The sequence below is a fragment of the Alosa sapidissima genome, chromosome 1, assembly GCF_018492685.1.
Source record: "Alosa sapidissima isolate fAloSap1 chromosome 1, fAloSap1.pri, whole genome shotgun sequence".
Lineage (NCBI taxonomy): Eukaryota > Metazoa > Chordata > Actinopteri > Clupeiformes > Clupeidae > Alosa > Alosa sapidissima.
The window spans coordinates 1-237,500 of record NC_055957.1 but is presented as its reverse complement, the minus strand read 5'-3'; the positions used below and the strand labels follow the sequence as shown (position 1 = coordinate 237,500).

The window sequence follows — 237,500 nt, the reverse complement described above, 5'->3', positions numbered from 1 at the left end:
TGTAATATATTTGCCTGTAGTGGTTGAGCATGTTCTAATATATTTGCCTGTAGGCAGGGGTTGAGCATGTTCTAATATATTTGCCTGTAGGGTTTGAGCATGTTCTAATATATTTGCCTGTAGGGGTTGAGCGTGTTCTAATATATTTGCCTGTAGGCAGGGGTTGAGCATGTTCTAATATATTTGCCTGTAGTGGTTGAGCATGTTCTAATATATTTGCCTGTAGGGATTGAGCGTGTTCTAATATATTTATTTGCCTGTAGAGGTTAAGCATGTTCTAATATATTTGCCTGTAGTGGTTGAGCGTGTTCTAATATATTTGCCTGTAGGGGTTAAGCATGTTCTAGTATATTTGCCTGTAGTGGTTGAGCATGTTCTAATATATATTTGCCTGTAGGCAGGGGTTGAGCATGTTCTAATATATTTGCCTGTAGTGGTTGAGCATGTTCTAATATGTTGAGCATGTTCTAATATATTTGCCTGTAGGGATTGAGCATGTTCTAATATATTTGCCTGTAGTGGTTGTAGTGGTTGAGCATGTTCTAATATATTTGCCTGTAGTGGTTGAGCATGTTCTAATATATGTGCCTGTAGTGGTCGTAGTGGTTGAGCATGTTCTAATATATTTGCCTGTAGGTAATGGTTGAGCGTTTTCTAATATATTTGCCTGTAGGGGTTGAGCATGTTCTAATATATTTGCCTGAAGGGATTGAGCGTGTTCTAATATATTTGCCTGTAGACAAGGGGTTGAGCGTGTTCTAATATATTTGCCTGTAGGGATTGAGCATGTTCTAATATATTTGCCTGTAGGGATTGAGCGTGTTCTAATATATTTGCCTGTAGACAAGGGGTTGAGCGTGTTCTAATATATTTGCCTGTAGGGATTGAGCATGTTCTAATATATTTGCCTGTAGGGATTGAGCGTGTTCTAATATATTTGCCTGTAGGGATTGAGCGTGTTCTAATATATTTGCCTGTAGGGATTGAGCGTGTTCTAATATATTTGCCTGTAGGGATTGAGCATGTTCTAATATATTTGCCTGTAGGGATTGAGCGTGTTCTAATATATTTGTGTCAGGATTCTCGTATGGACTGTTGTTTTTGTCTCTCCCTACCTGTTGGAGTGTGATCATTTTAGACTTTATTAATAAATAATGTTGGAGTCTAGACTTTATTTTTGTAGCCATGTGTTGGGTCATGTGCCCGGAGTCACACCCATGTCCTTATTTGGGCAACTTCCTGCCTTTGTTGAATTCCCTCCAATTTCTCTGTTCACCTGTCTCTCATTTTGTGTTGATTTGTGGAGTATTTAAACACTGCCCTTTTAGTTCACTTTGTCAGATCGTCACGGTATGTACTGTTTGCTACCTGACTGCCACGTGAGTGAGACTAGCGTGAAGCTCTTTAAAGAGAGATTATAGTTTCTGTTCTTCCCGGTTTGAACCCTGCCTGTTTTTGACCAAGTCTTCTGCCTGTCGGTTTTGGATTACCTGCCTGTACCTGTCCGTCTGTTTCTGTCTGCCTGCCTGTTTACGAAACCTGCCTGTACCTGGACTCTGATTTGCCTGCTGGACTGTTTGTAAATAAATCATTTTGATCTGCAACTGATTCCCGTTCTGAGTCGTGACCGTTTGCCTGTTGGGATTGAGCATGTTCTAATATATTTGCCTGTAGTGGTTGAGCATGTTGTCATGGTACCCACCTTGCCTTCCCCGTTGTGCATGGCTGTAGGCAGGAACCGGTAAGGGAGGTGGCTCTTAATCAGCCTGGGGGACGTCAGCTCCTGAGCACACACACACACACACACACACACACACACACACACACGTTTGAGAATGATTATGTGTGTGTGTGTACCTGTATGATGTCTAAACCCGGTTGAGGGTGTGTGTGTGTGTGTACCTGTATGATGTCTAAACCCGGTTAAGGGTGTGTGTGTACCTGTATGATGTCTAAACCTGGTTGTGTGTGTGTGTACCTGTATGATGTCTAAACCCGGTTAAGGGTGTGTGTGTACCTGTATGATGTCTAAACCTGGTTGTGTGTGTGTGTACCTGTATGATGTCTAAACCCGGTTGAGGGTACTCCAGGACGGGAAGCTGCTCGTCGATGTTCATGAGGCCGATTTCATCTGGATCCGCCCCCTGGCTCACCAGATACACCACCTCCTGCAGCAGACTGGTACCTGCACACGCGCGCACACACACATGCATGCGCACGCACGCACGCACGAGACGCACACATGCATGAACACACATGCACGCACACACATGCACACACGCACGAGACACACACACACAAACACGCACACACACACACGCACAGACACACACACTATGTCAGGGCGACCAATGCGCTATGTGCTCACAACGTCGTCACAACATCACAGAAACGGACTAGAAAGACGTGGCCACCACATCCCATATTACACAAATGTACGCAGCCACCGTGTTATCCAAATACGTCATGGCGACCTATGTGGTATGTGCTCACAATGTTGCTACAACGTTGGTGACCAGCTTGACACTGTTGGTGTAAGATGGTCATGCTGGTTTGCTAGAATGACCAACATAAGCTGGCATGGCCAGTTAAACCAGCACTATAGACCAGCAACACCATCTAAAATGACCAGCTTGAGGTGGTACAACAAGGAAAACCATCTGAATTACCATCATAAGCTGGGAAAACCAGCTGAAGGTATGTTTTCGCAAGAGTTTTGCTGGTCTAGCTGGTCAACCATCATATGGTGGTCAAACAAGCTGGTCAACCAGCAAACCACCTTTAGCTGGTCAGGCTGTTTTTTTTAGCAGGGTAGTGTCCTGCAGGTGATTTATCTCTCGCTTTCTCTCTCTTTGTGTGTGTGTGTGTGTGTGCGTGCGTGCGCGTGTGTGGTGTGTGTGTGTGCGCGTGTGTGTATGTCTGTGAGTGTGTGTTCATGGGGCTAATGTGTTGAGAGACTTTTGAGCATCTGCACTTAATCAGAACTAATACAGCATCTAATACAGCATACACACTGAGGGTTATCACATGAGCAGACTCACTAACACACTCACACACACACACACTAACCAAGTTGTGTGAGAAGCTCTGTAGTCTCAGCTGAATGGAGTTATTTATCTACAATGAAGACTCACATGACATGACATGACATGAAAGACAGACGCAAAAATCGTTTTACATGATGCACTCAGTCATAAACACACACACACACACACACTCAGTAATAAAGCCTTAAAGATTCACAAACACACACACACTCCGTCATAAAGTCTTAAAGATTCACACTCACACACACACTCAGTTAGCCTAGAAATCTAGACGCACCCTAGCGGCGGCAAATTAATTTGCTCAGCCTGTACGTCTAGTATTGATCCATAGGGATTTCTATTGGCTTAGCACCGTGGATGTTCTCCAATCACAGCGCTCTATTTTGTTAGAGAGTCTTAAGGCGGGCTTAACAGGATAACGACAGTCCTGCGACTGTGAACAACAAGGAAGGTGGCTATGGCGAACGAAGAGCGGTTGTTTGAATCGGCGTTGGCGTCAACTTTGGAGGAGTTGGACTTGTGCTTTTCTTTGAAAGTTGAGCAACACAATGCACTTCAGTCATTACTTTCGAAGAAGGATGTATTTGCCGTTTTGCTGACCGGATACGGATATGGTCGTAGCGCTGGCCTATTGCATGCCTAGGCAGTTTGAAAGACAATTCTCTGCCCGCCCCTTTGATTAAGCGAGGTGAATGGTTCGATGCCAGACTATACATCTCAATGATATAGGATGGCCCCGCCAGGCTAACACTCAGTCATAAAGCCTTAAAAATTCACACACACACACACACACATTTAGTCATAAAGCCTTAAAGGACAAGTTCGCTATTTTACACTTAAAGCCTTGTTTTGAGATAGTTTATGATTAAATAGAATGTTTAAGATTGAAATTTGGACACACTGTCCTGAGAATTTTCGGTTTCTGTGATAGCACCCCCCCACCTCCACAATGGCTGCATAGGTGCACTGGAACAATCTTTCTAAAACGCATTAAACTTTCGTTTACAAAGACGTGAAACTCACCGAGTGGTCAGGGGTGTTCACTGATATTGTGGGCAGCCGTGGCCTGCTGGTTAGCACTTCGGACCTGTAACTGGAGGGTTGCCAGTTCGAACCCTGACCAGTAGGCACGGCTGAAGTGCCCTTGAGCAAGGCACCTAACCCCTCACTGCTCCCCGAGCGCCGCTGTTGATGCAGGCAGCTCACTGCGCCGGGATTAGTGTGTGCTTCACCTCACTGTGTGTACACTGTGTGCTGTGTGTGTTTCACTAATTCACGGATTGGGATAAATGCAGAGACCAAATTTCCCTCACGGGATCAAAAGAGTATATATACTATATACTATATGCTCACACAAAAAATCGCTGCAAAAGATGCTTTCCAACAGGTTTTATCGTAGTTTTTGTCCAACTCCATTGACTTGTATTGGATGTGCTGTGAGGTACGGTATTACTCCGCTGCTGGAAACGGATATGGGGTTGTTTGTATTCTTTCTGTAGTCTTATGCAGTCGCGGTATCGTAGGCTACGCTATCCAAATTATTGTCAAGTCCATGGCTAATGCTAAAATGTCTTGGAACTTGCACGATGTGAATGATGGCCTACGTGAATCATTACGTTTTCATCATAAAAGTTCCACAGCCAAAAAAATAGTAAACATACAAAATCATGTAGCCAAATTATTCATGTAGCCTAGGGTTAGTGTTAGGCTTATGATGTGCTTATGATGTGAACATGACAGGTTATAGACATAACAAATAAGTTCATTTTCCGCCTGTCACAAACGTTACGTTACAAAATGTAACCTTACCCCAAGTTCTTCCAACTCCGTCGTCCCAGGCCGTAAGGTGGGAACCGCTGTATTTTTCAGGCGAAAGAGCTTTTTGGACGATTTCTTTCGACCTCCAGCAAAGTTCAGTAAAATGCAGACCGCAGAGACACGGTGATCTGCTTTCTGCAGATCCTCAACAGGTGTGCTCGCATCCAACCACAGAAATTCCAGCCACAAACTTAGCCTTTCTGGATCATTGAAAGGAAGTCTGTGACAACTTTTTTGCCACGAATTTCCCCGCAATTCGGATGGACAAAATCGCCCCATTTTTAGCTGTCTGTTTAGCTGAATACTTCAAGACAGCGAGCTGCTTCTGTGTATTCAATGAAATGCCAGTGGTTTGCTTGTAATTGGCATGTGTACGCAAAGGTGCATCATCGCCACCAACTGGGCTGGAGTGTCTATTATTCAAGCTCTCAACGGAAGAATGTATGGGTGTGAGGCATTTGGAAAAATAGCTCCACAGTTTTACAACGAATGATAAAACACCTGTTGGAAAGCATCTTTTGCAGTGATTTTTGCGTGAGCATATCAGTGAACAGCCCTGACCACTCGGTGAGTTTCACGTCTTTGTAAACGAAAGTTTAGGAAGGATTGTTCCAGTGCACCTATGCAGCTGTTGTGGAGGTGGGGGGGCGCTACCACAGAAACCGAAAACTCTCAGACCAGCAGCATGTGTCCAAATTTCAATCTTAACCGTTCTATTTAATCATAAACTATCTGAAAACAGGGCTTTAAGTGTAAAATAGCGAACTTGTCCTTTAAAGATTCACACTCACTCACACTCTCTCACACACACACACACACACACACACACAGTCATAAAGGCTTAAAGATTCACACTCACACACACACACACACACACATTCAGTCATAAAGCCTTAAAGATGTATCATTTCTAATTAATAAGCAGCAAATTTATTCTCCAAGATTAAAAAGTGCCACTGCTCAAAGGCACGCTCTCCTATGACGGTGGAAGAGCTGCCTATTTGTCCATGATCGACACACACACACACACTTTATTTATTTGTCCCACGATCGACACACTTTCCAAAAGACCATCAGTGTCTCGTAGTACTCGTTGCTCGACTTATCGTGACTAAATTCAAGATGGCTGCAAACGCTAAACTTCGTGAAGATACTGTCTGTATAAATCGTCTTGTAAGTAAACTACCAGTGCTTTTTCAAAGTTCTCAATGTCTCGTTTTAAATGTCAGGGCCCTAGGAAGTCTACCAATGAAGTGTGGAGATACATTGAGCCTCGTAAATGGGTGTAAAACAGTGATTTATTTGCATGGCTAGCCCGATGCCGAAGCACCACTATTGAAGAAGATGTTGGTAGCATCGGCTAACTAGCGCCAGATTTTGGAGTGCAGGGGACAAGCCGAGATGGGCTATGAGACATACGTTCACACTCGGTATCATGTTTCGATACACTTTAGGTCAATATCACACCGGAATTCTCCTTTAAGTCTTCTCCTCAGATTTTATTACTGACAATTTACAGGCCTCCAAAACATTCAGCTAAAGTTTTTCTTGAAGAGCTAGGTGAACTGCTATCAGTTGTTTGCATAGAGTATGACTGTCTTATTATATCAGGGGATCTAAACTTGCATGTGGATAATCCTGAAAACAATTATGCCAAGGAATTCATTGCACTAATCGATACTTTCTCCCTAACACAGCATGTACAGGGGCCAACACACTCTCTCGGCCATACCCTCGACCTTGTTATCACAAAGGGTCTCGATGTCTCTACAGCTGTTAAAGACCTGGCCTTATCTGATCATTTTTGCGTGTTCTTTGATGTGTCTATGTCCCCACACACTCAAAACACAGCTATGATGGTAAAAAGGAGAATCATAAATGATCAGACAAGTGCTCTCTTTGAGCAAGCACTTTCACTAAAGTCAAGTCAACTGTCAGACTCTGAAGACTTATTTGATCACTTTAATGCAAAAATGGCAAACATTATGGATGACATTGCTCCATTACAATTCAAGAAAGTTAAGGACAAACAGAAAGCACCATGGAGGCAAAATCCAGCAGTTAAACTTCTAAAAAGAGAGTGTAGGAAGACTGAAAGAAAATGGCGTAAATACAAACTTCATATCCACTATGAAATCCATAAAGAGATGCTCCGCACATATAACTCTGAAATATGCAAAGCAAGACAGTCTTTCTTTTCTAACATTATCAATAGAAGTTCAAATAACACTCGTATTCTATTTTCAACTGTTGATAAGTTAACAAATCCCCCCTCACAATTAGCGCCTGAACTTCTCTCAACTAATAAATGCAATGAGTTTTCATCTTTTTTTAAAGGTAAAATTGACAAAATCAGACTCAACATATCTGCTCAATTACAAATTCAACAACCTGAACTTCCAGCAACAAACAGAGGGAAACTAAACTTGATGTCAGAGTTCAGCTTGATAGACTACGAAACACTTGAAAAAACGGTACAGAATCTCAGCCCTTCCACATGTGTCTTAGACACTCTGCCTACCAATTTCTTCAAAACTGTTTTTCACCTCATAGCGGCGGATGTCCTTCAAATTGTAAATGTATCATTGCTGTCTGGCACTTTTCCTAAGTCACTGAAAACAGCTGTTGTAAAGCCACTTCTCAAGAAGAATAACCTGGATGCCTCCATGCTAAACAATTACAGGCCCATATCCAATCTACCTTTTATTGGCAAAATTATTGAAAAAGTAGTCTTTAATCAATTAACCACCTTCCTAACATCAAATGGGTATTTTGATTACTTTCAGTCTGGTTTTCGGGCAAATCACAGCACTGAAACAGCTCTCATTAAAGTTTCCAATGACATACGCCTCAACACAGATTCAGGTAAAACATCAGTCCTAGTGCTACTGGACCTTAGTGCAGCATTTGACACTGTTGATCACAATATTTTACTACACAGACTAGAACATTGGGTTGGATTTACAGGCATAGTTATCAGCTGGCTAAAATCATATCTACAAGAAAGGAGCTTCTTTGTTGCCATCGGAAACTGTACCTCAACACCAACGTCCTTGACCTGTGGTGTTCCCCAGGGGTCGATCTTGGGGCCACTATTATTCAACCTCTATATGCTCCCACTTGGACAAATCATTCAAAATAATTTGATTTCATATCATAGCTATGCAGATGACACACAAATTTACTTAGCTCTATCACCAAACAACTATGGTCCTCTTGAATCTATGTGTCAGTGTATAGAACAAATCAACACCTGGATGTCTCAAAATTTTCTTCAGCTGAACAAAGAAAAAACTGAAGTAATTATATTTGGTAAAAAGGAGGAAAGACTTAGGGTTGCCACTCTCCTTGACACAAAAGGGTTGAAGGCAAAGGATACTGTTAAAAACCTTGGTGTATTAATTGACAGTGATCTAAATTTCAACAGCCACATGAAAGCGATAACTAAATCAGCTTTTTACCACCTCAAAAATATTGTCAAACTCAGAGGGCTGATGTCAAAACATGACTTAGAAAAACTCATTCATGCATTTATCTCCAGCAGGGTTGATTACTGCAATGGACTATTCACAGGCCTTCCTAAAAAGACTATTAAACAGCTTCAGGTGATACAAAATGCAGCAGCTAGGACTCTAACAAAAACTAAAAGAACTGACCACATTACTCCAATTCTTAAGTCCTTGCACTGGCTTCCAGTAAGTCACAGAATTGACTTTAAAGCACTATTGCTTGTTTATAAATCAGTAAATGGAGCAGGACCTAAATACTTGTCAGACATGCTTCAGCAGTACACACCTTCTCGTCCTCTCAGGTCCCAGGTGAAAAACCTGCTAGTAAAACCTACAGTTAGAACTAAACATGGTGAAGCAGCTTTTAGCTGCTATGCGGCTCAGCTGTGGAACCAACTTTCGGATGACATTAAAAAGGCCCCAACTGTAGCCAGTTTTAAATCTAGACTTAAGACCAAACTGTTCTCAGACGCTTTCTGCTAACTGTGCCGAGTTACAAATTCTGAATCTGCCTCGATAATTATTCTACTTTGTCTTTTATTACTTTTTTTACTACTTTTGCCTTTGTTTTTGCTTACTAATTATTCTTTATGTTTAAATGATTTTACCTTGTGTTTTATGTTTTCTTTTTATTATGATCTTTACCTTTTAACTATTCTTTGACTATATTGCCCTTCTATGCTTTTATTTGTTATTATCGTTTGGTTTTGTTTATGTAAAGCACATTGAATGACCTCTGTGTATGAAATGTGCTATATAAATAAACTTGACTTGACTTGACTTGACTTGACTTAAATAAGATAAGGTTAATCAGAATTCTACGATATGCCCGCTTGACAACGGCAGAGATAGAACTGGCCTTTGGCCATAGCAACCATCCATTTAGAACGACTGGCCTTCATAGCAACCAAAGATCTGAGCTGTGTTGCAATGTGAGGCAAAGTATAGAAAGGTGATGAAACATACAGAGACAGGTCAAGAAATATAGTGCAATGTAGACAGTAGTATACAGTTGATTTACAGACGGTGGTTTAGAGTAATATGAAGTATTCCTTTATTCTGAGAACAACCCCAGGCTCACAAAACAATCCCAAACAGACATACGGTCTTTATAGAGCAAATCCATATAGATTATTTGTCAAATAAACCAGTAAAACATAATTTGTGGGATGGAATATATAACATTCACACTCATAGCTCATATTTTTTTAAAATAAATCAGTGAAAAAGTATCCTGACAAACAAATAGCTTTTTAATGCCTTGGTCATATTTCATAATTTCAATTCCTCTGTAGGTTACCTGATAGCCCAGTTTGAGAGGCGCAAGACACGTGACATTATTTATTTTTGCAGCCAATCACTGCTGTCATTTTATTTTATTGATTTGATCTCAGTCATAGAAGCTAAATTCGAAGGCAGGCCAAAGGTAAAATCCAACGAATCACATTCAACCCGCAAGCCAATAGTTGAATAGCCCTCTCCTAGAGCTTTTGGGATATTGCCACTGCTCCAACACTGAAAGGCACTGTTAGAATGCTTGGATCAAGCCAGGTTCAGCATAGCGTATGTCACTGTCTGCTCACGTTGGTGACCGGACCAGGGCAAGCACACTTTCGCAGTTCCCGCCGGAAATGCAGTCTAGTTAGGACTGAAGTGGCACTTTTAAGATTGACCGTATTGTCGTTCTCGGTTCAAATGGCCTTTTGAATGGGAGCGCAAAATCGCTATTTTTAAAACACTAAGAAGGCTCGACACGGCATGAAACTTTGCTTGAGGGTCTCTACACATGAACTTGATTATTGAGAACATTGTTTGTGTACAGAGTTGAGAACAACTCACTTCTTTTCAGCAAACTCTGTGTACACAAACAATGTTCTCAATGCTCGAGTTCATGTGTAGAATAACTTATCTGATTTTAGGTAGTAATTACTTAAAATATATTTTAACATAGCTTAATATTTTGAGGTAATCAGTTTTATCAAATATTTTGAGTTCATTGAACCTGTTGTGGTTTACAGTGTACAGTATTATATTCTTACACTGGTAATCACTTTAGACTGTTCACTTTATTATATTCTACACTGGTAATCACTTTGGACTGTTCACTCTGCATCTCCTCCATGGACATGTACATGTGCATTACTTCTACTTGTGCATACTACATCACAGTCTGTTCCCTGTAGGAAATCTATCATCTTTGTATTTTTCATCATTATAGAGTTGGGACTTGGGAGTGTTTTTTATTTTTGTGTTCTGTGTTTCTTTTAAGCTACTGGGTGCCTCCCACTCCCAGGTGTTCAACTGTGTAGGCCTACTGTCTACAAACGAACACGCTTGTACCATAAACAAACACATGCGGGCACACACACACACACACACACACACACACAGCCACACACAGCTGCGATCATATTTTCTATTACTATCACTTTTCATTACAGTTTTTATAAGCGGCGGAATGTCCCCTTCCCTCCTGGTAAAGACGTGAACCAAAGTGAGTTGTAAACACTATCCTCTCCTCGCGTGGCATCAGAGGTTGTCAACAGAGCGCACCACGTGGCAGCAGCAACAACAGCAGCATTGCGGCAGCTCGAGCGTCTTAATGGCCGTGCACTAACTGCTTCTGTCTTAATGGAGGTAAACGCCCCACGGGCAAACCGGACACATGACCACTGAGTGCGCTCGGTGACGACTCCTTCAATGTTTATGTTCGACAGCAAAAGCTCGCGGTCTGCCCTCGCACTATTATTATTATGAATCTAAAAAACACCACATGCATTGTTGCCTGTCAATCAGCGAGAAAACAGTTACATTTGTATTACTTTACTTACATTACACTTTTGCAATCTAATTATTTGACTATGCCTACAGTAAGTAGAGCCTACAATGTGGCGTACTCTGCCTGTAGACTGATTAATGTTGATTACAGACTGTAGTCCAACGTCATTACCTCCGCTCTCGGCCTCAAGCACAGCAGAGGATAAATTGGAATGATCTTATTTATTAAGAACACAAATACAGCACAGTGTATGTGCGTGTACACTGTTAAGACCTAATGGCCAAAGATGTCATTCATTAAGAATTATCTCATTATAGACAAGCACGTCGTTCACTAGAAGTAGGTGGCGTAGCTTAGCCTAAAGTCTTGGTCTGTTCTTGTTGTGTGAGCATCCTCTGAGGAAGTCGGACAGAACTGGATGCAAATGTAAACGCATTGATGATGGCGTTACGTAATCTCATTCAGATTTGGCATCGGGGCTATCTTTTCATTATTAGTCAATGGCTACACCCAGTGGACCAAAATAGGACAAGGCGAATTACGACCCAATCGCGAATGATGTCGACAGTTAGGACAGTGTTTTTAACGGGCTGTAACACAAAATAAGGACCCAAGCAAACAGTAATAGGCCTACAGTTAATGGGGTTTGTGTTTGATTGGTCTCTTCAGGTGAACTTGAGAGACCCAGCGACCGACATGATATCACAGAACGCGTTCGGATTCGGCCCTGCGCGAGGAACCGGATAAACGCTTTTCGGCCTACCTGACTTTGGATAAGTGACGATCCATATGTCGCTACTTCTGAGAGAGAAGTTGGCGATCTCCTCCATTTTCCCTCTGCAGAAGGGAGGTAGGCGAACTCCATGATGCTCGAAGTACTTGCTCTCGTACTCTATGGGTGTGCTAGGCGTGTCCACTTCACTCTCTGCCATGCTCAAAACGAAACTATTGAGCAAAAATAATGCTGTTTTGTTTTGTTTTTTCGGAGAGAAACGCTATATTTTCCGCAGCCCACAATGTTTGACAAATATGCAATGGACATGCACGCGCTTTGAGTTTCAGCCAATCATCGTGGGAAGAAATGATGTCATGAGGATGTAGGTGACGCGCGCATCTGACAGTCAGCATCAGCACCAGCGCTCACGCACGCACGGGCGGCTCCCACGAAGGATCACACGCTACTGACGGTCTCACGGCCGTTACGGACAGTACTGACTGTCAGTACTGACTGACAATCTCACGGGCGTTTTGGGCAATCTTACAGTTAAACATGGACCTCAAATTTCGCTCAAATCCAACTATTGACATGAAATACGCCAATAGCCTGCATCAATAGTTGTAGACTATAGCCATCAGAAACCAGTCTGTGAAAATTATGTAATGGTGTGAATAGAGGTAAATTATGACGCTGAGAGAGCTATAACCGCTTAGCCTCGTTAGCCTATCCTCGTTCTACCATCGCCTTATCAGGTTTCATGCTCAAGGCATGCAGACGGCGTCCTCGGCCATGTGACTCGGCATTGCTCTTTAATGTGTTTGCTGAAACTTGTGCCCGGAGCAGAATACTCCGCGGTTTCGGCATTGCTGAGGGGCGGGGATGGTGGTGAGCCGAACAGCAATATAACCATTTCATTGGCCAGACGTCTGGAGGGGAGGGGAGAACGGCGGTATGTCGCGGAGCTTATCGACCTGTATTGTTTTACTTTGCTATTTATGTTCTCATTTTAAAAAAGTCAGAGACACCTTCAAGAGCTGAATATATGTGCCTACCCTATATCATAGAGTGGCCAAGCTAAGGAGAAATATAGGCCTATCCTATTTTTTTCTCTTTGTTGGATGTGATCAATCATGTTCGCGTGTAAAGACGACTGGAACTTGTCTTTCGCGGGTTGTGGGTTTCTGGGGGTCTACCACATAGGGGTGGCCAGCTGTCTCCTGGAACAAGCCCCGGAGCTTGTCCACGGCTCTGTCAGACTCTATGGAGCCTCCGCGGGAGCGCTGACCGCAGCTGTGCTCGCGAGCCGTGCTTCTATTGGTAACCTGTGCCTCCGTTATCGCCTGCTGATGTCTGTTGCATAACCTGTGAGGAGATTTGCTTTGGGAACTTTGAGACTTTTCTGATTGGATTATCTACTTTGATTAGAAATGATTAGATTAGAATGATTTAAAACCTGACCACCTATTCATTAATTTTGAATGAGTGTGAACATATTATCAGAGTTTAACGTTTGATACTTGGTTATGTAGTCTTCTGCAGGATAAAGGGTTTTGATGACTTTTACTAAATTGGGTGGCATATATGTAGGCTAGTCGTAAATGTGTTAATGTTTGCTGTCAGTCCAGTTCTTTGCTACTCACTTCAGTTTTCTCCATTGACGGAAAGTGTTTGATGTTCTTACAGTTAGACTTCTGCTGGAGTTGTCTGTCTCCCAGTTTCTGTGTTTATCTGAATTGACTTGTGTCATGTGTTTGCATAGAAAATGAGCCTTTGGATCACTGGCCTTGACTGTAACTAAATGTTGTCGCTTTAATTGTGTTTGTAACCAAGTGCTGTGTCTGTGCTGAGTGTCCGTGTTTGTGTGTTGTGTCTGTGTCTGTAGCTGAGTACTGTGTGTGTGTTGTTTCTGTATTCAGCTGTGTCTGTGGCTATGTGCTATGCTGTGTCTGTAGCTAAGAGCTCTATGTATGTGTGTGTGTGTGTGTGTGTGTGTGTGTGTGTACTGTGTAGAGCTGGGTCTGTGGCTATGTGCTATGCCTGTGTTCTGCTGTGTCTATAGCTAAGAGCTCTGTGTGTGTGTGTGTGTGTGCTGTGCTGTGTAGAGCTGGGTCTGTGGCTATGTGCTATGCCTGTGTTCTGTTGTGTCTATAGCTAAGAGCTCTATGTGTGTATCTGTGGCTAAGTGCTGTGTACTCTGCTGTGTATAGCTGGGTCTGTGGTTAAGTGTTGTGTCTGTGCTGTGTATTGCTGGGTCTGTGGTTAAGTGCTGTGTGTGTGTTGTGTTGTGTCTGTAGCTAAGTGCTGTGAGGAGGTGATTAGTTTGGCTCAGGAGGCCAGGAGTCGTAACCTGGGGCCGCTGCATCCGTCCTTCAACGTGGTGAAGGTCATCCGCTCCGGCCTGCAGCGGAACCTCCCTGACGACGCACACACACGCGCGTCTGGCCGGCTGTGTGTGTCTCTCACACGCGTGTCGGACGGAAAGAACATCCTTGTGTCTGACTTTAATTCCAAAGAGGAGCTTATCCAGGTGTGGGCTGCAAACACACACACTCTCTCACACACTCACATAGTGTCCCACACACTAACACACACTCACACACACATAGTGTCCCACACACTAACACACACACACACACATAGTGTCCCACACACACACACACACACACACACACACACACACACATAGTGTCCCACACACACACACACACACACACACACACACACACACACACACACACACACACACACACACACACTCTTAGTCTGGGCCGGAGAAAGCACTAACACCACATTTTTCTATGTGCAGAAAGCGAACGCTGTGCTTTGCCATATTGCGGGGAATTTACTAAGCTGTCACTTCGTTACGTAAACAGCGCTTATCACCGTCCGGCCCCGCCCCCTCTACAACACTAATTGCCCACAGCTGAACCACAAGTGCAATTGAATAGAGTTAACCATATATATACTTTTTTGATCCCGTGAGGGAAATTTGGTCTGCATTTAACCCAATCGGTGAATTAGTGAAACACAAACAGCACACAGTGAACACACAGTGAGGTGAAGCACACACTAATCCCGGCGCAGTGAGCTGCCTGCTACAACGGCGGCGCTCGGGGAGCAGTGAGGGGTTAGGTGCCTTGCTCAAGGGCACTTCAGCCGCGGCACACTGGTCGGGGCTCGAACCGGCAACCCTCCGGTTACAAGTCCAGAGTGCTAACCAGTGGGTTACGGCTGCCCAACCAATTGCGACATTAAAAAGAATCAAACTTTAGCGATCATACATGATGATAAGATGTCAACGAGCAGCAACATACAGAGTAGGCCTAGTATGTCTCTCTCAGGCCCTCATATGAAGCTGTCTGTCTGTCTCTCCTAGGCCCTCATATGTAGCTGTCTGTCTGTCTCTCCTAGGCCCTCATATGTAGCTGTCTGTCTGTCTGTCTCATGCCCTCATATGTAGCTGTCTGTCTGTCTCTCCTAGGCCCTCATATGTAGCTGTTTTATCCCTGTCTACTGTGGATTGTTTCCGCCCAGCTTCCGTGGTGTGGTGAGTAGCTGCACTCATAATATGAGGTCCATCACATCACACATCTGTCTCTCTCTCTCACACACACTCTGCTCCACCTCCTGTGCTTGCTGCCCTGAAGCGTCGGTTAGGACATTCTGTTCTTAGAATCGTACAGGATCAGACTCTGAGTCACATGTACTCCCTCGGGCCATATAGGTTTAGATAAGGACTCCTATAGGGCACACACACACACACACACACACACACACACACACACAGGTGTAGGTCACATAAATGCAAACTCATGTTGAACACACAGACACAATAAACATACACACACAAATCTCCATACAATCTCCATTCAGTGCCCCCCCCCCCCCCCCCCCCCCACCTCCCCCACACACACACATATATAGCATGGAGGAACACACACACACACACACACACACACACACACATAAGCATATAGCATGGAGGAACACACACACACACAAACACACACATAAGCATATAGCATGGAGGGACACACACACACACACACACACACACACACACACCAGTGATGTAGTACTCGAGTCCGGTCTCGGACTCAAGACCGGTCTCGAGACCGATTTCTGCTTTCTCGGACTCGACTCGGACTTGTTCCTTCAAAGACTCGGTCTTGACTCGGTCTCGGACCACAGTGGGAGGAGAAGGACTCGTAATTTCAGACCGAGTCCTCGAGACCAACGCATTTTTTTATGTTCATATAAAAAAAAATTCAAAATGAAATTTCACGGCGGCCACGTCTTTGCCCCTTGCGTTGGCCTTGGTGCCCCCTTCTTTCAATATTCTGCTTTGCGTCCGTTTAATAGCGATTTTTATTTAGCCTATAGCCTGTCAAAATAATCTTAGCATCACAGCGCAAACTAATTCAGTCTTACACAGTGGAGAAAATGACAGCGCATGGCAAGACAGAAAGTGCGTCCAAATTCACCCATTCTTCTCAGTTGAAATAGGCTACTCGCAATCGCTAAGCCTACTCAATACACAGACACATGTATCACATCACATGAAAGAGCTTTTTCTCAGCTTTTAAACGATGTTAGCCGCTAATTGCTGTGGTGAACGGTTCGCGAGAAAAGTAAATAATATAATTAAATTTAATCATAACGTCTACATAAGGTGCTACATCCATCTCCCTACCCATTCATCTAGGTGGAATACTTCACGAACCCTTCGTTCAACACATGACAAACCATATATCAGAATAAACAGCAGACCTTACCGAACACAAAGGTGTAAAGCAGTCCCCTGTACAGTAAGCCGTTCCAGAGTAGGCTATTCCGGTTAAATTAAAAATGTAATCTGCAGCAAGGTCTACATTCATGTCTCCAACTTTGGTCTTTAGGTTTCAAAATGTGTTTAAATCGTTCTTAATGATTTCATAACAGGCCAAATACTAAATAAATGTTACAAATATTGCCTAGATATAGGTAAATATTAAAATCAGAGGATATACAGCTGAGTAAGAGTTTGTGAAAGGAGTCTTAATAATCAAAAAATGCTAAGCACGCATCTAGGCTATTTGAGTTTCTTAAAGCTGAGCTGTGCTTAAATTGTTCAATACATGATTCCATAACAGGCCAAATATAAAATAAATATAAATATTAAATATATCAGATGATTTACAGTTCTATGTAATATGTCATGTGTCATGTTTTTGTAATGTTTCATACAGTGATGCAGGTCTACTGCTGTGAATAGGCTAAATACAACTTTGATTATTTTTATAGCCTACTACTGTATAGTTAACTTGGCCTTGGTGCCCTGACATGTGGCCTTTGTGCCCCCCACCAAATATGCCCAACTGAAGGCCAAGTGGCCTTGCCCCTAAAATGGTGAAATTCCATGCCTGGGCCTAACTGTTGATTATTAATTGGGGTGATATTAAATCATGAACATGAAAACTGACATGTTTTTATGGTCTTGGTCTCGACTCGGTCTCGACTCCTAAAGGACTCGGTCTCGACTCGGACTTGCTTCCTCAAAGACTCGGTCTTGACTCGGACTCGTCTGTATTTGAAAACCAACGGACTCGGTCTCGACTCGGTCTCGACCCTTCAAAGACTCGGTCTTGTCTCGGACTCGGCATAGGCGGTCTCGTCCCCATCACTAACACACACACAAGCATATAGCATGGAGGAACACACACACACACACACATAATCATATAGCATGGAGGAACACACACACACACACATAAGCATATAGCATGGAGGAACACACACATACACACACATACACACACACACACATACACAAGCATATACTGTAGCATGGAGGAACACACACATATACACACACACACACACACACACACACACAAGCATATAGCATGAAGGAACACACACATACACATACACACACACACACACATAAGCATATATCATGGAGGAACACACACATATACACACATAAGCATATTGGACACACACACACAAGCATATTGGACACACACACACACATAAGCATATTGGACACATACACACACACACACACACACACACAAGCATATTTGACACACACACACACACACAAGCATATTGGACACACACACACACACACACACATAAGCATATTGGACACACACACACACACATACACACACACATAAGCATATTTGACACACACACACACACATAAGCATATTGGAGACACACATACACACACACACACACACACACACACACAAGCATATTGGACACACACACACACACACATAAGCATATTGGACACACACACATACACACACACACATAAGCATATTTGACACACACACACACACACACACACATAAGCATATTGGAGACACACACACACACACACACACACACACAAGCATATTGGACACACACACACCACACACACACACACACACATAAGCATATTGGAGACACACACACACAAGCATATTGGACACACACACACACACACAAGCATATTGAACACACACACACCACACACACACACACACACAAAAGCATATTGGGGGGACAGGAGAGTAGAAAGTAGCAGTAGAGAAATGACTCCATTTCAGAGGAGCATCAAAACCAAGCCCTGCTTTGAGAGGAGTCCCGGGTAACACACCCACATGGGGCCCACATGGGGCCCACATGGGCTGCACTTGGCTTAGATGGGCCTCAGCTGGGCATGCGCTCAGAGTGGGTTCAGCTGGGCTCAGAGTAGGTTTGATTATTATGGCGGGCTTCATGGGCTCAGAGTGGGTTTGATTATTATGGTGGGCTTCATGGGCTCAGAGTGAGTTCAGCTGGGCTCAGAGTGGGTTTGATTATTATGGTGGGCTTCATGGGCTCAGAGTGGGTTTGATTATTATGGTGGGCTTCATGGGCTCAGAGTGAGTTCAGCTGGGCTCAGAGTGGGTTTGATTATTATGGTGGGCTTCATGGGCTCGGAGTGGGTTCAGCTGGGCTCAGAGTGGGATTCATGGGCTCAGAGTGGGCTTTTCAGTGGGTTGATGCTGGGTCCCACATGGGCAACCCAAATGAATAGACATGGGCAAGAAATAGGCTTACCAAACATGAGTATTGCATGGGCCCCACATGGGCAATCTATATGAATATACACGGACCAGAAATGGGTCCCAACTAGGGCTGGGACAACGCGTCGACGTAATCGATGACGTCGACGCAAAATATGAGCGTCGATTTGTCAAGCATAACATGTGCTGCTAAATATTTTTAATTTTACACCTTCAGTGTTTTCCATACGTTGACTAATCTGTGGCTGGGCACCACGAAATCAAAACCGGCCACCACGCATTGATGTTCTATGTTGTAGGCCTACAATTTAAATTAAGATAAGATAATTTCATTGAGCTGCACTTTTTACTCACACAGCCTTTCCTCGCCCCGCCCACTCTCTCTCATAACGAGCACGCTGCTCCTCCTCTGCATGTGCATTTAACAAGATATTCAGGATTGTTGAAGGATTGTTGTTGCCACATAGAAGCACTGCATAGAACACAGTGGGCTAAATTGCTATTAAATCCGCTTAGCATCGTGACCATGCTGCGCAAATTTGTTCAAAACTGCTGCATTAAAGTTAAAGTAAACTCTGCTAAGGTCTTATCACAACATAGTACATTGAGGAGACTAAAGTTAAGTTACAGTATGCAACCAAACAGTATCTCAAAGCTAACGTTAGAATACTGTTTGGATGTCAAGTTTAGCATGCTTACTTGCAGCTGCTTGTATTCGTTACTCATGCAGGGCTCATTTTATTGACTCTGAATGTTTGCAAAATCCCGATGTAATTGGAAAAGTGCTTGTCCAAAAGAGAAGTACGAACCGTTATTTGAACTAACTACGTTATGAATTGCATCCACACAACATCACCTTTTAACTGTGTTAATGTTAATTGCAAGGATTCCCACACGAACATCTTAAAATGACAGCCACTCAATTAGACATACACTACTGAACTTTATTGAATGCTACCTCTGACTAAGAATGCATTACTTTGCACTTGTATAGTCTTTTATTTTGGAATCTTAAGAGCAATAAACATACAGTATATTGCAATGTTAAAGAATTCATGTTTTTCATTCAGATATGTAAATAAACATGTATAAGTTGCTATTAGTGAATTAATGGAGAGATAATTGATAATTAGTACGGTGTCTTGTGTAATTCCGCTGGATTTTCTTGTAAAAATTGATTTTTTTTTGTGTGCATATTTTGCTAGTATAGAGTCTAAGGAACAATATTTTTTTTGTCTTCAAATTTTCACGATCCATTTTCACACAGAGATGACATCATTTATATAATGCATAATTAAGACTGGGACTACTATCACTTGGGGGTCAAATGTGAGAAAACACTGGTAAAACTTTTGCACATCTCCATAGAACTTTTTATTTATTATTTTAGATTTCTCCTCCATCTACCCATGTCCTTGATTGCCTAGCCTTTCTGCCCCCCCACCCCCATCCCAAACACACACCACAAAAAACACACACTTACATCATCACTGTCATCACCTCACATACATACAGCACACTGCTTGCTACAGTAAGCCTCCTCTACATACTTGCTGCACACTGCCCCCCCCCCCTACATACACAGCACATTGTCTTCAGGATCTTCTCCAACACACACCCTCTACATACTTACAGCACACTGCCCCCCCCCAATACACAGCACATTGTCTCATGAGGAAGCTTCTCCAACACGCATATTGCACACTGTCCTCTCCCCACATACACAGCACACTATCCCATCTCCCCTGTCATCCCCCCAACACACACACCAAGACCCCCTGGCAGTTGGGTTAGCCCCTTGAGCCGTGGATCTGCCCAAGGTTTCTTCCTTGGTAAGGGAGTTTTTCCTTGCCCCTGTTGCTCTTGGGTGCTCCTTGTTGGTCCCCCCCCCCCAATCCCAATCCTCCCCCACCTTTCTTATGCAGCCCTTGCCACTTAATCTACTAAACCCCTCTTCTACTGCACTTTTTACCCCCCCCCCCATTAATGCACAAATAGGCTGACACCAGACATAATTTCACTGCATTCCAGTAACTATATGCATGTGACAATAAACTTCCTTGTATCCTTGTATCCTTGTAAAGAGGGTATTCTGCCTCATTTGGGTGCTGATTCTGAATATCATATTTACTTAGCTGATTTTTTTAGTTTTAAACCTGCTAATTAGCATTTGCGGCCTAAAACTAGCCTCCATAGGCAACATAGAACGGGTGAATAGGGTAAAACATTTAACTCCTTGATATCCTTATGAAACTTTACTAGTTGATTATTTATGTAGAGACAATATTTTTTTGCATTACAAGTTTTCTAAAAATATGTTTAGGGATGTAATTTAACAATATCTCATTAATTATGCACTAATTTGCATACATTTCAATTACAGACATCTGAATATTGGATAGTTAACATTGAATGTAATCACGTTCAGGTTTGCCTTCAGAACTTTTTCTGGATTCAGAGCCTTAAAAGAATGGCTTGTTCAAGCGCCAGTCCTAGGTTATGCCGATTTCAGTCGTCCCTTTATCTTAGAGACGGATGCAAGCCATGCAGGATTGGGGGCAGTTCTGTCACAGGAGAAGGATGGGTTACAGCGACCAATAGCCTTTGCTAGCCAGGGCTTGCGGCCAAGCGAGAGGAACATGTCAAATTATAGTGCCATGAAACTCAAACTCCTTGCAGTCAATGGGCAATCACAGAAAAAAAATGGCAGGTATCTCCTGGGCAACATGGTTACCGTGTACACTGACAACAATCCCCTCCAATACCTGCAGTCAGCGAAACTGGGCGCTCTGGAACCTTGCTGGGTTTCTCAACTTGCCCTCTATATTACAACATCTCGAGCTGATCTGATGCCAACATCCAAGACTCTTGGATGACAGAATCTTGTATGGTGGACACCATCCCTGGTCGAACCAAAAGAGACCTGAAAGTCCTGCAAGGGACTGTTCCCTGTATTTCCAGATACCTGTGGTTTTGGTGACAGGGACGACCACATACCCGTTAAGACAAGTGGAGTGAACCAAGGGAAGTCCGCAGTTGATAAAGCAGTGGTCCCAGATACAGGAAATGGATGGGACCTTGCACCGAGCGATCCAGGCTCCTCCTTCCAGGGATCCAGTGCTGCAGCTTTTACTGCCAAAGGTGTTGCGAGTCGAAGTGCTCACTAGCCTACACAACAACCAAGGCCATCTGGGGGTGGACAGGACCACAGATTTGATATGACAGAGGTGCTACTGGCCCCAGATGTGGCATGAGGTGCAAAAGTGGTGTTCTGAGTGTGAGCACTGTGTGGTTGCTAAAGCAAGACAATCCAAGCCAGAACCTTTTTAGGAAATATGTTAGCCACTAAGCCTTTGTAGATAATCTCCATTGACTTTACTCTCTTGGATTGGGCTAGCATAGGACAAGCGAATGTTCTGGTAATCACAAATGTTTTCTCAAAGTTTACCCAGGCCTTTCTCACCCCTGATCAGAGAGCTTCCACCGTAGCTAAGATTCTAACTGAGAGATGATTCTATTTGTATGGCGTGCCAAGGAGAATCCACTCTGATCAGGGGCGCAGCTTTGAGGGGGAGCTGTTAAAGCACCTGTGTGACACCTACATCATAACAAAGACTAGAACCACCACTTATCTTCTAGAGGGGAATGGTCAATGTGAACGTTTCAACAGGACACTTCATGACTTGCTCAGGACCTTACCCCCTGAAAAGAAGCGTAAATGGCCCCAGTTGCTCCCTCAGCTCCTGTTTGCCTATAAGACCACTGTGTACCAGTCCACACAGCACTCCCCATACGAGCTGATGTTCGGTCAGAAGCCACAGTTACCAGTCGACCACCTACTTGGAAATACTGGAGGTGACCACAGGGACAGTCCACCGACTGATTGGGTGGTGCAACATCAAGAGTACCTGACTTCTGTCTATGCTAGTGCTAGGAGACTGCGGCATATCGTAGGCATGGTGGTCCTAACACTGTAGTCCTCTTCAAAGTAGTTGTATGCACATCCCACCTCACTGAGGCCAGGTGCAGGACAAAAAAGCTTATCAAGGAAAGAAGAGTAGTTGTCCGCACACTGCAATCATAACACATAACGCAACGTTTCGCCTCATCAGGCCTGATGAAGACGTTATGTTTTGAACTCAATAAATTTAGTTCTTCTGGGAGATTGCAGTGTGCGGTCCTGACACTGTACCCATATTACCACCTGGCACTCTAGTCTTTTTCTAGTGGGCAGTGGTAGTGTAGTGGTTAAGGAGCTGGGCTAGTGTGCAGTAGCCTGAAAGTTGTCGGTTCAATTCCCGGCTTTCACCGTTGTGCCCTTGAGCAAGGCACTTAACCCCAAGTTGCTCCGGGGGAAATGTGATCCCTTGTAATACAGCTGACATACAGTATGGAAGTGACTTTGGTCAAGAAGTGTCTGCTAAATATAATGTACATGTAAGCTGTTTTGCAAGAACCATTTTCACGGTCGCCACAAAATCCAGGATACATGGGTGTCTACCAAGTATGAAATTGTGGAGTGTCTTGATGGAATTGGCACACACTATAAGATCGGGCTGTATGGGGAAGAGGGCCCCCTTAAGACATTCCACTCATAATACTGCCAGACAGCATTCAAACCCCTTCCACCTCCCACAGTCTGTTTCACATGAGTTCTCTGCCAGTGTGGTAAATATTCTGCCCGTCCCCTTCAGGTCTTGGCAGTAGATAGGTACTGTATGCTACCAGGAGGGTGAACTTTAAAGCCAGGTGTGTATGTGGAAAGGCTGACCTGCAGTGCTGGCGCACACGCCCACCCGTGGGTGGTGATCATATATGTAGCTTCCTCTCTGGGAGAACAATGCCGGTCATTTAAAAATTTTGGCGCATGGGTGTTTGTGGTTGTTGTTGTTGCAAGAACATGGCTTTATTCTTAATTCTAAGACTTCATTGTTTCTCGCACGCCCGGCCTGTTGGCTGTGGATAAACCGTTGCTTTTAAAGAGAGCAAATGCACATGGTTTAGTGTTTGAGCAATGTTTGTTTGAGTTATTTGTTTTTTTGTATTAGTTCAGGCTGTGAGAGGGCCATCCGTGTCTGTTTGTAACTTATATTCTTTTGTTTGTTAATTTTGCCTACTGTTACTCAACAACCCATGCCTATGGCACCTAGTGGTGTACTGTGTTGCCTGTACTATTATAAGAATATTTCCAAGACAAATTTCTCTTAAGGTAGACAATAGAATGACATGGCAGGTCAAGGAAAGCATCAAGAAAAGCAAAGATTGAGAAATTAAGTTTTTGACATAGGCAACAAGGGTGGAGGTGTTTTTACACTTTTCAGACACTCAAAGTTTGAAAACTATAGATATTGTTTTAGAACCAACAACCTTTCTACATTACCTGGGGGTTTTGTGTGCAAAAAGTGGAATTAATTGTCAAAAAATTAGAAGAAAATGTGAAAATCACTTTTCAGACTAGATATAATCGCTTATTTTAAAACATACAGAAAAAAAACACTGGTGAAAGATGGATCGTGGAAATTAAAAAAAAATCTTGTTCCTTAGACTCTATATTAGCAAAATATCCAGCGGGACCCTATTTTCCAAACACAGCGTACTGTACTAAATCGAATCGGACTGAAAAAATGAATCGTTAGATTAATCGATGCATCGAAAAAATAATCGCTAGATTAATCGTTTAAAAAATAATCGTTTATCCCAGCCCTAGTTCCAACTGGGTCACATTCTCAAAAGAAAATAGAAATTGTATCTTACAATGATCTGTATAGCCTATGACATGTTATGCCTGCACTGAAAAAAGGGAAAAGTCAGGGCTGTCCCATTTATCAAACCATAATATTATTTTGCCACAGCAATGAATTTATCCAACAGAATCATGTAAGATCAATGCGAAGCACTTAACCAGGAAAGCAGAGTGTCACCAATGGTGTCCAAGTGTCACCATTTCATTGAGTTCCCATGAGCCTTTGCAAGAACACTGAGATAATCACACAACTATCAGTGTTGCCAAAAGCTTATATCCTATGTTTTGAGATGAACCATGCGTTGTTCCCACCATGAGTGTTTACTTATTGGTTATAGTGTGTAAGGGATCAAGACTCTCCTTAACTATCTCTCACACACAAATTTCTCTCTCTTTCCCTCTGTGCAGCGGTATGTGGATGGGGGCATTAGTGATAACTTGCCCCAGGCAGGGCAAAAGAAAACCATCAGCATCTCTCCCTTCTCTGGCGAGAGCGACATCTGCCCCAGAGACAGCTCCACCAGTTTCCATGAGCTGCGCCTCACCAACACCAGCATCCAGATGAACCTGGACAACATGTTCCGCCTCAGCAGGGCCCTGTTCCCCCCAGAACCTACAGTATGTTCTCACCTGGAACCCACAGCAGGGTTCCACAGCAGGTTCTCAACCAACAGAGAATGCGTTCATGAGCCTGTTCAGAATTATTTGAACATTGGTGCTATCTAGTGAACCAGCCCACATTTCCACCAGTTTTAATGAGTTAATGATATGTACACATGAGTTAATGATATGCACACACGAGTTAATGATATGCACACACGAGTTAATGACATGCACACATGAGTTAATGATATGCACACATAAGTTAATGATATGCACACATGCACACACGAGTTAATGATATGCACACATGAGTTAATGATATGCACACACGAGTTAATGATATGCACACATGAGTTAATGATATGCACACATAATGATATGCACACATGAGTTAATGATATGCACACACAAGTTAATGACATGCACACATGAGTTAATGATATGCACACGTAATTGATATGCACACATAATGATATGCACACATGAGTTAATGATATGCACACATAATGATATGCACTAGGGGTGTAACGGTACACAGAAGTCACGGTTCGGTTCATACCTCGGTTCGGACATCACGGTTCGGTACGAGTTCGGTACAATGGAGGGAAAAGCAAAACAAAAATGCAGAAAGCATTTTTTTTTGTACATGTCTCAGGCTGTACCACCTAGTGTCATACAGTCTCTTCCCTGAGCTATCTGCAACAGCCTGAAGTGTGTAAGATGTAGGCTAAACAGTACAATAAGTACCCAGACTAAAACAAAATAAGATAATCAGCTATAAAACTGAAAATAGGCCTACAGCATCTCTTATTTCTGAAAGTGCAAATTACATAGAAAAATGATTTTTAAAAATCCACTTAAGCAAGACCTTCAACATCTGCATGTGTTTAGTTGTATGTGGAAGGGTCTACAATTTGCCTCAATATTTTTTTTATTGTGTGTAAAGTAATAATCTAGCCTACTAACTGTGAAAATATCACACTATTTTGCCTTTTTTAAAGGTCTCATCTCATCGTTTTTTCATTAATTTTGCAGTGGTCTGTAGTATTGATGAATGGCCTGTGAGCCGGTTTTGGTGAAAAAAATGCTGTCCTGCGTCTGTTTCATGCTGTTCTAGTTTGGTGGGGAAGGTGGGCGGGGAGGAACGACTGGATTTCGCCTCTAGTCATGAATATTAATGACATGCTAATGAATTCACCTCTGATTGGCTAACAGTACTGTGACGCTTCCTCCAGTGCGTCCTCATCCGATTCTGCCTGTGCTATGCTCCATATTCAACTTTACAGTGCTAAAACCTGGCTAAAACTCGAGTCAAAACTGTTGCACAAAATGTCTTCGGAGATACAACTTCATGTGTTTGATCCTAGTATTCGAGTAGGAAGAAGAACCGCTTCCTGATCGTTTGTCGGTGAACGTTGGTTTAATAGAATGGTAACAATTGCCTGTCAGCTTAAAATTTCTCCTAAAAGAGGTAAACGTTTGTGACAATCGTCATCTTGCTTTCAAGTAATAAAGTAATCAAGTAATAAGTTGGAAACGTTTTAAAATAAAGACCTATTTCTTTACACAGTCAAAAGTCTTTGCAATCTTCCTAGTAGATATTTTATTTCACAACACAGGTAAGCACCCTAAATGCAGTTCAGCCACTGACCTAGCCTGCTAATGCTATCGGAATAGCTAGATAGTTATGGTTTGAATTCCATGATACTATCATTGAAAGACCACTTGGTCATAGCCCAATATATAGATAGATCTAAATGCAAACACGCCTACCTAGCTATATTTTGCTGGAATTGTACCAGAATGCCTACAGAAGCAGAGAATCTGTGCTACAAGACTTCTCCGGTAATGAGAACTATGGCTTTGATAGCCTGACATTGGCAGAGGTTAGCCTACTCAAGTTGTTTTCTGTCACGTATGACAGAAAAAGTAGCCTACTATAGGAATCTTATAGTATTTTGGGACTAAATATTACAGTAATCTTATAGGAATACTATAGGTACTATAAGACTACTATAGAAAAACTATAGCGGTTACAGGATATTATAGAGTTATTAGTAGTACTTCTACAGTATGTCCCAATTTTTCCTATAAGATTACTATAATATTTTGTCCCAATTATTATAAGATTCCTATACTACTTTTTCGTAAGGGGATTGCTCATGTGGTTAGAAAAATGGGCAACACCAGTACCCCTGTTGTCTGTATGACCCTGTACCCAGGATTAGAACCAGTCTGCCTTAGCATAATGTACTCCCTTCAAAATGCACTAAACATTCGACTATGACGACTATGGCCCTCTGTGAGACAGAAGATATGAAAGGTAAGATAAACCTTTAGCTTAAAAGGGACAAAAACTGATGAAACTCCTAAAACAAATATACAAAACAGGTCAATTGTCTATAAACAACTTTATTATATTTACATACAGCAGTAGTACTCAAAGTGTGGTCCGCAAGCTCTCTCAAGTGTTCCACAAGTAGATGTGGTAAAATATAATAGATGAGTTGTTTGCAATATTGAACCAACTTGTATGTAAATCCAAACAGTTCTGCAACACTGATGTAACCTATGCCAGTTTAAATCATACGAATCCTCTGACACCATAAGCAAGGTGCAAAGACAATAAGCAAGGTGGTTCAGTAAGAAGGCCTATTGTGTAATATACTGTTGAAGTAGGTCTACTGTTTTTTTTTTTTTTGCTAGGTGGTCCGTGAAACACTGACAAATAGTAATATTGCAGTCTATTAAAATAATGCAAACACAAAACAAGAACATCCAAACTATGCACAGAATTAACAATGTCTTCTTTTTGCCAGATGATGCAGACATTTGGCCTACAGATCCTTTGTAAGATAGTGCTGGGATTATTTAGGGAAAAAGGTCTGAGTTGTTGTTTCGGCTTGTATTGTCCTGGGGATCCGAAGGGACAACACACAAAACACATTCGTTGGCTGTGATGATTTTATAACATTGCTCTTTGATTGCGCTGGGCCATAGGTGGAGCCATCAGGTGTTATTGTGGAGATGTCGCTTTCATCCTCCTCCTCCTCTTGATCAACCCGAGGTCTTCTAGCTGGCCTTGGATGAACAGGCTTGATGGCAGTAGAGGTAGCAGGCCCCCATGCCCATGGTGTATCCGAAGTGCTTGTGTCAATACTCATACTTTTCATGAAGTATTCTGTTTGGGTACCTAAAGTAAATAAATATGTATTACTGTCAAGTTACAAGATACTAATAGTACACAGGACATTCACTATCTCACAAAACTGTACTGGTACAATGGAAACAAAAATATTTTAGTGAATGTGGTAAGGTGTATGATGTACTAAGTAGCACACCCACAAGACATTCGGTAATATCAATTCTATCTGTTTTGCAATTCATGGGTTTCATCAGGTCCATTTACACAGGTGTATTAATCAAGCACCATGCAGTCTGCATTCATAATCGAGGTGCTTGATTTTATACACCTGTGGAAAGTGACCTGAAGAAACCCATGAATTGACTTTCCAAAACATTGGCGAGCACATAAGAACCTGTATTAGCCTACTAGAAAAAGACTTCTAGAAACTAACTAGTACAACAATAAAAGTTAGATCACAAACCTCATCCACCTCTCACCATACATTCACACACCATCTTAAGGACTGGCTTTTGAGCATACAAAAATGTGAGCACTTCTCATAATACATTAATGTTGGTCTGCCTCTATAGTTTAGCTGTCCTGTAACCCATGGTGTATGTATGATAGATAGATGGATAGGTGGTTACTTTATTGATCCCTTAAGGGTTGTTTGGCTCTATGGTTATATGTCTTATGTTTTAAATGTTTTATTGGAGCTAGTATTATGGCATTATGTTCTATTGCTGTATGTCAATTGCTATGTGATTTAATATGGGTTTTTTTTTTAGCCACCATGTGCCTAGTATAACATCTTGCCAATGGACTACATTTGAAAATTAGCCTGCTGGCTAACACTGGCACATTTACATAAATGTTGATCAATGTGCACTGTCCTTTAAATAAATAAATGAAATGAAATGAACCTTTGCTTCTAACGTGATGACCTAATGTAGGCTAGAAAGCTGTGTAGCCTGACATGAGGATGTGCTCTGGAAGACATACACACTAAGTAAACAGCAAGTAATCAAACAAAACATCATTGTATGTCAATGTAATAATGGCAAGAAGACATAAATTAGACTGAAGTGTAAATACCTGAGCTCTAGTGATAGCAACTTAGCCTAATAGTGCAGGGGTATTGTGTTTTTGATTTTCCCTGTTTAGACTAGAACAATACCCGTACTTAGTTGAGCATAAACTATTGTTGCTAATATTATTATTTGTGGTTTAACGCTTAGGTTAGAAGATTATAGGTTCAACAAGCTAAATCTCTGGGTGGTGTGGTCAGTTTCTTATGAGTGTAGCTACACCAGGCACGTAACTAAAGCATTCCGTTCGCGTTATGTACTGCAACAATTAGCTTCCAATAGGCCTAATCAATGGAAGTAGCTACACCTGGCGTGTTAGTGGCCTGTAGGCTACGTTCGGGAAAATAGACCATTCCTCTAATGGATTTTACCAGAGTCCTTCCTATTAGGCATTCTCTGATTTTACACGTCGCGAACAGAACACTTCAGTTACGTGCCTGGTGTAGCTTCCTGTAATATAGGCTAGCCTAAGCCTAGCTTGTACCCTTTTCATGCATGCTAACGTGAAGAATATGAACATGTTATTTTGTAACAGACGTTAGGTGGAAAAGTTTGTTTGTACTTACAGCCTGTGAGCTGGTGGTCGATCGTCATGACGGTACAGAACCAGGTTTTCAGAACATCGATGCAAAACCACTTTCTAAGGCAGTGAGTGTGGTCGAAATGATTGGAACACAGAACTAATGTTGCACTACTTCGGTGGTGGTGTTCCAACGATAAATCCCAACCATTTCTTCCTCAACTCATGTTTCTAAGGCAAGACATGCAACATTGATGTGTTATTGCCAAAACAATAAAACAGGCACAACTTTTTTTCCGCCATGTTGGCAACTTCAAGTCAAGTCAAGTCGGCTTTTATTGTCAATTTCTTTACATGCACTGGTCATACAAAGAATTGAAATTTCGTTTCTTACTTTCCCATGCAGACATAGACATGCTTTAAATACAGACATAGCCATACTATGGACATAGCCATAGACAATAAACATTAAATTAAAGTGCAAGACTGAAATATAGAACATGTATGTACCAAAATAGAAATATAGGACATATATATAAAAAAAAATAGAGGTAGTTGTGTTGTATATTTCTATAGTCTTAACAGCTAGCTAACTTGCTGTTAGCTCCTACTAGCTGCAGAGAGACAATCCCCTAGCCGCAAAATCTTCCAGTCTTCCTGTAGGCGGTCACAAGCCAAGGTGGGCGAGGCCATGAATAGTCAGTTTCCCTTCGGCGTCATTGGGAAGGGCTCTTTCTGATTCGCTTGTTTTTCCGTGTATTTTCTTTCATTGGCTAATGCGGGCAATGGGGGTAGAAGATCATTTTCACGTGCAGCATGCATATGCAACTTGGAGTGAGCTATAGTATTTCAAAAGTAACAAGTATTAAACGGTTTCTCAGTGAATGTGACCTTTAAAAAAACGAAATTGCTCCTTTCATTTCATAAACAGACTACAACTAGAAGTCACGTGACTTTGCCCTTTGACGTTAACTCACCGTAGCATGGTTTGTTTATTAGCCTGGTTAGCGTTGTCACTTTATTTTACTGTCTATGCACTTAACACTACCAGCTCCTCATGTGAGAAGTTACAAGTTACCCCAACATAAAGGTAATTACCACGCGATTTACATAGCTTTCTGTCATTACGAAATAATTTAATTTAAGCCATAGGTTTTGGCCCTATTTGTATGTGTATCCAAAGGCTGCTGAAGCGCAGGGGAAGTTTTTTCCCCTCGTTTCAGTGATTGGTAGCCTACATCATCTGGGTGATGGCTTCGAATATGTGTAGCATTTTTTCCACTCACATACCTAACCACGCCGACACACAGTTTCATCTTATCCACCACTCTTTCGCCTGTACTAACGTTACTGTAACTGAAGTTCTCAAACTTGCGATATTAAAGAGACCAGCGGATCCTCTAACTCTTGTGGATCTAACCTTAGTGCTGCTAATGACTGACGGACTCGACCGACGACCTGACAAAAAAAACATAGGCGCCAATCAGAGCTAAGGCGAGGCTACAGATTAGCGTTAGGTGTCGCTAAAGGACTCCCGTAACTCTCGCTACTTAACAGTAATTGCGCATGACATTAATTAATGCGCACACGAGTTTTATGTATTTTTATACCGTGTATTCTCCGTGTAAATTCATGCACCGAACCGTGACGCCCGTACCGTTTCGGTTCAATATGAATACATGAACCGTTACACCCCTAATATGCACACATGAGTTAATGATATGCACACATAATGATATGCACACCTGAGTTAATGACAGTGGTTCTGTAAAAAAAGTTAAATAGACTTAGACTTTATAGAGCCAGTCCAGCCCCTTCCGCTAACCCCACTGGACCTCGTTATCGTTAATGCAAGTGAATGTGAGAAAATAATAATTTTTCTGGTCCCGTTTGAATTTTGCCATGAATGTCAACATATGTTGTCTGTGAATTTTTAATTGCGTTGTGTTGCAGGTCTTGTCAGAGGTGTGTGTGTGTGTGTGTGTTGCCTCTGTTTGACAGTGCATTGTGTTGCAGGTGTTAGCAGAGATGTGTCAGAATGGTTATAAGGACGCCATGTGTGTGTGTGTGTGTGTGTGTGTGTGTGTATGTGTGTGTGTGTTGCCTCTGTTTGACAGTGCGTTGGGTTGCAGGTGTTAGCAGAGATGTGTCAGAATTAGGGCTGTCAATCGATTAAAAAAATTAATCTAATTAGTTACATACTCTGTGATTAATTAATCTAAATTAATCGCATATATAATTTTTGCTGAGGAAGTATTTTAAATATTTAAATTCAAATGAATCATTGAATTATCAGCATTAGTGACATTAAAGTTCAAACACTCTTTTATTATTATTTTCACTGTTCAAAAATAATGGCCATAATAATCTATGATATGACCTAATATGCTAAGGAAATAAATTCAAAAGTGCTTCGGGAAGAAGTTTTTTTCACATACAAGGCATTTCAGTCCACAGATATAACCTAGGGGACACAATAAAAATAAATGAACACTCCCCTCAATGTCAACACTATTTCTTTACATTGATGTGCGACTTTAGAGTTGACAAACTCCGGTGATATGCAAATTCCTTGCTGCAGACATTGCAGAGGACTTTATTTTAATCAACACTTTATTTTTGTCACCATCAGGCCGTTTTTTAAAAGTAAATGTTCCAATTAATAATCTAGGCATTTTCTTATCTCTCCTTCATTTTACTGTAATGGTTACTAACTAGAATGGCTCGGGGTCAAAGGTCATACAGAATCAATTTTTTTTTTATCAGTTATTTTTTCTCAAATTAATTAATCAAAATTAATCAGTTATTTTGACAGCCCTAGTCAGAATGGTTATAAGGACGCCGTGTGTGTGTGTTGCAGGTGTTAGCAGAGATGTGTTAGAATGGTTATAAAGATGCTATGTGTGTGTGTGTGTGTGTTGCAGGTGTTAGCAGAGATGTGTCAGAATGGTTATAAGGATGCCATGTGTGTGTGTGTGTGCGTGTGTGTGTGTGTGTGTTGCAGGTGTTTGCAGAGATGTGTCACAATGGTTATAAGAACGTTGTGTGTGTGTGTGTGTGTGTTGCAGGTCTTGGCAGAGATGTGTCAGAATGGTTATAAGGACGCTATGCGCTTCCTGCAGGAGAACAGTGAGTGTTGGTCTCCCCTTCACACTTACCCCACTCTTAATATTAATACCCAATATTAATACCCCACTCTTAATATTAATACCCCATATTAAAGGACAATTCCGGCGCAAAATGAACCTAAGGGTTAATAACACATGTGTACCGAGTTCGACCGTTCGCTGGGATTTATTTTCATGCCAGTCTAATGTAACCAGAAAGAAATCGCACATAAGGTGTGTTAGAGTGTCTATTTTAGTAATGTAACGCATGGGAACAAAAACCGCAATATTGCAGTTTTGGCACTCACAGTGTTAATATACCTTTTTAATTACTACAATTTAATGTATTCTTTAAAGTTGAGCTGGCTCTTGAGCATAAGAAATGTAATCACTGATAAATGCTTTTTATGAGTACATGACAATAAACTTGAACTTGAACACAGCAGCAAGATGGTGTCATTGCATTTTCAGCATGAGGAATGTTCACAGATCTACTGCGACGGGATTGGCCCTCTGCTGGCCCCGCCCCCGCCGATGACCCGTCATCCTGGTGCTGCTCCTGCTCAGCTCAGAAGAACTCTGTTGTCACGGAAACAACAAAAGAGTGGATTCTACGGCGGCTCCGTCTCAAGAGGACAAGGCCCCAGTGTCCCAAGGAAGAGAAAGTAGCCAACCTGCCCCCACCCATCCGGAAAGGTGAGCAGCACATCACACTCACCTGGTTACCTAGGCAACCTGCCCACACCGGCACATCACACTCACCTGGTCACCTAGGCACCGAGTCCATAATGTGCAATAGTGTTGACATGCACAAAAGACTATAAAGTCGTTATTTATAAAACTAGCCTATGCTATCGCTATCACAGACAGTTATTTACAGAACCTCGTCGATGCACTTAAACAGTCCCTCCAGGATTTCGTGAGGATTTTTTGAGATTGTTGCGATCTAAAATGCCTGATTTCGCGACAACTTTTCTAAAAAATTGTGATGGAAGTTGCGGTGCTTTTAGCTGTTTGTTGCGAAGAAATTGCGGGAGGAAGTGAAAATTGCAAAAATAGTTGCAATTTTTTTTATTATAATTTTTTAATTGAGGGCAATTAAGGTTAGTAGGCTAAGACCAAAATCACACTGATCATCTTGATGCTTATTAAAAAGGATAAGTAAAGGTAAACAGTTAGGGTTACAGAAAATCAAAGTAGGCCTACTTTATTTGTGTAAATACTTTGACTGGGGTAATTCACAAAGCAGTAACCTTTCGTAGAACTGTCCAAAAAAGACAGCCCCCTAAAGAGATGGCATCATGTCATGGTTTAATACATTCATATATGTTGTAATTCATATTAAGTTCATATATTTTTAATAATTCATATTCTGTGACTTGCATAATTACTAATAGCCAACTAAGTATCTAGTAATTTCATATTAGACTACTAGATAAACTATTAGACTACACTTTTCTTTAATGTTATTAGGCTACATTGGTGGTGTGTAAGTCTAATTGACTGCCTGCCACTTTAAGGACGTGAGAGTAGCGTAATTACATTTCTAAGTGGATTGGAAGGCTTGCATCTCACTGTGTTCGGCTACGAGTGGAACTTTTTGCATAGTGCATTACGATATGTGGATTACGATATGTGGATGGAATTCGGAATGTTGTCTATGTCATTAGTTAAAATAAATGTAAAAAAAATAACTGTGAATGAAATCATTCTTGGATCACAGAAGAGGTAAATGTCTTGAAGTCTTATTAATTTCTATGATTTTGGTAGCACTACAAAAACTGAGCCCACAAGCTAGCAAACATGACACAAGCTAAAAGGACAGACCTTAATGTTTGCCAAATGGGTTGCATACTGTAGCCTACTCAAATGTCGTGTGGTGACTTTTTGTAAAGTTTCCTGATAAGATATTCTGTAGTTGTGCTAAAAGATGTTCTATACATTGGGCTAATGTTTGACCTCTGTTTGGTGAAAAGAGCAGGGGTAAATATAGCACAAGCTAGGGGCCCAGATGTTTACCTATCAGGATATGAATGCATAGGAGAGATTGAACATCCCCAGCAGTTGTTCCGCCAGGGTCAAAGGTCCTTTGTAGAAATAGAATAAATACCTAGGCACATATGTGTTACCAAAAGAGGTAGGAAGGACATAGGAGCTCTGTTCTATTCTGAGTTGGTAAAAACAAGTGATGCTACTGAAAAGAGGTATATAAGGTGTGTAAGACAGGATGCTTGTAGCTGGCTTCGCGAACCTATGCTCTGTATTGGATTAAAGCTACACCTTCTGCAGTATCCTGTTGCTTTGTCACAATTCTTCTGAGTACGAATTAGTTAATTATAATTTGACACCACAGTCGGTAAACCAAGTAGGCCTTAATTAACTTACTTTCATAGTCTAGGTAGGTTAGTAACACCAGATTGAGAGATGCAAGTAAAGCAGATCATTAACGTTAGCCTTCTATTTATTGTCATCAAAACTGCAGAGGAGTGAACAAACAAGTTATAGGGCAGTCTCTGGTGTCTGCAGAAGTGAGTGTGGCATCTGACTCAATATTCTGCGCGAGGGACTGTTGTGGTAGGTGAAATTTCACGGGGAAACCATGATGATTGGTCAAATTTGCGAAAAAATTGCGAGGTTGCCCAGAATTCACGAGGATTTGCTGAATTTGCGTTAATTGTTGCGATCGCAACATTGCAAATTCCTGGAGGGACTGACTTAAACATTGCAATGACATGAAATTGAAAAATTTTAAAGTATATTTTATATGTATATTATATATATATATATATATATATATATATATATATATATTTTTTTTTTTTTTTTTAAGTATATTTTATATATATATTAAGTATATTTTATATATATTTTAAGTATATTTTTTTAGGCTTTTTGCCTTCATTCACATAGGACAGTGAAGAGTGAGACAGGAAGCAACTAGGAGAGAGAGAGATGGGGCAGTATCAAGAGTGTGTGTGTGGTGGGGGGTGTGTGGGTGAGAGAGATGGGGCGGGATCAAGAGTGTGTGTGTGTGGAGGGGTGTGTGGGAGAGCGAGATGGGGCGGGATCGAGACCACAGGTCGGATTTGAACCTGTGGACACTTATGGGAGCCGTATGTGGTGTGAGCCTGTGTGTGTGTGTGAGCCTGTGAGTGTGTGTGTGTGTCAGCGTGTGTGTGTGTCAGCGTGTGTGTGAGCGCGCGTGTGTGTGTGTTAGTGTGGGAGCGTGTGTGCGAGCGTGTGAGTGCGTGAGCCTGTGTGTGAGTGTGTGTGTGTGAGTGTGTGTGTGTGTGTGTGTGTGAGCCTGTGTGTGAGCGTGTGTGTGTGAGCGTGTGTGTGAGCGTGTGCGTGTGAGCCTGTGTGTGAGTGTGTGTGTGTGTGAGCGTGTGTGTGAGTTTGTGTGTGTGAGCGTGTGTGTGTGTGAGCGTGTGTGTGAGTGTGTGTGTGTGTGAGCGTGTGTGTGAGCCTGTGTGTGAGCGTGTGTGTGTGTGTGTGTGAGCCTGTGTGTGAGCGTGTGTGTGTGAGTGCGTATGTGTGAGTGTGTGTGTGAGCGTCTGTGTGTGAGCGTGTGTGTGTGAGCGTGTGTGTGAGCGTGTGTGTGTGAGCGTGTGTGTGTGAGCGTGTGTGTGTGTGAGCGTGTGAGTGTGTGTGTGTGAGCGTGTGTGTGTGTGTAGCCTGTTGCGCCACAGTGCCCCGCCTGCTCGTAGCCTGTGTGACTGGTGATGACATAGTTGATGACATCGACTGATGAGGACTTTGACATTTGAAGATTGTTGTCACACAGGGACTCTTTGACCCCGAACTGCTGACACACACGGATACACACTTTGATCCATAACTCAACATAACTACACACACAACACAACTGCACACACACACACACACCACTACACACTCAACACAACTGCACACACACACACCACTACACACTCAACACAACTGCACACACACACACACACCACTACACACTCAACACAACTGCACACACACACAACACTACACTATGAGGGGCCGTCTAGGCCTTAATTCATACTTGGTCTTACAAACACTATCATAATCTTGCATATACACCACTATACTCATACACACTATAGCCCGACCGATAAAGGATTTTGAAGGCCGAGACCGTTACAAATATTTGTTGATTTAAAAATCCGATATTCCGATATATCGGCCGATATATTTTTTTTTTTTCAGAAACGCGCAACAAAACATTAACAGATTTCCCTAACATTAGTTATTTGTAGTTATTTATGAGTATTGACTAAAATAATATGATAATGCATTTTAAAAACAAACTTGTTTATTTTTAAATAATATTGTCACAGTGGAACAGAGGAACATCAAAATATATTAAAGTTCTGATAAATAAAACGTCTTCTCGTAGATGTCTTTATGTTTTGATTTAAGGTGTGCCCACAAGTTAGATGTATTTTTAAATTTGAGGCTGCCAGATCCCTGGCTCACAGAGGCTTTGCAGACGTTGCACGTGACTGATGGGCCTTTTGTGAAATGCTCCCATACTTGACTTCGTCCTCCACTTGCCATCTGTCAAAATATAAAGTAAACAAGCCAGGTGAGATAAACAAAAAACAACAACATAAAACATACTGTAACATAAACATAAAAATAAAATGATTGCTGCTACAGCCACAATTATTACTACCAGCAATATTATTATTATTATTATTATTATTATTATTATTGACAGTAATAATTACAAAAAATAATGATGACATTATTACTATCATCATCATTTTTATTATCATTAAACAAGATAAAGGTCATTCCTAAATGTTTGAGTGTGCGTGTGTAATAATTAGTCCCTATTGCCTTATAAGCTTAACCTGACCCTAGCCAGATGAATTTGCTCCGCCTAGCTCCACTCATCCATCTGGAACCGATCCATTGGAATGGTGTTTCAGAAGGCTGGGCCTAATCAACCACTCACATCGAAGCCAACCCGTGACGCTGGTAACAGTCTCACGGTCGCTTCTCCACAACGTCACATCTATGAAACTCCCGCCCTGCGTCCTGATTGGCTGAACCATAAAGTCGGTTGCAGAAATCACTCTCAATGGAAGAGGTCCCAGATGGATGTGAGTGAAGCTAGGCGGAGCTAAGCGGAACAAAATTCATCTGGCTAGGGTCAGGTTATTATAAGCTACCTTATAATTACAATGTCAGCTTGCTTATCCTTTTGCCTGCACTTTTAAAATTATTTCCATCAAGCTACATCAAACCATTTTCAATCATCAGTTGCTGCCTGCCTTCTAAAACCTACTATTTAGTGATTTAAATCCATTATGTAACTCGTTAATGCTGCGGCTGAACGACAGTCTGAAACGCACGCTGGATTTCACACACGTGTAAAAGAAAAGCTAACTTTTATGCACAAGCTATGTTTTGCACAAGCTACGTTTGATACTTTTTCTCTATGTCTAAATGTTCACTCCTCGCACGTCTAACTTACATTTTGCAATGCAGGGGCTGTGTGGTTAGCTAGTCTATGATGAGCCATAATTTATAAATAATGGATAACGTCATACTGCAAATTGTAAAACATACGCTTTCAAAATAACAGGCCGGGGAGAGATGATACGTCTCACTGTCACGCTATTGAAGAAATACATCTTCAGTCACATTGTCAAAAGCTAAAAGGACAGACAGTCAACTACACTGTAACAACGTAACGTAATTACTAGCTAATTCCGCTTCACTCTCGGCTTATTTGACAGCAGCAAAACTGGACATTGTTTTCACAAATTTTGTCACGCTTATTTGAGTTAAGAGAACTGATGGGGATGTTCTTTTAATTGTTATTCAAGCAATGTATGTCTCGTGACCAACTCACCATGAACACACTTCACTGATGATCTCACTCGCGGATAACTGGTTCTCTCTGCCCAACTCTGGCTGGATCAGCAGGTTGCAGGATGTGTGGCGCGTTATACACGAGTGTTGCCAGCAGGGACGGTGTAGAGTGCCCTCTGGTGGACAAACTATACAACGCCAACACTCATGACATGGTTGAAGGGTGTTTCGTCCGTTTTATTTTTAAGATATTCATTTATCGGCCATTATAAATGCCGATACTGATAGTTTGGAAAATGCCTAATATCGGCCGATAATATCGGTCCGCCGATAAATCGGTCGGGCTCTAATACACACTACCTATTATAATCCTTTTACATGTATGTGTAGGGTATAGTCGTGAGAGGGTATAGTCGTGTATGTGAGAGAGTATAGTAGTGTATGTGAGAGAGTATAGTAGTGAATCTGAGAGACTAAAGTAGTGTATGTGAGAGAGTAAAAAGTATAGTAGTGTATGTGAGAGAGTATAGAAGTGTATGTGAGAGAGTTTAGTAGTGTATGTGAGAGACTAAAGTAGTGTATGTGAGAGAGAGTTTAGTGGTGTATGCGAGAGAGTATAGTGGTGTATGCAAGAGAGTTTAGTGGTGTGTGTGTGAGAGTATAGTAGTGTATGCAAGAGAGTATAAAGGTGTATGCGAGAGACTATGGTGGTGTATGCAAGAGAGTTTAGTGGTGTGTGTGTGAGAGTATAGTTGAAAAGGAAGTTGGTTTGATCAAACAGGAAGACAGATTAAATTCTCACTTCCTCATTGGCTAAAGGGGCCATTTTGAATTATCATTATTTGGTGGGCTGGCTGCTTTGAAAGTGACAAAAACAACCTTGTTGGACCAAAAATGTCAGTGGTATTTCTTCTTATTTATTTTCTTTTTCAAGGTCAGTTTCTGTTTGTGGAAGTAAATGTTAATTAGGAAAAACATTGCTATCTTTTTCACTGATACACTGCAGTGTGTTCAGAAAATTGTGAGGGAAACTGACAATTTGGGACATGACACCGTCATTTTGGAAAGATTATTTTCTGAGCTTAATGGTTATTCTCAGACAATCTGTCTTGCTCTCGATTAACCAGAAAATTGAAGAGGGTGAGAATCAGGGAGGCTTTGGCGGCCTGGAGGCGCTGCATGCATGTTTTCAATACATCATCAATTCCTATCAAAAGTCAAGGTCAGTGGGAAGGAACATGTTGACCTTAGGAGTACCAACTGTCAGAACCAGTCATCCTGGTCGCCCTCCATACAATATACAACATCAACAAATTGCCTACTGTTTGGGTTTTGGCATGAATTGGGAACAAATAGCTGTATGCTTTGGAATCAGCAGGAGGACACTGTACCGTCACAGACAGCAGCTACAAATTGGTCCCCTCAGCTATACAGCAATGTCTCATGAGGCATTGTATAACATCTTGACCTCATTGGTCGGGCCTTAGAATACATCGCTGGCGTGTGAGGCGCTGTGCTGGCGTGTGAGACGCTGCCTGCAACCTGCTAACATCTGAAATGTCGGATTGTAGGACAATCTCTTGAAACCTCTCACAGCACCATCAAGCACAGCGGATCGGTTTATGTTGAATCTGCATCTTTGATTGCTATTGATTTTGGAGGCTGCGGAGCACCTCCTGTGCAGATGTGTCGTGTTCAGACATCCTGTTAAAAATTAGAATTCAGGGAACATACGAAAATGAGATTATACTTTGTGATTGATGTATTTTACATGTACAGTACTTTCAGCTGTTTGCATAAAACAAACCACAGCAACTTAAATAGCACAAACTTCATTTTTTCAAACAATGTCATATTAACCAATCACTTACGGATGACTCTCAAGACTGGCCAATATAGTTAACTTCCTCATCAGAGGACAGGTCTGACATGATTGGTAGGCATCATAGTCGTCACTGACTAGTGGTGACTGGCTCACTGAGTCTTATCACAAGTCAATGGTCACTTGTGGTGGGGGCTGGTTGGCTGTAGCCCTTCTTGCAACACAAACCTGCCTAATAGATGCATTTTGGCATCTGCTGCCATGACTGGCAGAAGTAGTTCTGAGGTCATATGATGCTGACATATTGTTATCTTCATCCAACTCCATGATACTGTCCTCGGAGTCTGTGCTGTCCAACTAAAACACAACAGAAATAATTAGAAAAGATTGCCGATAAGTACACTGCGAAAGTATGACAACCTCATGCCTACATTCACATTACAAAGAGAACATGTGTACAATCATTTATCTGTTGTGGTATGGCTCTGTCCTAGGTACTCCCTGTCCCTCTGTGTGGTTGTCATGGAGTTATTTGACATAAGGGGGAAAGGGCATTTAAAGATGTGATGATCAAGGCACCGGTACAAACAAAGAAAGTTTTTAGTCACACTTTGCAGATTTTTGGTTGCGTGTGCGACGAAAGAGGTTAACTCTAGAGCACTGCATGAAAACTGAGACCAACTCCTTCATATTTTGACAACCTGTGAACTATCATATTCTGCAAAAATAAATAAATAAAATCATTAGTGTCCTTCTTCACAGTTGTGTTGAAGTTCTATCTGAAACAGTTCGACGTTGGTAGGTACCTTACCTTACATGGGAGATCTGTGTATGGCCCCACATATACAGCCTTGGACTTTAAGATCTTGTGTATAATAAGGCCACTAAGTTCAATTTTGCAACCACAAGCCATCAACAGTTCGATACTGTAACAATAAGGAAAATATGAGTTGACAATTATGAAAATGAGTTTACTAAAGCACATAAATTAAATAACTTATGATGTGCATTATATTGAAATTCCCGTAACAGTACCTTGAATCCATAGCAATTTTCTCTTTAAAAGCTTGCTTTATCTCCATGTTGACAGTCCTGCTGTCCCAGGACTTGTGCATTTCAAATGCATTTAATATGAACCCTCTATCATGTAGTTTTCTCCGTGTTTTATGTTTACACACTTGGTCCCAAGATGGGCTTGGCAACAATATCACATCCTTTAGGAAGGTAGGATGGTTTGGGGTAGAAGGTCTACAAAAAGAAAGCATTAATAAGATTCAACTTATGGCAATCTTCTTTTCACACGGGCTTAACATCATCATCCAGTCAGATGCTTGCAACTCAGCCAGCTAGCCAGCAAATTTGTTCGTGCAAATATAGGCTAATTCATGTTCCCTTGCATTGTGTAACTGAGGTCCATGGCTAGTCTGGCTTTCACCAGACCAAGCTCAATCTTTTAAGAAATCAAAAAATAAATAGCGGGCAGATCTCCTTTGGAAACCAATGGCTTACGCCTTACAGTATCAAGCGGACTTAAATTGCCATATCGTGGCGAAAAATTGTAATAAAATTCACGCAGCTCCATGAGTCAAGGAAAGCGCGAATGAAGTAGCCACTTCTAAATGGGACCCACTACACAGTAGCTTAAGGTGTGTTGGTAAAGCAGCCATAATGAAATGAAGGTGTCATTGTTTGGATATTTCACACACAGGTGCTTTTTAATTTCACAGACTACAACTACCAAGCTTGCACCCCCCGGTAAAAAATGAAAATGCAATATTATTCTGCTTTAATCGCCCCTATCTTCAGTTAAGATGTTCAGAACTGCACCACATTTTATGTGTATGATTGACCTGGCATTCTATGGGGGTATGCCAAGTTTCGTAGAATTTCATCCATGGGGGGGTCTAAAACAAATTAGGTTATGTGTACATTTAGTGACTGTACACTCATTGGCCTGGAGATGGCGGTGCACACATATACACGTGCACACACACACAGGCACGCACATACTATCGGTATTAGAACGGCCGATACATAATTACAAATTCAGTAAGATTAAAAGAATGCCAAAAATATTCATCATCATCATCATGGCTGCATTTCCAGTATTGGCGATACATAGTCGTTTGTCCACTAGATGGCGCATCGTTGCAGTGAGACGTAATTTTGTTGGAAGTTAAAAGTGGGTTGGAAAAACAATGGACGCTTCCTACAAGGACTGTAGTTTACCGCAGAGAACGTCTAATAAGGATAGGACGATGTTCACATGAAATGTAATTCCCATTTCTTCTTGAAGCCGAAATAAATCTGAGAATGTTTATCGGACATGCTTGGTTTTTACTGCAGGTACGTTAATCTTATAATATCAATAAGGACCTAGGTACAATAATGTTACCGTTAGCGTTGGTTGAGTGATGGAGGCCAATTTGATTGATTGCATTTGTAGAAAACTATAAATCCGGTTATACCAAGCAAATTGATAGCAGCACTGTAATTGTATCTTTCGACTGTCATTTGTTGCATGTGCTACAAAAATCATTCTGTGCAATGGAAGATTTACCAACGTTACACCGGTCTGATACAGTTTTGCCTATACATGCGTGAGACTGAGACGCCTGTTTATTTGTTTTAAGTGCGTGCAGGGTGTGAGAGGGGAATCGATGTGCTTTGATTCCAGCTTGGTAGTTGTAGTCTGTGAGATTAAAAAGCATGTGTGTGTGAAGTATTCAAACAATGACACCTTCATTTCATTATGGCTGCTTTAGCAACACACCTTAAGCTACTGTGTAGTGCAGTGTTTTTCAACCACTGTTGCCGGGGCACACTAGTGTGCCGTGAGAGATCATCAGGTGTGCCGCAGAAAATTACCCAAATGTCACTCACTGGTCCAGAAAAGCAACTGTTGCATCAAAGAATTTATAACCACATGCTCTCATTGATTGTGTGATTGCACTATTTGTGGTATGCAGGCATTGTACAACAGGGGCCCCATATCCAGTATTCACAGAATCATCCCATATCCAGTTCATAACAACAATTAAATAATAATAATAAGGCCATATCTGTGTATTATTTGAAATTTTAGGCTATGGTATGTTTATTTTTTCTTCACACAGGATGTTAGTGTGCCGTGGGACATTTTTAAGTGTCAAAAGTGTGCCGTGGCACAAAAAAGGTTGAAAAACACTGGTGTAGTGGGTCCCATTTAGAGTTAGGGTTAGGGTTAGGGTTAGTAGCCACCATTTAGAAGTGGCTACTTCATTCGCGCTTTCCTTGACTCATGGAGCTGCGTGAATTTTATTTCTATCAGAAAGACTCAGGAAGGTACAATGAAAGATAACACACATTTTAATCCATCGAAGGATATACAAAAGCATAAGCAACAATAAGACAGTCTTTGGCATAGGCCCCGTCCTCGGTCCAGGTCACCGAGTGTGCAGACCCCTGCAGATCCTGCCGGTATGAGAGTAATGAAGATAAAGAAATGAAGATACCCACCAGAATGCTTAGATGGTCATCCTCTCTGAAATAGAGCATAACAATATTAAACAGTGCATTTTGTATTATCCAGTTGAACTCGGGAGATGAATCAGAAAAAGCAAGACAGACAGCAGAGACACATGAAGAATATACTACTAATAAAATAAACTGATGATTTGATGAGGATGATGATTATAATGATGATTCAGTCACCTGTGACTCAATTCTATGATTGATTTAAAGTTATGGAAGGGAATCGAGCTTGCAGATGTTCAACCCATTGAACAAGACTGCTTGAGTGACTAGTGCTTGCAGAAGCTTAGCTCAAGGGTTAACTAACAACGTGCAGGGCGATTACCTTGCAGTTACAGATGCTCAGTCAGTGCAGGGGATAGAGCCTGCAGTTGCAGATGCTCAGGGTTAGTGCAGCAGGATAGAGCCTGCAGTTGCAGATGCTCAGGCACCGTGCAGCAGACTAGAGCTCGCAGTTGCAGATGCTCAGGCACCGTGCAGCAGACTAGAGCTCGCAGTTGCAGATGCTCAGGCACCGTGCAGCAGACTAGAGCTCGCAGTTGCTGATGCTCAGGGTTAGTGCAGCAGGATAGAGCTTGCTGTTGCAAATGCTCGGGGACAATGAGCTCGCAGTTGCAGAAGCTCAGGTTAGTGCAGAAGGAATAGCCCTTGCAGTTAAAGAAGATTATGACCTGCACAAATGCGACCAAGCCAGTACAGGCACCAGAAACGAAGAGATGAGTAATATGAACCCATTTAAGCCCAAATTTTTCCCAGACATGCAAATATGCAAATCATGTGTTATTAGCAACCCTTTGAAGTAATCAATAATTATTTTTTTTAAAAAATGTAGAAAAGTAGATGAAAAAGTGAGTTTTATTACTAGGTGAGTAAAGTGAGTTTATTATTAGGATTTTTTTTAAACTGATATGAACACTGAGACCAATGGCAATAATAAATATAAAAGATATGTAAACATTGTTTATTTACCAGGAGCTTCGGCTCGTTAAAATACTGCACACTAACTCTCACACCCCATGCAGATACACACACAGACAATATACACGCACGCACAGACATACACATTCAGGGTTCTATTTTAACGAGCCGAAGCTCCTGGTAAATAAACAACACACAGACACAAACACAGACATACACACTCACACACACATACAGAGATATACACACTCACACACACAGATACACACTCACACACACACAAATACACACACACACAGATATACACACTCAGACACACACACACTCACACACACATATATATATATATATATATATATATATATATATATATATATATATATATATATATTATATATATGTATGTGTGTGTATCTGAAGGTGGGTGTGTGAGAGCAGCAGGCAAAGTGCATGTCACGTGCAATGTGAAGTCCCTGCTGCTGAATGCTTTTGTACCTTGCTCTTGCAAAGGCCCCCCAAAATAAGATGAGCAGCATAGGTAAAGTTGGCTAAACAAGACAGGAAAACATGAAATAGGCATTGTCCATGGGTAATAAGTTCAGAGAGAAAAGGTATTGAGAAACAGAGCTTGAGCTCTCTCTGGTGAAAAGAAGAAAATGACCAGCATTGGACTATGCAGCGGTTGCAGCGTCGAGGAGCTTGCATAAGCTCAGAGCTTGCGTAAGCTCGGTTCTTGCACGGCAAGAATGTAATGCAATGTGGTGCAAATCCCCGAGGAAAAGTGCTTAATGATCGTTCGGTTCGATAACGATCGAGCTTCGATGATGATTGCGATTCGAGTCGACTGTCGAGTCGAGTTGCGTATGTATATGATGAGTGAAGTGTTGTGGGATATAAAAGACATTAACTGTTGTGATGTGAGATTACCCGAGGTTTTATTAACACTTTATTCTGTGCCTAAAGTGCCGGCTGTGCGTAGTGACTGGAGAAGAGTGGCTCGGGTCCATCATAATTAAAATAATGCTTAAGCTGAGCCGAATAACCACCCCCAGACCTTTGCAAGGTAGCTTACCTTAATTGACACTTGCGAGAGCTATTTGCGCAGCTAGAAGGGCTTTATCCTTGATTATAACTTGATTGAGGATGCAGGTAATCCTAGAGTGGCTGCTGATGTTGCAGCACCCATGCAAAAGAAATGGCCAGTGTAGTGGGAGGTTGAGAGCCCACAACTACCAACCACTAGACAAGTGGATTCTGAACCGTTGTTTAGACATAGAGAACCCAGTAGGTAGAAGAAAGAGGGGTGCATTAGGATAAGTTTGTGGGCGAAGTTTAAGATAGTTGATCATAGAAGTATAGGGACAGAAAGAGTTACTACTTTAGAAACTCTAAACACCAGACACCAGAACCTGAGGTGTCTATTTAAGAATGTTTCAGAAATACAGTGCACTATAGAAGTGGGAGAAGAGGATGGCTGAGAAAGCCAGATCCTGAGAAGGGTTAAAAACCTGGTTGTCGGAGCAAAATCCCCAGAGCGCATAAAACCCATAGAGAGCCATGAGGAACACGGCTTCGAGGAGTGAATTGATATAGGGAGTGAAAAGAGAGCGTTCGTGTAATTTTGACACCAAAAGACGTAATAAGTGAGGGGTTAAAGACAGGCGAAAGAGTGGATTTAAGGACCTAAGGACACAACATAACTTAAAACAAGACAAAATACAATCAACAGATACATAGCTGGAGTATACTGGCACTTATGGATGGTCGCTGAGGATGGTTTAGCATATAACTTAAAGACAAGAGATAAAAGAGTAATGATCATGCTGACTGAGTGAAATAAGATTAAATGTGAAACAAAGCACTGCTCCAGAGCCGAAAGTAAATGGGTGTTTAGAATATACGAACCAGCACCACAGTCCTTGTAAAGAAGTAAATAGTTAGAGTGAATTGGTGATGTAGCCTAATAATTGCTGATTGAGAATTAATTGACTGATTGATTTGATTATATGACAATTGAGAATTATGTGATTGAGATTGGGGGACATATGGATATTCAAAAGTGAATTGCAAAATGTAATGATTTAACAGTGCAAGTTCACTAATGCTGCTGCTCCTACTGTGGTGGGATAAAGACATGAAGAGTACAGGGTTAGATATAGTTTAGATAAGGAGGTAAGTTGACACCACATGACCTGGATGAAGTAAGATTAAATATGAACCAAAGCAATGTCCCTCGATGGACGTTTTCGCTATAGCCTACGAGAACCAGCCCCGCATCCATGCATGAAGTAGATAATTACAGTGAGTTAGGGGACAGTAGCCTACTCCACTGCTGACAGATGCATACCCTTCAATTAGAGAGAGAAGCATTTACATTAAACGAAGATGAGCTGCTCCTGAAATTGAAAGATTAAGATGTTGAGTAATGAAGAACTGGGAAGGAATGTCATCCCTGTGCTTGCGGCTGCCATGACGTAATAGGGGATTACGAATGACGACAAGCAAAGTGCATTGTGCTTGGAAAAAGTATACGAGTGAGTGCGGTATTGGCCTGAAGGAGACTTCGTGCCTGCTAGAGGTGTTGCTCTTTTGGCAGAGAAGAGTTTGAGGAAAGCTCTTGTTCTAGATCCTTACAGCCTGAAGACCTACAAGGAGGAATGGAGTGGTTAGAGATGAGACATAGCATTTTCGAAAGGACCTAGCACGCAGGCAAATAAACAGCCATGATACATTTACGTTGCCATTAGTTAAATCATAACAATGTATGGGCCTACATATTATGTAGACACATTTAACCAATGATAGTAACAGACAATGACAGACAATAATGATCAGCCATACATGAGATAATGAAAATAAGATTAATCTATGGCCTTCAGGTGCATCGGAAATATTATGGGTTAATGACATTAGTAGGCTACAGCCCTGCAGACAAAACTGACAGCATTGCAACTAACATCCCGTCTCCTGAACTGCAGTCACTAAGAAACAGACCAGTGCACTGCAGCAGAGTAGCCTATTTTTGTCCCTGTTGGCCTTCCATACACAACAGTAGCCTGACCAGAGAGACAATTTGCTGAGGATGTGGACCAAAGATTGTTAAGGCGGAGCAAGATATTTAATCAGGAGCCACTTCAGGGAACCCGGATCGCAAGGGGGGGGGGGGGCAGAGGCAGCAACTGCTCCATTGAAGTCTATGGGCATAGCTCAGAATTTCACCACATATACTAAGATCTTGGTTCTATAGAGTTAGGAATGTGAATTTTTGGCATGTTTTCATGATCCTCAAACCCTTCTGAACATTTCAGGTACATTTTTAGCATTTTTGAGCATTCCAGTGTGGAGAAAATCGACCTTATATCAAGTGTGCGCCGGTTATTTAATGCTGCTGCTTGGCCGGTTGCAATGTACGCTCATCAATACGTCATCGACACGTCTCTTTATGAGGCCGTTTTTTAAAAGTAAATGTTCCAATCAATGATCCAGGCAGCACGTTTTCTTCTCTCTCCTTCATTTTACAGTCTAATTTTTACTGACTATAATGGCTCGGGTCAAAGGTCATACGGAATCGATTAATCTGCACTATTTATTTTAATCAGTTATTTTTTCTCAAATTAATTAATCGAAATGAATCAGTTATTTTGACAGCCCTAATAAATAAATAAATAAATAAATACAAATATAACATTATGCTGATACCTTTTGCTTTTCCCAAATACAATGTAGCCTACAGGTGTAAGTGACCTTTCATCAATCCAGTTGCAATAGATGAACTGTGATGAACTGCCCTACTTGTGATTGTTTAGAGATTTTAAAGATTTTATAACAATGCTACAACTTCTTTGGCTATTCTACAATCTATTCACCTTTTCAGCGCCAGTAGGCTACTTTCTGTGCAGCCACACACACACACAGGCATGCCAAACAAGCATACACAAAAGTTTCAAGAGTGGGGGATGGAGTAAAATATGGAAACAAATTGAAGTGTGGTTTATTTTCGCGGAACGGATGTACAGGACTGAGCGGCGGTCATATTTTGTACCGCTATGCGGTACATCTAGTTTTTTAAACATTGTGCCCAGGGGTGTGGCAATTAACAACCTAGGGAGGGGCCTGGCGCGTTGTCTAAAAATCGCTATCGTACACCACCTAAACCTGGTCAGAAGTCAATGGCGAGTTGTTCATATGCTATTTTAAGAGCGCAGGTCAACAGTCATATTGGCAGGTGCACGCACCATCATTCTATCATTCATGAACGCACACCAGCGCACGTCCATGCAAAACATTACAAATTGCACGATTACAATGGGAAACATAATTAGAATAAAGATATTACTACTGTACATCTCATGATGAGTATTCACCATCATTTGCAAATTAGTAATGACGGTTAAAAGTGATTAGGGGAGAGGCGAGAGACACGTATGGAGCACAGCTGAAGACACACTGTCACGAGATATAAGCAACTCCTGCAGGATAAATGTTGTTTTATTCAGTCATTTGAGCAATATTAGGGTAAGTGTTGCTTTTTTCAGCCTATGTTTTCGATGGTAACCCATTGTCAGTCAATAGTGAAAGTAACTGCATATAACTGCGTCTTGTCATTGACTGACTCCTTGGTGAAGTTAGTTTCACTTTGCCAATGAGTTCAAATAATAGACGAGTGCAAATGCGTGAAGGCTATGCTAAGTTTTAGTAAAGCATGGTTTAGTGGAATGACTATTCCATAGGGTCTCGCAAGCAGCCTCCTTCAAATGCGCTGCTGAATGCCAAAATACCGATGCATTTAGTAAGTATAAGTATATATACTTTTTTGATCCCGTGAGGGAAATTTGGTCTCTGCATTTAACCCAATCGGTGAATTAGTGAAACACAAACAGCACACAGTGAACACACAGTGAGGTGAAGCACACACTAATCCCGGCGCAGTGAGCTGCCTGCTTCAACGGCGGCGCTCGGGGAGCAGTGAGGCCCACTGGTCGGGGCTCGAACCAGCAACCCTCCGGTTACAAGTCCAGAGTGCTAACCAGTGGGCCACGGCTGCCCATTTATTTGACATATCACGCTTTGCGCCGTTAAAGGGAACGACAGATGTCATTCTTATTGGTTTAAATGATGTTACGCCCCAAACACACCCATATGACTAATTAAAAAACCTAGGAACACCTTGTTGCACCATGCGCTCCACGTTTGATAACGAAACCCCTCCCAATGTGAACTGGACATCCTACTAAATTTGAATAGACTTTTGACGAGTGACGATGCACTTTAGAATGTCATGATAGGGCCCACAATGTGTTTGACATTGAATAACAAGAGCGCAGCACTGGGTACCAGAACTACTGTGCTTCCATGTTGCTGCTGCTAGCTTTTTCTCCTAGTCAAAGTCTATGTATTTGTACAGTAAAATATCATACACTGTGGTTATTTAAAGGGCTTTACAGATACTGTGTCGTCTCTATCGTATAAAACTGCAGATTTAATTCTAAAACCTGATTTCTGAAATTATTTCACACAGCTTGCTCCAACCTGCTTGATCACAACGTTATCACTAGTGGAGATCTTGCAGAGTTTTCAATGAAAAATGTCTAACGTTAGGCCTTGTTCTATGTGGTTAAAGCCACTAGCACAAGGGTAGCCTAGGCTACTTACTCAGCGCTAACGTCACAACCATGCTAACATGAATTTATGGGGACACTGCAGATAGGATAACGTTTTTTAAATTAACTTACCTGTTCCTGGATTTCGACGACCATCCACCGAAATGCTGTCTTGTCTGGTAACGGGGGTCCTCATACTACACACTCAACACAACTCCAAACCCACATCTTTAGTCACGTGTGTGTGTGTGTGTGAGAGAGCTTCATCTGAGTGTGTGCGAGTGTGTGTGTGTGTGTGAGAGAGAGCTTTATCTGAGTGTGTGTGTGAGAGAGCTTTATCTGAGTGTGTGTGAGTGTGTGTGTGCGAGTGCTAGTGTGTGTGTGAGAGCTTTATCTGAGTGTGTGCGAGTGTGTGTGTGAGAGAGAGCTTTATCTGAGTGTGTGTGTATGTGTGTGTGTGAGAGAGCTTTATCTGAGTGTGTGTGTGAGAGCTTTATCTGAGTGTGTGTATGTGTGTGCGAGTGTGTGTGTGTGTGTGCGTGTGTAAGTTGTGTTTGCTGCTGCTGTGGTACCTCCATGATGAACATCCAGGCTGGTTTACAACAGTTTACACCCAGAAAGCCATTGCAATCTCTCATGTTGATCCTGTGTTAGTGTATTGTGTGTGTGTGTGTGTGTCTCTCTCACAATGTGTGTGTGTGTGTGTGTGTATGTGTGTTTCTATGTGTGTTTCTCTCACCGTGTGTGTGTGTGTGTGTGTGTGTGTGTGCAGTGTTCTGTGATGCATGCAGAGGAGGGCGGGGTTTGTATGCGCAGATGTCCGACCTGCTGCCCCTGCGGATGGCCTCCTACATGCTGCTGCCCTGCACACTGCCCATCCAGTCTGCGTACTCAGCAGCCCAGAGGTTAGTGCACACTGCCCATCCAGTCTGCGTACTCAGCAGCCCAGAGGTTAGTACACTATCCAGTCTGCGTACTCAGCAGCCCAGAGGTTAGTGCACACTGCCCATCCAGTCTGCGTACTCAGCAGCCCAGAGGTTAGTACACTATCCAGTCTGCGTACTCAGCAGCCCAGAGGTTAGTACACACTGCCCATACAGTCTGCGTACTCAGCAGCACAGAGGTTAGTACACTATCCAGTCTGTGTACCCAGCAGCCCAGAGGTTAGTACACTATCCAGCAGCACAGAGGTTAGTACACACTGCTCATCCAGTCTGTGTATTCAGCAGCACAGAGGTTAGTACACACTGCTCATCCAGTCTGTGTATTCAGCAGCACAGAGGTTAGTACACACTGCCCATCCCATCCATAGTGTTCTATTGCACTATCCTATCCCACCCATAGTGTTATATTGCACTACCCTATCCCATCCGTAGTGTTCTATTGCACTACCCTATCCCACCCATAGTGTTCTATTGCACCCTATCCCATCAATAGTGTTCTATTGCACTACCCTATCCCACCGATAGTGTTCTATTGCAAAACGCCTCCTTGAGGGTGTGTGTGTGTGATGTCTCATATGTATATATATGTATATGCGTGTGTGTGTATATGTTTCTATTTGCTGTTGGTACTCTAAAACGCTTCCCTGAGGGTGAGTGTGTGTGTGTGATGTCTCATATGTATGTGTGAGTGTGTGTGTGTGTATGTTTCTATTTGCTGTTGGTACTCTAAAATGCCTCCCTGAGTGTAGGAGTTCAAATTCACTGTGTGCAATGCAAAAAATAAGTGTTATTATTAATGTTATATTAAGATAAAAAAATCTATTTGGTATTGGCTTTTAGTATGAAGCAATTTACCTAGCACTCTGTTGAATGATCATTTTGACTTTTTGTTACAGGAAGCAATTGAGGGAAACAGGTAGACTGACGGTCTAAGCTGCAAACACGTGATTTATACTCCTGTACTCCTGTTTCTTCACAATTACTGGGTTGAACACACACACACAGCCTAGACTACAAACACGTGATTTATACGGTTTCTTCACAATTACTGGGTTGAACACACACACAGTGGTGTCATGTAAGGACCCTGATCATGTTGCACAGCACTTGTCATGATATTTAGTCTGTTAGGAGGCACAAAGGCACCGTTTAGTACATGCCCCCATAGCACCGGTTAGTACATGTCCCCATAGCACAGCTTTAGTACATGCCCTCATAGCACCGTTTAGTACATGCCCTCATAGCACAGCTTAGTACATGCCCTTATAGCACAGCTTTAGTACATGCCCCCATAGCACAGCTTAGTACATGCCCTTATAGCACAGCTTTAGTACATGCCCTCATAGCACAGCTTTAGTACATGCCCCCATAGCACCGCCTAGTACATGCCCCCATAGCACCACCTAGTACATGCCCCCATAGCACCGTTTAGTACATGCCCTCATAGCACCGTTTAATACATGCCCTCATAGCACAGCTTTAGTACATGCCCTCATAGCACAGCTTTAGTACATGCCCCCATAGCACAGCTAAAAGAAGTCAAGAGGACTCCTTACTCACAGACCTATTCACAAACCTGCGGCATTTTGCCGTGTTTTGAAATCCTATGCAGCTACAGGAGCTTCCAACCGTGAGGAAGCAATTTTGCATTGTAGGCATAACTAACATGCAATAACGCCGCCAACAACAACCAAAACTAGGCTAATCATTGTCAACATGTAAATTAAATGTAACATTATTGTGAATCAAATTAAAATGTTCTCTTTTGCAAACGTAGGCATAGTAACAGAATAATTTAATAATGTTACAAAGATACTACATCAATCCGTATGTTTCATTAGGCTACTAGGCTGTTGATTCATTTAGGCTAGGCCTTTTTATTAAGGGCCGTATTCACAAAGAATTTTAAGGCTATAAAGTAGCTCCTAACTGGCGAATTTAGGAGCAACTCCTAAAAATAATGGGCGTTTCACTCCTAACTTTAGGAGTCCTAATTTTTTCACAAAAAGTAATTCACGAAGCATTTTAGACCTAAAAGTAGCACCTAAGTCTGGGACAGCTTAAGTCGAGAGGACTCCTAACTCACTAAGACCTATTCATAAACAGCTTTTTTGTGGCATTTTACGTTGCGATGTTTTGAAATGCGTAGCCTATGCGCAACAGGAGCTTCCAATCGCGAGGGAACAATTTTGCATTCATAAAAGGGATGCAATAACGCCACCAACAACAACCAAAACTACTCATTGATAACATGTAAATGAAATGTAACGTTTCATTGTGAATCAAATTAAAATGTTCTCCTCTTTGTAAACGTAGCCTAGGCATATGGTGACAGATTAATTTAATAATGTTGCAAAGGTAGGCTATTACATCAATCCATAGGCCTATGTTTCATTAGGCTACTAGGCTATTTGTTTTGCCTTACTCTTTATTCATTTAGGCTAGGCCTTTTTATTCAGTTATTAATAATCTTCCGTCCTTCGCACTACTTGTGTAGCGCATGCATTCTCCGACCTGTCACCTGTCACTCATCATCTGAAGAGAGGTGTTTGGAATTCCCGCGTTACAATCGTCAGCCAATCAAGGTGGTCACTTCAGTCAAGCTTGTGCATGAGTAATGACGTCATCCATAGCCACGAAGACTCACTCCTAGTTTAGGAGTTGTCTGAAAGGCTTTGTGAATAACTTTTAGGAGAAAACTCCAAGCTAAAATCTTTAAGTGCGATTTAGGAGTAGCCTACTCCTAGTAGTAAGATAAAAGCCTTTGTGAATAGCCTACGGCCCCAGTTATTCATCATCTTCTGTCCTTGTGTAGCGCACGCATTCTGAGACCTGTCACCTGTCACTCATCATCGTAAGGGAGGTGTTTGGAATCATGCCCGCGTTACAATCATCAGCCAATCAGCCAATCAAGGTGGTCACGCTTGCCCATTTACCCAAATTAATGGTCGAATATTACTGATGATCATTGTTATTTAAGAACATGCAGTGTGCGTAGGGTACCAAAAACATCTTGCTCGTAAAAAAGCATCATAAAGCACATTCTGGCGGGTCTGATATTTACTGTAGGCTGCGCAAACCACAGGCCTTTATTTTGGGCATTCATTCATTCATTCAACCTTTATTTATTCTTGGAGGGTCATTGAGGGAAGCCCTCATTTTCAATGAAGCCGAGATTACAGAAGCGAAGCGAAGCGCTCCACAAACAAGACAACATTCGAGGCCTTCTGTTGAAGAATTTTATATAAAGCCTGCGCTAACAGTAATCCTCCTGCCCCTGATAGGCCTACCACAGCTGTGGATAGTGTGGAATGTTCAAGTAATAACACAATCCAATGTGTGTCTCAATTGTCCCCCGCTGACCACCTCACACATTTCTCTAGATTTTGCAACGAACTTACATGACACAATGCCATAAAATATGCCAGTTTTAGGACACAGAATAATGTTTGTAATGATACCAGGTAGGCCTACATTTAACAGTAACAAGTGTAATGAGCTATTCATTGTCGAAGGTGCATGGTGAAGTGAAATTCTTACTTTGGAAAACAAACATTTGCCGATATCATCGCCGATCATCAGAATATTGCAACAGATTCTGTGTTCTGGACTGCAGGTAACTTGTTAAGCCAGTGGTTCTCAAACTTTTATTTCATTCCCCACTTTGATCAAGGGGCATGACTGATGATAGTGGAGATAACGTGTTATCCCGAGGCTTTTGCAAGTCAGCATCTTCGACGGTAGTCTAATAAAAATATAAGTTTTCGATGTCACAAACGGAGAGCCATACTTTATTGTTTTTAACGATCTCTATGCTACTCACAAAAATGTAGGCATGGGGACATGATGAAGTAGGCTATCCAACTGTCGTGTGTTAAATTATTGTGATTACGAGCCAGTGACATCTAACTAAATGCAACAGGCTCATATCGTCCTCGCATTCGCAAAATGAGGACCAGTGTTTTGTCAAATTGCAAATAGCTATTCGTTTTAACGAATTTTTTTATGATAGTATGAAGTGCTTTTTGTATAGGCTACTATCTTAATCTTGGAATATGGGGAGGGAAGTGGCGTGTCTGCAGTCAGCCAAATATGAATGTAATTCTGCGGCATAATTTTATTTTTCTTGTTTATGGTACAGAAAAATAAAAATGACATGTCAAGCAGTCAATTGACTACATTGCAGTCAAGAAGTAGGGCAAATTAAGACACTGTTTTGATTTGCGTAGTTGCGTTACCCCCAACACTGACAATAACATAGACAGCAAATTAAGATATTTTTTCGATTTCGATTTTCGCTACCACCGTGTAGTCAAGCCTTAAGCCATACCCAAGTAGCCTTAATCGAGGTAATGTTTAATTACGATTTATTTTGTTATTGAATTCGTAGGCTGGGATTCCTCTCGGTAACAATTACGTTTAAAGGTAGCCTAGCCTCCTGCTTTTTCAGAAGGGGCGGCAGTCAGGCTACTGACAGAGCGATGTACAGTGGCAGAGCGACGCACAGTGGCTGAAAGTGGTACTAAAGCTTCACGCCTCGTAATGCACGACTGAAGTGGCCATTTGAAAGCGATGCCCACTGTAAGGTGTGTGTGTGTGTGTGTGTGTGTGATGTCTCATGTAAGGTGTGTGTGTGATGTCTCATGTAAGGTGTGTGTGTGTGATGTCTCATGTAAGGTGTGTGTGTGATGTCTCATGTAAGGTGTGTGTGTGTGTGTGATGTCTCATGTAAGGTGTGTGTGTGATGTCTCATGTAAGGTGTGTGTGTGTGATGTCTCATGTAAGGTGTGTGTGTGTGTGTGATGTCTCATGTAAGGTGTGTGTGTGATGTCTCATGTAAGGTGTGTGTGTGTGTGTGTGTGATGTCTCATATAAGGTGTGTGTGTGTGTGTGTGATGTCTCATATAAGGTGTGTGTGTGTGATGTCTCATGTAAGGTGTGTGTGTGTGTGATGTCTCATGTAAGGTGTGTGTGTGTGTGTGTGATGTCTCATGTAAGGTGTGTGTGTGTGTGTGATGTCTCATATAAGGTGTGTGTGATGTCTCATGTAAGGTGTGTGTGTGATGTCTCATGTAAGGTGTGTGTGTGTGTGTGATGTCTCATGTAAGGTGTGTGTGTGTGTGTGTGATGTCTCATGTAAGGTGTGTGTGTGTGTGTGTGATGTCTCATGTAAGGTGTTTGTGATGTCTCATGTAAGGTGTGTGTGATGTCTCGTGTAAGGTGTGTGTGATGTCTCATGTAAGGTGTGTGTGTGATGTCTCATGTAAGGTGTGTGTGTGTGTGATGTCTCATGTAAGGTGTGTGTGTGTGTGTGATGTCTCATGTAAGGTGTGTGTGTGTGTGTGTGTGATGTCTCATGTAAGGTGTGTGTGTGATGTCTCATGTAAGGTGTGTGTGTGTGTGATGTCTCATGTAAGGTGTGTGTGTGTGTGTGTGTGTGTGATGTCTCATGTAAGGTGTGTGTGTGTGTGTGATGTCTCATGTAAGGTGTGTGTGTGTGCGAGGTTTGTGGAGTGGATCCCTGATATGTGTGTGTGTGGCAGGTTTGTGGAGTGGATCCCTGACGTCTCAGCGGACGTGCGTTGGCTGGCTGATGTAGCCGGGGCTGCATACCAACAGGCCTGGAGAGGAGCGGAGACAGAGAGGTGACACACACACACACACACATGCACACACACAGAGGTGACACACACACACACCTGGAGAGGAGCACTAACACAGAGGTGACACACACACACACACACACACACACACACACACATACAGTGGGCATCGCTTTCAAATGGCCACTTCAGTCGCGCATTACGAGGCGTGAAGCTGCGTGAAGCTTTACGGCTTCCACACACAGCTGCGTGCATCGCTTTGCTGGAGACGCAGCCCATTCACTTTAAATGGGCTCACGTGATCCGTTGCCGAACTGAATTGTGGGTCCGTCGCGTCGCGTTTCTCCCGCTGCTCGCGTTGAGGAGTTCAGCTGTTGCTGCACCGACAGACGGCACCGGCCAATCAAGCCAATCTACGGACGGCACCAACCAATCACATTACGGTTTTACTTCAAGTCATTTGCATAGCTACCGTCGGGAACACCCACTGGAATGCGTTGACGGAACACAGCTGTGTGTGGGAGCCGTTAGTACCACTTTCAGCCACTGTGTGTCGCTCTGCCACTGTACATCGCTCTACCTGCCGCCCCTTCTGAAAAAGCTCGATTTACCTCGATTTAGACTACTTGGGTATGGCTTAAGGCTTGACTACACGGTGGTAACGAAAATCGAAATCGAAATTTGCTGTCTACATTATTGTCAGTGTAACGCAACTACGCAAATCAAAACAGTGGTGTGATAATTGAGCCAGTAGAGAAATAACTGTTCAGAATTAATCTGTAGCCTTAGGTAGGCTTCTGCGACGTTTTTAACAGGCTACGCTATAGAGGCTTAGACAACTACAGTATTACCCACGTTTTGGTTTCGTAAATTAATTTGCCCTACTTCTTGACTGCAATGTAGTCAATTGACTGCTTGAGATGTCATTTTTATTTTTCTGTACAATAAACAAATACATCTGCTTTATGCCACAGAATTACATTCATATTTGGAATTTACATAGTCCAATGCATCGTTACACTACGTTAGTGTTTCCCAAAACCATAGTAGCAACGAACGTTCGCAACCACTATCGTAAAGTTGTGCAGTTACAACTACACCTCTCGACCTGTGGTAGAATGCTAGTAGAAGCATAGTTCCAGGGATCTTCATGTCAAAGACGTCACTGACGCCAGTTATTTGTTTGCAAATTAATAATTACAAATATATTTAGGTTTCTAATTGATATTTACACTTCTAACTACCATACATCCATATTTTAAAATGCCCAAGGCAGAAAATACATAAATTAAAAGTCAATTTGCAGCCATGTGCACGTAAGTAAAAGTCACACACCTGCAGATAATAATAAGGTGGTGCGCACTTTTTGACGAGTCAGCTGACAATATGTAGCCTTTGATTTTCATGGAGGGGGGGGGGGTCCTTGTTAGTTTACGCAAACCAAGCCAAGAAGGCTGATTCTGATTTTGATAATATGATCTGCACAAAAGATAAACTTAGGTAAACAACAATGTCAATATTGTTGTCAACGTCTTAACCCAGATTCGAACTCTTGGACAGGGGACTGGTAACTGCTGTGCAACGGCGGCTGTCATCTGCCGGCCTCAACGCAATGCGCCTCAGAAGTATGTGCAGGTGCCCGTTCACGTGCTACTAAACGTCATTAAGTCCAGACTACTGAAGTTTGGAAACTATCATGGTCCAAACTTACAGTACTATGTAAGTACGACAGTTTTGGGAAACAGTCGTAGCTTACATGTTGGTTAGTTGAACGATGCATCCTGTTAGTAAAAAGCTAACCTCCGTAGTTGTACAGGAAACGCACCCCAGATCAGCTTGTAGGCCATTAGCAATCTGTTTATTTTATTTTATGAAGCCTACACATTTTCACTTTCAATAGACAGATGCAATAGCCATTGGTCAAGTATTGAGTATAAAGCAATTAAGATAGTACCCTATACAAAAAGTACTTCATACTATCATAAAAATTTGTTAAAACGAATAGCATTTTGCAACTTGACAAAACACTGGATTAAATATCTTAGGCACAGGAGAAAACTTGTACATCTATTGGCCCGTGGGGAGATCACATGCCGGTTGCCTCTCCCATCAGTGCTATGACTCGTTCGGCTGTGAGCTTGTTTTGCCAAAAACAACTCTATTGCAGATATCAATGCATCTTTGTTCATGGGTTTGGCCTCACAGCAGAGGCTTAGACAACTATGACCCATGTTTTGGTTTCGTAATTTGCCCTACTTATTGACTGCAATGTAGTCAATTGACTGCTTGACAGGTTATTTTTATTTTTCTGTACAATAAACAAATACATCTGCTTTATGCCGCAGAATTACGCACTTGGCCAGCCTATAGAACGGGCACATTTTGGAGAGAATAGAGAATGTACGCACGCAAGAATCTGTAGGCTAGTTGTGGCTGGTTACCAGCAAACAATGTTTAATGCATTAACTCAAGACGTCAAACATTTTCTAAACAATACAAACAGAAAGGATGCAGCAGGCAGCAAATGTAGAAGAGTCATTTCCAGTGGAAGAACAAAATGCTGAATGAAGCCCAAAGATATGAAGGCATATCTTTGCAAGTTGTTATTTTTTGGAGACGTAAATGGTTGGACTATAGGCCTAGTTTGCAAGAAGGAGACATAAAGCGTGAACATGCCACACTATCCACAGCTGTGGTAGCGGGGGTATGAGGATTACTGTTAGCGCAGGATTTATATAAAATTCTTCAACAGAAGGCCTGCCTCGAACGCAGACTTGCCCAAAAAAAAGGCCTGTGGTTTGCGCAGCCTACAGTAAGTAGGTCTTAGTGAGTTAGGAGTCCAAGCCTCACCAAGTAGCCCGTTTGTTTACAACTAACAACATTTAATTAGCGTAGCATAGCATAGCACTCCTCCCATGGTGAATAGCATCACGCTGCATAGCACTCCTCCCATGGTGAATAGCATCACGCTGCATAGAGTAGCATAGCATAGCACTCCTCCCATGGTGAATAGCATCACGCTGCATAGAGTAGCATAGCATAGCACTCCTCCCATGGTGAATAGCATCACGCTGCATAGCGTAGCATAGCATAGCACTCCTCCCATGGTGAATAGCATCACGCTGCATAGCGTAGCATAGCATAGCACTCCTCCCATGGTGAATAGCATCACGCTGCATAGAGTAGCATAGCATAGCACTCCTCCCATGGTGAATAGCATCACGCTGCATAGAGTAGCATAGCACTCCTCCCATGGTGAATAGCATCACGCTGCATAGAGTAGCATAGCATAGCACTCCTCCCATGGTGAATAGCATCACGCTGCATAGAGTAGCATAGCATAGCACTCCTCCCATGGTGAATAGCATCACGCTGCATAGAGTAGCATAGCATAGCACTCCTCCCATGGTGAATAGCATCACGCTGCATAGAGTAGCATAGCACTCCTCCCATGGTGAATAGCATCACGCTGCATAGAGTAGCATAGCATAGCACTCCTCCCATGGTGAATAGCATCACGCTGCATAGCGTAGCATAGCATAGCACTCCTCCCATGGTGAATAGCATCACGCTGCATAGCGTAGCATAGCATAGCACTCCTCCCATGGTGAATAGCATCACGCTGCATAGAGTAGCATAGCACTCCTCCCATGGTGAATAGCATCACGCTGCATAGAGTAGCATAGCATAGCACTCCTCCCATGGTGAATAGCAGCTGCATAGAGTAGCATAGCACTCCTCCCATGGTGAATAGCATCACGCTGCATAGCGTAGCATAGCATAGCACTCCTCCCATGGTGAATAGCATCACGCTGCATAGAGTAGCGTAGCATAGCACTCCTCCCATGGTGAATAGCATCACGCTGCATAGCGTAGCATAGCATAGCACTCCTCCCATGGTGAATAGCATCACGCTGCATAGCGTAGCATAGCATAGCACTCCTCCCATGGTGAATAGCATCACGCTGCATAGAGTAGCATAGCATAGCACTCCTCCCATGGTGAATAGCAGCTGCATAGAGTAGCATAGCACTCCTCCCATGGTGAATAGCATCACGCTGCATAGCGTAGGGTGACCAGACGTCCTCTTTTGCCCGGACATGTCTTCTTTTTGAAACCTAAAAATGTGTCCGGGCGGAATTTCAAAGTCGTCCAGGATTTTGTTATTCTAGCCTCAAACATGTTTACAGCGAATTTGCATTGCTCTCTCTTTCATTCGTAGATATATCTATGTCTTTCATTCACATACTAGTTACGGCCTCCCCCTACAGTTCGCTTTGCATTGAGTGGAAAGTGTAGGGTGTAGAGCCTGACCTTAGCTACAGTCATTGGTCGATAGTAATCTCAAACATTTAATTGGTCAGTCAGTCACCTGAATAACGCAAACTTCCTTGTTTAGTGTAAGTTCACTGACAAATTAAAATGTAAATTTCCATGTTTTTGTCTCGGTCGATATCAACATGAAGCTGAGTGCCGGACCTGCAAAGCAGGCACTTACGCGTCGGCGCAAATAAAGGTGCCAACGACCTACAGGTAGGCTACCCCCTGAAGTGTCCTCTTTTTCACAAACCCAAATCTGGACCAGGCTATGCCGAAATAGTTTCAACATTTAGAATATCAGTGTCGGGTGAATTAGGAAATGCCTTATGGCTGAAAGCTGCTTGGGATCCCCCCTGTCAAGCAATAGATGACATGATGCGCGTCACTGACATAATGCGCAAATAATATAGCCTAGATATTCCAATATATTCGAATACATGTGTTTATTTTAGAGGGGATATTCAAACTTCATTTTTGAGCAATTTTATTTTAATGCGAAATAACCTTAAAATTGTTCCGGTGTTGTGTGCCTTCTGGTTTCTCCACCTACTGGTTTCCTTGCGCGTGCATGCGCTGCAGCAGTTGTCAGACATTCACAAACAAGTTGTTTTAGGCGGTTTGAAGTCACTTTTCATACGCCATGAGCGCTCGGCTACATTACAGCCACTCGGACAAAAGACATGTAAAAAAATATATGTTTTGAAAACTAGCATTAAACTGGATTCGATCCCGCAAAAGCAACACACGCGTGACTCTCTTCATCCTGATTCCCTACTCTTTGAGCCAACTAATATGTTACGCGAATCAATTAACTATTGTAGGCTACCATTAATTAATAACGTAAGCAACACCCAGGTAACATGTTGTCCAGGCTATCTGAAACAAGGGGTTGCCTCTCATCTACAACAACTGGTTACCTTGGGCTGCTACAGTCGTCGGTGCACTGTGTACAGTAGGCCTATGCTACTCTTTGTGGTTGATCAACTAAAAATAAAAGATGTATTTAGGCTAGATTTGCGTGAGTTCTTTCTATCTGCTTTACTTTTGTGAGTTGTGACCACTTAGGCTATGTTATAGACGTTCTATGAGGTACCAGTGTTTAGCTGTGTCACAAAACGATAAGTTTTGTCAGACTACTTTTAAAATGATATTCAGGGCTATATACATTTTAAACATTCGGGGCTGAAGACCCGACAAAGCCTTGCGTTAATTCTTCAGGTGGGAAGTGTCAGGAATTTTCATACGAGAGACGTTCCCATTGGTGGTTCGTATATGGAGTAGGGAATTGACAGCAACATATCCAATCACATTATGAGAGATGCTGAATTTAACATAAACTGCGATGTTTGATTTTAAATTAATATAAATTTAGCCGGGACTGTAAGCTGGCACACGTGGGTGCTCGAGAGACGGAGCACCCACGGTATCGGCGCCTATGATAAGCGTATCTCGCGGTTGCATCCATTACAAACGAACATGCAATGTGAACGTCTGGGATTGGGGAGAGTACTAAATGCTCTTCTGAATAAGCACGAAGTCAAGCCTTTAAATGAAAAACACTCTAAACGCTAATGAAGTAAACTTGTGACCATCAAAAATCGTTTATCGCCTGTAACTCCGTGATAACAGGACGTAACAGGAAGGCATTTGGCTGAGCAACGGAGGTTAATATGCTCTATATTTTGTCCAAATGATGTTTGTCTATCATCGTTGCACTCGGAGAAAACCAGAATGTTTAATTTGTCCTGCGTTTCTTCTACGGCTGTAAACGGGATTCACTCTTGAGACCTCTGCCGGTTGTTTCAGCGTCGTTGCAGCGTCACTGGAAAAATACAAATTAAAGTCGCGTGATGCCGCATGATCCCGCGCGCGGACCGCGAGGGAAGCTGGCCAAGTCGAAGCACTGCCCACTGTACACACACAGCAGTAGCCTAGCAGCTACAGAGCCCATAATCCAAAGCAGTAGCCTAGCAACTACAGAGCCCATAATCCAAAGCAGTAGCCTAGCAACTACATAGCCATTAATCCAATAGCCTAGCAACTACAGAGCCCATAATCCAAAGCAGTAGTCTAGCAACTATATAGCCATTAATCCAATTGCCTAGTAACTACATAGCCCATAATCCAAAGCAGTAGCCTAGCAACTACAGAGCCCATAATCCAAAACAGTATTCTAACAACTACAGAGCCCATAATCCAAAGCAGTAGCCTAGCAACTACATAGCCATTAATCCAATAGCCTAGCAACTACATAGCCCATAATCCAAAGCAGTAGCCTAGCAACTACATAGCCATTAATCCAATAGCCTAGCAACTACATAGCCCATAATCCAAAGCAGTAGCCTAGCAACTACAGAGCCCATAATCCAAAGCAGTAGCCTAGCAACTACAGAGCCCATAATTAGAGGGTGATTTTTCGGGACTCCCGCGGGTCACGGTATTCCCACAGGTTTCCCGCAGCACGGGAGTAAATTTCACTGTTGGTAACGTGATTGGGACGGGACAGGAAATAATAAACGGGAGCTGGCGGGAAGCCAGAGATTATCAACTTAAAAAAAATGACGCTGCAATGCAGTGAGTGCGCCCAAAGACGTGAGGCATTTCGTTTTAGAAAAGAGAACCAATTACAACCCACAAAACGTTTGTTGTTGATTGGTAGCCTATCAGAGCAAGACAAGCAGCTGCCCTGTTCACAATCAATCAGCTTCAGCGATACGCCCTAAGGCAAAATGGATGCAAAGAAACAGTTACAGGCGAAAGTGTCAGCACAGCTCTATTCAATTGCACGAGCTTTCCGGGAAAGCGATTCTCGTTGAGTTTAATGTGTCATGCAATGTTGGGGCATGGCACCTCGACGATCGCATTCCTCAATATCGCATAACCCTGGCGGAACACAAAAAATAGCTGGTTTAACGTTGGTTTAACGTGATGAGAACGGTGCAAACTTAACTGATGGGATGAGATCATCTAACTATGAAATGATTTAAGCATAGCCTACAGCAAAGTCCTGTAAAATATGTAATTTTAATGTAGCCCAAAATGATCGGCTATTAAAGAAAAGTTAGACAAGGCTTTCTGCCCTACCAAAATGTATGGTCACCGCACGCTACTGTAGTCTAACAGTCGGGTAACTTTAGACATCAACATAGGGAGCCGGACGGGATTCGGGAGTCTTTCTCTTGGGATTTTGCGGGACAGAATTTTTTTGGGGGGGGCTGTCACGTGATCGGGATATGACGGGAATATTTGTGCGGGCTCGGGATGGGACGGGAGTGAAAATTGCTTCCCGTGTCACCCTCTACCCATAATCCAAAGCAGCAGCCTAGCAACTACAGAGCCCATAATCCAAAGCAGCAGCCTAGCAACTACAGAGCCCATAATCCAAAGCAGCAGCCTAAGGGCTGAGAGCCCCAGCGAAGGGGTCTGAGGCCCCATCAGAGCTGAAGTGCACCAGAAAGAGATCTGAGTCTTTCAAATGAACTCACAATGTGAATACTAAATAAACTGAGTCCCTTTTGTTTTGGCCTCTTTCTGGTCCCCTTTTAGTGGACTGAATTTGGTTCTTTTAAAAGGGACGATATGTGAACACCGTTAGCGGTGAGATGAAATGCTTTTAGTGGACTGAGTTCGGTTCTTTTAAAAGGGACTATATGTGAACACACATCATTAGCGGTGAGATGAAATGCTTTGTGAGTGCGGCCCCTGGTCAATAGACAGGCTACATGAGTTGCTAGGCAACAGGCCACTCATGAAAACTGACATCATTGTGCTATCAGGTTAGACATGGACAGCTAAACTGATGATAATCAACGCTCATGCACTCATCAGAACTTTTGAGTGGTGTTTGTGTGTGTGTGTGTGCGTGTGTTTGTGTGTGTGTGTGTGTGTTTCAGATGATGACCAGAATATTGTCTTTATGTTGTTGACTTTGCTGATTTTGTGGATGTTTATGTTGTTGCTTTTCTTCATGTATGTTGGTTTAGGGGCTCCTCAGACGCTCCAATCATGCAGCAAGATGGACCCCCGTCCATCTCCTCCATGGGTTTCCGTGGTTACGACTGGAACGTCACAGACAGGCCGTCACCTCCCAGCAGCCCCGCACGCCAAGCCCCGCCCCCAGACAGATCTGCCTCTTTGTGAGTCCGCAGGACTAGAGCAACGTCTGGACGCTGGAGTCCGCCAGAGCGCCAGAAACACACTGCAGTCCGCACTGCAGTCCGCCAGAGCGCCAGACAAACGCACCAACGATCCGCCACCGCCTCCGTTGAATGATGTTGATTGATAATAAATGTTTAAGTTGAATGATGTTGATTGATATTGAATGTTTTGGGTGATGCAAAATGTTTAGGGTGTGTAAGGGCTGTAACATTGTGCAGTGTACAAGTACAGAGACAACAAAATGCAGTTTTTCTAGTGACCAGCTTGTCGTACCACCTTAAAATACCATTTTTCTAGCTGTTTTTTTCAGCAGGATAGTAATGTAATTTAAAAAATATAGAATTATACCGCCAAAAGTTAGCCTATACCACCACTGTGCAGTCTCCCCTTAACATTGCTTAGAAGAAGAATGTAAAAAAGGATGAATTCTACATGTGTATTTCGCTATGTCTAAAAACAAGAAAAAGAAAACATACCACTTCCAGGAGGAATGGGAGGAAGAGTTCTTCTTTACTAAAGTAAGAGATAAAAGCGTATGTCTGATTTGTGGAGCTGCCGTAGCTTTGGCTAAGAGACACAGGGCCAGATGTACGTACATTTGCGAACGTAGCATTATCAGCGTCATGGATAAACCGCAGACTGCGAACGCTGTCAGACCCAAGTTTTCGTCGTATTTATCAAACTAGTGTAAACTGCGACTTTCTCTGCCTTTCTCCGGCCATAAACACAATTTACGAACGTCCACAACTGAATGGCAGAGCCTATACAAACGCAGTTGAATGAAGTTAACTGATGACAACATTGATCATGAAATTATACCATACATGATAAGATGTCAACAAGCAGGGAGATCAGTAGTTTTACTCAAACTACTTGTGCACGTAGGCTATGGAAAATTGGTCAAATCTAGCAAGTAGGAAAGTTTAAGTGAATGACGTGAACGTGAAAGTAAGACATTCAAAAGGCCAACAAAAGTTAAGGTTGCTTTTGATAGTACAAATACTTACAAAACTGATGCTCTAAATAGCGATTTTGTTGTCTTTTAAAGGTTCTCTTATTGACGCATTGAACTGCAATTTGGATTAACACCTGCTTTTACAAGGCGGAAGTATTTAGGCGCAGAATAGACGTGCGCTTTCAGGAGCAGTCTTTGTACATTCCGCGGAATACATAATTAGGCGCTCTTTACGCTTCCCCTCCCATCTTTTTACGCTAAACTCCCACTTTCCCCTGGATCCTCCCATGAATGCATATGCATGACACGAAAAACGCAATTAGCCATGTTCAGCTCCCGTGACAGGCAGTTTGTGCTTTTACATCATTGCGGCCTGTTTGTACAAACCTCGCAATGATTTTACACGCACGTTGTGAAACAAATACGCCTGAAGTGCAAACGCGTCACAATGTGGAAAGACATTTTTCTACATTACGTTCAATACTAGCTACCCACCAGGCAGCACACTGAGGGCAGAAAAGGCGCGTGAGCTCAATGCAGCTTTGGGCAAGCAGCAATCATTCTTCATAAAGCCCATGAAACAGTAGGTGCAACTGAAGCCTCATCAAACAAGAAGGCCTTTTCAGATGGTGAGGTTGTGGAAGGGGTAATGTCTGTGGTAGCAGACACCTTGTTCAAAGATCATAAGAACGGAAAACAAATCATCGCTGCTATCTCGGATGTCCAGCTAAGTGCCAATACCATTGCCAGAAGAGTGTCAGCGATGTCTACGGACTTAACGAAACAGCTTAACCGTGAACTGGGTACATGCAAGTGGTTTAGCATCCAGTGTGATGAGTCGGTGGACAACAGTAGCACGGCGCAGCTGATGGTCTTTGTTTGAATGGTGTTCAGCGATTTCACCATAAAAGAAGAAATGCTGACTTTGCTACCCCTGAAGAGAACAACAAAGGCTGTTTGATATCTATGAAGCCATGAAGCGGTATTTCACCGAAAAGAATATCCTGTTGGAAAAGTTGGTATCGGTGACGACAGATGGAGCCCCTGCGATGACCGGCCGTCATTCAATTTCCCCTTGGGGATCAATAAAGTATCTATCTATCTATCTATCTTCAGGGTTCATTGTGCGCTGCAGACAAGATCCAGATTTTCCACGGTTTCTAAATTACCGCTGCATCATCCATCAACAGGCAATATGTGCCAGAGCGATGGGTTTTGACCACGTCATGAAAATTGTGAATAGCATCCGCTCCAAAGCCACACAACACAGGTCATTCAAACTTCTCTTGGAGGAGCTGTCAGCTGAATATGGTGACCTCTTGCTGCACACAGAGATTCGCTGGCTCAGCAGGGGTAGAGTTTTACAGCGTCTTCTGTCACTTCTGGGTGAAATAAAACAGTTCATGGATTCTAGAGGTCAGGGGCCGTATTCACAAAGCCTTTTATCTTACCACTAGGAGTACTCCTAAATCGCACTAAAAGATTTTAGCTAGGAGTTTTCTCTTAAAAGTTATTCACAAAGTCTTTCAGACCTACTCTTAGTAAGGAAAAATGACAACTCCTAAACTAAGAGTGAGTCTTCATTGCTATGGATGACGTCATTACTCATGCACGAGCTTGACTGAAGTGACCACCTTGATTGGCTGATGATTGTAACGCGGGAATGATTCCAAACACCTCCCTTACGATGATGAGTGACAGGTGACAGGTCTGAGAATGCGTGTGCTACACAAGTAGTGAAAAGGACGGAAGATGATGAATAACTGAATAAAAAGGCCTAAATGAATAAAGAGTAAGGCAAAACAAATAGCCTAGTAGCCTAATGAAACATAGGCCTACGGATTGATGCAGTATCTTTGCAACATTATTAAATTAATCTGTCACCATATGCCTATGTTTGCAAAGAGGAGAACATTTTAATTTGATTCACAATGAAATGTTACAGTTAATTTACATGTTAACAATGAGTAGTTTTGATTGTTGTTGGTGGCGTTATTGCATCCCTTTTATCAAAATTGTTCCCTCGCGATTGGAAGCTCCTGTAGCCGCATACGCATTTCAAAACATTGCGACGTGAAAGGCCACAAAAAAGCGATTTGTGAATAGGTCTTAGTGAGTTAGGAGTCCTCTCGACTTCTTTTAAGCTGTCCCAGACTTTTAAGCTGTCCCAGGTGCTACTTTTAGGTCTAAAATGCTTAGTGAATTACATTTAGTGAAAATAATTAAGGGTCCTAAAGTTAGGAGTGACAAGCCCATTATTTTTAGGAGTTGCTCCTAAATTTGCCAGTTAGGAGCTATTTTTAGCCTTAAAATTCTTTGTGAATACGGCCCCATCACACTACTTTGCTCCAAGACGCTGAATGGAAGCTCGACCTTGCCTTTCTAACGGACATCACAGGGAAACTTTAACTGTTTGAACTGTGAGTTGCAAGGCAAAGGCACTGACATGATCAGTGCTGTTAGTGCATTCACAGCCAAGTTGAACATTTTCTCTGTGCATTTGCAAAGTAAGAAGTTCCTTCACTTTCCATCTGTGCAGTCAATTCTAAATGTAAATATAGCCGCAAGCGGCAATGGCGGGCCCGAGCACCTGCGGGCCGCAACCCGTGACATTTCAGAATCCAACAAAGCACAGACGTGGTGCATTTGTAAAATGTACATATTTGATGTGTGTGCTATTTGTTTTTGCATGTTATTTTCTGGCACATTTACTTGCTTGGCCAGGTGGGGACGCAATGCAAGCCCATTGTGTGTCATTATAATCATAATATAAATTAACCTGAGAAATTTCAGATTATTCATTTTAAGCAAAGAACATTTCTGATACACTTTTTGGCCAGATGGTGGCGCTATATTAGGCATTTGAATTACACATGTGAATATCATCACAATAATGATATCCAATATTTTGCAAAGTTTCAGATCAACCAATAAAGGCATTACCAATTTCTGGCACATTTTCCTGCTTGGCCAGGTGGTGGCGCTATGCCTGACAGGCCAATTGGGTGTCTGGATATCATCATAATCATAATATCTATTAACCTGAGAAGTTTCAGACCATTCATTCAATGCACTGTGACTTTATGACACATTTCCTGTTTATATGGTGAGGTATTAAAATCATGACATATTACAACATATCAAAAATCTGTTCGCAATTTAACATCAGTAACATCTTGGCATCATATTTGCCAAATTTCACATGAATCTGACAAATCGTCTAGGAGGAGTATGTTAAAATTGATCATGTGACATCAGTGTAATTGCCATTCTTTCTGTTGCCAGGTGGTGGCGCTATGCCAAATTTGCATTATGTGCATGTGAATATCATCACTGCCATGGTATTCAAAGACCTGTGAAATTTAAAACATTTCAAGCCATGCATGGTGAATTAAGACACATTTATTGTTTATGTGGAAGGGTATTAAAATGAATAATTTTGCCATTTCGTCAAATTACAACATATAAAAAAAAAACTTCACAATTTATAATCAGGAACATCTCGGCATCATGTATACCAACTTTGACATGAATCGGATGAACCGTCTAGGAGGAGTACGTTAAAATTGATCATGTCCACAACGCACAAAATCTCAATTACCTCACTTCCTGTGGGCGTGGCTAATGGCATGTTAATACAAAAGTTGTTTGTTTTTGGGAGTTACATACACCCACCAAAAACTATATGCCAACCACAAGTCACTGTGACGTAAGGGGGCGCTATGGAGTTCCTGGGCAACGCCCGGTGCCAAGCTTTTATCCCTGTCTATTCACTGTCCCACTTGATGTGTGTGCTAAATTTCATGCGTTTTCGATTATGTTAACCACCTCAAAATATTTGCCAACCACGGGATCAGTCACCTAAGGAGGCGCTAGCGAGTCCCTGGGCCACGCCCGGGGTCAAGCTCTTGTACCTAACTGCGATGCGTGACACCTGACGTGTGTGCCAAATTTCAAGAGTTTGCGACCATGTTAACCACCTCAAAAACAGGAAAGCAAAAAAGTGGAATAACAATAATAATAATAATAATAATCCTTACAAAAACAATAGGGCCTTGCGCCCTTCGGTGCTCGGGCCCTAATAATCTTTCCAAAAACAATAGGGCTTCGCACCTCTCGGTGCTCGGGTCCTAACTACTCCTGCATCTGGGGCATTGGACAGGGCTACAGAAAAGTACACCCATCGCATATTTAGGCTTGGGCATGAGTTAGCTCTTATCTAGGCTTAGGCATGAGTTTGAGGAGAGATTTCAGGACTTTGACAAACTGCAGCCATTTGTGACATTAATTTCCAATCCCTTTTTGCAAGTTGATATCACATGCATTTCAGAGCAGTTAGGTGAAACATTTAACTTTCATTTATTTTTCTAGCTATTGATGTGGAATTGGGATATTGTTGGGATAATTTGTAACAGCTTTACATTACATTACATTACATTACATTTAGCAGACACTTCTTGACCTTAGGGGGCAGCCGTGGCCTACTGGTTAGCGCTTCAGACTTGTAACTGGAGGGTTGCCGGTTCGAACCCTGACCAGTAGGAATGGCTGAAGTGCCCTTGAGCAAGGCACTTGTTACAGGCAGCTCACTGTGCCGGGATTAATGTGTGCTTCACCTCACTGTGTGTTGCACTAATTCACGGATTGGGATAAATGCAGAGACCAAATTTCCCTCATGGGATCAAAAGAGTATACTTATACCAAAGTGACTTACATATGTCAGCTAAATTACAAGGGGTCACTGTCAGGATCTGGCCTGGACTGATGACTTTGTGCCACCCTGGTGGCCATTCTGTGTATTGTTTTCTGTCGTGCTCTGTGTTTGCCTGTCTGCTGTCATGTGACTGTCTTCACCCCTTTTCCCTTATTTGGTCTGTGCTTCCTGACTTGTTAGTTTTCCCTCCGTTTTTGCTTCCACACCTGTACCTGTTATTGTCTCGTTGGTTTCGTCCAGTCCTGTCTTTCTGTTAATTGATCTGTGTATTTCTACCCCGTTTCTCTGTCCTTTGTCGGATCGTCTCTCTGTTTTGTCTAGTCTGTAGTTAAATATAAAGTGTTTGTCTGTAATTCTGCCTGGTGGAGTCTTGCGCTTGGGTCCTATCCACCTTCCCTGACAGTCACATTGTCCCCGGAGCAACTTGGGGTTAACCCTTAGACCCCGATTGACGCAAAGTGCGTCAAAAAACACACCCTTAATTCTCTGTTACATTGCTCCGGGACTGTTCATCGCAGCGAGATGAAATATTTATTGCATGACAGAGCAGAAGTGGGGCTATCCAAAGAGACTACACACTTGTCTGTACGGCCAAGTATGAAAATAAAAAAAAAATCATGAAATTAAATCAAATTGCATCATATTTACAGTCTATACTTCTCTGCGTTCACCTGCGCACCCATTACTCTCGTTTGAATTACTCGCGAACCCGTGATTGCATCGATATGGCAAGCATATCAGATGAAAGAGGGGACACAGGGCTATCCATTGGTACCATGATTATCGATCCTTCTGGCTTATAAAAACAGACGAAGTGACTGCAAAATAATAACATCATGTACACAAAACAACGCTGCACACCCATTACTCTCGTTCGAATTACTCGTGGACCCGTGATCGGATAGATATGCCACGCATGTCAGATAGGGTTGCCACCTGTGTCTGACAAAAATCCTGGACATTTTGACCATCCAATCGACCTTTTTGTTTGTAAGCAACGGCGCCTTTCGCACATCTAACCCAAGATAAAAACCGTCATTCTAAGCGACAATTGTATAGCTAAAATTAGTAAGAATGACAATTTCTAGTTATTTGTTTAGTTAATTGCTTTATTTAATAGCAAACCTTTATTATTTTGTTATATTTTCAACAGTTTTTAGTTGTGGACACCTGGGGGCAGTATTGAGAAAAAAGGGGGAATACATAATTAGGTTCTGCTTTTTTGCTTATGTGGAATAAACTTTCCTTTCTCTGTCTCTCCTTGTCCCACACACTCTCCATCTCCACCTTACCATTTCTAATGAACCTCCACGGTGCGTGCCCCCACCACCACCACCCATGTTATGCTACGTCATTTTTGTAGAGCCAATAAGGCTGTGCATACGTTTATGGACGTAGGCACGCTTCAATTAAACTGAAATGCACATTTTGCGCATCATGTACAAAAATCCGGGACATTCAGTGTCCAGGATTTTTATTTTCCTGGACAGACCATGAAAATCATGGACAAGTGGCAACCCTAATGTCAGATGAAAGAGGTGACTCAGAGCTATCATTTGATACCAAGTACATCCTTCTAGGTTATAAAACAGACAAAGTGACAGCAAAATAATAACTTAATATAGCTGGACTTACCCCACATTTTTGTCTGTTCTTGTGGCAAAGCATGTTTATAATCCAACGCTATCGTGTGTTTCTCTATGGCAAAGCATGTTCATAATCCGGTTTTGAGATCCTAGCAAATTCCTGCATGGCATCCAATTCAAGGCTCACATTGCATCCCAATTTGTTCAACAAAGAAACACCTTTTTTGCCTTTACTTTGTTCATGGCAATCCAGTAAAAAGTTGAGAATCATTATATGTGTGTATACACCATAGGCACGCAGGCTAACACGCAACCTCGAGTCAAGTCAGGTCAGATCAGTTCATGTCACAGATATGGAGCGCAGTAAGGTCATTTTTCATCACTAAATAAAAAATGGCATTTATTTCCGTAAATCACACACCACATATTTCTGTAAATTGCTCAGCCCCAGAGTATCCCTCCAACATGGCAATTATATTGCCAGATTCAGGACAGTCTGCCCTACACACACATGAAATGCATGTAGAGCTAGCTTGCTGTGGTAAGATACATATCAAAATATAAGCATTTTTATAATATGCTTTTTATATTTTAATTGTTTAAAAATCAAAATAAAATCAATGCTAGTACTAATACATGAAATGATGATCTGGATAGCCTAGACTCTGCTGAAAAAAACAATATATAATATGTGTGTGTGGCACTTACAATAACCAGAATAAATCCTTACGAATAAAGGTAGTGAAAATGCCCTAAAAACAGCTTAGGGTTCTAAGGGTTAAGTGCCTTGCTCAAGGGCACAATAACCAGAATAAATCCTTACGAATAAAGGTAGTGAAAATGCCCTAAAAACAGCTTAGGGTTCTAAGGGTTAAGTGCCTTGCTCAAGGGCACAATAACCAGAATAAATCCTTACGAATAAAGGTAGTGAAAATGCCCTAAAAACAGCTTAGGGTTCTAAGGGTTAAGTGCCTTGCTCAAGGGCACAATAACCAGAATAAATCCTTACGAATAAAGGTAGTGAAAATGCCCTAAAAACAGCTTAGGGTTCTAAGGGTTAAGTGCCTTGCTCAAGGGCACAATAACCAGAATAAATCCTTACGAATAAAGGTAGTGAAAATGCCCTAAAAACAGCTTAGGGTTCTAAGGGTTAAGTGCCTTGCTCAAGGGCACAATAACCAGAATAAATCCTTACGAATAAAGGTAGTGAAAATGCCCTAAAAACAGCTTAGGGTTCTAAGGGTTAAGTGCCTTGCTCAAGGGCACAATAACCAGAATAAATCCTTACGAATAAAGGTAGTGAAAATGCCCTAAAAACAGCTTAGGGTTCTAAGGGTTAAGTGCCTTGCTCAAGGGCACAATAACCAGAATAAATCCTTACGAATAAAGGTAGTGAAAATGCCCTAAAAACAGCTTAGGGTTCTAAGGGTTAAGTGCCTTGCTCAAGGGCACAATAACCAGAATAAATCCTTACGAATAAAGGTAGTGAAAATGCCCTAAAAACAGCTTAGGGTTCTAAGGGTTAAGTGCCTTGCTCAAGGGCACAATAACCAGAATAAATCCTTATGAATAAAGGTAGTGAAAATGCCCTAAAAACAGCTTAGGGTTCTAAGGGTTAAGTGCCTTGCTCAAGGGCACAATAGTAGTGATGGCTAGGGATGGGCAAAGCGAGGCTTTATGAAACACTGAAACGTTCTAAGCAATTGTGCAGAATTTTTCCGAAGCTTCGAAACAATTCCGACACCTCAGAGCTGTTTAGGGTGAAACAAATCTGTCAAATGCTTCGTATTGGAGATGTAGTCTTTCAAGTTTGTGGCTCGCTGTGTTACCTGTGTTCAGTCTTTGTCAAAAGCTAAGCAGTCATGTCCTTGGTCAATTACTGGATGGGAGACCACATGAAGCCACAATAAAGAGAATCTTATTGCTGCCACTAGTGTTCTCTAAATCAGTGTTTTTCATCCTTTTTGTGCCACGGCACACTTTTGACACTTAATGTCCCACGGCACACTAACATCCTGTGTGAAGAAAAACTAAACATACCATAGCCTACAATTTAAAATAATACACAGATATGGCCTTATTATGGCATTTGAGTAATATTTCTGCGGCACACCTGATGATCTCTCACGGCATACTAGTGTGCCCCGGCACAGTGGTTGAAAAACACTGCTCTAAATCACTTTCTTCTTATAAAAACTCTCGATTTTTGACCATTCTGAGAGTTTAGTTGAAACTTTGTGGTTAATGATTAAGTAAGAAAACATATAAACAGATACGATCTGAAACAATACCTTACAAATCAAACAGGGATCAAACCACATTTGAGCAGCCTGGGCTACCGTGCAAAAAACACCCTCACTAACCACTACACCATCATGGTTATTGCTTAAAGGTCTCATCTCATGGTTTCTTCATTAATGTTGCAGTGGTCTGTAGTGTTGATGAATGCCCAGTGAGCCGGTTCTGGTGAAAAAAATGCTCCTGCGTCTGTTTCATGCTGTTCTAGTTTGGTGGGGAAGGTGGGCGGGGAGGAACGACTGGATTTCGCCTCTAGTCATGAATATTAATGACATGCTAATGAATTCACCTCTGATTGGCTAACAATACTGTGACGCTTCCTCCAGTGCGTCCTCATCCGATTCTGCCTGTGCTCCATATTCAACTTTACAGTGCTAAAACCTGGCTAAAACTCGAGTCAAAACTGTTGCACAAAATGTCTTCGGAGATACAACTTCATGTGTTTGATCCTAGTGTTCGAGTAGGAAGAACTGCTTCCTGATCGTTTGTTGGTGAACGTTGGTTTAATAGAATGGTAACAATTGCCTGTCAGCTTAAAATTTCTCCTAAAAGAGGTAAACGTTTGTGACAATCGTCATCTTGCTTTCAAGTAATAAACAGTTGGAAACGTTTTAAAATAAAGACCTATTTCTTTACACAGTCAAAAGTCTTTGCAATCTTCCTAGTAGATATTTTACTTCACAACACAGGTAAGCACCCTAAATGCAGTTCAGCCACTGACCTAGCCTGCTAATGCTATCGGAATAGCTAGATAGTTATTGTTTGAATTCCATGATACTGTCATTGAAAGACCACTTGGTCATAGCCCAATATATATATAGATCTAAATGCAAACACGCCTACCTAGCTATATTTTGCTGGAATTGTACCAGAATGCCTACAGAAGCAGAGAATGTGTGCTGCAAGACTTCTCCGGTAATGAGAACTATGATAGCCTGACATTGAGGTTAGCCTACTCAAGTTGTTTTCTGTCACGTATGACAGAAAAAGTAGCCTACTATAGGAATCTTATAGTATTTTGGGACTAAATATTACAGTAATCTTATAGGAATACTATAGTATTTGGACATACTATAGGTACTATAAGACTACTAAAGAAAAACTATAGCGGTTACAGGATATTATAGAGTTATTAGTAGTACTTCTACAGTATGTCCCAATTATTCCTATAAGATTACTATAATATTTTGCCCCAAATACTATAAGATTCCTATACTACATTTTCGTAAGGGGATTGCTCATGTGGTTAGAAAAATGGGCAACACCAGTACCCCTGTTGTCTGTATGACCCTGTACCCAGGATTAGAACCAGTCTGCCTTAGCATAATGTACTCCCTTCAAAATGCTCTAAACATTCGACTATGATGACTATGGTCCTCTGTGAGACAGAAGATATGAAAGGTAAGATAAACCTTTAGCTTAAAAGGGACAAAAACTGATGAAACTTCTAAAACAAATATACAAAACAGGTCAATTTTCTATAAACAACTTTATTATATTTACATACAGCAGTGGTACTCAAAGTGTGGTCCACAAGCTATCTCAAGTGTTCCACAAGTAGATGTGGTAAAATATAATAGATGAGTTGTTTGCAATATTGAACCAACTTGTATGTAAATCCAAACAGTTCTGCAACACTGATGTAACCTATGCCAGTTTAAATCATATGAATCCTCTGACACCATAAGCAAGGTGCAAAGACAATAAGCAAGGTGGTTCAGTAAGAAGGCCTATTGTGTAATATACTGTTGAAGTAGGTCTACTGTTTTTTTTTGCTAGGTGGTCCGTGAAACACTGACAAATAGTAATATTGCAGTCTATTAAAATAATGCAAACACAAAACAAGAACATCCAAACTATGCACAGAATTAACAATGTCCTCTTTTTGCCAGACGATGCAGACATCTGGCCTACAGATCCTTTGTAAGATGGTGCTGGGATTATTTAGGGAAAAAGGTCTGAGTTGTTGTTTCGGCTTGTATTGTCCTGGGGATCCGAAGGGACAACACACAAAACACATTCGTTGGCTGTGATGATTTTATTACATTGCTCTTTGATTGCGCTGGGCCATAGGTGGAGCCATCAGGTGTTATTGTGGAGATGTCGCTTCCTCCTCTTGATCAACCCGAGGTCTTCTAGCTGGCCTTGGATGAACAGGCTTGATGGCAGTAGAGGTAGCAGGCCCCCATGCCCATGGTGTATCCGAAGTGCTTGTATCAATACTCATACTTTTCATGAAGTATTCTGTTTGGGTACCTAAAGTAAATAAATGTGTATTACTGTCAAGTTACAATATACTAATAGTACACAGGACATTCACTATCTCACAAAACTGTACTGGCACAATGGAAACAAAAATATTTTAGTGACTGTGGTAAGGTGTATGATGTACTAAGTAGCACACCCACAAGACATTCGGTAATATCAATTCTATCTGTTATGCAATTCATGGGTTTCATCAGGTCCATTTACACAGGTGTATTAATCAAGCACCATGCAGTCTGCATTCATAATCGTGGTGCTTGATTTTATACACCTGTGGAAAGTGACTTGAAGAAACCCATGAATTGACTTTCCAAAACATTGACGAGCACATAAGAACCTGTATTAGCCTACTAGAAAAAGACTTCTAGAAACTACCCAGCACAACAATATCACAAACCTTTGCTTCTAATGTGATGACCTAATGTAGGCTAGAAAGCTGTGTAGCCTGACATGAGGATGTGCTCTGGAAGACAAAACACTAAGTAAACAGCAAGTAATCAAACAAAACATCATTGTAGGTCTACAAAGGTCAATGTAATAATGGCAAGAAGACATAAATTAGACTAAAGTGTAAATACCTGGGCTCTAGTGATAGCAACTTAGCCTAATAGTGCACGGGTATTGTGTTTTTGATTTTCCCTGTTTAGACTAGAACAATACCCGTACTTAGTTGAGCATAAGATATTGTTGCTAATATTATTATTTGTGGTTTAACGCTTAGGTTAGAAGATTATAGGTTCAACAAGCTAAATCTCTGGGTAGTGTGGTCAGTTTCTTATGAGTGTAACGTTAGCTACACCAGGCACGTAACTGAAGCATTCAGTTTGTGTTATGTACTGCAACAATTAGCTTCCAATAGGCCTAATCAATGGAAGTAGCTACACCTGGTGTGTTAGTGGCCTGTAGGCTACGTTCGGGAAAATAGACCATTCCTCTAATGGATTTTACCAGAGCCCTTCCTATTAGACATTCTCTGATTTTACACATCGCGAACAGAACACTTCAGTTACGTGCCTGGTGTAGCTTTCTGTAATATAGGCTAGCCTAAGCCTAGCTATTGGGTTAGGGTATATTTAGCCTAAGCCTAGCTTGTACCCTTTTCATGCATGCTAACGTGCCTGGTGTAGCTTTCTGTAATATAGGCTAGCCTAAGCCTAGCTATTGGGTTAGGGTATATTTAGCCTAAGCCTAGCTATTGGGTTAGGGTATATTTAGCCTAAGCCTAGCTATTGGGTTAGGGTTAGGGTATATTTAGCCTAAGCCTAGCGTGTACCCTTTTCATGCATGCTAACGTGAAGAATACAGACTTTTATTTTGACACACTTAAATGGCTAGGTCGCTATTGACATTTCTCCGGTATTTTTGAGTTTAGCCTGTTGACTGACCGGCTGAGGACTTACGCTTCCTGTAATGGTTTTCCGTACACGTTTCCGGCTACATCAGCGGTTCAGAGCGGAATGTACGTCAGAGTGGTTTTCAATGTGTTTGACCAATGATTTTGTTGTAAAGTGAAAGGGCTTAGCTACAAGACAAGCCCTGATTGGCCCATTACTGTCCAATAACGCGGTTTTAAATGACGATTGCCTGGGGGGGCGACTCAAGTACGAAAGTCTGTTACAGTAACAGTGTTCCGTATGTCGCGGCCACTAGTGTCACTCTGTTACGTACACTGTCGTCTACCATGAGGTAGGTACTAATTTAATCATGTTTAACTTAATTTTGATATAATTTCATTAATATAATATGTGTTATTTATAGGCGAAGTGTATTTGGTACCCAAATTGTCACCTTAGGTTATGATTTAGTTTGATTTGCAACCTTGCCGTCAGTTGAACAACGTGCCATTTTAAATAGCATCCAAAATAAGCTGCCTACCATGAGTTAGGTACTAATTTAATCATGTTTAACTTAATTTTGATATAATTTCATTAATATAATATGTGTTATTTATAGGCTAAGTGTATTTGGTACCCAAATTGTCACCTTAGGTTATGATTTAGCTTGATTTGCAACCTTGCCGTCAGTTGAACAACGTGCCATTTTAAATAGCATCCAAAATAAGCTCATTAACGTTAACGGTCATGTGAAGGCTTTTAAAAAAAAAAAATAATCAATTGACAACATATTAAATTGTGTAAAAACATTTATTATTTATTTAACACATTTACCTAAACTAACATAAGTAAACTAAACTAACTAACTTACTAAACTAAACTAAACTATCTAACTATTTACAACTAACTTTACAAACTACACTGGGGTTGCCGCGCACTTGTGGCAGAACCATGCACCCTCTGGAACCTTGTGCATTATCACACACTCAGTGTGGAACCAGAGGGTGCATAGCTCACACTGCACCCATTCATCCCTACTGAAAAAACCAGCCTGACCAGCTAAAGGTGGTTTGCTGGTTGACCAGCTTGTTGACCAGCTTGTTTGACCACCCTATGATGGTTGACCAGCTAGACCAGCAAATCTCTTGCGAAAACATACCTTCAGCTGGTTTACCCACCTAACGATGGTAATTCAGCTGATTTTGCTTGTCGTACCACCTCAAGCTGGTCATTTTAGCTGGTGTTGCTGGTCTACACTGCTGGTTTAACTGGCCGTGCCAGCTTATGTTGGTCAAACCAGCATGACCATCTTACACCAACAATGTCAAGCTTGGCAGGCTGGTCACCAGCATGACCATCTTGCACCAGCTGTATCCCACAAGACAGGCTGGTCAAACCAGCATGACCAGCTTCCTCAGATGGTCACGCCAGCATATCCAGCTGGTGGCCCAACCAGCTACACCAGCAAAGACCAGCAAGAGCTGGAAGAAAACCAGCAAAGACCAGCTAAAACCAGCTACCAGCATAAGCTGGTTTCTAGCTGTTTTTTTCAGCAGGGATGTATTTTACGGGAGGACCCAGGCGGTGCCAGATCTCTGCATATGGCGCAGTGCTGCTCCGGGTCCTCCCGTGCTGCAGCTATTGCTGCTGCTGCATCTCTTAATAGGTGCTTCCTTGCCTGGGCCTCCTCCTTCTCTCTCTTTTGTTGGTCTCTCTCCTCCCTCTTCCTTTTGAGTTCTGCTGTCCTTACACTTTTGGTCTCGGCCCTCAGGTCCTCCTCCGCCCGCTTCTCCTGTAAGAGGGCAGCGTACTCGTCACTGGTGATGACTCTTGCTGGAAGGGGAGTACGCTGCCTCTTTGCCGACCTGTTGAACACAGGAGGCAGCAAGATGTTGGCCAACCCCTCTGGGATGACCCCAGCCATCACCAAGGGGTTTGGCTGCCGGTGACAGGTAGGGCAGGTGGCAGTGGAACTGATGGTGACCGGAGGAGCAGAGCCAGTGGCAGCAGAGGTGATAACCGCAGGGCAGGTGGCAGGGGCCTCGGCGAGGGCAGCAGAGGTGTTTCCTGCAGGGCCGGTGGCAGGGCCCTCGGTGGGGGCAGCTGGTGTGTCTCCTGCAGGGCCGGTATCGGGTTGAGTAGCTGATTTGCGGCCACCAAGCTTCACAATCTGTGAAAAGGTTATATTGATTAATCATTTTGGTTTGTATTTCTTTTGTAATGAATGTAAACAAGTGGAAATGTAATATTAAATGACAAATATATATTGTTTACCTGTTCTGAATTTACCTCCTCCCTGTTTAAAGGGAAAATGCCCGTGGCCTTAAACCCAGACTGGATGGTGCTGGGAGTTGCTGCCTTAGGGTAGGCATACTTCAGCACTGAGGAGAAGTGCCTTTTACCCACCACAAAGTCCCCACGGACAAGCCCCATTGAGGCGGCCAGCTTGCTGAAGGCAGTCTTCAAAGGGCCGAACAGCGAGACGTCAAGGGGCTGGAGCACGTGTGTGGTGTGTGCAGGGAGACACACTACTTTGATGTTATTGCCCCTGCAGAGGTCGACCACCTCCTTCGTGACGTGTGTCATGCTGGTCAAGCGTCAGAAGAAGTGGTCGCTCTGCAGGGGCGTACTTAATAAAATGCCCCAGCCACTTCAAGAACAGCTCACTATCCATATAGCCCTTCTGAGACACGCCATAAAGGGCATCTGGTGGTCCATCCAGGGCGTAGGCGTTGCTGGGGAGGCACCTGGCATAGATAATAAAAGGAGGAATGCTCACCCCAGCAGCGCTTGCACAGCAGTGCACGGTGATGTGCTCCCTCGTCGTCACTGCCTGCTAATAAACATGCCGCTGACCCTTCTGGGTCCTCCCTTGACTGCGGCTTGTCTCCAAACCCAGTCTCATCACAGTTAAACACCAGCCACGGCTTGTCGTGTAGCTGGTGTTTGTCAAACAGAGACTGGAGGATGGAGAACAAGCCGTCGATGGCAGTGTCGGTGGTCCCCAACGCCCTGGTTCGGTCGAGTGAGTCGGGCCTCCGGGATGACAACTCGGGGTGGCGAGCCCGAAACCTCGACCACCACATCCTGCTCAGCCCTGCCTCTAAGTTGACCAGAGTAGGTCGGTTGCTGGCCTTGACTATTTGCAAGGCCAGCAACACTGCCACTGCCCGTGTGAGGGGGAATCCGGCGCGGGCCAACCAAATTATGTACGATGTCAAAGCCTCCTCCTCCTCGGGCAGGAGGGCCCGATTTGGGTGGGGCTTGTAGGAGCCAGCCTCAAGCTCCTTCAGGGCCTCCTCCATGTCCTCTTTGGTGTACTGTTTTGGCATTTTTTTTATTTTTCTGTAAGTTTAAAAAAAATGTTTTGTTGTTTTGTTAAAGCAAGTTAATGTGTTATGTTCATTAAAAAATGTTTTACTTATTTTGTAGACACTTTTTATTCTTATGAAGTAGGTTATGTTCCTGTTTTCAGTGGTACTGTAAGTGGTATAACATTAGTGTAAGTATTTAGTGTTAGGATAGTGGTAAGTCATAAGCATGTCTTTTCATTCTCCATTAGGTGGAGACAAAACCTGACTTAGTGTTTACCATAATAGTTAATGTTAAGTTAGTTGTGGCACACAGTAATGTGAACTTCAATTCATGTAATAAATAAAATGCTTTTACTTATTTAGTAGCCACATTTTTATTATTATTTTGGCATAGGTTATGTTCCTGTTGTCAGTGGTAAGTGGTATAAGTTAGTGTAACTTTATACAGTTAGTGTTAGGATAGTGGTAAGTCATAAGCGTAATGTAGACCCTGTCTTTTCATACCCCATTAGGTGGGGACAAAACTTAATGTTGGCACGTTAACAATTGGGTGGAGACCAAACCTGACTTAGTGTTTACCATAACAGTTAACGTTAAGTTGGTTATGGCACAGTGATGTGAACGTAAATTCATATAATTGCGTCAACCTTGTGACATTAATCCTGACGTTAATCTTAACCTATGAGTCAACCTTGTGACGTTAACCCTGACGCTAATCTTAACCTATTAACCTAATTTATTGGGCGTGTTCGTATTCATGCAGATCTGACTTGATGTGATGCATGCTCTCCATTGTGTTCAACCCAGCATGGATCACATCAAGACAGATCTGCATGAAGACGAACACGCCTGTTAACGTTAGGGTAAGCTGTTAGTGTCACCATTACATCAACTTACCTTGCTGTATGAACATCTGCCTCATCGTGCAGATGTACCATACAGGTTGCACAGTTTACATTCATTTTTTAGAACCGTGTTGACTTCATTTAAAATGGTGACCTTCAAAAAGTGTGTCCATAAAGGGTGCATGACATGCACCACACATCTCCGATGTTTAACCATCATTAAAACAACTCAACATAATATCTATACTTGTCATTTAAGTCTTAAACATGTCATAGTTGGTTAGTAATAGTTTTTACTTATGTATTTTATCTCGGATGAGCACAATTTTATTCATTATTATTGATGAACCCTCCCCCCCGCTGACGTGCAACAGCGTGATTCCCTTCCCCAGGCGCCATTTTTAAATATCTACCGGTATGTGTCGCTATTCACCCAAATTGCTCCGTAACCGTAGACACAGCATACAGGTGGATTGTTACAGATCAAAGAGGACAAGACACAGATTACATTGGTATATATAACTTTTATTAACCTGGATGTAATTAATTCAACATTCGATCGTAGGTGTCAAGTGTACGAAATCCTGTTACAGTACGGAAAACCATTACACGTCGTTACAGTAAAGCTAACATTATTGTTATCCCACTTACAGATAGTTATTGCAAACTACTAGCTGCTACTTATGTATGTCTCTCTAAATGAGTTTTTATGTTGACTAATAACCAAAGTGGGAACCACCGTTGTGTTTTCTGCTTATGGATGTCAGGAAAATGTATTTGTATACAAGTAGGCCAATGTCTCGTCATCTTTGTGATTACAAAAAAGCCTGCTAATTTGCTACCTTCACTGATGTAACGTTAGTCTGAGACTCGTAATGTTAGCACAGGATATGTTGCAACAGGTTCATTATCAACTGATCAAGTTTAGATAAATTATATAACATGATGTGCATGTAAAACAAAACGTAAATCCATGTCAGGTTTAACAGTCCCTGTTCTTGGTGACATGCTTATCAAATGAGTCACGATTTCATGTGCTATGCTTCTGGCCTACGTTAGTTCATATCCTCATTTTTTAGCTGTAAGGCTCACTGTCCGGCTAAATCCCAAATAAGTGCAAGATATTCAATGAAATCAGTACTCATATAGTATCTTGTTTCCCAGATTCTAATACAGAAATATGTGAACCATATTTATAACTTTTTGTTAGCGAAAGACTTTGAGACTGTAAGTGAGTAGGCCTACCCAGAGGAAACTTTTGCTTCTCATTTGTATCCCTTCTGTTGCTAAAGAGGCAAAATGGTGATTCTCTTTTAAGGATCATTTAAGTATTACTTTTGTCACAATTATTTCTCCTAATTTTGCCTTACTCGTAAGGCAAATATATCATCTATATTATATTTTACCACGTCTGCTCGCGGACCACTTGGGAAACTTTTGTGTATGCTTGTTTGGCATGCCTGAGTGTGTGTGTGTGGCTGCACAGAAAGTAGCCTACTGGTGCTGAAAAGGTGAATAGATTGTAGAATAGCCAAAGAAGATGTAGCATTAAAATCTCTAAACAATCACAAGTAGGGCAGTTCATCACAGTTCATCCATTGCAACTGGATTGATGAAAGGTCACTTACACCTGTAGGCTACATTGTATTTGGGAAAAGCAAAAGGTATCAGCATAATGTTATTTATTTATTTATTTTTTATGTATTTATAAACAAAAACATCTCTGTCAGTTCCATGCCGTTTTCAACAGCTATCAAAAACAAAGGTCATTTTTGGATGGATGGATTTTTTGTGAATGTTTCTTCTTCTACATAAGATTTTAGTCATCTTTAGTTCATGTAATACTTTATTGTCAATGCACAAATTAAGTAACAGTAGTCTGAAACGTTATTGTTAATGCACAAATTAAGTAACAGTAGTCTGAAACGAAATGCTGTTTTACATCTAACCAGTGGTGCAAATAACTGACATGTCCAAATGGGCCTTGATGAAATGCGTCGCTAGACTGTTCATACACATTTTAACGGGCCAAAGTTGAAGAGTTTTTGTCCGTTATTGTTCGCAAATATAGGCTGATTCATGTTCCCTTGCATTGTGTAACTGAGGTCCATGGCTAGTCTGGCTTTCATCAGACCAAGCTCAATCTTTTAAGAAATCAAAAAATAAATAGCGGGCAGATCAGGCTGGGTTCACCCAGCCTAGTCCATAGGCACCCGATATTGTTTAATTTTCAGATTGAGATATACACGCTCTGGCTATTCTAAATGCAAAAATGCATTAGGGAGTTATGACAAAACTGTAACTAACAAACTAGATCCTAATAGAAAGCTGTTAGCTTCCCTAAGCTACAGGTAGGATTATAAGGTAGGCCTATTTACAACATAAATTGTCAATAGGCTATGCTGGCGACACAAATAAAATCTCCTTTGGAAACCAATGGCTTACGACTTACAGTATCAAGCGGACTTAAACTGCCATATCGTGGCGAAAAGTTGTAATAACATTCACGCAGCTCCATGAGTCAAGGAAAGCGCGAATGAAGTAGCCACTTCTAAATGGGACCCACTACACAGTAGCTTAAGGTGTGTTGCTAAAAGCAGCCATAATGAAATGAAGCTGTCATTGTTTGGATACTTCACACACACGTGCTTTTTAATTTCACAGACTACAACTACCAAGCTGGAATCAAAGCACATCGATTCCCCTCTCACACCCTGCACGCACTTAAAACAAAATAAACAGGCGTCTCAGTCTCACGCATGTATAAGCAAAACTGTATCAGACCGGTGTAACGTTGGTAAATCTTCCATTGCACAGAATGATTTTGTAGCACGTGCAATAAATGTCAGCCGAAAGATACAAACAGTGCTGCTATACATTTCCTTGGTATAACCGCATTTATAGTTTTCTACAAATGCAATCAATCAAATGGGCCTCCATCACTCAACCAACGCTAACGGTAACATTACCTAGGTCCTTATTGATATTACAAGATTAACGTACCTGCAGTAAAAACCAAGCATGTCCGATAAACATCCTCAGATTTATTTTGGCTTCAAGAAGAAATGGGAATTACACTTCATGTGAACATCGTCCTGTCCTTATTAGATGTTCGCTGCGGTAAATTACAGTCCTTGTAGGAAGTGTCCATTGTTTTTCCCCAACCCACTTTTAACTTCCAACAAAATTACGTCTCACTGCAACGATGCGCCATCTAGTGGACAAACGACTACTTATCGCCAATACTGAAAATGCAGCCATGATGATGATGATGAATATTTATTTTGGCTTTCTTTTGATCCTACTGAATTTGTAATTATGTATCGGCCGTTCTAATACCGATAGTATGTGGGTGCCTGTGTGTGTGCATGTTTATATGTGTGCACCGCCATTTACAGGCCAATGAGTGTACAGTCACTAAATGTACACATAACCTAATTTTTTTAGACCCCCCCATGGATGAAATTCTACGAAACTTGGCATACCCCCAGACCCCCAGAGAATGCCAGGTCAATCATACACATAAAATGTGGTGCAGTTCTGAACATCTTAACTGAAGATAGGGCCGATTAAAGCAGAATAATATTGCATTTTCATTTTTTACCAGGGGGCGGGGGGGGGGTGCAAATCACAAATGAGTGATTATGAGCCAGGTTGATGTGGGCCCTTGAGACCAACATACCATAAAAGAGAACTGTGTCTGCCCTACCCTTCTTTCGGGGGATCCAGTCCAGCGGGGGGGCTGCAGATCAAAACGAAAAATGACGGTTCCATGCTATCCATGTGGGGGTACATGCCCACCAAGTTTTGTGTACCCCGGTCTTTCAGTGTCCCGGGAATCCTTGTTGGTGTACGTCACTAAATGTACACATAAGTTATTTTATTGTAGGGCCCCCATTGACCGAAAGTACACAAAACTTGGCATGCATTCGGAGGGTGTCATAATGATCCTACACTTTTAATTTCGTGCAGTTTTGACCTTGTCAGCCAGAGATATTGTGATGAAAACACCTAATTTTTTGCTTTTTAATTTTTAACTAGGTGGCGCTATACATGAAATAAGTGGTAATGGGATGGGTTGACATGCCCCCTTAAGACCAACATACAAAAAAAAGGTGGACCTCCTAGGCCCTACGGTTCTCGAGATATTCACAGAAAACTGTCTCCGGCCACCTACAGGCCAGTTGGTGTATAGTAACATAAATTAATTTATTGTGTGGCCCCCCATGAACGGAATTCCACAAAACTTGGCGTGCATACAGAGGGTGTCATAATGATCCTACACTTCCAATTTCGTGCAGTTTTGACTATGTTAGGTCACAGATACCTTCAATTACACCACCTCATTTTTACTTTTTTGTGTTTAACTAGGTGGCGCTATACATGAAATGAGTGGTTATGGAATGGGTTGACATGGCCCCTTGAGATCAACATACAAAAAAAATGGTCCTCCTAAACCCTACGGTTTTCGAGATATTCACAGAAAACTGTGTCTGCCCTACCCTCCTTTCGGGGGGTCCAATTCAGCGGGGGGGCTACAGATCAAAACGAAAAACGATGGCTCCATGCTATCCATGTGGGGTTACATGTCCACCAAGTTTCGTGTACCCCGGTCTTTCAGTGTCCCGGGAATCATTGACGGAAATTTGGGCATGCGAAAAAGAAAAAAAAAAAAAAATCTGACTAAACCTATATGACCGCCGCTTCGCTGCGCGGCGGTCATAATTATAAGTAAAGGTAGAAAGTGATCCAATGGTATACACATTGTAGGAAATCCATGGATGTAACTTAGCTAACCTCACTTCGCTAGTAACATTAGCAGCTGCTGTAAGGCACATACCGGAGTAAGCTACGTACTGTACATACAGCAAAATAATTTGTTTTTCGTAGGATTACGGTACATTCAATGAGCTAGGGAAAAGTGGGTTAAACATTTTTCCACCACGAAAGTCCAGAACGACACCTGGACCATTATTTCTTACTTTTGCTAACCGTTTCCCAGTTGTACACTACCTACCAGTAAGAAACCTGCATCATTATCATCACATCATTATTCCCAAACCCCCATAAAGACAAATGTGCTATGTCATGATGTAATACCATATAATACCATTATGATAATACATGAAATAGCAGGTACCAACAACAAGGCACATTTCTCTAAATAAGTTAAGATAACATCTCATATGAAATGAATTCAACAACGCTGCAGTTATTGTCCCCTGGGGATTACATTTCAAGTACCTGTCTATCTTTATGTCTGTCTATTATTGTTGTGCAATGACAATGACAACTGCTAACGTTTTATAATGGTATTATATGGTATTACATCATGGCATAGCACATTTGTCTTTATTTAATACTTAATACTTTTCTGAGACCTAATTTTCTGAGACCTGACTCCACTTTTTCTGACAGCGTTTTTTCTGAGACCTGATTTTCTGAGACCTGACTCCACTTTTTCTGACAGCGTTTTTTCTGAGACCTGACTCCTTAGAGATGTTTTTCTGAGGCAGTTTGGTTTGAAGCAGTTTTATCTGAGGATGACAGAGGTTTTTCTTACGCTGAGGCAGTTTTGTCTGAGGATGACAGAAGTTTTTCTGAAGCTGAGGCAGTTTTGTCTGAAAATGACAGATGTTTTTCTGAGTCTGACACCTGAGTCTGGTTTTTCTGACGCTGATGCAGTTTTGTCTGAAGATGACAGAGGTTTTTCTGACGCTGAGGCAGTTTTGTCTGAAGATGACCGATGTTTTTCTGAGTCTGACACCTGAGTCTGAGGATGTCCTAAAATGAACACCGTACAGTAGGCCTAGTGGACAAATAACTTTCAGAAATAATCTGTACTGCAAAAACAAATGTTGGTGGCTATTTATCTAGCGGGTGTTTTAACAGCTGCAAGAAATAGAGGCTTCATGTTCATGGCCCATGTTTGTAAGTTATTTTCATAAAACTCAAGTTGGCCTATCATAACTTCACTATCCAAACTCCAAACTGTGTGTGTGTGAAAACAACACAACACAAATGTGTGCATATGCTTGTGTGTGTGTGTGTGCATATGCATGTGTGTATGTCAAAGTCAAAGTCAAAGTCAGCTTTATTGTCAATTTCTTCACATGTTCCAGACATACAAAGAGATCGAAATTACGTTTCTCACTATCCCACGGTGAAGACAAGACATATTTTTCCAATTTAAGTCCACAGACAAACATAACATTCAAGTAAACAAAAAAGTAAGTAAATAAGTAAATAAGAGGGCACATATAATAATGAAAAAATAAGAGCAGCAAAATTTGGTTGAAATTGTGCGTAGACAGTCAATAAAATACTAGTGCAAAGTCAGGCCAATAAAAGGCTTGGGTAGTTCTATTTGACCTAAGTAATAAAGAAAGTGGCATAGTGGTGCAAGTTATGTAAGAGCAGCAGAAGTGTTGTGTTTTCAGGACAACAACACCAAGTTGTAAAGTGTACAAGTGTGCAAGTGGAGTAGTGCAGGCGGCCATTGTGGGTCCAATGTCCAGGATGTTATGTAGCTGAGGGTGGAGGGGGGAGAGGAGGGAGAGAGTTCAGCATCCTTACAGCTTGGTGTATGAAGCTGTTGGTGAGTCTGGTAGTGCGGGAGCGCAGGCTTCTGTACCTCTTCCCAGAGGGCAGTAGATCAAACAGATTGTGAGCGGGGTGACTTGCATCACTCACAATTTTGGTCGCCTTGCGGGTGAGGTGGGTGGTGTAAATGTCCTTCAGGGAGGGGAGTGAAGCACCAATGATCCTTCCAGCTGTGTTCACTATGCGCTGCAGGGCTTTCCTGTTGTATTCAGTGCAGCTTCCGCCCCACACAGCGATACAGCTGGAGAGGATGCTCTCAATGGTGCCTCGGTAGAATGTGGTCATGATGGCTGGTGGAGCACTTGCTCGCCTGAGTTTCCGCAGGAAGTACAGGCGGCGCTGAGCTCTCTTCGCCAGTGATGCAGTGTTGGTGGTCCAGGAGAGGTCTTCACTGATGTGCACCCCCAGGAATTTGGTGCTGCTCGCTCTCTCCACCACAGCACCGTCGATGGTCAGTGGCAGGTGTTGGGTGTGACCTCTCCGGAAGTCAACAACAATCTCTTTGGTCTTGCTGACGTTCAGCAGGAGGTTGTTGTCCCTGCACCACGTGGTCAGATGGTCGACCTCCAACCTGTATTGAGTCTCGTCGCCCTTGGTGATGAGACCCACCAGAGTTGTGTCGTCAGCAAATTTCACTATGTGATTGTTGCTGTAGGTTGCAGTGCAGTCATGCGTCAGCAGGGTGAAGAGCAGCGGACTGAGCACGCAGCCTTGGGGGGCCCCTGTGCTCAGTGTGATGCTGCTTGAGGTATTGTTGCCAACACGTACTACTTGGGGCCTCTGACAGAGGAAGTCCAGTAGCCAGTTGCAGAGGTAGGTACTGAGTCCCAGTTTGTCAAGTTTGCAGATGAGTTGTTGTGGTATTATGGTGTTGAATGCAGAACTGAAGTCTATAAACAGCAATCTCACATATGAGTCTCTTTTTTCCAGGTGGGTGAGGGCTGGGTGGAGGGCAGAGCAGATTGCATCCTCTGTAGACCGCTTGGCTCAGTATGCAAACTGGAAGGGGTCCAGGGTGGGGGGGAGAATGGCTTTGATATGTGACATGACAAGCCGCTCAAAGCACTTCATGATGATGGGTGTCAGTGCCACAGGGCGGTAGTCATTGAAGCAGGATGGAGCAGTTTTCTTCGGCACAGGTATGATGGTGGCAGCTTTGAAACATGATGGGACGATGGCTTGCTTCAGGGAAGTGTTAAAGATGTCTGTGAAGACATCCTTAAGCTCCCCTGCGCAGTCCTTCAGCGCACGACCTGGGATGTTGTCTGGACCTGTTGCCTTACGGGTGTTGATAGCAGCAAGTGTCCTCTTCACGCTGTCGGCAGAGAGGCACAGGGGCTGCTCATGTAGAGGGGGATGGGTCTTCTGTGTGCAGGTGCTGTTTTGTGCTTCAAAGCGAGCAAAGAAGTGGTTCAGGTTGTTGAGCAGAGGGATGTTGCTCTCACAGCTCTGTGGCGCGGGCTTGTAGTCCGTGAGGGCCTGAATGCCCTGCCATAGGCTTTGTGCGTTCCTGCTGTCTTTGAAGTGGGTGGTTATCTTGTGAGTGTATTCCTTTTTTGCTTCCTTGATGCCACGGGACAGGTTGGCTCTCGCTGTTTTCATGCCAGCTTCATCCCCAGCTCTGTAGGCTTTGTCTCTGGCCCTCAGCAGCCTGAGGACATCCCCTGTCAGCCATGGCTTCCAGTTAGCCCGAGTGATGATGTCTTTTGTGTGGGTCACATCATCGATGCACTTGGTGATGTAAGAGGTTACGGTGTCTGTATACTCCTCTATGTCTGTCTGGTTCTTGTAAGTGGCTGCCTGCTTAAACATTTCCCAGTCTGTTGTGTCAAAGCAGTCTTGAAGAGCATCGGAGGCTCCCTCAGGCCACACTTTTACCTGCTTACGAACCGGTTTGCTCGCTTTTACCCTTTGTCTGTATGCGGGCATTAGCATAACAGTGATATGGTCTGAAAGTCCAATGTGGGGGAGGGGGGTGGCTTTGTATGCTCCTTTGTGTGTAGTGTAGACCAGGTCCAGGATGTTATCTCCTCTTGTTGGAAAATCAACATGCTGGTGTAGCTTTGGAAGTACAGTTTTGAGATCAGCATGATTAAAATCTCCAGTGAAGATGGTGAAACCGTCTGGGTGTGCCGTCTGTTGTTCACTGACAGCCTGGTACAGTTCACTAAGAGCCGCGTTCTTATCGCTGTTGTTGTTGGTAGGCGGGATGTATACTGCGACTAGCAGAATCGCAGTGATTTCCCTTGGCAGGTAAAAAGGACGGCACTTTATGATCATAAACTCTGCCAGTGGTGAGCAGTGTTTGCATACTACTACAGTGTCCCGGCACCATTCGTCACGGATGTAAACACAGATTCCTCCTCCTCGTGATTTACCTCCCTTTACAATGGCCCTGTCTGCTCGATAGCATGCTAGCTGCTCCAGTTGTACAGCAGAGTCCGGAATGTTGTCATTTAACCAAGTCTCAGTGAAGACGAGCACACAGCAGTTACTTACTGTCCGGTTCGTTGATCTCAGCAGTCGTATGTGATCCATTTTGTTGTCCAGTGATCGTACATTTGCCAGGAGAATGGATGGTATGGCTGGGCGAGTTGGGCTGGCCGCTAGCCTGGCCCGGACGCCTCCGCGCTTGCCCCTCTTCTGCTTCCTCGCACACCGCTTCCGACGCTTTCTTTCCGGGGGAGGAGTAGCAGGCGAGTCCGGTGTTGTTGCAGGCCGGAGTAGTCCGAGTTCCTTTAGCGTCTCTGTTGCAAAGTCCAGAACGCTGCAAAACTTGCTTTTGCAGAGGTCAATTAAAAACTGCCTGCTGTACTTGTAGTACGACGTAGTAAGACGAGACGAACACGTAAGACTTTCGGACAAACACTTTTTAAACGAACAAAACACCGTACGGTTGGGACAGAGAGAGGTCGCTGCGTGTGTACGCGCCGCCATCTTGGATTCAACTCAATTTAATAACCAATTACAGTATGTGTGTGTGTGTGTGTGTGTGTTTCCTACCAGTTTTCCCCATTGTGGTGTGTGTGTGTGTGTGTGTGTGTGGGCTCCTGCTTCCTGTGTGTGTCTCTGTAATTGGTTATTAAATTGAGTTTCCGCTGATGCACCCGGTGTCCTGTGTCATTATTTAAATGAATCACCCAAGTATCCGTCACACACACACACACCCAAGGACCCCGTCACACACACACACACACCCAAGGACCCCGTCACACACACACACACACATAAGGACCCATCACACACACACACACACACAAGGACCCGTCACACACACATACAAGGATCCCGTCTAACACACACACACACACACAAGGATCTGTCACACACACAAGGATCCGTCTATCACACACACACACAAGGACCCGTCTAACACACACACACACACACAAGGACCCGTCTAACACACACACACATAAGGACCCATCTCCTGTCTAACATACACACATACACACACACACAAGGACCCATCTCCTGTCTAACATACACACACACACACACAAGGACCTATCTCCTGTCTAACACACACACACACATATAAAGGACCCATCTCCTGTCTAACACACACACACACACATAAAGGACCCATCTCCTGTCTAACTCACGTTCTGCTGTTTTAAATGAGAAATGTCATAGAACAACATGTCATGATGTCATAGAAAAATTAAACACAGTGACAAACAAAATATAACACAACAATATAACATAACAACCAAAACATCACAACAAGCAAAAAGCCACGAACAGTATCCTATATGCAGTATCCTATATCCTTAGGATGTATTTGCCGTTTTGCCGACCGGATACGGATATGGTCGTAGCGCTGGCCTATTGCATGCCTAGGCAGTTTGAAAGACAATTCTCTGCCCGCCCCTGGGATTAAGCGAGGTAAATGGTTCGATTCCAGACTATACATTTCAATGATATAGGATGGCCCGCCAGGCTAGGCAAACGTAGGAACCCAATAACAGCTGATATCCAGCAAGGGAAGAAAAAAATGTTCAATGTTAGAACTATCAAAGAACATATTTTAGATGGATGTTTGCAGATCAATTATACTCGCAATATACTCACAATACTCGCAGTAGGCAGCCGTGGCCTACTGGTTAGCACTCCGGACCTGTAACTGGAGGGTTGCCGGTTCGAACCCGACTAGTAAGCACGGCTGAAGTGCCCTTGAGCAAGGCACCTAACCCCTCACTGCTCCCCGAGCGCTGTTGTTGTTGCAGGCAGCTCACTGTGCCGGGATTAGTGTGTGCTTCACCTCACTGTTTGTTCACTGTGTGCTGAGTGTGTTTCACTAATTCACAGATTGGGATAAAAGCAGAGACCAAATTTCCCTCACGGGATCAAAAGAGTATATATACTTATACTTATATGTAATGGACACTATAATCTATATCTACTATCTATCTGTCTAATGTAAGCATGCTAACACATAATAACACCCATGTTTGGTTTATTCTAATGTTTCCCGTTCAATAACGCAATTGCTGCTATCTCTGTGTGTTATTTGTGAGTACATACATGTGTGTAGTGTGTGTGTGTTGTTTGTGAATACATACATGTGTATAGTGTGTGCAGTGTGTGTGTTATTTGTGGGTACATACATGTGTGTAGTGTGTGTGTGTGTGTGTTATCTGTGAGTACATACATGTGTGTAGTGTGTGTGTGTGTGAGTGAGTGTGTTTGTGTGTGTGTTTGTGTGTTATAATGAACTTAAATCAATTAGTGAGTAACTGAATGAGGAAGACATTATCAGACAAATTAACGATGACAGAGAGAGAGAAACAGAGAGAGAGAAACAGAGATACAGAAACACAGAGATAGACTCAGAGAGAAACAGAGAGAGCGAAACAGAGAGAGCGAAACAGAGAGAGAAACAGAGAGAAACGGAGAGAGAGAGAAACAGAGATACAGAAACACAGAGATAGACTCAGAGAGAGAAACGGAGAGAGAGAAACAGAGATAAAACAGAGAGAAACACAGAGAGAGAAAGACAGAAAGGATCAGGGGGAGATCTTTGGGCAGAGGTCCATTCTGCCAGAGGAGACGCCGTAAATTCAGGTCAGTATGTGAGAGAGAGAGTTTGTAAGTGAGAGAGAGAGTGTGTGAGCGTGTGAAAGTGTGTGAATAGTACTGTGAGTGTGTGAGTGTCAGTGAATAGTAGTGTGTGTGTTGAGTGTGTGTGATAGTAGTGTGTGTGTGTGTGTGATAGTAGTGTGAGTGTGTGTTGAGTGTTGATTGTCAAAACTGAAATGATAGGAAACGTTTAATTCAGGTCAATGTGTGTGCATATGTGTAAGAGAGTTTTAGTGTCTGTGTTTGTGTGTATGAGAGAGTTTATGCGTGTGTGTATGTACATGTTGGTACGTATGTGAGAGAATTTTTGTGTGTGTGATGAGAATATGTACACACACACACATCCTGAAAGATTTTGTCAAATGTTACTGGTGAAACTCCGCTGATCTTAAATCTTTGATCTTTTTTATAAATATAGAATATGGAGTTAGAGTGATCAGTTTAGATAATGTAGTCTAATGGAGCAATAATAATATAAAAGCGTTATAGTTTCAGCACTAGATAATGTAGTCAGCAGGGTCATGCATTAATCAATATGGAACTGTTTTAATAGAATGGAATTTACTGTCAGATTCAATCAATCAATTTACACAAAAATGTACACAAACAAATTAACAAATATGGATGGAGTGATGTAGTCGCCAGCTGTCCGTGACACCAAGACGTACAAGACAAACAACAAACAAATTAATAAATAATAAAAAGCACAACATAAAAAGAAATAATAAAAATGAAAATTTCATATTAAATGAATCTAACATAATCTAATCAGAATTAGTCCAATTGGTTGCTGATATGATTCAGTCCTTTGCGTTGAGAGCGTGAGAGAGAGGGGTGTGTGTGAGAGAGAGAGGTGTGTGTGAGAGAGAGAGAGGTGTGTGTGTATGTGTGTAAGCGTGTTTCTAAAACAGCCTCTCTTGTTGCACAGAATGAAGTTAAGCAGGCAAGAAGTCCCACTATATGTAAGTGCTCACACACACACCTCTCTCTCTCACACACACACACACTCCTCTCTCTATATTTTGAGGCAGCCGTGGCCTACTGGTTAGCGCTTCGGACCTATAGGAACGGCTGAAGTGCCCTTGAGCAAGGCACCTAACCCCTCACTGCTCCCCGAGCACCGCTGTAGCAGGCAGCTCACTGCGCCGGGATTAGTGTGTGCTTCACCTCACTGTGTGTTCACTGTGTGCTGAGTGTGTTTCACTAATTCACAGATTGGGATAAATGGAGAGACCAAATTTCCCTCACAGGATCAAAAGAGTATATATACTTATACTTACTTATACTTATACATTTGTATTCATTAAAACAGCAACATTTCAAAGTGGCTTGTTTGGTGTATATTTTTCCATGTAGCTCTCAGTCTTCACACTTCGGGCACCCCTCCTCCTCTCCCCTCCTCTCCTCCTCCTCTCCCCTCCTCTCCTCCTCCTCTCCCCTCCTCTCCTCTCACCTCCCCTCCTCTCCTCTCCTCTCCCCACCTCTCCTCTCACCTCCCCTCCTCCTCTCCCCACCTCTCCTCTCCTCCTCTCCCCACCTCTCCTCCCCTCCTCTCCCTTCCTCTCCCCACCTCTCCTCTCCTCCTCTCCTCTCCCCTCCTCCTCCTCTCTCCTCTCCCCTCCTCCTCCTCTCTCCTCCTCTCCCCTCCTCTCCTCCTCCTCTCCCCTCCTCTCCTCTCACCTCCCCTCCTCCTCTCCCCACCTCTCCTCTCCCCTCCTCTCCTCTCACCTCCCCTCCTCCTCTCCCCACCTCTCCTCTCCTCCTCTCCCCACCTCTCCTCTCCTCCCCTCCCCTCCTCTCCCTTCCTCTCCTCTCCCTCTCCTCTCCCCCTCTCCCCTCCTCCTCTCCCCACCTCTCCTCCCCTCCCCTCCTCCTCTCCCCACCTCTCCTCTCCTCCTCTCCTCTCCCCTCCTCTCCTCCCCTCCTCTCCTCAACATTCGTCCCCATTAACGTTGGAAGGGTTGCAGTAGTTTGTAGCCTATGTGATGTAGGCTACTTCCCCATCAATAATGTGTAAATTGCCATGAACGCAATCATCTACGATACTAGAATAAGGCTTGGTTAATAACTAACTGGCCGAGAATCTAGACCGTTTCAAAATATATGACTCACCCTCAGTTACGGTCTCGTTCAGCCTGGCATTGTCTTCGTTATTAGGCTACTAGGAATCCAGCAACATTCACTTCTCTATCATTTAACTTTTTAACGTTAAGATATGATGTGTAGGCTACTATGAGATAGGCCTACTTCCCCATCGATAATGTGTGAATTGCCATCATCTACGATGCACTAACAAGGCTGGTTATAATGAATCAAACTTGCCGACATGAAAGGGTAGCCTACAGCAGCGTTTCTCAAACTGGAGACATGTCAGGTGAAAGACAGTTTTAAAAAAAAAAAAATGTATCCAGGTAGCACCCGATGCGTAATGGACGCACTGTGTTATTCATAGGGAAGCGCTCGTGTCAAGGCAGCTTAGTTAGTCACGACCTGAATGAGATTTTGAACGAGGTTGTGAGAGTGGTGAATTTCATCAAGACCTGGCCCTTAAAAGCGTGTCTATTCTCCGCACTTTGCGAGGAGATGGGAGCTGACCAAAAAGGCTGTACTGTTTCACAGTGAGGCAAGGTGGCTTTCCCGAGTTAAAGTGCTGTCGTGTGTGTTTGAGCTCCGAGTCGCCTCTTCTTGGAGGAAGAGCGCATGTTTGAACCTGCAAGCACGTTCACTAATGAACATTTCTTGACGAAGCTGGCCTATCTTAGCGATATATTTGGAAAGCTCAATGAGTTAAATCTCCAGTTACAAGGCAAAGACAAGCACCTACCTCACCTAGCAGATAAGATTACTGCATTCACCAAAAAACTTGAGGTATGGGACAGGCGCCTCGATCGCAACAGTATTATGCCTTTGAGAATTATGCCTGACTTGTGATCCCGTGTATTAAACAGTAGGCCTACATCACATCCCTGCAAAGTTTATTTCAAAAATATTTCCCAACCAGCAGCGCTCAGTATGACTGGATTATGGATCCATTTAATGCAGCATGTTGGTTTTTCATTAAATATATTGTACAATGCTGTAAAATATTGGCCTATGCTTCCTAATATGTTGCTGGAAAACAGAAATATGTGTGTTTAATTTACAATGGCACATTATGTATTTATTTATTGTTATATCTGCAGCACCAGCAGATTTGAACTCTGGTGAAGACGATATATTTAGAACTTGTCATTATGTCAATACATTTGACAAGTTTAAGCTTGACCTACCACTTTCTTAGAGCGATGAGGGATAGGTGGGGCTCGAAAAGGCCCCCTTGATCAAAGTGGGGAATGGAAGAAAAAGTTTGAGAACCACTGGCCTACAGCGTGCACAGTTACATTCAGTCTCAACCCCATGACAGCTTGCAGCCTACAGTTATTTACTTCTAAGCATTTATTTAACGTAACTACCAAGATAACATTAGGCCTATTTGTAGGTATGTGATATAATACTTTCCAATCGATAACATTTCCATGAATATAATCATCTAGTTTATGCACTAGAAAGGCTTATGTGATCGGTTGATTACTGGAACTTGCCGAGAACCTAGTGAACGGTAGAAAAAGTAGCCATGAGAACACTCGAGCACAGCCAATCAAGCCAGTGTTGCTCTGTATGTGAAAACCAGAGCGGTAGATAAAACTGAGAGGCATATATTAGGCTACATGTATATTATTATTATTTTTTTAAATTAAATTTTTTAGAGTGAGGATATATTTTATAACATGGTGACATGGTTGAAAAGGTTAAGGTTACACTTTGAATTACACTTTGAACAGGTTTGAAATGAGTGTTTGAACAATGTTCTTCCAAAAAAATAATAAAATATTATTTCTCTGTTGTTAAAAGGACCCGAAAGGACTCGAAACTCAAACGGTAGGACTTGGGACTCGACTTGACACTTGTCGGTCTTGACTTGGGACTTGACTCGGGACTTGCCTGTCTTGACTCGGGACTTGAAGGCAAAGACTTGAGACTAACTTGTGACTTGCAAAACAATGACATGGTCCCGCCTCTGGTGACAAGACCTTATCAACCAGTTCATGTGTTGAATTTGTTATTACCCAGCTTGCTTTGTTGAATGGTCTCAATGTTTTATTTTTTTATTTCATGTGAATACTAGTTTACTAGAGGAGTAACTTAGTATTTGGAGTAATGCAGAAATGCAGGAAACAGGAATTTAGTTTCCATGCTTATTGTGTTTCCACAATGTTGGTGAGTAAATCTACTGAAATGGCCACCATCTTGGTGGAGTTTGATGTGTAAGATCGGAAAGCAGAGGTTAAATTATGTCATGGTTGCAAAAAACAGTGTCTCTGTGAAGCGCAAACCACGGCAGAAGACATGGACAACCTGTCGGGGAGGCTCATGCCTTTTTTTTCAAATCCTTTTGGAGGGTCATAGAAAAATCTATTGCTGGCAAGGGAGTGTCAAATATCTTTTGACTAAAGTCCCCCAAACCCCTCCAGTAGCCCCTTTAATAAATAACGAACAGTCCCTTAGTAGAATAAATTACATTTTTGTGGTTTAAAACTGCGTCCTTCTATTTTCGTCATGCTTCAGAGACAGGTCATGACAAAGTGGGGGCTCGTCGATTGGTTTTGATCCGTTATTTCACTTAATCGTTTTTGATTTTAAGTTTTGGATTTGCTATTGTGTAGTTTAGTCAAATCAGAATTTTGTGAATGGCGTGTCGTCATAGGTGACGTCAGCTGATGTGGGGATTCCTTGAGCTCCGATCAGGTTCTTGAGTTTCTCCTGGGGATCAATAAAGTATCTATCTATCTAGGTGTTGAGTCCTGAGGTGGCAAGGTGGCTTTGTTTGAAGCGGACGCAGTTTTGTAAAACGTTTGTTTGCGCAGTGATTTTGACTTTCTCGACCTTCGTGCGCAAGAATTGAGGTATTTTATTAAAGCCCTATTACTCCCGCACGCCCCAGCCATCACTGTGATGTGCCCCGCCAGCTGTGGGAGGGTCTAGGTCAGCTTGTGTCTGTGGAGGTCACGTTGGTGGTCAGTTTGTGTCTGTGGAGGTCATGTTGGTGGTCAGCTTGTGTCTGTGGAGGTCACGTTGGTGGTCAGTTTGTGTCTGTGGAGGTCATGTTGGTGGTCAGCTTGTGTCTGTGGAGGTCACGTTGGTGGATTCTAGTCCTGTGGAGCAGGACCATGACAGCAATTGTGGATTGGCCGTTTTAAGAACTCTGAGGCCCTAGCTAATATGGAAAAGTTGTTGGCACATTTGCCTGCACAGCTTTCAACAGAGTTAGCAGATCTTATACACAGTTTTCCATGTCTATTTTCTGACACTCCAGGTCGTACACCTCTGATTGAACACGATATTGACATTGGAGATGCAAAACCAATTAGACAAAGATTCTATCACGTCTCTTCAGAGCCAGGTTATGACAGGTCGTGACAAAGTGGGGGCTCGTCGATTGGTTACAAATGCCAACACGTTGTGCTCATATTTGGAAGTTTGGGCCACGTACATAGGTTGCTCACTAGGGAACTCAGGACTGGCAACTGGCTACTGGTGTGTGTGGGGGGTGGGGGGAGGTGGGTTGTGTGTGTGTGTGAGGGGGGATGTTGTTTGTGTGTGTGTGTGTGTTAGAGCTTAGCTCGGCCCCAAAAAATCAAGCCCGACCCTACCCGAGCCCGTGCACATTGTGCCCGAGCCCGACCCGACACATTAAGTGTAATTATGAGTCCGACCCGTGGGTCAAGTTCGGGCTCGGGCTGAGTATCTAAACTCTAGTGTGTGTGTGTGTGGGGGGGGGGGGGGGGGGGGGGGGGGGGTTTGTGTGTGTGTGTGTGTGCTGCTGCTTGGTTATTGGATCACAGAACTGAACCTTGTCTGAGCAATTATTGTCAAATTTGTGTTTTTATGTAATATTTATTCAGAATTGTGGACACAAATAAAGAAGTAAACTGGTGTGTGTGTGTGTGCACGCGTGTGTGTAGGGCCAGGCGAGGGTGTATGCGCTTATAGACGTACCTGAGGATGCTCAGGTGTTTGTGGTTCTGGAAGGTTCCAGTCTGAGGCACGTGATACCTGTGTTCCGCCAGACCCTCTTCTACTTCACCACACCAGGTGAGTGTGTGGTGTGTGTGTTTGTTACAAGTGAGTGTGTATGTGTGTGTTTGTTACAAGTGAGTGTGTGTGTGTTACAATTGAGTGTGTTACAAGTGAGTGTGTGTGTTACAAGTGAGTGTGTGTGTTACAAGTGTGTGTGTGTGTTTGTTACAAGTGAGTGTGTGTGTGTTACAAGTGAGTGTGTGTGTGTTACAGGTGAGTGTGTGTGTGTGTGTGCTACGTGTGTGTGTGCCCCCTATATAGACTTGGAAGTGCTGTAGCACCAGGACCAGTGCAAGTGTGTCTTTTTCGATGGTCGAATAAGCGCACAGGTAATAGTTGAACTTGCGAGAAGAAAGCCACAGGATGGCCCAAACCATCACTACCTTCCTGGTACAGGACTGCAGTGCACCCGTGCCCAAACCAGTATGTATGTAAGTAACAAAATACCTGAATAAATAAGACTCAAGGTCCAAGGACTGCACCCGTGCCCAAACCATCACTACCTTCCTGGCCAAGGACTGCACCCACGCCCAAATCGCTCGCATCCACTATGAGAAAGAAAGGCAGACTAGACTCTGGACCGGCCAACACCGGCGCAATACTAAGCACTGCCTTGACGGAGTCGAACGTGGCATTACAGGTGTCATCCACTTAAAGATGCGCTTTGTGCTAAGCTGGTCAGTAAGAGGGGCAGCTACGGTCAAGCCATTTTTGCAGAAGGACCTATAGTAGCCCACCATACCTAAACATTGACACAAATTACATCTGGTGACTGGAACTGGAAAATTCTAAACTGCTTTTACTTTTGACTGTACAGGACGAACCTGCCCACGGCCAACAATCTTTCCAAGATAAACAACCGAAGCCTGGCCAACCATGCACTTTGCCAGGTTGAGAATTAAATTAGTGCTTGAGAGACAGTCGAACACAGCAGACAAATGTACCATGTCTTCCCGCCAGGTGGCACTATACACAATTAAATCATCTAAATAGGTCTCACAATTAGAAACCCCATCCAGAACCTTGTTCACTAAGCGCAGGAATGTAGCCGCCGAATTGCGAGGTCCGAACGGCATACGAGCAAGAAGTGGTCTGGCGTAACAAAGGCAGGAGATCTCTTTAGCACGCTCATTTTAGGAGGTCTAGCTAACGTGATTGGCGTGGCCCAGGCGGTCAATGCAGTTGTCCATGTGAGGTAATGGGAAACTATCCGGCTTGATCACTGCGTTAACTCGCCTGAAGTTGGTACAGAACCTGAACGTACCGTCAGGCTTAGGGACCAATAGGCATGGAGAACTCCAGAGACTGGAGCTGGACTCCGCGATATTATTCTCCAACATAAACTTGACCTCTTGTTGCAGAATCTGGCGCTTCTGTGGGTTTGGTGCGATACGGTGTTGCTTAATCAACTTGGATATCGTGTACGATAGCGGTTGTACAGTGAGGAACGTCAGTAATCAAGTCTTCACATCCCTGCTGAAAAACACAGCCTGACCAGCTAAAGGTGGTTTGCTGGTTGACCAGCTTGTTTGACCACCCTATGATGGTTGACCTGCTAGACCAGCAAAACTCTTGCGAAAACATACCTTCAGCTGGTTTACCCAGCTTATGATGGTGATTCAGCTGGTTTTGCTTGTCGTACCACCTCAAGCTGGTCAGTTTAGCTGGTGTTGCTGGTCTACACTGCTGGTTTAACTGGCCATGCCAGCTTATGTTGGTAATTCTAGCAAACCAGCATGACCAGCTTGACAGGCTGGTCACCAGCATGACCATCTTGCACCAGCTGTATCCCACAAGACAGGCTGGTCAAACCAGCATGGCCAGCTTCCTCAGATGGTCACGCCAGCATATCCAGCTGGTGGCCTAACCAGCTACACCAGCAAAGACCAGCTAAAACCAGCCAAAACCAGCTACCAGCATAAGCTGGTTTCTAGCTGTTTTTTTCAGCAGGGATGACATAACCCTGCTGAAAAAAACAGCCTGACCAGCTAAAGGTGGTTTGCTGGTTGACCAGCTTGTTAACCAGCTTGTTTGACCACCCTATGATGGTTGACCTGCTAGACCATCAAAACTCTTGCGAAAACATACCTTCAGCTGGTTTTCCCAGCTTATGATGGTAATTCAGCTGGTTTTGCTTGTCGTACCACCTCAAGCTGGTCATTTTAGCTGGTGTTGTTGGTCATTCAGGTTGGCACCAGCTGTATCCCACAAGACAGGCTGGTCACACCAGCATGACCAGCTTCCTCAGATGGTGACGCCAGCATATCCAGCTGGTAGCCCAACCAGCTACACCATCAAAGACCAGCAAGAGCTGGAAGAAAACCAGCAAAGACCAGCTAAAAACAGCTAAAACCAGCTACCAGCATAAGCTGGTTTCTAGCTGTTTTTTTCAGCAGGGAATTAATGCAACCAGGTTGGCACATTCAGACTTGGAAAAGTGCGACAGGAATGAAGGGAAACATTTAAGTAATGCAGAGTTTTTAAGTCTGCCTTCTATCACCTCGATGGAGGGACCAGTAACATCCGGAGGTGGATCAGAAACAATAACGTGTGGAGCAACTTCAGCACTAGGCTGAGTGGACAGCAGCATGTGTGGAACATGAGGAGTGGCAACTTCAGAACTAGGCTGAGTGGACAGCGCCACTTTCGTGCTGCCGTCCTGGACCTCTGCGATTGGGGATCACATGATACGGACCGGCATAGTGTGTTTGAAAACCAGAGCCTAGCACAGGCAATAAAACCATTACCTAAATAAAACAGGCAATAAAACCATTCGGGGGCAGCCGTGGCCCACTGGTTAGCACTCTGGACTTGTAACCGGAGGGTTGCCGGTTCGAGCCCCGACCAGTGGGCCGCGGCTGAAGTGCCCTTGAGCAAGGCACCTAACCGCTCACTGCTCCCCGAGCGCCGCCGTTGAAGCAGGCAGCTCACTGCGCCGGGATTAGTGTGTGCTTCACCTCACTGTGTTCACTGTGTGCTGAGTGTGTTTCACTAATTCACCGATTGGGTTAAATGCAGAGACCAAATTTCCCTCACGGGATCAAAAAAGTATATATACTTATATACTTATACTGGTCGACAGGGACAACAGCACTACGGTCATACCTTTGTTTCATCCTCCTCTGAGACACCCCGAGATTCTTGCTAGCTAGTCCACATGCCCGTTTAAGCCTGAAACATAATCAGCTAGGCTAGGCCACGCCTCCTTTAACACCTTTAAAGACCCGCGGACAGAGACCGACCGAACACCAGCTCTGCAGGACTAACTCCTTTAAAGACCCGCGGACACCAGCTCTGCAGGTGCACTAACTCCTACGCTCTCCTGAACCACCTCACGTATGGCAAAGAGGACCAGGGGGACCCCCTTCATCCCAGTCACGCTCAAATTCAAGACAGCACGTCTTCAGCATTGTTTGGTGGAACCTTTCAAGCGTGCCCTGAGACTAAGGATGGTAACATGCGTGACTGACAATTGTTGCATGACCTGCCCAAACGGCTTCCCGACAAACACGGGACGTCCCCCGGACCTTATGCCTTTGGTTATTGCGTGACGTCCGGTGCAGGACTTTCTAGGGACGTCACCGTCAGGTCCCTCGGATGACATTTGCACTTGGTCATTTCAAAGACGTCCTAAGGACCCGACAATAACGTTATACCGGGACAGCAAGGGGATGTTTGTTTATTCACACATGGCAGCGGAGTTCAGAGCGTTCTGGCTACAGCCTGCAAAACGGAGACATCACATCCATGCGCGACTTCAGGTTACACGTCATTACGTAGCAACATTGAGGTCAGCTAGGGTCAACTCCACAGCATTCGGAAGAAATGCACCATTGGTGGCCACTGATGAAAGTAAGTAACATTTTTGGCTGTGTATGTAGCTGATAAAGTTTTCAATAACTGAATGAAAAGTTGTCATAATGTTAGCTACTAATGTATAACGTAACATTCTGTAATTTTCCTCTGGGGATGAATAAAGTATCTATCTATCTAACTTCTCTAGCAGTAGCTGAATTAGCCTACCGTAGTCTAAGGCAACATATAATACAGTTTATGAAGTTGTACGTCTATGAACAAAGTAGAACCATGCTAGGTTCACTGCAGATATGTGAATTATGTAGCACATACATTTTGAGTTTAACGTTAATGTATAACATTACAAACTAGGGAATGGATTTTATCAAATTCATGTTAGCTGATTTGATGCTTGGTGTAACGTTAGCAAAGTCGCTGATCTTAGCTTCTAGCTTACAATGTGCATTTCTTCAGATAACTGTCATTAGGTGATGCATGTAACATGCTCTAAATAGGCAGTGGTTTATCTAACTTAGTCACGTACTTATTATCTGTTTTATTTTCAGAACCACACATGGCCAAATTGGGGCTGAACCGAGGACTTTTGGAGCTGAATATGATGCAATAAAACTAGAGAAATGTTAAAAACAGACCACGTAGCATGTGTTTAGGGTTGCCTAGCAACAGAAGTGACTACTTAATTTGTAAAGCAAAACGATCTAGCTCTACATTGCAGAAGAAATAAGGATACTGCTTCTTCATGACTTGTTTAAATGTTATTGACATTTTTATTTGACGCATGCTCGCGTTTAAAAGTGTCACTGTCCCCTATGTCACAGCAGCTCCTTGTGGAAACAGCAAAGAAGAGTGCACATCCGATGAGATTTCTGACGAGGAGCAGAAGATTTCTGCCTTACCAGAGCCTTACTGTTTAAGAATAAAAAATGATATGGAATAGAAACATCTGGAATCTATTTATTTCAGCTTAAATTTGGCTACAAAGAGCATTCATAGTCTAGAGAAAACGATACATTTTTCTTTATCTGCAATGTTCCAGGAAGATAGGCTTACATAGGCTATTTTTAGGCTGTCCCTGTTTGATCACAGGTCCAAGAAAACGCCTTAGAGCGGATATAACGTCAATGCATTCTAGTTATATTTCATGTACTTTATTACATGTTGAGTTTTGCTTCCCAGCCTGCATTGCGATTCAATTACGTATTTTTGGCTATTATTCGTTTTTTTTATTTTGAAACAATATGGGATGAACAATTTATCTTAGGCTAGCCTAGGCCTACTCTGATGATGTTTTGAACAATATGCTACGGGATATGCCCATTAAAACGTCGTATTAGTTTAGAAAAAGACACCGTAGATGTGAAAGCAGCACATGCTAGCCCGGTATAAAGGTCCATGTCTACTCATCATTAGTGTAATGCATAAGGAGGATGTGATTTCATACATGACTGGCCGACGTGGAAATATGAGGTAGGTGTAATTGATTGTGTAATTGTCATACAAGTCATAAATGCGTGTTCATGTTACAACAACCTCTCTCCTAGCAGCGATGAAGCCTACAGGATGTAATACCGCTAAATCACGTTTCATGTTTTTTTTTACCATAAATATAATAAATATAAGGCTACACAATACAGCACAGCAGGCTACACAATACAGCACAGCAGTGAGCTCCACAATACAGCACAGCAGGTGTGATGCGTGAGCTACACAATACAGCACAGCAGGCCCGGTGGGATGCGTGAGCTACACAATACAGCACAGCAGGCCCGGTGTGATGCGTGCGAGTGGAGAAGCTGTGCATGACACGTGTTGCGCAGATGACATGACAAATGACATTTTGTAACTCTGAGCCTAACTTGTATAACTTTGTACACACTTGTTACTTAGGCCTACTTTGTTAAATATATAATATTTCTGGCATAGCTTTAGCTCCCCACCCAAGTAGGCTAATGATTTAAAAAAAAAAAAAATGCTTGGTAAACTCTAATTGATACGCCCTGCACTGGAATTTCCTGCATTTCCTGACCCCACCCGGGTTCTCTCTGACCTGTATCATTTCCAGATCCCACCCCGGGTACTCTCCCTCTCTTGCTCTCTGTGACTCTTTTCACAGTCCAATCAGATTAAAGCCGTCCCTGCTGAAAAAAACAGCCTGACCCTCTTAAGGTGGTTTGCTGGTTGACCAGCTTGTTAGATAGATACAGTGGGCAGTGCTTTGACTTGGCCAGCTTCACTTGTGGTCCGCGCGTGGGATCACGCGACTTTAATTTGTATTTTTCCAGTGAGACGCTGCAACAACCCAAACAACCAGTAGATGGCTCAAGTGAGCAGGGTGTCTCGTAAAAAGAAATGGAGCTGGGAACCCCTACACAGACTTCACTACAGACTTTAGCAGACTGGTTTAGAAATAATTTAATAGCCAGAAATATGCCTGCCCTGCCCTAATAAAGAAATATTTGGTTAACTGCGAGTGAATCCCGTTTGCAGCCGTAGAAAAAACGCAGGACAAATTAAACATTCTGGTTTTCTCCGAGTGCAACGATGATAGACAGACATCATTTGGACAAAATATAGAGCATATTAACCTCTGTTGCTCAGCCAAATGCCTTCCTGTTACGTCCTGTTATCATGGAGTTACAGGAGATAAACGATTTTTGATGGTCACAAGTTTACTTCATTAGCGGTTTATTTTTTTTATTATTATTATTAAAGAGTGTTTTTCATTTAAAGGTTTGACTTCGTGCTTATTCAGTAGAGCATCCTGAATTTCCCCTCGGGGATCAATAAAGTATCTATCTATCTATCTATCTATTTAGTGCTATCCCCAATCCCAGACGTTCACATTGCATGTTTGTTTGTAATGGGTGCAACCGCGAGATAGGCTATGCGTTTGACGGCAATGAGTTGTTAACAGACATGAACCAAGACATATAGCCCAGCAGCAATCTAGGGACTGTTCGTTATTTATTGAAGGGGCCACCGGAGGAATTTTGAGTGCTTCAGTTGCAAGTTGCATGACCCTCTCTTGCCTGCTAGAAATTGTTCAATGACCCTCCGACAGAATTGTTAAAAAAGACATGACCCTCCCCTGCCAATTGTCGCTGTCTTCCGCCCGCGCCACAGCCACACACTGTGATAACGTTCTTAAATCAATCTTTCCCGTGAGCTTGCATGCTACCAGTCCTTCCTTTTCAAATGTGTTGCGCCTGTTTGCACAATTTCACTAATAATCATATGTGATTAATAATATGACAAATAATCCCTGTGCACGGGGACCGAAACAATGCATGCCAACTTTTTCCGTGTTTATCACGTATTTTAACTTTCCCCCGCTGTCTTGCCGTTTTAATGTTTTCCCGTAGAATATCCCATATTTTAATACTCTCATAACAGCCCTGTCATCGGGCCTGTCTCTGTGTTGCCCTGTTGCTACCCCTTGCCCTTCCAACGAAACAGATGTCTTCAAATCATCGTTTTCCTTGCTTGAAGGCGAACTTAGAGTGATGTTAACCTATTTAAGTTTAACGGCGCGATTGCCGTGAGAGCACGATTCATTGGCGCTTGCATGTTCGGCCTTATGTCTACGTGCGCACCTGAGGCTACTCCGCTACAAGAGAAAGAATTTCCCCAGTTTGTATGTTCACTGCAAGTTGGCCTACCATAACTTACCAACTCTGCACTGTAGACCCTATCTGGCTATTTATATTTTTCTGTGAAATAAGCAAATGTATTTGTTCAACTTTATGAAGCAGAATTACGCATAGGCTACTTGGAACATAATACATTTAACAAAGGACAGATGTATGTTGCTAGTGACAAAATATTAACTCTCAGTGTTTTACGATGTCTTTGTCATAGGTAAGTGTTTTTCCCCATGCATTTATTCTAGGTTACTGTCAGTGACTGACGCGAGAGAAGCGGGGTCTGTGTTGTGTTGTTGCGTTGCGTTAATTTATTTTCATTGGGCATACCGTGCCGTCCACAGCTCTTCAGTTCTGACAAAGCCAAAATTACTCCTTTTGAAACAATGAGTGCAGGAAGCGCGTTTGTATGGTTATATTGCTTGACGGGGGGATCCCAAGCAGCTATCTACTTTGAGAACATTTCAATTCACCCGACACTAATATATAATATAATAATATAAATATAATATATATAATATAAATATTTGAATATAATTATATTCAAAATGTTGAAAACTATTTTGGCATAGACTATAAAGCAGTTTAATTAAATGGAATGTTAGTTGTAAACAAACGAGCTACTTGGTGAGGCTTGGCCTCACAGATGCGCTCGTGCCTTAGATGGCAGGAAAAATCTTCACGATAGGCCTATTAACTAACCACCCGATTCACGTTGGCTGGGGGGAAGAGGGGCCATCAGACATTTGTGCCCAGTTAATCCCGCCCTGTCCCCAACAAACCACACCTTCCCATCTCTGACAGCTTAAAAGAAGTCAAGAGGACTCCTTACTCACAGACCTATTCACAAACCTGCAGCATTTTGCCGTGTTTTGAAATCCTATGCAGCTACAGGAGCTTCCAATCGTGAGAAAGCAATTTTGCATTGTAGGCATAACTAGCATGCAATAACGCTGCCAACAACAACCAAAACTAGGCTAATCATTGTCAGCATGTCAATTAAATGTAACATTATTGTGAATCAAATTAAAATGTGTAGGCATAGTAACAGAATAATTTAATAATGTTACAAAGATACTACATCAATCCGTATGTTTCATTATCATCATCTCTGATAATGCTCTAAACTGGTTTCAAACCTACATTACTGGCAGAGATTTTTAGGTCCCCTGCTATTTTCTCTATATATGCTTCCATTGGGAAACGTCATAAGTCAGCATAATGTAAACTTCCACAGCTACGCAGATGATACCCAATTGTATATTTCTGTGGAGCCAACTAACCCAGATGGCCTTTGCTCCCTCACTGCATGCCTAACCTCCATTAATCAGTGGATGAGCAAAAACTTTTTGAAACTAAATGATGACAAAACAGAGGTACTTCTGGTTGGACCAAAACTAAAGCGAGATATTATTCTTAGTAATCTGGGGAACTTGGCACACCAGGTCAAACCAAAAGTAACAAGCCTCGGTGTCATCTTAGATGCAGAGTTAAGTTTTAAGCCCCATATCAGTAAAGTTACTCAGACAGCCTATTTCCACTTGAGAAACATTGCCAAAGTGCGGCCCTTTTTAACTCAACAAGATGCAGAAAAACTAATTAACGCCTTTATCACTAGCAGGTTAGACTACTGCAATGCACTTTTCACTGGTCTTCCCAAAAAACATCTAAAGAAATTGGCACTCATACAGAACTCTGCGGCTAGAATTTTAACTAAGACCAAGAAGAGAGAACACATCACCCCTGTGTTGGCTGAACTGCACTGGCTCCCTATTTCCTATTTCCTATAGAATTGATTTTAAGGTTATGTTAATTACTTACAAAGCTCTGAATGGCATAGCACCTTCATATATCTCTGAGCTTTTAATATCTTATCAACCACAAAGGAAACTTAGATCATCCAATTCTAATCTTTTAATCGTACCCAAAGTGCTCCACAAACAAAGTGGAGAAGCTGCGTTTATCCATTATGCCCCCAAACTATGGAACACCCTGCCTCTGTACATCAAGCAGGCGAGTTCAGTAAATATTTTTAAAAAAGATCTGAAAACATACCTGTACAGGAAAGGTTTTAGTTAACTCATCTTATCCTGTAGACTACTTTTTCAGATTATTCTACATCTGCTACTATTGGAGGGCGCAGCCAGCCAGAAGCAGATGGGCTCCCCCTATTAAGTCAGGTTTTGCTCAAGGTTTCTTCCTGGAATATGGGAGTTTTTCCTTGCCACAGTTGCCATATGGCGTGCTTGTGGGGGGTAAGAGGGTTAAGGCTGCCAGTCTTTTCTATATTTTTGATATGTTGCTGAGTAGATCATAAACAGCAAAGAAAAGTGATTGATAATGACTGACTGACTATTATTATGTTACATGCTTCAAATGTAAAGCACTTTGAGCTGCATTCTGTGTATGAAAGGTGCTATACAAATAAAGCTTATTATTATTATTATTAGGCTACTAGGCTGTTTTGCCTTGATTCATTTAGGCTAGGCCTTTTTATTCAGGGCCGTATTCACAAAGAATTTTAAGGCTAAAAGTAGCTCCTAACTGGCGAATTTAGGAGCAACTCCTAAAAATAATGGGCGTTTCACTCCTAACTTTAGGACTCCTAATTTTTTCACAAAAAGTAATTCACGAAGCATTTTAGACCTAAAAGTAGCACCTAAGTCTGGGACAGCTTAAGTCGAGAGGACTCCTAACTCACTAAGACCTATTCATAAACAGCTTTTTTGTGGCATTTTACGTTGATGTTTTGAAATGCGTAGCCTATGCGCAACAGGAGCTTCCAATCGCGAGGGAACAATTTTGCATTCATAAAAGGGATGCAATAATGCCACCAACAACAACCAAAACTACTCATTGTTAACATGTAAATGAAATGTAACATTTCATTGTGAATCAAATTCTCCTCTTTGCAAACGTAGCCTAGGCATATGGTGACAGATTAATTTAATAATGTTGCAAAGGTAGGCTACTGCATCAATCCATAGGCCTATGTTTCATTAGGCTACTAGGCTATTTGTTTTGCCTTACTCTTTATTCATTTAGGCTAGGCCTTTTCATTCAGTTATTAATCATCTTCCGTCCTTCGCACTACTTGTGTAGCGCACGCATTCTCCGACCTGTCACCTGTCACTCATCATCGGAAGAGAGGTGTTTGGAATTCCCGCGTTACAATCGTCAGCCAATCAAGGTGGTCACTTCAGTCAAGCTCGTGCATGAGTAATGACGTCATCCATAGCCACGAAGACTCACTCCTAGTTTAGGAGTTGTCTGAAAGGCTTTGTAAATAACTTTTAAGAGAAAACTCCAAGCTAAAATCTTTAAGTGCGATTTAGGAGTAGCCTACTCCTAGTAGTAAGATAAAAGCCTTTGTGAATAGCCTACGGCCCCAGTTATTCATCATCTTCCGTCCTTGTGTAGCGCACGCATTCTGAGACCTGTCACCTGTCACTCATCATCGTAAGGGAGGTGTTTGGAATCATGCCCGCGTTACAATCATCAGCCAATCAAGGTGGTCACGCTTGCCCATTTACCCAAATTAATGGTCGAATATTACTGATGATCATTGTTATTTAAGAACATGCAGTGTGCGTAGGGTACCAAAAACATCTTGCTCGTAAAAAAGCATCATAACGCACATTCTGGCGGGTCTGTTATTTACTGTAGGCTGCGCAAACCACAGACCTTTATTTTGGGCATTCATTCATTCATTCATTCAACCTTTATTTATTTTCGGAGGGTCATTGAAGGAAGCCCTCATTTTCAATGAGGCCGAGATTGCGAAGCAAAGCGCTCCACAAACAAGACAACATTCGAGGCATTCTGTTGAAGAATTTTATATAAAGCCTGCGCTAACAGTAATCCTCCTGCCCCTGATAGGCCTACCACAGCTGTGGATAGTGTGGAATGTTCAAGTAATAACACAATCCAATGTGTGTCTCAATTGTCCCCTGCTGACCACCTCACACATTTCTCTAGATTTTGCAACGAACTTACATGACACAATGCCATAAAATATGCCAGTTTTAGGACACAGAATAATGTTTGTAATGATACCAGGTAGGCCTACGTTTAACAGTAACAAGTGTAATGAGCTATTCATTGTCGAAGGTGCATGGTGAAGTGAAATTCTTACTTTGGAAAACAAACATTTGCCGATATCATCGCCGATCATCTTGCAATCTTGCAATATTGCAACAGATTCTGTGTTCTGGACTGCAGGTAACTTGTTAAGCCAGTGGTTCTCAAACTTTTATTTCATTCCCCACTTTGATCAAGGGGCATGACTGATGATAGTGGAGATAACGTGTTATCCCGAGGCTTTTGCAAGTCAGCATCTTCGACGGTAGTCTATTAAAAATATAAGTTTTCGATGTCCCAAACGGAGAGCCATACTTTATTGTTTTTAACAATCTCTATGCTACTCACAAAAATGTAGGCATGGGGACATGATGAAGTAGGCTATCCAACTGTCGTGTGTTAAATTATTGTGATTACGAGCCAGTGGTTTTCAAACATTATGCGTGACTCGGACATCTAACTGCAACAGGCTCATATCGTCCTCGCATTCGCAAAATGAGGACCAGTGTTTTGTCAAATTGCAAATAGCTATTCGTTTTAACTATTTTTTTATGATAGTATGAAGTGCTTTTTGTATAGGCTACTATCTTAAAGGAGAATTCCGGTGTGATATTGACCTAAAGTGTATTGAAACATGATACCGAGTGTGAACGTATGTCTCATAGCCCATCTCGACTTGTCCCCTGCACTCCAAAATCTGGCGCTAGTTAGCCGATGCTACCAACAACTTTTTCAGTAGTGGTGCTTCGGCATCGGGCTAGCCATGCAAATAAATCACTGTTTTACACCCATTTATGAGGCTCAATGTATCTCCACACTTCATTGGTAGACTTCCTAGGGCCCTGACATTTAAAACGAGACATTGAGAACTTTGAAAAAGCACTGGTAGTTTACTTACAAGACGATTTATACAGACAGTATCTTCACGAAGTTTAACGTTTGCAGCCATCTTGAATTTAGTCACGATAAGTCGAGCAAGGAGTAAGAATGAACAGGTATGATAAGGGATCAGATTCCAAAAATAATTCAGTGGAAATGCATGGATTCCAGTTTCTTCCAGTAGCAGCAACTGGAATCCATGCATTTCCACTGAATTATTTTTGGAATCTGATCCCTTATCATAGCTGTTCATTCTTACTCGTTGCTCGACTTATCGTGACTAAATTCAAGATGGCTGCAAACCCTAAACTTCGTGAAGATACTGTCTGTATAAATCGTCTTGTAAGTAAACTACCAGTGCTTTTTCAAAGTTCTCAATGTCTCGTTTTTAAATGTCAGGGCCCTCGGAAGTCTACCAATGAAGTGTGGAGATACATTGAGCCTCGTAAATGGGTGTAAAACAGTGATTTATTTGCATGGCTAGCCCGATGCCGAAGCACCACTATTGAAAAAGATGTTGGTAGCATCGGCTAACTAGCGCCAGATTTTGGAGTGCAGGGGACAAGCCGAGATGGGCTATGAGACATACGTTCACACTCGGTATCATGTTTCGATACACTTTAGGTCAATATCACACCGGAATTCTCCTTTAATCTTGGAATATGGGGAGGGAAGTGGCGCGTCTGCAGTCAGCCAAATATGAATGTAATTCTGCGGCATAAAGCTGATGTATTTGTTTACTGTACAGAAAAATAAAAATGACATGTCAAGCAGTCAATTGACTACATTGCAGTCAAGAAGTAGGGGAAATTAATAAAATAAATACAAAACCAAAACGTGGGTCATAGTTGTCTAAGCTTCTATTGCGTAGCCTGTTAAAAACGTCGCCAGATAGTATTAAATCGGCAACAACATTGTTTTCTGCAGAAGCCTACCCAAGGCTACAGATTAATTCTGAACAGTTATTTCTCTACTGGCTCAATTATCACACCACTGTTTTGATTTGCGTAGTTGCGTTAACCCCAACACTGACAATAATGTAGACAGCAAATTTCGATTTCGATTTTCGTTACCACCGTGTAGTCAAGCCTAAAGCCATACCCAAGTAGCCTAAATCGAGGTAATGTTTAATTATGCATGATTTATTTTGTTATTGAATTCGTAGGCTGGGATTACTCTCGGCAACAATTATGTTTAATGGTAGATCCTGCTTTTTCAGAAGGGACCGCAGGCAGAGTGATGTACAGTGGCAGAGCGACGCACAGTGGCTGAAAGTGGTACTAAAGCTTCACGCAGCTTCACGCCTCGTAATGCGCGAATGAAGTGGCCATTTGAAAGCGATGCCCACTGTATGAGGTGTCCAAAATGAAAGAAAACAGAACACTGGCAAAATACAGTCTCAAGTCCAAATCACATTATCAGTGGTGAGAAGAATGTTGATAAATTCATTGTTACTGCAAGGCAAGTGCTGATCTATATTTACATTTAATAATGATACATTTCACGTGAAACACAGATCCAATTGAATCAGGTTAACACTGGAATGGAACACTTTTATTAAAATATTTACATTCACTTGAATTTTGTTTTGGTCAAGTCATTACTGAATAATGGAAAATAATATTGTTAGCTTTTGTCTGTCCAGACCAGCAGTGGACAGTAGAGCCTACACTGCTTACTTCACCAAACAATTAGTAATAGAAACTACTTTCCCTAGCTAAGAAAGTACTTAGCCCTCTGACTAATGTTGTATGTGTAATTCAACTTGATTTGCATTTCAATGAAAATTCTGAAATTTTTCCGTTTCACTAGTCTCTTGAATTATAGAATGTCTTACAGACATTGGATCCAAAGCTTGTGGGAAACATTTTGAAAAGGGCAAGAAAAAAGATCCCTATGTCCAAAACCCCACAGTAGAAGGCCTCCAATGCATACTTACCCTTGCTCAGCAGAGAGAGAGATGGTGATGACCATAAAACTCTGGCTCCATATACAGATGATATTTTCTCCAAAATCAAAGTTTCATATCATGTATAGCGAACTACTGCAGTAAGACAAAAATCAGTGAGCAGCAGCAAGTTGCAAATGTTGAGTTGAGAGTGAGAGCACATCTGCACCAAGAAGGCTGAGTAGGGCTGATGATACAACACAATTTCAAATGCGGAGAGATTGTTTCATTTGTGGGAAGGCCAGCTCTAAACCAGAACCTCTGACAGCAATTTCAACTGGAACAGTCGGAAGTACCAGAGACAAGGTCCTTCGGGCAGCTTCTGAAAGGCTTGTAGATGTACATCTTCGAATTCTTTCATGCCCAGATCTTTTTGCATGATACCAAATACCATAAAATGCCTTGCACACTACATCTTTAAATGAAATATAGCAGAAGCCATAGAAAAGAATGAAAAAAAAAACAGACCATATAGCTATGAGAACATACTAAAGACCATTGCTAAGCAAGAAGGTGTGTCAACACAAGAAATAGATCAAGGACAGTGGTGTCTACATCCCAACTGTTTTTTGAGTTGCTGAACATGGAATTGTTGATGCAGCCATCGACAACTTTTACCAAAATGAAGACACCCTGGATGGGAAGTGTACAACTCATGCTATGACGTCTGTTGTGTTCCGAAGAGGCCAAGTCTCCACAGCAGATAAATGCCTAACCCTCAGGTTAAGAGGTCCCTCACCACCTTAAACACGATTGATATGAATGGATGGAGATAAACTTTACAGGTACATTTTGTCCATTCTTTTACGCTTCACATCCAGGGTGTCTTCATTTTGGTCAAAGTTGCTGATGGCTGCATCACAAACTCCAGTGGGGCCAGTTGGGATGTAGACACCACTCTCTGTCCTTGATATCTGGTCTGCTGCAACAGATGTGAGAAGTGCCTAACTTCTGTATAGGAAACACAGTGTCCTATTGCACTGAGCTCATTGATGACTGTCTTACTACCAAACTCATGATGTATCAAAATGGGAAGTCCCAGTGTGATTGGCGTATGGATGTGACGGCTCTGTTCAATGAGATCATGACAAATTAACACACAGATTCTCCTTTGAAGCTGGGTCATCACCACATGTTTGGAAATTTCTGTGGGCATGTTAATCAACACACCAGTTCACAAAGTCATACAGGATGTTGGGTACATACTTGCTGCATTGGAAACATAATAGACAGTCACTGCTGACATATTACTCACTGTAATGCTCTACCTGATCCATGTGTTTCCTCAATATGTCTGCAGCCCTGTGTAATATTTGGATTTCGGGAAAGACTCTGACTTGTCTGTGGAAGCGTAGTCTCAGTCTACTGTTATTTCTGTGAGTTTAGCAGCTTCCCTCAGTGCACAATATGGTCATACTATCTGAGCAGATCAGATCTGACTGTCTTGGACGTGGAACAAATGCAAGCCTGTCTTTGTAATGCTGTATCAGCTTTTCCTTTAGTTTCCAGGATCTCAGCCAATCATTGAGAATTTAAAAAACAGTTTAAACGTAGTTATGGAATTAAGACCTTTTCTATATTATCTCCCTGTAATAACAACCCAGCCTTTCCCCCATCCTTACAGGACAAAACATTTGAGGTTTGGCGCAAGAGAGGCATTGTGGTATTTAAAGATCTTTACATAGACAAAGTATTTGCCTCTTTCCCTCAACTATCCCAAAACTATCAGCTTCCTAAAGCTCACCTTTTTAGGTACTTCCAGATTCGGGATTTTGTGCGAAAAAACTTTAAAGAATTTCCAGCTATCCCTACGGAGACACCTCTTCATAGAATACTGCAAACGAATCCCCACAAAAAAGGAGTAATTTCCTCCTTATATGCACGCATTACAGAATTGGCATCTTCAGAAGATTGTCAGTGCGACGACAATGGGAGATAGACTTGAGGACTGGACTGAAGTTCTAAACAGAATCCACACCTCTTCCATCTGTGCACGCCACAGCCTCATCCAACTTAAATTTATTCACAAAGTTTATTGGACTAAAGCCAAACTCTCTAAGATAAAACCTGACATTGACTCTACATGTGATAATGTAGATGCAGACAAGCTCCAGCTACACTGATGCACATGTTTTGGCAATGCCCAGAATTAATAACATTCTGGAAGTCCATATTCAGCTTTATTTCAAATGCCCTAAAGCTTGAAACTGTCCTTGACCCCACCCCCTCCTTAGTCTCCCGCCTACTATAGTCACTCTTTCAAAATGCCAGAAAGATGCCCTAGCCTTTGCCACTCTAATTGCCAAAAGATCCATCCTTATGAGGTGGAAATCTCCACAGCCACCCTCTTATGTACACTGGATGAGAGACCTAATGAACTGCATCCACCTGGAGAAAATTAGGTATACTAGACTAAATAGGACAACGCAGTTCCATTCCATTTGGGATCCTTTTATATCTCTCTTCTCCTCTCTTAATTCCACAGAACTTATACCCCTACTAGATTCCCAAGTCTGACTCTCTTGGCGCCCCCGCTCACACACCCTTTGCCTATTGCACACATGTATCTTCAATCTTCAATCAAAAACTAAAGCCCTTTCTGACCATTTGTCACTAGCCTAATACATTTGATAGTGTTTGATCGTTGTTTTGGTATGAAGCATCTTTTACGTAGCCTAATGAATGCGCTCTAGAAAGTGAAAGTAGCCTAACCTAGACCTATATGCGCTCTGTGTCTGAGCTGTCTGTGCATGTCTGCAATTGATTACGTTCCTCAAATGGAGAACACATCAATCTCATGGTATTGTTTGCCCTAAAATGCATGAACATGCAAATTCAAAATCCCGCCGGTAGCCACGTTACATCTCCGTTTCATATTTGCCTAGGCTACTAGCCTACAATAAATGAATTGATCAAACTCAACTAACAACAGGTAAATCTACTGATTCGGTCATTGAGACTCTATGAATACGGAACAAACTTTCTGTCTTTTTGAAGTTTATTTTTGTATTCTGGGGTACAGTAGCCTAATTGCCTAATGTCTTGACAATAGTTTTTCTGACCGCTTGCTGTTTAAACTGACTGCGCTGCTCTGAACTTTCCTGCCAGGTTTATGACGTAAACCGCTACATCTCGGCTGTGGCATTGCCTAAACTCATCGTGTGGGAAATCAGATTATCTGTCAATATTGGGCTTTGAAAATAAGGGATAGGTATTTGCTCAGTAATAGTAGCCTACATTTTGTAACATTTATAGAGAAACCAAGGGGAAGTTAAATTAGAAATTAGAATCGTTGGAAATTGAAAACACATACAAAAAAAAGATTCGGGGCTTGAGCCCCCAAAGCCACCCCCTCGCTCCGCCAATGCTGGTCACACCAGCATAACCAGCTTCCTCAGATGGTCACGCCAGCATGTCCACCTGGTGGCCCAACCAGCTACACTAAAAGACCAGCAAGATCTGGAAGAAAACCGGCAGACCAGCTAAAACCAGCTACCAGCATAAGCTGGTTTCTAGCTGTTTTTTTCAGCAGGGTTTATACAAAATATATTAAAGAAATGTATGTGTGTGTGTGTGTTTTCCTGTTCCAAGGTCATAACCGTCAGGAGAGAGTGTGTGTGCGGGCGTACTCAGTCGTGGGTACCCAGGTGGAGAGGGTGGGTGTGGCCTTTCTCAGCTACGTCTCCAATGAGGCTCAGGAGCTGGCAGAGTTCCTGGTAACCCATAGCAACCAGCTGACAGCCTCCATTCACCAAGACCTGATTGGCAGATACCGTTTGACTGACCACAGCCTATGCACACAGATGGATAGCCAAGTAACTATGGCGACTGCAAATCTGCAACTGCCTTATACACTCCTGCTCTACAATACTCAAGGTACACACACAAACACACACACACATACACAGTTTTGCCAGCTGTTTAGATGTTAGTTTGGTAACACTTTATGGTTCATGAATTATTTGAACTATTTGCTTTTTCTGACACTAATAGGATTCATGCATTATCATACTGGATATGTAACTATCCCACCTCTTTGTAACATACACCTCAGGTGGCTTTAAACACCATGTTCTACTCTCTACACCTAACTAACTTATTCATCTATCATGTATACAGACCTTACTGTTCTGTACTGATCCTAGGCAGATGGGCCAGGCCCTTGAGTTGTGGATCTGCTCAAGGTTTCTTCCTATATGTATCTCCAATTCTAGGGATTTTTTCCTCGCCCCTGTTACTCATTCTTCCTCCTTCTATGATAGTCTAACACTCTGTAAAGCGCCTTGAGACAAGTGCAATGTTTTGGCGCTCTATGAGTGATATTAAATTGAAAATTTTAATTATCATGAATTAATTCATGATTTATGTATTCCTTCATTCCTTAAAGGAGAATTCCGGTGTGATATTGACCTAAAGTGTGTTGAAACATGATACCGAGTGTGAACGTATGTCTCATAGCCCATCTCGGCTTGTCCCCTGCACTCCAAAATCTGGCGCTAGTTAGCCGATGCTACCAACAGCTTTTTCAATAATGGTGCTTCGGCATCGGGCTAGCCATGCAAATAAATCACTGTTTTACACCCATTTACGAGGCTCAATGTATCTCCACACTTCATTGGTAGACTTCCGAGGGCCCTGACATTTAAAACGAGACATTGAGAACTTTGAAAAAGCACTGGTAGTTTACTTACAAGACGATTTATACAGACAGTATCTTCACGAAGTTTAGCGTTTGCAGCCATCTTGAATTTAGTCACGATAAGTCGAGCAACGAGTAAGAATGAACAGGTATGATAAGGGATCAGATTCCAAAAATAATTCAGTGGAAATGCATGGATTCCAGTTTCTTCCAGTAGCAGCAAATAGTAACCTCATACATGAACAGCACATCACCTAACGCATTAGGTACGGTGGGCACATCATTATGAATTATGATTAATTAAGCATGATCAGTGGGAACATCATTATGAATTATGATGTATCTCTAAACACGTCATTATTCACCACTGGTTTAACTGGTCATGCCAGCTTATGTTGGTCATTCTAGCAAACCAGCATGACCAGCTTGACAAAACCAGCTGAATTACCATCATAAGCTGGGAAAACCAGCTGAAGGTATGTTTTCACAAGAGTTTTGCTGGTCTAGCAGGTCAACCATCATAGGGTGGTCAAACAAGCTGGTTAACAAGCTGGTCAACCAGCAAACCACCTTAAGCTGGTCAGGCTGGTCAAACCACCTTTAGCTGGTCAGGCTGGTCAAACCACCTTTAGCTGTTTTTCAGCAGGGATGTTCTCTCTGTGTGTGGTGTGTGTGTAGAGTCCCTGCTCCATGTGGCTGTGCGTCTGAAGTTTCTACGGTATGTGGAGTTCCTGCTCTGTCAGCCTGGAGGGCTATTGGCTGCCACCTCAGCCAATGAGGAGGGGGACACACCCATCCTGCTGGCTAAGAGGTCCAATCAGCTACAGATCCTCAGTCTCCTGATGAAGTAGGGACGTGTGTGTGTATATGTGTGTGTGTGTGTATATATATATATATATATATATATATATATATACTGTAACCATTTTTAACCCTGTTCAACTTACAAATGTAAGTTCATTTACTGCCTGAGAAATTTGGCTAATTTTACTACGGTGCTATGAGGGCATGTACTAAAGCTGTGCTATGAGGGCATGTACTAAAGCTGTGCTATGAGGGCATGTACTAAACGGTGCTATGAGGGCATGTACTAAACGGTGCTATGAGGGCATGTACTAAAGCTGTGCTATGAGGGCATGTACTAAAGCTGTGCTATGAGGGCATGTACTAAACGGTGCTATGAGGGCATGTACTAAAGCTGTGCTATGGGGGCATGTACTAAGCGGTGCTATGAGGGCATGTACTAAACGGTGCCTTTGTGCCTCCTAACAGACTAAATATCATGACAAGTGCTGTGCAACATGATCAGGGTCTTACATGACACCACTGTGTGTTCAACCCAGTAATTTTGAAGAAACCGTATAAATCACATGTTTGTAGTCTAGGCTGTGTGTGTGTTCAACCCAGTAATTGTGAAGGAACAGGAGTACAGAAGTATAAATCACGTGTTTGTAGTCTAGGCTGTCAGTCTACCTGTAGCCAAAAGTCCATACCAAAGTCAAACTCATGCCTTTTCCCATTTCCACAGAGACCAAATGTGAAGTTTATGTCCAAAATAACTATGATTCAGCATGGCAATGTTTATATATTAATATGACTGTATATTTATATATTGCAATGTTTATGAATGACTGTAACAACATGGACACTCCAAATCAGAGCTGCAGCTGTACGCATGCAGGTATGTGTGTGTGAGTGTGTGTGTGTGTGTGTGTGTGTGTGTGAGTGTGTGTGTGTGTGTGTGCGTATCGAGTGTGTATGTGTGTGTGTGTGAGTGTGTGTGAGAGTGTGTGTGAGTGAGAGCTGCAGCTGCATGATACTGAATGGAGTATGAAGGACCAAAGATGACCTTTTCTCTCTCCCTCTCATTTTCCCCTTCTCTCCATCTCTCTCTCCTTCTCTCCTTCCTTCACTCCATCTCTCTCCTTCCTTCTCTCCATCTCTCTCTCCCTCCATCTCTCTCATTTTCTGACTCCTTCCACCCCCCCTCCCCAGTCCTCCCAATCCTCTCTGCGTGCCATTGGCTGGACAGACACGGGTGTGGGCGTGTCCTTCCCTTCTGCTCCGGTTCCACCACACCTCCCGCTCTCTGGCCCTCTCCCAGAGTGTGTCTGAGTGTGTGTGTGAACGTGCATGTAGGAGTGTGTCTGTGTGTGTGTGTGAGTGGACATGCAGGTGTGCGTCTGAGTGTGTGTGTGAGCATGAATGCAGGTGTGTGTCCGAGTGTGTGTGTGAGCGTGAATGCAGGTGTGCATCTGAGTGTGTGTGTGAGCGTGCATGTGAGACTGAGAGTGTGTGTGAGTGTGTGTGTCGCCCAGAGAGTGCTGCAGAGTCTCAACTGTCCACTCACCGAGCAGCTGTCCTTCTTCTGAGAGAGTGTGTGAGGGACGATGTCCTGTTAAACAAGGTCAGTCTCACACTCTTACACACACACACACACACACATTATGCCCTGTTACACAACATCAGACCAAAGCACACATGCGCACACACACACACACACACACACACACACACACACACACACACACACAAAACTGCTAGTAAGCACTGTTTTGAGTTATAAATATCCAAGTGCAGAATTGTGTGTAATGTAGGCGAAAGTGAGAGTTTGCAGGGTCTCTATTGCTGATTGGATACAAAAATATCCCATCGGAGGGGACAAAGCCAATCCACCTAATAAATTAAACTGTTGTTTTATCATCCAGATGATGGCCTAAATGATTATATTTCATATTTTATATTTATGATGATATTTCATAAAACATCTGATGTAAGTAAATGGAGCATTTAGATCCCAACCAATATTGTCTGGTAATATAAGAAATTATGAAGGCTATTTTGCTGTGTAAATCCAGAAGTTTCCAATTCCAATAGGCCTATGAAGTTTAATATAGCCTAGCCTATGTTTTAGACAAGGCTACATTGATTGCGTTGTATTTATATTTGCCTATGTGAATATAGTAAAATAACTATTTGGATTTTAAAATAAATTTAGATTTTGCATACAGGGTCATAAAAATATTGGTAACACTTTATAATAACTACACACAATTCAACTAAAGTGTTGAATAATGACGTGTTTAGAGAACTGCAAAGCTGTGTTAAAATAAGAATTTGACCAGGGATGACCACATTTTTGGCAGAAAAAGGAAAAAGTTAATAGTCTTAATACATCATAATTCATAATGATGTGCCGTACCTAATGCTTCAGTTGATGTGCTGTTCATGAGGTCACGAATGACAGACTATGAATGTATGTGAATTCCTGATGATTCATGAGATATTAAGAAATGAAGTAATACATAATTCATGAATTAATTAATGCATGAATTCATGATAATTCATGTACCCTTACCGTGAAGTGTTACCAAATATGTTCATAAATGATTAATACTTAATAAATTATGCAATATTATTTTGTTGATGAATTAATATTTCCATTATTTAACAGTTGTTACATACACATGCACTAATGTTTAGTTAGGGTTAGGATACATATTTTATAAACCACTGTAAATACGGAGTTAAATTACAGTATTAGGAAGTGGTTTATAACATATGTATCCTCACCCTAACTAATCATTAGTGCATGTGTATGTAACAACTGTTAAATAATGGAAATATTGCTTAATCAAAAACATATTATTGCATAATTTATTAAGTATTAACAATAATGTATAACATATTTTAGATATAGGCGTATTTACTATGAAGAAACCATGTATAACTATGTCAACAAATGCTTTACTGATGATAAATTATGTATGAACAATAAATTACTAATGATGAACAAACCATTAACTAATAAGTAACAAAGGCTTAACTCATTGAATGCCAAGCTGTTTTCGGAAGCTTTGTCCTAGAGTGCCAGCAATCTAGACCATTGTTGATGATTTTTGTACAGCCACAGCATATTCTGTGTTATAGCTATGAACACATACAATAGCTCGATTAAAAGGTGAGACTTTAAGCTCTCGGTGGGTGCAAACCGTGTATTTCTACACGCCTCTGTTCCTGAGAAATCCCAAGCTAAACATTGGCTAGTTTTCATCAAAATCGCTGTTTTTTTCTAGAAATGGAGATATCTTTCATGAAATATGAAGTGTTGCCCGTTACTTACTTGTGTAAACTTTCCGGGAAGTGATCAGCGAGACCTGGCGAGACTGCCACCTAGTGATAGACCCACGAAAATGGCCTGGTTTTGACCTGACGTGCATGCGTCACTGATTCGACCCAAAGCGGCAACCGAGTTATGATAGAATCTCCAGATAAAATGTCCAGATTGTGCGTTTTCATGAGTTTCACGATCGTCATATATTTCATTTCCATTCATCACAGAGTTCCCAAAATCACATATACGGTGTGTTAGAGTGTCTAGTTTCGTAATTTAACAAAATTTAATATTACGTTTTTGGCACTCAACGCATGGGAAGGAAAAACGTAATATTACACTCAATTTTGGCACACACTTTTTGGCACTCAATGAGTTAATAAATGATGAATTGTGTGTAGTTATTATAAGTTAGTATGTGTGTGTGTATAAATGAGACCTTTTCCAAAACACCACGACATGGTCCAATTTTTGAAAACAATAATAAGTCAGTTAATGGTGTATTTCAGGTAATATCAAAATTCCACTGAAATTACTTGGAAAACAAAACGTAAATAAATATTTATGATGATGATGCATTAAAATGGAGGATATAGTGTTTTGTAAAAGAGCTCTTCATATGTACAGTGTGTGTGTGTGCATGTTTTGTATGTGTTTGAGCATACATGTGTTTATTTTTGTATGTGTGTGTGTGTTCATGTGTGTGTGTGTGTTTGTGTGTGTGTGTATGTATGAGCAGATTAATGCACTGAAGTCGGGGGGCCCATCTGTATCAGCTGACTCCATCAGTAGACGTAAGTTTTGTGTGTGTCTGGTGTGAGTATGTGTAAATCAGACCCTCCAGGAGTTTGAGATGTTGCGATGTTCGTTCCTCTGCAGTTTTGATGACGATAAATAGAAGGCTAAGTATAATGATCTGCTTACTTGCACCTCTCAACCTGATGTTGCTAACCTAGGCTATAAAAGTAAGTTTATGTAGGCCTACTTGGTTTACTTTTATATCTGGAGATTATAGCTAAGTCCTTGTAGCAAATGTCTTGTTTGCTTGTAGGCCTAGTTCATGTAGTGCTTCCAAAATCATAGAAATTATCTAGAAATGCATTGGCAGAGGAATTACAATAGTGGAAAAAAGTGGGAGATTACTAAAAAAAAACACTGAGTCACTTAATCTTTGTGTCAGACGTTCTTGAAATATCACACAAGGTGGGTTTGACCTTGACATTTCACTTCATCATTGAGTCCATACAAATGTTCACACCAAATTTGAAGCATGTACGTCAAGCCGTTCTGAATTTGTGACACAAGCACAAAAGCTGGCCTTTGGAAAATGTAGTCCAGAGAAAGCCTAATTGTATGTGTAGCGCCCCTACAGGGCAAGTTGACTACGCCACCCCTTGAGGTATAGTTTATCTGAGCAAGGGGAACTCTAATAATGTTGTCGTCACAGTTGGTGAAAGTATAAAAATATAATCTTTATTTTAGAAATAGGCTCACAAGGCAGTTGGTTAGTCACCAGATAAACAAAAAAGAAATGAAAGAAAAGAAAGGGAACCACATGGACAAGGGTAGGGACTGGGGAACCTCAGCATGGGCCAATAGGAAGACTAAGATTAGGCCAGGTCTTTCTAACACACGTGGTCTGGCGCACACTGAACAACACACGTTTAGGTGCTGGGAAAATACACTCAGGTGATACGTGGAAAGGGAATTAAGAGTTCATCCTACACACACACACACACAAATGTGACAGCAATTAAGAGTTCATCCTACACACACTGCCGTTGCTATTGGGCTACTGGAGTGGGAACACTAGAGACCGGCTACCCCAAAGCTAAGTCGCTAATGGGCCTGCTAAACACTGAGGCTTTTAACTAGGATGAGGGAGGGGAGACACTGGACAAAGAGAGAGAAAAAAAACACAAATAATAATAATAATAAAAAAAAGAACAAAATAAATCCACTCTAGCCTACGGCTCACCCTTTTTACACAAACACTACGGCCGGTAGGCCAGAGGAAGATAGACAACCCAAACAAACAAATAAACTATGGACGGCACCAAACATATAAGTAAAAAGAGAACAGCAACTAGCAACGTTGTATAGTTGCAGGGATCTTTGACACTGTCCAAGGAGGCTATGGCTTCTGGAGAACCAGTCACCCACCGCTACAGTAACCGTGCTGCCGGACACTGGTGAAATAGTACATAAAATGCTACATTGAGTCCAGTATCATACTACAGACAGAAGAAGGCAAACACACAGCTCAGTTCTATAACGTACCTTCTAGCTGACGTTACTAAAAACACGGCCGCATTCGCACCATGCACACACAAGCCTGCCACGGTCCTACCCGCGTCTGCTCTCCTGTACAACAGTTAAACAAATGCCCACTTAGCAAACTAGTTATCGTGACAACAGAACGTGAAAGAAACTCCGACATACCTGTGGACTTGCGGTGCGGTAACACCAACCCGGAACCAGCTGTGTTTACTACGAGCTACCGGCTTAAGGACCCCAGGTGCCTATAAATAAGCCTGTCGGTAATGCGGCAGGTAGCTTAATCAATCACCCCATTCCCACTTAATGACGTAGAGCATATGTTGAGAGAGAGAGAAAGAGAGAGAGAGAGAGAGAGAATCATGAGACTAGCTGTGCAGAACGGGAGAGATAGGGAAAACAGCAAACTATTACTGGCCCAGGCTACATATGCAATGCAATAGGCTACCTGAAAAACGGGGCTTTCTGTTGGTGTTGATGACTGCTCATTCTGCACCCAGATAGCAATTAGTCATTGAAACTATGTTAAATCAACATTACTTTGTCAACGTTAAATCATTGAATCAACGTCACACTGCAACATGGATTCTACATCAGTTTTGCACCCTTCATTATTATTGAAGCAACGTTGAAATTCTAACTACAGATGAACAGGATTCGAATGGTATTTCAACTAAAATTAATATTGAAACTATGTTAAAATTACAACCAAACTAAAGATCAACATGATTTTGAGATCAACATGATTCGCATCCTGCTTTATCTACAGCCACGATAAATTTGGCTAGGCCTAGGTAGGTTTGGTTTAGGCTTCACAAGCATGCATGAATAACCATTGACAACTTATCAGTTTGAAAAGCAAGTGCATTTATTCACTGTTCTTCATCTAGAAATTCATGTGTGCTGTGCTTTCCTGCCATCCATTCAGTATAGCATCATGTTGCAGTCAGCCTGATCCTCCACCATCCAGTAGCAGAGTGAAGCGGCACCAAACAGAAATAGAAGGGGGGAAAGACACAATTAGATAAATATGTTCAACTGAACAACAAATTAACAGCTAAGCCTACAATCAAGTCATTTTACGCTACAACCTACCACTCATACAAACGTAGTTCAAAACGAAGGCTAAGTTTCAGCAAGTGACTGCCATAGAAGGCCATTTCCCTCGTCAGGCCAGCTATCAGTAGGAAAGGTGGCTGACAATTTGAGTGTGAAGCTAATTATTACTTAGCTGCAAACACTACTGCCGCCACTGCACACAACCGCAAACCTAGAAACATTCCCGAGGTCTATCTAACATAGTATAACTTACCTAATCCTCGGTTATCGCTTAATCAAGTTATGAACTTAGTCGACATAATAACAATATTATCAAACTAGTTAGAGTTAAACTTAATGTCCTAGCAGCTACGAGTTTGTTGCTAATCGATGACAGGCAACGCCAGCTTGCTTGCATGCTTACTTGCCTAGCCGAGTTGTTAAAAATAGACTTCACATACTCTATTCGAATAAAAAACACAAATTAATTGTAACTAACATTGGGTGTGGTAGGAAAACGTCCATTTTGTAATAGTTTGTTGGACGAAGCAGACACCAAGAACGTAAAACTTTCTTGAAGAGAATTGACCTGTCGCTAAGCTCCGCCCCCCATTGTTACCGTGTGAAAACTCGGACAAACAAACCAGACTTGATTAGAAATACATTGTGGACAATGGCAGCTGACAGTATATGAAAGCAGGCTTTGAGGACGTTTTGGTCGATAAAGGATTTACTTTCCTCCAGAAGCTATCAAAAGGGACTTAATTATGCTATGGAGGGGTGTATTAAAAACTGTAAAGAATACATACAAGGTGACAAGCAGTTGTGGCGAGTAGCCGTGCAAAATCACCGTGCAAAAACCACTGACGTTAATGCTAGCTAGCTAGCTAGTGGAAGATTGATACTAAGATATGTGAGGTTACGTTCATATTTGATGTAGTAAGAATATAGTAGTTGGTTAAGGCGAGACACTACAGGTGAATAGGGTAAAATTTTTAAATAATAGACATCACCATGAAACTTTCTCAGTTGATTACTTACACAAGTATGAACAAAAAATGTATTACAAGTTTTTGAAATTCGAATGTTTAATTATGCAAATTATGCATTATCTCATTAAATATGCACAAATTTGCATATATTTTCGGAAGATAGATCTGAACATATGATAAAGCCTGGTACAAAATTATTCTTTCATTTTGTTTGCATACAAGATAATAATAAAATTACAGAGGGATTTCAGGATATCTGCTTTCATTACCTAGGAAATCAGAATATACTGTCCATAGCCTTAAAAAAGCGATTTTTGCCTTATATTTTTGATTAAAATGTCACATAAATCAGGCCAGGAATGATTTATTAACAAATCCCTCTGTAAATATCTTCAGAATACTGCTAAGTGTATATCTGGAAAGTTTGGTGTACATAGGTGCTACATAGGCTGAGATGTTTCTACTGGAAAATGATAAAAACTCAATTTGAGAAAACAGCCTTGGAACACAGCCAAGAGATTCCGTTCTCAGCCTAGACTCGCCTTTGAACTTTCACGATTAGTTGCGGTTACAAAGGAAGTGTCCATATTTGGATAGCACAACGTCATGCAGGAAAAACAGAGCTTTCCAACGGTACTACACATGTTATGTTTTGTATCACGGTCGCGGTAGAGCATGAAACGTTAGAAGACTAACTTGTGGTGAATTTAGGAGAAATATACAGGCGCGAGTAGACAAAATGTAATGAAATAAACACCTAAATGTGTAAATCGGGCTTTGTTGTTGTAGTAGTGTGAAAGAATACATGCTAAGGTAGCAAATTAGCCCAAAATCTCGAAATTGACCAGTGCATGAAAAAACGATGTTTTCACCTGCCGTGTCTCGCCTTAATGAGCATTTTCATCTTGGGATTTAACAGGGAACCTGTGCCCACGTTGTTGGCTTAGTAGCCTACATTACGTCGAGCTATTGCAAACGCGAGAGACGTCCTGTAGGCTACTGTTGATGGAAATATACCCCGTTTTCTAGCCTGTCGGGGTACCGGCTATCAGTATTACACGTCCCCCATGCAAAACGTTTGACAATATCAGTCGGGTTTTTTTTAGTTAATAAACTCCATAAATAACCATTAATTTGTCATTTTATGCCTCCTCCCTGTTGTTTCCTATGGAGTTGTCCGAGCTGATGTCCGAGTCCCGCTGAGGCTGAACTGTCATTGGCTCATCATCGTTCTAAGGGTGGTGCTTAGCGACAGGTCAATTGAGCAGTATGGTTCAAAAGCGATTAATTACAGGATGTGTAGGACTAGTTTAGGGAGCGCCAGATTGTATGCAGGTGGACCCGCACCTGATTACTTTACGACCCTTCTAAATGAGCCCCCTTTGTGATGTCATAGAGAGAAAAATATGTTTTTTTAACATTTTTAATCCCCTATTTCTCAAAAAGTATAAACTTTTTAAAAAAATCTGAAATGATAACTCTCTTGTCCAATTCTAGACCTACACAACGGTTATTTCAACATGTCTGTACATTAAGCGGTTAGAGCCGCATTCATTTTTGAAAAGCTAAAAAGAAAAGGTTAGAAGAAGCCAGGAGATTTCTATATATTGGATTCCATCCACTATAATATTATTGCAAGACACTTATCTTTCTATCCAAGAAAGATTTAATTTGAGTTATTTTTGACATTTATTTTAACTAATGCCATAGAAAACATCTGCATATCCTAATGCACTATGTGCATAAAAATTCCACTCATAGCCAAAACCAGTGAGATGTAAGCCTTCCAATCCACTCAGAAATGTAATTCGCCTTATACACCCGGCGGCCAGAACGAGGCTACAGGGTACAGTTTCCATCACACTTCAGTCCAGCAGATGGTGGTAATGCACTCCGTTTGCAAACTACTAAAAGAATAAAATATCACAGAAAAAGAAGAAGGGTTCACTGGCCTGCCCATGGAGGCTGGTGTACCCATCTCTTTGCCAACACCCATAGAAGCCCATTCAGTCAGAATAGAAATGACATTTGCTGCCGCTAGGGTGCGTCTAGATTTCTAGGCTATTCTAGTGTATTTTTGGTGTGAGTGTGTTAGTAGTGTGTCTTGAAAGTAAAGCTATCATCTCTCATCTCTCATAATATTGCCATGTGTATGTTAATTCTATGTATGAGTGACGTTGGTTTTAATTGGTTAAATGAATGATGTTGATTCTGAGTAACATTGATGTTTTATGGTGTTTTAAGCCCCCAACGTCATCTTCCAGACAGTGCTGCATGGAAGGCACTAGTGTAAGGCAAGGGTTAAGTTAAAGTTAGGGTTAAAGTTAGGGATCGCTGCCTTGAAGTCGACAGTGGGGGCTTAAAACACCATCGAGCAGCATTGATTCTGACTAGTTAAATGAGTGATGTTGATTTTGATTGGTTAAATGAGTAAACTTGATTTTGATTGGTTTAATGAGTGACATTGGTTCTGTTAATTTTCTCCCTTAAAAGCTCAAAACAAAGGAAGTAAACAAATCCTGGTGAGGCCACACACACACACACACATGCACACACACACTAACATACACACTCACACAGATGTAGACACAATGAAATATAAATACAAAATTAAATACATACAAAAAAGAAACACACAGTGGAACTGACATACAATCAAAATGAACACACAAACACGTTTCTCGAATGGAGTATATGCTGATGAAGGCAGTGCAGTGATGGCATTTGTCATTATTTTAAAAGCTGCAGTAGTGCTATGATAGATCTCCTGTTTGTTTTGCGTTGTCCCTCAGGCCTTATTCACCCGGCGGCCAGAATGAGGCTACAGGGTACACTTGCCATTACACCTAAGTCCAGCAGATGGTGCTAATGCACTCCGTTTGCAAACTGCAAAAAAAAAAAAAAACTCACTGAAGAAGAACAGGCCAGTGAACCCTTCTTTTTCGGTGAACTTTTTTTTGGAAGTTTGCAAACGGAGTGCATTACTCTCCACGATCTGCTGGACCACCGGGTGAATAAGGCGATTAGAGAAGAAAGATGAAGATTACTCCTGAATGTGTTTAGTGTGTGTGTATATATGTGAGTGTGAGTTTAGTGTGTATAGTATATGTGAGTGTGTGTTTAGTGTGTGTGTGTATATGTGAGTGTGTGTTTAGTGTGTGTGTGTATATATGTGAGTGTGAGTTTAGTGTCTATTGTATGTGTGAGTGTGTATTTAGTGTGTGTATTGTATATGTGAGTGTGTTACTACATTGCAGGAAGATGACGATTACTCCTCTTCTACAGAGTCTGGTATGTTAATCACTTCATCATTCCATACTTGGTCTCTGTGTGAGTTTGTTCTAACTCCACCCCCTCCCCAATAAAAACACACATGTTTTAGTGTTAATTTCATCAGAAGAGACAAACAGAAAATATATTCAACGAGAAACAGACAAGATGTATTGACATTATAAAACATTAACCATGACAGTATCAACATGCAATATTCCTGAAAATATAGCTCTAATCCAGTGTAGTGGAGATCATTCTAATCCAGTGTAGTGGGTATAACTCTTTCACTAATCTGGTGTAGTGGGTATAACTCTTCCTCTAATCCAGTGTAGTGGGTATAACTCTTTCTCTAATCTGGTGTAGTGGATATAACTCTAATCCAGTGTAGTGTTTTGTCACACTGATCTTTAACTGTTGCATTTCTAATCCACAGATGTGAGCATGGGTAAATGGGACCCCAGCCTGGAAACAAATAGGTATATGCACACACCACAAAACGTTATGAAGTACGCATGTAGTGTCCAAGTGTACATTAACAAGAAATGATTGCCAAACACTCTAGCTGGATAGCTTACTGATAACCATCAGAAGATGCTATCTATTTTAGTGCTGACCTTAGGTATAGGCTTAGGGTTGGGTTATGATTTTGGCCTACGGTTATAGTGTTGGGCTTTTGGTTGGGTCATGATTTTGGCCTAGGGTTATAGGGTTGAGCTTTTGGTTCGGTCATGATTTTGGCCTAGGGTTATAGTGTTGGTCTTTTGGTTGGGTTATGATTTAAAGCATAGGGCTATGGCTTTGGGCTTGTAGTTGGGTTATGATTTTAAGCATAGGGCTATGGCTTTGGGTTTGGGTAGTTGGGTTATGTGATTTGCAGTTGCAGCACCATGGCTGTGGAATCAGCAGGCCCTGGACTTTGAAAATGCTTTCTCTATCTTTGCTCTATCTAGGCTCAAAACCCACCTTTTTACCTTGGCCTTCCCAGCCTCTTAAGTAGATAAGTAGTTATCATACTGTATTCCTTGGCCTTCCCAGCCTCTTAAGTAGTTATCATACTGTATTCCTTGGCCTTCCCAGCCTCTTAAGTAGTTATCATACTGTATTCCTTGGCCTTCCCAGCCTCTTAAGTAGTTATCATACTGTATTCATTGGCCTTCCCAGCCTCTTAAGTAGTTATCATACTGTATTCATTGGCCTTCCCAGCCTCTTAAGTAGTTATCATACTGTATTCATTTGTTTGCTTATTTCTATTGTATATACATTTGTCTCATTTTGGACAGCACTTTGGTCTGTGAAAGCTGTGTTTAATGTGCTTTACATTTTACATGCTTCCTAATACTTTTTTCGTACATATCTTTGCAGTTACCATGGGGATGGTGGTGGTGGTGGTAATGATGATAATGTATATGATGCTGTTTTTTTGCAGTTCTGGCAGTGATGTGCAAGATGAAGATGATGATGTTTCAACAGAAGCTAAATGTGATGAATCTATATCGCTGACCAAGGCTGAGGACACTCTGGGGTTTTATAGAGATGAAGATGAGGACTCTCTCACTTTTCTTCTTCCAAAGAGTTCAACAGATTGTGCCAGCGGAGGAGATGTTGTCATAGGTGGGCATATATGTACAATCAGTCAAGACAGTTCCACAGACAGTACCAGGCGTGGAGATGTTGGCCCAGGAGAGAGTTCTACAGACAGGGCCGGGCATAGAGATGTTGCCTGGTGCAAAGATTTTGCCGGGCATAGAGATGTCAACCCAGGAGACTTCACCTCTACCAGTACAGTCGAGTCTGAAATGAGATTAAATGAAGATGGAGCAAGAGCCTATGTCTCCTCAGGCTGTCCAGAGAAGTTGGATGCTGTTGTGTTGGATAAAGGAGGCCATGTCTCTTCGATCTGTCAAGAGAAGTTGGAAGACGATGTTGCATTGGATAAAGGAGGCCATGTCTCTTGGGTCTGTCCGGAAGACGATGTTGCGTTGGATAAAGGAGGCCATGTCTCTTCGATCTGTCAAGAGAAGTTGGAAGACGATGTTGCGTTGGATAAAGGAGGCCATGTCTCTTGGGTCTGTCTGGAAGATGATGTTGTGTTGGATAAAGGAGGCCATGGTGCTACTATTGTTCCAGGGAGGTCTGAGGAGAAGCATTTGAACAGAACCCTCAGCCTCCTGACTGAACACATGAGGAAGAGGAAGGTGGGGATGCATCAAACCCACATTTACTACAAATAGATACCACAGACCATAATACTAATAGATATCACGGACTATAAACACTTACTACTAATAGATAAACATTTACATCTAATAGATAGCACAGATCATAAACATACTATATATACTAATAGATTGTTCAAAACGATTTACTTCAATTTCAATTGAATTACATTACATTACACATGCCTCATGGAGCTTTAATCTATTAAATGGTGCTAAATGCTGTTATTGGTACAAATGTTTGAATGTTTTACATTCATTTATAGTGTTTAATGTTGTTAATGGTGTTTATTTGTATTGTGATGTTTATTGTTATCTGTCTTTCTGTTTATTATTATTTATTTTTTTTGACAGGTCTCCAAACAACAAGCTGTGACAACCTCTCACAATCCCAGCACACCTGGCAAGTCATACGACCGGCTGAGTTCTGATTCACAGGCCTGAACTAGTTCTCTACAATAGACCGGGTTTAGTCCTCTACAATAGACTTGAACTAGTCCTCTACAATAGACCTGGGCTAGTCCTGTACAATAGACCTGGACTAGTCCTGTACTGTAGACCTCATCTGGTCCTGTAGACCTCATCTGGTCCTGTAGTATAGACCTCATCTGGTCCTGTAGTATAGACCTCATCTGGTCCTGTAGACCTCATCTGGTCCTGTAGTGTAGACCTCATTTGGTCCTGTAGTGTAGAGACCTCATCTGGTCCTGTAGTGTAGACCTCATTTGGTCCTGTAGACCTCATCTGGTCCTGTAGTGGAGACCTCATTTGGTCCTGTAGTGTAGAGACCTCATCTGGTCCTGTAGTGTAGACCTCATTTGGTCCTGTAGTGTAGACCTCATCTAGTCCTGTAGTATAGACCTTATCTGGTCCTGTAGACCTCATCTGGTCCTGTAGTGTACACCTCATCTGGTCCTGTAGACCTCATCTGGTCCTGTAGTGTAGACCTCATCTGGTCCTGTAGTATAGACCTCATCTGGTCCTGTAGTATAGACCTCATCTAGTCCTGTATTATAGACCTTTTGTGGAAGTCTCTGTCCTGTCACAAAGTGATGGCTGTCAGTAGACACACACACATACTGTCTCTTTATCTTTCAGTAGACACACACACACACTGTCTCTCTATGTCTTTCATTTGACACACACACACACACACACACACAGTCTCTCTATGTCTTTCAGTTGACACACACACACTGTCTCTCTTTCTTCTCTAAGGGTCATGCTTTATATCCCCAGAAGGTGAGCAACCATCTCATGATTCAACAACCATCTCACAGAGGTAGTGTATGTGTGTCTGTATGTATGTGTGTAATGTATGTATCTGTGTTTATATGTATGTGTGTGTGTGTGTGTATGTTTGTGTGTTTGTAGGTGTGTTTAAGTATGTATGTGTGGGTGCATACATACTTAAACACACCTACAAACATATTATGTGTGTATGTATGTTTAGATAGATAGATACTTTATTGATCCCCAGGGGAAATTCAAGAAAGTTTGTGATCTGCATTAGCGGTGTTTATATGTATGTGTATGTGTGTTTGTAGGTGTGTATGTATGTATGTATGTTTGTGATCTGCATTAGGGATACAAAAGTAGGGGCCATGTTTTGGCATGTATCACAGTTTTGGGACACAGTAATGTGGAGTCTACATTTTAGTGGAGAATACTAGGCAGAAAATTTGGGTCAATTCCTTTTCCATTTCTCTCCATGATCTTTCATTTAGTCCAGGACAGGGATGGGCAACTTTGATGATAGAGAGGGCCACAAAATGTTCTTGTCGCTGTCAGAGGGCCAGATGTGATCGCACACGTCCACCACTGGGATATCAGGAATCAGTAAATATGTATATACGGTAGCCTATGTCTGTACGGTTTATTAAACCAACATGCATTAATTTAATATTTTCTATGTTTAAATGCATTTTTAATATTACTTCTATTCACCAATGAACTTGAAATACACTAAATAAATATTACACATTCACAATAAACCTTTTCCCCTCTGCAATTGGTAATAGTGACTTGTAAAAAGGCTCTATTGTTAGTTTATCTTAACCAGGGTTCCCACTCGCTTTTAAGTTAAAATGTAAAATTCCATGACTTGTAGCATCACAAGGACATTAACACACAAAAAAAGAACACATAGGCCTTGGTGTATGTCCTAAATGGTCAGGGAAATAAGTAGCAAATCAACAGTGTAAATCATTACTAATAAATGTCTGACAATTCTTTTTTTATGTAGCAGGCCTTTTGCTGTAGAGATAATGACTCCCTATCCCTATCCATACAGGATAGACTATGTATAGCCTAATGACTCCCCTGCCCCGTGTCATCACCTCTGCTCCTGCTGCGAGCAGCATGGCCAGCTCTGCCTCGTGCGCGCGCCGAGTGGAGAGAATTTGCGCAGTTCGGACTAGGCCTACTGTCATTCTCATTGCGACTCCCCACACTGCCTCTAAGTTCCCCCCTAACTATCCTATGAGCACTTCGACCTCGTCTAACATACCCAGTGGCATTAGACAAAGGCTCCACCACGTTACTGTCGCCGCGATTGCGGAGAAGCACACGGTCAGAAGGCAGAGCTGGCCATGCTGCTCGCAGAGGTGGTGACACAGGGCAGGGGAGCCATTAGGCCCTGTATGGATAGGGATAGGGAGTTATTACCTCTACAGCAAAAGGCCTGCTACATAAAAAAAAAAAAAAATGTCAGCCATTTATTAGTAATGATTTACACTGTTGATTTGCTATCTATTTCCTGACCATTTACTATGACCATACACTATGTGTTCTTTTTTGTGTGTTCATGTCCTTGTGATGTGTGTGTCTTTGTCAGCTAAGAAAACAACAACAAAAACAACAAAAAGAAAAAAAATACTAACATTGTCTCTTGTCTTGTCTCGTCATCTCACTCCTGATCTGTGCCTTGCCGTGGCAAGTGAGCTTTTGAACTAAACAGGTCTTGTGTACTTGTGTTTGTGTGTCATCTGAATAATATATATGTGCCCCATACATGGAATCAGAGTGCCTACTGTACTGTATGTAGAAAATGGAAAATCTCTACAGCAAAAGGCCAACCTACCGCTACATGCATTTGGTTTGTTTCTGCCATTTATTAGTAATGATTTACACAGTTTGTTTACTACTTACTATTTACCTGAGCAATCAGTATTGTGCAATATAGCATACAGAAGGTGAGGGACATTTTGGGGGGAAAGAAGTGGTGCATTTTATCATTCAAACATGCAACTTTTCATGAAAATTCTATAATCCAAGATGGCCGCCACCATATGACGTCATAATATGCACATTATATATAAACTTTGGGTCATCCTTAATATTTCTCTAATTTACATAAAGTCTCTATCTCTTATCACTTTTAACCCTTTAGGCGCCAGAGGTTTTTTTCCGAAACGATCAATTTTGACATATCACTTTTAAGATATAGCCTTTTGAAATGAATAAGAGATAGAGACTTTCTGTAAATTAGAGAAATATTAAGGATGACCCAAAGTTTATGTAGAGATTAAATGTTTATATCTAATTTGCATATTATGACGTCATATGGTGGCGGCCATCTTGGATTATAGAATTTTCATGAAAAGTCGCATGTTTGAATGATAAAATGCACCACTTCTTTCCCCCCAAAATGTCCCTCACCTTCTGTATGCTATATTGCACAATACTGAATGCTCAGGTAAATAGTAAGTAGTGAACAAACTGTGTAAATCATTACTAATAAATGGCCGAAACAAACCAAATGCATGTAGCGGTAGACTGGCCTTTTGCTGTAGAGATTTTCCATTTGCTACATACAGTAGGCACTCTGATTCCATGTATGGGGCACATATAGATTATTCAGATGACACACAAACACAAGTAGACAAGACCTGTTTAGTTCAAAAGCTCATTTGCCACGGCAAGGCACAGATCAGGAGTGAGATGACGAGACAAGACAAGAGACAATGTTAGTATTTTTTTTCTTTTTGTTGTTTTTGTTGATGTTTTTTTTCTTAGCTGACAGACACACACATCACAAGGACATGAACACACAAAAAGGAACACATAGTGTATGTCCTAAATGATCAGGGAAATAGATAGCAAATCAACAGTGTAAATCATTACTAATAAATGGCTGAATTTTTTTTTTTTTTTTTTATGTAGCAGGCCTTTTGCTGTAGAGATAATGACTCCCTATCCCTATCCATACAGGGCCGGCATTCCCATCATCTTGTGATAGACTATGCATGACCTAATGTGTGTGTGTGTGTGTGTGTGTGGGAGAGGGAGAGAGCGTGTCATCACCTCCACCATGCAAGCAGCATGGCCAGATCTGCCTCGCGCGCGCCGAGTGGAGAGAATTTGCGCAGCTCGGACTAGGCCTACTGTCATTCTCATTGCGACTCCCCACACTGCCACTACGTTTCCCCCTAACTCTCCTATGAGCACTTCGACCTCGTCTAACATACCCAGTCGCATTAGACAAAGGCTCCACCACGTTACTGTCGCCGCGATTGTGGAGAGGCAAAAGACAGAAGTTAGCGCTATTAGGCTACCTCCAGCCTTGTTCGCCACACCACTAACACCCTGCTAACTTCCCGATGAACACTCCGAACCCGTGAAACATTATTCCCACCAGTGACATTGGGCAAACGATTCAACGTTTGTGCTTGGTGTAAGCTAAACTATGGAGTAAACTCTCACTTTGTCCAGCTGCATCATTGAAGGCAGGGACGCATCTGAAGCCTCACTAAACGAATCACCGTCATTTCCTGAAGGCAGATATTCCCCTTCAGAATCAGGGTCCGCGAATAGAAGACCCAACACTTCATTTCAGGTAAACTTTTTTGATGCCATTAGACGATAATCTAATGCAAATACTCGCTAACGTTGACAATATCGCTCTGACTAAGTGGCTCACACGCACACTAGCTCCGGTATTGCACGCACTGATTCAATGCGCTGTAGCTCAAAAGTTTTGTTTAAACCATGACCTTTTTCGGACTCGGGGATGACGTATGACATGTCTGCCACCTAGTGGAGTGGATGTCGAACGAAATATGACACCCTATTTGACTAAATCGGCCGTTTTATTCAGTACCGCATCTTGTCGAGTAAACTCGACAGTGGCGCCTAGAGGGTTAAGATATAGCCTTTTGAAATGAAGATGTCAAAATCGAACGTTTCAAAAAAAACCCTCTGGCGCCTAAAGGGTTAAGTTTACTTTATTTATTATTCCTTTTCACCTACTTTTTGGACGAACTACTGCTCCTAGACCATTTGAGCTATCGACGCAGTTCGAACTCCAAAAATTCAGGCCCGAACCGGTGTAACTTGCTTGTTACTTTCGTGTCGCTGGCCCTTGTCGTTTTCGCGGTATTCCCGTTTTTCGGCGTTTTTGAGCCCCATTGAAATGAATCGCGGAATGTTCAAGGATTCTAATTCCGATTGTGACATCACAGCTCTAATTGTTTAAGCTTGCACCTGGCAGAGTTCTAAGCCATCTGGCAATGTCTAATGGGCTGGGCTGGGCTGTCTGTGTATATGAAGGTGTGTGCATGTAACCTTTGACCCGTATGTCCGATTTTCATGAATGAGGTACCATTGGAATCCTCGAATGAAGCCCAGTTCAATGCCTTGCCAGCACCAAGTGTAAAGGTCATGTAAAAAAAGATTTTTTAAAACTTTTTTTAAAAGTGAATCCATGTTCATACAGGTCATTTAAAAAATATATATATATTTTCCAAATCCATTCAGCCCAGTTCAATGCCTTCCCAGCACCAAATCATTAAAAAAAGATTCGAGCTCTGCCATCTTTTTTTAAAGTGAATCCATGTTCATACAGGTCATTTAAAATAAATAAATAAATAAATTCCCAATCCATTAAGCCCCGTTCAATGCCCAGCTAGCTCCATTCAAACTTAGTCATGTAAACAGTTGTATAGATTATAACATTGAGAAACACACATTCATTCAGATATTATGCACATCCACGCAACACTACTATTCAAGTTAAGTTACTTATCATTGCCCGCAAGAAGTCCACAATCAATTCAATTTTCTTGCCACGATCTGTGGAGCCACCAAACAACGATGCTTGAACTAAACTTAGTAAAAATAAATCGCTACCAAGGCTCCAAATAGCAACACACTTACACCGTAGCATAATGAGGATATCTACATGTAAACCGAAGCATTGAGAACTGTGTAAGTCTACAGGCAGTTTATTAAAAAGAAAAACAGTACCGTTCACATCTCGTTCACATATACAGACGGGCGCCATCTTGGGAAAACAGAACTCTCTAACTTGAACGTGTCGGGTCAACGTCAACAATAAGTAAGTTAGGCTAACGTAAACGTTAGCTATTTGCTGTTGTCATATGCTTTACGTGATGGCCATTCATCACACTGTTTGGATATTACTTGGCAGTCTGAATCAGAATTACCTTAGCTCTCAGTAAGTTACAGTTTATTATAGTCATGTGATTTACATAAAGTAGTAAACAACAGTAATGTTAAACGTGTCAACAAGTTAGATTCTACCCCACAAGCCACAATAGGGAACGTTCAAGTAAGCGTTAGCACATATACAAACCTATTAATGTTAGCTAACATGCTAAGCATTGAAAATGAATGCGTTAGCAATAGCCACTGCTTTTTTTGAGCTGACAACTAAGCCCTGGAAATGCGTTAACGTAATCAGCCAACCAATGAAGCAATGAAGTGAATTGAGTCACTTTAGGTACTACTTTCACGAGGTCTGTAGTTCTGTCAAAATGTATCTTATCTTTGAACAGACCACATGGTTATCTTCCTTAGACTTCGTAGATGTAGTTACTACAATTTGGAGGCGAAATTCGAAGTGTAAATATGGTTTTAATTTGTAAACAGAACAACCGCGATTTTGCGAGCTAGAAAAAAGGAAGTGAATGAATGAATAGTTACTGCTTTTCTGAGGGCTGGTGTTCTCATAAAATCGACGTAATCTTTGAAAAGACTACCTGGTTATCTTCCTTAGACTTCGTAGATGTAGTTACTACAATTTGGGGTCGAAATTCGAAGTGCAAATATGGTTTAAATGTGTAAACAAGACGCCTGATGTTTAAAATATGTTAATGAATGGGCACAGTATTATTGTGTACAGTAATGGGCTATCAGTAGTATGTAAACAGTTCATGTGTTATGTGATTTACATAAACTAGTAAACAACAGAAATGTTAAAAGTTGGTATTGTGTTTCCTGAATTCTTGCATTCAGGCATTCAAATGAAATGTAATTAAATAGCATATATATACTCTGTCAGTGTATGATGCTTGCATGAGGGAAACATCCCAAAACAACTGCACCCATATAATTGCTGTTGTTTTGAGAAGTATTTCTCATGTAAGCATCATGCAACAATGCGAAAACAATGAAACTATTGTAAGCCTAATTATATTTTACATTAGTAAAGCAGTACTCTGATGTGCATGCTTTGTGAACAATCTTGGCACTTTAAACATTGACTGTTTTGAAGTGCATGTATTATTAGAAATAATAATAATTGTGATCTCATTATAATTTGATGGGGGGTGGGAGGAGGGGGTGGGTTCATGTAGGTGGGCCCTATGACCCCAAAGTATGCCTTGACTGGGCCTCAGGTCAAAGAAGTTTGAGAAAGGCTGATGTAGACGACAAAGCAGCAAGGAGGCGTCGTGTGATCATTTAAACAAGTTTTATGACAAGGTCGATGAGGGTGGGAAAAATCGTACTTTTCTGTGCAAACTTTGCCCGCACTTCAGTCACATTCAGTCACATTGTCTTTTAAGAAAATGCAGTCCATTTTTCGGTTCCAGCAGCCAACAACCTCAGAACTGACCCTTCAGGCCTCTCAGGAGGCGCTGGTCTTCTAACCTAGTGACCACCATAGCAACCAGCATGATTGCCCTAGCAACCAGCATAGCAACCACAATATTTATGTGTTTTAGCTTATTGGATGTTACGTTAATGCAGATAACTTTTGATCCGTGTGCCCGATTTTCATAAATGAGGTACCGTTGGAATCCTTGGATGAGGCCGAGTTCCATGCCCCTGATCAAACCCACTCTTGCAGTTCCGAGGAACCGCAATTCTAGTGACAACTGAAGCCTTATTAGAGGATAACAGCCTACATCTATAATGACAACTGTATAAGCCTTATTAGAGGATAACAGCCTACATCTATAATGTTATTAGAGGATAACAGCCTACATCTAGAATGTTGTTAGAGGATAACAGCCTACATCTGGCTCCTGGTCTGTAGTCTGTGTGCATGTGAGTGTGTGTGTGTGTGTGCATGTGAGTAGGCCAAGTGTGTGTGTGTGTGTGTGTGTGTGTGTGTGTGTGTGTGTGAGTAGGCCAAGGTTAATTATGAATGACCCACATTGAAGTGTGTAAGTGTGTGTGCTGAGTGTGCAGTGTGTCATTGGCGCCGCCAGCCGTAATCCTGTACGCACTGTGCGTACAATTTTTCAACGCTTTATTCATGAAACCATTCAATATTAAAACAATAAAAATAGCTTGTGTATTAATTGAAACATGCTTTACGCACAAATAATAGCCGTTGTTTAAGGCAAAGAGAATGGACATCTCAACATAAGGATACATTAGAAGATGATGATTGGTGTAAACTTTGTCACAACATGATAAGCAATTCTGTCGCTTAAAGTTTGGGTCAATCAAACAGCAGTGTAAGCAGACCCTTATTGTTAGGTTACCAGAGGTGTCTTTCCTCTAGGCCTAGACCTATGGCAAAACGCGTTCTAACCTAGTGACCACCATAGCAACCAGCATGGCCTAGGCCTATGGCAAAACGCGTTCTAAACTAGTGACCACCATAGCAACCAGCATGGCCTAGGCCTATGGCAAAACGCGTTCTAACCTAGTGACCACCATAGCAACCAGCATGGCCTAGGCCTATGGCAAAACGCGACAAAATCCCATTGGTTTCTTTTTTTCTTTTCTTTCCCTTGTTCGCGTGTTGGGTAGTGAAGCGATAATGCATTTAAAGCAATGTTCACGTCATGTGAGCCAGAGCCGATATGGCCAGAGCTGCTTGCTCTGGTAAGATATTTGTGTTAAAATGGTGCGTTTAGCAGCCAGACTTTAATTTTATTTTTTTGTATCGCCCTGGACCATGGTGCGTACAATGGAATACAACCCTTGCGGCGCCCCTGCAGTGTGTTTGTAGGTTTTGCCTTCTGTGTGTGTGTGTGTGTGTGTGTGTGTGTCTGATTGAATTTTTGTGTTTCCCTGACAGAAAGCGCAGCAACAGTGAAGGCTGTGCTTCAGTGGTCATTGCGTCGAACAATCCTCCACCATCCAGCAAGTCTCCTTCAGAGGGTCAGTTTCTGTGTGTGTGTGTGTGTTTGTGTGTGTGTGTAGTTCTGATGGCTGGTAAGTATATGTATGTAAGTGTGTGTGTGTGTGTGTGTGTGTGTGTAGTTCTGATGGCTGGTAAGTATGTAAGTGAGTGTGTGTGTGTGTTCAGAAACGTTGCAGGTGCCTGCATTGTTCCTACATGCTGCTGAGAATTGGACCGAGGCTGTGGAGCCGGAATTCTACAAGAATCTGGACCGGAAGACCATCAAGAGGCAGGAAATCATCTATGGTAATCAGACACACACACACACATCTGCCAGATGAGCAAACAATCTCTAGAATATATCTTCCAGCTGTCCAGCAGACCTTTCAAACATATCTTTAGACGTCTTACAGACTTTCTGTTCTGACTGGGTAGGATGACATTTTGGTAGTCTTTGCTAGATTTTTGCTAGGGTACTTGAGTTGGTTCTTAGGGTAAACATGGTAGTTGCTAGGTTAATCATGTTGGTTGCTACAGTGGTTGCTGGGTTGACATTATGGTAGTGGTTGCTTGGTTGTCACTAGGGTAAATTAGATGGTTGCTAAAGCAATCATAATGGTTACTATGCTATTTAGTGGTTTAGTGGCAGTGGTTGCTAGTGTAATTAGTTAGGTAGGAATTGAAGCGGACATGGATGGTAGTTATTGTGGTTGTGAAACGTTGGAAAATATTAACAGTGTGCAATACATGAATGTAGGCTACAGGCCTATGGCTTTTGTACTGAGGAGCACAGCAGTCAAGCAGATGATAACATTGAGGTTCACAGCTGATGTTGAATGGTAGAATGGATGGCATTTGATTGTTTTCAGCTGGAAACCTTAATTAGCCGAGAGAAATGTAACAATGCACCGTTAATGTCACAGCGGTCTCAACGTTATTAGTTTAATTGCTCTTTTATCGCAAATATCTCAAAAATTATAAAGTTCACAAATATGAAAAATACATAGACCTCTGTAGGGGTGTCTGAATGAAGTCAAACAGTTCAGCGGTTTCAGCTGCATTATGAAGAAGAAGAAGAACAGGGACAACAGTACATACAGTGGGCATCGCTTTCAAATGGCCACTTCAGTCGCGCATTACGAGGCGTGAAGCTGCGTGAAGCTTTAGTACCACTTTCAGCCACTGTGCGTCGCTCTGCCACTGTACATCGCTCTGTCAGTAGCCTGACTGCCGCCCCTTCTGAAAAAGCAGGAGGCTAGGCTACCATTAAACGTAATTGTTACCGAGAGGAATCCCAGCCTACAAACTCAATAACAAAATAAATCGTAATTAAACATTACCTCGATTAAGGCTACTTGGGTATGGCTTAAGGCTTGACTACACGGTGGTAGCGAAAATCGAAATCTGCTTTTGATAGCCTACCGGTGCCGCTCCACAAAACGAAAAAATATCTTAATTTGCTATCTATGTTATTGTCAGTGTTGGGGGTAACACAACTACGCAAATCAAAACAGTGTCTTAATTTGCCCTACTTCTTGACTGCAATGTAGTCAATTGACTGCTTGACATGTCTTTTTTTTTCTGTACAATAAACAAACATCTGCTTTATGCCGCAGAATTACATTCATATTTGGCTGATTGCAGACACGCCACTTCCCTCCCCATATTCCAAGATTAAGATAGTATGAAGTGCTTTTTGTATAGGATACTATCATAAGAAAAATCGTTAAAACGAATAGCTATTTGCAATTTGACAAAACACTGGTCCTCATTTTGCGAATGCGAGGACGATATGAGCCTGTTGAATTTAGTTAGATGTCCGAGTCACGCATAATGTTTGAAAACCACTGGCTCGTAATCACAATAATTTAACACACGACAGTTGGATAGCCTACTTCATCATGTCCCCATGCCTACATTTTTGTGAGTAGCATAGAGATCGTTAAAAACAATAAAGAATGGCTCTCCGTTTGGGACATCGAAAACTTATATTTTTAATAGACTACCATCGAAGATGCTGACTTGCAAAAGCCTCGGGATAACACGTTATCTCCACTATCATCAGTCATGCCCCTTGATCAAAGTGGGGAATGAAATAAAAGTTTGAGAACCACTGGCTTAACAAGTTACCTGCAGTCCAGAACACAGAATCTGTTTCAATATTCTGATGATCGGTGATGATATCATGTGATGAAGTAAGAATTTCACTTCACCATGCACCTTCGACAATGAATAGCTCATTACACTTGTTACTGTAAACGTAGGCCTACCTGGTATCATTACAAACATTATTCTGTGTCCTAAAACTGGCATATTTTATGGCATTGTGTCATGTAAATTTGTTGCAAAATCTAGAGAAATGTGTGAGGTGGTCAGCGGGGGAAAATTGAGACACACATTGGATTGTGTTATTACTTGAACATTCCACACTATCCACAGCTGTGGTAGGCCTATCAGGGGCAGGAGGATTACTGTTAGCGCAGGCTTTATATAAAATTCTTCAACAGAAGGCCTCGAATGTTGTTTGTGGAGCGCTTTGCTTCGCTTCTGTAATCTCGGCTTCATTGAAAATGAGGGCTTCCCTCAATGACCCTCTGAGAATAAATAAATGTTGAATGAATGAATGAATGAATGAATGAATGCAGGCTTGCCCAAAATAAAGGCCTGTGGTTTGCGCAGCCTACAGTAAATAACAGACCCGCCAGAATGTGCGTTATGATGCTTTACGAGCAAGATGTTTTTGGTACCCTACGCACACTGCATGTTCTTAAATAACAATGATCATCAGTATTATTCAACCATTAATTTGGGTAAATGGGCAAGCGTGACCACCTTGATTGGCTGATTGGCTGATGATTGATTGTAACGCGGGCATGATTCCAAACACCTCCCTTACGATGATGAGTGACAGGTGACAGGTCTCAGAATGCGTGCGCTACACAAGGACGGAAGATGATGAATAACTGGGGCCGTAGGCTATTCACAAAGGCTTTTATCTTACTACTAGGAGTAGGCTACACCTAAATCGCACTTAAAGATTTTGGAGTTTTCACCTAAAAGTTATTCACAAAGCCTTTCAGACAACTCCTAAACTAGGAGTGAGTCTTCGTGGCTATGGATGACGTCATTACTCATGCACGAGCTTGACTGAAGTGACCACCTTGATTGGCTGACTATTGTAACGCGGGAATTCCAAACACCTCTCTTCCGATGATGAGTGACAGGTGACAGGTCGGAGAATGCATGTGCTACACAAGTAGTGCGAAGGACGGAAGATGATTAATAACTGAATAAAAAGGCCTAGCCTAAATTAATAAAGAGTAAGGCAAAACAAATAGCCTAGTAGCCTAATGAAACATAGGCCTATGGATTGATGCAGTAGCCTACCTTTTCAACATTATTAAATTAATCTGTCACCATATGCCTAGGCTACGTTTGCAAAGAGGAGAACATTTTAATTTCATTCACAATGAAACATTACATTTCATTTACATGTTAACAATGAGTAGTTTTGGTTGTTGTTGGTGGCGTTATTGCATCCCTTTTATGAATGCAAAATTGTTCCCTCGCGATTGGAAGCTCCTCTTGCGCATAGGCTACACATTTCAAAACATCACAACGTAAAATGCCACAAAAAAGCTGTTTATGAATAGGTCTTAGTGAGTTAGGAGTCCTCTCGACTTAAGCTGTCCCAGACTTAGGTGCTTCGTGAATTACTTTTTTTGAAAAAATTAGGAGTCCTAAAGTTAGTAGTGACACGCCCATTAATTTTAGGAGTTGCTCCTAAATTCGCCAGTTAGGAGCTACTTTTAGCCTTAAAATTCTTTGTGAATACGGCCCCTGAATAAAAAGGCCTAGCCTAAATGAATCAAGGCAGAACAAATAGCCTAGTAGCCTAATGAAACATACGGATTGATGTAGTATCTTTGTAACATTATTAAATTATTCTGTTACTATGCCTACGTTTGCAAAAGAGAACATTTTAATTTGATTCACAATAATGTTACATTTAATTTATATGTTGACAATGATTAGCCTAGTTTTGGTTGTTGTTGGCGGCGTTATTGCATGTTAGTTATGCCTACAATGCAAAATTGCTTCCTCACGATTGGAAGCTCCTGTAGCTGCATAGGATTTCAAAACACGGCAAAATGCTGCAGGTTTGTGAATAGGTCTGTGAGTAAGGAGTCCTCTTGACTTCTTTTAAGCTGTCAGAGGTGGGAAGGTGTGATTTGTTGGGGGCAGGTCCGGATTAACTGGGCACAAATGTCTGATGCCCCCCCTTCCCCCCAGCCAACGTGAATCGGGTGGTTAGTTAATAGGTCTATCGTGAAGATTTTTCCTGCCATCTAAGGCACGAGCGCATCTGTGAGGCCAAGCCTCACCAAGTAGCTCGTTTGTTTACAACTAACATTCCATTTAATTAAACTGCTTTATAGGCTATGCCGAAATAGTTTTCAACATTTTGAATATTAGTGTCGGGTGAATTGAAATGTTCTCAAAGTAGCCTTATGGCTGAAAGCTGCTTGGGATCCCCCCCGTCAAGCAATATAACCATACAAACGCGCTTCCTGCACTCATTGTTTCAAAAGGAGTCATTTTGGCTTTGTCAGAACTGAAGAGCTGTGGACGGCACGGCACGGTATGCCCAATGAAAATAAATTAACGCAACGCAACACAACACAGACCCCGCTTCTCTCGCGTCAGTCACTGACATGAACGAAACACAGAACCCGCTTCTCCCTCGGCAGTCACTGACAGTAACCTAGAATAAATGCATGGGGAAAAACACTTCCCCATGACAAAGACATCGTAAAACACTGAAAGTTAATATTTTGTCACTAGCAACATACATCTGTCCTTTGTCAAATGTATTATGTTCCAAGTAGCCTGCTTCATAAAGTTGAACAAATACATTTGCTTATTTCACAGAAAAATATAAATAGCCAGTTAGGGTCTACAGTGCAGAGTTGGTAAGTTATGGTAGGCCAACTTGCAGTGAACATACAAACAGGGGAAATTCTTTCTCTTGTAGCTGAGTAGCCTCAGGTGCACACGTAGACATAAGGCCGAACATGCAAGCGCCAATGAATCGTGCTCTCACGACAATCACGCCGTTAAACTTAAATAGGTTAACATCACTCTAAGTTCGCCTTCAAGCAAGGAAAACGATGATTTGAAGACATCTGTTTCGTTGGAAGGGCAAGGGGTAGCAACAGGGCAACACAGAGACAGGCCCGATAGCAGGGCTGTTATGAGAGTATTAAAATATGGGATATTCTACGGGAAAACATTAAAACGGCAAGACAGCGGGGGAAAGTTAAAATATGTGATAAACACGGAAAAAGTTGGCATGCATTGTTTCGGTCCCCGTGCATATGGATTATTTGTCATATTATTAATCACATATGATTATTTGTGAAATTGTGCAAACAGGCGCAACACATTTGAAAAGGAAGGACTGGTAGCATGCAAGCTCACGGGAAAGATTGATTTAAGAATGTTATCACAATGTGTGGCTGTGGCGCGGGCGGAAGACAGCGACAATTGGCAGGGGAGGGTCATGTCTTTTTTAACAATTCTGTCGGAGGGTTATTGAACAATTTCTAGCAGGCAAAAAGGGGGTCATGCAACTTGCAACTGAAGCACTCAAAATCCCGGTTGCCCCTTCAATAAATAACGAATATTGCTGCTGGGCTATATGTCTTGGTTCATGTCTGTTAACAACTCATTGCCGTCAAACGCATAGCCTATCTCGCGGTTGCATCCATTACAAACAAACATGCAATGTGAACGTCTGGGATTGGGGAGAGCACTAAATGCTCTACTGAATAAGCACGAAGTCAAACCTTTAAATGAAAAACACTCTTTAATAATCAAAAAGAACCGCTAATGAAGTAAACTTATGACCATCAAAAATCGTTTATCTCCTGTAACTCCGTGATAATAGGACGTAACAGGAAGGCATTTGGCTGAGCAACGGAGGTTAATATGCTCTAAATTTTGTCCAAATGATGTCTGTCTATCATCGTTGCACTCGGAGAAAACCAGAATGTTTAATTTGTCCTGCATTTCTTCAACGGCTGCAAACGGGATTCACTCGCAGTTAACCAAATATTTCTTTATTAGGGCAGGGCAGGCATATTTATGGCTATTAAATTATTTCTAAACCAGTCTGCTAAAGTCTGTAGTGAAGTCTGTGTAGGGTTTTCCAGGCTCCATTTCTTTTTACGAGACACCCTGCTCACTTGAGCCATCTACCAGTTGTTTGGGTTGTTGCAGCGTCTCACTGGAAAAATACAAATTAAAGTCGCGTGATACCGCGTGATCCCACGCGCGGACCGCGAGTGAAGCTTGCCAAGTCGAAGCACTGCCCACTGTATTGTATGCATTGAATTTACCTGCAGTGTAATAATAAGAAGAAGCACAGGGATAATGGTTCATTGCATTTACATATATATGAATCAATGCGCTCACACTTACTGACTTGCTGGTCTTAACTTAAGTATAAGTATATATACTCTTGAGGGAAGAGGGAAAAATTGAGGGAAATTTGGTCTCTGCATTTAACCCAATCCGTGAATTAGTGAGACAGTGAGGTGAAGCACACTCTAATCCCGGCGCAGTGAGCTGCCTGCAACAACAGCGGCGCTCGGGGAGCAGTGAGGGGTTATAGGTGCCTTGCTCAAGGGCACTTCAGCCGTGCCTACTGGTCGGGGTTTGAACCGGCAGCCCTCCTGTTACAAGTCCGAAGCGCTAACCAGTAGGCCATGGCTGCCCTGTGAACTGCTGAATCCCTCATATAGTGATAATGTATGTAAGTAAGCAAGGACAGCACTCTTAGTTGTCTTTCAAAGTTTGAAAGACAACTGAGACTGCTGTCCTTGCTTATTTCATTCATTGCATTTACATGCAATGCAATAACTACAGCCTTCTTCTAATGCTAGCTTAGTATAAATTACTTCAGACAGAATTCTAATGCTAGATTAGCATCAGTCCCATAACAATTTTTATATTCTTTTTTATTTTTTATTCTTCTTTTATTATTTTTTAATGATCTGGTGGGCTTAACCAACAGGACACAAAATGTGAGTGTAAATGGAAGTCTATCTACTAGGAGTGTAAAGATTCACCAATACGTATCAGTAACCGATTTAAATGTTGTGAGCGCATTGGAAGGCGAACCTCTGGATCGGTTTAAATGTACTATGAACTGATAGATGGCAAATAGGTCTAAAGCTGCAGCAGAAGACCAAACATTACAAATGACGATACTTCCCAAATAAGACTGACGCTGATACGCTAACACACGTCAACAGAGCGTCCGGCGCCTTTTCCAACGAGGGTAAGCAGCCTCACTGCTACAGTGGCAACAAACTAGTTGTCGAGTTCAGTAAAACGCAGCATGGACTACTAACGTGTGTGTGATATTAACGCGTGTGTTGCAGTATCCTGAATGAAGTCATATATTCACAGTCATAAGCACTAGCCTCTAACTCCTTTCTCCTTACTCCTTACTCCTTTCCGGTTCCGGCGCCGTCGAGAGAGGCAGCCTGTCGAGGTAGCTCTGTGTCTTTGTGTTTTTTCTTAACGTCTTTTGTTTACTTTTTACTTTTTTTACTTTGCAACTTTTTTGGATTACGCACTTTGAGGAGTGTTTTCATTCTATCCTATGGATATGGATCTATTACAATGCTCCAGCGGCAACAAACTTGTGTACACAAGGAATCAGCTGCTTGCAATACGACGGAATGCTGGTAGGGTTCACGTAGGAGGAGCTGTGGTGCTTTCGGGGGTGCACAGCGGGAGTTAAAGTGAGGACTAGGCGCCGGGAGAATAAGTGGAAACACAAGCCCTCAGTTCCTTCGATGGTTATGGGAAACGTGAACTCACTGGCCAACAAGACTGACGAACTGGCTGCCCTGGTAAGAAATCAGAAACTGTACAGGGATTGTAGTTTGCTATGCTTTACGGAGACGTGGCTAACAAGCCATATCCCCCCGGCTAACGTTGAGCTGCCCGGCTTCAGTGTAGCTCGTTTGGACAGAGACAGTAACCTTTCTGGCAAAAAGAAGGGAGGAGGACTGGTGCTATACATAAACAATAGATGGTGCAATCCCGGACATGTTACAGTGAAGGAGACTGTATGCTGTAAGGATGTGGAGTTACTAGCGGTCAGTCTACGACCATACTACATGCCAAGGGAGTTCTCGCACGCCATTGTTGTTTGTGTCTACGTGCCGCCTCAAGCCCTCCCGGACACAGCGTGTGACGTCATTCACTCTACAGTCGCTAGGCTCCAAACTCAGCACAGTGATGCCTTCTTTGCGATCTCTGGTGACTTCAACCACATTACACTGGATTCCACCCTCACAAACTTTTACCAGTTTGTTGACTGCCCAACTAGGAAAAACAGGACAATAGATCTCATGTATGCAAACGTGAGGGATGCTTACAGTGCCACCCCCCTTCCCCCACTGGGGAAGTCGGACCATAACCTCATTCATTTGCAGCCAATGTACAAGCCAAAAGTTCAGAGGCTACCAGTTGCCACGCGCACCTTCAGGAAGTGGACACCGGAAGCGGATGAGGCTTTGAGAGACTGCTTTGAGTCCACTGACTGGAGTGTGCTACTGAATGGAGAGGACTTAGAGGAGGTCACACATTGCACTACTGACTATCTGAACTTCTGTATGGACATTGTTGTTCCCACAAGGACTGTACGCTGCTATCCAAATAACAAGCCTTGGATAACCAGTAATGTCAAGACCCTTCTCAATAGGAAAAAGAGGGTGTTTAAGGAGGGGGACATGGCAGAGCTGAGGCGAGTACAGGGGGAACTCAAGATTAAGTTGAAAGAGGCTAAGGAGGACTACAGAAGGAAGATGGAACAGAAGCTGCAAGATAACAACATGAAGGAGGTGTGGGAATGTATGAAATCTATCACTGGCCTTAAGAAGAGCAGCAGCTCTGTTGAGGGAGACCTGGACAGGGCGAACCAGCTGAACCACTTTTACAACAGGTTCGATTGCCCAGCCCCCACCCCACCTCATTACCAGTGCAACACTCACCCCCACCATCACTGGATATGGGTAGATGACAAATAGCAGAATTCAGACTGTCCATGTGTCACACACTTATAAAAAATGGCAATTGTTAAGAATTGATATGGAAATGTTGTAGGTCTGGTAGGTTCAAGTTCTGTCATATTAAATTTATTGGATTTTTATTTCACTTTTGACTTAAAATAATCATCCAAACATAAAAAATGTCATATGGTGTGACTGTCCACCATGTGTGCGAACTTCCTAAAAAGAGTGTATATCCATAAAAAGTATAATTACTTTAAAGTTTTACCATGCATATAAAATAATTGGATGTTTTTTACAACCACAGAAAGTTTTGATGTTTATGCATGCTGTCCAACTAAGTTATAATCAAATATGTTTTGTCCATAAAATGGTTGTCATATGGCGTGACACTATATAGTATTTTTTGACCGGGCATTCATTTGGACATTATTATTGGGAAGAGGACCCTGCTTAATCAGGAAGTAACAATAGAATGTCAGGAGTAATTGGCATGGTCAAGAGGCGAGTTCTGCTTTTTGGATTTTTATATAAAAAGCTTTGAATTGGACATCATCAATCGTGGCCAAATTTTAGTGTCTTATGGTGTGACATCATTTGCCTAAAAAGTAGCTATTTTCCACAAATATTCTTCATGAATTCTTAAAAAGCACTGCTGCCATGTGGTCAGTTGCATGCTAACTAATAGTTAGCTGTATTTAACTGTCTAGAAAATTAGCTTAACTGTCAAAATGTCATATAGTGTGACGCTGCATCATATGGTGTGACAGCTTTTTTCAAGTCACACTATATGACATTTCTGTCACACCCTATGACCAAATTGCATTTTTACATAAAAGTTCTTGTAAAAACATTATTTAAATTCAGATATTATATGTTTTTTGTTAAATCTGTGATAATTGGGAAAAAAAATGTATCTGTACAATTCATATTTCTCATACTTTTTTCTTTTATGTTACCATGCCATGTAAGTTTAAAAAATAAATACTAAACTTTCATCTATTTTGCTGTTACACGCATACACCATTCATACAGTGACTTCAAAATTCATTGTTAATGATTTTATTGTCATTAAAAACCCTGTTTTGCTCTGACACATGGTGGAGTGGTGCAGTTCATCATATGGCGTGACACCATGTCATTTGGTGTGACATTAAATAATGTCACAAAAAAGACTTTATAATTGAAAAATCATTAAAACATCAATAGCACACAAAGGAAATGGTATCTGCAAGAACCTCAAGAATTTTGAGTGAGTTCTTACAAGAAATATTAGAATTAAGCTAAAATATCTGGTTACACTTAGGAGCATTCTCCACCTTGACAAAATAACTTGTTCAATTTTAGGTTTTTCTTCTAAATATTCACAAGGAAATGTTGCATATCAAAGCAAACGTGATTAAAATGTACAGTGACATAAATTAAAGTAGAAAAAAGTATCTAATTTTCATTTTATTTCAAATTATTTTCACGTCACACCATATGACAATTTTAGGCACTAACATGACAAATTGACATATAAATATATATTTCACTTTTTTTTTTTGAAATTTTTTTTTATATTAGTCAAGTTTAGAGATACAGCAACACATATAAACACTTTTTAGGGATGATATTTGAAGTTTTTTTAAATTCCTTTTTTCAGGCTTATTTGTCATCCACCCATATTGCACCCTCCGCCACATGGCTACCACGAACAAAGAGCTGACAACGACGTCAGTCAACAGCCATCAGACACACAGACCTCAGATGCTGCCCCCCTCCCCTCCCTTCCCCATCACTGCTGATAAGGCTATCGCACCTCTCCCCCACATGTTGACCACGAGCAGTGCGACAACATTGGCTTCAGCCAATGGCCATCAGTCTCTAGCCACACGACAACCATCACAGAAGCACCCCTCTTCCTCCTCACCCTCCATTCGCCTCATCCCCCCCATCATTTCAGCGGACCAAGTAAGTTATCTTTTAAAAAAACTCCATCCTCGTAAGGCAGCCGGGCCTGACAGACTGTGTCCAAGGCTGCTCAAGGCCTGTGCTGCTGAACTGGGGGAGCCACTGAAGCACATCTTCAACTGGAGTCTACGTCTCGGACAAGTTCCAACACTGTGGAAGACATCATGTCTCACCCCCGTTCCCAAGAAACCACACCCCAGCGAGCTTAATGACTTCAGGCCTGTCGCTCTAACATCACATGTGATGAAAACAATGGAGCGGCTGGTCTTAGGTATGCTCAGACCCCAGGTACGCCATGCACTAGACCCTTTACAGTTTGCATACCAGGAGAAAGTGGGCGTGGACGATGCCATCACTTATCTTCTACACAGGACACATTCTCACCTTGACAAGGGGAAAAGTACTGTGAGAATCATGTTCTTTGATTTCTCAAGAGCTTTTAACACCATCTAACCCCTCAGACTGGGAGACAAGCTCTTGCAGATGGGTGTGGACACTCACCTGGTAACCTGGATTACAGATTACCTGACCGAGCGACCACAGTTCGTCAGACTGAAGAACTGCCTCTCTGACACTGTGATCAGCAGCACCGGAGCGCCACAGGGAACTGTGCTCTCTCCAGTCCTGTTCACCCTGTACACATCTGACTTCCACTACAACACCGAGTCATGCCACATGCAGAAGTTTTCTGATGACACTGCAATTGTGGGGTGTATCAGGGACGAGCAAGAGGAGGAGTACAGGAGCCTGGTGGAGGACTTTGTGCAGTGGTGCAAACTCAATCACCTTCAACTAAACACTTCAAAGACCAAGGAGATGGTGGTGGATTTCCGAAGGTCTAAGCCCGCTCTGCTACCAGTCTCCATTGATGGGGTCAATGTGGAGGTGGTAAGCACCTACAAGTATCTGGGTCTCCACCTGGACAATAAACTGGACTGGTCAACCAACACTGATGCACTCTACAAGAAAGGTCAGAGCAGGCTGTACTTCCTGAGGAGGCTGCGGTCCTTCAATGTGTGCAGCAAGCTCCTCAGGATGTTCTATCAGTCTGTTGTGGCCAGCGCCCTCTTCTATGCAGTGGTATGCTGGGGAGGAAGCACAAAGAAGAAGGATGCTGGGCGACTTGACAGGCTGGTAAGGAAGGCTGGCTCTGTAGTGGGAGCTGAACTGGAGTGCATCACTTCAATATCTGACAAAAGGACCCTAAACAAACTGATCAACATCTTGGACAATGAATGTCACCCACTCTACAGCACTATTAAAAAGCAAAAGAGCTTGATCAGCTGGAGACTTCGCTCACTGCCATGCACAACTGAAAGGCTGAGGAAGTCATTTGTCCCCAGGGCCATTGAACTGTTCAATGCCTCACTAAAGGGAAGAGGAGAGATAGACTTCTTTGCTTAGTCTGTCTGCCTCTCCACCCTCTCCATGTTTGAGTACTGACTTCCCACTACTGCTTTACTACTGTTTTACTAATGTACACAGCCTAATGTTTTCACTACTGTTTTACTGCTACACTGTTTTTCATGCTATATAGCACACATGATCAATGGCTGCGGTCAGGCTTCTGCTACAATACTGAATGAATGAATGGCTATAACCCTATTACCTCAACCTGTTCTTGCACTGACATAGTTTTTTATTTTACCTTGTCTACATTATACTTTACTCTCCTATTTGTCCATATTATTTATGCTGGTCTCTAGACCTTATTCTTGCACTGTTGCACTGTTGGACTAATGTTGGACTACTTTTTGCACCTTCACCATGGCACTCACTCTCTTGAGCACCTTGCCAGGCACACATAACTATAGAACTATGGTTTGACTACTTTTTGCACCTTCACCATGACACTCACTCTCTTGAGCACCTTGCCAGGCACACATAACTAAGGACTATGGTTGGACTACTTTTTGCACCTTCACCATGACACTCACTCTCTTGAGCACTTTGCCATGCACACATAACTAAGGACTATGGTTGGACTACTGTTTGCACCTTCACCATGACACTCACTTCCTTTAGCACCTCACCAGTCCCGGCCCTGTCACTACAAGCGTCTTATGCTTGATCACCCTCAAGCACATTGGACTTTCTTAATTTAATTTATATAGTGTATTTAGTATTTAGTTTTGTTAGTTTTCTTATCTTTCTTATCTTCTACTGTCTTTATTGTACAGTGGAGTTTAGTTATATGTTTATACTTATACTTATGTTTACCATTTCTGCTGTAAGTGCATGTTGTGTGTGATGTCTGTATGGTACTGAGACCCTTGAATTTCCCCTTGGGGATCAATAAAGTATCTATCTATCTATCTATCTATCTATCTATCTATTGTGATTGGCTCAGCAGCTAAGTATAAGGGTGACATGAATGTATAGATCTATATGAATTAAGTTATTTTGTTAACCAACAGGACACAAAGAGTGAGGGGAAATGAAAGTCTATCTACCCAAGTTAGCTTGCTAACCAAAATCAAGAGTGAGAGTAAATATTGATTTTAGGAAGTATTTGCAGGAGGTCCAATCTATTGAAGGTCAGACAGATGAAAGCACACAATCTTATAAATATCTATATTGTGTGTGTGTGTTTCTGTGTGTGTGTGTGTGTGTGTGTAGAGTTGATGTTAACAGAAAATCAGCATGTCCAGACTCTCACCGTCATGGCTGAAAGTCTAAGGTGGGGCCTTCAAGAGGAATGTCAGCTGGGAAGCGATGTGATTGGACAGATTTTGCCTTGTGTGGACAAGCTCCTCCCCTTGCATCAGAATTTTCTCTGTGCTATGGAAACACGACAGCGTGAATCCACTGATCCCAGCAACCCAAAAAACTTCCTAATTCACCGCATCGGAGACATTCTCACAGAACAGGTGTGTGTGTGTGTCTCTCTCTCTCTGCCATACACACAATATCTTTGTTTTTGTCATAGGTCTCTGGTGAGTTTGGCACAAAGATGATGATGATGGTGGTTGTGTGTGTGTTTCAGTTCTCAGGGGAGCATGGTGCAGAGATTATGATGATGATGGTGGTGGTGTGTGTGTGTGTTTCAGTTCTCAGGGAAGCATGGTTCAGAGATGATGATGATGATGATGATGGTGTGTGTGTGTTTCCGTTCTCAGGGGAGCATGGTTCAAAGATGATGATGATAGTGTGTGTGTGTGTGTGTGTTTCAGTTCTCAGGGGAGCATGGTGCAGAGATGATGATGATGGTGGTGGTGGTGTGTGTTTGTGTGTGTGTGTGTGTGTGTTTCAGTTCTCAGGGGAGCATGGTGCAGAGATTACTGCTCTATATGGAGAGTTCTGCAGCAAACACACACATGCTGTTAACCTTTACAAACAGATACTGCAAAACAACAGAAAACTACAGGCCTTCATCAAGGTAATGCACACACACACACACACACTGTTAACCCTTTAGGCACCAGAGGTTTTTTTCCGAAACGATCAATTTTGACATCTTCATTTCAAAAGGCTATATCTTAAAAGTGATAAGAGATAGAGACTTTCTGTAAATTAGAGAAATATTAAGGATGACCCAAAGTTTATGTAGAGATTAAATGTTTATATCTAATTTGCATATTATGACGTCATATGGTGGCGGCCATCTTGGATTATAGAATTTGAATGAAAAGTCGCATGTTTGAATGATAAAATGCACCACTTCTTCCCCCCCAAAATGTCCCTCACCTTCTGTATGCTATATTGCACAATACTGAATGCTCAAGTAGTGAACAAACTGTGTAAATCATTACTAATAAATGGCAGAAACAAACCAAATGCATGTAGCGGTAGACTGGCCTTTTGCTGTAGAGATTTTCCATTTACTACATACAGTAGGCACTCTGATTCCATGTATGGGGCACATATATATTATTCAGATGACACACAAACACAAGTAGACAAGACCTGTTTAGTTCAAAAGCTCATTTGCCACGGCAAGGCACAGATCAGGAGTGAGATGACGAGACAAGACAAGAGACAATGTTAGTATTTTTTTTCTTTTTGTTGTTTTTGTTGATGTTTTTTTGTTTTTTTTTCTTAGCTGACAAAGACACACGCATCACAAGGACATGAACACACAAAAAGGAACACATAGTGTATGTCCTAAATGATCAGGGAAATAGATAGCAAATCAACAGTGTAAATCATTACTAATAAATGGCTGACATTTTTTTTTTTTTTATGTAGCAGGCCTTTTGCTGTAGAGATAATGACTCCCTATCCCTATCCATACAGGGCCGGCATTCCCATCATCTTGTGATAGACTATGCATGACCTAATGTGTGTGTGTGGGAGAGGGAGAGAGAGCGTGTCACCACCTCCAACATGCGAGCAGCATGGCCAGATCTGCCTCGCGCGCGCCGAGTGGAGAGAATTTGCGCAGCTCGGACTAGGCCTACTGTCATTCTCATTGCGACTCCCCACACTGCCACTACGTTCCCCCCTAACTGTCCTATGAGCACTTCGACCTCGTCTAACATACCCAGTGGCATTAGACAAAGGCTCCACCACGTTACCGTCGCCGCGATTGTGGAGAGGCACACGTTCAGGAAACAGAAGCTAGCGCTATGGATATTAGGCTACCTCCATCCTCGTTCGCCACACCACTAACACCCTGCTAACTTCCCGATGAACACTCCGAACCTGTGAAACATTATTCCCACCAGTGACATTGGGCAAACGATTCAACGTTTGTGCTTGGTGTAAGCTAAACTATGGAGTAAACTCTCACTTTGTCCAGCTGCATCATTGCAAGGCAGGGACGCATCTGAAGCCTCACTAAACGAATCACCGTCATTTTCTGAAGGCAGATATTCCCCTTCAGAATCAGGGTCCGCGAATAGAAGACCCAACACTTCATTTCAGGTAAACTTTTTTGATGCCATTAGACGATAATCTAATGCAAATACTCGCTGACGTTGACAATATCGCTCTGATAAAGTAGCTCACACGCACACTAGCTCCGGTATTGCACGCACTGATTCACTGCAGCTGTAGCGCGAAAGTTTTGTTTAAAGCATGACTTTTTTTCGACTCAGGGATGACGTATGACTTGTCTGCCATCTAGTGGAGTGGAGGTCGAATGAAATATGACACCCTATTTGACTAAATCGGCCGTTTTATTCAGTACCGCATCTTGTCGACTAAAGTCGACTGTGGCGCCTAGAGGGTTAACCTTTACAGACAGCTACTGCAAAATAACAGAAAACTACAGGCCTTCATCAAGGTAATGCGCGCACACACACGCACGCACACACGCACACATACACACACACACGTACACACACACACACACATGCACGCACACACACACGCAAGATAAACACAGAGGCTGGCTTACCCCTGCTTGTGCGTTTGCTTGTGACGTGTGTGTGTGTGTGTGTGACGTGTGTGTGTGTGCGTTTGCTTGTGACGTGTGTGTGTGTGACGTGTGTGTGTGTGTGTGTGCGTTTGCTTGTGACGTGTGTGTGTGTGTGCGTTTGAGTGTGTCGTGTGTGTGTGTGCGTGTGTTTGCTTGTGACGTGTGTGACGTGTATGTGTGTGTGCGTTGGCTTGTGATGTGTGTGTGTGCCTGTGTGTTGCAGCAGCAGAGACGGAATGGTGAGCTGAAAAGAAGAGAAATTCCAGAACTCCTCCTACTGGTCACTCAGAGAATCACCAAGTATCCCATTCTACTGGAGAGACTCCTGCAATACACAGATGGTACTCTCCCTCTCTTTCTCTCTCTCCCTCTTTTTTTCTCTCTTTCTTTCTCTCTCTCCCTCTTTGTCTCTTTCTCTCTCTCTCTCTCACTCCCTCCCTCTCTCTCCCTCTTTCTTTCTCTCTTTCTTTCTCTCTCTCTCCCTCCCTCTCTCAATTCAATTCAATTCAAATAAGCTTTATTGACATGACAAGAGTGCTTGTGTTGTCAAAACATGTATACAGATTCAGTACATAAATATATAAGATAAACAAAACAATGTTGATTAAATAATAGTAATAAATAAATTATAATAAAAGAGAATATTCATTTTAATTAAAAAATAATAATGAATGATAATAATAATAATAATAATAATAAACAAATAAAAAATTGAGACTATGTTTAGATTTCTGCTCTTTGTCCATTATGTGTTTTCTCTCAGTTTGTGGCACTTAAACACAAACTGAGCAGAGAGTGTTCTTCCTCACCTAGGAGGGTTTTCATTTTTGAATTGTCGTGTAGACCTTTAAATTGTGGGTTTTTTTCTAGAAATGTAGGGTATTCTCTCTCTCCCTCCCTCCCTCTCTCTCTCTCTCTCTCTCTCTCTCTGTCTCTCTCTCTCTCACACACACACACTCACACTCATAACAACACAACAAAATAAACCCACAAAATGACCCAACCAACTAACCAAAACAGCTGCAACTCGCTCTTTGGTTGATAAAACAACCCAGACATATTTAGACAGTACACCAAAGTGTTAATGTGCATGTGTGGTCATATTTATGTACATTTATTCTTGTCCGTTTATTGTTCTGTGTGTGTGTATTTTTTTGTTTTGCGTATGTGTGTACAAGTGTGTGTACAATAAAACAGAAACATCAACCAGAGAAGATCTCTCATCTTAATTAACTCAAAACACCTGTAAAGGTTTCCTGAGCCTTAAATCTCCCAGTCTGGTTCAATACACACAACCACAATCATCGGGAGGACTGCAGACTTGACAGTTGTCCAAAAAACAATCATTAGCCCTATTCTGACAGGATTAGTTTTATGTTGAGATGTGGGGTAAAGTCATTTTACCACAGAATGTCTGTAATATAAATGGCAAATTCGCACGGGATTATGACATCTCTGTATACTATCAGAAGTGGGAGGGGTAACTTGATCTATGCACTGCCTCCCTGTTGCTATGTTGGTACTATGTTGCTTCCTGATGTCACATCCATACATCCAACATGTCCTGAGTAATGTTTACTCAGTAGTTCAGTGTCAAGTTCAAATGTATTTGTCATATGCTCAATATGTCAATGACAACTGTAGGCTCCGAATAAAAGCTTGTGGTGAGAATCAGGTATTCTACAGGCTACAGCTGAAAAAATATCACATAAATTCACCGTCCTTGTTGATTACATTGGTAGCCTATACTTTACCTTACCAGGCAAAATCATCACCCTGTGGTTGCCTTGCATTGTTTATGACCGAGTGCTTCTTCAAGCGCCTCCATGCTCAAACAAATGTAGAAAACTATGATTAAACAGGATATAATTAATATAATATAATCTACATACATTTTTACAGAGGATCCTATTCGGATGGGATTAATATTACCCAAGGTATTTTCTCTGGGCCATTTTACAGAAGGTAAAAGTTGCCATCATTTCTACTGACATTGTCTGTAAAAATTTCTGACATGGTGCATTCGGACGGGGCTAAAACCCCAGGTAATAATACTGTGCACCACTTCTCCATGTGAAACTTCTCCCGTCTGAATAGGGCTATTAATACTCTCCACAAGGAGGGTAAGACACAGACGGTAATTGCTGAAAGGGCAGGCTGTTCACAAAGTGCTGTATAAAAGCATATTTGTGGAGGGGAAAGTGTGGTAGGAAAAGCATAGTTGTGGAGGGGAAAGTGTGGTAGGAAAAGATGCACAAGCAAAAGGGATGACTGCAGCCTTGACAGGATTGTGAAGTCTAGACGAGTTAACAACTTGGGGGGGGGGGCTTCATAAGGAGTGGACAGAGCCTGGGGCTATGCACAGACATTTTCCGGAAATGGGTTCAGTGGTCCAAGGTACTCTTCTCAGATGAGAGCAAATGTTGCATTTCATTTAGAAATCAAGGTCCTCTTCTCAGATGAGAGCAGATGTTGCATTTCATTTAGAAATCAAGGTCCTCTTCTCAGATGAGAGCAGATGTGGCATTTAAATTAAGGTCCTCTTCTCAGATGAGAGCAAATGTTGCATTTCATTTAGAAATCAAGGTACTCTTCTCAGATGAGAGCAGATGTTGCATTTCATTTAGAAATCAAGGTCCCAGAGTCTGGAGGAAGAGTGGAGAGGAACAACAGCCAAGTTGCTTGAAGTCCAGAGTGACGTTTCCACAGTCAGTGATGATTAGGGGTGCAATATTTTTCCCCTTGAGGATCAATAAAGTATTTTTTGTCTATCTATGTCTATCTATCTATCTATCTATCTATGTCATCTGCTGGTGTTGGTCCAGTCAATGCAGCCATCCACCAGGAGATTTTAGACCACTTTCTTCCATCTGCTAATAACAAGCTTCCTGGAGATGGAGATGGTGATTCCTGGAGATGGTGATGTCCTACTCCAGCAGGACTTGCCACCTGCCCCCAGTGCCCCCTGCCCACAGTGCCATTTGCCCCCAGTGCCACCTGCCCACACCTGCTCCCAGTGCCCACAGTGCCACCTGCCCCCAGTGCCACCTGCCCACAGTGCCATCTGTCCCCAGTGCCCCCTGCCCACAGTGCCATTTGCCCCCAGTGCCACCTGCCCACACCTGCTCCCAGTGCCCACATTGCCACCTGCCCCCAGTGCCCACAGTGCCACCTGCCCCCAGTGCCACCTGCTCACAGTGCCAAAAGTACCACAAAGTGGTTTGCTGACCTTGGTACAGTATTGCTATGCTTAATTGGCCAGCCAACTCGCCTGTCAAAAGTCAAATGAAACACACCAGACCCAACAACATACATAAGCTGAAGGCTGTTATCAAAGCTGTTTCAATTGACTTTATTTTTCCTTTAGGGAACTTTGTTCTCTGCATTTATCATGCTAAAGAGTTTGAATACACCGTCTGGTCCTACTTGGACACGTCATCAGTGAAGAACCTGGGTTCATAGGGTGTTTCGGGTCTTAAATCTTCATACACCCTCACCCAGGTGACCCAGCCGGGGGTGATCAGTCCCCGGCTTGTGTCCAAGTGGCCTGTTGCTCCACAGATTCTCCCTACGGATCCACAGCCACCGCGAGACCCTCTCTGCTGCCTATAAGATGTTTGTGGTGGCTTTTTTCAATTGCAGTCCTTTCACTCTAAGGAGTTTGAGGGTTCGCAGCAGTGAGCGGCCAGTGAAGCCTCGGCACCCGACCTCGACTGGCTCACAGCGAGCTTTCCAACCGTTGAACTCATGGGCCTCTTTAATACGGTCTTCCCAGACAGTCAGTTCCAGGATAACCACTTGCTTGGAAGACTCAGATGTTAGCACCATGTTCGGGCAGAGAGAAGTGGCTGTGATGTTGCCTGGGAACTTGAGCTGTCTTCCTAGGTCGACTTGAATCTGTCAGTCACAAGCTGTGGTGAGGAGCCCCCCTGTAGAGCTAGGCCGGTGGTGTTGTTCCTTCTGCCCAGCTCTAATGAAGGTGACTGATTGTTTGAGGGCTGCCTGGGTCTTTCTGTGCTGGATCACTGTGCAGATGGAGTCCGCCAAAGCCTTTAGCACCTGGTCGTGGCGCCAGCGGTACCGCCCCTCCCCTAGCGCTTTTGAGGTGCAGGTTGGCTGGGCTTGGGAGGACGTCATAGACGAATTGGACAAGAATCCTGATCTGAAGTGGCTCGGCTTTCCAGAGCTCTGCCCAGGTAATCCTGCGGGGATCTGCATGTTCCCACCTGGTCCATGCTCCTTGTTTGGACATGCCGGCCATTTTGGTGTGCCGTTTTTCCTCCACCTCTGCTCGTATCTCATCCTGAATCAGTCTGCGCCTCTCTTTTCCACGAGCCAGATCGTAACATGGCTTGGGAAAACAACCAAGACCTGCTCGTCCTGTTGCCATGGAGCCCACCAGCGTTTTGTGCCTTAGTTGCGCCTCAGCTTTAGTGACGGCTTCTTGCGCCTGCCACTTCCTCCCGGTCTTCACGAGGATTCCTGCTGCTGTGACTTTTGTGTCTCTGGAGTCCCTGTACATCAACACCTCTCTGGAGCGGATGACTTTGAACTCCTCTGTTAGTCCACTCAAAGGAAGATGCAGCTTGGTGGAATGGCCATACAGGGCAATGCTGCTCAAGGACCAAGGGAGCCCCAGCCAATTCCTGAGGAACTGGCTGATAGACTTCTCTAGAGCATCGACTGTTGATGTTGGTACCTCGTAGACTAACAGGGGCCAGAGTATTCTTAGCAAGACTCCGTGCTGGTAGATCCAGGCTTTGAATTTTCCGGGGAGGCCAGATCTGTCAATCACTGTCAGCCAGGTAGTCAGGTCGCACTTGGTTTGTTTTAAGGCAGCTGAGTCCTTCAGGGAGCTATCAAAGATCTCCAGGCTCTTGACCTGTTTTTCAGTCACTGATGGAATCATGGTCTTTCCCAGGGCAAAGCGGAAACGGTCTGACACTTCTTTAGGACCAGAGACCTGGACTTGGCAGGCTTGAAGCTCATCCTTGCCCAGGAGGTGAGCCATTCAAGCCCCTGGAGGAGCCATCTGCACCCTGGAACAGATGTTGTCATCACTGTTAAGTCGTCCATAGGGAGGGAAAGTAATCTCATCGCCATCTAGTGGTTGCGTTCCTAGAGTTTAGCGGAGTGGATGGGATTTTTTTTTTAGAAAAAATATATCTCGGTGCACATTGGGATCTTAATTTAATGCCTTCCATATGTTAGGCACTGGAGTCACCTCTATTGCTTCAAGTGGTCATACCTTATTTTTAGGATCAGTTGAATTGTTTTGAGTTTTTGTCATAACACGGTGATAAGGAACTACAGCTGCATGTGACGTCACATGTTTGGGCGCTTAATCTCTAACTGATCAATACACAATTTGCTTAACTGGCTTAACATATTTTTGTAATAACGGAACGTGATGTAAACCGCGTGGTGATAACCTTTATGTCAGGATAACTGGTGTTGTGCTTCTACTCACATGAAGAGCTAGCTGTAAGTGTTAAGTGTCAATGCTAACCAGGCTAATAAACAAACCATGGTACCGTGAGTAACGTTGAAGGGTAAAGTCACGTGACTTCTTTTGTAATTCGCTTATGAAACAAAAGGAGGAATTTCAATTTTCTTAAATAAGGCAAAATAGGGTCTGACATTTTCACAGTTAGAATATTATTACTGTATAGACACTGAAAAATATTTTTGGTGGATAACATCGCTGATTTGGCTTCACAATATTTTTTTTAAAATAGGTCTATGGGACTTAACATTGGAGCTGCTCTTCGATAGGAACGCAACCACTTGGGGCGCTGGGTTTCACATTCCCTCCCTATGAAGGCTCTTATGGAGGGCTGACTCCCAGATCTTGACTTGGGCCCTCTGCATTCCACCTCGGCCTACTTGACTATCATGTTCATGGCCAGTGCGAAAAGAGATACAGAGATTGTGCAGCCAGTGAATATCCCCTTTTGAAGTTGATGCCAGGAGGATGTTACTTGGCCTGAAGAGACTCACGCACTGAAGTTGTTGTAATAGTCTATGATGACGATGCAGATCTTGACAGGAACATGGTGTCTTGCCAGTGCGGTTTCAACAAGCTTGAATGGAATAGATCTGTAGGCATTGGCCAGGTCGAGCCAGAGAGCTGCCAGATCTCCTTTGCTCTCAATATTTCCAATGCATGGGGTCCGCTGGCGAAAAGTCCCACTTTCCTTGGAAATGTAATTTAGAATGATTTCGAATTGTCAGAAAGGACTAATCGTAGGCTATGCGTTCGAAATGTCAGAATGACAAATCATGTCTGTGGGCACATTTCAAACGTTCACATCTCGGTACACCTAGAGGCACCAAATTTGACACAGTAGTGTCTGTAGCCTAGAACAAGATCACATGATCAAACACCCTCTAATCCAGTGGTCTCCAACACCGTGCCCGTGGGCACCAGGTAGCCCACGGAACGGCTATGAGGCGCCCCCAGCGCACCTTCTAAAAATAGCCAACAGGTCGCCTGCAGATCACGCTCTGTCTGAGCAGGACTGTGCATTACCTTTTTTGTCAGATCATGGAGAGATTTCAGGTGTGCAATAACTTTAAAAGGAGTTTTCATATGTTAGGGTGGTGTGGGCGATTACTATTGAAATGTTAAAACCGAATTGTCCACTGAAATCAGAACTTAAACAACCCCTGAATTCATAATGGTGGGTGGGTATACATTTGCAAATTGTAACCCAAATTATTAATTGCACAAAAAGATTTTTTTTTTGTTAAAAAAAATTGAATAGATTCCCTGTGCAAACTTTGAGATGAACAAACTGAACAAAAATGTTGGTAGTGTTGCATAGGCTATTGATATTAAAGTTGAAAATATAGTTGCTTAATATATAAAGACTTATAGGCCTACACAATATTGATAATTTAAAAGTAAATTATCAAAATTCTATCGTTTAGGAGGACTACCCTCGCCAAAAAAGGGTGAGGGTGAGGGTATGTTTGTTTCAAATGAGTTGCCCTCCATATGATTTTGGGTCTTCAGGTAGCCCTCATTCCCAAAAAGGTTGGAGATCCCTGCTCTAATCCATTCGGGGAACAAACCAAGTCAAAGTTCTTCGTCAAGCTCCGTTATTCCACATTTTATTAACACACACAAACACTATTTTAGACACTACTAAAAATAACTACTAAAAATAACTATTTACAAAAAACAAACAAAAAATATTTACAAACTATCGGTGGGCTGTGGTGGTGGCAGAGGAGATCACCTGCGGCGGCGGCTGAAGAGGAGGCACCCCCACCACCATCGGCCAACAGCTGACAAGCCCTCTAATCGGGACGGCCTCGTAGAGCACCCTCGAGTATGAAACATGTGTCCATTCCATGCGGACGGCCTCGTAGAGCACCCTCGAGTATGAAACATGTCCATTCCATGGCCGTAGCACAAACGGAAGCTTCAAAACATGTAGAGGGTTAGTAGTTAGTAGTAACATGTAGAGCAGTGTTTCCCAACCTGTAGAGGGACAAAAAACACACATGTGGCGAAGGTGCGACATTTTGGAGTAGTTCGGACAATTTGAAGTCGCTTCGGACACAAGACTATCTTTATCTCAAAGTAACATTTACTTTGTTCCGAATTATCCCAAATTCTTCCGAAAGGGGATAATTACACATCAGCGCCTCCCACAGCATTTTTGGGGCTGTTACCAGTGTTCCCAATTGGAAGTCATGCATTGGAATAGGCCTTTATCACGGCAGCCGAAGTAGGAAGTGTGAGCACAGGTGTTTCTAATTAGGTGTCAGATTCGGCCACAGTTACTTCAACCAGTGGCCTCGTTGATGTTTTTAGGAACACCTGTGGTTTGTCTGCCAACAGTAAAGTGAACAGCCCTGCTTCAGCTGCCTGTGGGCTGCTGTGATAAAGGCCTATTGAAACGGTCAAGTGTCCAACTTTTCTGTCATTTGTCCCAACTTTCATCCATTTGTCCAGCACATTGCCATTGTGGAACGTTCAGTTGCAATTCCAATGCATCCCCATGCAATCGTCCTGACAATTGGGAGCGCTCATTTCCGAGCCCTTTCCTTCAGTGCCATTCTGCTCTCCTCAGTGAGATGAGTCTCTTCCTTATGATGTTTGTGAGTTCTGACAGGGCAGTCCTTTCTTCTTCCTTGGCCATCTTGAACTGACGTCTCAGGGATTTTAGTTTTTGTCTCTGCTGACTGATCTTGGCTTCTCTGTGGTTGAGCTTTGCTGGTTTGCTATCTCCACGTCTTTCCTTGACACCAAACCGCTCTGCTTCCACATTCATTATGATGGTACACATGGTCTGGAGCTTCTGGTCGACACTGCCCTTTGAGATGGATATCAGGCACTTGTCCACATCTTTGTTCAGCATAAGCCACTCCTTATTGTTTGCGGCAGGCCACTTCACCCTGCGGTGTTCCGATTTCCTGCTTGGTTTGGGGTTTGTGTGGCTTGGAGGTTCTGGGTACTGTGGGGAGATTCCGGACCTGGCTCCTCCTCCGTCTCACCAGGTTATGCAGCCTGCAACCTCTTGTGCATTTTACCCATCCTGGGGTAGTGTGCACATATACAGACACACACACGGAGCCCACACACACACCCGGAGCAGTGGGCAGCCCTTCACACACATGGAGCCCACACACACACCCGGAGCAGTGGGCAGCAAAGACATTTTCATTGTGTATAGGGGTGTGACAACCCATGGGCTTGTAGCTGCTGACCCTTTAAGTGCCTAATTGCTGCCGTGCTCTCACCTGTCCCTGTCCCTTTATATTTCCCATTTTAGGCCCATGCTGGCAGAAGGGATGGACCAATACACACACACACAGACACATACACACACACAGACACACACACACCATTTAGGCCCATGCTGGCAGAGGGGAGGGACCAACACACACACACACACACACACACACCATTTAGGCCCATGCTGGCAGAAGGGATTGCCAGGTGGCAGACGGGCATCCTTTTGCATTGTTTCTTTGGTTCGCCTTCTCTTGCATAACACCACCTTACTCCTCATGCATCCATCTACTCACCTACATACTGAATACCGATTACTCCTACTGACACATTTAAACTTACGCAGTACTTTTTGTTATATTAGTTAATAAATTCTTAAGTTAAAATATGTGTCCTCTGTTTTGTGATGACTTGGAGCCAGGTTGTCGGGGGCTCGTCTACTTTAGTTAATCCAGTTGGTTTTTGAGATTTGGCTTTAAATTGGCTGTTTGGGTTTTTTGGGAGGTGCTTGCTCTTTGTTTGAAATTTGTTTGTGATCTGGCCTGGTTAAATTGTAAGGTTGATGCTCTCTGTGAGCATTTGTTTGATTGATAAATGACCTGTTGGGAGGACACGACTGTACGGTTTGTTTGCATTTCAGAATTCATGTCGGAAGGTCCAACTCCAACGTTGTAAGTCACCTGTGTTTGTGTGTAGGCCTACAATTTTGTTAAACTCCCTGGTTAGGCATAGCGTCGTGTCTTCTTTGGGGCATGTCAGTTTGGGGTGGTTAGTGTTTTGGTCAACGTGAGTAGCAGCATTTGCTCGGGGGCACTTCCGCAGAGTGGCATGCGTTACTTTATTAGAGTCGTGTTTAATAACGCTCTGCTGGAACCAGTGCCAGAGTTGTCGAGGAAGAGAGGGGGATCTTTTTCGATTGCTCTGGTCTGTGCATAATTATTATCAGTAACTACATGAAGAGCTAGGGTTGATTGATCTGGTCTGTGCATAATTATTATCAGTAACTACATGAAGAGCTAGGGTTGATTGCTCTGGTCTGTGCATAATTACCCTTATCAGTAACTACATGAAGAGCTAGGGTTGATGTTAATTAGTTGGGCTTGGGTATAGTTAGCAGGGAGACCTGATTACTGATATACTGGTTTACTTTGTAGGCTACACATTGTGACGTGTGTTGACTTTTCGACATGGATATTGGCAAATTTGTTCAGAGGAGTCTCCTTCAGAGGAGTTTTTGGAGTCGTGCACCAAAGAGAAATTGTTGAATATCGCGGAGCATTATGATATTGACATTTTTGAAAAGAGTAAGCGACTTAAGGATGATCTTAAAGCTGAGCTAAGAAAGGGTTTATTTGAAAAGCATGTTTTGGTTGCGCCTGCCACGTCTAATTTGCCATCTCTTCCCAGTCCATCTTTTACTGGTCAATTTACATTCAAACAGCAGAAAGAACTTGAAAGAGCAGATGGAACATGAGCGTTTAACAAGTCATGAGAAGTATGCTATTTACAACGCCAAAATAAAATATAAATATATCGCAACTCTAGGGGGAGCTCTAGATCTGCCAAAAATAGACCTGAAACTGCATAGGATTGCTTTTAAGTCTATGATGTTGGTTTGGCTATTCGTTGATTCACTCACCTGCCAAAGTGAAGATTTATTTAGATTAATTAATCACAGAGTATGTGTTTATTGTATTGTGTATGTGTTAATTGTTTGTGTATGTTTGTTGTATATGTATCTGTTGTTTAGTGTGTGAAGATGTGTTTGTCATTCTGTTTGTATGTTGTAGCATCAGCCACATAACATTACTAATTGTAATTGTCTTAACATGTCTATTTAATCTAACACCTGGCTACATAACATGTGTGTGTATTTATTTGTTGTGTGTATGTGTGTGTCTGTCTGTGTGTGTATTCATGTGTTTGTTGTGTGTGTGTGTGCTTCAGAGGGCAGTTGGGACTTGTGTGTGTGTGTATTTATTTGTTGTGTGTGTGTGTATATTAATGTGCTTCAGATGGAAGTTGGGACTTGTGTGTGTGTGTATTTATTTGTTGTGTGTGTGTGTGTCTGTGTGTGTATTCATGTGTTTGTTGTGTGTGTGTGTGTGTGTGCTCCAGAGGCCAGTGGGGACGCATGTGTGTGTATTTATTTATTGTGTGTGTATTCATGTGTGTGTGTGTATTTATGTGTGTGTGTGTGGTTGTGTGTGTATCCATGTGTGTGTGTGTGTGTGCTCCAGAGGCCAGTGGAGACGTGTGTGTGTGTGTGTATTTATTTATTGTGTGTGTATTCATGTGTGTGTGTGTATTTATGTGTGTGTGTGTGCGTGTGTGTGCTCGTTTCAGAGGCCAGTGGAGACGTGTGTGTGTGTATTTATGTGTATTTGTGTGTGTGTGTGTGTATTCATGTGTGTGTGTATTTATGTGTATTCATGTATGTGTGTGTATTTGTGTGTATTCATGTGTGTGTGTGTATTTGTGTGTGTGTGTATTCATGTGTGTGTGTGCTCCAGAGGCCAGTGGAGACGCGCGCGCGTGTGTGTGTGTCTGTGTATTCATGTGTGTGTGTGTGTGTGTATTTATGTGTGTGTGTATTTATGTGTATTCATGTATGTGTGTGTATTTGTGTGTATTCATGTGTGTGTGTGTATTTGTGTGTGTGTGTGTATTCATGTGTGTGTGTGCTCCAGAGGCCAGTGGAGACGCGCGTGTGTGTCTGTGTATTCGTGTGTGTGTGTGTGTGTGTGTGTGTGTGTGTGTGTGTGTATTCATGTGTGTGTGTGTGTGTATTCATGTGTATTCATGTGTGTGTGTGTATGTGTGTATTTATTTATTGTGTGTGTATTCATGTGTGTGTGTGTGTGCTCCAGAGGGCAGTGGAGACGTGTGTGTGTGTGTGTGTGTGTGTATTCATGTGTGTGTGTGTGTGTATTCATGTGTGTGCGTGTGTGTGTGTGTGTATTCATGTGTGTGTGTGTGTGTGTGTGTATTCATGTGTGTGTGTGTGCTCCAGAGGCCAGTGGAGACGTGTGTGTGTGTGTGTGTGTGTGTTCTCCAGAGGCCAGTGGGGACGCGTGTATGTGTGTGTGTGTATTCGTGTGTGTGTGTGTGTGTGTATTCATGTGTGTGTGTATTCATGTGTGTGTGTGTGTATTCATGTGTATTCATGTGTGTGTGTGTGTGTGTTCTCCAGAGGCCAGTGGGGACGCGTGTATGTGTGTGTGTGTGTGTGTATTCATGTGTGTGTGTATTCATGTGTGTGTGTGTGTGCTCCAGAGGCCAGTGGAGACGCGTGTGTGTGTCGACAAGCGCTGCGGGCATTGCGGTGTGTGCTGAGTGGCGTGGAGCAGAGTGTGTGTGAGCGGCAGAAGGAGCAGACCTTCACACACATCATGCAGCGGCTAGACAGCAGGAGTGTGACACGCCTGCGCAGTGGAGAGACCTTCAGCAAGCAGCAGCTCACACACACACACTCCACACACACACTCACACACAGTGGACCCCTCATCTGCAGAACCAGCTCTGGAAGGCTTAGAGGTAAATATACCCCTAACCTATATATATATACTGCACATATATATTATATAATATAATATACATATATATACTGCACATCAGAACTAAAGATTGAGTTGATCACTATGTACATCAGAACTAAAGATTGAGTTGATCACTATGTACATCAGAACTAAAGATTGAGTTGATCTCTAAAAATAACATTGTTCGTGTTCTAGGACCCTGGGAACATTAAAAGTTACTGAACTGCTAGCTCGGTTAACAGGCAAAATTAAATAATTTATTCTGTGTCCGAAAGAGTGTTTCATTGGCATCACACACAAGCAATGACAATAAAATAGTACACATAATTATATTAGATAGATAGATAGATAGATAGATATTTTATTGATCCCCAAGGGGAAATTCAAGAATTCATTAATATTTTGTTATTGCTTATTCAGAGAAAAGTTTATGTTTTGAGGTAATTTCCTGGGTTGACGGGCACCATCAGAGATTTGTCCACAGGCTGGGAACTACACATGTCTAGTGACAGCTGGAACAGCCATACAGACTCCTTCTCCTCTCTGTTTGTGTCCTTCCCCCAATCTGTAGAATGTCTGGGAGTTCTCCTTAGTGACATCTTGATCTTTCTCCAGGAGAAGGAACAGAAGCTCACCTTTGCAGCTCTGGTACTTCACATACATACAAAATGCAGCCCATTATAACCCACATACAAACATGCACACAACAACAACAACATGGGCAAAATGCAGCCCATTATAACCCACATACAAACATGCACACAACAACAACAACATGGGCAAAATGCAGCCCATTATAACCTATATACAAACATGCACACAACAACATGGGCAAAATGCAGCCCATTATAACCCATATACAAACATGCACACAACATGGGCAAAATGCATGTGTGTGTATGTGCATATGTGTACACGTGTGTGTGTTTTAGGAGCAGAAGGCTGCATGTGTGTATATGTGCATATGTGTACACGTGTGTGTGTTTTAGGAGCAGAAGGCTGCATGTGTGTGTATGCGCATATGTGTACACGTGTGTGTGTGTTTTAGGAGCAGAAGGCTGCAGTGGTCTCCGTGCAGAGACTTATAGTGAGAGAGGTAGCCAATCAGGAGCGAGGCCTGTTCCTCATCACAGAGTCATCCACAGGGCCTGAGATGTATGAGATCCACACACACACGCGTGAGGACCGCAACACCTGGCTTGCACACCTCACTAAAGCTGCTCATAGGTATGACACACACTCGTGAGGACCGCAACACACTCATGTCTAGTGTGGCTAACACACTCATGTCTAGCACAGCTAACACACTCATGTCTAGTGTGGCTAACACACTCATGTCTAGCACAGCTAACACGCTCATGTCTAGTGTGGCTAACACACTCATGTCTAGGCTCACATGCTAACACACTCATGTCTAGCGCAGCTAACACACTCATGTCTAGCGCAGCTAACACACTCATGTCTAGTGTGGCTAACACACTCATGTCTAGCGCAGCTAACGAACTCATGTCTAGCACAGCTAACACACTAATATTATTAGCTAACTAATAAAAATCAATGTGTACATGCAGTTTAAGATGACATTGCGTTACATGGTGGCCCTGTGTGTGGTCAGTCTCCTAGGTAACAAGACCAAAGCTGTGTCAGATGATGATGATTTCAAGTCCCAAAATATACAAGGTCACCAAGGTATGTGTATATATACTCAATCATAGGTAACCATAGGCCAAGTTGTAGAAGTCTTCAAAGTAAACACATATGCTCACTTATAGTTGTGATAATGTGTGTGTGTGTGTGTGTGTGTGTGTGTAGAATCCCTACTCTCTCTGGATATGCAGGTGTGTGTTGTCCTGGAGGAGAAACTTAGAGTGTTTGCTGACCTTAGTGGCCGGAGACAAACTGACCTGTTAGTGTGGCCCCGCCCACACAACATACCACAAGCCTCAACCCTCCTGATGGAGGCCACAAAAGAAGGTACATACACACACACACACACATTCACAGTCTCAGACACACACATTCAGTCTCAGACACACACACATTCACGGTCTCAGACACACACACATTCACCATCTCAGACACGTTTGGCACTCCTTTGCAAGCGAAGATGACAATAGGTTTGGGGGGGGTATGGTTATGGCTATCGTTTCTGTCTGAGGTGCCACTGTGTGTGGCTTCACATACTGTGGGCAGCCGTGGCCTACTGGTTAGGGCTTCGGGCTTGGAACCGAAGGGTTGCCGGTTCAATCCCCAACCAGAAGGAATGGCTATAAGTGCCCTTGAGCAAAGCCACCTAACCCCTCACTGCTCCCTGAGCGCTGCTGTAGCAAGGCAGCTCACTGCTCCGGGTTAGTGTGTGCTTCACTTCACTGTGTGTTCACTGTGCTCTGTGTGTTCACTAATTCACAGATGAGATAAATGAAAAGACCAAATTCCTTGTATACTAAAGTCTAGAAACCTGATTTACATTTACATTACATTTTGTAGGTCTTCTGCTAGCTGCAGGCAGTTGACCATAGAGGAACTGGCAGAGTAGCCTGTATGCAGACCTTCAGACTACGTGTCCCACCCACCATCAGTCTGGGGAATGCGGCCTTCCCAGCTGATTCCAAGGATGCGTTGAAGGCATTTGATGTGAAAAGCCTCAAGTCGTCTAATGTAACCTTGGTAGACTGTCCAGGATTCTGCACCATGTAGAAGTGTGGAGAGACAGATTGCTTGATAGACTGTTTCGTTACTTGAAGTGCGTAGGTGGTTCTCAAAAACTCTACCAAAAGCAGAGGAGGCATGGTTGATGCGGGCCAGAATGTCATCACCAATTGAGTAGCTGGGAGTTAGGATGCTGCCAAGGTAGCAGAAGTGTTGGACGGTCTTCAGTGGGGTTCCTTCAATGGTGAATACAAATGGGGTGAGAGATGGAGAGGCGTCCTGGATCATAACCTCAGTTTTCTGGATGTTAATCCACAGGCCCAGTGAGTAGTACACAGATGACACAACATCCAGAGCTGCTGCATGGCACTGGGACTATGGGCCAGGAGAGCACAGTCATCACATACTAACCCTAACCCTAACCCATACTGTATCTCATGGATCAGGAGAGCACAGTCATCACATACTGTATCTCATGGATCAGGAGAGCACAGTCATCACATACTGTAGCTCATGGATCAGGAGAGCACAGTCATCAGCATATTGTATGTCATCAGTCATCACATACTGTATCTCATCAGGAGAGCACAGTCATCACATACTGTATCTTATCAGGAGAGCACAGTCATCACATATTGTAGCTCATCAGAAGAGCAGTCATCACATACTGTATCTAATCAGGAGAGCACAGTCATCACATATTGTAGCTCATCAGGAGAGCACAGTCATCACATACTGTATCTTATCAGGAGAGCACAGTCATCACATACTGTATCTAATCAGGAGAGCACAGTCATCACATATTGTAGCTCATCAGAAGAGCAGTCATCACATACTGTATCTCATCAGGAGAGCACAGTCATCACATACTGTATCTCATCAGGAGAGCACATACTGTATCTCATCAGGAGAGCACAGTCATCACATATTGTAGCTCATCAGAAGAGCAGTCATCACATACTGTATCTCATCAGTCATCACATACTGTAGCTCATCAGGAGAGCAGTCATCACATACTGTATCTCATCAGGAAAGCACAGTCATCACATACTGTATCTCATGGATCAGGAGAGCACAGTCATCACATACTGTAGCTCATCAGGAGAGCACAGTCATCACATACTGTAGCTCATCAGTCATCACATACTGTAGCTCATGGACATTGCAGGTGGTTGTTTTGGTTTTGGATTGGAGACGTCTGATGTTCCAAGTTCCTGTCAAGACAGAACTGTATTTGTGCGCTGTCCAGTGCTCTGAGGGATTGTCTGGAGAGGAGTGTGGCTGCCGCTAGGAAAAGGTTGAATATTACAGGGGCAAGCACGGTCACTCTCTCTCTCACACACACGGTTGCTTTTTGTGTCCACTCTGGTGTCTACAAGGCTCCTATAAACATAGTTGAGATTGTTACTCCTGTATGTGTGTGTGTGTGTGTGCGAATGTGTGTGTGCTTGTCTTAGGTCTGTGAGGCTTTTGACGGGTTCAGGTTGTACGAGAGCGTTGACTTGATTAGGAGCCTCTCTATCTGAATCAAATTCCCTAATTTGGGGTTTGGGGCTAACAAAGAGTCTTCAGACTTCAGAGTCTCTCTCTATCTCTGACTCCCTGTTCCCTATTCCCTTAGCTCATACTTCATAAATTTAACTGATCACAACAGATCTATAACAATTTAGGTTCTATCCCTAAAAACACTTGTATTTATCAGACACAGTTCTGTATCCTCATTGTCTGATGTGCATTTAGACCTTGGTGGGTCCTAGAACTTAGTTTCACAATCATTAAGTTTAATAACAAAGCCTATTTGGGTTTTTGCCTGCCCTGGAGCATAGGACTTTCCCTCCCAAATGCTGGGTTTGCTACTGTCACAGACTCAGATTTGTAAAACTTTAGTTCAACAGGTTCCCTTAATGGTTCAGATTTAGCCATACACAAAAGATAACGATTAGACACTCAAAAAGATTCAGTCTTTCAAAAATCTCAGAAGATAATCCAAAAAGGGAAAACAGAGGATCCAAGAAAATACAAACAAGTTCTAACAAAAAAGAGCTCACAAATACTGGAGGCATGAAACAGAGGAGCACAGCTTAAGTCCTTGAGTCCAGTATTGACGAGGCCAGACACAGACTGGAGAATGTGGGAACCCTTTGTAGGAGAGTTAATGATGCGGTGATTGCTTGCAGGTGAGTAGAGCTAATAGGCAGGAGAGTGTGAGAGATTCCATGTGACTGGGAAAAGAGGGGGCGTGGCATGAGGGGGCGTGGTCGAGGGAGTGACAGCTACTCGGTGCCGGTGTCGGTGTGACAGCTACTCCTGTGTCAGTGCAGTGCACAGTATGTTTTTGCCCATAAACAGTGTCTTAGAAAGTAAGCCCTCAAACAGACAACTTACCCACCTGGAGTGGAGTCACCTCTGTAGGCTGAAGCCTCTGTTGTAAGGTGTTCGATGTTCACAGCAACACAGGGGAGGCAGAAAAATACGGAAAAAAAAACGCTGGACAGTCTTTTAACAAACCCCTTACCAAAGGTTAGGGTTTTGACTTTATTAAGTACAAAGATAATAAAATAACAAGAGTCTCTGTGTAATCCAGCCCGATGACAAGCAAGAGCGCCATTCTCCTTTTATACCTGGAGCGGGAACATGCCCAGGCTTGTTCTGTCTCACTATGAGGTAATGGTTCTGCTTTTTCTCCTTGCCCATTGATCGCTTGTTGACCCTTTACTGACCTACAGTCTTTTACAGCTGGTACATTATGTTCTCACATTATGTTCAAAGCACATTTAATTTAACACACATAAATCTAACACCAAACACCTTATATCTAAGCAAACACACTTTGGGCCCTATCTATTCAAATTTAGTAGGATGTCCAGTTCACATTGGGAGGGGTTTCGTTATCAAACGTGGAGCGCATGGCGCAACAAGGTGTTCGTAGGTTTTTTAATCAGTCATATGGGTGTGTTTGGCGTGTAACATCATTTTAAACCGATGAGAATAACATCTGTCATTCCCTTTAACGGCGCAAATCGCGATATGTCAAATAAATGCATCCGTATTTGGGCATTCAACAGTGCATTTGAAGTAGGCTGCTTGCGAGACCGTATGGAATAGTCATTCTTAAACCATGCTTTACTAAAACCTAGCATAGCCTTCACGCTTTTCCACTCGTCTATTATTTGAACTCATTGGCAAAGTGAAACTAACTTTACCAAGGAGTCAGTCAACGACAAGACAGTTATATGCAGTTATTTTCACTATTGACTGACAATGGGTTACCACCGAAAACATAGGCTGGAAAAAGCAACACTTACCCTAATATTGCTCAAATGACTGAATAAAACAACATTTATCCTGCAGAGGAGTTGCTTATATCTCGTGACAGTGTGTCTTCAGCTGTGCTCCATATGTGTCTCTCGCCTCTCCCCTAATCACTTTTAACCGTCATTACCAATTTGCAAATGATGGTGAATAACTACTCATCATGAGATGTACAGTATTTCGTAATATCTTTATTCTAATTATGTTTCCCATTGTAATCGTGCAATTTCTAATACTTTGCATGGATGTGCGCTGGTGTGCGTTCATGAATGATAGAAGGATCACCTAGATAGAAGGATTGCGTGCACCTGCCAATATGACTGTTGACATGCGCTCTTAAAATAGCATATGAACAACTCGCCATTGACTTTTGACCAGGTTTAGGTGGTGTACGATAGCGATTTTTAGACAACGGGCCCCTCCCTAGGTTGTTAATTGCCACACCCCTGGGCGCAATGTTTAAAAAATAAATGTGCAAAATACCGAATTAAACTTTGCGCGGGTGGAAAACGAACTTTACACCATGCGCTGGTGCCCAAAATACAGCCCTTTATGTTTCAAGTAAACATTTCTTAAGTCTAAGAAAACACTTTTTTTATCAGCAAACTTTCTATATGTCTAAAAAAATGCCCTCTAAGTCCAAGCAAAATCACACAGGTTATATCAGCAAAAACAATTTTCTGCTTTAAGAAAACACACTCTAAATTTAAGCTTCTAAGTTTTAAAACACTAATACACTAACACTAAAAGTCTAATTTGTTTCACACTGGTTATCTATCATTACATTGCAGCATTCACACATTTTTATTTGTTTTGGAGAAAGCTGGATTTAAGCAGTTATGACTAAAAATTCTTTTAATTGTAAATTATGAGACTTCCCACATTTTCACTTGTTAACTTCGTTTTACAACACACACATTCACAAACTCTCTCACACGCATTCACAGAATCAAACACACAATAGTGTTGCAGAAGTTACATTTCAGTTGCCTAGTAACGGGGACACTGGCCAGTATGGCTATACTTTCTTTGATTTATGCTCATTATTTTCGTTACTCAGTGTTGTTTTTATTACAGTTTTTATTTGCCAAAAGTTGGCTATGATCAGTTACTATTTGTTGTTCGCTGTTTCAGTGACTTATTTTTACACAATCTTAGTTTTTATCGGAGTTCAAGATTTTGCCTATAGAACGTTGAGGCAACACTGGGATACTTTGTAACAAAACTCTGGATACAGCTGCGCTGCAGACAACAAGAAGAAAACGCTAGAGCTGCACCTCGGACTCTGAGTCACCAGTAACTGGTTTGGATTAGGGTTAGGGTTAGGGTTTGGGTTAGGGTTTGGGCTTCCCTTCTCTTCCTCATCCGCGGTATCTCCTCTACCATGAACACCTGTGGCTGCAATATAGTCGGTTGACTGTCAGCACAGCGGAAAAGGCGGTTTCTGCGACACAACTCTTCGTTGAGTTTGTGCTTTCCAGGGATGAAGGTCTTCCGATACTCTGCCCAAGAACTTCTGCCGTTCACCTTAACCCACACCAAGACCTCTGCCGGACAGTGGGGATTGTTCGCCGAAGACGCTACTTACACCGTGGCACTGGCAGCAACTTCACTGAAAAAAATGGTGTTTCTGCGCTATGCCAAGGACTCCAAGCCGCGCATCGAGATCTCATCTCCCTGGTGTCATCCTGTTGGCCTAGAGAAGAACCTTGCCCCCGGGGCGTGATTGCAGCACAGATCAACCGGCCTGGATGGAGAGAGTCTTCTACTCCCAACTCCCCAAAACTTCATCGTGAGATCGTTACAGATAGCGCACCATCCTCTCAACTCACTGAATGTCGGCATATGAATCATGCGGGCACTGGTGAGACCTGATCCAAGACTGTGCCCTCCACAGCATACTACAGGCATATCTGTTCTGAAGATGGCTTTGTTAAATGCCAGATCTATCACTAATAAGAGAACAATCTTTTTAAATCTCACAGTTTAGACTTTTTATTTTTATGTGAGATCTGGGTCAACCCTGGCGAGTTGAGCGCTATAAATGAATTAACTCCGGTGGACTGCAGTTGCCTAAATTCACCAAGACATTCTGGAAGAGGTGGTGGGACTGCTGCTATTTTCAAGCAAGGTTTTAACTGCCGTTTGCTTCCACCTATGACGTATCAGAGCTTTGAGTTGCAGCTGATCAAAATTGACATCGACGTCCCACTGCTTTGCGCAGTGATTTACCGGCCTCCAAGACCAAGCACCAGTTTCATTCAAGACTTTTCTGACTTCCTTGGTATGATTAAGCCAAACTGGGAAAGGGTTCTAATTGTGGGAGATTTTAATATACATGTGTGTTGTCCTGATAAACCTATGGTGTCGGACTTCAATAATTTAATTGAAGCCTTTGATTTGATCCAGTCAGTCTCCGGTCCAACTCACATACGTGGGCACACAGTTGACCTGGTTCTATCGTATGGTTTTGACGTTAATGATCTGAACATTTTCTCCACCTGTATTTCTGATCATTTGCCAATTGTCTTTCACGTGAATATCCCAGATCTTATTAACCCTTAGAACCCTAAGCTGTTTTTAGAGCATATTCACTACCTTTATTCATAAGGATTTATTCTGGTCATTGTAAGTGCCACACACACATATTATATATTGTTTTTTTTCAGCAGAGTCTAGGCTATCCAGATCTGCCATAATGTCATGTATTAGTACTAGCATTGATTTTATTTTGATTTTTAAAGAATTAAAATATAAAAAGGGTATCATAAAAATTCTTATATTTCGACATGTATCTCACCACAGCAAGCTCATAGCTCTACATGCATTTCATGTGTGTGTAGGGCAGACTGTCCTGAATCGGGCAATATAATTGCCATGTTGGAGGGAAACTCTGGGGCTGAGCAATTTACAGAAATATGTGGTGTGATTTACGGAAATAAATGCCATTTTTTATTTAGTGATGAAAAATGACCTTTCTGCGCTCCAAATCTGTGACACGAACTGATCTGACCTGACCCGAGGTTGCGTGTTAGCCTGTGTGCCTAGGTGTATGCACTCATAATGATTCTCAACTTTTTACTGGATTGCCATGAACAAAGTAAAGGCAAAAAAGGTGTTTCTTTGTTGAACAAATTGGGATGCAATGTGAGCCTTGAATTGGATGCCATGCAGGAATTTGCTAGGATCTCAAAACCGGATTATGAACATGCTTTGCCATAGAGAAACACGCGATAGCGTTGGATTATAAACATGCTTTGCCACAAGAACAGAAAAAAACGTGGGGTAAGTCCAGCTATATGAAGTTATTATTTTGCTGTCACTTCGTCTGTTTTATAACCCAGAAGGATGTACTTGGTATCAAATGATAGCTCTGAGTGTCCTCTTCCATCTGACATGCGTGGCATATCTATCCAATCACGGGTCCGCGAGTAATTCAAACGAGAGTAATGGGTGTGCAGCATTGGTTTGTGTACATGACTTATTATTTTGCAGTCACTTCGTCTGTTTTTATAAGCCAGAAGGATCGATAAACATGGTACCAATGGATAGCCCTTTGTCCCCTCTTTCATCTGATATGCTTGCCATATCGATGCGATCACGGGTTCGCAAGTAATTCAAACAAGAGTAATGGGTGTGCAGGTTAACGCAGAGAAGTATAGACTGTAAATATGATGCAATTTGATTTAATTTCATGATTTTTTTTAATTTTCATACTTGATCGTACAGACAATTGTGTAGTCTCTTTGGAAAGCCCCACTTCTGCTCTGTCATGCAATATAGGTTTCATCTCGCTGCGATGAACAGTTCCAGAGCAATGTAACAGACAAGAAAGGGTGTGTTTTTTGACGCACTTTGCGTCAATCGGGTTCTAATGGCTTCTACATACCTGACGCACCCGACCGGTAGCGCGACAATGTGACGTCAAAATGACGTAGATCTCTCTGGCGCGCCAGGGTTTTGGCCGTGTAGCGCGAGGTAGCGCACCACATTTTTTTTCAGACGAGCGCGACAAGGCGGAAACAGGAAGATGGACTAGTTCGAGGGCAGGGCGTGGAGTATGTGGGACGTTTAAGGGTTAAGACGTTATTCACGTGTTATTAACAACATGACGGTAACCAATTTTGCTAGTGTTTTCAAGTCTTCCCCCTCTACCATCATTCTTGAGAACCCTCTAAATCCCAGCCCAGATTGGAGAACCCTCTAAATCCCAACCCAGACAACCTTGGTTTAATGACACCACCAGAATGCTCAGAAGAGCTTGTAGAAGGGCTGAAAGAAAATGAAAGAAAGATATCTTATCTTATAATTACATTACATTACATTACATTTGGCTGACGCTTTTTAACCAAAGCGACTAACAACATGGTAAACAGTAAGTTTTAGAACAATTCTCACAATTTATACACAATATATATATATCACGATATCACAATATAATATCTTATGACTGTTTTAAACACTCCCTAACTGTGTTTCAGAAGGCTGTTAAATCTGCTAGAGAGAAATATTTTGCTGATCTTATAGCTAAACATAGTCACCAGCCTAAGGTTCTTTTCAGCACTTTAAAATCCTTAATCAGTCCCAAGGAAACTGCAAATACTGCCCCTTCTTTGAACTGTGGTGATTTCCTTGATTTCTTTGTTAACAAAATTTCTAATATATGTGACCAAGTATCTACGTTTGATGCACATGTATATCTAGAAACTCCTCCAGTGCTCACGGCCTCCTTACTTAGCGTTGTACCCATTTCCTTGTCACACCTGAAACAAGTTGCATTTGAGAGTGTGGGTCCCTCCATCCTCTCTATTATCAATTCATCACTTATCTCTGGCCAAGTACCAACTCATTTTAAACATGCAATAGTGCAGCCCCGACCTAAACACAGCACGGAATCTGTTTTAATTAAAGTCACTAACGACTTGTTACTATCTGTGGATGCAAAAAACTGCATTACTTATGCTGCTAGATCTTAGCACCGCCTTTGACACTGTAGATCACTGCATTCTTTTAGAGCGCCTTGAGCACTGGGTTGGAATTTCAGGTACTGCACTAAAATGGTTTGCCTCCTTCTTAGAGGGAAGAACCTTTTCAGTTCCTTTCAATGATACTTCATCTTCATCTGCCCCCTTATCTTATGGTGTTCCACAGGGATCAGTGCTTAGTTGTATTTTATTCTCACTGTACATGTTGCCACTCAGTCAAATTATATAAAAGCACGGTATATCCTATCATTGTTATGCGGATGATACACAACTGTATCTCCCATTTAAATGTGGTTCCTCTGGTGCCCTAAACCCATTGATTGATTGCCTAAAAGAGATTAAACAATGGGACCAATTTTTTAAAACTGAATGAATTCAAAATAGAAATTCTATTTTTTGGTTCACATGAAGCTGCAAATAATGCAATTAGTGAACTAGGGTCTTTTGCCAGATATGTAAAACCGTATGCAAGAAATCTTGGCTTTCTACTTGACCCTGATTTTAAATTTGAGAAACAGATTAATGCTGTGTTCAAGTCATCTTTTTATCACCTTAGTATCTTAAGTAAAGCCAAAACTATGTTTTCTTTCAAAGACTTTGCGATATTGATTCATGCCTTTATTTCATCCCGCCTGGACTACTGTAACTCCCTTTATTTTGGTATCACTTTGGTGTCCACTCTATCCCGACTTCAGATGGTGCAAAATGCAGCTGCAAGGCTCCTCACCAAGTCTAAAAAGACACAACATATTTCTCCAGTTTTGAAATCTCTGCAATGGCTACCAGTGCCATTTAGATTACAGAGGGTCCCCGTTAAAAATTGACACTTCATTCACGATAATGGTGATTCACGCAGCTGGGTGACATGTAAGTACAACTGCAGCCGCTTGGGGGCAGCATAGTCCGCTGTGGCGTTCAACGGTCGAACCGGACGGCGCATTCGACAGCAAGGGCTGTGATTGGCCGAGTTTTCAGTGCGTTTCTCTGTTTTTAGCAGCCCCTGCAACATGCTAATCCACTGTAGCCTAAGCTTTGTACATAATGTTAAACATAGTTTTGGATTCAGTGGCAAGATTTCTTGATTGTATAGTGCCTGTCTCTCAGTAATGTTTTAAAATGAGAGCTTCGTCAGCTGGCAGTAGGCTACTTTGTCGGTAGTCATGAGAAGTTCGCTTGCTAACAGAACATAAAAATGCTGCCCAGAAACCTTGTGAATAGTTCTGACACTAACGAGGTTGAAATATAGCCTTTGCCTACAGCATCTCCTTAACAGTAATGTTAACAAAATGACAGCATTCATATGACAAAGGAAAACGAATCCGGTCACTCAAGACTGTGCCGCAGCCGTCGGGCAGAAGACGCTTGGTGGCCGTCCACAACGTTATAAACTTAACCTAAATAGCCGGCTGCTGTAAGCTACAATCGGATTTTATTGTATACCCCTGTTGTCTCAATGATAACATCTCATTTCCGACTATATTTCAAAGTGTGCCGTTCATTTGCATTATTAACATAACATCGTATTTTGTAATTTTTGGCGAAGACGTGCATTCCGTTAGGGATATTGAACATATTTAACATTCTCTAACCATCGTGATTTCGAATTGGTGCAGTTGTCAGCACAAAAAATCATTTTATTCTTTTGCTCTTTTGCATTGCTCTATGCTGTTCTATGGTGCTTTCTGCCTCTTGGTTGCGCACGCATGTTTTCGTGACGTTTCATAGAAATCCATATATAATGAGCGCATAAAACGACTTGTTGACGTTTTGGGACATTAATCTACATGTAGGCTACGTTAAGCTTTAAGGATTGTCCTTAATTTATTTATATAGGCCTATTTAGGCTACTTGCGCAAACCCTGGATACTTTTATTGCCACACAACAATATTGGTGGTATTTGTTACATTAGCTTCAAAAGGCACCGCTTCAGAAAGCTGCACTGCTTGTGAAAGAAGGGGGTGGGGGAGGGGAGCTTGCAGCCAAGTGTCGGAAAAATGCATAGCCTACAACACAGAACTCTCGCATTAGTCACTGACAGTAGACACGCTTCCAGCCTAATGACTTTCACACATTTTGAATGATTTACAGTATGCCTATACATTAGCGCTCCACGTGTAGAGACTGTGCAGAATACAATGTGTGAATGATGCTCAATGATTTGCCAATAGCCTATAATAGTCTTCTGCTGGGTTGCATGTACTGTATAGCCTAGTTTTACTGTACATTTTTTCAGCCTTTATTGGTTAAATGACCATTTTTATTACGAAAATATTTCTTAACTTCAAAAACACAGTGTCTAAAACTCGGTGTCATTCAGACTCAACCCTCTTGACGTTTGGTGATTAATTGACAGCTGTTTTGGGACACGTTAAACTTTCTTTATAATGAGCGCATAAAACGACTTGTTGTTTGGGACATTAAGCTACGTTAAGCTTTTTCACATTGAGGATTGTATGTCCTTAATTTATTTATATTTAGGCTACTTGCGCAAACCCTGGATACTTTTATTGCCACACAACAATATTGGTGGTATTTGTTACATTAGCTTCAAAAGGCACCGCTTCAGAAAGCTGCACTGCTTGTGAAAGAAGGGGGTGGGGGAGGGGAGCTTGCAGCCAAGTGTCGGAAAAATGCATAGCCTACAACACAGAACTCTCGCATTAGTCACTGACAGTAGACACGCTTCCAGCCTAATGACTTTCACACATTTTGCAGAGAAAGCTCGAGTAGCCGAGAGAGCAGAGAAAGCTCGAGTAGCCGAGAGAGACGCCGAGAATGATCGGTTGAAAGCGGAGGTCAAAAACCTCAAACGAGAGCTTCAACAACTCCGAGAGACCAGCCACTTGGAGAGCCACAGAGACATTTTACAGGAGATGAGAGCTGGAATCGGAGAACTTCAGGCGACGCTACGTGAGCAGAGAAGTTATTCGACGCCTGAGAGACCAATCCCCAGGTGCACCTCGACACCAGCTCCAGAAACGTCCTCCTTGCAGATGTCTCCATTGGCCCTCTCCGTCACACTCAACGACAGCATCCAAGTTCCTAGTCAACACGCAGACGTGACCTTGCGTGATGTTGGTCCCGAAGACCACGCTAAGATTCACCAACAGAGCTACGGCCAAGTGGGCAGATACGGATGCCTGCTCTTCAGGTCCATCGTCACAGAGGAACACTATAAAGCCTGGAGCAAAACCACCAACTGGGATGGAGCGAAGGGCAAGCGAGCACTGCCGCAAAATGTGAAAAACTTTGTGGTCTCAACACTACAACGAAAGTTCCCTGCTATGGGGAGGAGTGAACTGAAGGACTGCATCAATAAGATCAACGAATTCCTCCGCACAACACGCAGATCTTCCCAGGGATTCAACGTGCTTTAAATTTAGACTGTAGAATGTAGACTGTTCATTATTTCAATAAATACGTTTTCTCTGAAGCACTTTCCCGACTTCGTCTTTCTATAGGCTAAGCATATCATGGAGATAGAGTAGAAAACTTGATTTAACTAAACAAATGTAACTAAGTAAACTGATTGTTTACTCTACAGTAGGCTATGTTCCCCCTCTCAGGCTGTACAGTAGGCCTATTGAAAGTAGGCTAATGAGCTCAATAGACACGTTAGCGCTTCCATTAGGAAACTTTCGTTGCAGACTTTCACAACTGATTGTTTAGCCTACAGTAGCCCACTGTAGGCCTACTCTACAGTAGCCTAGGCTATAGGTTATGTTCCCCCTCTCAGGCTGTACAGTAGGCCTATTGAAAGTAGACTAATGAGCTTAGACACATTAGCGCTTCCAGCCTAATGACTTTCACACATGAATGATTTACAGTAGACACATTAGCGCTCCACGCAGTGGCGTAACTAGGCCTAGTAGGTGCAGCAAGTGCAGTCGCACCAGGGCCTGTGACCTCCGTCGCTACCCCCGCAATGCAATTGCTGGAAAATTCTATACCGGTCCTTTCTGACTACTTGCGTGCCTTTGACCAGGCCAAGGCTACAGCGCAGACAAAAACCGCAAATAAATGGGGGTTCAGAGTACATTTGAAAATGTTAGAGCACGGAGAGTGAAGCGTCACTTTGACGAACTATCGGAAGATGAACGCTTAACCGATGCAGAGAGATACTTCAAAGTGCAGGTATTTAATGCAACTCTGGACATCATAATCAGTCAGCTCTCCCAAAGATGTGCAAGCATGCGGGAAACTTGTTATGTGGTTGAGTCTTTACGTCCTATGATCCTTCAACTCGCAGGTGATGATGAACTGCTTGAAAAGGCAGTACGTTTGTCAGACCGTTATAGCATGGACATTGCACCGACATTCCCAACACAACTCCTCTCATTTAGGTCTTGCTTTAAAGCAGAGATTTCACAGAAGTCATCTATTTTTCAACTTGCCAAAAGGCTGGTGGTAGATTATGACAGTGTAACATCCACATTCGGGGAAGTGTGTACTGCTCTCATGTTGTTTCTACATTGCCTGTGACTGTGGCAACAGCTGAGCGATCTTTTTCCAAATGTTCAACAATTGCTGGTGTACAGGCTATAATCAATTAGCTAAATCATTTGTCCAGCTGTTTAAACATTTTTTCGTGTTACATTCAAACGCAAAAGGTGCTTTGATAACTTTTTTGTTTAAACGTCGGCAAGCAGGCATGCTGCGGTTGCAATGAATGAGGATAATTGGTTTTATCTGCGGTGTTATTTTTTGCATTTTGAATATGACTCGCTCCAGCACGTCTACTTTTTTGCACGGTGCTTTCTTAAAGGAGCTGCACCATCTTACAACAATTGCATCTACATTTTCATATTAGAATGTTTTGTCAAGTGTAAGCTTAAACTACCGTGATCAAATTAAGTTTCCGTGCCCCCGCTGAAAGTCTCTTATGCTCTTATCGTTACACTATCAAATCTATAAGTAACCGTGACAAATAGGGTATAAGATATATAAACTCACGCTATTGTATTATCATATATGTTTGGTAATGGCTCAGCTTTCTCTGATTGTTCTACTGAAATTGCATCATGGAAGCAGTAAGTCAAGTCGCATCAAAAATAGTAGTGGCAGAACTCCAAAGTGACACCTTGTGGTTGTTTGTGTCAACTGCAGTTTGTGCCATTTCTGCTGAGAAAATGGGGATCGTGATTCCTGAAGGAACCCGTCCAAACTTAACGGGGACCCACTGTAGATTACAAAATTCTTCTTTTTGTCTTCAAAGGTTTAAATGGACAAGCTCCCCAATACCTAAGTGAGCTTGTACACTTTCACTGCCCTTCCAGAACTCTGAGGTCATCAGATAAACTACTGCTCTCAGTACCTCAGAGTCATCTAAAAAATAAAGGTGACCGTGCTTTTTCAGTAGCTGGGCCCAAGTTGTGGAACAACCTCCCTTTTCACATTAGATCTATACCAACTATTGGTGCTTTTAAAGCCAAGTTAAAAGAACATATGCTATTAATGGCTTTTAAATTAATTGTGGAATGTAATTATAGGCTATATATATATATATATATGTACATATGTTTTTAGTTTTATTTTCCTGTTGTGCTTTTTTTTGTGTCTTGATTAATTTTGTCTTATATTATCTATTTATTTATCTGTTTTTATTTTTTTTGAGCACTTTGGTCAACCACAGGTTGTTTTAAATTGTGATATATAAATAAACTTGACTATGACATTTAAAAAGTAGTGTTTGTTCATTACTTGTTACTTCTTAAAAAACAAATCCATTACTTTAATTAGTTACCCTCTATGGAAAGTAACTTTTTATGTTTTTATGTGTAGGCCTACATAAAGTTCTACTATGGAGGACATAACAGGTATTTCTTTTGTGCTCTTTATTATAAAAAATGGCACAAACACACAACACTTGACAAGAAAACATTAGGCTATTATAGGCTTCAACACCACCACTAAAGCCCTATGAAACAATATCAAATAACATAGCCTCGACACATCTTATGGGTATATAGGTGAGCACAAAATACATAAGGGCTTATTTTATTGCCTTACACTCTAAACACTCTAAACACGCTCCTCTGAAATTGGTGCAAAGCTAGTGCAAATCGTATCAATAGGCTGACAGTTGAGTTAACGGCAGTGGACAAAAGTTTCTCACCAGGGCACAGTGTACACCCTCACACCTCACATTCCTCCCCTTAGTTTCAACAAGTTTGAAGTAATGGGAATCAGTGTTGCGCGGGTTTGGTCACAAGCGGCCCGCGGTCGCCCGATATTTTAATCAACCCGACCGCAACTCGGACCGCGAATATTAATTAGGACAAAATTATACCCGACCCGCGATCCAACCCGCTTATTTACAAAATGTGTGCTTTTGGTTATAGTCTGCATGCAGTGTGACAGTAGGCCATTTCTGTAAAACAAACTAATTTATTTAGGCATGCAGGACATAATGTTCGCGTAGGAGAGAGAATGAGAATAAGAGCGCAAGCACGCACCCAACCACCAAGGATTAGAACACTAGGATAAAATTTGAAGGCCATGGACATACATCTTTCTTTCGAAAACAGAAATGGTGAGGCAAGGTAGGCTAGAGAGATACATTGCTGGTCAAAACGTTAGCGTAAGAACTGGTTTATAATGCTGAATGAAGCACAAAGCTTTACAAAAGCACATCCACTGTTTAAAGTCACAAACACAACGAACTGTAACTTTAATGCATGCGCGAACCTATACAGGATGTATAGTCTGTGCCATAACATTTATTCCTGCAGGCTGGCAAGGCAAGGCAATTTATTTATATAGCTCATTTCATACCCCAGGTAGACACAATGTGCTTTACATAGCTCAGGCATTACCTGAAATAAAAGTAAGCAGGTATAAAACACATCACAAATATATCACAGTGGTGAAATAAGTAAAAACAATAAAAGCAATAAAATAGTAGAATTAGTAAAAATAATAAAAGCAATACAGATAAATTAAAAACAGGAAAAAGCCATAGAGAAGAGGGTGGTCTTCAGTTGGGTTTTAAAAGTGGCAATGGTTGGAGCAGTCTTAATGTGCTCAGGGAGTTTGTTCCATATCTGGACTGCATGGTGGCTAAAAGCAGCTTCACCCTGTTTGGTGCGAGTAGAAGGTATGCATAATACCTGGCTGTTCTGTGATCTAAGAGGTCTGTGGGGGATGTAAAATTTAAACATGTCTGATATATATGTTGGCCCCATCCCATGCAGTGCTTTAAAAACCAGTAGCAGTACTTTAAAATCTATCCTTAAAGAAACTGGCAGCCAATGCAGGGACTTAAGTATGGGCGTGATATGTTCTCTTCTGCTTGTCTTTGTTAGGACTCGTGCTGCAGCGTTTTGAACTAATTGAAGCTGTCTAATTGTCTTTTTTGGAAGTCCTGTGAAGAGCCCGTTGCAATAGTCCAGCCGGCTTGAGATAAAAGCATGGACAAGCTTTTCCAGGTCAGACTGGGACATAAGGTCTCTCAGCTTGGCAATGTTTTTCAGGTGATAAAATAATGTCTTGGTTACAGCTCTCATATGATAATCAAAGTTGAGGTCACTATCAATTATGACTCCAAGGTTTCTGTCTTTAGTCTTAACTTCAAGCCCTTTTGCTCTAAAAAGTGTAGCCATTTTGTGTCTTTCATCCTTCCTCCCAAATAAAATTACTTCGGTCTTCTCTTTGTTCAATTGCAAATAGTTTAGTGACATCCACCTATTTATTTGGTCAAGGCAGTCACATAGTGAGCCAAGGGGATCCGTATCAGTGGGTGACAGGGCTAAATAAAGTTGCGTGTCATCTGCGTAGCTGTGATACAAAACCTGAGTGTTTTTAATAATCTGACCCAGTGGGAGCATGTAGAGATTACATGCTCCCACTACATTAGTAGAGTGTATCTTTATGGATCTGGAGGTTAACTTGGAGTTTATTTTTCTGCCATTTTCTTTTACTTTTCCTACACTCTCTTTTCATGAGTTTAACGGTTGGACTATTTAACCACGGGGCTTTCTGTTTACTGGTACTTGACTTAAGTTTTAGAGGGGCGACATCATTCATGATAGATTCCATTTTTGTATTGAAAAGTTCCAGTAGATCATCCACAGAATCACAAGAGCTATGGAAATCTGGAATTTGTATGAGAGCTTGTTCAAAGAGAGCTGCTGTGGATTCATTTATGATCCTCTTTCTAGTCGTAATGCAACTGCTCTGAATGCAGGGGGACATAGATATATCAAAAAATAAACAGAAATGGTCAGATAAGGCTTTAAGTCTTTGATTGTCACTGAGGCACTAAGACCCTTTGTGATGATAAGGTCAAGAGTGTGACCATGCGAGTGTGTGGGGCCTTGAACATGCTGGGTAAGACTAAAAGTGTCCAATAGAGCAAGGAAATCCTTGGTATAAATGTTGTTTGAGTTGTCCATGTGCAAATTAAAATCTCCTGAAATGATCAAATTCAACACATATGATTGACAGGAGATCACTAAATTCATCTATAAAAGCTCTTTCAGACTGTTTGGGGGGTCTATATATTGTCACTGTAAGAATCTGAGGGGAACCCTTAATTAGGACACACATATACTCAAATGGTGTTGAAAGTACAGTCTGTAAAATATTGGCTCCGAGCTTTTGGGAACCTACAGAGTTTAGGTGGACGCCATCGCCCTTATACAGCACAGCTTGATTCCAGAGCAGATCATAGTTGTCAATAAAGTGCAGAGTGTGTGCTTTGGAGGCTGACAGGAGCCACGTGTGCAGGTTAAGGATCCTACTGAAACGCCAGTCACCACGGCCCAGTGTTTGGACAAAATTGCGAGGTCGCCCAAAATTCACATGGATTTGCTGAATTTGCGTTAATTGTTGCGATCGCAACTTTGCGAATTCCTGGAGGGACTGAGTATTGTGCAAACGTGCAGCTGAGAAAGCAGTGTCACTGTCAAATCCCTGTCCCTGGGAAAAGTAACGTTGTGCCGAATTGAAAAAGGAACTACGTTTCGTTTCCACATTTTCAGAAGTAGTGTGTTACACTACTTTTTACCCAAAGAAGTAGTTAGGTTACTGTAACACGTTACTTTGTAATGCGTTACACACAGTACTGTCAGACACGCAGTCTCTCTCTCTCACACACACACAAACATTTGTACTGTTTTATGAGGTATTAAAGGGGAACTTGACAAGTATTTCAATGTAATAAACCCATTTAAAAATCATTTTGGTTAAATGACCTGTTCCGGTGAAAATGGTGACTTTCCCCTCTGCGCCTCGCGTCCCCAGGCGGAAAACCAACCTTGCAACATTGAGACTACTGTCCCGGAAAGAGAAGTGAGAAACAAGAAACTCGTTTTAAACTCGTTTTAACCTTGTAACATCCACATAGTTCTGCCAAACTTATGCTAACCATTCACTAGCTTGTCAACAAATCCATGTGCTTTATCGTTACCTTTTCCCACAGTTTGAAATAGCATAATGCGCAATTTCTCCAGCAGAGGGAGAAATCCTGCCAAGTTTCCCTTTAAAGGATAATTCTGTTTTTTAGCACTTTGAGTCCCTCACCGATATTTTGACGATTGGTCCTGTCTCGACTTTTCTGACTCATTTTGAATCGCCTTTACTGCTTCAGAGTGGCTGCCTATGGGCATGCACAAACATGTCCTTAAAACAAGTTTGTTGATTATTAAAAACAAATATATCGGCGCAATGTATGATTTCCAGCCCTGTTATTTGCTATTGTGGAACAATTTTTTCAGATACCTCACAACCACGTATAAACTTCCTCTCAAACTGTCTCTGCTACTTGTTTAGGAACATCAATGAACACCAATAACCACTCGGTGAGTTGCACAGTTTTGAAAACGAACGTTAAGGGTTGTTTTAAGGACATGTTTGTGCATGCCCATAGGCAGCCACTCTGAAGTAGTCAAAGGCGATTCAAAACGAGTCAGAAAAGTCGTCCACCACTCTACTTCATCCAAAACAGATCAGAAAAGGGACTCAAAGGGCTAAATACCGGAATTATTCTTTAAATTATTTCCATTTCTTTAATGTGAATAGCCTATTTGTTCCAAGATTTTAAACATAAACATTATTTACTCTATTGAATGTCAGTCTATAACATATTTGTATTTAAATACAACAAATTCACAAACCCAAAACCAATGTTTTCAAGAATGGCATTTGTCTTTGTAAGGGACTGTTCGTTATTTATTTAAGGGGCCACTGGAGGAGTTTTGGGAGCGTTAGTCAAAAAAGACGTGAAAATCCCTCGCCAGCAAGAAATTTTTCTATGACCCTCCAAAGTGATTGAGAAAAAACGCATGACCCTCCCCAACAATTTATTGATGCCTTCCGTACTGGGTCAATTAGGGAGCTTGCATGCTACCACTCCTTCCTGAAACCGGGACTGAAACATACCTGTCAACTTTTTCTGGGTTTATCCGTATTTGAACTTTTTTTCCGCTGTCTTAGGAGGAGCTGCAGGGCCGTCGCGAACTTGACAGGTGCGAGGCCCTTTTCACTTGCATGAAATCATGCGATAGCCTACTACACATAGCCTACTGTACCTGTCTGTGCATTTTATAGGCTACACCAGCTTGTCTAAGAGGGGGAATTGTATAGCCTATAACATTAGCTGAGTCACATAGGCTATTTGGCCATAAGCCGTTAATCATAAGCTACATCACAAAACCAAACTAGTGTAACAAAGCACTTTAACAGGGGAAATTAATTGGGCATGAATCATTGTGCTGAACGCTATTTGTCAATGAGCAGAAACACACTGAACATTCAAACTATTGATAAGATGTGCACTATGGAAACTGGTCTGTAGGCTAACATTGGACAAATAAATTACATTGACTCGCCATATCCTGACTCAGAATAAAAAACATTTTCTTGCTTACTTTGCCGCAAACTCAGCCATGAAATCATAGGCCAACTTGCAGGTATAGCCTAACGTCTTTTTGAATTCATAGAAGGGCAAGCCCACTAGTCTCTCCTGTGACATGGAGGTGCGCAAATAGTTTTTAATAGCCTGTTCAACTTCAAAAAGCTTCGTTCACCCGATGCCAGTCACTGATCGCAATTTAAAAGTTCGGGTTCATCTTTTTAAGTTGTCCCCTTTTGAATTATATCTCGAAACTATTATGAGGTAGCCTACAGCGCGGTATGTCCTGGGATTCGGACGTGCTCCAAAAGACAAAAAAAAAACTTTGGGATAGATTTTTATAGATGGTTATGAGAAGAAATATGAGAAAGAAATTTGATGATCATTGATCGTTGTTTTGGGACGTTAAGCCTTCCATATGTGCCAGTGAAGGAGATTGAAGAAACATGCTGTCACGTGCAGGTAACCTAAAGATTCTAGTGATTATGAGGAACAATATGAGAGAAATTTGGTGATCACTGATTGTTGTTTTAGGACATTAAGCCACGTTAAGCTTTTTGCTTAGGCTACAATAGGCGTTAATAAAGAATAAACGCTTAATGTCATCTTTGGCCAGGTGCGAGGCCCATCAGACGCGAGGCCATGGGCGACGGCCCAAATATTGCTGTTTTCATGAATACAAAAGTTGGGTGACCCTCCCTCCTAGAATAAAAAAATGGGTGACCCTCCCCTCAACAAAGAATAAAAATACATGACCCTCCCCTATTTTCCTCCGGTGGTCCATTCCATAAATACCGAATGGTCCCTAACTAAAATGATTGTTTTACACCAGATGAAACATATTTCTAAACATGAATGTTCACGCATTTCGTTGGCCACTTCCATCTCATTCCACTTACCTGACAAGTGGAGACCCCTAGCGCTAACCCCAAAATTTCCTGCTGGTAACCCTAACCCTAGCTCCGAAGACTGGGCAGCAGGAGTAGGATCCCTAACGTTAATGCTAACCCCACCCTGGTATCATGGACATACAAATGCAGTCAAGCGGTAGTCTGGTTAAATGTTTTTGTGCCCATTTATTGACTTATTAAATCATCCTTACTGACGTCACATTGTCACGCTACCGGTCGGGAACGTTGAGTATGTAGGATGCATTACTGTGGTAAGTGGAGACTAGGGTGGTTGACAATATAATGGTATAAGTAAAAGTTTTCAAAATGTTGCCAGATCGCATTTTGCCTTGTTCCTATTGACATTTTGAACATCTGTACCAAGAATTGAGCCAATAGGACGCCAGTAAAGGGTGGCACACTTTTTCACAATTGCTCAACCTGAGAATGCATAACTTTCACAGGAACCAGAAACTTGAACAAAATAAAAGATAAGTAAGGTCATTAATAATCTCTCCCTGTACTTATACTAAATGAGTAAGAACATTAGAACAGTTCAAACACTATTCGCTGTATGATGACTTTGTTCTTTTTGATACTTTATCTCTGTGTCCTTGCACAACACGGAGCAAAAATTGCTTTTGGTCTTCGTTTCACAGATTGTTGACAGCGTTTAATAAGGGCAATGCCTCTCTCTGCGCTGTCGTTGATGACCTTCAAGGAATGAAGTTTTTGAGGCAGATTCTCATCTGTGAGAATAGACCTCACATCATCAGGGTTACTTCTGCCATCCATTTGGCCTTCAGTAAGAACCTCAAAGAAGTGGATTGAGCAGCGAGTGACGAGGCCAGAGATGGTAGCTGTACTGCTCTTGTGGAAGAAAGACTTGGCATCAAGTCTTTGAGCATCTTCCCAGGTTTCTCAGCATTGTCAATTTTTCTTCAACTTCAACACAACAACAACACATTACATTTATTTAGCGCTTTTCTCAACACTCAAAGCACTTCACAGGGAAGGGGGGACCTCACTAACCACCACCAATGGTGGTGAGCTGAGCATCAAAAAATGCCAGGGCAACGAGTTCTTCCGACAGATACTACAAATGTCATCCAATGCTCTTCAATGCTAACCTGACCCTAGCCAGATGATTTTCGCTCCGCCTAGCTCCACTCATCCATCTGGAACCGATCCATTGAAGCGTTGCTTCAGAAGGCTGGGCCTAATCAAAAAATGCTTGCATATGATTGAATAAACCACTTGTCCGTCATCTATTGACGTGCTACTTCAACCACTCACATCGAAGCCAACCCGTGACGCTAATAACAGTCTCACAGTCGCTTCTATGCTATGTCACATCTATGAAACTCCCGCCCTGCGTCCTGATTGGCTGAACCATAAAGTCGGTTGCAGAAAACTCTCAATGGAAAAGGTCCCAGATGGATGTGAGTGAACCTAGGCGGAGCTAAGCGGAACGAAATTCATCTGGCTAATGTCAGGTTACTTCAATGCAGCATCTGCAATTGTTTTAACCGGATACCAATACATCATGTATTGTGTGTGTGTCAATATTGTGAAAAAGTGTACCACCCCTAAATGTGCTGAAATTGACTCCATTTTTGGTACAGATGCTTACAATGCCAATTGGAACAAGACAGAATGTGATCTGGCAAAATTTGGTGAAAATTAAGTTTGTGAACCACCCTAGTGGAGATGCTTGCTAACCCTTAGCCATCTCTTTCTCTTCTCTGTCTCTGACTAGTGGAGAAGCTTGCTGTTAGCCTCATGCTTTGGTTTCAAGTCTTTATCTGGTTGCCGGGTAACAACAACCACTTCAGTCCTGAGGTTATGGAGAAAGTGGAGCCAGCCTGTGCTCCCAGTCTAAGTCAGGCCCACCACATCATCTTTAAGGTGCAGTACTGAAGTAACATTGTCAAAATGTTATTAATGTTAAAATGTGATTCTTTCAGAAAAGGATTCTTTGTGAAAGAGCATGATTCATGTGGAGGCTTCTCTGATTCTTTGTGAAAGAGCATGATTCATGTGGAGACTTCTCTGATTCTTTGTGAAAGAGCATGATTCATGATTCATGTGGAGGCTTCTCTGATTCTTTGTGAAAGAGCATGATTCATGATTCATGTGGAGGCTTCTCTGTGAAAGAGCATGATTCAAGATTCATGTGGAGGCTTCTCTGTCATGATTCATGTGGATGCTTCTCTGGTTCTGTTCACCACACGGTGATGCAAGCAAATGAATTGGTCACTCTGTTCCAGTGATATTCAGATCCTTCCTATCGAGTGTTTAAATTTTGAGAGCATTAAATCAAATTAGTATAGTATTTACTCCATGGAGTGAATGCCTTCACATTTTGAAGTTAGCAATTTGTGACCAGGGGCCTCATGTACAAAATTTGCATACACACAAAAATGCTGCGTACGACACTTCTCACGCTAACGTCTGGACGTACGAAGATTGACTCTAACGTGAGAATGTGCGGTCCTCCACACAAACTTCATGTCGGGCGTATGCACATTTCCAATGTGTATCGTCAGTTGGCGATACTTAGAGGCAATGCAGCACAACAACATTAGTTGATCGCGAGTCTAGGCCTTTATTTGCACGGTATATTGTGAAACGAAATAAATAGCCTTACCCATAAATCCTTATGATTAAAGGTAGTGAAAATGCCCTAAAAACAGCTTATGGTTAAATTATACATAGATTTAAAAAGTAGAATCCATGCAAAAATATTTTAAAAACAAATATTTTATAAATATTTCAGGAAAATATAAGTTAATAAAATTATATTTCGGTAGGCTATTCAATTTCATTATCCTAAAAATCCAGAGTCCCCCGCCATACCAGGATGGTTCGACCCAACCTGTCACATGCCACCCGCCATCACCTGTCAATCACTGTCAAAACTCAAACAATGGAGTTGTGGTTGAAGTTTATGGATGGAGTCGTGGTTCCAAAGTTTAATAAATTAGACACGGATGGCACAGTGCTCTGTATTTTTTCCTTAACTAAAAATGCTTTGCGCTGAATAGGGGGTATTGGCTGAAAAAATATTTCACAGGGTACATCACTGAAAAAAGGTTGAGAACCACTGTCCTAGAGGATAGGATGCCTACATAGGAAGTGTCCTATAGCCTAGCCACTGTCCTAGAGGATAGGATGCCTACATAGGAAGTGTCCTATAGCCTAGCCACTGCCACACTCTGCCACTACTGTTTTTTGTTAATAATTAGATGATAAAGACGTAAGATTCTTGTCATTTCGTCAGATAAGCACTTCTACCTCACATTCGCTGGAAATAAACTTTTTTGTATTCATTTGATTATTTTAATCATTAAAATTTGGAGCAGGTTTGAATATTAATGGATCCACAAATGAGTTTTCATTGTTCTTAATATTGCATATACAAGAGGCCCCTGGTCTTTGATGACACCTGCCAGTTGGGCGGAGAGGATTTATTTCGCAATGGGACATAATAGTGCAGGTGTCAAAACTTGGAAACATATTTTCTGACATGATTGTCACCCAATCTCCTTGCAGGCTTCTGAATGTATTCACTCTCTTACCAGACTTCTACTCAGCCTTCAGGTAATACAACTACACACACACACACACAGTACAGCACATGCACACGCACACACACAGTACAGTACATGCGCACGCACACAAACACACTCATGCAAGCACAAACTACAGTAGCCTCTCTCAAGAGTTATTATTATTAGGATTTCCATGAAGCTATTATTAAGGTCTGTGTCCACCAAACATGTTGCGCTGGCAGCATCTAAGGCAGGGATGGGCAAACATGTTGCGCTGGCAGCATCTAAGGCAGGGATGGGCAACTGGCAGCAAGCAGGCCACATGCGGCCCTCTTCCTCACTGAGTGCAGCCCGCGAATCAATCATTAAATATCATTCAAATATTGGTTTCACAGGTTTTTACCACATCTTGATGCTTTTTGTAGTGATACGGTCCATCGATAGAGGGCACTTCCTCAGCAAGCTCACGCTTTCCTCACTCACTACAGCCAGCGAGGAAGAGAGATAGAGAACTATGAGCGGTTTATAAAGAAAACTCACCAAAGAGAATCATACCTTTCAGGCAATATAGGAGGAAACAGATGAACAGATGATCTTTTCACAGAATTCAAAGGCAACCCTGTGTGTTTAGTATGGTTGGAAAAAAATCAGCCTTGAAAGATTTTAACTTAAGTCGCCACTACAATACCATGCACAAAGATAACTAAACGTATGCTAAGGAGCTGCTAGAGCCGCTGTCGTAGGCGACCTTAAAGGAATTATCCGGAGTAAAATGCACTTTAGATCAATTTACGGATGATCGGGAGTACATATGTTAAGTTGACATCCAAATCATGTCATTCAGATGTTAATGTTACCGTTATTAGTCAAAACTCGTTAGTACGACGGAGTATTAGGGCCACACATGAAGGAAAAAAATATTTTTGCCATGACGAGAGTAAACTCGCCATGTCGACATTAAACTCGACATTTCGAGAATAAAGTTGAAATGTAATGTCGACTTTAATCTGGACGTGTCAACATTAAACTCAACATTTTGAGAATAAAGTTAGTTTGGAGAGAGAACGACCGCTCGGGACGATTGAAAGGGAGGACGAATTAAACATTCCAGTTTTCTTCGACTGCAACAATGATTAGACATAGGCCTATATCATGTGAACAAAACATAAAACATTAACCTCCGTTGCTCAGCCAAATACTTTCCTGTAGGTCCTTATCACGGAGTTACAGGCGATAAATGCGATGGTCAAAAGTAGCCTAAACGTCATTAGCGGTTTATTTATTTATTGTAGGCCTACTATTAAAGAGTGTTTTTCATCTAAAGGTTCAACTTCATGCTTATGCACTAGAGTAGGCATACTAGGCACTCTCCCCAATCCTAGAATTTCACATTGATTGTTTGTAATGGATGCAAAACAGCCTTGTGCTGAATGTCTAGGGACGAATGAAGCTGTCCTCCTCCCAACCACCCCATGTACTAGTAGCCTACATGGGCACATATGCACACAGTGCATAAATAAAGTATACATGCACACATATTCCCTCACAGGATCAAAATTTTTAGAGAAATTAGTTAACCTATGGAGAGTGACGGCCTGTGGTTCATGAAGGGCAGTTATTTGAATGTGCGGTGGCCTTACCCACGTAAAACAGTGAAATAGCATTTTGTATAGAAACATTATATCATTGGATACATGTATTATTCTAGCTATATAGCCTAAACGGCATGGTATTTCCAACCGCGAGATACAGCACTTCACGATGACGGCAATGAGTAGTTAACAGAGAAGACGCAATCTATCTGAATATCTGCAATCTAGCAATCTATCTGAAATAACACCTATTTGATTTGAAGCCCATTATTCATGTAACATATTGTGTGTTAGTGTAGGCTAGCTTAAACTGTGTATGCTATGTTTAAACTGTATTGCGAGTTTAATGTCAGCATGTCGACTTTAAAGTCGACGCGTCGAGATTAAAGTAGATATGATATTTCAACTTTATTCTCGAAATGTCGAGTTTAATGTCGACTTTAAAATCAACTTGTCGAGTTTAATCTCGCCATGGCAAAAATATTTTTTTCTTCATGTGTGGCCCTAATACTGCGTCGTACGTTAGCCTGGAAGTGACGCGGGCATGTAATTTCGCCGCTACAGGAAGTCGATTGCTGAGTGTGGATTAACACGCTCTGGAAATTCACAATTTCGTCGCCGTTTTTTTTTTTTTTTTAAAAAACATAGTCCAGTATTTCTTTCGAAATTGAAATGAAGTTGTATGGACTGGACTTTTTTTTTTTTTTTTTTTTCTTTTTAAAGGGCGACGAAATTGTGAATTTCCAGAGCGTATTACTCCACACTCAGCAATCGACTCCTACGGACTTTCCCCTGAAGATGGCAGCAAAGATGGCAACATTTCAAGAAAGGTAGTGGCTTGATGAAATTCATTCTGGACTCTCTATCCGACCACATAAAGACCTCGGGATACTTCGGTTTGGCTTTAGGGACCCTCTACTCACTACCACGTAAGTGTAATGTTGTTTGGAACTGTAGAAGTGGTATAAAAATAGCGTTTTGTAGCGGCGAAATGACATGCCCGCGACACTTCCAGGCTAACGAGTTTTGACTAAAAACGGTAACATTGAACTTTCTCAAAACACATCCGAATGACATGATTTGGATGTCAACTCAACGTATGTACTCCCAATCATCCGTAAATTGATGTAAAGTGCATTTTACTCCGGATAATTCCTTTAAGGTAAAGATACACAACAGAGTCTTTTTACCAGAGTCACAATTAACCATTGCAAAGGATAAACATATTCATTTTTTGAATTTGGGTTCTCAATTAAATATCAAATGAACAAAGTATACACAGACCATGTTGATTGTTTAAATATATATAAAAAAAATTCACTTATGAAGCAGTATTAAAAATAAATTTGAGTAGAGAAATATGGCCCTCTCTATCATCAAAGTTGCCCATCCTTGATGTAGGGGTATCTCTTTTCTATTCAAATCCTAAGAAGTTCAGCGTTCACAGAGCTCACAGATTCCTTTTTTGCCGTGCAATACTCAACTTTCAGAGCAGCGCTGGGCTCATCAATGTCACTTCTCTCTTCCTACCCAATTACAATTGAGGAAAGGGTGGGGACCTACATTGTCAACAATGTTGGAAGTGGCAGACGAACACTCAATCAGCCTAGTCCTATGTGACCAAATGTCTTTTCCCTGCAAGCTCCAATAATGTAACCCGACTTAAAACAGTCGATAAACTCAAGTTAAGTACTACGTTCATTCAATAAAATATGCAGTTCAATAAATACATATAAAAATAGATATTTTCCCAGGTAATAAGCTATTTACACAGTCCAAAACAGTCTCAGTCCATAGCAGTGTCCACAGTGTCCATTTGCAAAGAGAATGTCACTTCAATAAGCATAAGTCCAAGCGTTACGTCCCCACGCCAGCAAGGGACAGTTCCTCTGGTGAGCAGTGGAAGACCCGCCCGTCGCTTCCGCTAGTAGAACAGCTGATAGGGTAAACAAACAGTCAGTGTGCGGCTTGCCCAGCACCGGCGGCAAGTTCAAACAGAAAGGCTACATTTTGGTTACTTCAATCGTCGGCACTTGTCAGTCATTCCTTCTAGAAGAGGGGACCTTGAAACACGTATTTCCCTTTGCTTGGCGGAATGGTGAGTGTTGGATCATCTAGTCCCAGACGAGCAGTTACTTCTTCAGGCTGGGCCAGGAGAAGGGAAATCAGAGCCGTGGTCGCCTTCAGCTGTAGCCTACCTACCAGGGTTCACTCGGAGACAAATTGTAGGCGCTACGAACCGGAGCAAGGGTAAGATTTAAAGAATATGCTTTCATTCTGCTGTAGGCTATAAGGAAATAGATACGTTAATAGATAGCGATCATAGCCGTACATTTTGTTTTCACAGACTAACCTCGCCTCATAACGAGGCTGTGACCTATTGCTCGGAGCTATGTCTGCAGATAAGTCCAGATTTACACGATGCTAATAATGACGCTATTGTGTGTAAGTAACTTTTACTATTTTCTCCTTCCTTGTTTAATGTTACTGTGAATTACGTTTTTTTTATTCATACCACTCTCATTTAATATTTTTCCAGCTGCCTGTAAGACCTATCGGCCTGCAGGAGCTTCAAGTACAAACAACCAGACCTCGTATCGCAGGCCAAAGCTGAAGAGTTCAGCTCGGAGTCGAAGAAAGAGTGTAAGATCCATTTTTGGTGACTATTTTTCAGGTGTAGATGTGTTGTGTCCATACGCAGTGCATCGCGCAGTACTGATTGTCTTTATTGATTGTTTTTACAGCTGCTGGAAGCGAGACAGACTCTGAAATAGCCTACAGGGCAAAGCACCACAGACGTCTTCACGGACCGAATGCCCCAGACAGAATGCCCCAGTTATCTACTGCTCCGAGGCGGTAAACAGCCACTTCACAGTGCTGTAAGATTTTGGGCTTCTCATGAGCTTCCCATTTGTTGTGAGGGCAGATCTTGCTTTGTGTACATAGTTATGTGTCTGTGCTAATAAAGCTCTTTCTTTGAATTAACATGTTCCTGGCAAATGTTCCTTTCGGGGTGCAAAGACAACTAGACTGCATTTCCGGCGGGAACTGCAAAAGTGTGCTTGCCCTGGTCCGGTCACCAACGTGAGCAGACAGTGGCATACGCTATGCTGAACCTGGCTTGATCCAAGCATTCTAACAGTGCCTTTCAGTGTTGGAGCAGTGGCAATACCGCAAAAGCTCTAGGAGAGGGCTATTCAACTATTGGCTTGCGGGGTGAATGCGGTTCGTTAGATTTTACCTGTGGCCTGCCTTTGAATTTAGCTTCTATGACTAAGATCAAATCAATAAAATAAAACAACAGCAGTGATTGGCTGCAAAAATAAATACGCGTCTTGCACCTCTCAAACTGGGCTATCAGGTAACCTAGAAGAATTGAAATTATGAAATATGACTAAGGAATTCAAATGCTGCTTGTTTGTCAGGATACTTTTTCACTGATTTATTTTAAAAATATGAGCTATGAGTGTGAATGTTATATATTCCATCCCCTAATTTTGTTTTACTGGTTTATTTGACAAATAATCTATATGGATTTGCTCTATAAAGACCTTATGTCTGTTTAGGATTGTTTTGAGAGCCTATTGATGTATCTCAGAATAAAGTAATATCCACAACATTAGTGATGTTTTCTTGTGTGTGTGAATGTATTTTACGCCACGGTCGAGTTTACTCGACAAGATGCGGTACTGAATAAAACGGCCGATTTAGTCAAATAGGATGTCATATTTCGTTCGACCTCCACTCCACTAGATGGCAGACACGTCATACGTCATCCCCGAGTCGAAAAAACGACATGCTTTAAACAAAACTTTCTAGCTACAGCGCATTGAATCAGTGCGTGAAATACCGGAGCTAGTGTGCGTGTGAGCCACTTTGTCAGAGCGATATTGTCAACGTCAGCGAGTATTTGCATTAGATTATCGTCTAATGGCATCAAAAAAGTTTACCTGAAATGAAGTGTTGGGTCTTCTATTCGCGGACCCTGATTCTGAAGGGGAATATCTGCCTTCAGAAAATGACGGTGATTCGTTTAGTGAGGCTTCAGATGCGTCCCTGCCTTGCAATGATGCAGCTGGACAAAGTGAGAGTTTACTCCATAGTTTAGCTTACACCAAGCACAAACGTTGAATCGTTTGCCCAATGTCACTGGTGGGAATAATGTTTCACGGGTTCGGAGTGTTCATCGGGAAGTTAGCAGGGTGTTAGTGGTGTGGCGAACGAGGCTGGAGGTAGCCTAATATCCATAGCGCTAGCTTCTGTCTTCTGAACGTGTGCCTCTCCGCAATCGCGGCGACAGTAACGTGGTGGAGCCTTTGTCTAATGCCACTGAGTATGTTAGACGACGTCGAAGTGCTCATAGGACAGTTAGGGGGGAACGTAGAGGCAGTGTGGGGAGTCACAATGAGAATGACAGTAGGCCTAGTCCGAGCTGCGCAAATTCTCTCCACTCGACGCGAGCGCGAGACAGGTCTGGCCATGCTGCTCGCAACAGGAGCAGAGGTGGTGACACGGGGCAGGAGAGCCATTAGGCCATGCATAGTCTATCACAAGATGATGGGAATGCCAGCCCTGTATGGATAGGATATGGATATGGATAGTCGTTATCTCTACAGCAAAAGGCCTGCTACATAAAAAAGAAAATTGTCAGCCATTTATTAGTAATGATTTACACTGTTGATTATCTATTTCCCTGACCATTTAGGACATGTGTTCTTTTTTGTGTGTTCATGTCCTTGTGATGTGTGTGTCTTTGTCAGCTAAGAAAAAAACAACAAAAAAAAACATCAACAAAAACAACAAAAAGAAAACAAATACTAACATTGTCTCTTGTCTTGTCTCGTCATCTCACTCCTGATCTGTGCCTTGCCGTGGCAAGTGAGCTTTTGAACTAAACAGGTCTTGTCTACTTGTGTTTGTGTGTCATCTGAATAATATATATGTGCCCCATACATGGAATCAGAGTGCCTACTGTATGTAGTAAATGGAAAATCTCTACAGCAAAAGGCCAGCCTACCGCTACATGCAATTGGTTTGTTTCTGCCATTTATTAGTAATGATTTATACAGTTTGTTTACTACTTACTATTTACCTGAGCATTCAGTATTGTCCAATATAGCATACAGAAGGTGAGGGACATTTTGGGGGAAAAGAAGTGGTGCATTTTATCATTCAAACATGCAACTTTTCATGAAAATTCTATAATCCAAGATGGCCGCCACCATATAACGTCATAATTTAATCTCTACATAAACTTTGGGTCATCCTTAATATTTCTCTAATTTACAGAAAGTCTCTATCTCTTATCACTTTTAAGATATAGCCTTTTGAAATGAAGATGTCAAAATCGAACATTTCGAGAAAAAAATCTCTGGCGCCTAAAGGGTTAACCCTCTAGGCGCCACAGGCGACTATAGTCGACAAGATGCGGTACTGAATAAAACGGCCGATTTAGTCAAATAGGGTGTCATATTTCGTTCGACTTCCACTCCACTAGATGGCAGACATGTCATACGTCATCCCCGAGTCGAAAAAAGGACACGCTTTAAACAAAACTTTCTAGCTACAGCGCAGTGAATCAGTGTATGAAATACCGGAGCTAGTGTGCGTGTGAGCCACTTTGTCAGAGCGATATTGTCAACATCAGCGAGTATTTGCATTAGATTATCGTCTAATGGCATCAAAAAAGTTTACCTGAAATGAAGTGTTGGGTCTTCTATTCGCGGACCCTGATTCTGAAGGGGAATATCTGCCTTCAGAAAATGACGGTGATTCGTTTAGTGAGGCTTCAGATGCGTCCCTGCCTTGCAATGATGCAGCTGGACAAAGTGAGAGTTTACTCCATAGTTTAGCTTACACCAAGCACAAACGTTGAATCGTTTGCCCAATGTCACTGGTGGGAATAATGTTTCACAGGTTCGGAGTGTTCATCGGGAAGTTAGCAGGGTGTTAGTGGTGTGGCGAACGAGGCTGGAGGTAGCCTAATATCCATAGCGCTAGCTTCTGTCTTCTGAACGTGTGCCTCTCCACAATCGCGGCGACAGTAACGTGGTGGAGCCTTTGTCTAATGCCACTGGGTATGTTAGACGAGGTCGAAGTGCTCATAGGACAGTTAGGGGGGAACGTAGTGGCAGTGTGGGGAGTCGCAATGAGAATGACAGTAGGCCTAGTCCGAGCTGCGCAAATTCTCTCCACTCGGCGCGCGCGAGGCAGATCTGGCCATGCTGCTCGCATGGTGGAGGTGGTGACACGCTCTCTCCCTCTCCCACACACACACACACACACACACACATTAGGTCATGCATAGTCTATCACAAGATGATGGGAATGCCGGCCCTGTATGGATAGGGATAGGGAGTCATTATCTCTACAGCAAAAGGCCTGCTACATAAAAAAAAAAGAAGTCAGCCATTTAGTAATGATTTACACTGTTGATTTGCTATCTACTTCCCTGATCATTTAGGACATACAGTACACTATGTGTTCCTTTTTGTGTGTTCATGTCCTTGTGATGTGTGTGTCTTTGTCAGCTAAGAAAAAAAAACAAAAAAACATCAACAAAAAGAAAAAAAATACTAACATTGTCTCTTGTCTTGTCTCGTCATCTCACTCCTGATCTGTGCCTTGCCGTGGCAAATGAGCTTTTGAACTAAACAGGTCTTGTCTACTTGTGTTTGTGTGTCATCTGAATAATATATATGTGCCCCATACATGGAATCAGAGTGCCTACTGTATGTAGTAAATGGAAAATCTCTACAGCAAAAGGCCAGTCTACCGCTACATGCATTTGGTTTGTTTCTGCCATTTATTAGTAATGATTTACACAGTTTGTTCACTACTTACTATTTACCTGAGCATTCAGTATTGTGCAATATAGCATTCAGAAGGTGAGGGACATTTTGGGGGGAAAGAAGTGGTGCATTTATCATTCAAACATGCAACTTTTCATGAAAATTCTATAATCCAAGATGGCCGCCACCATATGACGTCATAATATGCAAATTAGATATAAACATTTAATCTCTACATACACTTTGGGTCATCCTTAATATTTCTCTAATTTACAGAAAGTCTCTATCTCTTATCACTTTTAAGATATAGCCTTTTGAAATGAAGATGTCAAAATTGATCGTTTCGGAAAAAAACCTCTGGCGCCTAAAGGGTTAATGCAATTTACTTTTACGATTAAATAAAATTCATTTATCCCTCTCACCCATAGTATTCTATTTATTTACAAATGTACGTAGGCCTACTGTAATTACATTTATACTTAGTTATTCTACTGATCTTCATACTATTCATGCACATAGACTTATTCTTACTACTCTTATGATGTTGTTTCTGCACTACAATGAGTTTCCACACTGCACATAGCTGTATGTTATGTATATCTGTTATATATTTGTCATATTGAATATTCTATTTTATTATATTCTGTTAATACACTGCATATATCTATATTATTATTTCTACTATTATACTGTTACTGCTACATCTACATACATTATTCTACTTATTGTATGAGGTAACTGCTAATACACTGCACATATTTATATTTAATTCATATTACTCTAAACCACCTTCTGTAAATCAACTGTATACTACTGTCTACATTGCACTATATTTCTTGACCTGTCTCTGTATATTTCATCACCTTTCTATACTTTGCATCACATTGAATGCATACTGTACATGAATCACAGCTAAGATCTTTGGTTGCTATGAAGGCCAGTCGTTTTAAATGGATGGTTGCTATGGCCAAAGGCCAGTTCTATCTCTGCCGTTGTCAAGCGGGCATATCCTAACCTTATCTTATTTGAAGCATCTCTATTTTACTTAGCCTACCTCCATACAGCAAGTCCCATTAAGAAGTGGCCACTTCATTCACACTTACCGTGATCCACGCAGCAACATTATTAAATTAATCTGTCACCATATGCCTATGCCAACGTTTGCAAGGAGGAGAACATTTTAATTTGATTCACAATGAAACGTTACATTTAATGTACATGTTGGTGGGGTTACTGCATCCCTTAGTTATGCCTACAATGCAAAATTGTTCCCTCGCGATTGTTAGCTCCTGCAGACGCATTTCAAAACATCGCGACGTGAAATGCCACCACAAAAAATTGTTCGGTCTTAGTGAGTTAGGAGTCTTCGCGACTTCTTTTAAGCTGTCACAGACTCAGGCGCTACTTTTAGGGCTAAAATGCTTCCTTAATTACTCTTAGTAAAAAAAAAATAGGAGTCATAAAGTTACGAGTACAAACATCTCATATCAAATGACCATGGCATCACGCTAAGCAACATAAATCCCATACAGCAACATCTCCTCCCTAGCTTCTAGCCACACAAGAAATTAATAATGTTAAATATCTGCTTAGCATGCTTCTCCGCTTAGCATTCTAATAACAGAAGGGGCACATTTATGTTGACCACTACCATATGACTCATTATATCTGTAACTGTATAAAACACTTACTTCCATAAAGGACGCACACCATCCAGCACATACACATGGAAACCGATATTTTAGGCACTTGGCCACGAATTCAAAACGTGTCTCTCTGAAGCTCTGTTCTAGAATCTTTGCTCTTTTGTTCCCAGAGTTGCTAGGGAACAACAAATAAACGAAATGACGAGTGATTACGAATGGATGTGTGTGGTTTGCAATTAGAATAAACAAGAAATAACATTTCCAATAATTTCCCATGATAAATTACATATTTGCACCTTCCTTACTTATGAAGCTCACTAATGCCACCGTATTTAGTAAAATGTAATACAACGTTGCCACCTAGCGTTCAGATGTATTTAACATTAACGTGACATAGAGCTGCACAGTCCCGCCCACAGCCGATGCCGGATGTAAAAATTCAATGCAATTTCTCCATTGACAATTGCGGTATAAGCCATAAAAACTTAACTGCACGTGGTAGACTTAAAACCAGCTACGGCTGTACTAAGCGATTGTATATGCTCATATAGATGCCAAAAGTTCATGGGGCACTAACCTTGTTTTGAGATAAATGCCTTTTATTCGCGATCTCTTGGATAAGTACTTCATTACCCACAATCCTGAACAATCCCACAATCCCACAGTGATGCCTCTGATTGGTGGAAAGGCCGTTATGGTCATAGTTTGAAACTTTCTCAGCGAAAAATATTGACAAAGATGGCGAAAATCTTAATGTGATTAACCCTTTAGGCGCCAGAGGTTTTTTTCCGAAACGATCAATTTTGACATCTTCATTTCAAAAGGCTATATCTTAAAAGTGATAAGAGATAGAGACTTTCTGTAAATTAGAGAAATATTAAGGATGACCCAAAGTTTATGTAGAGATTAAATGTTTATATCTAATTTGCATATTATGATGGCCATCTTGGATTATAGAATTTTCATGAAAAGTCGCATGTTTGAATGATAAAATGCACCACTTCTTCCCCCCCAAAATGTCCCTCACCTTCTGTATGCTATATTGCACAATACTGAATGCTCAGGTAAATAGTAAGTAGTGAACAAACTGTGTAAATCATTACTAATAAATGGCAGAAACAAACCAAATGCATGTAGCGGTAGACTGGCCTTTTGCTGTAGAGATTTTCCATTTACTACATACAGTAGGCACTCTGATTCCATGTATGGGGCACATATATATATTATTCAGATGACACACAACCACAAGTAGACAAGACCTGTTTAGTTCAAAAGCTCATTTGCCACGGCAAGGCACAGATCAGGAGTGAGATGACGAGACAAGACAAGAGACAATGTTAGTATTTTTTTTCTTTTTGTTGATGTTTTTTTGTTTTTTTTCTTAGCTGACAAAGACACACACATCACAAGGACATGAACACACAAAAAGGAACACATAGTGTATGTCCTAAATGATCAGGGAAATAGATAGCAAATAAACAGTGTAAATCATTACTAATAAATGGCTGACATTTTTTTTTCATGCAGCAGGCCTTTTGCTGTAGAGATAATGACTCCCTATCCCTATCCATACAGGGCCGGCATTCCCATCATCTTGTGATAGACTATGCATGACCTAATGTGTGTGTGTGGGAGAGGGAGAGAGCGTGTCACCACCTCCACCATGCGAGCAGCATGGCCAGATCTGCCTCGCGCGCGCCGAGTGGAGAGAATTTGCGCAGCTCTGACTAGGCCTACTGTCATTCTCATTGCGACTCCCCACACTGCCACTACGTTCCCCCCTAACTGTCCTATGAGCACTTCGACCTCGTCTAACATACCCAGTGGCATTAGACAAAGGCTCCACCACGTTACCGTCGCCGCGATTGCGGAGAGGCACACGTTCAGAAGACAGAAGCTAGCACTATGGACATTAGGCTACCTCCAGCCTCGTTCGCCACACCACTAACACCCTGCTAACTTCCCGATGAACACTCCGAACCCGTGAAACATTATTCCCACCAGTGACATTGGGCAAACGATTCAACGTTTGTGCTTGGTGTAAGCTAAACTATGGAGTAAACTCTCACTTTGTCCAGCTGCATCATTGCAAGGCAGGGACGCATCTGAAGCCTCACTAAACGAATCACCGTCATTTTCTGAAGGCAGATATTCCCCTTCAGAATCAGGGTCCGCGAATAGAAGACCCAACACTTCATTTCAGGTAAAATTTTTTGATGCCATTAGACGATAATCTAATGCAAATACTCGCTGACGTTGACAATATCGCTCTGACAAAGTGGCTCACACGCACACTAGCTCCGGTATTTCACGCACTGATTCAATGCGCTGTAGCTAGAAAGTTTTGTTTAAAGCATGTCGTTTTTTCGACTCGGGGATGACGTATGACGTGTCTGCCATCTAGTGGAGTGGAAGTCGAACGAAATATGACACCCTATTTGACTAAATCGGCCGTTTTATTCAGTACCGCATCTTGTCGACTGTGGCGCCTAGAGGGTTAAAAACTTTCTTGACGAATATTGGTACTTGTATCAACAAGGATTGGGGTTTATACATCACACGAACTTAGTCAGGGCCAATACACTATCAAATAGACCACTGTAAATGTTAGTTTAAACACTCACACTTTTCAGGTAGCCGACAGGCTAACCTTTAGCATTTCCGACATTGTCTGCCATTACATAATGCAGCTAACATTAGCCTACATGCTGCAACACAGGTATGAAATGTATTATGTTTTAGTGAGTGTCCAAAGGGGTGCAAAGCCACTTTAAATCGGGTTACATTATTGACTGTTGTGTGTCCGAGAGTCAGTTTGTGGGTTTTGCTAGCTGGTTGCTGGTTAGCCTAAGACATGCTGGTAGCTGGTTAGCCTAAGACATGCTGTAAAACTCTTTAGATACGGATTTTTCCAAACGTCAATGGGACAAATGAATGGGAATCTTACATCCGGCACCTAACCGCATTTTGGCTGTGGGCGGGACTGTGCAGCTCTATTGCTTGCTTATTCTTTCGTCAACTCCATGCTTTTAGGAAAACAATCTTTTTATCATAGTTCCCTCTTCAATGAGCGATTACCAGCTTGTTTTTGTAACAGAGATAGCTGTTTATTGTCCTTTGGTTTACTGAAACACCTATTCCTATTAATACGTAGCCTATTGAGTGCTGCCTACCACTGTTCATTACGGCCCAGAATGCCTTGCACGTTTTACAACAAAACAACACAGTAAAACCTAAATGCCCGTAAACATATGCATTGCATACTTGTAACATTTTTAATAATACTCTCCCATCATGATATTTAACAATAATGAAAAATTTAATTTGAATACCGTCAATGTGAAAACAACTCTATTATGTAAGCTATATATAGCTACTGTTCTCCTTGCTATTTCAGTTCGTAAGTCCATACTATCCCATGGCAGAGCAAGGATTTCATGAGTGGGCAAGATTGCCCGGAGACATTGTGGCTGCCCAGAGACATTGAGCATACTTGGAAGCCATTGTGATAAAAGCTGAATGGTGGGAGTTACCAAATACCTGTGGGTGGTATGCAAAATGATGGAAACTTTTGGAATATTTCTCTTTTTTTTTTAGCTTATGCACCCTCACATTGGATTCCCCAGTTCATATACAAAATTTGGTATCGATATGTGACAGTGTTCCTGAGATATGGACGACTTCCAGTTTCGGAGCTTCGCCGCCGATTTCATTTGGCTGTGACGGGCAAACGCTTTCGAAAATCAAAAATCCTTCCGGTAACTTTTGTGAGGCTTGGTCCAAGGATAATGTACGTCAAGTTTCGTGGAATTCGGATCAAATTTGTGACCTGTGAAAATTTAGTTTCGCTTTCTGTTCAATCCAATATGGTGGACGAACGGCACGCCCACCTGACGTCATCTTCGCGACCAATTTACACCGGTACTGACCGGACGTTTTAAAGTTGGAACGGTGTCTCTGTCTCAAAGGGCCTAGGCGCTACGGCTGACAAAAAATTAGGGAGACGGGAAAAAATAATAATAATAAAACTTAAGAAGAACAATAAGTGTGCTTTGCAAGCACACTTAATAAGCAAGGTGCTCAATAAATTCATTCATGTTTTTGATGGTAATAATAGTGTAGTAGCCTACATAGGATAACAACGACATGAATAAGAATGTGAATATATATGGGGTTTACATTTATAATGACCCTTTCAACAATAACAACAAAAACAATGCTTGAACGTTCTATTTGGGCCCCAATCTACTTCCTCTGCATTAAGATAACATATGGAATGTTAAAAAGGAAGTCTTGTGGGGCCATCTATGATGCTGATAATGGAACTCTCTTGAAAGGGTCCATAATGACCCAGGGTGACCAATAGTGACAGATCTGCCAACCAATCACAAGTGTTTTTTCTTGTTTAAAAGTAGTGGTTACATCCAATACGTATTAAGGAAATTCAAGCCAGGCGTGGTTTCACTGCTATCCATATGCTAATTAAAGCCATTAGCACTCTACGAGCTCTCCACATACAGTATATTTGCCTATCCTACATCAAGGAAATGCTTATCGAAAAAATTAATTGCAGACTACATGCCATGACAAAGTTTACCAGTAGCCTACCGATTACTGACAAATATTAAGTAGGTTGCAAGTTATAGTAAAGTTAACATTACCAGCATGAGCATTGCGCTTTCAGCACATTAACACACTATAAACACAGTCGGTATGTCTCATCAAAATTCAGTGAAGAAGAAATCACAGCTTTATCACAGATTAAAGCACACTCTTTTCACCTTTGCATGACTTTGAAACATCTTTTACAGACGGGCCTCTGCATCTTTAATGGATATGGGTGTGTTAATGGACATGTGTGTGTTAATGGATATGGGTGTGTTAATGGACATGTGTGTATGTGTGTGTTAATGGACATGTGTGTATGTGTGTCTTTAGGCAGCTGTAATCATACAGGACAGCATCTTTGAGGTCCAGAAGCTTCTACTGCTTGATCAAGCCACACTTGATGACTTCTGCCCAACTGATGAGAAAGAAGACAAGGGCTTTGTGGCACCAGAGGCGGAGCTTTCCCCTTGTGGGAGTGTCCCTTGTGTGGAGATGGAAGAGGGTGCCCATGAGAGGGTGGAGGAGGAGAGAGAGAGGGAGGGGTTAGAGAGAGTGGAGGAGGAGAGGGCGGAGTTACTGGAGCAGGAACTAGTGCTGCACAAACAGATAGAGAGACTAAGAGAAGAGGAGCTAACCCTGGAGAAAGACAGAGAGAGACTAAGACAGGAGGAGAGAGAACTAGAGAGAGAGAAGCAGATATATATGTAAAGATATGTATGGGTATATGCCAGAATTATTGTATTATGTATTATACTGATAATGCATTTTGAATTCGAGAAGGTGGGGGTGAGGAGAGAAATCTAGAGAGGTAAGGGGAGGAGGGGTGAGGAGAGATATAAGGGGGTAAGGAGAGAGGGGTGAGGAGAGATATAAGGGGTAATGAGAGAGGGGTGAGGGGGGGACTAAGGGGGGGTGAGGAGAGATAGGTAAGGGGGGGGGGGTGAGGAGAGAGATGAGGGGTAATGAGAGGGGGGTGAGGAGAGATATAAGAGGGTAATGAGAGAGGGGTGAGGAGAGAGATGAGGGGGTAATGAGAGGGGGGTGAGGAGAGAGATGAGGGGGTAATGAGAGAGGGGTGAGGGGGGATAAGGGGGGGGGGGGGTGCGCACCTGTGTGTGATCGAGCTGCTAGTGTGTTGAGTTAGCTGCCCATCAACTGTTCTCTGGCCCTATATACTGTAGGCCTTATGATACATATTATTGAGCCCTATATCGGCCATATGATGCATATTATTGAGAACTGTACTGTTATGGTCTCATCATTTAGTAATAATTTAAACTGTTATTTTACTTTACTTTATCTTCTCCATTATTTCTTCATTGTTGAACAACAGACATTGCGAGTGTGGTCTAAACTTGAATTTCCCCTGGGGATCAATAAAGTATCTATCTATCTATCTATCTATCTATCTAAACTAGATGTACTTAGGGATGTAACGGTATGAAAATTTAACCTCACGGTGACCAAAATTATCACGGTTTTCGGTATTATCACGGTATTTCTAAAAGTGTGTTCAATATGTTCAGAAAGCACTGATAGGCCTACACAAGCTGAAATAGTTTCAAAAAGTGTCCTGTTCACTTTTTTCTTCATGTTTAATTGGCTATGTGCTTATAGCTTAACTTACCCCACCATAACTTGGAGTTTGCTATTTCTGTTATTTGGATGAAATGAGTGACACCAAAGTAAGCGTTCAAAATAAAACTTTAGGCTACTGTATTCTCCTGATAACATGAGTGGAATGGATTTAATGTGGATGCGAACATAAAAAGACACAGAGTGGCCACATGATACAGTGCACATTTTGCGGTGAAAAAGTTCCACCTTTTAAAATCAGGTGTAGCCTAATCCGAATCGTAGTTAAAACCATCAATTAGACAACAGAATCAGTAGGGTACCAGATTGTACCATTGTACTAGGCCTACTGTATGTCAAAAGCAGGCTCGGATGAAGCTGGGAAGGATTAAACACACGGTTTCCACACCGCGGTAATCAACAGTGATAATCATGATGTTTGAAATGAAAACGGTAATTGTTATCGTCAACATTTTTATCGGGGTTTACCATTATACCGGTAATCGTTACATCCCTAGATGTACTGCATACCCTGTACATCCTTGTACATCCGTTCTGTGAAAATAAATCACACTTGTCAATTTGTCTCCATCTCCTACTCCATCCTAGCCTGATGTAGTCATACTCAATTCTAGTCAGAATTTGAGTCTGATACTGCTCCATTGAACTAGTACTTTGTTTTTAAAATGTTTTAAATTAAAATGGTCTAAAGCATGAATTGCTTTTTTATTGAGACAAATTTGAACATGAAATTGAACTGTTATATTCAATTAGCTATCAATATCTCATTGCTCCTACGAATAATACATTTAAATGTTACAACAGCTTGCCATCCATGCACACACAATGTTAAGCTCTGCTTTCAAGTTTACCCAGTGTAGGCGATTTGCCATAAAGTATGTCAAAACCGCTTGCCATAGAACTACAAGGTCAAGGACAACGGTATTTGCAAGCAAGCTGATCTAACAGGGACTCTACTTTCCAATTAATTCAGTGTGTTCCCAAATGCTTCAAGAAATGTCATGTCTTAACCCATAACACGCAATAGTTTTGAACATGTTAGGCTACATGTTGGTGTTGAAGTGTTTAGATTCCCAGCGCTAGCCTAGTAGGCATTTTAACAACTATGGCTATGCTAACTGGCTAACACCAGTCAGCTGAGTTTAATTAGTGACGGAGATGGTTTCGTAGCCTCTTTGACAGCTCAGTGACATCAGGTATGTGACCTATTTATGTTTTTGCCAGCTAACTTTTAACATGATCTTCATATTCATTGTGATACCATATGGGCCTCATGCACATGAAAGATTAATATCATGCCATTATGTTGTTTAGAACACACCGTGAAATAAAGTTTTCACCCTACAACTTTGCTGATAACATTTCAAATAAATGCCAGTTAGCGCATTAGCAAGGATATTGTGTAACGTATAGGCTACTCTTGATGTAGTTTCATAGCCTTTTGCTTGTGTGTCGGTAGGCCCACTGCTAGATTTTGACAGGAGCTCGCGATATCGCTTTAACCCTTAAAGGAGTACCGTCACACCGGTGTGACGGGAATGTTGGGAAATGAACGTTCTAAAGAATATCTGGGTTCATTGAATTCAACATTGAATTTTAGAACCTTCAATTGTTGCGGAACCTACACCTTTAACCCTTTAGGCGCCAGAGGTTTTTTTCCGAAACGATCAATTTTGACATCTTCATTTCAAAAGGCTATATCTTAAAAGTGATAAGAGATAGAGACTTTCTGTAAATTAGAGAAATATTAAGGATGACCCAAAGTTTATGTAGATATTAAATGTTTATATCTAATTTGCATATTATGACGGCCATCTTGGATTATAGAATTTTCATGAAAAGTCCCCCCCCAAAATGTCCCTCACCTTCTGTATGCTATATTGCACAATACTGAATGCTCAGGTAAATAGTATGTAGTGTACAAACTGTGTAAATCATTACTAATAAATGGCAGAAACAAACAAACCAAATGCATGTAGCGGTAGACTGGCCTTTTGCTGTAGAGATTTTCCATTTACTACATACAGTAGGCACTCTGATTCCATGTATGGGGCACATATATATTATTCAGATGACACACAACCACAAGTAGACAAGACCTGTTTAGTTCAAAAGCTCATTTGCCACGGCAAGGCACAGATCAGGAGTGAGATGACAAGACAAGAGACAATGTTAGTATTTTTTTTCTTTTTGTTGTTTTTGTTGATGTTTTTTTTCTTAGCTGACAAAGACACACACATCACAAGGACATGAACACACAAAAAGGAACACATAGTGTATGTCCTAAATGATCAGGGAAATAGATAGCAAATCAAGAGTGTAAATCATTACTAATAAATGGCTGACATTTTTTTTTTTATGTAGCAGGCCTTTTGCTGTAGAGATAATGACTCCCTATCCCTATCCATACAGGGCCGGCATTCCCATCATCTTGTGATAGACTATGCATGACCTAATGTGTGTGTGTGTGGGAGAGGGAGAGAGCGTGTCACCACCTCCACCATGCGAGCAGCATGGCCAGATCTGCCTCGCGCGCGCTGAGTGGAGAGAATTTGCGCAGCTCGGACTAGGCCTACTGTCATTCTCATTGCGACTCCCCACACTGCCACTACGTTCCCCCCTAACTGTCCTATGAGCACTTCGACCTCGTCTAACATACCCAGTGGCATTAGACAAAGGCTCCACCACGTTACTGTCGCCGCGATTGTGGAGAGGCACAAGACAGAAGCTAGCGCTATGGACATTAGGCTACCTCCAGCCGCGTTCGCCACACCACTAACACCCTGCTAACTTCCCGATGAACACTCCGAACCCGTGAAACATTATTCCCACCAGTGGGCAACATTGGGCAAACGATTCAACGTTTGTGCTTGGTGTAAGCTAAACTATGGAGTAAACTCTCACTTTGTCCAGCTGCATCATTGCAAGGCAGGGAAGCATCTGAAGCCTCACTAAACGAATCACCGTCATTTCCTGAAGGCAGATATTTCCCTTCAGAATCAGGGTCCGCGAATAGAAGACCCAACACTTCATTTCAGGTAAACTTTTTTGATGCCATTAGACGATAATCTAATGCAAATACTCGCTAACGTTGACAATATCGCTCTGAAAAAGTGGCTCACACGCACACTAGCTCCGGTATTGCACGCACTGATTCAATGCGCTGTAGCTCAAAAGTTTTGTTTAAACCATGACCTTTTTCGGACTCGGGGATGACGTATGACATGTCTGCCATCTAGTGGAGTGGATGTCGAACGAAATATGACACCCTATTTGACTAAATCGGCCATTTTATTCAGTACCGCATCTTGTCGAGTAAACTCGACAGTGGCGCCTAGAGGGTTAAGGGTTAAAGTAAGCTACTTGGGCTCACGCAAGCTGTCAAACACTGTCCACTCGCCTATGTGGTGCACCCCTCTGGTTTATACATCCAGTGTTTATGTTAGCTAACTGTATCTGGATGTGTTGCTATCAGAGCAAGACGTTAGAGATGGCGCATGACATGCAGTGATGCCTCGTATAAAAAAAAAAATAAAAAACGCTATTTAAGCACCAAAATGAGGCACCGAAATCCACGTTGTTATTTAATGCAGTTACTACCGTTTGCGTCGGCACCGGTGCCATAGTAGAACCGTGTTTCGGTGCCTAACCCTAGTCATTATAGATTTTTTGATAGGTCTGTCCTGTGTAATACAGAGGTCTATAAGATTACCATGATGGCCTTTCTTTACAGGTGCTCTGGAGGTGTTTCACAACGCCATGCTGAAATACTTGCCCAAAAGACTAAGATATGAGACAATGGTTGCTCAAACAAAACTGGCCATCATGGACAACAATTTCAACGTTGGCAGAGAGCAGGCAGTGACTGCACAAGGTATAGTAGGATAATGCACAGCATATTTTAACGTTTTTGTGAATGCGTTTTTGTGATAATAACTAGGTATAATGTTTGACACTATAGGAACTCCAAGATCTTTCATTTAAAAAACAAAGCAAGGACTGGATAGTGAGGAAAATCTATGAGCCAACCAGTCAGACCTTCACCACTGGCCTTGTGGAACGTGTGTTGGAGAGAAGGCAGAACCAAACATCGAACCAAACACCTGATGACCGACCACATTTTCAGCAGCCTCCAAATATTACTTCTAAGCCTAGACCCCTAAAAGAGGATGCCATTGTTGCGTTTTGTGTCCACTCTGGTGTATACGGGGCTCCCGTAACACAGTAGAGATCGCTACTCCTGTAGGTGTGGGTGCATTCGTCTTCAGACTGTGAGGATTTCACAGGGTAAAAGAGGAAGTATATTTCAGTGTGTGTGTGATGCGAGGGCCCCTTTTCGACGGGTTTAGGCTGTACAAGAGGATTGACTTGATGGAGAGGCTCTCTCTATCTGAATCAAAATCAAAATAGGGTTTGGGGGCTAAGGAAAATAGACCACTTCAGAGTCTCACTATCTCTTAGTCGCTATTCCCTGTTCCCTTCGACTCGTACTTCAAATGTGGTTAACTTCACTAAAAGAGGAAGAAATTCAGAGCTGTATTTGCCATAGTTGTTTGTCATCAAAATCTGAGAGAGGGTAAAGACTCACTACAGACGTTCCTCTGTCTGTCTAGATCGGAGGGAAGATCAACTACCCTATTCTTTTGGGAGCTTTATCAAATTGAAATTAAAGCTCTTTTTAAATGACAGTCCTTGTAACACAGAACTTCAGTTGACCACAACGGATCTATAACAATTTAGATTCTATCCATAAATACACTTGTATTTATGAGACAGATTTCCGTATCCTCGCTTGGGTGTGTGATGTGCATTTAGACCACAACGGGCCCTAGACTTTAGCTTCACAATTTGACGCGCCAAATAAATTTGCTAACAAAGCCTTTTTGTTTTTTTGTCAGCCCTGTAGCATAGGACTTTCCTTCCCGAATGCCTGGCTGAGTTCACTACTCCTGTGTATGTCAGTGCAGTATTTTTTTTGCCCATATACAGTGTCTTAGAAAGTAGCCCTCAAACGGACGCCTTACTTACCCGGAGTGAAGTCAAATCTTTGGAGCAGGAGGCCCTATTGCAAGGCATCTGGGTTCTCAGCAACACAGGAGAGGCAGAAAAATACTAAAAAAACGCTAGACGGTCTTTTTACAAACTCCTAATCAAAGGTTAGGATTTTGACTTTTACTTAAATACAAACAAAATATACAAGGAATGAAAACTGTCTAAGTCTAAAGGCTAAATGCTCGGTCCAAAGAAAAATGAAAAGGAAAAAGAAGAACCTTGATGAAGGGGCCGTTCTCTTTTTATACCCCTCTCGGTCAGGCAGGACATGTCCTAGTTTGGTATTATATCTCATCATGAAATATTGGTTCTGCTTTTTGTTTTGCTGACAAACAGTTTCTTACAGCTGGTACATTATGTTCTTACATTCTGCCTTTACATTTTGTTCAAAGCACATCTCATTTAGCATAACACACTTTAATTCTAACACAAACTTAGCAAAACACTACGTTTTATAAGCAAACTTTCTTATATGTTCAATAAAAACATGCAAAATCATAACATGTTATTCTAGCAAAAACAATTTATGCTTTTAATTAAGAAAACACACTTCAATTCTAAGCTTCTAAGTTTTTAAACATTATAAGTCTAACTTGTTTCACACTGGTTGTCTATCATTATCTTGCCGCATTTGCACATTTTTATTTGTTTTAGAGCAAGCTGGATTTAAGCAGTAATATGACTAAAAATATTTTAATAGCAAATTATGATTCTCATTATTAATTATTATCACATCTTCACATTTGTATAGTCACGCTACACCATCCAGAAGCACCTAAGTAGATTTCTGTACAGTAGAAATACTGCACAAGTGTATAGGACATGTTTGGACATGTTTGAGTAGCCTACTACAGTATGCCCATTGCCAGCCACCCTGAGAAGTCAAAGGCGATTCAAAACGAGTCGGAAAAGTCGAGACAGGACCAATCGTCAAAATTTCGGTGTCCACCACTCTAGTTCATCCAAAGCAAAACGGAATTTTCCTTTAAGTGTAAAATACCGAACTTGTCCTTGCCGCCACTTCGACATTTAGACGCCAATGTCTAAGTAGCGGCATGTCGGAATAGCAGCATGTAACCATAGCAGAAAGCTCTGCCTCCTACTGTAGTTTTTGAAATTCTTGGGATTACAAGAAGTCCAGTATTCTGTAGCAGTCTAGGTGGGTTATATGGGACTAGGAGATCTTTAATATATTCTGGTATATAGTGATTGATAATGACTGACTGACTATTATTGTGTTACATGCTTCAAATGTAAAGCACTTTGAGCTGCATTCTGTGTATGAAAGGTGCTATACAAATAAAGCTTATTATTATTATTATTAATAATAATAATAATTAATATATATATTATTAATATATTCTGGTGCCCAGCCATTTATGGCTTTGTATGTTAGAAGTAATATTTTGAAGTCAATGCGACTTTTAACAGGTAGTCAGTGTAAAGATGCTAGCATGGGGGAAATATGTTCATATTTTTTGGTCCTAGTGAGTGTGCGAGCAGTTGCATTTGTATAAGCTGTAAGATCTTTAGACAGGTATTACCACAGCCAGCGTATAAAGCATTGCAATAGTCTATTCTTGAAGTTACAAAAGCATGGATTAATTTTTTGGCGTCTGGTAAGAATAAGGACTTCCTTATCTTTGAAATGTTCCTTAAGTGGTAAAATTAAGTTTTGGTGATCTGTTTTATGTGATTATTTAGTGATAGGTCCTGGTCAATTACAGTGGGCAGTGCTTCGACTTGGCCAGCTTCACTCGCGGTCCGCGCTTGGGATCACGCGACTTTAATTTGTATTTTCCCAGTGTGACGCTGCAACAACCCAAACAACCGGTAGATGGCTCAAGTGAGCAGGGTGTCTCGTAAAAAGAAATGGAGCCTGGAAAACCCTACACAGACTTCACTACAAACTTTAGCAGACTGGTTTAGAAATAATTTAATAGCCATAAATATGCCTGCCCTGCCCTAATAAAGAAATATTTGGTTAACTGAATCCCGTTTGCAGCCGTAGAAGAAACGCAGGACAAATTAAACATTCTGGTTTTCTCCGAGTGCAACGATGATAGACAGACATCATTTGGACAAAATATAGAGCATATTAACCTCCGTTGCTCAGCAAAATGCCTTCCTGTTACGTCCTGTTATCACGGAGTTACGATAAACGATTTTTGATGGACAAGTTTACTTCATTAGCGGTTTATTTTTTTGATTATTAAAGACTGATTTTCATTTAAAGGTTTGACTTCGTGCTTATTCAGTAGAGCATTTAGTGCTCTTCCCAGTCCCAGACGTTCACATTGCATGTTTGTTTGTAATGGATGCAACCGCAAGACACGCTTGTCATAGGCGCCGATACCGTGGATGCTCCGTCTCTCGGGCACCCACTGAAAACATCGAGCACCCACGTGTGACAGCTTACAGTCCCGGCTAAATTTACATTCATTTAAAATCAAACATCGCAGTTTATGTTAAATTCAGCATCTCTCATAATGTGATTGGATATGTTGCTGTCAATTCCCTACTTCATAATACACATAACTGGCGTCAGTGACGTCTTTGACATGAAGATCCCTGGAACTATGCTTCTAGCATTCTACCACAGGTCGAGAGGTGTAGTTGTAACTACACAACTTTACGATAGTGGTTGCGAACATTCGTTGCTACTATGGTTTTGGGAAACACTAACGTAGTGGAACGATGCATTGGACTATGTAAGTTCCAAATATGAATGCAATTCTGCGGCATAAAGCAGATGTATTTGTTTATTGTACAGAAAAATAAAAATGACATGTCAAGCAGTCAATTGACTACATTGCAGTCAAGAAGTAGGGCAAATTAATTTACGAAACCAAAACGTGGGTCATAGTTGTCTAAGCCTCTATTGAGTAGCCTGTTAAAAACGTCGCCAGATAGTATTAAATCGGCAACAACATTGTTTTCTGCAGAAGCCTACCCAAGGCTACAGATTAATTCTGAACAGTTATTTCTCTACTGGCTCAATTATCACACCACTGTTTTGATTTGCGTAGTTGCGTTAACCCCAACACTGACAATAATGTAGACAGCAAATTTCGATTTCCGTTACCACCGTGTAGTCAAGCCTTAAGCCATACCCAAGTAGCCTAAATCGAGGTAATGTTTAATTATGCATGATTTATTTTGTTATTGAATTCGTAGGCTGGGATTACTCTCGGCAACAATTATGTTTAATGGTAGATCCTGCTTTTTCAGAAGGGACCGCAGGCAGAGCGATGTACAGTGGTAGAGCGATGCACAGTGGCTGAAAGTGGTACTAAAGCTTCACGCAGCTTCACGCCGCGTAATGCGCGAATGAAGTGGTCATTTGAAAGCGATGCCCACTGTATAACTCCTAGGTTATAGGGTGAACCCCGTAACTTTAGCATTTGGGTTAGGGTTCTCTTTATAATTCACCAGACACTTAGAAAACATATCATGACACTGGTTACAAAATCAAGAAAACACCAAAAACGAGACCTACTTTTACGTGGCCTGACTGAGGTCATTAGGGACCTCAATATATCCAGCCTGATTGCTCGGGTCTGTTTGCCACTGGCCTCAGGCACATAATATAGGCTGGCAGTCTTCAAGTCATGGGCCATTGCTTTGCAGACGTTCTGCCTTTTGTCAAACGGAAGTGCGACATCTATCTGTGGGAGAGAAAGAGAGAGCTTTATGGATATAGAAAATGTTTTTATCAGCTTTTTGGTAAAGTTGATAGGAACATACATGGGTTGATATGGCTGTCCGGATGTCCTTTAATGTCGGTGACCCTGGAAGTCCACATTCACTCCACATATGACCCACAAACACTCCCATCCGCATCATCTCATGCCATGATGAGTTGAAGAACAATGTGTGGGGTGCATGGTCATACCCACGGAGGCTGGGTCTCAAAACACAAAACTCCCTTAGATGTTGGTAGAGCTGTTTTCCAATGCAGACCTTGGCAGCCCCAAAGGTCTTCGCTGTTTTATGCAAGGGTACCTGAGAAAATGTACAGGTATTAGTAAAGACAAACTTCACCAGACAGGTTGCAAGAACTTTACATGTATGCATTGGCCGCATTTGATGTACTCACCGTAATGGTAAAACTGCTTTTGATGTTATAAACGTGTTGGTATAGTCTAATTTGTATTGTATTTCTGGTTTGTCCCACGTATTGCTTAAGGCATTTGTTACATGTGATTAAATAAATACAATTAGGTGTTTGCGGGGTTAATGTTGGTTTTATTTTGAAGATTTTTTTAGTTGAACTACTTTTGATCCATATTTTTGGTTTAAAGGTTTCCATTTTAGTTTGGTTCCTGATTGGGTTTAAGGGAGCTAATTTACTTTTGGAAAGGAGATCTTTCAGATTTCTGTTCCTCCTGAAGGCAGAGATGACTTTATGATTTTGTAGGTTTTTTGTACCAGTAATAAACTTTTCAAAATTTGTTTTCACCAATCTATTAAATTGTACAGACACATTAGAATATGTAGACACCAGAGGTATTATTTTAGGTTCTTTGTCTAATTTAACTTTCTTTTTCTGGAAGTCTTTTAGGGCCCTTCGAAGAAACGACCTGGAATATCCTCTCTGTCGAAGAGTCGAGAACAATATCCTGGTGGCCTCATCAAAGTTTTCCTTTTCTGAACAGATCCTATGAAATCTTAATAGTTGTGACTTTATAATGCCTTTATATGTATGCTTAGGATGATAACTTGTCTTGTACAATAATGCGTGAGTATCAGTGTCTTTGAAATAAACTTTGAAACTTAATTGTCCTGTTTCTTTGAATGTCCGTCCTTTATATGTAATAATATCCAAAAAATTAACTTCACTGTCATGAATTGTATATTTAATTTTAATTGATTCTGAATGTGTGTTCAAGTGATTGGCAAATTCCATGAATTGTTTTTTAGAATAGTTCCAGACACCCCATATGTCGTCCAAAAACCTAAAGTAAAAGGTAGGTTTTAATGATGCTGTTTTTAGCGCTGCTTCCTCCCAATTTGCCATGAATATATTTGCATACGAGGGTGCAAACTTTTTACCCATGGCCGTCCCTTTGACCTGTAAATAAAATGTAGAGTCGAATTCAAAATCGTTTTTAGTTAAACTAATGTCCAACAACTGTAACAGAAATGTATCCGGTCGTTTTGGGTCTGGATATTTATCAAACTGTTTTTGAATAGCCTCTAAACCCAATCTGGTCTCTATATTTGTATAGAGGCTATCTATGTCAATTGTAAATAGATATGCTGATGGGGGAATTTTTAGCAACTTGACTTTTTCAATGAAGTCATACGAATCCTTTAGAAAACTAGGGTGTCTGTTAGACAGGGGGTTTAAATAATATTCAATAAACTCTGCGATCAGGTAGGTCTCACTATCACAATCAGACACAATTGGTCTTCCAGGCGGGATTTCTCCAGGTTTACTCCAGGTAAGTGGTTCTTTGTGTACCTTTGGTAATAAATAAAATCTTCTAGGTCTTGGTATGTCATTTCCCAGTAAGTATTGTCTTTGTTTTCTGTTAATGTATCCTTTCTGTACTAATTTATCCAATATTTTTTTAACTTTTTCAATTGTTTCCATGTAAATAGGTTTTGTTAATTTCTTATAATGCTCCGTATTGCCAAGTTGTCTCAGCCCTTCCCATATATATTGTTCCCTATCCATGATAACTATGATGTTTCCTTTATCCGCAGGTTTAATTACTATATGTTTATTTCCTTGTAATTGTCTTAGTGCTTTAATTTCATCTTCGTCCAGATTTTGTTCAATTTTCTGACCCCAATGTAAATTTTTAAATGCATAATTGTCTGCTGTAATTATTTTTTGGATGGATGGCGGTAATTGATTAAAGGTAGGTGTCCAATCAGACTTTGGGATAAATGGGAGTTGGGGGGTTGTTCCTTTCCCTTCGAAAAAGGTTACTAATTTGAGTCTTCTATTTTCGATCCTTGTTGTGGTGAATGAGTAGGTGTCATTGTTGTTGTTATTTTCACAGGTAAGTTGGGGGATTGTGGAGTCTGTGGGGGTTCAGACTCCACGGTGAGGTCAAGTAAATCCCCGATTTGTTCTGATTTTTGTGTTTGTACCCAATTGTCCAATGTTTGTTGATCTCTTTTGTTGTTAACAGGTTCCTGTGGTTGGCTGACCGGGTGTAGTTCGATGGTTATCTCCGGTTCAAGTACCACACATGAGTTCTTTGTTTTTTGTGTTTTAACCCTTTGTTGTTTTATTTTTTGCAGGTTTGTCGGTGTAAGAAGAGGGCCCTTTGGCGGTGGCAGAGGAGGAAAATCCTCGTCAAAGGACCAGTCGCCTTTCTGTCCAGCTGTTTTTGCCTCTCCAACTAATTCAGAGGCAACCTGTGTTGTCTCCTCCAGGAGCTGTTCGGCCCGAGCAACAGTTTCCATTTTCAATTTTCGTCCAAAATGTCTGATTGCCCATTTCTTGGCTATATTAAAGGCTGTGTGCCACTCTTCATCAATAAGGGACATCAGTTCCCCAAGTGTCTCCTGGATTCCTAATTCATAATGTTGCTCAAGAATGAGTTGTGTATTGTACGCTTTCGATCCTTGTTGTGGTGAATGAGTAGGTGTCATTGTTCTTGTTATTTTCACAGGGTTAGGGGATAAGGGATAAAAACTACCATCGGGAAGCTCCTGGAAACGCCTCAAAGGGATATCTCGGGCTAGGAAGGTCCAAACATCATGAAACTCATACCACTTATTCTACTTGTTAAGACGCTTCTTTTGAGACCACCCTCGACTTCCTCCGATAACCGGAAGTTGGTTAAAAACCGGAAATAAACATAAAAATCCTTATCTCTCGAGAACGGAAGGTCGTAGAAAGAAGCGGACAAGTTCCCCGGCTTCCTCGTGGCCGGTTTTGGGGAGGCGGAAAAGAAAATATTTGACCTATGACCTTTCGTTCGGAAGTTATAGCCGTTTAAAGTTTCCCCATTGAAATGAATGGGAAAAATCCAAAGTGGGTTCTGAAAAAAGTTCCCCCAGAAAGTGTATAGGAGTACGTTTCAGGTGATTCTGAGTCGAATGGCATACCTTTGTAGTGAACTTTTTTTTCCCTAACAAATTTTTTTTACTGTTTGAGTGGATAGATCTTTGAAAATGACTTACTGTTGCACCCCTCCATTTCGCCACTAGGGGTAGGGTTCGAGAGTTATGAAAGAAAATGTGTTTGAATGGAAACCCAATGGAAATATGTTGGACGACTGGTTAGGGCTAGGACAAGGGTATGGTATGGTATGATAGGGGGTAATAGCCACAAGTGCACCGGGGTGCAGTTGGTTTTAGGGGATAGGGGGTAATAGCCACAAGTGCACCGGGGTGCAGTTGGTTTTAGGCCACAAGTCGTGCAGCGTTGGTGTTAGACTGGCGGCACCCCCATGCGCCCCCATGTTTTCTGACGCTCCGGACGCAATGGCGCCACCCCCGTCTCGCTGTGACCTTGCGTCGCGGAGCTAGGCGGTTGGCTAGGGCCAGAATCGTATACGAATCCGCAGTTAGCGTGCTTCCACATGCGGGGGGGGGGGGTCGGGATTCACATGTGAGCGCCTCCCTAGCGTGACTAGTGTCGCCCTCGTGTGGAAATCAGGCAGCTATGCCTCAGTGTTTTCACTCTCACTATCCCTGACTATGATAGGGGGTAATAGCCACAAGTGCACCGGGGTGCAGTTGGTTTTTTGGCCACAAGTCGTGCAGCGTTGGTGGTAGACTGGCGGCACCCCCATGCGCCCCCATGTTTTCTGACGCTCCGGACGCAATGGCGCCACCCCCGTCTCGCTGTGACCTTGCGTCGCGGAGCTAGGCGGTTGGCTAGGGCCAGAATCGTATGTGAATCCGCAGCTAGCGTGACATGTTCATCACATACGACTCTTGACTTAGCGGGTTTTCAGTCTTGGCCCCTTAGTGGCAGGGTTAGGGTTAGGGTTAGGTTAGGGGAACATGATATTTAGTGGAGTGGGTGACTGTGAATGCACTGGCCGATTGGATCCAACCACACCAACAAGGAGGGGAATAGGGTATGAAAGGTCAACTGTCTATAAATAAAATAATATAAATATGAAAATTATTTAATTAAGAAATAAGTAAATATAGAAAAGGGAAAGAAAGAAAATAAATAAACAACTCATGAAGGGTTAGGATAGGGGGTGGCTAGGATAAGGTTAGGGTTAGGGTTAGGGTTAGGGTTAGGTTAAGGTAAGTGGACAGGTGTGGAGAGGACACCTGGATTCCGGAGGGAGGCTGGCGCGGAGAAGACACCTGAATTCCGGACGGGAGGCACAGGCAAGCTAGCACGGTCCTTCCCGTGTTTTCATCAGGGCTTCCCCACACTCGTCCTTCCCATAGTTTCACCAGGGCCCCCCCACACCTGACCGTATCCGCGGCCTGGACCAAAGTCCAGACTCACGTTAGGCACGGTCCTTCCCATGTTTTCATCGGGGCTTCCCCACACTTAGCCAAAATAGGCCTTAAAAATTAGGCGAATTGCCATAGGGTTATGGTTAGGGTTTAGCTATGATTAGGCTAGTCCAGATAGACATAATAGCCCATTGTCATGCCACTAAGTGGCTATGACTGTAAAACATTCCCCAAGTAGGGTTAGGTTTAGGCAATTAGCCTTAGAAAAATTCCCAAATAGGGTTAAAGTTAGGCAAATAGCCTTAAGGGTTCAAAAAATTAGGGTTAGCATACATGCTCCCTTGTTGCAACGTTTCGAGTCAATTAGATCTTCATCAGGCAAGGAGATGTTGCTAGGGTTAGGGTTAGGGTTAGGGTTAGGGTTAGGGTTAGGGTATAGGGCAAAAAACGAACTTTCTCCAAGCTTGGAGAAGACTAGGGGTTAGGTTATAGGCTTAAAACCCCGAATTAGATGGGCGTCTAATAACTCACCCTCATTGCTAATAGCCATAACTCAAGATAGGAAGGTAGTAGAGACGTGCAACCAACTATGCTATGTAGTAAAGGGCCAGACCTTTCGATTGAGCCCACCCTCGACCTCCTCCGATGACCGGAAGTTGGTTAAAAACAGGAAATAAAACATAAAATCCTTATATCTCGAGAACGGAAGGTCGTAGAAAGAAGCGGACAAGTTCCCCGGCTTCCTCGTGGCCGGTTTTGGGGAGGCGGAAAAGAAAATATTTGACCTATGACCTTTCGTTCGGAAGTTATAGCCGTTTTTAGTTTCCCCATTGAAATGAATGGGAAAAATCAAAAATTCTTCTAAGTCCAAAGTGGGTTTTGAAAAAAGTTCCCCCAGAAAGTGTATAGGAGTACGTTTCAGATGATTCTGAGTCGAATGGCATACCTTTGTAGTGAACTTTTTTTTTTTCCCTAACAAATTTTTTTTACTGTTTGAGTGGATAGATCTTTGAAAATGACTTACTGTTGCACCCCTCCATTTCGCCACTAGGGGTAGGGTTCGAGAGTTATGAAAGAAAATGTGTTTGAATGGAAACCCAATGGAAATATGTTGGACGAATGGTTAGGGTTAGGACAAGGGTATGATAGGGGGTAATAGCCAAAAGTGCACCGGGGTGCAGTTGGGTTAGGGTTAGGGTTAGGGTTAGGGTTAGGGTTAGGGTTAGGGTATAGGGCAAAAAACGAACTTTCTCCAAGCTTGGAGAAGACTAGGGGTTAGGTTATAGGCTTAAAACCCCGAATTAGATGGGCGTCTAATAACTCACCCTCATTGCTAATAGCCATAACTCAAGATAGGAAGGTAGTAGAGACGTGCAACCAACTATGCTATGTAGTAAAGGGCCAGACCTTTCGATTGAGCCCACCCTCGACCTCCTCCGATGACCGGAAGTTGGTTAAAAACAGGAAATAAAACATAAAATCCTTATATCTCGAGAACGGAAGGTCGTAGAAAGAAGCGGACAAGTTCCCCGGCTTCCTCGTGGCCGGTTTTGGGGAGGCGGAAAAGAAAATATTTGACCTATGACCTTTCGTTCGGAAGTTATAGCCGTTTTTAGTTTCCCCATTGAAATGAATGGGAAAAATCAAAAATTCTTCTAAGTCCAAAGTGGGTTTTGAAAAAAGTTCCCCCAGAAAGTGTATAGGAGTACGTTTCAGATGATTCTGAGTCGAATGGCATACCTTTGTAGTGAACTTTTTTTTTTTCCCTAACAAATTTTTTTTACTGTTTGAGTGGATAGATCTTTGAAAATGACTTACTGTTGCACCCCTCCATTTCGCCACTAGGGGTAGGGTTCGAGAGTTATGAAAGAAAATGTGTTTGAATGGAAACCCAATGGAAATATGTTGGACGAATGGTTAGGGTTAGGACAAGGGTATGATAGGGGGTAATAGCCAAAAGTGCACCGGGGTGCAGTTGGGTTAGGGTTAGGGTTAGGGTTAGGGTTAGGGTTAGGGTATAGGGCAAAAAACGAACTTTCTCCAAGCTTGGAGAAGACTAGGGGTTAGGTTATAGGCTTAAAACCCCGAATTAGATGGGCGTCTAATAACTCACCCTCATTGCTAATAGCCATAACTCAAGATAGGAAGGTAGTAGAGACGTGCAACCAACTATGCTATGTAGTAAAGGGCCAGACCTTTCGATTGAGCCCACCCTCGACCTCCTCCGATGACCGGAAGTTGGTTAAAAACAGGAAATAAAACATAAAATCCTTATATCTCGAGAACGGAAGGTCGTAGAAAGAAGCGGACAAGTTCCCCGGCTTCCTCGTGGCCGGTTTTGGGGAGGCGGAAAAGAAAATATTTGACCTATGACCTTTCGTTCGGAAGTTATAGCCGTTTTTAGTTTCCCCATTGAAATGAATGGGAAAAATCAAAAATTCTTCTAAGTCCAAAGTGGGTTTTGAAAAAAGTTCCCCCAGAAAGTGTATAGGAGTACGTTTCAGATGATTCTGAGTCGAATGGCATACCTTTGTAGTGAACTTTTTTTTTTTCCCTAACAAATTTTTTTTACTGTTTGAGTGGATAGATCTTTGAAAATGACTTACTGTTGCACCCCTCCATTTCGCCACTAGGGGTAGGGTTCGAGAGTTATGAAAGAAAATGTGTTTGAATGGAAACCCAATGGAAATATGTTGGACGAATGGTTAGGGTTAGGACAAGGGTATGATAGGGGGTAATAGCCAAAAGTGCACCGGGGTGCAGTTGGGTTAGGGTTAGGGTTAGGGTTAGGGTTAGGGTTAGGGTATAGGGCAAAAAACGAACTTTCTCCAAGCTTGGAGAAGACTAGGGGTTAGGTTATAGGCTTAAAACCCCGAATTAGATGGGCGTCTAATAACTCACCCTCATTGCTAATAGCCATAACTCAAGATAGGAAGGTAGTAGAGACGTGCAACCAACTATGCTATGTAGTAAAGGGCCAGACCTTTCGATTGAGCCCACCCTCGACCTCCTCCGATGACCGGAAGTTGGTTAAAAACAGGAAATAAAACATAAAATCCTTATATCTCGAGAACGGAAGGTCGTAGAAAGAAGCGGACAAGTTCCCCGGCTTCCTCGTGGCCGGTTTTGGGGAGGCGGAAAAGAAAATATTTGACCTATGACCTTTCGTTCGGAAGTTATAGCCGTTTTTAGTTTCCCCATTGAAATGAATGGGAAAAATCAAAAATTCTTCTAAGTCCAAAGTGGGTTTTGAAAAAAGTTCCCCCAGAAAGTGTATAGGAGTACGTTTCAGATGATTCTGAGTCGAATGGCATACCTTTGTAGTGAACTTTTTTTTTTTCCCTAACAAATTTTTTTTACTGTTTGAGTGGATAGATCTTTGAAAATGACTTACTGTTGCACCCCTCCATTTCGCCACTAGGGGTAGGGTTCGAGAGTTATGAAAGAAAATGTGTTTGAATGGAAACCCAATGGAAATATGTTGGACGAATGGTTAGGGTTAGGACAAGGGTATGATAGGGGGTAATAGCCAAAAGTGCACCGGGGTGCAGTTGGGTTAGGGTTAGGGTTAGGGTTAGGGTTAGGGTTAGGGTTAGGGTATAGGGCAAAAAACGAACTTTCTCCAAGCTTGGAGAAGACTAGGGGTTAGGTTATAGGCTTAAAACCCCGAATTAGATGGGCGTCTAATAACTCACCCTCATTGCTAATAGCCATAACTCAAGATAGGAAGGTAGTAGAGACGTGCAACCAACTATGCTATGTAGTAAAGGGCCAGACCTTTCGATTGAGCCCACCCTCGACCTCCTCCGATGACCGGAAGTTGGTTAAAAACAGGAAATAAAACATAAAATCCTTATATCTCGAGAACGGAAGGTCGTAGAAAGAAGCGGACAAGTTCCCCGGCTTCCTCGTGGCCGGTTTTGGGGAGGCGGAAAAGAAAATATTTGACCTATGACCTTTCGTTCGGAAGTTATAGCCGTTTTTAGTTTCCCCATTGAAATGAATGGGAAAAATCAAAAATTCTTCTAAGTCCAAAGTGGGTTTTGAAAAAAGTTCCCCCAGAAAGTGTATAGGAGTACGTTTCAGATGATTCTGAGTCGAATGGCATACCTTTGTAGTGAACTTTTTTTTTTTCCCTAACAAATTTTTTTTACTGTTTGAGTGGATAGATCTTTGAAAATGACTTACTGTTGCACCCCTCCATTTCGCCACTAGGGGTAGGGTTCGAGAGTTATGAAAGAAAATGTGTTTGAATGGAAACCCAATGGAAATATGTTGGACGAATGGTTAGGGTTAGGACAAGGGTATGATAGGGGGTAATAGCCAAAAGTGCACCGGGGTGCAGTTGGGTTAGGGTTAGGGTTAGGGTTAGGGTTAGGGTTAGGGTATAGGGCAAAAAACGAACTTTCTCCAAGCTTGGAGAAGACTAGGGGTTAGGTTATAGGCTTAAAACCCCGAATTAGATGGGCGTCTAATAACTCACCCTCATTGCTAATAGCCATAACTCAAGATAGGAAGGTAGTAGAGACGTGCAACCAACTAGGGTTAGGGTTAGGGTTAGGGTTAGGGTTAGGGTTAGGGTTAGGGTTAGGGTTAGGGTTAGGGTTAGGGTTAGGGTTAGGGTTAGGGTTAGGGTTAGGGTTAGGATAGGGGGTAATAGCCACAAGTGCACCGGGGTGCAGTTGGTTTTTTGGCCACAAGTCGTGCAGCGTTGGTGGTAGACTGGCGGCACCCCCATGCGCCCCCATGTTTTCTGACGCTCCGGACGCAATGGCGCCACCCCCGTCTCGCTGTGACCTTGCGTCGCGGAGCTAGGCGGTTGGCTAGGGCCAGAATCGTATGTGAATCCGCAGCTAGCGTGACATGTTCATCACATACGACTCTTGACTTAGCGGGTTTTCAGTCTTGGCCCCTTAGTGGCAGGGTTAGGGTTAGGGTTAGGTTAGGGGAACATGATATTTAGTGGAGTGGGTGACTGTGAATGCACTGGCCGATTGGATCCAACCACACCAACAAGGAGGGGAATAGGGTATGAAAGGTCAACTGTCTATAAATAAAATAATATAAATATGAAAATTATTTAATTAAGAAATAAGTAAATATAGAAAAGGGAAAGAAAGAAAATAAATAAACAACTCATGAAGGGTTAGGATAGGGGGTGGCTAGGATAAGGTTAGGGTTAGGGTTAGGGTTAGGGTTAGGTTAAGGTAAGTGGACAGGTGTGGAGAGGACACCTGGATTCCGGAGGGAGGCTGGCGCGGAGAAGACACCTGAATTCCGGACGGGAGGCACAGGCAAGCTAGCACGGTCCTTCCCGTGTTTTCATCAGGGCTTCCCCACACTCGTCCTTCCCATAGTTTCACCAGGGCCCCCCCACACCTGACCGTATCCGCGGCCTGGACCAAAGTCCAGACTCACGTTAGGCACGGTCCTTCCCATGTTTTCATCGGGGCTTCCCCACACTTAGCCAAAATAGGCCTTAAAAATTAGGCGAATTGCCATAGGGTTATGGTTAGGGTTTAGCTATGATTAGGCTAGTCCAGATAGACATAATAGCCCATTGTCATGCCACTAAGTGGCTATGACTGTAAAACATTCCCCAAGTAGGGTTAGGTTTAGGCAATTAGCCTTAGAAAAATTCCCAAATAGGGTTAAAGTTAGGCAAATAGCCTTAAGGGTTCAAAAAATTAGGGTTAGCATACATGCTCCCTTGTTGCAACGTTTCGAGTCAATTAGATCTTCATCAGGCAAGGAGATGTTGCTAGGGTTAGGGTTAGGGTTAGGGTTAGGGTTAGGGTTAGGGTATAGGGCAAAAAACGAACTTTCTCCAAGCTTGGAGAAGACTAGGGGTTAGGTTATAGGCTTAAAACCCCGAATTAGATGGGCGTCTAATAACTCACCCTCATTGCTAATAGCCATAACTCAAGATAGGAAGGTAGTAGAGACGTGCAACCAACTATGCTATGTAGTAAAGGGCCAGACCTTTCGATTGAGCCCACCCTCGACCTCCTCCGATGACCGGAAGTTGGTTAAAAACAGGAAATAAAACATAAAATCCTTATATCTCGAGAACGGAAGGTCGTAGAAAGAAGCGGACAAGTTCCCCGGCTTCCTCGTGGCCGGTTTTGGGGAGGCGGAAAAGAAAATATTTGACCTATGACCTTTCGTTCGGAAGTTATAGCCGTTTTTAGTTTCCCCATTGAAATGAATGGGAAAAATCAAAAATTCTTCTAAGTCCAAAGTGGGTTTTGAAAAAAGTTCCCCCAGAAAGTGTATAGGAGTACGTTTCAGATGATTCTGAGTCGAATGGCATACCTTTGTAGTGAACTTTTTTTTTTTCCCTAACAAATTTTTTTTACTGTTTGAGTGGATAGATCTTTGAAAATGACTTACTGTTGCACCCCTCCATTTCGCCACTAGGGGTAGGGTTCGAGAGTTATGAAAGAAAATGTGTTTGAATGGAAACCCAATGGAAATATGTTGGACGAATGGTTAGGGTTAGGACAAGGGTATGATAGGGGGTAATAGCCAAAAGTGCACCGGGGTGCAGTTGGGTTAGGGTTAGGGTTAGGGTTAGGGTTAGGGTTAGGGTTAGGGTATAGGGCAAAAAACGAACTTTCTCCAAGCTTGGAGAAGACTAGGGGTTAGGTTATAGGCTTAAAACCCCGAATTAGATGGGCGTCTAATAACTCACCCTCATTGCTAATAGCCATAACTCAAGATAGGAAGGTAGTAGAGACGTGCAACCAACTATGCTATGTAGTAAAGGGCCAGACCTTTCGATTGAGCCCACCCTCGACCTCCTCCGATGACCGGAAGTTGGTTAAAAACAGGAAATAAAACATAAAATCCTTATATCTCGAGAACGGAAGGTCGTAGAAAGAAGCGGACAAGTTCCCCGGCTTCCTCGTGGCCGGTTTTGGGGAGGCGGAAAAGAAAATATTTGACCTATGACCTTTCGTTCGGAAGTTATAGCCGTTTTTAGTTTCCCCATTGAAATGAATGGGAAAAATCAAAAATTCTTCTAAGTCCAAAGTGGGTTTTGAAAAAAGTTCCCCCAGAAAGTGTATAGGAGTACGTTTCAGATGATTCTGAGTCGAATGGCATACCTTTGTAGTGAACTTTTTTTTTTTCCCTAACAAATTTTTTTTACTGTTTGAGTGGATAGATCTTTGAAAATGACTTACTGTTGCACCCCTCCATTTCGCCACTAGGGGTAGGGTTCGAGAGTTATGAAAGAAAATGTGTTTGAATGGAAACCCAATGGAAATATGTTGGACGAATGGTTAGGGTTAGGACAAGGGTATGATAGGGGGTAATAGCCAAAAGTGCACCGGGGTGCAGTTGGGTTAGGGTTAGGGTTAGGGTTAGGGTTAGGGTTAGGGTATAGGGCAAAAAACGAACTTTCTCCAAGCTTGGAGAAGACTAGGGGTTAGGTTATAGGCTTAAAACCCCGAATTAGATGGGCGTCTAATAACTCACCCTCATTGCTAATAGCCATAACTCAAGATAGGAAGGTAGTAGAGACGTGCAACCAACTATGCTATGTAGTAAAGGGCCAGACCTTTCGATTGAGCCCACCCTCGACCTCCTCCGATGACCGGAAGTTGGTTAAAAACAGGAAATAAAACATAAAATCCTTATATCTCGAGAACGGAAGGTCGTAGAAAGAAGCGGACAAGTTCCCCGGCTTCCTCGTGGCCGGTTTTGGGGAGGCGGAAAAGAAAATATTTGACCTATGACCTTTCGTTCGGAAGTTATAGCCGTTTTTAGTTTCCCCATTGAAATGAATGGGAAAAATCAAAAATTCTTCTAAGTCCAAAGTGGGTTTTGAAAAAAGTTCCCCCAGAAAGTGTATAGGAGTACGTTTCAGATGATTCTGAGTCGAATGGCATACCTTTGTAGTGAACTTTTTTTTTTTCCCTAACAAATTTTTTTTACTGTTTGAGTGGATAGATCTTTGAAAATGACTTACTGTTGCACCCCTCCATTTCGCCACTAGGGGTAGGGTTCGAGAGTTATGAAAGAAAATGTGTTTGAATGGAAACCCAATGGAAATATGTTGGACGAATGGTTAGGGTTAGGACAAGGGTATGATAGGGGGTAATAGCCAAAAGTGCACCGGGGTGCAGTTGGGTTAGGGTTAGGGTTAGGGTTAGGGTTAGGGTTAGGGTATAGGGCAAAAAACGAACTTTCTCCAAGCTTGGAGAAGACTAGGGGTTAGGTTATAGGCTTAAAACCCCGAATTAGATGGGCGTCTAATAACTCACCCTCATTGCTAATAGCCATAACTCAAGATAGGAAGGTAGTAGAGACGTGCAACCAACTATGCTATGTAGTAAAGGGCCAGACCTTTCGATTGAGCCCACCCTCGACCTCCTCCGATGACCGGAAGTTGGTTAAAAACAGGAAATAAAACATAAAATCCTTATATCTCGAGAACGGAAGGTCGTAGAAAGAAGCGGACAAGTTCCCCGGCTTCCTCGTGGCCGGTTTTGGGGAGGCGGAAAAGAAAATATTTGACCTATGACCTTTCGTTCGGAAGTTATAGCCGTTTTTAGTTTCCCCATTGAAATGAATGGGAAAAATCAAAAATTCTTCTAAGTCCAAAGTGGGTTTTGAAAAAAGTTCCCCCAGAAAGTGTATAGGAGTACGTTTCAGATGATTCTGAGTCGAATGGCATACCTTTGTAGTGAACTTTTTTTTTTTCCCTAACAAATTTTTTTTACTGTTTGAGTGGATAGATCTTTGAAAATGACTTACTGTTGCACCCCTCCATTTCGCCACTAGGGGTAGGGTTCGAGAGTTATGAAAGAAAATGTGTTTGAATGGAAACCCAATGGAAATATGTTGGACGAATGGTTAGGGTTAGGACAAGGGTATGATAGGGGGTAATAGCCAAAAGTGCACCGGGGTGCAGTTGGGTTAGGGTTAGGGTTAGGGTTAGGGTTAGGGTTAGGGTATAGGGCAAAAAACGAACTTTCTCCAAGCTTGGAGAAGACTAGGGGTTAGGTTATAGGCTTAAAACCCCGAATTAGATGGGCGTCTAATAACTCACCCTCATTGCTAATAGCCATAACTCAAGATAGGAAGGTAGTAGAGACGTGCAACCAACTATGCTATGTAGTAAAGGGCCAGACCTTTCGATTGAGCCCACCCTCGACCTCCTCCGATGACCGGAAGTTGGTTAAAAACAGGAAATAAAACATAAAATCCTTATATCTCGAGAACGGAAGGTCGTAGAAAGAAGCGGACAAGTTCCCCGGCTTCCTCGTGGCCGGTTTTGGGGAGGCGGAAAAGAAAATATTTGACCTATGACCTTTCGTTCGGAAGTTATAGCCGTTTTTAGTTTCCCCATTGAAATGAATGGGAAAAATCAAAAATTCTTCTAAGTCCAAAGTGGGTTTTGAAAAAAGTTCCCCCAGAAAGTGTATAGGAGTACGTTTCAGATGATTCTGAGTCGAATGGCATACCTTTGTAGTGAACTTTTTTTTTTTCCCTAACAAATTTTTTTTACTGTTTGAGTGGATAGATCTTTGAAAATGACTTACTGTTGCACCCCTCCATTTCGCCACTAGGGGTAGGGTTCGAGAGTTATGAAAGAAAATGTGTTTGAATGGAAACCCAATGGAAATATGTTGGACGAATGGTTAGGGTTAGGACAAGGGTATGATAGGGGGTAATAGCCAAAAGTGCACCGGGGTGCAGTTGGGTTAGGGTTAGGGTTAGGGTTAGGGTTAGGGT

General features: G+C 42.1%; 3 protein-coding genes and 2 long non-coding RNA genes across 6 annotated transcripts in view; 3 read left to right on the top strand and 2 right to left on the bottom strand.

Annotated features, from left to right (window-relative positions):
• sult4a1 (sulfotransferase family 4A, member 1) overlaps positions 1-12,657 on the bottom strand; it is a 35,686-nt gene extending 23,029 nt beyond the window's left edge. For both annotated transcript variants that reach the window (XM_042095608.1, XM_042095615.1), the window contains exons 1-3: positions 11,917-12,657; positions 2,055-2,185; positions 1,703-1,783 (exon numbers count right to left, since the gene is read on the bottom strand). In XM_042095608.1, coding sequence (XP_041951542.1) covers positions 1,703-1,783; positions 2,055-2,185; positions 11,917-12,085 — 381 coding nt within the window. In that variant the 5' untranslated portion in view covers positions 12,086-12,657. The remainder of the gene's footprint in view (positions 1-1,702; positions 1,784-2,054; positions 2,186-11,916) is intronic.
• A 178-nt stretch (positions 12,658-12,835) lies between these two features.
• LOC121711761 (patatin-like phospholipase domain-containing protein 2) lies at positions 12,836-65,944 on the top strand. Its single transcript, XM_042095596.1, is given in 10 exon segments — positions 12,836-13,188; positions 14,166-14,398; positions 15,353-15,418; positions 25,072-25,281; positions 33,070-33,130; positions 33,598-33,804; positions 51,548-51,680; positions 57,263-57,364; positions 65,626-65,753; positions 65,756-65,944. Coding segments are annotated over 10 exon segments (1,368 nt in total). The 5' UTR covers positions 12,836-13,001; the 3' UTR covers positions 65,797-65,944.
• Positions 65,945-106,818: 40,874 nt separating this feature from the next.
• On the bottom strand, positions 106,819-119,502 carry LOC121719475. The gene is made up of 3 exons (XR_006034268.1): positions 119,321-119,502; positions 116,343-116,344; positions 106,819-106,832 (listed from the first exon to the last, which is right to left on the bottom strand). It is a non-coding gene; the product is annotated as an uncharacterized LOC121719475 (long non-coding RNA).
• Positions 119,503-131,580: 12,078 nt separating this feature from the next.
• Positions 131,581-133,246, top strand: LOC121722853. The gene is made up of 3 exons (XR_006034891.1): positions 131,581-131,628; positions 132,044-132,086; positions 133,037-133,246. It is a non-coding gene; the product is annotated as an uncharacterized LOC121722853 (long non-coding RNA).
• A 1,813-nt stretch (positions 133,247-135,059) lies between these two features.
• Positions 135,060-213,502, top strand: LOC121722837 (rho guanine nucleotide exchange factor 28). The gene is made up of 14 exons (XM_042108642.1): positions 135,060-135,108; positions 143,104-143,186; positions 143,335-143,454; positions 156,810-157,060; positions 157,444-157,569; positions 159,776-159,893; positions 171,575-171,835; positions 172,409-172,485; positions 172,886-173,064; positions 173,453-173,526; positions 173,650-173,811; positions 196,286-196,434; positions 198,082-198,129; positions 213,048-213,502. Exons 4-14 carry the CDS (start codon positions 156,815-156,817, stop codon positions 213,423-213,425), a joined length of 1,818 nt encoding a protein of 605 aa, XP_041964576.1. The 5' UTR covers positions 135,060-135,108; positions 143,104-143,186; positions 143,335-143,454; positions 156,810-156,814; the 3' UTR covers positions 213,426-213,502.
• The last annotated feature ends 23,998 nt before the right edge of the window (positions 213,503-237,500 follow it).

Coding starts and splice junctions, on each gene's coding strand:
- LOC121722837 (XM_042108642.1), top strand. CDS start 156,815: ATGTTAACAGAAAATCAGCATGTCCAGACTCTCACCGTCATGGCTGAA. Junction 173,065..173,452: donor CTCACTAAAGCTGCTCATAG/GTATGACACACA, acceptor GTGTGTGGTCAG/TCTCCTAGGTAACAAGACCA. Junction 198,130..213,047: donor GACTTCTACTCAGCCTTCAG/GTAATACAACTA, acceptor GTGTGTCTTTAG/GCAGCTGTAATCATACAGGA.